Source organism: Dromaius novaehollandiae, chromosome 3, assembly GCF_036370855.1.
Source record: "Dromaius novaehollandiae isolate bDroNov1 chromosome 3, bDroNov1.hap1, whole genome shotgun sequence".
Classification (NCBI taxonomy): Eukaryota; Metazoa; Chordata; class Aves; order Casuariiformes; family Dromaiidae; genus Dromaius; species Dromaius novaehollandiae.
Window position 1 is genome coordinate 6,805,739 of NC_088100.1, and position 270,272 is coordinate 7,076,010.

Genomic DNA, 270,272 nt, shown 5'->3' on the forward strand with positions numbered 1-270,272 from the left:
CCATGTTCATTTGGACCTCTACAGCATCCTGCGGAAAGGGCTCCCAGGTTTAATTATACACTGCGTAAAAAGGCACTTTATGTTTGCTTTTAACTTGCTGCCTGATTTTTTCCTTAGGAGCACCTAACTGCTGTGATATGAGAAACAGCGAATAATCCTTCCCCACTTAACCCTATCCATCATTTTATAGAGCTCAGTTTATAACCCCCTCAGTTCTCATATCCCGTGAACTGTACTGGACCTTGCCTTGGAGAGTGCTCCTGGCCCAGGCCAACACGGTGCCAGCAGGTGCTAACTACATGGTACTGATGTCAGGGGGCCAGTGCATGAGCTTATATCCTGGCCTTGTTTCTTCTTCTAGTGTGCAGAGGTAGCTTATTTTTCCTTGCTGTCATTCCCTTTATTTCTTCTAAATCCATTTTTAGATTAATGAATACAGCTGTATGCAAACTGTGGACACAGCTTTTTTCTTGTAGCCACTCCGAGAACCAGGTAAGTGTTGCCTGTTTAAAAAAAAAACAATTAACAAATTTAAAAAAGTTCACAAATAACCCAGTGAGAAAATAAACAACTTTTATTCAGTTATCAGGTGCTAATCATTTTTGGAATAGAAGATTATAAACAGTTCCAATCCAGGAAGGTGGATTTTTTCATTTAACCCATACTCATTTGAAGGATACAAAAGAAATGTTCATTTGTTATCCGAAGGCTTAAAAAGAAATAAGGAGCAGATACTTTTCTTTTTCTTTTAAAAGTGAAATTCAGCTTTTTTTTTCAATAATAAAATATACTACCTATTATACAAAAAGGACATTGATTTTATTCACAGTTGATAAAGTACAGCCACACAATCATAATATTAAAGGCAAACTGCAATGACATTTTAATTACGTTATTCCTATTATTATTTACTATGCGTGGTAGAGCAGCATACAAAGGCTCTAATCAGGGTCCTATTGTGTTAGGAGCTGTACATACAGAGAAGAAATATATAGTTCCTACTCCAAAAGGTTAATCTAAAACTACCCATTAACAGGGCAGGCGTCTCACCTGAAAATCATGAGTATGCGAAGGGATTTATCCTGTCTCTCTTTCTCACCTGACGGAGACCCTTAGATGCATAGTTACTTTTCATTGTCAACCACTATAAAAGAGTCGTTTATAAACAAACAACTTTTGAAGCTTACCAGGCCCGAGTTTAAAGTTAATTCCCACACTCTCTTTAAGAGTTACAAATTTGGCTTTTCTCCCAGTAGATCAGGTGGCTACATTCACAACAGACACTAGGTATTTCTGGGATTCATGACCTTTCAGCGGAGAAAATCCAACCCTTGCACTTGGGTCCAGACAGGTACCTGCAAAATTTGAGTGTCCTTTCAAATGAATTATTTTTTGCCTGTATAGTGCCCAAAGAGGTACCTGACCATCATGTCATCTTTCATTCTCCACATTTTGGTTCTGAATGTTGCTGCAATTTTTAAGCAACTGTGGCTCAGTTGAGGGCTAGTCGGGCCTCTGAAGAGGTTGGTTTCACTCAGAAGATGGAAAACTCGCCCATCTACCTCTGAGGACTTCCAGTCCAGTCCTGTCACCCTGGCTCAGTGGAAGGACAGTGGCATGTGCATCCCACAGTGGGCTCCCTTCTCTCTCCTTCTACCTCAAACCCCTTTTGGATAAACAGGATTGTGCCCTGAATGAGTCAGGATTTGAAACTGAGTGGATTTTGAGGAAAAAGATTTCTGTTCACCCTCAAATCTCACTATGCAACTTGGTTTTTGATCTGCAGGCTTTAGAATTGAAGACAGTCAAACTAGAAAAATAAATCTGTCGTCTGCTAGGTCATAAATTTCTAGAGAATATGGGGCAGGAGCCTTCGTTGGTTTACAAAGAGAAAAAAGAGAGGATGCCATCACAGCTATGAGGATTTGCCCAGATGAAGATCTGTTCCCCAGCCTAGAAAACAAGCAGCGCTGGGGAACTGATTCACAGCCTCTGAACATGCAGTCACACACACAAGCGGTCAGCTTTGCACTAGGAAAGAGGGTTGGGTTTGGGTTTTTTCTCTCCAATTTCTTATTGCTAATAATGCCAAGCGCCAGCACTAAACAACGCAAGACCTTCCCTGTTTAGTTGAAACCAAAGACACAGACACAAAATGAAACAGCAAGCGAGGCAGGGCGGCAACGCAGCGCACTTAAGGGAACATTTTTAAAGCATTTAGCAGAGTTTATTGCCTCAGCACAGGAGCCTTTGAGCACTGGAGCACGACAGGGCGTGCTTTGTTGTGCCAGAATTGCCCGCCTTGGGTGTGTGTGGTGCGAGGCAGGAGGCCAAAAGCTGTGTTTAAACGCACCCGCACGAGAAATGTGATTTAGGCAGAACAAAGCACGCTCCTGTTGTGCCTCTCCGTGATTACAGAATAGATCTGTGTTGTTATAAATAGAGAATGGCTGGTGACAAAGATGTGGCTTTGACTCACTTCAGGGCCCATGCTCCCGCGCTGCGGTTCCTCATGTCACACCAATTTAGCGGCTGCACTGCAGGCAAATGTGTCTGATTCAGTGTTAGCCCGTCCCCATCTCCTGATTTCTTAATCTCATTTTGTAGCAGCAGGCGGTTCGCTGTAGTCCCTCATGAGAAACGCTAGGCATTCGCCCAAGAACGGTCTCGTACACCTTCCAAAATGCACTGGGTCCAAAATTACCCTTTTCTCCAAAGAGACTGCTAAATTCCCTAGATCCATGAAGTTCAGATCCTGCTTCTGCACCACCAAGCGGTGCAGCTCTTGTTTATTCTGGCGGGAACAAAACCAAAGCCTCAGCTGGTAACCGCCATTTCAAGGGCAGGATTTTTCTCTTTATGCCACCTTCCATCCCAAGACACTTTGCAATGTTATCTAATTAAATAATGCAGTTAAATTAAGTGGCTATATAGATGGTTTCTATCCAGCAGAAGGGGGAAACAGAGGCAAAGAGATCCAGCTGCTGTTCTCTTTTCTAATAATAAAAAATATTTTTTCCAGATGAAAGGGAAAGGCATGATTCCTGGAATAACGCACCTACAGCTGCCAAGCGATGGAGGCAAAGTGTTGTACAGTCAGTTATCAAAAAAAGCTGAGATTAGTTGGATCTTAAGACCTTAGTGCAATATCTGGATTATTCTGTCCGTTCAGTCCTAAACATGCTCCTTAAGATAATCTGTAATCTCCCTGCTTAAACGATTTAGTCAGAATCACACCTCCTACATTATGTTTTATACCACAGTTTATTCCCAAAGCTGGAGATAACCTCACATTTCCTGATGGCTTTTAAAAACTTCCTTAATAAAAAGTAGAGAAATCTGTTTGTAAATGCTATTTCTTTATCACCTGTTTCCAAATTAAAGTAGTTAACTTAACGAAGACAGAAAAAAGCAAAAAAGAAAAAGATTAGTTTGCTGCCCTTAGCCGGTTCCCAAATTTTTCAGAGTTTATAGACCTAGAGAGACAGGGAAAGGGCAACGTCTCAGCAGTGCAGCAGAATAGGCTGAAATGGCCCATGTGAAAGTCAAGTGATTCTGGGAATTAAGGGATGTTCACTCCTGCTACGGCTCTGCACTGCAAATGGCTTTTAGGGCGCCCAGTAGTGCCCATTAGCAACAGCCAAGCTTTTCTATTTTAATTTAATTTAATTTCTACCAACAAATTCCACCCTGTGGTGAGAATTGACAGCATCACGTTGAGAACCATTAAAGCATATTTGGATTGTTTTTACTCCGTGTATATATAAAAAAGTCCCCCGCCCTTCTCGGTTTTCTTTAGACAAGCCATTTCATAATAAGAGCGAGCTAGACACAACGGAGGCATCGTTATGCTGTGGGATACCACCGCAGGGACTGTGGCTGCAGATAGTGCAGAACATGCCTTGGCATCGCACTGCGTCAGCGTGGCCTGGTCCCAGCTTCACCCAAAACGTCCCTGGTGATAAACGCTCGGCCATCCACAGCGAGGACAGGGTTTGGTCCCCTGTTTTGCTTGCTGCTGTGGTGAGACCCAGATATCACTGCTATTTCCTTTTCCCTTGGAGTATTCTCTGTTCTCTAAGGACATCTTCCCTCTTGAAACATCTTTGTGCCTATGTAGCCTTGGGCTCTCCTGGGAATTCCTACTGGGAATTCCCCCACTGGATTTCAAAGGAAACAGAATCATAATGCTCTTTATTAATACAGGCTTTTCTGTCATGACTTCTAGGCCCCAATCCAGCCAAGCAGGCAAGCACATGTTTAACGTTAAACACATGAGTAGTCTCTATTCACATGCTGCAAGCGAAAAATGCTCATTAGTGCTGGATCATGGCCCCAGCCGAGCTGCTCACGCACTTCAGCTAGAGAGCTGCGCTCCGGGAAAGGTGGCGCTGAAACCTTTCACCATGGTCGCACCATCGCTGGCCGAACAGCCTCGGAGTCAGCACTTCCTACCAGAGCACTGCTATCCCAACAGGCGATCGATCGCTCAATCGGTAGGAAGAGTTGCCCACTTGGCTGCAAAGGCACAACCTGCTGAGCTGTGACAATGTCGTAATTCAGAGCTGGTTAGCTGATGAGCACAGCTCAAAACACACCACATTCAAGTGCATCCTCTGGAGTATTTTCAACTTCAGCATCTCTTCAATAAATGGTGAAAAGGCTGAATGATTTGGGGTTGGGCACATCACAACGGGGGGTAACAGGCTGCACGATTGCTGCAGTCTCTGGAGTGCTGCTGGAGTCCCAGAAGGCCACGTGGTGAGTGTCTGAGTTGCACGGGGCTGTTCAGACCTTTGCGTTTTTTAAACATGGAATAATCCAGCTTTGAAAACCAGTGTTGGACACACCTGCTAGAACTAGAGCATTGCTGCAGACATGGAAGTAAAAGTGATTGGTGCTTTCTGCTTTCCCTGCCCATAAGCTAGAAGGGGAGGTAAGGGAAAAGGCAGGGCACTGCCCCACTCTTCACTGCTGGAGCAGACAGTCGGGCAGTGTCATAGTTTACCATACCTCCAGAGCAAGGAAACGTGAATTTCTGTGACTCAGAGGGACATCGCTATGTATCCTGGGGAAATCCCTAGGTTAGGCCACCTTAAACATAGTGATTTCCTCAGGCCTGTGCTGGAAATCACGGTCCAGACTAAGCAGTCTATCATTCTTGGTTAAAATAGCCCAGATGAAAAGATACATATGTATAGAATTTTTAAAAATGCTTTTAATACTCTTTTCTCCAAAAAATAATTACCTATCTCAACTTCTCAACAAGTATGAGCTTCACATCTTTCCTGTGTCCTCTGGAATCATGAGGTCATTGCAGACATCAAAATTAATGAAGGCATGAAAGATTCAGCAGAAGAACAAAATCTTACTGGAAAACTATTCCTTAATATCAAAAGCAATTGAGGAATAATAATCATATCTAGAATAAACAAATGCAAACTTCCCCTTGCCTGAAAGAATACACATGAAGGCAGACACAAGACTGTTATTTCCAATTTTAAAGCATCAATTAATTTTAAAAAGTGAATGTTTCCTTGGGCTTTGGGGGCTTTACATGACTACAGAATTGGCTATGCTGCATTTCTGCTGCCTAAATTTTAACAATATCCTAAAATCAGCCAGACTCCATCAAGGCAGAGTTTGCCTCTCACTTTCCCTGCTGGGACAGCGGTGGGAGGAGTGCTGCAAGCAGTGACCTTTGGGCTTACCCCACAAGATGGACCAGTTCCCCTAAAACATAGTTCTCTGTGTTTAGCACTGAGAAAATGGCAGAATGGTTACAGCTAACTCGGAGCCTTGTTTTGTTTTCTATCTCTAATACATAAGTCCCTATTTCTCTCTTGATTTTGTTACTGTCCATGAAAATGAAGAACATAAAAAAAACCCTAAGTTGTCTTTGAGCAGGGATAAAAGAAGGTAGCTGGGGTTTAAAATAAATATATATTCAAAATAAAACACCATGTGTAATTCAGCTAATCTCTCTTGTAAGGAGACAAAGATGCCTAATGTCTTTGTGATATATGCTGTCATTTCTCCCTGGCAGTGGCTTTCTAGCTTACACAAACCTGGGATAAGAGCTTGTGGCCTTTAGCTGTGTATGCCATACTATGCCCTGATAAAGCAGTATTGTTATAAGGTTCTTTCTATTGGAAAAAATGTTTGCCAGAAGCCTTATTTAGTTTTGGAGAGATACTTTTAGTCTTACCTGTACAGCAAGATGACCTAATGACAATTCAAATAGCATAAGAGAAAATAAGAGCAACTAGTATATGAGATCCTTTACCACCCCCATATTACCATTAAGAGAAGAGAAATCAATATTAGTTCCAATATGAATGGAGTGTTGGACTGAGTGAACAGGGAGCTTTGAAATAAATATCTAAGAAATGTTTGGATGAAATGGACATCTTTACAGACATTTGGTCTGCATTTCTGAAATGTAGATGATTAAATCCATATTGTTGGCTTCTTCCCCCTCTGCACTATGTCTTTCTTTACATCTTGCAAAAAATTTATGAACAAAGTTATTGTAAATCTGCAATGTCTGTCTTGTCACTTAGATTCTTTTCAGAAATGCTGCCTTGACAATGTAGATATACAATCCTCTATGATTAATATTTATTGCTTATAATTCTAAATACAATGGAAGATCACCAAAAATACCCTGCATAAAGGAGTCTGAAGCCCTTTAAAAATCTCACTGGTGATGGATCCTGAGTCTTGAAAACCGAGCTCAAAATCTCAGCAAAACACTTTTCTGTGTAGGATTTCCAGTATTTCCTGCTTCTGACTATGGCTAAAGCCAAAAAGCACAAAGGTGAGCAAAAGTTACAGATCTGAAAACATGAGCTTGGATTTCAAACGCAAACAAAGGTCAGAGAATGCCTGAACCTGTCCATAATCTTGGATCAGCCTATTAGAGGGTTATGAATAAAATGCAAAGTTAGGATGCAGAATGAGACTTGAGTTCACACAGAATGGGCACTGTAGCTGATCAGAAAACTGTTTCATTTTCCTCTTACTTTTTTCATATTCATCAATACATTTTAGCTGAACTTGGGGGGGTGTTAGAAAATGAAAATATTTAGATTTTGTATTACTAATTAAAAAGCAAAATAGCTGGGGGATTTTCAGCTTTTATAATGAAATCCTACAAATATTTAACAAACATGCAAATTATCTTACAAAATGTTCATTGCACTGAAAACTCATTTTGGTATAAACACAATCATTTGTAAACATTTTTTAAAAACAGATGCAATTTGAGGTTGCTGAGATCAACTGATTCTGATTTGGCCCTCTTTTAGAAAAATAAAATTAGGATATATTAGAACATTTTGGAACCACAGGACTGAGCAAACTGGTGAAGATTCACAGAGATGGAAGAAATCAGGAGAGACCCTGGCCTGGTTCACTTACCCTGCCTGAGATCTGCTGCGTGTTTGTACAATCTTTTTTAAGGAGCTAAATATAATAAGCACAGAGCAAGAAGCTGCAACTGCGTCTACTTCTTCAAAGATCACTACAACTGTGATTAAGCAAAGCCACTAATTAAAGCACAAACTTGGAACATGACAACTGAGAAAAATGCAGATTCTGTTGATCAGCATGCTCTTAGTCTAACCATACTGAAAGTAAAAAATCCAGGTGACTGTTAATCAGAGAGCAGACTTTTCATTAGAAATGAATTTGCAGAGCACTGGTAATAGTACTTTGCTAAACAGAGAGAGTCATCTAGACCAGTGTGCTGGGTGAAAACAAAAACAGAAAGACAGAAAGGACTGAGTCAATTAAAATAAATAAATAAATAATCAAGTTAATTTAAAAAATCATAAATAATTCCAATCCCATTAAGAGTTTTTTTTTTTTTTAAACAAGCCACATGTGCTTATGCAGACACTTCTAATCTCACTAGATTTTTTTGGCTGTTATTAGTGTTCTCTGAGCCAGCTGATTTCTCAGCAATATTTTAAAGAGTGTGAGCCTTTGCCCTTCAGTCTAGCCATTGTTAAAATGTCCCATTCTAAGGGAAAACTTGGGAGTTCATGGATTTTCTTGAAATTTGGAAAATTCAGAACAAACTGATCCCTGCATGTGAAACAATCATCAGCTACGAAGTATCTTCAGAGTCAACAAGCAACATTCTGCTCCCAGTTGGGTTAGTGTGAAAAGCAGGATAATCCCACCAAAACAACAGAATTGCTTCAGATCTTCATGAGCATTATACGGCAGAAGCGACCTTTATATCGTGCCTCCAGTCCTCCAGGTTTCTGAGTGCAAACAGGCCTGTTGTGAGGTTCCCCTGGGTCACAGCTTAGCAGCATGGATTTCCCCTGAAATCACTGCAGCTCTTCACAGCTCTGATCAGAAGGGGAGCCACACCATGCTAAAGCTCAGCTTTATTTTATTTTCTCTTTCAAAACAACTATAAATCCCCTCAAATTGAAGGCTGAGAGTCATGTACACTCTTGTACATACTAGGGCAAGTGAGTTTCATACAAAAGAGTTGTCATTCTTAATTTGCTAAATTAAGGTGCAGCTAGCCACCAGTTTAAAGCAGGTTGCATCATGCACATGCTATGGACAGAACAAAATAATCACTTTTAGAAAGCAGAATCAACAGTCATTCAAACTGGATTGATGAATCCTGGAGGAGTGAGACAAAGGCATCATGCATGGATTTCTGCTAGCATATCTGCCAACTATCTGGCTGGGAATGTGCCTCTCTCTGTTTTAGCCTGCCCATTATTGCTGTGTCTCAGTGTCTCTACCAACTTGCAGATCTGCTGGGGATATCAGCACCACTCTTGCAAAGGCTACCTGCTCAACTGCTCATTCACTCTCTTTTCCTCTAAATGTCTGGATGCAAAAGCAACATGCAAATTTTATGCAAAGTAGTATCTGCAAATCTGACATATTCGTTCAGGCTTTCCCCACCTGTGCCAAGTTAAAAATAAGTACCTTAAAAACTCCTGTGCCTGCTAAGACAGAAGATACATTCAGAGAGGTTTTTAAATATAACTGCTAAGAGCATGTCTCCATTAGGGTCAAACTCTTTTTTGCCCTCACTCATATTTTGCTCCTGCCTCAAAGATCCCAATAGCAGCAGATAGATCACACTAAAAAAAGGCATCCTTGAAATAACCTAGAGAAGAACCAGCTTGATATGTTCCTAACTGACTTATTTGAAATTTCAGCTTATATGTTATTTTTAAAACTCCAAATAAAACAGGTGGTGAGATACTCCAGCATGAAACAAGAAACTAATAAGGTGGACTCATTTCCAATACTGACTGTGAATAATACTAGTTGTGCCAGATCTTAGGTTCAGATTTCAAAGGGTTTCTACCTCCCCCCCTCAACTAGAGTTGCCTTTTCCTTCTCCAGAGAGAAGCAGATTTGTCCTGGATCAATACACTTTTAACAGGTGGAATCATAGGGATGCCAACCAGATAGTACAATGATAAGTATATCTTAAGGCAACAAGGGGAAGAGTCTGTAAAATGGGGATCCCTCAGGGATATAGAGCCTCTGCTGAGGTCAGTTAGGATTTGCTGAGCCGCTTGGCCACATCTGCATAGGCTTGCTCAATTTCCTTGTCTGCAGCACAGGTATTGGTGAATTCATCCCTGGCATAAGCGTTCTTCAGGTACCGCCACAGCCCCGTCATCTCTGTTGGGAACTCAAAGTTGCGATATTTCTTTGCAACAATCTAAAACAAAGACAAAACAGAAAATAAAAGCAACTTGCTGCTGATATATCTCTACATTCTTTTTTTAGACAGCTTCTCACTCTTTCCTGTTATATAACAGCACAGGAGAGAAATGCTTGGAGGTTCAGAGGCTTATAACAGAAGGCTTTGAAAAGTGACCGTTGGTCCATCCCTACCTTGCAAACATGCTGCTTGACCTAAGTACACTCCAATGCAATTGCCTGGAAACTATGACCAAATTATGATTCTTTATGTCAGCTAAAGAGTTAATTAATTTTACCATAATGTTTTTTGGTGTTTTCTACCATTCTTATGTATGTCTATCCTTAAAGCTGAGGTGCCAAATAAGAACCGATAAGCTGAAATCATAAAAGGAAGATAGATTCAAGGTAGAGGTATTAGTAACAATTAAGAGAAGTACATATTTTGCTTGGCCAGTGATGTCAGAGGATTTAACCACCTACAGCTGTTGGAAGGATCTATCTATGATCATGCAAATGAAAAATCCAGGGTGGTATGGGTACCATGATGGAGAAACCAAGGTGATTTAGCAAATGTTAGAAATAGAGGTATGAGGATAAACTGGGAGAGAAAATGGTTATTTAAAGACTTGTTAGACTAGGAAATTGTCTATCAAGGGAAATTCTCAATTACTAAAAACACTCAGGTCCTTATTCAGCAAAATATTTAAGTGCATACTTAATTTTAAGCACCTGTATAGTCCCACTGAAGTCAATGGGACTACTTTGTGTTTAAAGCTAGTTGGCTGGTTAAGTAGCTTGCTGGATTGGGACATTTCAGTTTTCCTGTAAGAATATACCATATCAAATAATCCTGTGGTGACAGAATGAACTAGCTGATAGGAAGCGATGGATTAGCTGATTTAATGAATGCTTCCAATATCTAATTTTTCTGACAGTATAAAATTGTTCCTGGGCATAAATTACATACATCTGTGCCACAGAGTTCTCCTCTGTTTTTAAAGTACATGGTAGAGCTGTTTTCTATCTCAGATTTCTTAGGACAGTCATGTTCTCAGAAATGATTATGATTTGTTTTTACTACCATGATCCATTTGGCATCAGCAAGGCCAATTTCTGTCCTAAACTGCATTTAATTAAGCATTCTTGCCTTCAGTGATGATCCATAGGGAAGATAAAACTTGCTGGGCAATTTAAGTCAATATTTTCACAATTTCCAGCAAGCATCTTTCATCAAATGAAAAAGTCTTTATAATTTACCTTTCTCTTCAATCCGTAAAACACTTTTCAGACAATATCCTATGGTTATTATGGTTCTCCTTTTTGAGAAAGTTTTTAATTCTCTTTTGACATCTTTCTTTTTATCTCAAGTAGTCAGGAACTAGTAAGGGGCCACACAATAATTTTGCATTGTCTGACTCCAATGTCACTAGTAAAGACAAGCCAAAGAAAGATCTAAGCCTGTGAGGATATTATCACATTTCTTAATTGGTGACTTATGCACCTTTTTTTTTTTCTCTCTTTTTGCATGTGTGTGTAGTTAGCTCACATGGCTCAGTTTATGCTTTGGCTCATGGAGCCAAATTAGATACATGACTTGGCTTTAATTCCTAGCTTTCTTGATTGCCAAGGTCTGCCAGGTACTTGCTTTATTCTAAAGAAACATGTAATCTGATAAATTAAATAAGTACAACATTTAGAAGTCAGGATGATGTACATCATTTGCACTGTGCCAATGACCATGTACATCGTGAATCCTGGGTCTCAGTGGTGATTCTGATTTGTTAACCTCTCTTTATGAAATACAAGCAGGAACAAAATCCCCCCAAAAGATGCATTGCTGTTCTCAAGTTAAAATGCATGGGAATGGACTGAAGTTTGACATCACTTTTAAGAATATTGGGAACTAATTAATATGAAATACTGTGCTGTTACTTGCAGCAGGGTGAAAATAAGAGACCAGGATACTTTTATGTTAACAGTGTCTTAGCTGCTAACCCATGATGTGACCTAGTGCGTCATTCTGTTTCCTCAAGTACTAAGCAGTAAGTTGCCTAAGTTAACCTATAGGAAATACTGAAGAGAAGAAAATGCACTTCAAACTCTAATCTTCTAGGACTTAAGATAAGCATGCTAATATACATGTTGGCTTTATCTTAGATGCCAGAGCAATGGAAGAAATCTTCATTGTACTGATTTCATCTAACCTGTGTACTTGCTCATCCATGCTAGTAAGTACATGGAGGAAAGACCTGGGTATTACATAGTGCTGTGGTCTTCTGCCCATCTCAGAGTGCACTTTACATGAGCAGGTGGCCATGTCTCTTTACAGACTGCTTCCTTTACCTATACAGTTAAGGTGAATTTTCTGAGGAATTATTGGAGAGCAGGGTCAGATCCTTAAATCTTACATATACCTGAAAGAAAATGGATTTTTCAGAAAGCAAGGAAAGTTTACAACCAAGGGACCTTTATACATTGTATAATCCACCTTTATACTTTTGGCCAATGCCTAAAAAAATTTGTAATACTGCATAGATCAGACTCATTTACATAGAAAATAAGTGACTGGCAGATAAAGTAGCAGCACCACTGTTCAACCTCAAAAATACATGTATGAATGAGGGCACATCACTGTCAGAGAAGACTTCTTTGTCTTCTTTGTCACATGCCACCTTTTACCTTAACAACATGGAGTTTGGGCAGAAGGTTGCAGTCAGCAAGAGTCAGGTCATCTCCATCCAGAAATCTGCGTTTAGACACCTTCTCCTCTTCGGTGCTGTTTGCATCAATCTCCTCAGGCAGAGGGGTTTTCAGATAGTCATCCAGCTTCTTCAAAGCCTTCACCAAACCTTTTTCAAGGGCTTTGCCAAAAAGTAATAAATAAATGATTAGGAGAGAGTAGGAATTATTTGGGAACACACATCATCAATGGCTACGACAATACCTGGAGCCATTTCTTTGTTGTTAGTCACCTGAGGGTAAAGTTAATCCTGCAATGGAAAAAGGCAATATAGGCAGCTGTTATGAAATGTCTTCTCCTGACTAGCAGAAAAAGAGGTCGTGGAAGAAAAGAATTGTTTGTCAGTATGATATTTCCATAATACACATTCACCTTAGAGGTTTTTTTGGTTTCTTGAGGCTATAACACAGTAAGCTGGAGCCCTGTACACTGTTATATTACTTTTCCTAAGCAGCCGGGTGGGACTCTAATGAATGGGAATTCTCTAGCATTACTTTAGCTCTAAAAAGTTGTAGTTTTATTACTTTTAACCCCCTTCCAGATTAATTAAAGGCAATAGCAATAATTCCAAAGATGCTAGCCAGAGCTCTAGGGTGCTAGATTGCCTCAGTAAGTTGGAAGATACACAACAACTGAAATAAAAGTAACGTGATGATAATTAAATAAAAAGCTACACAAAACAGATGAGATATTCAGCGCGTTTTAAGATTTTCCTTACTTTGGGTTCAGTTTGGGTGCAAATTCTCTTTTTCATATGCCACAACAGAGAAGAGACTTTGGACCTCTCATTTCAAGAATTACTGAAGACCATGACTCAAACTGCTGCAGCTCCAAGGAACTCCATACATAAAATGTCACCTAGATATAGTAGCATACAGTAGAGTGCAAATTTTGTTACTTGCAAATATCAAGTTGGGCACAGAGTTTGTGTACTTATACTTTACCATCAGGATAATACAAAAACGTGACTTGTAACAATACACTCATAGAAAGCTGAATGAAAGTGCAAGTTATTTAAACTGAAAACATTCTGGGGCAAGAAGGATCTTTTGCTTCTGTGTTTGAAGGGTGACTAGCATGATGGGGTCCTGGCCCCTGACAAGTGCCCCAAAGTGCTAAAGCAATATAAATAAGAAACAGCAAGAATTTACAATGTGAAAAAATAACAACATGACTCATGGGCTTAAGGCCAGAATTTCAGCTGGTGAAAATTACCTGCAGTGATTTATACCTGCTGTAGATCTGGCCCAGAGTCAGCATTTTAGGCCTAATCCTGCAAAATCGTATACCTCTGAGTAACTTACTGCCATTTAACTTAGGGTAGACTACTCAGTATGTCAAGTTACTTGTGTCGTGTACGACTACAAAGCCTATGGAGATAAATATATTTGCAGAGCACAACGTGAGCTTTAAAAGGCTGCAGAAGTTGCCCTGTATAGAACAGCTTGCTGGCACAGGTAGCTCTGCTGGCTCTGCTGCGAGCCACTCCTGTGTTCTTGGCACGGAGAGAAAGGCGGCATGTACGGGGCCATTCAGAGAGCAGGAGCTGAACACCACAGAACATGCATTCTCTGCTGCCCTAACATCCATTAAACCTTATGCCAGTGGTGGAAGTCAGAGTAAGCTGCCTGATGTCTTGCTGCCACTGAAGCCTCTTGGCCAAGCACCAAGGAACCATACCAGCTCTTTTGTGGCTGACTTTTAGACACAGTAGCAAATCACGGCTTAATTGATTGACTGGAGAAATGACTGCGATCCAAATGAAAACACCCCAACAAACATAGCAGGGAGGGAAAGAATCTTCTGTCTGAAAGCATAGCATCTAAAGTGACTGAAGTGTTGCCATCCATAAAACAAAAGTGTTGCCATCCCTTATTTAATCAATTCAAATTCAATTTTGACACTGACATTCTGCTGTCAGATCCTGGCAGTGGTGTCTTTAATCATCTGCAGCTGTGCTCTGCTGCACAACTTCTACTGAAGGGTAATAACTACATGGCGTGTAATATAACCCCCATATGGCAACACTCGAAATATTTAGCAATCTTTTTGTTTTGACCCGTAACACCTGTTGAATAGATTGTTCTCTTTCTCTTGGTCAGCCTCAGATTATGTCCTCTTACAATGAATTCATTTAGAGACAATGGAATCAAATTACTGCAGTTTAATTCAATTTTGCTCATTCGGATTTTAGAAAGCTGGCTTAACACTAAGCATTTTCCAGCATTCCCCTTCACCCAGTAAGATTTTTGGTTCTTCAAGTCATCTGTTCAATATTTGCAGTATAAGCACTACATTAGATGCTTTGTGCTAGCTTACAGGGTCAGTTAGGTGTGTTTATAAGGACAGGAGCAGCAGGTGAGATGTATTTATGTAACTCCTTTCTGGAACTTATTATGATTTTTCTTTTTCTTTTTTTTTCCCTATTATTGATAGTCAAAGTGCGTCATGGCTGTCTCAAAAACAATGCTTGGAGTGAAGCCTACTTGTGACAGTGAGAAAAACATCTATCTGAATTCTTACTTGGCACTTGCACATGACTGCTTTAGGCCAAAAATAAGCATGTGTTCAGGGTTCAGCACATCTGTGACCTACTCCATAGGCTCTGCTGGAACCAACAGGATCCTAAGATCTCCCAATGGAATCACCACAAGGGTCAGGCACATCTCATATTCAGATAACGAAGTGGACCACTACATGTGACACCAGTGTATTGTATGACGCTATTTAATTAATCAAAATCCTCCTGATGTTAGTAAATCTCCCAACACAACCATGAATATAGAACAGTAGAGAACAAGGGAGAACTGCCTTTCTTTGAAACTGAGTAATGACAGAATTTTGAAAAGCTAAGAGAATTGAGAGCCTGAAAATCCATTTTTCAATTGAGTTTAGATGGTCAGGGTCAGATTTTAAAACCTTTAAATGTTTTTCAAGGCTTTTTTGTACATCCATACGCTTATCCATGTTCTAAAACCTAATTTTTAGGTATCCTGTCACCGCCATGAGGCGAACATCTAGATTTATCTATATAATGGATAGGAAATCTTAGATTCCTAAAGAAGGTGCTAAGAGAAATCCATACCCTGAATAGGAGAACGTGAAAAATAGTCCATAAAATATTGAAGCAAGAGGCTTCTAAGCCCCACATCCCAGAGAGAGAGTTAAGTGTCTAATTCTGGCATGGTAGGGGAACCCACCTTATGTCAGAATCCACCAGTGACCCCTCCCAAGAGACAGGTACCTAAAGCAGGTCAGTTTTTAATTTCTCACAAAAAAAAAAAAAAAAAAATGGGGAAGTACTGTACTTTTACCAAGGGTAAAGGGAGAGCATTTTCCTGGAATGTGGAAGACCGAGTTTCAAATGCCTCTTCAACGTGGTGTCAGTCCAGATCTCCCAGGTGAAATCCCTAGCCCGCAGAGTATCAGGTAATCCACATGGCTCTCTTGTTGAACTATTTCACTTGCCATAAATGATTTAACATTCAGTGAATCATGACTGAAGCCTGACAGCAAAGGAGAAAGCCTGAAAAACTAGCTCTCCTGCTTCCTCTCTTATCTAGTCTAGGATTTAAGCATTCTATGAAATGTGGGGAAAAAAAAGTAAACAGAGACAAGAAATACCCTCCTTTGAATATTCTACAGCTCTGAAGGTTTTGGGACTCCTGCTGAATAAAGAGATGTCCGGGTTCATATTATTGAACGAACCAAGCAGAAAAGAGATTTCATTCTGAATCTCCCACACTATTGCTATTTTGTGAAACTTTGGATGACTCTGTACGCAGTCTCCATCAGAAACTTAGGAGACAGCAGGCACTCACCTGGGCAGGAGTCCAGTGAATACAAGTCCATCACTAGTTAACTGAAGACATTTAAAGGAATGTGACTGATTAAAAAGTGACTGATTCCCCATCTGCAAATATACTGCCATAAAAAATTTCAGAAGAGGCTAGGTAGCTAATTCTCATTATCCCCTTGGTAACATCATTAAACAACTAAAGAGGTTTGCTGATAACAGCTGAGTCTTCATTGAAAATTGTATTTAATCTTCACTAAAGTAGGTAATTTAAGTTGAACATATAGGTCTGAGTTAACCATCCTGAGCTTCCTCTGAAGTCAGTGGAATCTCCTCCTCAGCATTGCAGTTAGTTTGGGTAGCTCCAAAGTCAGCTGTATGGGGAACTTTTTCCTAAGTGTCTAACCTTGTCCTTGCATTGTCTTGGTAATGGCAGGGTGGAGGATTCAGTATTGCAACATGAAGTGGGGCTGTGCCAGAGAATGTAGCTCTGCACTGATTTTAAGAATTTTACTTCCAATTACTTCCCCACCCTGTAGACCTTTAGTATAAACTTAGAGATCCAGAATGGAACCAGCTCTATGAGAAGAGTCCTGTCATCAGGTTACCACCGCAACAACTGCAGATGTCTGAACTGACAGGAACCATCTTTCTGGACAGTGAAATCACCAAGCACAAAGACACTACCACTATATTGCCTTCACAGTGATGTATTTGATATAAATTCAAATTCCAAGAGGTTCTACCTGGGTGGATACAAAATACATGGTGGAAACACTTCTCACATCCATCACTACTCTGTTCTGGACTATTTATGTTGCCAAAGACAACTTGGAGCAATCATGGTCCTGCTATGCCATTCCACCAAAAGTAAATAAATATATTAGTATAAAAAAACCTCATGAGTTCTTTGTGATTTTCCTTCCCCCTTCAAAATCGTGCTTTTATACAACTTTACTTAAGAATCTCGAGTTAGAAGCCAGAAAAATAGCACTTTCCAACCTCAAAGTAACCACAGAACACTTAATGAATGTATTACCATCTGTCAAATGCACAGGGTGAGGTTCAATTTAGCTGATGATACCTAATTCACAATGACGCTCTGTTTTCAGCAAAAGGTTACTTGATGTTGAACAATGAGATTAACAAATCCCGACATGCACAAAATTACAAATAATGTAACAAAAGTTAATAATTGGCAAAATTGTGCTCTCAGTTACACTGACATAAAAGAAGAGTAACTCCACATTGTCAACAAGCTATTCCATATTTACTCCAGTTCAACCAAGAACAGGCTTTGGCTCTGTTACTCAACTCTTCAAGCGAAAACTTCCTTAAACTATTAGCCTGTGCAACTATTTCCAGGGGACAAAGAGAAATCCTTGTGTCTTGAAACATTTATACCACAACTGAACAAAACATTGGAAAATATAATGCATGGAGCAATCCTGCAAGTCAAGGGGAGGGCCAGATGACAAAGACTCATTACTAGGTACTTAGGGTGAAATTCCGGCCATGCCGAAGCCAGTGGAAGTTCTGCTGTTGACTTCAGTGGGGTTAAGATTTCCCCAACAGCTTTTAATGCCAAAAGGGACTCTTATAATCAGTTATTCTGACCTCCAAAATAATACTGGCCATAAAACTTCAAACCTCATAGGTCTTTTCCATCTTTCTTTTCTATGGGTCAAATAAGGCTGAAGCAAAATGGAAAGTAACTAGAAAGTAGTAAAAGGAAAGTGGTTTGAAAAAAGTAAAACTGATTCAGACTGTCCACACCCACAACATTTACAGAGGTCAGACAAGGACTCTTCTTCCCCTTCGTTGAACTCCAAATATTTCCTTCCTTGCTGGGATGAAGAGAAATAACAAAGCAGACGAAGAACACAGACGCCAATCTATGTGGCCTGAAGGAGCCACTGAAAGGCAAATCATTCCATCCTAAAATAGAAGCCTAGGAAAAGCTGAATTACCCACCAAGGGAGCCTCTCTCTCTCTCTCTCTCTCGAGAATAGACAGACTGGCTACCTAAATCTAAAATAGCTAAAATTAGGTGAGATGACTCTATTTTATTTGTCTGAAAATATGCCTGAGTGGATCCATTTGCAGGTTGAGGATTTTACTTGTTAGTTATTACAGGAGGAGATGCAGAGCACAGAGGGCACAATAAGAGCAATAAGAATAATGGATTCTTTGGCCAAGTTGAATATAAAAACTATTTGATTTAAGTCAAACCAAAGCAAAAATGCTTAAATTTTAAAAATTAAATTGCACAAACTTTCCAAGCAAACAGAAAAATAAAAAGAAAACATGTTTTGGCATGGTTGGTTAAATAACTCATTCCTAGCTATTCAATCATTTTCATAACACCTTTAAAATGTTAATAATCTTTAAAAATAAAATTTCATTTCCAAAAGAAAAAAGAAACTTCTGTTTCAAAAAGATTAAGAGAAAATATATTTACTTTTCAAAACAAGTCATGATTCAACAAATTCCACCTACATTTGCCAATAATTCAGGTTAACCACTCCGCCTATGTTTTTTTTGTCAGATAAACTTTTTGTCATAACGTATTTTGTTCAATCTAAAGTAAAATACGTGTGACCATCTTCATAAGTGACTACCACCAAAAGCCCAGTGACAAGGAGGCTTCAAAGTTGTCAAAGCCCAGCAACACAAATGCTTTTGTAGCTGTCATCTGAAACCACCTGAGACCAACCTCGGCAGAACGGCAAGTTTCTTAATTGTCAAGCCCATGCAAGTCCAGCAAACAATAATCCATGTACGAAATGAAGAACGATTCCTGCTGCTGCTAGGGATAACTGATTGATGCTTTTTCTTTTTACTACTTTCTTCCATTGCCTTCCAGTAAGATTTATCCCATAACACACGCAAATGAACTTGGTGAAATATGCAATGAGGGAAAAGAGGGAACAGTACATAAATATTCACAGTCTCACACAAACAACCTGAGATTTATTTTTCCTTTAAGAAAAACAAACCACCTTTCCTGATCACTTCCAGATTCACAGTTTGATATTATATGAGACCCAATACTGTTTTCTTGTAGGAGAGGGAAACCAGCTAAGAAACAGCAATTTAAGGTAAGAAAATAATATTCTACTGGTCTGACAGTCTGATTAAAGACCAAGGATTCATACTTTCACTCTCTTTTTTCTCCATCCTGCTCGTTTTTTCAAGCAGGATCAACAGAATATTGCAACTTTAATAAATATATACAATAAATAAATTAATCCTTTTGACGTGGAAGAGTTCTGACAGCAACACGCATGTCATTAGATTACATATTGAACAGTTTGTGTTTCTCCCTATGATTTCAGTATAACCGTTGAGATTTGAGTGCCTCCTCTGCTTAGCCATTTAAAAGTCAGGTGTCTTGTCTAAGCTAGTTAAGTAGGTTCCCTTTCTGCCCAAAGGTACTAAGCATCTCCAAAGGGCAAGTCCCTCCAACTACTTGAGACACCTGATTTAAACTGGTGTGACTCACTCTGCAATGCCCTTCTCTCTACACCAGTTCTAGAGGAAGCCTAAAGGACGAGCTCAGACTAGACACCTAACTTCCAGGGAGGTGAATTTGAGTGAGATGAATCCTACCCTTTGAACACAGTTTCACAGTTCACCCAAGTGATGTCTACGATAATACCTCCCATTTTTTAAAAGCCACCTAAATACTTAGTGGTAACTTCCCAAAGGGTGAGTACATTGCAAATTTGAGCATTGCAGTGTCCAATTTCCAGGCATATTTCTGCCTTGTGGGAGCCCCAGCTTTGAGCAGGGATCCAGGGAAGTATCGAGCAGCCAGGGAGTGGGTAGTCACCAAGCTAGCCATAGGAAATGCAGAAGAGATGGATGGAGGTTTGGCTCCCATGCATCCAAGGCATTTAGATGCCTAAGTCTGGGCCAAAGGGAGTTTCTGGGGTGAGTCATCTCTCCTATTAAAGATGTTCCACTCTAGATAAATAATTCAATATTCACTGGAACAGAGACTTGAGCATGTTCCCACAATAAAGCTAAATGCCCATAAAACCACACCAAAAAGTTGCAATCTGTCTGTCTGTTTCTACCCACTTAATGAATCAATGAATATCTAATTGTGTACACCAAAGAGAGAGAAAGAGTTGCATCTCTCCTTCCTCAGGTATTCGACTTTCCTGGTTAGGGCTTTCTCTTAGGGGACAGGAGTTCATATTCTTCCTCCACATCAGTCAGACCTGGAATTTGAAGAGGGATCTTTTACTCCTGGTAAGCATTCAGGTGAGGATACAATTGGAATGGGAGAAGTCATACAATGCAAGTGTGCACACACGTGCAAACAACCAAGCAACTTTGGCCACAGGCTGCCTCTCAGACATGGTCTAAACCAGGCAAAAATAAGCAAATATTTTGCGTATAAGTTGGCACATATGTTCTGTGTAGGTCCAGTGAGAGAAACAGAGGCGATAAACTCTGGTAGCAGTTCAGCCAAGGTTCTAGGGAACACAGTGCTGAGATACAGTGATTAGATGTCCAAAGCAATCCTAGGAACACAGACACATGAAAATTTACTGACCTAAGTGCTTAATCTACTTAAGGGTAATATTCATCTTGCCTAACTTGAGTGATCTAAATGTTAGGTATCTAGTCCAACCTAGTTCATCTGGCCTTATTTATAGATAGTGATGAAAGTTAAGCACCTCCAGAGGAAGTTCTCTCAATTTTACACAAATCAAACTGCATTTCAGAGACAGATTTATGTCTCTCTCTACTGATCACAAAAGGAGCCAAGATGAGTGACTGACTGATATCTACCTTTTAGACCAACAAACTTGGGAGAGATGATCCTTCCCTTGTTATCCTCTCTTCCCTTCCCTATCCAGCCCATCTACAAACTCTTGATAATGATGTGGATTATTCAATCAGACCTTCTTCCCAATGGTTTGGGATACTTTGGCAGACTTGTCTAAAAATATTCATAGAAGGTACGTTGTTACACACAGGGGAGAGACTGAGTAGAAACCTTAAATCCTCAGCTAGAGCATGATGATCTGTGGGCTAAAAAATTTACATGAATTTAGGAAACATGAGTTCAAGTTTGTTCTTCCGAAGCTTTTCTACATGATCTTACAAAAAAGATTTAAATTTTCCGTTTCAACTTCCTATAGGCAAAGTGAGGATAATAAACCTCTTCAACCACACCAGACATTGCAGAAATAAATACATCAAATATTCTGAGGTATTCTGGAGATAGGGACTATGTCAGTTTTGGAGAGTTGACTGTTTTTCAGCTATGTTGAATCACACAGTGGGTCAATTTTTGCCTCTCTCACAACTAGACTTTCATCCTGGTAGCTCTTCTACCAAACTTACATTGCTAAAAGCAGTAATGCACCAGCCATGGACATTTGTTCCAGATTAGAGGGGGAGAGAAAGGTGGGTATTCTCTTGAAATGCAGTGTGAAGTATCTGAATCAGAAAACCTAGGAATATCGGTTCTGTGTTCTTCTTCCTCCATGGCAGTCAGACTGTAAATATCACAAAAAGAACAGGCATTGTCCTTTCTTTTTGACAACATCTGTCCTTCTCCCAAATAACACCTAGTGAAACAGGTGCATTGATAATATCATTAAAATGAAAATTAAACACACTTTTTCAAGTATCTAGAAAGACTGGCTTTTGAATTGATTCTAGCTCTAGATTAAAAACTCAGATTACTTCCTCCACTTTGCTTAGTCAGTTTTACAGTGAAGTCAGAAAACAAATGTAATATTTGTAAAGTTATTGTGAAGAATGTGTTTGGAGCACCTTCAAATGCTGTTTTAAAGAAAAAACCACAGGTTTTAGAATGATGCCCCCAAAAAGTGTTCACTTCCAAGTCTCCTGCTAGTTGAAACGACCCTGAGGGCAGGAAGCAACTGAATGTAAAATTACTGGCCTACAAGTGCCCTGGGAAGAACAGTACCTAACTTGCATTTCACAAATCATCTTAACCCTGTAGCAGCACATAAGTGACAAGCATCATTTCTAGAGCACATCCCCAAGGGCCTAATGCTGACCTCTGTGATACCAGTTCTGTACAGGTGTGCCTATACCAAGTGCAGAGAAGCAGTAGCTGATTTACATCAGAACCCAGGAAAAAAAAATCAATCCCTACACATCATAAAGCCACATATTCATAGTGCAAGATTATCACTCCAATATCTTGACTTTTAAGACGCTGTGTGTTCATTCAGAGTGTAAAGTTTTGTTTAACTAGCAAAGAGCAAACAAGATGATTCTGGGACTAACAAAGAAAAACTAACTACAGAATGTTTTTGCATTAAAATAAGACTAAAGTTAGCTTCTGATACAGTACAACCGAACTCCAGTGACAGTGCTATGGGGACCCCTTGTGTTCTAACATTTAAGCAAACAAAATTATTCCTAAACAAGCTGTTGATGCTTGCATATTTATTATCAATTTCTTTCAATTTTATATGCATAGTGGAAAAATTCTGCTTTTATTTACAACAGCATAATCCCAACTACATTCCACAGATTTAAACTAAGTTGTTTCACTTATACAGTAGTAGAGTGAAGACACATGAGATGGAAACTCAGCAATACTGTATTCATATATACATTCAGTATATCATACTTAGAGACTGGGAAAAGTCTGGTTTTTCTCTGGTGCCACTTGTCACTCTTAGTATAACTTACTGGATCTAAACAAAGTGGCTCAAGATCTGCAGTGAGACGGAGGGAGATGATTCTAGTCCTGTGTATTGTACTGTTCTTTAAACTGCCTACTCCTTAAGACAATGTCTGTGCATTATATGACACTATGCAATTACTAGAAGTATATATAAATTTAGATATCATAGCTAGCAGAACTTGAGGACGAAATTTTAAAGCTTATTGAGTTCCCAAACTTTCAGCTCACTTAGCAAATCTCAGCCTTCGTGTTTTTTATTCTAATGTTTCTAGTATTTTCTGCCTTTTGTATTCAAAAATGGCCACGGAGACACAAAACGAATGAGGTGATGAGACTGACAAATGAATCAAGTCTCATTCCTTTTCCATTGTCTCTCTGCTTTTGGGATTTTTGTTTCAAGCCCCACGAAATGACATAATCATGATCATCATGATTATGCCTCAACTTAAGATCTCTGAGAGAAGGAGTAACAAAAAGAGTTACAATCATGTCTGGATGTATAAAAGAAACTCAAGTAGTAGTAGGGAGGTCATTTTCCCTCTGTTGCAACAGCCCTGTTGCAACAAATATAAAAAACATTCTTCCCAGTTCTGGTGTCCCCAGTTAAAAGTGGCTTTGGAAATTCCAGAGAGAGGTCAAAGGAGAACAATAATAGTGCTCAAGGACTGGAAAACAAGTCTCAAAACGTCAGCTTTGAAGACTCTGTTTATTCAGCTTCTCAGAGCAGGTTGAGAGGCTGACGTGTCAGCTACTCACCCATGGATAAAATAGCTGATAAGAGCAGGGGAGCCCTTCAGCCTTGCAGACATGGCATGAAATGGTCTAACAGTTGGAAGCTGGACAAATTCAAGTTTGAAATCAATCTGTTCCCTCATTGTTAAAGCAATGAACAGTTTAAGCTACAAACAAGGATGCAGGGGAGGTAGGTTCACTTCCAGGGGTGTTTATGAAGAGATTCAGACAAGGCAAGCCTTAGGACAGCTCTGGGAGAAATGCTACCATGGGATGGAGGGGGATAGAGTCACACACGCAGGTCATGGCCTAGGCACTTATGAATCTGTAATACCACCTTTTTTGTCTTGGAGCAAGGACAGAAGTGGACTGCCTGTACTGCCCTCAATGCCTATTTGCTACTAGCCATTAAGATAATGAACATAATTAAATCTCCTGCTTTGAGACTTGAGACATTTGCAGACAATCAAACCTTTCCCCCCAATATACAATTAATCAGACGTGTTATGGGGTTTATCCATGACCATTTGGTCATTCTCTGCCAGAAATGGGAACAGCTAGACTTTGTGTTGGGTGGATCATTGCCTTGGAGTGGTGCAGAAAGTCTTGCTGAGTAGATGCCTCCTCACATGTTCAGAGTCATCCTGATTCCAGATTAAGGCCCAGGAAAGAATTTTCTTCCAGATCTGACTGCCTGAATCAGCAGGGATTCACCTTTCTCTTCAGTGCAGAGTATGGACCAGCTATTACAATCATCTGGCATCTCTCACCCAATAAATTCCCCCTCTTACAAGGGCATTGTGCACCAAAGATAATTTGCTTCTTTTGATCCCCGCCTGTGACACACAATAGCTTATAGCTGAGGCTATAGGTATTTATCATTTTATTTACAGGCATAGTACTTCAGCTAAAGGACTGAAATACTAAAATATATGTGCTCAATGTGCAAAATTGATTGGGCTGTCATATGCAAGAGATATAATAAATAACCCAAAGGTCCCTCTAGCCTCAGACACTGTGAAATTCTGAAACTTTTTCTGCAGTCAGAAGAATCCAGATATTTAGAAAAGAATTACATCTCCAGGTCTCATTTAGTCACCTTATTACCAGCACTGCTTTTAAGAGAAAGGTCAAGTATCTGCTCTAATAAGGAAAATTAGCAACATTGATTTTCAGTTATGTTTCATTCATTCCTCTTTTCCCAGTTATTTTATGAAGAACATTTGCATGCATAAAACAAAAAAAAATGTTTTGGGAAAAAAGGATTCTGGGCCAGTCCTTTTCCCTTTGAAGTCACTAACAGTTTTGCAAACTGACTTCAGTAAAATCAGGAGCCAGTCACTGGGTTCTCTATCATGTGATATCTTGTTCTACCATTGCTAAATATAAGCTTGTGAACAATTGTCTTTGGGAAAAAAAAGACTAGTTGGGTGTTTAAATCTAGGCATTTGCTCATATAAGATTTGGACACTTTGCTGAGTAAGGACATAACTTCATCTAAATCTTTGCTGAAGGGAATACATTTAAGATCCACCAAGAATATAGAAATAAGTGAAGTTACGCACCAGTGCGAACAGTAGAGCAATGAAGTTAAAACTGAATTCTAAATAATAATGTAATTTAGGCCTCCCATTCCAGCAGCAAGGCGCTTAATTCCTCCCAGGACTGCTGCCGCCAGATTGCTCTAATCCATTTCCAGCTGTGCTACTGCTCCTGTGTGCAAGCAAGGGAGCTCGGCTGGGAAACAGAACAAAGCATCCCAGTTAAGCCAGCAGCACTTGGAGGAATATTCAAACACACAGGGGAAATAATTCCTTCTTAAAAAAAGTGTCTGCCAACTACTGTTCCTATTGCATGCATTTCAGGCTAGGCTTAGACTGTGCATATAGGCCCTGATTCTGCAAAGGTCTTAAGAACATGCCTTAATTTTATGCATATCATCAACCTCATTGACTTCAAGATATATATTCAGCTGTTTTTTAGGGCTTTGCAAACTTTCTGTCTCATACATACACATACACACACACGCACACACAAGCATACATATATTCTTTCGTTCTCTTTCTCTCTCCATGGTATGCTATGGTTTCAAAGCTACAAAAACATGAATACATAGATTTGTAAGAAAATTACATCTGCTAATACATGAGTAGAAAAGAGTAGTAAATATTTACTTCCCAGAGTGGCTGCATCTAGGAGTGCTAATCGGGACCTGGCCCCCATTGCACTAAATGGTGGGTGTACAAAGACAGGGATCACTGCTTGGAGCACTTACAATCTGAGCACATCTGGATTTACAGGGAGTTTCAGTTTTGTTTTTGTTTTGTTATTAAACAGTATTTTTCACCTATTTCCATCAGGAGAGCTACATACTTTCCCTAGTAATTTAAAGTTAAAAGGTCTCGGAGGGAGGAAAAAACTCTAAATGATAAAACTTTTGGAAACTTTCCCTAGTAATGTACATATTTCCAAGGCTAAGATTATGGTTTGTTATCATTTTAGGAAACTGAAAACCTCCTCCTTCTGATGGCATAAAATTTCAGTTCTTAGTTTTGGCAGGTCAGAAGATAGTGGTCCTTAAACCTGTCACTGGTACCAGACAGAATATTGACTGTGCTAGGCCTCCTGCCACCATAATTTTGAGAAAATTTTTCAAAAAATTATTCTCAAGCAAAATTATTTTGTAAACTGCAGTTTCTGAGCATTTCAGAATCAGACTTTGATTAGGGGGCAGAAAGCAGATAAAGGAATCTAGGATGGATGATAACTGAAACATCGCATTACTTAACAAGTTAGCGCATAGCTATCAGTACTATTTTAGGGGTCTTTATATGTGTGTTTTTATAAAGAGACAGAGTGGAGAACAGTTTTATTAACATATCATGAGTGAGTTATATGGGTCATCCCAAATGAATGGCAATAAAACTTTATATCACACTCACCAACATGTATTTGGTATTTTATGGGCCACAAATGTTGCAGAAAAGCTATTTTACATATGTTTTAAAGAGTGGGTATTTTTTATATTATGACTGGTTTTGTAATGCTGCCAGGCACTTTAGTTACCACGAGCCCAACAGTACTCAGCTCAGATGGAGCCATAAAAACGTGTTTAAAATGCTCTGAAATAGCTTTTTTTGTGCTTCAAAGTGCCACAGTTAAAGATCTGTCATCCTGAAACCATCCGTAGCTAGAAAGCCCGTCATAAAGTAAGTCCTTTTTGCTAAAATGATTTTAAAATCTATTTCTAGTCTTTCTTGGTTGCACAACAGAGAAAACAGGAGGACAACTTATGGCTCATGCTGGCTTAAAGCACGGCGGTGCCTTAGGGAAAGATGTTTTGCTTCACTATGCCTATCTGCTTCTGTAGAGTAGACTAGACCGTGCTTGTCAGGATGACACAGGCTGACCCACAGCATCAAGAAGCCTACTGCCCTGGCTACAAGCATAAGCTCAGATCTAGGAAGGATCTGCACCACAGAGCCATTATTATTGTAAATATTCTACATAGGTTTCTGAAGTGAACTGATGTGTTTTTCTGCTTATTTAAGGAGGTTTGTGATGGCTTCTAGAAAGGATCAGAGCACACTGTCCAGACTGTGCACATGCCTATGCCATGGGTCTGACTCTCTCAGTTGGAAGGAATAGCTCCATAAAACTCAGTGGAGTTAAAGTAGCATAAAACTGATGTAGGTCAGCTTAAGATTCAAGGCCTGTATCTGTATGTGCCTATCTATTATATAACTACACACGTAGCACATAAAGAGAGGCATTTCCCACCTCACATGCGTAACCACAAAGTGTGATGCAGCTACTGAAGGAGGTGAACAGCATTTAATCACATGTAAATTAATGATTTAAATGTTCTTTTATTTTTGGCTCCTTGATGTAAATCCAAACCAGACAAGTGGAATCCTCTGGTCAGACGGCTGGAAATTCCAATGAATGAAATCATGCTGGTGGTCTCCCAGCTCAGAGCCTTCTGAAGAGCAGTACAGTAAAATATCCTTCCGTACCACTAATGAATGCGCCCACCCACACTGGAGCTAGTGCCCCCTAAGAACTCAATTCAAGAACAACTTTTTAAACTCATAAATGAAATCAAAGGGCTCATTCTGTGAGCCAAAGAACTTACAATTTTAGGAGGAACTGTTAATGGGTGGTTACTATAGGTTGTCCCCTATTTGTAGTATACAGGCACGCAAGAAAAAATAATAATCATAATACAGAATATGTACACAGTATTCCAACTAATTAAATTTCATCCTCCTCGAATGAATAGATAAATTGTTACTACCCTGATTACTGTACAGAGCCTGAGTGATTTGCTCAACATCAACAAGAGGAACCAAAGTAAACTCTCACAAGGTCCTGATTTTCTTTCCTGTGTTCAGATGAGGTCTCCTTCTAGATATAAAACAATCAATAAACAACCAGAAACTTTCAAATTAATTGTGGAAACTTAAGTAATTTAAACCTAAGCAAATGCATCCAGAAAATCATTTTTAAGACACTGAATTCTTCCAAGGGCTCCCGTTCTTATATCAGCCATGAGGTGAATTAACACTTCTAATTTCAAGTACAGTGGTGGAGTCCAGGGATAATGGTTGGAGGACCGAATAACCTAGCTGTGCTGTCTAAGCAAGACAAGGAACTATTCCTGCAATGAGAAGACCACTCCTTCAGAGAAGCCTGTTATAAAATTATCGAGTGACATGGGGGGTGGAAGGAATCAAGCCCGTTGTAATTGAACTGACTTGAAATAATAAACGCACACACTTTCTTTAAACACAGCTTGCCACATCCTGAGAATCTGGAATCAATTCCTTCCCTTTCAAGAAGCTTAAAAGTAGTGGAACTTTGATATGGCATGAGTATGTTTGCTTCTGGGCTTACAGCCCTAGCCAGCCTGTTCCAAACCTTTCAACATTTTTATATTATAAGACAGAAAAGTTAGCAAAACAAAGATGGAAAAAAAGAATCAGAAATTCAGGGAACTATTAAGGAAGGACAGGCTAGCTGCCAAATACCTTTGGTGAGCAAATAAATCATGATCAATCACATATTGCCATACAGACTTGCACAAGAAGGTTATCACCTGCTTCGGTGCCAGGCATAAAATATAATGGCATGTGGCTAATGAAGTACTGCATGAATCCAGAAAAAAAAGTACTATTTTTCTCTGTAAAGTTTAAGCATTTTACTTCTAAGTATTTTTAACTCATCCAGAAAAAATACAGATTTTTCCATGAAAACTTTGTCAAAATCAATAGGTTACTATGAAACACTTCTCTTTTAACAATGCTGCATTTGTAACAGAAAACTGTTTTGACAAAAGGAAACCTGTTTTGTTAAGGGGATGTTTCAGCTTTGATTGTAAAGTGTATTGCTTTATATATTCACATATTTGCCAGCAGAGGGTATCACAATCTTAGAAACAAATAGAGATATGTATCATTGTGTCCATTTTACATGCAAGAAGTGAGACAGACACTAGACTAAGAAATTACAAACACTGTTTTCTTCAGTAACATTTTTTCCACTTTTGGAAAATAAATCATTGAGATTCTTTTAAGCTACATGCTGTTATCAGTAGCTTCTCACCACCACTCTGCAGACAGGAAACATCACAATGAAATAGCTGCCATAAAGATGGCATCACGTGAAGTTTCAAATCGTTGCATGACTCTAACCATCAACCCCACGAAGTGAAACACCAGCTTTGACTTATCTTCAGCATACATCAGGTTGTCATTAATTGTCATGTCCAGTATCCTCATACAGCATAAATCTCATTAATAACCTCAACCACTTAACCCCACTTTTCAGGAAAAACTGAATAGCCATAGGCTGTAGGGAGCTCATGTTACTTAGACCTCATGATCTCTGCTAAACCAGTACGCTACAAAGAATGATCACGTATAAGCCATCTAACCTACACATCTCGCAGCTGGAGACAGGCTGATGTTATAAATTCATAGTCTGATTTTCCACACATTAATGAATTTACCTCCCTGACTTTCAAGTTAAGGGAATATAATATAAACAATCTGATGGCTGGTGATTTAGGCTACCTAGGATTCAACACTGGCCTGTTCTAAGCCAAAAGAAATTAATACAATATAATGCTCTGGGTTGGCTGTTCTGTTTTGGAGCTTTTAATAAGTGTTTTTCTATTTGTGTATTCTGATCATGTGCAACTGATGTCCCAGTCACTGGTGTGGCTTTCCTCCTCAACCTGAAAATTGAGCCAGTTGTAGATATAAGACAATATATGATGTTTTATACATAAATTCATGAGGATTACAAATTTTTATTATTCTTCATTTCTAATTTTGGTAGGACATTGGGATTTATGAGAGCTGAGAGCTGCTGTGTATAAGAAATGCATAACATAGCCACAAGCAGCACTCTGAGTTCTTTTTGGATCTTGCCTACTCACATGGAGATAGGGAAAGGGACATTTTCCTAAGTAGTAATTATATTTATTTATAAAGTGCTTTCTGTTACTGCAGAACTATATATAATTACTTCTGCTCTTCTATGGGAAGGATAAGCCATCAGAACCTGTTCCAAAATGGCATGATCAGAACTAGACCCCAGATCCTTTTTTTATTGCTGCTGCAATTTTTAAAAATACCAACCAAAATGAGAGAGACCTGTTTGGAAATGTGAATACAGTCATGCTGTCCTTTCCTTTCTGTTTTGCACATTGTCTTTTCACTGCTACAGGAATCTGACCCAGCGACCTTTAAATTAACTTGTTATCTGCCAGTAAATTGCTTTTACAAAGTCATCCAAACCAGCATTCAGAATAACTTCTGTGGGTTCAGGTGAATTGGAAGGGATACTGTAGTGGGTAAAACGTCAGTGTGGGATGAGGGAAACAATTCTTGAAAACTGAAAGCCAATTATGCTACTGAAATTGAGGTGTCCTTCCTGCGTGGTGTGAGTCTCCACTCATAGTCCCAGGTACTCAGAAGTCCTCAGGTAATTTACTCTCTTGATATAAAGAACATGTAGGTACTACATATATTCTGATAGCCTCTACTTTATTCTCCTTGCACTTCAGCACACCAGCTGTAAAAAATCAAGCTAAAAGCATTTCCCTTCTTCAAAGGGGAAAGCTGAGTATCTGTATGTTCAGAGATTGCAAAGTGTCTCAATATCACAACAGCATGAACTATCTAAGGAAAGCAGAGTGAGGAAGTTTGGATGGAACAAAGCTTGTTGCTCTCCTGCAGCTTAGTATCTCTTTTTTTTCCTATAACCCTGGTATGCTCTATTGCCATCGAGAAGGATTTTCCTTTTATTTGCGAGAGTATCTAAAACAAAAGTTTGTCAGACAGAGCTAAAGATATCTTCCATCAATCATACTGGAGCTAGTAAAAATGTAGAGACCTAATCATGAGCACTTTGCTGGGTTAGATTCTTTATCTTATAGTAGTGGATAACTGACCTTGAATTTCAGCTCTGGCAATAGCCAGATGCAGATACACCTAGGCTGACCATTTATTACTGCCAAACCTTGTGAGTCCAGGGATTTGCATGTTGCACAGTCACTGAGAAACAACACATTGGGATTATGCATGGCAGACACATACCCATGACAGTTTTAGAATGTAAGGGACAGAGCACAGTTGAATCTAAGATTAACAGTTATGCAGCAGACTATAAAAATTCCTTGTAAATAGCCAAGATATTTTATTTTCACTGTAACAGTTATTTAATCTAACACTCTTGATATAGTTTCTTTTTATAAGCTTCCCTACAGAGGTTAGCTGAGCATCCCATCAGTATTAGGCAAAAATTCACTTTTTAGGATCCCTGAGAAGTGAAGCACTATAATTTCCTTCTGTTTATGACACAAAAATATTAAGGAGCAGACTGTTATCTGACATAAATCATCATTTATCCATTTTCATCTTATGGGTCAGCCGCAGGCAATGAAATACAATTGCACAAATGAAATCTGTGGCAGAGCTGGAACCTGAAAAATATACTTTTCTCTGAAATAACTGATGTGAATTCATGGTATTTAACTTATCTTCATGTCTCTGCTGTGAAAACTAGTTATACAAGATAAGATGTACATCAGTGAGCAACTGGAAATATTCTACTAGATCATCTCAAGGAATATGGCAGTGTAAATCCATCAGCCTTCATGAAGCAACAGTGGCTTAGATTAGCTGAAGTTTTGCCTCTCTGAGGCAAATGTGGAGAAGAGGAATGTTTAGAAAAGCAATTTCATTAAGAAGGTAGTGTATGCCTGTAAAAGTGCATATCATGCAGGTTCTAGACGGGTTATTTGTTTTGATACACAACCATGTAAGAGAAAGTCTTGAGCTTATAGAGTGCAATTACATTTCTTCAACCTAGAATAAATCGCTTCCTTCATTTAATTACTTTCGGTTTAATGTTTTGCTATAACTTGGTTACAAGCAAATTAGCTATACCAGCTTAAAATAATCACAAGATAATAACTAGGGTAAGATTCTGGTATCAGTGGCTACATCTAACAAATTATACAGCATCAGGACATGGGCTCCTCTAGCACAGTCATTCACTGCTAAATTGTTACTACTGTCCCCAGCACAGTTTTGGGTCTGGTCAACTAGCACCAGTGCCTGCCTGGGCTGAATGCAGGAGGTAGCACGGGCAATTACCCATTTCCAGTAAGTAGTATGAGGCCCTGTTTTGGTGAGGAAGTATAGCTGTGTGAACAGGAGCTATGTCATGGCAGCTGGTAAAAGGACTACTGAACAGTGTGTGACCTGTTTTATTTACTAGTGTAGATGCAGTTAATTAGACTATGGACATGTGAGTTAAGCCCACTGAACTCACCATCCCAAACTGATCAGCAGCAGTGACTGATGTCATTTGAACACAGTTTACAATAAAATGATTATAGAATCGCAAAATTATTAAACTTCTAAGCACACAAACACCCTGGCACATTTTGTAATGATCCTACTTACCAGCATTATCCTGCTGCTTGGTATTTTTTATATAGGCAGAAAATTTGGAGAAGATATCTATTCCAGCAGTGTTTGATTCCCGGTGCTTGGCAGCCAGCTTGGGATACCTGAAAAGAGAGGAACAGTTTAGAAAGTAACATCTCGTTTTTACTAGCAATGCAGTGATGATTACAAATACAATTTACAAGAATAAAGATAAAAGCCCTGTACAACAAACTGTAATTAACATTGCCATTCATTTCAAAACAACAGCTTGGCAATACCCTCTTAATAATACCTTTGTCTGGTAAGGCAGGCGTTTGGACACTTACACAGTGATGGCTTTATGACAAGGGTAATTGCACTGGTGCTTTATGTGACCCTGATCCAAGATACAGTGGCCTTAAATCAGAAGGAAGCATATATTTCCATTAAAGGTGCAGGGTAGTTTGGCAGTCAACTCTCTCTATTATGAATGGCAGTTGTGTCTAATTCCTTACTCCGAAAATGTATTCCAGAATGTAATAGCAAGGAGTGTTAGCATTACCCAGGTGGTGGAACATAAAGTTTTCAGTCTCTGAATTGTTGTTTTTTAAAGACATCTGGTGCAAAGGAATATATTGATTTGAAAGACCAACACAAACTAATCACTCCTACTGATTTCAGTGGGTCTTGGATCAGGGTGTATAAAACTTAAATATCTGATCTCCTGCCTCAGGACTGGCCAATAGCTGCTGATTCAGTTGGAGGTAAAACACTCCATAAGGCACCTAGCCAATTTTCATTAATTCATAGATTTTAAGGTCCAAAACACAAGCCAAAGAATTTTTTCCCATTATCCTTGTATTAAATCCAAAATGTTTGACTAACTAAGGTATATCTGGTGAATCTGACACTTCCCTTGGTACTTTGTTCCAATGGTTAATCATCCATACTGAAAAATCTCTGCCTTCTATCTAATCTGAATTAGTTTTGTTATAACTTCCGGTAACGGGCTCTTGTCATTTCTAACTAGAATAACGATCACTTTTCTGCCTCCAGAGTTGCTCATACTCTGTAATCACTTCCCCTCACAACCTTTTTGATAAACCATGCAGCTCAGAAATGTTAAGTTTTTCACGGTAAAACACTTTTCCTGGCATAGATATTTGTGTGTGGCAATTCTCTGCATTCACTCCAAGTTATTTTTAGCACTTTTTGTCAAATGTGGACACCAGACCCCTACAAAAATTTTCTAGTATTGATCTCCTTAATTCTGCATACAAGGGCATCCTGAAGTGTGTACAGAGAAAACATTCTGCAGTTATTAGTCATACAAGTAACTTTCACACATGGAAGTCATCTCACTGAAGCCAGCAAATTTCATAACTAATATTACTCCTGTAAGTAAAGACTGTAGGAGGGAGTGCTTTTTGAGAACTCCTTCTAGGACATCATTCATTCCTAGGAAGTGGAACATTTACTGAAAAAAATCCCAAGTTCTTACTTTGGAGGTGCGAGAGTCTCTTCCAAGAATTCCTCAATCTTGTTAACATCTGTCTTGACTTCTCCATTAAAAGTCAAGAAAGGTGGGTGGGTCCCAGGAGCCAGATTGTGTAGATCAGCTGGCTTTCTGCAGAGGGAAGAAAAGTCATGAAATCACTAATCTTTATGATCATGTAGTCACACAGACATTTATAGTTCCTACAAAATCCGTTGTTTGTCCTTCTCTGTCTTCAGCAGTTTGTGGTTAGAATACTTTGAAAGAACCCCGAGAATCCTATTTAATATCAAAACATTCCACAAGTGGGAAAAAAAAAACCCCTAAACCTGAATCCCAACTATTTTGTTGTGCACCACAGACTCTCTGAGCCAGACACAAATCCGATTGAACTCGGTGGGTGCTTTCTACCGGATAAACACCAGATCATATAACTATTTCCAATTAAACTGAACAATTTTTACCTTTTCAGGTCAACAGTGGTGACGTTGAACACAACTCCTTTGAGCCAGAGGATCATGAAGAGACGCTGGGAGAATGGACAATTCCCAATGCTTTCTCCATCTATACCAGCCTGAGGGACAGAAAGAGAGCAAAAATAGAGTGCAGGCATGTTAGTTACTTATCTACCTCCCGAAAGAAAAATGGCTGTTGAAACAAAAATACCTAGTTCAAAAATAACCTACATAACCTGTTATTTGATATAGTTTATCATCAACACAAGAACAGATTTACTCCAGGACTTAGCCCTTGTCAGGACCTTAAGAAAAAACACAGTGCCTCCCACGGGCAGTTCTGGCTAAAGAAAATGTGTTTCTAGCTTATGTCTAGCTACATTTAGGAGCACTGTATTTTCTATCAATTTCTCTCACCCCTACAAGACGGCTTGCTTAATGGATATGCTAGAAAACTCAGGACAGGCTTACTGCTCCATTTAAGTCTATGAACTGCAGCTTCTATCAGTTCTGCTGATATCTGTTTCCCTGTTCCACTGAGACATGTCCAAAATGGGGACACTCACATCTAGATTTAAACCCAAGCACTGCTAATATTCAAAGGTATTTGCACTAGGACTCCTTGTTCACATCCAGTAAAACAGCCTCAGACACAGACAGCCGAATCCAGATAGAAATCTGAATCTAACCTCTTCCAAAGTTCAAGGCAAATTTCAGGTACAACACTCAGTCTGTTCCTATCACTGGTACCTAATGAGTTGCCTACAAACCACTGCAAAACAACGAAAAACTGCTGGTGTTAGCATTGAGGAAACAGCCTGTTTTTTTCCTCTAAAAATTTATGGTCCTTAGCCATGCAAATTCTGACTTTGAGCCATGGAGGGATACAAATAACCCTGGTTAAACTGAGCCAAAGCCGTGTCCAAGGACAACATCCTTGTACAATAATTATGCTTGTGGCCAAAGCTTTCAGGACGATAATGGTTTTGATAGATTTCCATTTTAATTTGTGGTACTATTGTGTTTAGAAGATTCTTACAATCCTGGTGAAGCAACCAACCTTCCTTTGTTGACCCATATGGGTTGCATAACTGTATTTATGCACGCAGTGCATGTCTGAAAACAGCTGATGAAAGAACTAAGCAAATACATGTTCTTTTCTTTTGGAGAAAATATTCTATTACCCAGCTGTCATAAATTTCATCTTCTCAAGTACTGAAGCTGTTAGGTAGCATTTCTGTGTCCTAAAGAAGGCATCACTTCTAATTATTGCAGCTCTGTGAAACATCCACAGCACAACTAGAAACATTTTGAGATGTGTCCATTGCTACAAGTTCAGGCCTTCCATGCAAAATGTTTAGCTGAAAGATTTCAGAGACATCTCACTGTAAAGCTTAGGGCTATGTAAGGAGCTTTTCTCGGGGTTCAGATTTAGATTCAAACACTCTCTAGAGATATTTGGATCTGGAGGTACAGTTTGGTTGCACTTTTACTTGAAATTATGCATCTGCTATATACCTGGCTTTGGCAAGAACCAGCGAACAGTATGGGTGAAAGAGCGGTACAAGGACAAGCAGGAAACGATGCCTCTTCTCAGATGCCTGGGGTGAGAGTAGCCTAGTTTTGCACTACTTCATTAATTAAGTAGTTAGCTCTGTTCTGCAAATTTCATGGCAAAACAATGACAATGTTTCCACAGGAAACCAGGCACCATAGTGTTGGATGGAGTAATTACTATGAAATTATATTTGTTGATTTGGCTTTGGCTTATTAAACCAGTGCCAAGACCTTTTAACTTCTTAGCCTTCCTAAAAAGAGGCAAATACTGTAAGAGAATACAGTGATATGACACCAAATTTTCCTTTTCTTAATTACCATCATAATCATAACCTTCATACTAGAGTTGGCTGAGTCTACAAGCAATATAGAACAAACCGAAAATTTGTAGAAAAACAGATTGACCACTGAATTAGAGGGCAGAAGAGTCCAGCAGAAGGTTTGGTTCTGATCTTACCTGCTCTGGTTTTACTTTGGCTCATAACTCCATTGAGTCTGATTCACTCTTCACCAGACTCGTTTCAAAGTGAGTATAAAACACTAATTTTCCAAGTCTTGCAAACACCTTGCGAGAAAGCGGTCTCACCTGGGGCTTGTCTCACAATAACACGCAACGGTCCAGCCCTCATACAGGTCTCAGCACGGAAGCAAAATGCTTACCTGCCCGTCCTAATCCATTTCTTGTGCTGTAAGTAACAAATTTCACCCTTTAAGGAAACAGGCTCAGGGAGCAAGTCATTTCCCTGCTCTCTCCAACTATTTATTCTTATGGGAGGTGTGCAGAAAAAAACAGATCTGCATCTTGTTACACCTCCTCTATTCTGAAAGGAAACAGTCAAAAAAACCCTCAAGAACAGAGTGGATTAAAAGGGGGAGGCGAGTGGAGGGGCGCCAGAGGCTGAATGGCAATGAAGGGCTGGAAGTGAAGGGCTCTGTGAGGCTAAGAAACATAGAATTCACTGGAGACAGGAGAAAGACGTGGCGCCTAAAAGAAATAGGATTCATTTGGGGATAAAAAATGAAATTAATTGTTAGGTCAGATGAGACCTCCAGCAGCACCGAAGGGTCAAAATTGCCCTTCGCTGCCTTCGAAACAGAGTGAGAAACACTAATTGCTACGCACACATTGGGAATGCACAAAGGAAATTCCAGAAATGAAAGATAAACTGAAGAAAAAATATGATATGATCCCTTTTCAAAGCTCATGGATCTGGAAGCCAAGCTCATGATTTGGGTGGAGTCTGACTCATGGGTTTTGATCTCATGTGACTGGCATAGCTGAAAACGCTACCACAAATCACACAGCAAACTGGTGACAGAGAGGGGAACAGAATCAAAATCTCCCCGGCAACACAATTTATCCATTAAATTCAGCGCTTTCCGCAGAAATTATAGGCCAGGCTCTGTTGGTTTTGTGAATCCTTTCCCATTTGCTGATAACAGCAGTCAGTAATTCAATGTTCAGCACTCAGAAAGAGCAAAACCTCAGTAGGTAATAACTTCAAAGGCTTATCAAAGTATCTTGAGATCACTTGTGAGGTCTATTAACTACCAGGAGGAGGTGAGGAAGAACAGAAAACTGCCTAGGCTTAGTCACTTTTACCTTCAAAGAAAAACAGCTTGCTTAAAGTACCCTGGTAGTGATTAAATAAAAGCCTATTATGTATCTGTCCAAGGTTCAGAAACGGAGGAATTAAATAATACCGTCATCAAGAGCAAGAACTCAAACAGTGGACAGAAAGAAAAGAACGAATGAGTGACAGACTGGAGAAACACCATTCATCCCTGCTGTCATTCACAAATGAAGGTATCTTCTCATGTAGGTTCCCCAAAGCACAGCAAAAGGGATCCACCACTTACAAAAAAAGAGCAAGCTGATGACATACGCACCCTCCCTGGCAGTAATGCTGGGTATTTCTGTTTTAATGATTACAACCAGGGAGAGACATGAGGGTTCGGGGGCAGTAGGTTCAAGGAAACACAATTTTTAAGACGTGCGTTATAACTCACAGAGGGTTACAGAGCCTCCTTCTCCCCGCAGTGAGCAGCCACTGTTGCTCCTGATGGAGAAAGACCTCACCGGAGAAGACCAACTCACATAGTGACTGCGGAAGAGCAAAACAGATTCCAGGACTTCCTGGGGGCTGGACGCTCTTTGGCCAGCGTTCATGCCACATAAGTAGGAATTTAATTAAGAGGCCTAAGGGAAGGGCCTGGTCACCTGAGGTCCCCATGCAAGTCAAGGAAGGGGAGCACTTCCAAAAGACGATTCTGACTACTTGTCACTTAGAATGAATCTGATGAGTGTTTGATTTTAGGGAGCATGAATCTAAACCCTCAAAACAGAAAAGCTTTTGGAGTTTGTTGAGACAGTATTTCTGGAAAATTATTTTGCTCCATCAATGAAACATCACTTTCTGCTCCCATTGCTTCACATGAACTTACATTTAATTAATCTAGCTACTAAAAAAGATACTTGATGCTTTCCTAGTTAGCCTCCAGACGCCCCAAGTGACACAAGGTCCTGCCCTGGAACTTGGTATAAACACGTTAGGAAAACTCCACCATCATACCAGCTGCTTGCCTCTATCTGAGTAATGGCAAGAATGAACAAGATGTTCTCCCTTATTATTTTTAAGACACTCCTCCTTAAACACTTCAGCTATTTTTAATGAATTAATTAAACCTTAGGGATACTTGTCTGCACGAGAGGGGAATGTACTGACACACTACCAAGGAACAAAATTAAGGAGGTTTCAGAAAAAAAAGTCTCAGTGATTTTATGAGCTTGAGCCAAGTATTTTTAGCAAAGTAGCTGTAATATCAAGATCCCCTGTGCAGCATAGCTGAACGATGTGAACAGGGAGCTCTTCTCAAGTTCAAGCTACTACTTTTCTGTAAGTGAAATAACTGAAATAAACTTCCTCATTTGTTCTGAAAATACTCCAACTGATAAATGCACAGTGACTGCACGCATAGAGAAAAATGTATATTATTTTAACTAACCTTAAGGAGGGGAAAAAAGCAAACTTCATTTCCAGTTATTCCCAAAATACAGCAGTTTTAAAGAAAAATACTGTCGTTAATAATGATCACAAAAATGACTAAGCATCTAGCTTAGGAATTGCAGTGTTGGAAAGAACGGCATATCGGAAAGTGCTGTTTTTTCTAAAGGATCGGGATGTATTTGTTTTTATCTGTTATCCTTCTCTTTTCATTTTTCCTTGCATTGAGGACATTCTACACAACAGTCCAATGTTTTCTTGGATACTAGGGTAAGGTATGCAGATATTTTTGATGACACTAAAACATTTTTATTTTTCAAAAGGATTTTAACAACTTAGCAAAAGCAGGCAGGCTAATTCATCTAAATGTTCAATCTAATCCCAGTAAGGGATTAAGGAGAGATTTGATTTCACCATTCCTACAGTCAAAATCTAGATTCACATTACACATGGTTATGGTCTGTTTTATAATTGGGAAAGAGCCTGCCTTTTGACACTTACTCTCCTTACGCTCAGAACCCAAAGGGGAAGTGAAAATCCTATTCGAAATGTAGAGCAGGCCAGGAAATATCCTATTTATTGTGCCATAAAAAAAAAAAAAATCTGTCTTAGTAATTATACCACACACACAATAGCACAAATCTCCATTGTAGGGAAAAATCATTGGCTGCAACATGAGATCAGACATGCCAAGGTATTGCTTTAGTAAGGATAATTTTTTTCCAATTTCTAGTCTATTTTCTTTCACAACTTCTTGTCCAAATGTAAAAGCCAGTAAGCTATTTGGAGTGCCACCAACGGAGAGGTAAGAAGCGTATATTCATAAAGCAGCACTGGTAGGTCTCAAGTAAGAAGTAAATCTTGTAGCACAAGTCCTGTGTATCACAGAACATTCTTGTTGACTGTGGCTCCGGTTCAGGAAAGCATTTAAGCATGTGCTGAAATACATCCCAATTCAGAGGAAGTATATGCTTGACTTTAAGCATGTTCTTAAGTCCTGATGCTTTCAATGGGACTTAAGCACACACTTAAGTACTTTCCTGAATGGGGGCCTATAACAACAATAATAAATTTACTGTATAGCAATTTCACTTCACTGGACTTTTTCCGAGATTTCATTTTGCTAGGAGAAATTCTTAGCAGCAGTCTTCCAAGGCAGGACAAGATAAAGTCAAAACATATTCATAAGCACACACACATGGAAATGGACCATGTGCATATATGTCAAATAAAAATAGAGTATTTGCTAGAAAGACTGTCAGGGTAGTAACAAAACAAAAAGGAAGTGGTGAAATTCTTTAGCCAGCTCCCCAAAAGCCAGCCAAAATGTTGTCCAAGTCTGGCATACATACAGCCATATATTATAGATGCACATAAGCTTAACTTGGTCTGCACTGCTGGCCAATTTGAGGGAAGCTGGCTTGTTACACTGTGCAGCACGTCAGTAGAGTTGAGGATCTCCACGGAGCTGCAGCTGCATTTCTGGGATCTCTAGAGTTTTGGGAGAGATGAATCTGAACTCCTGAATCATTTAGGATTTTCAGGAGATGGAATTGCAGGTTGGAAATGCCATGGGCATCGGTAGTGAAGACATGACAGATATTTTCTTGAGGTTTAATAAATCATTATTTTCCAGTTTTCTATATTTGGATGAATGGCAGCATGGGCAGGAAGGGATCAGTCATAGAGGTTAGCTTCTTCTCATGAATCCTTTCATGGATGCAATGAACCTGTACAAATAAGTGCTGCTGGTCCTCAGGGCCAGCTAGCCTGAAAGCAGGACTACAAAAAAGGTATTTCTGGTTCTGAAAAAGTGGGCATCTCTGCATCCCACTCCAATGCACTCTCTGTATGCAATGGCACAGTTAACATGTGCGAGGGATTTGAAAAGCTCAGTAAGTAATTTATGAAGAATTTCAGGATTTTGCTCTAAATTGCAATAAAACACATTTTAAAACATTCACAGCTTTATTCAACAGGAGCTGTGGAGTTTTGGGGAGGAGGGAAGCTGAAATATTCTCAATAATTTTGAAATGCAATTTCACCCAGTTGGGCTATAGGGAAGCCAGTAGCGCTGTGAGTTCTGGCTCAGCTGCACATTCTGACCTTAGGCCCAGCGCTCTTCTGGCTTTCCATGGTCCCAGCACCCTGCTAGTCCACTAACCAGACTGCAGGGGGGAAGCGAGCCAGCAAAGAGGAAACCAGGCATGTTGCCCCAGTGGTGTGGCCAAAGCCATTTTACATCTCCATCAGGTATTTGTCAAATTCCAAGCATGCGCTTCAAAAGAATATTGTTCCAGTGGAGATTTTTGTTGACATTCTCATATTCATTTTCTGCCTGATTGCTTGAGAAGCTCCCCGGGGGGGTATACTCCCCAAGCAGGTCTAGAAAATTCTTACCAAGACTTTCAAAAACAACTGTTCCTTCTGGGTGACTCATAGCTTGATCCTCAAAGAGTGGAGAGCTGATATTTGCAAGAAATCAATCGCTTTCAAATTGTCTCAAAGCATCTAAAACTGCTAGCCACTTTGAAAATCTTGGCCTGCAGGTACCACCTACCCTTCAGCCAGTATTTTCACATATTAAAAGAAATCTTACAAACGAAAGATGTGCTATCTGCAGTTGGTCTCTACAATATGGTCTCTACAATAGTGATGATGTTACTGAATGACTCTTGGTCTTCTAGGGCTGGGAAGCGCTGGCTTCCCTATGAGTATTAAGCTACATTGCAGTACTTAACACAGTGCTTAATGCACTGTAACAAAACTTAGATGCCCTCTCATTTAACTACTGCAGGGGACCGTTTTACACATCGAAGCTTATTGACATATATAAAATCCAGGCTTAGCAACTAATGTAGGGACTACCCAAGGAGCTAACTATAAACAGAATCGTTGACAATATCTGGTATTTAGTCTCCCCGGGAAAAAAAAATCTCTCCTCCCTAATTCATAAATTTCTATATATATATTGGTGTAGGAAGACTCATTCTAGATTATTTACTATTAATTCATCATTAAGTTGCATGCATACAATAGGTTAGGGATCTACAAATACAAATCATACAATCAAGATATAAATGATATGATTGATACATGAAATGATATAATTATTTCTTGGTCGAGGGTGTTACAATGATCAGTCTCTGCTTTTATTTTCCATTAATGTTCATCGAATATTCTTCCAGCATTGGCCTTTAGTTTTTTTTAAAGAAAATATAAGAGGTGATCAACCAGCATAAATCATTTTCACAATATATGGCTATCTACCTCTGACTAGTCTGCACTTTTCTAAATCCAAACTGCACAAATGATTTACTGGAGCTCTCAGACATCAAAAAGTTATTTCAAAACAAAACATATCGCATGCAGAGCAGCTGCCAGTGGCTCTAACAAAGCAATGGTGCTCCCAACACTGACTTGCAAAGAAACCACATTAGCCACTGAATGTAACTACAGTGAACAGCTTTGAAAAGCTTTGCTTTTTTGAGACCCATCTTTAACAATTCATGGAGGGTAAATGAGATTCCATGGGGAAAAAAAGAACTCGAGAAATACAGACATATCGGCTTAACATTAACATATAGAAAGATACTGGAAGAAAGGATTAGACAGTAAGTTCACAATCACATGTAGAGTAAGATGATAAGACAAGACCGTATAGACTTGTCAGGAACAAATCACTTTAAACCAATTAAATTTTGTTCTTTGACAGGGTATCCAACATGGTGGGTAAGAAGGAAGTAGTAGGTATCTAGAAGTTGACTTCTGTAAGGTTTTTGGCATATGTTCCAGATCAGATTTTCATAAGCAAAGTAGGGAAGTAGGATCTATATGAAAACTCTATAAAGTGCTTGTAAGAATGGTTGAAAAAATACTTAAGGAAAAGTAATAACCAACTTTTCTGTTAGTCTAGAAATACACATCAAGTAAAAAGTTGCCATAAAGGTCTATGACAAAATGGGTTATATTCAATGTTTCCATTAACCAAATGAAAGATAGAATAAAAAGAACCCTACAAAATTTTATGAGAAAACAAGCAAGGAGATGTTATTGGTATTCTACAGGAGAGAAGCAGACTCTAAACTGACACTGAGAAATTAGAAAAAAGTGTCTCAACTTACTTAAATGGTATTCAGTAAAGAAAATTGCGTGGTATAAAGTGTAAGAACAAAATCTTTGTGCACAAATGCACAATGGGGAATAACTGGTGACGCTACAAGGGTGAAGATTGTACATGCATCACAAACAACATGAATCATCTGTGTATGCTTCTACAAACAACAGCAACAAGATAATGCATCGCATGAGATGTACCACCAGGAGTATCAGACAATATAAAGTCCTCAAGCACGTAGAAGGCTGTTACAAAGAAGAAGATGATGCATTGTTCTTCATGCCCACAGAGGACAGCATTAAGTATTTTACTTAATTTGCAACAATAAAACTTTAAGGGGAAAAAAATCCAGCGTAATTATATGAATAGCGAAACACAAAGCAGGCTTTCCAAGGAGGTTGCGCAACCTACATTACTGGAGGCTTTGAAGAAATCAAAGGAAAAAAAAAGGCAAAACTGGTCTCGACTTATTTAATCCCGCTGCAGAGCACAGAGATTGTATAGGATGCTTTTTCAAATCTCTCTAACAGTATATGTTAGTGACTTCTTGGAAACAAAGCTGCTCTCCTTGCTCTCAGTGCTAGACCCATGGTGGCACACACTTTTGCTTTCCTCTGACCTTCATAGGATGAAATCTGGCCCTGGTGAAGTTGGTGGGAATTTTGCCAGTGATTTTGATGGGACCAGAATTTCACTCATAAGTTTAATGGCCAGAAGGGACAATTATAATAATCTTTCCTGACCTTTTGCATAATATAAACCATAGATTTTACTCAGCCTGTAGCCAACATCTTGTGGTTGAACTGGAACATATGTTTTAGAAGGTTTTTCAGGTTAAACATATGCTAGACATAGAGTGGTAGTAAAATCCCCTCTAGTGGTACATGTTTGCATTGCAGGGTGAAATTTTGACTGCTTTTCAAGTCGACTGCAAATGTCCAAGCTGAAGGATTTTGCTAAATGTAGCTAATTTACCCGTCACTTATAAGTGTATTTTTTTTCTTTTCTAGTAGTTGTATTGCTTTATGTGGATTTAGCTGGTTGAAGGAACCTTAATCACAGGGAGTCAGGGCACAGTGGCACTCAGAAAATAATCACAATCTTCATAAAGGTCAATAGGGATGTTCAAGCATCAGCTATTGCTTGGTTACCTTGGCTACCATGGTGTTTCACATAGGAAGATGTAAGCACTTTGAACAAAAAAACCCACAAATTATTTTATAGGAGAGAGAAATGTGTTCTGTAACATATTCATATTAGGTGGCTGCTCATGCTCTGCACATACAGAGTGCAGCTCTTAGATTTCTGAAGACTATGTCTATAGGGCCATATTCCAGGTTTGGCCATTCTGCACCACGGCTATTAGCAGACTATCCTATAACAGCCTTGATTTAATTCTGCTCCTCTAAAAGTCAATATTCGTACACATTATTCCCACTAAAGACAAATATTTCACACTTCACTGACAGCAGAACCATATTTTGGATTCATTAATTTCTTTCTAATACATAACCACAGGTGACTGTATGGGCTCTAGAGAAAGAAACAGGGGAGGAATCTGGTTTAGCTACTCACAGAGCACCAATTATAATCATATCAAATATAGACGATTCTATATCCTAAGAGCTGATTAGATATGTGAAAAATTCATTCCCATAGGAAAGCTCTGGAAAATCAAATGAGAGATAAAAGATTGTCAAAAGGTGGCAGGCGCAATGCAAATTATACTAAAATTATTACTCTTTCTAGAGAAGATCAGGTGCAAGTATAGGAGTCATCTTTCAAAGAAAGCTCTGTGCAGAGATCTGTTGATCCCCTTGCAGTTCTGGAGCCCTGCATGTAGGTGTTCTTGTAAAAGTTAAATCTGTGCACATCTGGAATTCAAATGTCTGTTAAAAATCTCTGAGTCTGCGACAGTAATCTGGTCATGTAGCATATTCTGCAAATGTTGATGAACTGCAGCCAAATTTCCATGCCTCTAAGCAGCGTATCAGACTAACAAATAATAACAGCAGCCAGGTGCTGAAAGTTAATGCTGAACCTGAAATCAGATCCAGGGCTGAATTATTTATTGAAATTCCATGACTTTATTTGCAGCACTATTAGAAAAGTGAGTCACTTGCAGCTATTTGCAAATAAATGGATGAAGGGAGTTTTGTCCCTGATAAGGGCATTTACCACTAAATCAGCTGAGCTGAGTGCAGGCCATAATCTGCCCTTAATTATAGTCTCTTTTTGTATCTTATTTAACATCACACAAATAATGTTCATCTGTGACTTCTATTGATTTAAATGGGATTAAAGAGCAATCAGGAACACTCAAGAGACATTCTGCAGTTCTCAGGACTAAGTCTTTATATCTTTTTGCATCTCCAAAGCTATCAGTACTGTAAAGGGTATAAGAGATGCTTCATCCTGAGGTGTGATGAATGTGTAAGACTTTCACTGAAAGTAGAACAAGTTGTATTGCAAAAGAGCACATCGCAGGATCGAGCTAAAATTTGGTTTGATGTTAGCATCTCAGTATAACTTTCTGATAACTTTCTGATGATGGAACCCACAATACCTTCAGTAAAAAAAAAATGATCTAATGTTATTGTACAAAAGCATTTGCTAAGGGAATACAAACACAAAATAAACATTTTTTTCTGGTTCCCAGCTACTCACAGAGAAATAATTACAAAGCTTCGTAGTTTGGGGATATTTTTGCACCATTAATGTTCTTTTATCTGCCAAAATTGCTGTATTTGTTCATGTGATTATTGACACAGACCTACAGTGAGATTTAGCCACATATCAGCTAAATATCCCTATAGAAAATTACAGGGGGTGTTACACAACTAGGTAGTCTTTTCTGATAGCCATCTGCAAAGCAGGGGAATGTGACTGTCTCTGAATATTTTCTTAAACAAGAAATAGAAAGCAAGTTCTGAGTTTGTAAATGTAAATATCTGCAACGAAAACCAGATTCTGGATATGTACACATATCCAAACAGCAAGCAAGCATTCCCTGTGGCTCTTATCTGCAAGCAAAATAATTTGCATTTTCAATATCAAATGCTCAAGAAAAAAATCACTGATTCTGTCCAAAAGTTGGTGAGAAATCACGTTTCTTATCTACTGTCCATCTCAGTGGAGGATGAACTCTTAAAGTCTCTGTGTATATACTGTTTGGGTTATTTTGCAAAGCTCCAGTGATGCAAATTCCAAAGCTTGCCCTTGGATACTTCTTTAAGATCTTCTAAAAACACATTATTAGCAATTTCAACTCAATGCTCAGACTGAATTTCCTCTATTTGCAATTTATCCTACTATCCACCATAAAAACCTTAACGCATTCATCTTACTTTTCTTCCCTTTATCTGAAATCTTATCCAGTTAAGCCATAGTAATTTATCTATCACCTCTTCACCTTTTACCATTCTCTTGCTTCTGAGATGCTTGAGCATGCTGTCTTTTCCCAGTGCCTGCATTTTTTTATCCTCATCACTCTTGGCTCCCTTTTTCAGTTGAGCCCCTCATGATCTAAGCAAGCCATTCTCCAAGGAGGCCGCTAGTGAGCAATGTCATAGAGCAATGTCTTTCTCCAGGCCACCCTTTCCTATCATGCCTGTCATCGTAGAAGCAATTAGTAACTTCCTTCTCCTCAAATCTCTTGCACTCACTCTCTTCCCCCACTCCCATGCTTCTGCTTTCCTGATTTCTCTATGTCCTTATCATTTTTTCAAGGGTCGCTCTCAGCCACTTCTCCTCTCACTTTCTTCGATCCCTTTTTTATTTCTAGTGTCTGCTCCTAGGCTTCATTTATATTCCCCTCTCATTTCAGCCACATACTCTGTTTGCTGGCTTCACCAACCAAGTCTGTGACAGCAACACTGAAATCTACCTCCCAGCTCTCGCCTCGTCCCCTGACTGTCCACTCTCCATTTTCTTGGCATTGTCACCTAGCTGCTTCACTCTAATTAAGCAAATCAAATTCGATATGGTGGAAATGGGGCATGACATGTGGTTCATGCCCTCTAAATCCCCTAAGGGATTCATCACTAAGTTCATAACTTGGTGCCCTGGACACCTTCTCCTCCTTTTAAAACAGTGTCCAACCATATCCTATAAGCCATATCTTTCCTCTGTCCTGGCATTCAGTTGCCACAATGAATGTAGGAGTCCAGACATAACAGAAAATTATACTGCAAAAATACCTGTCTATACACTGGTTTTCTCTCAAATCAAAACAGTAAAACCAGCATCCTCATTCCTTTAGTCTCGCCTGATGCTGCTGTCAAAATCATTTTCCTTCTACTTCTTTCAACTCCTTCTCAAGCTTTGTGCATCAACAGCCATATCAAATCCACCCTTCCTTTCCTCCTACGAGCAACATTGGAGTTCGTCTTTCTCCAGCCCTCATTTTTCCACCTCACATAATGACTCAGCTGAGTCATTTTACCACGCTGTTTGCCTCATTTTCGCAATCTTTTCATGATCTGCAACACTGCAGAGCTAATCACTCTTTGGGCACTCTCATAAACAAAAGTACTTTCTCACACTTGTTTTCTCTATCAGGCTTAACAAAATAGACATAAAAACTAATCTGTGCCTTCTTGGTACTAGTGTCAGTTCTGCGGGAAAACATTCATTAAAACTTGTTGCTCACAGATGAACCTGAACACTCAGGTTATCCTAAAGTTTATCTATCCAATAGACCTGGAAATTCAAAAGTAATACAAGCATGACACTGTACTTCCTATGCTGTGCTTATGCTGGGGACACAGATGTCATTCTATGCTATCAATCTACAATCTTTCCAGTCTTTTACACCATTTCTATATATTTTTACTATTTGCAGTTTGTTATGCAGACTGTTAACAAGCACTGCTTTCCCAGCATGATTAATCAAGTATAGTTCACTCCATACCACCTTCTGGTGCTATACTCTTAATCAGGTGGATGGGCAGCCCATTTCCTAACCACTGCATCCAGGGCAGGGCTGAATCCCAGAAGTTTCCCTGGCAGCTTTTTGTTTTATTCTGTGCTCCTGTTTGATCTAAGCAAGAGCACACAGCAGCTTCCATTTTTGCTGGTTGTCACACAGCACTGTTAGTCTTAACAACCGCAATTTACAGATTGCCATTTGAAGTGCATGCTCCAAACATCAGCCATAAAAAGCTCATTGGAATGTCCAAGTTAACAAGATAATTGAGAAACTGGTATTTGGCAAGAGAAATTCTGAACATTTTGTATATGTTTGTGCAGAGCTAAGCCCAGTTCACTTAAGCACCTGAGTAAGCTTTGATGAATTAACTATTTTCTCATGTTTATGTCTACTTCTCTCCAAAACAGAGATACTTTTTACTACTGTGGAATGCAAATCTATCTGGTGGTTCTTGAAAAATAACAAATACAGCAAATTTCTATAAATTCACATTTCTATTGAATAGCCAAACATCAAAAAAGCCCTATTTCTCACAGCAGGGCACAATTTGATTACTACTAATTGCACCCACTCACAGAGATTCTGGATATGGCTTATTTCTCTGCATGTTCCCCCAAATCCTTGGTGCACAGTGTGGAAGGGATGCCCAGGGGCTAAGTAGGAAAAGCTCTCTTGCCAACACTGCAGCATGATGCTGACAAATGTGCAGATAAGTTCAGGAGGAAAGAGGCACTTCCTTCCACTTGGAAAAAAAGTCTTTTCAAGGTCTGTCTCTTTGTTGGGGGAATGGGACCATACTTCCCTTAAATTCCCTTCCTAATCACATCCTTTCCAGGACTGGTAGCTATATAAAGCAATTTTTTTTAAAATTTTTGCAGGATCATCTCTTTCATGATAAGTATTGCAACTACTGCCCGCAGGCAGAGATCATGCTCAGCTGGATAAGGGTATGAGGTCTCCCCACCAACGCAAATGAGTGAGTGCATCTATGCCACAGTGCTGCTGGTTTCAGAGTACACGTGATGGACAGGTAGAAACTTTCCAGTCTGGAACAATCTTCTCATATCCGTGTTTGACTGCCTTTTTTATAGAGTGAATAGTGAGAATTATGACTTATAAAACATTTAGAGAAATACATAGTAAGAGATGAACTAACCCCCAAAAGATAACATTCATGCCCTCTGAGGAAATCACCTTGGCCCTACCTTGTGATTGGGTCACTGAGTGTTAATGCAGAGGAAACAAAAGATCAGTTTTGAACCCCCATGCAAGATTTAGAACTAGAACTGAATTTAGAGCTAAACTGGGAAATTCTGATTTAAAGGTATTAAAAAAACCCCATGAAATCCCAAGTTACCACATCTCAATTCAAGAAAGAGAAACTCAGTCAAACAAGGCAAAAATACCATTCCTTATGAAACTGCAGGTGTCAGTCAACAGTCAGAGAAGAATAGAAAGTGAAAATGATCCAAATTCTAGTGGAAGAGTCAGAAACAAGGCTTAATCATGAAGGGCTATGGAGCACTGTAACTTTTTGGAATGCCCTGAAAAACAGAAAGAACTAGATACAGAAAAACAGCTAAAACCATCGTTCTCTGGGATCCTATAACCTGCAAGAATATTCCATGATTCAACCCCTCTTCATCCTGGAACCGCTTTAAAATGAGAATAAATAAAATAAACAAACCAAACAAATCTCCTGCATAACGGATCAGCAACAATGGCTCATCACAAAACCCAGGGCAGTGAAAGAAAATAATTTCCTCCCATGATATGCACCCGTACGTGTTTGAAGTAAGCTGCTCATTCAGCAGCTAAAAGCAAAAGGAAAGCAGTAGCACAACATGCCTGTTGACCCACACAAAGAGAATCGCAATCTAGAAAAACACTGGCAACAATAGCAATGATCCATCAGAGGCTGTTTTTTTCTGAATTCCACTTGTTTCAGACAATGCACAGGTACAGACCCACACTGGCACCCAAAACGACAGCAGCTGTGAGTGGTGGGTGGCGATGGTCAGAACGTTTATTTGGGTGCTAAAGTGGTATGGGGAGAACAAGCTTGGCAATTAATATAAAGAAGCAGCTGCCTAATGTCTAAGAATTAGCTTAGTATTTTATGAGTTGAATCACGAAGAACAAGTAGCTTTTACAGTAGTTACTCTATGTGAAGAGAAAAGACGTGTGTTTTAGCTACAGAAGCTACTGGGCTGAATACAGGTAAAAATCAATGTCCATGTAAATGTGTCACAGAAATTAAAGCAAGGTACAGAGACGTGGCATGGCTTACACAATGTCCCCATGTCAGTCACAAAGTGAATTCAGACCTCGTAACTCAGTTTAGCTATTCTTTCATCTCATCCGCAAGGTCTGATCCATACTGAAACAGGCATTCGCAGCCCCTGCCAACCCGGTGTCTCCCTGCACTTGAGTCTTCGAAGGCCCTTCCAGAGTCTGGCCCTTCCATATCCAGACAAAGATGAACGTATACATAACTACAACCTGAACTAATCCCATCCTGGGGCACCAAGAGACATTTTAAGAAATGCAAGTAGCCACTGAACATCATTTCTATTAGAATGTCTTTGACCACATGTATGTTATCTTTCAGTGATACAGAAATCAAAGATTTCTTGTCTCACTATCTGTGCTTGAACCAAGCCTTCTTAGGCTGTTCTAGCTGCAGATTTTATGGCATGCTTATTCCTGTATTGACTCTATACGTACTTAATTAAAGCATATCTAGCCTCGATCTGAACCAGACAAAGAAAGTGCACGGCCTCATTTGGTGGCTCATTCCAATGGTTAATGATCTTCAAAGTTATTATTAAGCTTATTTCTACTTTGACTACATCTGACCTTAACTAACTGTTCATATTTCTTGTTACACTTTTTACCAGTAGATTAAAAAGCCCTCCACAGGTGTGTTCAATGTTGCAGTCAACAGACCTTTAGTCTTTTACATAAGCAATAAAGACTGCCTTAAGGATGGCAATCTGAGTATTTTCTAACCCTTAAAATCATTCTTCTCTATATCTTTTCCAGCGTGGTAACACATGCTAGCTCTGTGTGCATTTAAATCACCTAGGCTACAGATTATCTGAACCTCGAATCCCCCTACTAATAGTAAAGGGAAAAAATAAAAGGCATAGTTTGGACTAGTATAAATTGTGTATTTATTATTGGAGTATATACTATGAATTACTATGCAGATATGACACATCAAGGCAGATCTGCTCATGCTAAGTGCTGTACAAAATTACAACGCAACTCTCCTGGAATGCCAATTAGTATTTTCTCTGGGTTTTTGCATAGTTGCTAGAAATACCTATAAAGCAGCAATTTCAGCTTCTTTTGGTAATCAGGTACATCGAAAAAAAAAAGGAGAATCACCCAAGCTCCCGATATGCAATGTTCCTTAAGTAGAAGTTGAATCAGGCTACCCTGGGGACCAATGTGGCTCTCACGGGGATTAGGGCACCAATTAATACAAATTTCTGAGTCTGAATGACTGTAAGAACAAGCAGAAAAAATAGAGAAGTTGAAAAAGAAGGTACTACAGAAGAAACTACAGAAGATACAAGACCCTAAGAAAAAAAGAAGGGCAGGAAACTGAGGACAGGGTGCCAGCAGAAAGACAGCTGGAGCTTTGGCCTCTGCCGGGGACGACAGCCCAGGCTAAGATCCACCTTCCTTCTACCTGGCTGGGCACGGTGCAGTGCTAACATGGCTGCACAAGGTCAAGGCTAGAACTAGCTCTTGTCCAGCCACTTAGTAAAGCACCCAACTGCCTGCACCTCAAAGCGGACAACTGTCCAATTTTCTCCAGTTTGATTTCTTTTATGTTCAGTAAATCGAGATATTGAATATTCTTAGTTAGGAGACAGTTCTACATCAGAGACCTGATTTCATTACATATTTCTCTTCTAAGTGGGGTTCTGTGCCATCCTGCAGATAAGGGTGAAGAATATTCCCTGCTTTCACAGTGCACCCACCTTTGGTTGAGAAGGATTATTATCAGCATTTTATAGAGGTGGAAATGAGACCAGGAAAGCCTGAGTAACATGCCCAAGGTCACTGAAGAAGGTAGAAAAGCAAAAAAGTAAATAAAAAACTCCAAAGAGTGAAGGTGTTAACCTGGCAATATCACTTTGCTAACCTTGTTGCAGAATTTGGATGGCAGGACCTTTTTATATTTTGATTAGAGCTGGATCAAAAAAAACCCCAAATCAGAGTTTCCACCTGGTGGGAGCTGTTGCTTGAGATAAAGTGCTGAAACACTGATTTGCTCATAGAATGGAAAGTCAAAAATATGTTGATTTGCATTTGTCACAATCAAAATCAACATCTGGGACCATTTTAATGTGGCAAAACGTTTGCTATGACACCTTACAGAACTGTACCTCAGGTACTTTATGTCCCAGTCTTTTTTTCAAGTGTATCACCCCTTACGACACTGCAGCCATGCGATTTCTGTGGTGCACCAGGGGAACTGAATTGAAGAGGAATCTCTGTTACACCACAGAGGATCTACTTCAGTCAGTAACACTGTCATTAAAAAAGGATGCACTTAAGTACATATATGCAACCACCTTCCCCACAAAAAGTCAGCTCAGGCAGACAGTCATGTGAAACCGGCCTCAGACAGAACAACTACGTTGTCCCCATTTGATTAGGTTTTCCCATGTTACGACAAGGACATGTTCTAAGGAAAACAAAGACATTGAACTATATATCTATTTCTCCTTTGATTATATTATGGGACCCTCAAAGACAGTGAAATTCCAGCAAACTACATGAAAACTGTCAGCAAGGTAGAAGAAAAAGACCTAAATTAGTGCCTTTGTGAAGAAAAGGCAACCATGCAGCGTTCTGTCTTGCCCAGAGAGGTGGTCCAGTAGAGAACACTGGAAAGAAGCTGCAGTTATCGCTGTGGGGGGCTGCACATAATCCATAGGAAATCACAGAATAACTGAGCTTGGAAGGGACCTCGTCATCTAGCCCAACCCGCTGCTCAAAGCAGGGTCAACTAATCCGACTTCATTAGCTCTGCTGCTCAGCGAGCAACTTGCTTTTTGCCTTTTTTCCTTTTGTCTTTTCCTAAATTACCAAAAGTTCAGAAATAGTAGGGTAAAGTCACAAACACTCTAAGAGAGAAGGAAAAATACTCATTTACAAGTAATCATTTAATTTAATACAGTCAGAGAAAACACTCATCCTACAGACCCATTCGACATTTATGTGTAAACTTTGCTATCAATTTTAGTAGAAAATGGCAATGACATGCTGAAAATCTAATCAGCTACAGAAAATTCTACCCTTAAGTGCTATTAGATAAAAATCACTGGCTTTGGATCTTTAAAAAAATAACTGAGTATAGTTTGAATTACTTTTCTTCCACTGTGATAATTTTCAAGTCTAAGATGCAAAAATCATGCCTAGAATACACTGTAATGCTGATTAAATTCATCAGACCTAAAAAAGAAACGAAGATGTTTTTCACTTACAGCTCCAAATGTACATCTATCCCTGGTATCACACCTAGGTGAGTTTTATTGAACATCGGCAATACAGAAGAAGTGCAAACAAACAGGTGGAGCAAGCAGCAAGGCAGGGAAGGGGATTAGGATCTCTTTCGGACTCTGTCAGTGTTAAAATTTAGAGTGTCAAACAAATCAGTTGAAGCTGTTTTCAAAGAATTTACTATAGCACTTTAGGTGCCTGCTCTGGTGTCCAAATTCAAGTAAGATTTATAGATCTGAATACACTGTGAATCCAGCATAAAACCAAAATCTTCCTAAATCCTGCTGGTTCTCCCTATGGCTTTGAGTCAGCCTTTGCTGGAAAAAAAACATCACTGAAATCCGCTTTTATTCATATTTAAAACTGACTCACAAACTCACAGCACCTTAAAATCTGCCTGACTCTATTAAAAAAGAGTAATTTGAAAAATCTTCCATAGGAGCTCTTAGTTGCAAAATGGAAATACGAGTGCAGCATTGCTGGGATTTGTTTGCTAATATCCGCCAGATTTTGAAGAATTAAGTGTCATACAAGTACTAAGTATTAGCCTAGTGGCTCCCTTGGAAAAGATCCCTGTATATTTTTGGGATGCTATGTCAAATGATCTCAGTGACATTTACTGTTCTGGAATAGCCTCAGCAGAGCCATATATTGCTGATAAAAGTTTCCCAAGGACACTTACCGGAGCTTCACTGTCAGCACTGAACCATGACACAACAACCTGTGAGCCTGACAAGCTATATGCTGCTTGTCCAGAGATGGAAAAAGTGCTATCTGCAGCTAAAGATAGAGCACCCAAACCATACCAACAGCTACTTCTAAGCGCAAGCAATAATGATGAATATCACCAGTTATTCATTATCAGTATGTTAGAATTAAAACACTGTATTTACCTGATTTGACTATGGAACTCAGAAAAACTGGACTAAAAGGAAGGATTTAGTGGGCAGAGTTTAAATATGAGTTCTTAAATATCCTTAAAGTGAGGTTTCTCAAAAACACACAGCTTGGGCCAACTCTACTGCCATTGAACTCAGCAGTAGAAATCTCATCAGCTTTTATACCAATAGGATATGATCTATTCTGAATGTATCTGAAGTCTTACCCACACTAATTATGAATCCAATTTAGAAAAGCATTTAAGGAAATAATGTCTATGCATATTCAACAAGGCATTTGAACATGTTTAATTTTAATCAGATGTTTTGGTCACACTTAACATCTTTTGATGCCATCAAGTTCAATAAAAAGCAAGCAGTCACAACCATTCATATTAAAAACAAACAAAAATTGTAGCAGGTAATGGTGTAATTCACCTTTAACCTTACATTAACAATCAGATCATATACTTAGGCAGAAAGCGACTTAGATGAAAACCCTCTTTAACTGGAGGTGTATAAATCCAGTTTTCCAATCAATTCTAAAAACATTCCAGACTAGGTGCAAGATGGCAAGGATAGTAACATACCCCTGCCAAGTCCTTTTATAAATTTGGCCTGCTAAAACTATTTACTGTCTGTCTCTAATTCTTCCTCCAGTGAGACACTTGTCTTGACATAAGACAAAATCTGAAAATCCTCAAAGAGAGAAAACAGACATGCAGACATACAGACTTTGGGCTGTGTAAGACAGGCTAAAGCTTCTTTAGAGTCTTGGTTTTCTTCATCACAGGGAAAAATAAACAACTTCTAATTTTAAAACATTTGCTAGACTGCTATTTGTTAATTTATTGCATTATGTTTTGTTAACAATAAAAGATTAAAGCAAAATTAGATATTGCCAACACAGATGTTTTCCTCTTGATTCTATATGTGCAGGTGTCTGGACTACCAGTAAAGCTTGCAAATTTGGTAACCTTAATATAGATGCACTAGACCAGCATACGACAAGGTCAGATGACTCCCTCAGCCAGCCGAGGTGGTGTGGCACTGCTGCCTCAAAGAAAGCTTGGAAGAGACATGTGCCATGCTGCCCGCCACTGCTTGACAACTCAGAAAGGGTTAAAAATGCAAGATCCTGAATGAGACCCATGCTCGTGCCAGCTTCCAGGTTATCTGCTTTGTAAGGTGTCTATGTTTGAAACGTGAAAGATTTGGCAAATCACATGACTAAGGATCCAGAAAAATGTTGTTGACTATCATGGAGCACCAGATAGGCTGAACCAGATGTTTCAGTCTCATTTTCCTTCCCTGTTTTTCACTTTTTATTATTTCCTTTCTACCAAGAAAGTTTCACTGAACATAACAATTTTGTATGGAAGCCAACAACTGACTTCATAACAGCCAGGAAAATACAGAACTTCTTAAGAACTAGAAGAGAACTTTGTGCTTTCCAGATCTGATTGTGATTTCCACTCGAGCATCAGGATATTTCTTGGGCACAGTCTATGAATCAAATAAATTAAAGAGCATGTATTGTTATAATTAGTTAAAAGGATCCTATCAAGTCTGTGATTGCAAGGATCCTGGTTTATAAAACCATTATATTCTATCGCCTTTTGATAACCCCTGAAAGTCTGGAACTAAGATCTGTTCTCTCATCAGAGTGATTTTCCTACCTTAAAAAAACAAAAGCCTGAACAGTGGAGAAGGGTTGTTTGTACTAAGAGCAGCTTTCTTCACTTGTATCTTCCTTTAAGGCTACATTACAGCACGTAGCCAAAATGCTAAGCAGGGTTAGTTTGAAATCACCCTGTGACAGAGATAATAAAAATAAATAAATCCAGAAATGCACAAGAAGAAATCCTGAAGTCCACAAAATGCTTGCCCCTTTCTGCTCCTTCTGGGGTAATTTCTGCCCAAAGGAGAGGCAGAAGAGCACCTATGTCCCGCTGAGGGCAAAGTCTCACATGATTCATGGGCTTTTGACAGAGGGTGCCAAATCAGCAAGAATGACTTTTTTGTCCTGGACAGCAAGGCTCTCTGACTGCATTCGGGTGGTGACAAATCTTGCCACTGCTTTTAAACCTATTCCTATCAGACCCCTCAAACTTCCCAGCACGACTCAGGGGCATCTGTCAGCTTTGCTGTTTGCGCATGTGCCTTCCTCATTCCAAGAACATGAAACTTTGACATGACACAGGGATCACAGGTTCCTCGCATTTCTATCCCAGCTCTGGGAAACCATAAGCACACTAGGACCAACCTCCTTCTGACAGTCCTCCAACTACAAATGACTTTTAAGGGCACAACGTTAGGCCTTGAGCCTTACCTTGGCTGATACTCTACCCATGCGATGTTTCAAACATGCCTTTGCTGTGTCTGCTCATGCACAAGACAGGTACTCTCAACTCCTGATAGGTAGAAGAGGTTGAGAGCATTTGGCATGTTGCAGCTTTATGCCTTAAATTGACAGATGATAATATATTTAATGGACGAGTTGCTGAGTGTGGAACTTGGAGGCCCTTGAGAGGGGTAAATTTGCATTCAATTAGCAAGCACCTTTACATTTTCTGTGGATGGGTATTCAAAATGATCGCATTCAAACACCTTGTGAAGTAAAAGCTAACACTTTTCAAGCAAAAGCTCCTGAAAAGCTGATCTGATGAACATATCTAGAATAGTAATCATTCAACACCATGACAATGGTTGCAAAAATAACTGTCTGCCTACCTCCCTACTCATTTTATTACACTAACATGATGATACTACTGTCTTTAGAGTATCAAAATATGCATTATTATATATTTTCTTATACAGTATTCCTAAAGCAGGAAGATATTTTTAATGAAATGTACTTTGGACCATTTGTGTGGCTTATTTACTTTCCAGACTGCACTCATCCTAAGCAATGTAAACAGACAGCTGTACTTTTGAGTTTTGTTGTTTTTATAATGTTTTGTTTTCTGTGTTTACAACATACCTCCCTTCAAATTAACTTTCTAGATGTTAAGCACTACTCTAATTATGAAATGCATCCAAACACCTGTTCCACTGCAAATGAAAAAGAAACAGTAAAAGTTCTGTGATCCATAGGTATTTTAACAGTCTGTATTATAGCATCTCTCTAAAAGTAGCACCATTTCTGTTTAGTCATTATATTCAAGTGTACAAGTGCAAGATTGCCAGAAAAAGCTATATATACCTTCCATCAGGGTGTCATTTATAGGGATGTACTCTGCTTTTCCAGTACCTGAAGAATTAAAATTAACGTGAGTTACAGCAAGGTGGGTTAAGTACAGCGCAAGTGCTACCTCCTGACGACTGCTCTCCTGAAGCTCGGACTGCCAGCTTCTCTCACTGCCACCTAACAAGCCTCTCTTCTGGCAGCCTCTTCCAAGTCCTTGTCGAACAACTTTATAGAGGGAATTGCTGCTGGAGAGCATCAGTGCTCACAGAAGGCATGGTTACACGAACTGCAGACCTGATTAGAGTGGCACCAGCTCCCTGCCAGACTTTATCACCCCTCGGTTTTGCCAGTTTCCCTGTCCATCTCCTTGTGTCCTGACCCAGATTTGGGCGCTGTGAGGAAAGCAACCATTTTACAAAAAACAAACGCTCGTTAAAAAAAGATCATTTCACAGATCGAGGTTAGAGCAGAGTCAGAGAAGCATTAAAATCAATGGGGATGCTAACAAATAGGTGCGATAACCACTTAACCTGGCTCTGCCATAATAGTTTAAATATCTGTGCTCTGAAGTCCTGTTGGTGCTGCCCAGCCTATCTGCATAGCTCCGGAGATACCTAACCTGCATTAGGTTACAGCACTGCTCTTTTGTTTACAACCATCTCTCTACTTGTCTTTCTAAGGCTTCTACTCTCCTGGTTCTCTAATAGAAAGAGGGAACAGAGCAGTTCTGTAACAACTTACTTTTTTTTTTTTTTTTAACCTGAGACACAAGCTGCTTTTATTAGTGACTTTGTGGTTGGTGAAATACAGCTCTTTTCTGGATTACTCCTGCTTACAGAACATCCAGTTTTCAGTGGGCCACATCCACTCTCTTACACTTCTGTCACTGATCCCTTTATTCACTGGCTCTTTCAACGATGCAAGTCACAATTCTTTTCCTTGAGTGAAATATTAGCATCACAAAGTCGAGTGATGAAATGCTCATTGACCCCAATATCTCCTGTTATTAGAACTGTCCCCAAGTGCAGCCCAGTATTTTTAGGTTTTCAAATTGTTCCAATGTCTTAAAATCATCTAGAAGTAGCCACTTCTCTGTTCTTCTTTCCAATCTTAAATCAGACAAAAGTGCCTTCTTCTTTGCAGATTCTCACCTGGATCAGCTTTCCTGTTTATCTCCCTTTACTAGTATGCTATCCTTTTAAATTTCATGCTCCAACAAAGTTTTCATCTATTAATATATCTCTTACATTTTCCTATTTTCACCTTTTAGCTCCTCTTTTATTTGTATGTTCTTCTCTTATTTATTTTTCAACTTTTGAGCTGTACAATTTTATACTCTGGTTACAAGCTTTAGCATTCAATTTTTTTAGACTTTTAATTAAATTAAATGGCACCTTTCCAAAACTTCAGGAGTTGAAATTTTTCAACCTAAATGGAAAGTCTCCAGGAAGATACTAATTTGGTGATAGACACTTAATTCTTTTGCTCCAGCTCAACAAATTATGAGTTTTATGCAAGAGTCTCTATGAAATTCTGTAACATGCATTATGCAGGAGATCAGACTATTAAGAATGTTCTTTCAGGAGTTATAAATCTTCAGATGATGGCATAGCTCAATTTAATTCAATTAATATTTTGTCACTAACTTTTATGGTTCTGGAACTTCACATAGTGAATCTGGAAAATGGTCTTCACTTTAGCAGCTGATGCTAGTCAGTGAACACATCACATGTGCATCACATGTATCCCTATCTGCCTCAATAAAATATTGTAGACACTTACACAAACCAATAATTAAAGACATGCATTCCAGAATACATTTGAGATGACAGAATGCCAAAAAATCCCACTAACCTATTTGTTAGCCCACAAACATCTCCACTCAAATCACTTCTGTAGAAACAGCTTGCAGAGAAAAAGTACCGGGATGCATGGACCACTGCAGGTCCCTTTTAAAATACTGAGCTTTGCACAAGGATCTCCTGGGCAGATATGAACCAAGAATTCTTGTGCATTCTCTATTTCTTAAAGAAAAAGATCTCTACACTGGCGTGGTCAGAACGGCTGTATTTGAATTGTTTGGTTTTGAAAGGTGCGTGAAGAGGCCATGTATATGCATTGCGGATGTGGCTGACATTTCAGCTTCTAGCCCAAAATATCCATCATGGAGTACAAAGCAATTGCGTATCTCAACCTGGCAGAAGGGAGGAGTTGGAATTTGCCTTCCCAATCATTCGGTACTCTATTTGCAAATGGCCTGATATAACTCCCGCATATTAATAATAATCCTATCAATTTACAGGGGTGGTTCAGGCTTGGAGAGACCAAATACCGAGGTTTCATATGGGCATAGTGGATTTCAGCCCAGATGTACATAAAGGCCTTGAAATATGCTCTGAACATCAAAATATCTGAGCTCTTCACTGGGACAGAGTTTGCATGAAGTTTGCTATTAATATGGTTACATGCATTATGGGTTTGAACTATACCACTGATTTTAACAAAAAGACTTCCACAGCCCAAGACCAACAGATGTACCCAATTTGAAACATTCTGAAATCCTACCATATAATAAGTAGTTATTTTTCTATATTTTCATTATGTTGGTTTCTGTTCTCCGTTACCTTTGTATAGAATGAGAATGGGCTCTTGACTGAGGTAACACAGAGTAAAAACTGATTTGTTTTCCATTTTTTAGAAAGAGGAAGCACTGCAGGGAATAATCAAAAGACTACCAGCTTAATTCAATGCTTTTTGTTTTAGGAGCTGCTAGGGCTTTAGCCCTGACAGCCTCTGAGAAGGTACAGAATCATGCTCAGCTCTTCACCCTCTCTTCCCATAACTGAAAAAGGAAGTCAGGATTCTCAGTGAAAAAACCTGGCACTATAAATGTCAGGACAGAGCACAGTGCAGGCAGCAGGCTAACAATAACAGAACAAACTCACGAGGAGAACACTAACAATAAAAGAAAAGAAGCCTGACTTTCCCTTAACAACATTACCTAATTTTAACATTACGAAGAACAAAGCAGTGTGAACATGTTTGCAAGAGATAACGGGCTGTCAAAGAACCGTTTCCACTCAGCACCAGGAAATTAAAGTTTGATTATTAAATAGAAGCCCAGCTGATCTGAGCACTACACAAGTGTCCAGTTCACAGAGCAACTTACCTTCACAAAGAGCTCAATTTCAGGGTCCTTTCCTTCCCCATTAGCAGGAACACAGTCTGTCATCTTTCACCCCCCAAGGCTAGTAGCTGATCTCCTTATATTAAGAAGCAAAAGGAGGTTTCAGACAGCAGCTGGGTTTCCCTCTCGAACAGCTCCCACAAAGCTTTTAAAACATTGTTCGTAATGATAAAATTCCACACCAGTGGAGGAAATCAGTTTCCAAGTTAATTAAAAAAAAAAAAAAAAAAAGCAGCCAGCAGAGAAACAGTCCCTGTTGCGTTTGTGTAGTTCTTCACAGAGCAACAAGTGCTGCTGTGCTCTGGTACAGTATCCTCATCTGTCAGAGCTGCAGTTCTCACCGCCCGCCCAAAATAGCCCAGAGCATAAAAAAAGAGGGTGGGGTTAAACTCACAGGGGAGGAGACAAGCTCCTGGTACCTAGAGCACAGGATCAGTCTCTAAGCAAATAGTTCCGCTCTTCCCGTTTTCTGTTTCAGTTGCTCCCTCCCTTATTCTACTGCACTAGTGAAAAGAGAACAGGAAAGGCTGGCAGCAGGTTGATTTCATTGTTTTAAACAACAGCAGTGTTTTTCCTTCTTATCTGTCCTGCTCCTTAGCTGTTCAAAATCCTCATGTCCTTACTGCTTAAAAAGTTAGGAAAAAAGGAGCCTATTTTTTCCACCTTTGTGTTTGTTATTGCATTTGTGCAATGAGTGTGCAGAAAAGCAGTGCTCTGCATCGGTGAAAACCACCATGTAAGATACGAAGCAGTGCAGAAGCAAGAACTGATGAGCACTGTTGGGCGAGAAAAACGCTCATGGTGCTACAGGTCTTATTAGGAGTTAAGGAGCAGGGGAACAGGGGTTAAGCAGAATGAGAAGTAAGAGCTACAGGGCCCTGGGAAAATAAAATATGTGGGTCCCATAACTGTTTCTTGACCTGTCCCTCGGCGTATTAGTAGTAGAGTGGGGACAAAACGGGAGAAGTGATGATATACTGGGGGTAGAGTACGGAAGAAAACTCTTTAAAAGGCCTCAGCTTCTTATTGACACACTGTCATCATCTACACTCCCTTCCTTCTCCCTGCATTCCTTGCATGACTCAGAGGTCACATCACAGAAACCCCAAGTGAGAGGTGGCACAGGACATAAAGGACTGACATAGCCTTAAAGGCATGGAGGAAGGGAGTGCTGGCTGGAGAAGGGACACCGGCCAAAGGCAAGGGGGCCTGGTGGGGACAACACCCAGGGCACACCCGCGGTTCAGGACATGAATAAGCAGCCGAACACATCTGGCTGTTCTCTGCCCAGTACGCCTGAGGGACTCCTCATTATTTCCAAGCCCTGGAGGAACCGGCTTAGCTACATTTTTGCCCTTCTGCCCTGAAATGCCCCTTTCTTCCCCTCTGCCCCATCCTCTGCCCCTGTTTCAGAACTGGAACGCCTCCCTCTCACATGCTGGGAGACTCAGGCAGCTTGCTGTCAGGAACTGTCACCACCGGACAAAACTAAACATGCGATCATGGCACAGAGCAGTCGCACCTTCCGTTTCTAACATACAGGGGCCTTCTAGGTATTGCTTTGACATGATCAAACACTCACCTTTCCTAAAAGTGTTCTTAGCTGTCTGCTTCCAAGATAATCTTTAATTCCCTCCTATGACTTCTGGGCATTTGACACACATCCAGAAAAGTAGCAGCCAACAATTTGGTAAGCACTTTGGGTAAGCACTATGGGAATTTCCAGCAACAGCTGTTTCATGGAGCCAGTGTGTGCTACATGAGCCACTGAAATGGTTAAAAAGCAAATCTTGTTAAACTGCTGCAACTGCAATTACAACATAATCAACATTATAATTAGTGTAAAAGTGTGCTTATGCTTTTTTAGCTGTAATTAGCGTTCATTCAAATAACTGGAAGGTTAACTATAACAGAATTAAGTGTTATTACTCCTTTGATTTCAAAATTTTACATGTACTTTTGGACTAGTACCTTAATTACTGAACATTTATAGTATAATTATTCTTAGGCACACAGGCAAACTTCCAAGGACATGGACTAAGTGTATTTACATGTAGCAAAAGAACTATTGCATTGTAGTTACATATTACAATTATAGAAGTCTGCCAAAAAGATAATTATAGTCACAGGATTTCTAAAACGCATCTGTAAATAGCATATTATCCTCTACATGATTATAAGCTTTTACCTTTGCTGAAAATTTTCTTTTCCTTAAGCACCTCACGTGAAAGTGTAATTTCCCTTTAATGAAGGCTCCTGGAAACAATGGAAGTGGGTCATCTTGACTGAGGTTACCTGTAGCTTCAGCCTCATTGAAAACACTGTTTTGACACAGGGAAGTTCTTTGAACAATTTATATCACAGAAACATACATAGCAGCTCTGGAAGGAAACACTGTCAGCTCTGAAGAACAGTAAGGAGGGAATATCAGTAATCCTAACCCAAAACCTTGAAATAAAATCAACGTTCAAGATATCAGCACTTCTAAAACATGATTCATCTGACCTATTTAGATGTCTATTTTAGAATGAAATAACTTGTGCTCTGGAAGTGCCTATTTTTTTCCACTGGTGATAAACGGAGCCCGAGGTAACAAGCTCAGATATAGACATAATGGTCCGACAAATCCCACTGCAGTCATTAAGGAATAGAAATCTGTGGCTTCTGTGCCCGATTTCCACGCACCTATCACCTCCCACTTCAGAAGCTGTGTGGGTCTTAACACTTCCAAAAGTTAAACTACACATGTAGCAGTTTCTGTAGAGACTCAACATATCAAAACATTTGAAAATACTTCCTTCCCAATTACTGTCTGGGTTTAGTGGCAAATTATAATTAATTTGCAAAACAAAGACTCTGTGCTGAAGCTCAGCAAAGCAGAATGAAGACTGCAATTCAGAGAAAGGAAACTAAGATACCCTGAAGGTGATTTTACTCTGGCAAAAGTTAGAAGCTACTGCAGGAAGGGGTCAGATCTCATGTGTTTCAAGATGTTTCTGGGCAGCAGTGTTGTCCACCTTCTCCCCGAGACACCATCCTGCACTCATCTCCTACCCCTAAGGCACTCAGAAGCAACAAAAGATGCCACATGAGAAAGCTACACCACAAATCTGGTACTCTAGCTGTGCTTTTAGGTATCCAAAGAGAGAACAATCCAGCCTACCTCAAAAAATCTCTGATTTTCAGAAATCTCAAAATAAAATCTCTGGAAGAGACCTTATGCTTTACTTTAAATTTATGGTTGCTAATACTAAGCATCGTTCCAAGCATGCAAGACAAAATGAAAACTTATAAGCAAGCATGTTTGATTATACATCTTTATTATTATACATAATAAATCTAATTAAACGGAAATGAATGCAAAAATATGTACCAAGGCACAGTATTCTGTAGCAAAGGACGTGCTATAGACCATTTCCTATATTCCTTACAGCTTGATTCTGTGAGATGCTTAATACTTTTTCATTCATGAGGGTTAAAGAAGAGAAAATGGTACTTATTTTCTTAAAGAAGGTGCTCAGCTCCAAGCAAAACACAGTGCTGGTTCATATGAATGCTGTGTTTTTTAAAATGTATTCTGAAAGCTTGATTTAAGATAAACATTGTAGGAGGCAGTGAGTAGGAAGATATATATATATAAAAAAAAAATACTCCAGGAGTTTATTCATGCATTTACGGCTTTGCTGTCATATAAAACTGACTTATCGCTTACACCTGCATGGAACCTTTTCGAGTATAATGGTTGTTATTCTCTAGATGGCTCTGTTTTGTATTATGAAATCAGTTCTTTCTTCTGTCAAATTAACGATAAGATACTGATAAATAATTAGCACACTCTCATTTCACTGCAAAGAATAAGTTGCTTAGTTTGACCTATCATTTTCTCACAAGTCAGAAGCAGCAGAGGCTTTGAGTTACGTACAAGAACATTAGATACTGAATTATGAAGTCTTCATAAGCCGAGCCATTATTGTTTGAAGTTTATGAGGTATATAAATGAATACGACCATGTCACCCCATTAATAAAAGAAGAGAACAGCTTCAGAAAAAAACCTGTCATATCTCCATATAAGACCTCTTATTGTAGGTGAACTCTAAGGTACTATCAGCTTTCACAGGCCTGATCCAAGCTTCACTTCCAGCAAAGATTTGCTCTGAGGAGGTGACTCAGAGGCCAGGCATACAGCATGTAACTCTATCATCGAGTTCACTAACAGGCTGCTAAGTTGCCAAGAAGGATCAGTGCACAGAGTGCATTCTCCCATGCTTGCTTGTTACTGCTACCCATTTCATTCTGTCAGAGGAGGGCATTGCAAGTTTTAAAAAAATAAAAGTAAACCTTTCCTGGAAGCCAGAAACATGACTTTCCACATTGTGGATAATTTCCATTATGGACTAAAAAAAGAAGTAAAATCTTAGTTCTGCTGCAGGAAATGGTATTTAGGGCTATGATTCGGCCTAACACTTATTTAACTGCTTAATTCCCCCAAAGGAGTGCAACTAAGCAGCAACTGCATAACTAGCTACTCAGCCACCCTGTTTGATAGGCTATGAAAAAATATGTTCTGGGGACCTTTCTGAATTATTTGTAATATGCAACTGCTTTTGACATCATTGCATACCAGTACTTTTGACGTGTTATCTATTTAAAAATGTAAGAAACTTCAGTTTCCCTTTGAACTACAACATGACACTCTCTCAGTCTTCAGAAAAATCAAGAGAGATTTTCCTCAGATATCTGGGCCACCATTGTAGCCACTAGCTACAGAAGTTCTCTTTTGCCATTTAATAAAAATGCATGATTTTAGCCTTAACGGTCTCTAGATAAAATCAATGATTTACTAAAATGGCAGACTGCTAGAATCAGCTCAGACAGCAGTTCTACAGAATAAGTTATATTCCAAAAGCATGAAATTATTTTAATATATAATGACGTTTTTGCATCAAACTTTGCTGTAATATTAAAAAGCATTAACAGCTTCAAGAAAAAAGAAACACTTCTGCTCAAAGTGAAGCAGGATTTCATTACGGACAATTATGTCAGTGCTCATATTGAGACATTCAGAGCTAAACATTCACAGGGAAGTGGCACCTAAAAGTTACAAAATAATCTCCTAATGTTGTATTCGTTACAGAGGCTTCTAGAGGGCAGAGATTTCTTTATTTTACTGTCATTCCAAAACTGGCATTTCAATTAAAAGCAAAGATTTTTCCAAAGAGGACAGAGACTGCTCTGGAAAGTGGTATTGTAGGGGACAGAATGGAGAGCCTAACAGATCTTCTAGACTTAACATATGGATAACATAAAAAGACCCACCAAAATCACCAAGTTTTTTTACTTAAAAGTCTGTGACAGTGTAAATAATGTATATCCGTGTCTTATTTGTGGGTGTTCATAGCACAATTCTCCATTTAGATAATTTCTGTTCATTTATTGGTGTGCTTCTTGTCATAAATCAAGTCTAACTTAATTACAATTTGTACCAGGAATGTGCAACAGGGATGAACCCCCCCAAGCAAAAGACCAGCACACAACATACTACTCAAATCCCATTTAATGAATTGTTACACACAGAAAGGGTTCAAAATGGCATGATGCAGATCTCAAACTAGGTTTCGATCTCTCCCAGTAAATAAGGCCCACAGAACACACATTTGCTGCTGATTTTGTTGAATATGTTTGTGCTTCCCTCTATTGTTTAGTGAACGATTTGGCTGAAAGCAGAAATTACTCTCTATATTCAGACCCACATCATTTCTAAAAGATGAAGCCCCAACAGCTCAGTTTAAAATTACTTGTGACTCAAACCAGTTCCCATGGGTTTCAAAGTTTCGCACTAGTCATATTTAGCAGTGCCAGGTGAAGCCACAAGCTGCCTGCACAGCGGATTACATGCATGGATCCCTGCTCAGCAAATTACTGTTTCCTCAAGAACATACGTACTACTGGGCTAAGAAAGGGGCTCCTGGCTTATGGCTCCCTGATAAACCCATAACTGTTCATTGTGAAATAGCAGATTTCAACACGTTTTTCTTTCTAGCAGCAAAGTTTAACCTCTGCATACGTTATGGTCTATCTCATCAATGGCAATGCTGTACACCTTGGCTAAAGAAACATGCACATTGCTGACCTTGAGCCTTGAGTTCTTCAACACGTCTGCCTTCTTCATTCATCCAAAGTGTTTCAGATGTCCAAAGACTGATCTTGCAATGTAATCAACCCTGAAGTCATTGTTCCCCCAGAGTTTACAGTTTAAACAGAGAAGACAAGCAGAGCTTAAAAGGGAACAGAAATGCAAGGAAGTGATCTGATTTGTCCACAGTCAACAGCAAAGTTAAGTGCAGAGTCCTGAACACCTCAATGCCAGTTTAGGGCACAATGCAAAACAGTACGGTCCACGTCAAATAAAAAGACACTTGTTTTTACAGACATTTATAATTCCACCGTCACAAAGTATACTCCTCATAAAGATGATTATGTGACTATACATACAACATCCTTGTATATGAAAAACACAGCTATTCTGCAGGCACTGTTCCAAAGACAGACCAGTGGCCCACCTGTCAGTCTGGGCTTGGAAAATCTGGTCTTCAATGTTTTTTTTAATTATAACTTGGTTCCTTCCCCCATGAGTCATACAGTCCAGTGTTTTTCATTTGACAAGTTAATTGTTAAGTGGAATTCAGAAGCAGAATGTTCTTAGTAACATATTTGCAGAGGCTTGAAGAACATCATATCCTCCCTTGCTAAGACCTGAGAAGGGAATGCACGGGCAGCTGTGCTGCTCCGTATGCTTTTATACGGTTACTATTTTTAGCTGTTATCAGCCGTGATGCCCAGAGCCAATCAGCTCCCAATGCCTGAAGGAAACTCTGCTCTGGTCCAAACTTCATTCTCTGCAATCTCACAGGGAGGAGCCAAATGACCATGAATTTGCTGCTTCAAACTTCTGTTGTTAGTTACACGGTCTCTTTAACACAAAACAAAGCACTGGGACACCAAAGTAAATGATCAGTTAGGACCATGACAAAGTTACTGAGTCAACAGAAAAGCAAGCTATTTGCATTTGCTGAAAACTGTAAACATTTAGGGTGCCTCATAAAGTCCAGCAAGGTATGCTATGCTGCAGTAGCATATTTATGAAAAAAAAAGAATCCGTGTGCTTTTTACAGAGGTGTTCTTTGTTATGCGACTATGCAACAATACACTGGGTAACTAGAGACTATGTACTATCGATTATTTACAAATTCATGTGGTCACCAAAGAAAGAGAAGAAAGGCTGGTGCCTCTTAAAAATAGGCCACATGGTGTATTACAAATTTTTGATACTAGACCTTTGTCCAGTATATTTGTCTAATATCTTTTCACAGAAATATGACCTTGAAGGACCTAAGAGTTGAAATGGGTGGTGGGGTTAAACTGCTTAAACACAGACATCTAGGGCCACTTTAGCTGCCCCATGGTATCCTGCCCAGTCTCCAGCTGTTGCTTCTCATAGGAACAACTCTCTGTATGTTTAAACAGCTTAATCGCTCCCCCATTCTTTTATAGTCTTCAGCTGCTCTTTCTCAGACAGTACCTCGATCAGATTTTTCAGATGATTAGAGTTCCCCATTAGTTGATCTACCACTTAATGACTGACCTCCTACAAATGTAAACTGGACAAATCCCCTTAGACCAGTCAGTGTTTTGTCCCAGGGTGCTTCATGCAAATAGATGGTTTCTGAGATTTAAGAACTGTCATTTCTAGGCAAGGTAAGATTTATTTCCTCCCCACATTTAGCTTCTAGCTCAGCATGGAAACAAAAGAGAAAAGTAAGCACTTCAGACAGGTGTTCAAGAAGTTTTCTGGCAGAGAATCATTAAAACTAGACTTCATGAATTTTACACAGACAAATCCCCACATCAAAACAACCTTCAAACTGAATCTATAGAATATGCATCAAAGTATCCTGGGTAATACCCTGTCTGCAACGAATCAGTGCAATACTCTTATTAATTTCAGTGTGGCTTACATTTTCATCCTGAGTATGCTACTGCTCAGAAATATCATTGCTGAAATCTCAAGGAGACCCACTGAGCAGAGAGCATATTAATAGTGATATATATTGCCTTACTTGATTAAAATTTTCTGCCCTACACCTCTTTATAATACTCATCTGAACTGACAAATCTCATTTTCTTTAGTCCCTGAAATCACAAACATGGAGATTGAAACATTAGATAATGCAATCAAAACAGAGCAATTACCGTCTTCTAGTTTCACACCCTACATCTAAATTTTTCCATGACTTCTCTACATGATAACATTTTAAATGAGGAACCCTCTCTATCTGCATGAAGTGAAGGATAGCATTTTATTTTCCTTGGAACCTCCTCTTACTTAAACACTGTGAGTCCTCTCAAAAAGGTTCATCAGCTTTTAAAAAAAAAATTGTCCTGATTTCTATTCTACATGTTCCCAAACCAGCAAAGTATATAAGCAGAAGCATAATTTCTTTGATTTAAAATCATTGTGAGGAATGTGAATGGAAGTTACTACATGCTGAAAAGTTAAGCATCTGCTTAACTTTTTATGGTCAAGGACTACAACTTTCAGCATACTGCAGAACTGAGATCTTAGATAACTTTTGCTTTTTAAACAACTGGAATGTGAGTGCAGTCTTCATTCTTAAGGGTCTTTCTTGACGGCCTATGAGAAAACCCATGATAAGTACATGAAAGGTTAACTTCCTTGCCTGAATCACAGTATGATACAAACACAAGTGAAAAACGGCCTCCTAGGTCAACAGGTCTACACAATGTAATTCAAGATTCCTGAACTATTTTCTCTAGTATTTTATCTAGACAGGTTCTTGCTAATAGATATTAAAACTAAGAATAATTTTTAATGACATTAAGAAAAAAATTTTTGAAAGTTTATTTTATTTCTCTTGGTATTCTTACTTATGGAGGACTTGCCAGTATTATTTAGACACCTCGCTGACCGCTGATACGCCACTTCTGGCTAATACAGACTCTCTCGTAATGCAAGGCCACCTAAGTATCAGTGTTACAGATGAGAATGCACATATTTATCAAGCAAGTATAACCGATCCATTCTGTAGAGCGAGTATACAAAATTCCTCTGCTGGCCAGAGTATTGAATCAAATATGTTTTAAGATAAATCCAAAAAAAGTACAAGTACATTTGGGCAGTGGTCAGAAGAGACATATATATTCAGATGCAAAGCTTCTACACCTTCTATTTGCTTCTCAACCACTTCTCAAGCTATGAGGATATAGTGCTGAGTTTCTAAGTACAGATGCTAAGATTACCCAAACACAGAGCAGTAATTAATCCAGGAGAACAACTCACATCTAAATTTCAATTAAGGATACAGAGAGAAGCCCTTCAAACATGATGAACTTAACATTAAGGACCGGTACCTGTGAGAACTGTGAACATTTTTAACACCAATGGGACAACGGGAATTAGAACCTACTGGTGTTCTGCAAGCAGACGAGAGCACCTTACAATAATGTTAGAAAAAAATAGTTATTGTTGAAAGGAAAACAGGTGCCAGGGTAAGTGAAAAACTATGAAATGTACCACGAAATTAATAAAGCTTTTTCTGACTGACTGTAACGTGTTTACATCAGGACATTTCACCCCAAATACAATGATGTGCTTATTTAAATAATTATAAACACCTTAAAAGAACAGGTATTATAAGAATCTTTTTTGCTTCTTATTTAGTCTAACCAGAAATAGGATGCAGCAGCAGAAAAGAGGCATCTTTGTACAAGGAATATACATACAGAGGAGGATTACCATGATGACTAGCAGAAACGGGGACAAAAAGGATTTGTTAGTTTAGCTCAAAAACATCTGAGGATGCCTAAGCTCAAACTGACAATAAAAGTGCTAAAAGAAATTATGAAAGCTAAGGGACTGTGTCAGCACAAGAACAAGGGTGTATTAACTGCACATGAATAAATGTAATTTGGAAATTAGAGTAAGGAGTCAATGCATCAGAGCAATGACATTCTGAAACAGCCTTCCAAAATGAGTAGTAATGGCCAATTAGTTTCTAGATAGACCTTGATCAGTTTATGAATTATGTATTATATGATGAGGCTGCCTGTGACAGCAGAGGACTTGATTTCATGTCCCAGGAGGCCACCTCCAGTCCTAAGAAATTTTCTTCAGATTACCAAGAACCAAAAACATTAACATTATGTTATTGGTGAGCATGCAAAGATTTTTACTTTTCTATGCCTCATTTTTTATGCCCAGATAAGCAGGGAAATAACGTATTTTTCACTCAGAAGATGCATTCTTGAATTTTACTTCATTAAGACTTGGAGAGTGCTTTGAGGTGACTGCACGAAAGCTGCAACAGAAATTCAGTTAACTTGCGAATCAGAATCCTGCTTTCAAACACTCGTTGCTTGTATTGAAATCAGACCTGCGCACACCAATTTACTTCTCATCTATCCCTAATTGTATCATTATATCTTGACAAAGGTCACAAATGTCTAGCAACATTATCAGAGATGCACCAACATTAACCCCCCCACCCCACCCCGGGTGCAGTTTCATACAGGTTCAAAACCCTTGCCACTAAGCAGTTCTAAGTATTTAAAAAACAGAAATTAACACAGAAAAATGTTTAGGTGTTCCATCTCAACCACAGTTAAGTATATAAAAGGACATGGAAAATGTTTCTAAATCAACAAGTAAACACAGTTACAGAACAGTGGAAATTTTCCTCACAATAGGAGGTCTTATGACCCAAAACCAAGTAAATTTTCTTTTCACAATTAAAATCTTAAGCTTTTTTTGAATTGGTACCTAAGCATTCAATCCCACTAAACTCATTTGGCTTTTATCTTCTACTGTGGTGTCTAAAATAAAAAGTAACTATAAAACAAATACAATTAAAAGAAACATCCAAGGGGGCTGTTGTTTAAAAAAAAAAAAAAAAAAGAAAGTATAAAGATTGCCTGAAGTTAAAAAAAAGTAGTGCTGGTTTCCATTCTTGGAAAAGGCTAAGATGTACAAGATGATTAAGTTAGACTGTCCAACGAACAGCTTAACTCTCCAACATTATAGTGTTTTTTCACTGTTACATGCAACTGTTGCTGAGTGTGGACACTGAAAGAGAAAGATGAAAACTGAACAGCCTGAAGGAAAAGTCAGTCTGGAGTTACAAAAATTCACTTCTAGTCTAACCTAGTAATCTCGGCTTTGTTTCTAAGCTGTGGGAGGACACTGGTATTTCTACAGACCAACTCATCCCACCCTTAGAATAGGTCTTTGAAACAGATAGGTTGAATCATACCCTAGAGATACTGCTCGCTCTCTCTCAACTGGAGAGGGATCCCAGGAGCTAACTTAAATTAGTTGTCTGACAGGTGAAATGCAGCTCACTTTACTGGTAGGATTCAGCGTATTTACTTTAAGTTGTCTTCAGGTGAGCCTCCCAGATAAATTTATGGCTCAATTCAGTTGCCTAAACCTAGATATCTAGGACCATTTGAGAGGCCCGAGATAACTGAAAAACGCTTACATCCGTAAACAGAGGTGAGAACGCCCACGGCCTCTTGCAGAAGCAGCTGGAGGCTAGGAGGGAAACCTTAAGGCATCTAACATGTCACTGAATAGGTGAATTAGGTCCCTATTCACTACAACTAATGGAGCCTACAGAACCACTAAGCTCCTCCTATAGCTGATGCCTACACTTTGTCACGTGACTCAACATCCAATTGCACTGACTGTTTTAATTATTTTTTTTGTTGCAACAGGAGTCTGGATACCCAGGAGAGATGCAGCCAACAGCTTGTAGATACCTTAAGTCAGGTGGGCCAAATCAAGACAGAGCAGAGGAAAAGCAGCTTTCTCCAGCATCTTTTCTCCTGCAGAATTCCAAAATAATTTATATATACTGTTACCAGTTGCTCTGCAGGGACCATCTATTACTTTGTGTTAGCAAAACATCAGTTTCTGTCCTTTATGTACTTCTGCAATAAACAATTAAAACTAATATAAATCTCTCTATATTGGACAGAAACCATTTAACAGCTGTCAGTATTGCTACACAGATAAGTTGTCAGTGACACTGGGCAAGAAAGTAATCAATCCACAGTTCCAATTGCTTTTCTCCTCTAAAAACTAATTAAAGGAACTGACATCTTTCAAAAGAAAAGAACAAAACAGGCTGGGATAAAAATGTTATTTTCAAAACATCAAAGAGGAAGTCAAAAAAAGGAAAAAATAAGAAAAAGAAATAAATAAATCCTGTTTTAGTTTTCTCTTAGTATGACCTACATATTTGCATTGTATTTGCTATCACTGCAATCACTGTGGAGTAACAATTTCCTAGACAATACAGCTCTGTATTTTTAAGCTGTTGCTATGTTACTGTGCTATACCAAGCCACAGTCACTGCTGGAGCCAAAAGCTGAAGGTGGCACAGGAGTGTCAGCTGCACATTGATTCATGCACCTCTCCAGAGGCAGAAAAAGTGCATGAACAAGGCACATATTCAGCAGAGGTCAGAAGCAACACCTTTTACCCTTTGTATCCACCAGATTAAGCAAACTGCTAAGCCCTGCTGCTAAAGCACACATTCTGGTCATGACTGATAGTCTGGGAACTGTGAACTGGATGTTATCTAGGGAACTGCCATTTGCTAATCTCTTCAAGCACACACAGACACACACACATACACACAAAAAATCAGATAAGTGTAAATCAAGCTATGAAGAGACTTACAACCTAGTTTTCCTCCTCAGACATAAGGATTACATAGCTACTAGGTTTAGATGTTAAGATCTAAAAGATTACCAGTCTCTTATCCATGATAGGGTCTGTGAGGGAGCAATAAAGTCATATTATGTACATAGTATAATGTAGGTATATTACAGATGGACCTGTATTTTCTGAGTGAGTAGAAAAAGTCTTGGTAATAGTATCCTTTACACTGGATTTCCACCAGTGTAATTCTCTGTCTTCAAAAGTACACCGTTTTCAATGATGGGTGATCAGAATCAGATCATATCACTGAGAGAAACCCAATGCTCTTGAAGTCAAATGGTAGATGCAAACTGTGCAAAAGCACTACTGCATTACAGCTGCTTGCAGACAGGCAAATACCAATTTCAGAGAATGGTCTAGATCATGACACAAACATTGGACACATCTATTGAGAAAATACCAGGACTAAAAGATGAACATTGTAATCCTAAATAAAGCATTAAAGGATGAACAAATATGCCAAAATGTAAAAGATAATGTGTTGCAACTAGAGAGCTGGGCAGATAATGAAGAAAAGAGGCATTTGCTGTAATATTTTTTACTGGCATTGACAAATACGCTGCCTGTACTTGTAAAACGGAGTTTAAGATAAATATAGATAAACTGGAGAGAAGCGGAAGAGGTCAATCTCCCCTCCCCAAACCACTCAAAGTCTAGAAATTGTGACTTTAAGTTGAAAAAGGCTGAAGGAACTGAATTTGTTTAGTCTAGGAAAGCAAAGACTGAAGGGAAATCTGGTATCTACCTTCTAATACACAAAGAATCTATCTATTCAAAAGAAAAATAGCCTAATTAGTACATGTGCACCCCAGGGTCAACGCTGGGTTCAATACTGTTTAACATCTTCATTAATGATATGGATGATGGGACAGAGAGCACCCTCAGCAAGTTTGTAGAGGACACAAAACTGGGTGGAGCGGTTGATAGATCAGAGGGTTGTGTTGCCATTCAAAGGGACCTCAACAGGCTGGAGAATGGGGCTGATAGGAGGAACCTCATGAAGTTAAACAAAGGGAAATGCCAAGTCCTTCCCCTGGGGAGGAATAACCCCATGCACCAGTACCAGCCAGGGCTCGACCGGCTGGAAAGCAGCTTGGCAGAGAAGGTCCTCAGAGTTCTGGTGGGCACCAAGCTGACCATGAGACAACAATGTGCCCTTGTGGCAAAGGCCAACAGCATCCTGGGCTGCATTAGGAAAAACATTACCAGCAGGTCGAGGGACGTGATCCCTCCCTTCTATTCAGCACTGTTGAGACCCATGGGGAGTGCTGGGTTGAGCTCTGGGCTCCCCAGTACAGGAGAGAGGTGGAAATACCGAAGTGAGTCCAGCAAAGCGCTTTGACAATGATTAAGGAACTGCAGCACCTCTCGTATGAGGAGAGACTGAGAAAGCTGGGGTTGTTTAGCCTGGAGAAGAGAGGCCTCAGGGGGATCATATGAGTATGTATAAATACCTGATGGGGGGAGTTAAGAAGATGGAGCCAGACTCTTCTCAGTGGTATCCAGTGAAAGGACAGGAGGCAATGGGCACAAATTGAGATACAGGAAATTCCATTTAAACATAAGAAAAAACTTTTTTTCACGGTGAGGGTGGTCAGACCCTGGAACAGGCTGCCCAGAGATGTTGAGGAGTCTCCATCCTTGGAGATATTCAGAACCCCACTGGACATGGCCATAAGAAGCCTGCTGTAGTTGACTCTGCTCTGGGCAAGGTGGTTGTACTCAGTGATCTCCAGAGGTCCCTTCCAACCTCAATAATTCTGTGATTCTTAGAGCAAAGTGCAGCGATACAGCATGCATGTTCATGATGCTAAACAACTCTATTAAATTTGCACTCTTTGCATAAACCAAAATGTTTATTGCTAGAGGTAAGACATCCTTCTTTTGGGGAGCTGTGTTCCTATGGTAGAAATGTATATGGAGAAGATGTAATCTGTAGCTTGTCTCAGGCTTATGAGTAAAACAGAAGGGCACTCACGTCCTTAAAAGAAAAATGGAAGGAATATTCCTTAATTAACAAAAAAATAATAAAATATTCAAGAAATTCAGCTTGCAGAACAAACATATTACTAAACAAGGAAATACAACACACCAGTGAAAAAGCTGGACATCTGAGCAAGAGCTGCAACCAGGTCAAACTGCCCTGTGCACTAAGTAACATAGCCTGTATATTGCTCACATTTCTGTTCATGTTTCAAAGGCTTTTGTTTGAAGAAAGTACAATGTAAATAGGCATTAAGGTGGCTGTGACAAGCCTGGACAGGTTGGATTCACACAAATGTTTCCATGTTGGTGCCTGCTGTATTCTGCTATTAAAGGTACAGTGAATTCTTTGTTAAATAGAGAGCCAAAATTCTTTACTTTAGGTACCTCCAGAAATAGTCCATTGATGATGCCATAGCTACAGAGCACAGATTCAGTGAAAGATGAGTTTATGTGATTTAAATATTTCCTTGGTGCCTAGCAAAGAATGAACTGCATAAAAGATCATCCAGTTTGAGTGAAACTGTGGTCCCAAGGCAATAGCACTTACAAATATTACTAGAGTACTAGAGTTAAATTTCTATTCTAGGCAATGCATTGCAACTAGGCAACTACACTGCAAATTAGCTGCCATTTTGACTTCCCACTTCTCTCTGGCTTTCTATCAGCAGCCATCTCTATCAGACACTGACACTTCCACCACTCTCAGAGACTTATTAGTACTAAAAACCAAAAGGAGTAAGCAGTGCCAGAGCTGTCAACACTACTATTGTCCCCAGCAAAAGGTTCTGCTGTCATTGTTGATGTCTGCAAAAGAGAGCAAACATAGGAGAGGATGGTCACGATTTCAAAATATTCCCACAAGAAACCTGACACAGATGAAGCAATACTTCAATACCCCAGAGGAATGAGTACGGGCTCCACAGCTAGAAGGCAGGCACAGGAATGAAGAGCCAAGGAGAGCCAAAGCGAAGACAAGACCCAAAGAGGGGAAAGGAATGCAGTCACTGTAAAGGAAGCAGAGCATAGCCAAGGGGAGCAGACTGCAGTGGGAGAATAAGTTTCAGGACCAGGCAGCTTTGGCTAGCTAGAAAGGAGGTAGGCAGAATCAGCCAAAAGGGGAAAGTCCAAATGGTGGAAGGAACAGGAGAGGCGGCAGAGTCCAGCTATGAAATAGAGATGAGCCACATGGAGAATAAAACCCTGAACAGAAGATGGGAAACAAGTCACGGCTCAGGACAGAATGCATACAAGTTTGACTTGTATCTTCAACATTTCTGACACTGGACTTGCTCTATAATCTATGCGTACAGAGCAACACTGGCCTCAGGTGGACAGGAGATCATAATAGAAAGAGACTGTCTATTAATTATGGTCATTGTCACCACTGAAAGGCTAGGTTCGTACATGCAAAGAACTGACAGCCCTCACCTTTTATTTCACAATTCTTGTTACATATTATTCTAATACCTTCTGTTTTATAGGCTGACTTTTGCTCTCTAGATAATTAAAGATAGTTAATCTGGCTCTGCACTCCATGGCATTAATGCTTTATTGCTTTGATACCAGAAAGAACTAAAGAAAAATAAACATCCAAAAAGGAAAGCCCAGAAATTTTCCAGAAAGAATAAAACAGCCATAACGAGTTCAATTCAGTCACTCATACAGAAGTGTCTAGTAGCATGCTAGGAAGTCCTAGCCTGGCCCACCTGGCCTCCAGCTCCTGCTGGAGGAGGATTAGGGTATGGATCACGTGAAAGCCTCATGTCTCATCCCCCAGCCTGGTAGGGACGTCTTGGATCTCAAAGGACGTCTTGGATCTCAACTGCAAATGGGACTAAGCAGTTATTTTTAAGCAAAGGAATACAGTTCAAAGTATGTGCTCCTCTCTACACCAGCTGATAAGCTCTTCTGTCAGATACTCAGCTCCTTCTGCACAACAAAAGCAAGGAAAGGAACTTCCTCAACCTTTTAACAGGCAAACTCTTTTCAAGCTGTCCCTCTTCTCACTTTCCAGAATTGTAAATTAACCACAACATCTCTGGCTGAATAGAAGCATCTGCATGCATTTTTCTTTTACTCATGCATGGAAAGAGAGGACACAATTATCTTGAAACAAAAGGAAGGTAAATGAAAGAAGAATAAATATGATTTATTAGAATGAGGAATGATTTCAAAGCCAAAATACAACACTCAAGTAACTAATGCCATGAAGCTGCCAACAAACAATATATATTCAATTGCAGCAACTTTTAAAACATGTAGGCAGGACTAAAAGCAGAGGTATGAATTAGTACCAATACCACAGATCTTACTTTTCCCATAAAATTAACATATTTCTATCACCCACCTGGACTTAGTCACAAATTCAGTTCAGAAGGGGCAGCTGTCACTTCTAAGACTAATACAATTGAAGTTGTAGGCAGATAACAAAAAAGCCAAATGCACATATCTCCCATAGCCCAGTTCTATGTGGTAACAAGTGTGGACCCAGAATGACTCAGAACCAAGCAAATAGTAGATACTCCCTCTCCTGAAGGATATACACCTTTTTAGAAGACTTGCTGCAGTTATATAGAAATTAAGATAAACAAGTCAAGTTTTATGGTTTGTATTATGCAAAGTAAGGCTAAATGATCAAATGGTCATTTTTTTGTGTGTGTGTTTTTAATCTATCAGTAATTTAAATGTTATATCTTTGTGCAAAAATTACGACAGAATCACAAAGTATTGTCACATATAGAGAAGGGATAACTGAAGGAGGAGTATCATTAATTTTTCATCTACAGGAAGTCAGAGAAACATGACAAAAGCATTCAAATCATAACTTCTACAATGCATTCAAAAGAATTTCAAGATTATGTTGCTATTTATAGAAGTGATCTTCTTTATCCTACAAGTAAATGTGGATAGTGGAGTGGAGTAACTAAACATTTTACTTAACTCAGTTTTCCAAGACATACAGGATTTATAACAGAAACTAAATGAAGTCAGAAGAGTCCATCAAGCCATTTTATCTGACCTACCTCATATAAGATAATCAGCATCTCATGCCAATGCAAAGTTTTTAGTGTGTTGTTGCTCAAACTTAATCAAACACAGACTTTGCTGAAAATGCTTCTCACTATATGTGATAAGAAAATCTCTCATTCTGCTTTCAAAGTATCTATGGAATTGAAAAACAGATTCTGATCTTATTTGTGTTGAAAAGTGGCAGGCTGCACAACACCTCTACTGAAATTACTCATGGTGTAAGGTCCCATTCAAGGGAGACAAGATCTTGAAAATTTTTATCTTACATAATTAAAAAGGAGGAACTGTCAAGTCTGTCTTACAGCTTTATAAATATTGAGAATGGTTGAATACAAGAACTTTTAGGAAGGGAAGTATAATGTTTATTTAAGAACATGGGTGTTTTATGGTTTAGGAACTTAAGTGATACTTCATGAGGTTAGAGAAAGTGTGAAACAGTCCTTCAGGAATTTATATCTAACTTGAAATTAATTTAAAATACATGGTTATAATCTATCACGGAGATATATTAATCTAAATACTGAAAGAAATAAAAGAAAGATCTCTTTCAAGGATGAACATATAAGGAGATTTCATTGCCATTATTTAAACTCTGTATTTGGTTTTCTTCACAGTATTAATGCAACTATCACGTTTGATTCTACTAGCTGCCAGACAGAAAATAAAACAGACAGGTAGCAGAAGTAGTCTAGCTGTAGCAGCAAGGAGATTTTACAAAACAAATGAGTTGCAGCGACAACTAGAAGACTTTTGGTATACTTCCAGTTGAGTTAAAGAAATCCCAGGCATCTCCGCACTACACAGCCTTCTCTCTCTGTGCCTTAAAGCACACAAGAGATAAGTGATTGGCTTAGTCTACTGCAGCTCGCAGGCAGCAGAGTTGGGAACAAAGCTCCACTAGAGCTCCACCAGGGGTACCTGTATTTTACCAGTCTGGAGGACACACGGATTGATTTGGGGTTTAAATCTAGTGTATTCATAGAAGCATGCAAGCTCTTACCTTTACAAACATGTGTATCTCATGGTCCTCCTGAAAGTTGTCCGTTTCTCCCAAGTTATTGTTCAGGGGGAACTTGATGGAAGTTGGAGAGTGGGAAGAAGTGCTCTGGCTCCGACGCAGCTGGAAACCTGTAGGAGAAAGTATGCCATTCTCAAACATCATGCGCCCTACATGTTTATCTTCCTGACTTGGGCTCATCAGATCCATCTCCTCCTGGTATTGGTAGTCTTCTCCAGCACCATGGTGAGATGAAGAAGAACCATACTCCCCATTGAGCCCATGCTGAGAGGACACAGAATTACTGCGGCTGTCTTCTGGGCTCTGACTTAAGTCCATGCTTTCTACATTGGTAGTCGTGGAAGAAGGAGATGCTAGATCTTCATGGACATGATCATAAAGGTGATTCCGTTTGTTCTCCTCAGACTCTGGAATCTCATAGATATTGGTGTTAACATTTTGATAGACATTTGTAAAATCCTTATTTTCCATGATTGCTGGCTGGAGAGTTTTGCCTGCCTTCTGGTACCTTACAAGACCACAATTAAAGTGAGATGTTGACAGATAAACACTCTTTAGGAGGAAGCAGAGTTTGTGGTATGCTTTTTCAATGCACTGCTACACATGACAGCTCTCCAACAATCATTTACAGAGAGCTTTAAATCAACAACTATACTTCCGCTGAAGTAAGAGATCAGGCTGTCCCACTTTTAACCCCTTCCTTGATCAGACTACTGGTAACTATATCTTAGGATCTGTAATCACTTTTTGTTCTTCCAGACATATCCTGGCCAAGTATAGTAAAAAATGGCTGAAGCACCTATCAATACTAGAAAGCTACAATAAAAATATATATATTCTTTCACAGGAAGTTAAAAGTAGTTTTACTGGAAATTTTGAGTACATTTTGTATATAGAGGTGGAAATGTAGACTACATCGTATTCATCTTCACAACACACAAAAGCCTAGCTTCGAGGAAAAGGAAGGCAAAATTGCATCAACAAGACAAACAACCTGCAATGTTTCAGTAGTTCCTTACAAAATAATGAACAGCCATTTATAAAAAATACAAGTAAAAAAATGATAAAGTGGTATATCCATAAGAAAAAGATATCAAACTTGCACTCTTTCCAGTATTGTCACTGGTTCATTTCAGGACTTTGAACCACTCATTTCACCCTTAATGCCTTCATCCTCCCATCTGTAAAGTATGGAGAAAACTGTAAAAAAAAACTCTTGTGAGATGCCTTGGAATCTAGGAAAAGACAGCACTGAATAAGTGTTTACATATACTTACAATTTAATATATCCATTACTTATATTCAAGTATAGGTTATATATCTGTATATTATAAGAAATATACTCAAGTTTACAAAGGTGGGCTGATTCCACTTGACATTAGAAATCTAAGGGTTAGCCCTCTTGTCCATATAGCTCCTTTTCATTAAAGAATGGAAAAATAGGTAGAGAGAAAGAAAGAGGGAGCGAGCGCGCATGAGCGAGCGAGAGAGCTGCAAAGAATCTGAAGTAGAAAAATACCATGAGGTTTGGGATAAGATAAACTGCCCTCTAAAAAGACAGGTACATGCTCCAGAGCCTCTGAAATCAAAGGAGCTGAAACGCAAAGATATAGATCTGAATTTAGCAAAATTATGAGAACTTCAAATCAAAGACTAAAGACTTTTATCTATATGCTTACTGCATCTGCTTTATGCAGATTATTACTGAAATTCTCAGATTTTAACTAGGCTTAACTTCTCATTTTTGAGCCAAAAAGATTTTTTTTTTCCACTCCTGACCCATCATGTTGAGATGAGGGTTCATTTAAAATCCTTATAACTTCCAGGACTAACTCCCTAAAACAAGACTTCAAGGATACATAGCTGAGGCCTAATTTCAAGTATCACTACCCACATAACCTTGCCCAACACAGATGATACATCAGCAAACGGAACAAAGAACATTTACTTTTCACATTTTGTAAATGTAACCCAGGCACAATTCTTAAAATGGAAATGCTAAGTAAGAGATTTCGAAGTGTACAGTACATGACCTGAATTACAATCTTCCAGCATTCAAAATCAACTATTAGGCTAATGATAAGACTAGCTTAAAATCATGAGCCTAAATTACCACTGACACGATGTTTGCTGCGTTATCCAAACTTACAGACTTAACGTTTTAATACAAGCTTCCTGAACAATGATTTATCTCCGGAAGCTGCTGCTTTACATAAAACACAAAGACAACAACAAAAGTAAAATTTTGCTTGAAACACTTTTGTTGTTAAGTGAAAACAGATTTAGTGGTATTAGGGACAAAATTCTGTTACAAAACTCTGACTGCTGTCTAAACTGGGATTTTACGGGATTCCCTTTCTCCCAGTAGAAACCTGGAGGCCTGAGAACACTTTCCCAGACAAATCCAGTTCCCTTTTCTGAGAATACGAAAGTCCCAGATAATGGAGAGTGAAACTTAAGATAATGGATTTAGTGAAACTATGCAGCATAAGGAAGAGCAATCCAGGGCAAACAATTGCACAGAGCAGCACTGTGGGAGCTCCTGCACAATAGTATGGCAAGTTACAGGTGTTAAAGAGCTTTTGCCACTTAGAGCCTGCAGTCATTCCCTCACATACAGTAGACACATCTGCACGGCCCAAGAGAGAGAAACGTTATGGAAAAATGGAGATCCTCTCTCATATGAATCTTCTACTCATCAGGTTTGCCACCGCTAATCCACCATTAGCTTCCAAAATTCAGGTTGCAACTCTGAGAAAGACAAATGACAAAGGAAAAAGACAGCTCTTCAAAGCTGCAAGCAAGGAAAAAACACCTTCCTTTTAATAACAACTTTGAGGATTTTTGAGGTTGAAGCGCTCTTTTCCATGTACATCTCAGAGCTTGGAAAATGCTGCCCCAGAAAAGCTGTCTCAGTCCACAGATCTACAAGTTTCACTGTGCTTTTTGTTTTGCAGTATACAGAGTCTATCCCTTGTTACTACACTGAAGAGACACAAAGTTCAAGGAAATGGGAAAACAGAAGAACCTATTAGAAACTTTTATAACTTTACATTTTTTGTAAATATTTCTATTTTAAGAAAACACTTGCATTTCTTTCTATTTTGTAGAACTACAAATGCATTTCTATCGGTGTATGTTCAGCTTCCTCTGAGCATGGCCTTGATAAGCAACTGCCACTGATCTTGAAAACCTGTATACACTGGCAGGATTAATACTCTGACATTGTAAAAATTCCTTCCTTAGTCACTCTGCTGGGAAATCACTTAAAGAGGAAAATAATACAGACCCACTCATGACTCCTTCAGAGCAAAACCAAGAGCAAAGTACAGTTACATAGTATTAAATTAAATGACTGCTTGGATTTTTTTTTTCCTCCTCAAAGAAAACATTAGCAGGATGCAGCAGCACCTGCTGGAGGGTATAAAATATCACAGGTAAAATAAAGTGTAAAAACGAAAGGGTTACATATATTAGTATTATCAAATAATATAGTTTATGTTGATTTTGTCAGTCAGAAATATGAGTTATACGAGTTCTCCTTTCCTCTGCCCTGCTTCCAAGAGCAAAGAAAGTGCCATTCGGCTGAAAGATCCAGACTTCACTCCTGTGCCTCGTGATAAAGCCTCAGGGCAAGCGCAATCACACTTACAAGTTCATCCAGGTGAAAATCAGAGGGATTTCTGACCACATTCTGTGAACTCCACTACTGGTTTAGAACTCTTACATGTTATCTTCAGGGAAGACAGAAATAGTTTTAGAGACACAACTCAAAAGATATGTGATGTCAAATGAGACCAACACTGAGGTGCCCACATCGTGACAAGTGTGACACTAGTCTAGTGGCCTGCTCTGTGTCCTGGGCTGCTCCTTCCCTATTCCCCAGCAAAAACTGTCTCCAGCAAAGAACTGAGAGAGAAAAGAGATTGTACGAGGTAAAAGATTCTGCACTCTGTAGAGTCAGGAAAGCAGAAAAGATCTCAGCACCACTTTGCGCTCCATTCTCCATTGAAATTTGAAGCCCTCCAAGCAACGATCCCAGCTCTACAGCCACAAGAATGGAAGATTATGAAAAAGAAAGATCACCAATTTCATCAACTCCCTGAACTCCGCTGGTCCCAAATCTGTGATGCTTAATAATAGCAATACTTCTCTGTATTAGTTCTTTAATTAAAATTGTCACTTGTCATTGCATTGCACCATCTGTACTCATGTGAGCCACATGATTTGATAACACTGGTTACTTGCTTTGATAAATGATCATATAAACCATAAGCAGCAACACTTATATAATGACAAAGGATAAAAGCAACAAAAGCCTTGATTTTCAAGGTTAATTTTTACTTTATGACAAAATTCCCTTTTTTTACCCTAACTTTAATCATTTTAAAGCAAGACATACCAAAATTAACAGGATTCTGATCATAACTTTCAGTTAGTATACATAAGACCAAGATACTGTCAATCAGTAAAATCTCAGCAAGTGTCATTCTTAGAAACATCAGTTATATTAAGTTTAGTTGTCTAAAACTTCAGCATCTAAATTAAAGTGACAAGAACATCAGACCACTAAAAAGCATACGTTGCATCTTCTCACAAATTAATAATTAAAGGCACAAAGCAAAAGCACCTTATCTAACAAGACTCCCAATACAGGAAGAATTTTACTTGGGTATCCCATCATTAAATCCCATAATGTGCATATCTTCTAGACATTCAGTATTGGAGACTTCAAGAAATGCCAAATCCTTCGGTTCCACATGTAGCTTCAACAATTAGTAGCCCTAGCGGTTTGAAATTAGCAACCTGTTTCTACTGGAATTTCTCAGGATGTAATCTCCAGTTGGCTATTATTATGATTTTATTGCTTTAATTAAGAGACTCCTTCAGTTTTGTTTGCTCTCCATGAAGATACTTACATGTTCCAAGCAAAGAACCTATAAATCTTTTTTGATAACCTAAACAAATTGAGCTCCTTCAGGTGCTTGCTCTAAAGTATCTTTTTCCAGCATTAGGACAAGCAAGAATACGAAATGGTTAAAACAAAGCACTCAGTGTTCCTGGAAATAGCTGAAGTGAGAAATGGTAAACAACGTTTTCAGAGGTCAGCAGAAGCTGAGGGTTCTCAGCATCTCATAGGGTCAGGCCCTTAGTTTGCATTTGACAGTTATAACTGAAATAATTATGAATATTCATGGCCATTCCAGATGCCTGTTTTACAAAAATCCCATGTCATGAAAGCTCCAAAGCTTTGAAACATGTGCTGAATCAGTCCAAGTACATTATCAGACCCATGCTGTGGGTTCTGGGAGAAAGACTGTTTACTGTGTACAGATATATTACAGAAGAATTGTAATAAAAATCATACCACTGTATTTTAACTCCACACTGCACTAAATATTTGGATGAAATCAACACCACCTAAAATGTTCTTGCAACATCTCCAATTTCAGCTTTTATATACAAGGTTAGCAGTGCCTCATCTCTCAGCAGTTCATGAACAGCAATGCTTTATTCACTAATGATCTTGCATTAAACAGCATGATGCAAAGATCAGGATCTTTATCCAGCATTCAGATCTTTACAAAGGCTCTGTGTAGGACACTTTGCTATTCTGGCTCTGCTCTCTGCATCTATGAGAATGAGAGCCCCAAGTTATTGCACCTAGTTATTCCTACAGACATTTACACATACAGAACCGCGTAATAAGGCAGACTGTGAACAACAGCACTCTGACTTTCAGTGATCCATTCATCTGCAACTCCCCCCAGTTTTGAAAATGAGGAACAAGTTACTTTAGGAGGACCAAGACTGCTCAGTATTGTCCTGTTCTGTTCCAGGCTTTTGACGGTCACCCCAGAAGATAGCCTGAATCATGCTACTATGAACTGCTACCTTATGAAGGACAAAAGGTTGTATAGGTACACTGAACACCTTACCAGTATTTTACTTCTCTGACTCTACTACAGTCAGTTCATCTTCTGAAACACATGCTTAAGTTCAGTTTCATAGGAACTGCTGACATATGCAGCTATAGCAGTTTCTGTATTCTACTTCGGATGCAGTAAGGAAATACAATAGAGAGAAAAACCATTCAGTAAGATAGTGGTTTGATAGAAGACTTCGATCATCATGCCTTTTCACAAAGAGTTAGAACATCCTTGCAAATGGTTTCCAGAAATCCCCCTGTTTCTTCACTGACCTGGGTTCTGTGCTCTTGAGGGGCTGGCTCATGAATTCAGGACTCCTTTGTAATAATGATGATTCATCTTCAGACAGATTTTCCTTTGCTACTGACACTGCATAAAAGACACAAAGTCAATGCACCAGTAAATCTGACTCTGCATGAGACAGACATTTCTCCATTGGGAACTGGACAAACAGTACAAAATTATTTTGCACAGGTGACTCAACTGTTACATCAACAGCTTTTATTTATTAAAAATACCAGGCATAGTACATTGTCAATATAGACATTTGACAGCCTCCGTTACCTACTGCAGGACCTACACAATTATTACTGATTTGGATGTTTCAAAGCCCTTTATTTGTGGTCTTCCAAGGTCTCTTTATAAAACTTAGTTTGGTTTCCTATCCAACCCAGTGGTTAGAAATTCCATTAGAATACCAGATAGCCTAAGAAATATTGACTTTTTATTCTACCAAAGCAACTGCTCCAAGAAAAACGGTTTTGTTTGCCTTCAAAATTTGGGATCATTTCAACATCCTTGTTTACCTCTGAAACTAAGCACCCTTAGAAAGTCCAGCTGGAGAAACCAGGCTTCATGCTTTTATACAGTGGAGGCTCTAATAACTGAAATAGAGAGCAGTGACACCATAATACTCTGTATCACCCTGTCATGTAGCCCTAGGGATATCATTCCACAGACAGTTTGAGAAACAGCATGGTTAAAGTTCCTTTCTGTTTACAGTCTCCATATACAACCTATTCTTCAGATTAAATCGGCACTAAAAACTGAAAGTCTAATAAATTTAAACAGCTATTAGTCAATACCTACCTTTTTATGGTTTTATGAACCATATTTTAATGTTTTTCTTCTTCTCAACCACATAAAGATGCATCAAAATGACTGTAAAAGCCAGTAATGACCGATTAAAAAACTGCTTAGCAAAGCTGATCACGGAGACCTCTGCTACATGTATAAAATTGAGATAATCTGGTGGAAAAAATACAAAAAAAAGTTTTTCTTTCAATATTCAATTTCAATAGTCTTGGCTATAAGCACTGAAAATGATCTCCTTTTTCTTAAGAAAGTGCTTAAGACAGGTACTTGAACTACTCATCTGCATCTTTTTTCATCTGAATAAAAAGAAGTTGTTTTCCCTCCTCAACACTACCAGCAGGAGGGTATAGTTTCCAGCCTGGAAACTAAGTCTTTTATTAAACTTAGCCAAACACTGTTTGTTGCCTATCCTTTACTTCCTGTCATTCAGTAAATTCCAGTAACACAAACACATTTATATAATAGTTTTCAAGCTGCAACTGCCCAACTGTGCTACAGCAGTAAATCTGTACAGCATCTGGCAAAATTTAGTATAGTGTAGTGCTTCCAAGTACTGCAGTTTAAGCAGAAAAATGAGAGGATGAAATACAATACAGGAAGAGATTAAGGTGATGAAAGGCAAACATCTTGGTAGTTCTCAGATTTTTTTCTGTTAATTTAAGTACAGACACAACTAATCCATTTCTTACAGCCACACACTGTAACTGGATCCAAGACTTACATGTTGGCTAGAACATTTCAAAAGTCCAGAGTTGGTCAGGTGTGCTGCCTTCATGCTGTGTCAAAACTGGCCAAATTACATTAGGCTGAGCTCATATTGCCATGAACAGGTTTCAAAGCACATGATATGGGGTAAACAAGAAAGAGATTACTCGCACCTTTTAGGACTGAATGATGATGAGTGAGTGTGTTGCCAAACAGGGTTAGCAAAAAGATCTTTGATGCTGAAAATTTATCTGTGTCAAGTTGGTAACAAGATCCGAATCACATAAAACCAGTTAAAGGTGATATTAAATCAAGCAGGCTAAAAGATTACATCTATTACATATCCTCTATACCTTAAACTCACTCTGTGTACTAAATATTTTGAAGACAATACAATAAGGTAACTTATAAAGAACATTTCCCTTTTCTATGTCATAAACGGTCATGTGCATATATACAGAGCTGCATTAGTGGTAACTAAGGAGAAAAAAAAAAAAAGAACTTGACACGTAACATCTGAATAGCTGCATGAAATCTAGCTCACCTGGAATGTTTTTTTTCCCCTTCTTTTACAAGCCTGCGCTTTGCCACACCTGCTACATTCCACAAGCCAAGGTGAATCAGAGGTGTGCCACTTTATTCACTAGTTTTCCCATGGCAGCTGTAAATCAATAGTCCCATATCTTTGAAAACTCTCCACAACTGATACACAGAGGTAGCATAACCCACCAACCTCATACACTCATAAAAGCCATTAAAAAGAAACAGGCTCAAATCTATGCAGCATTCAGAATAAACATGGTAGCAGGATAAACAGAATAAAATCCAGATCCTCTACTTAAGTCAATAACGAAGCTACGTACATCTTTTTCTCAGTTTTCACAATGAAATTTAAAATGGGAGTTATGATCTCTGCTATATACTATTAAAGGACATTTATTTTTTCTATTTAAACAGAGTTGACTTTATTCTTTCTCAGCACCAGCAACTTAACACGTTTTGGAGACTAATCCCTTCTAATAATAAAACAGACAACAGAAAGAATCTGAACTATCAGCCTGGAGTCGCAAAACATCAGGACCCAAAACAGACCTCAACACTTCACCCCGTTTTGATCTCACACGCCCACACCAATTCAAACACACAGAGCCTTCGTAAAGCCAGCACTGGCACTGGAAGCACTTGCATTCAGCAACACTTTCACAATACCCTGCATTTATTCTGTGTTTTGGGTCAAACCAGTGTGGTCACAACTGAGTAAAAAGAGGTCGGTCATACATAGGAAAGCGCATGAACAGGCAGCTTTCTGAGCTGAGCCACTGAAAGGGAGCAGGAATCAAAGAGGGCAGGTCACGGCACTGCAAGGCCAGGCCTGGCATGGTTGCGATAGCTGCAAAGGAAGCGGTTACAGTTATCCTGGGGAAACCAGAGCTCCCAGCATGGCACCCATCCACCAGCTCGCCTCGCCCTGCCTTGCCCTGCCCTGCCCACAGTGCCCTTCTGAAGCAATAGGACACCACTGCCCATGCTAACAGCCCCAGCAGACAGCTCTGACCCATTTTCAGCAGGCCTCTACAAGGGGGTGTCTCCATGCCCCACCTCGCAGGCCAGCTCCCCCACATCCCAGCCTGGGTGCTAACAAGCTTCTCGTGAAGACCGGACTCCCCTGTCCTGTCGTGGCCCTCCTGCTACCACAAGCCTGTCCCCTCAGCCCTGCTCCCCTCAGCCCTGCTCCCCACTGCCCCTCACAGCTCCCCTCAGCCCTGCTCCCCACTGCCCCCCATAGCCCCACACCCCACAGCTCCCTCAGTTCCCCTCAGCCCTGCTCCCCACAGCCCTGCACAGCTGCCCTCAGCCCCCTCACAGCCCCACTTCCCACAGCTCCCCTCAGGCCCCCCAGGCACCCACAGGCCCCTCAGCCCTGCTCCCCACTGCCCTCCATCTCACAGCCACAGATTCCCACAGTTCCCGCCAAGTTCCCCTCAGCCCCACTCCCCACAGCTCCCTCAGTTCCCCTCAGCCCCGCTCCCCACAGCTCCCCTCAGCCCTGCTCCCCTCAGCCCTGCACAGCTGCCCTCAGCCCCCTCACAGCCCCACTTCCCACAGCTCCCCCCAGGCATCCACAGCTCCCCCCAGGCTCCCCTCTCACTTAGCCCCCTACCTCCCCCCACACTCCAGCTCCCCTCAGCCCCCCCCTCCCCCCCGCACCTGCTCTTTACTCCCCCCATCACTCACTACGCGACCCGCCCCCCGACTCCCTTAGAACCAATCACAGCCGCCGCCTGCGGGCGCTCCGGCCAATCACAGGCGGTCCGGCCAGTTGACGGGCCTCTTTCCTCTCCGCCGGCCCCTATCTGTCCCCCGCGGCGGGCTGCGGTTGCGCCGCGGCCGTTAATGGCAGTTGGTGCCGGGCGCGGGGTCGCGCAGGCGCCTCTCTGCTGCCCCGAGGAGGAGTCGCGTCGCGTCGCGCCGCGTGGAGCCGGTGACCTTCCAGCGCTGCCGCCCGCCTTTCCCGGGAACGGGTGAGTCGAGCCGGCCAGGCCGCGGCCGTGCCCTGCCCCGCCGCCGGCGGCACCTGCTGGGGGGGATACGAGCGCCTGAGCCGGGGCTTTCCCGCAGCGGCGGGCGGGGCGGCGGCTCCGCCATCGCAGCCCCCCGGGGACGGGGGCCGCCGCGGCGGCAGCAGCTCCGCGTGCCCGCGCTGTGGGCGCCGCTCCTTAAGTCGCGGTAAAGGCTCCGAAGGGCAGTGCGGTATCTTGGCGTGAACGTCCGAGGCCGGAATAACCCCTCTCTTCTGAGGTAACCAGGGAGCGTTTGAGGAGGCTGTGGTCAAGGGCATGTAGCTGTAATGCTGAACGCTGCCTATAGTTAGTCGTGAAACACTGTGTATTGATGAAAATGCGAATCGGGTGCTTAATGTCTTTGGGGTATTTCCAGGCCGGTACTTTGGTTTTATGCCTTATCTGTAGCGTGGGGTTTTGCCCCCATGAAGCTACTGCAGTAAAAAAAAAACGTTAGATATTGGTGGAGCGTATTGGATTCGCTATAGTGGGCTGAAAACCTGCGGTAACAAGACAGGAAAAAAACGGTTAGATATGACTGTGAAAGCCGGCAGGAAGCTTCAGCTGAAATGGGTGGTTTGGTTCCTGCCCCCCCCCCCCCCCCCCCAAACAGTTTCGGGTCATGGAGACAGCTCTGACCTGATGCATCTATAATGCATAAACTAGGTATCTGAGGATCCTTAAATGTGTGTTATATACCACAGTTATGTTGTTTTCTTATCTTTGCACTATGAAAAGGGTTTTTTTTTTTAATAAAGGACCTAACAATTTAAAATTGGTGATTCTCTACTGTATTACTTCCCCCCCCCCCCCTTTTAAGGGGGCAGTGTTCCAAGTTCTCCGTATTAGAAGATACCCTAATGCTGTTTATGATAATCTCTTCTTCTAGCATTTGTATCTTTCAAAGAATTTCTAACTTTTGGAGGGAGAGCAGGGCAACAATTTCCCATGCTTGGAATTCCTCTCACTGCTAAAGCTTTTGCTAACATTAAAGCAATTTACACTTTTGACACAAAGTGCTATCACTGTTGGTTTCAAGAACTTGATGATTTGGGGAACAGGCTTGGAAAAGGCCAGAAGATATTAGGAAGTTAGTTAGGAAGGTATCTGCATTTCTTCCTAAAATCCAGCATAGTTTGTGCCCATGAGACACAGAAAAAAGTTGCTGGAATGGGGCTTTTCTTTAGAAGTAAATATGCTATCTAACAATATTGCAAAAGTTTTTGTGAAACCTGAAGCTTTGCTTCCTCTTTCTTAAAGGCATGTAGAGTAATTCTTGATCTTCCTGAGCAGAGTGGTCCTGTCACACATATTAAGCTCAGGCATGTCCTTTCTGCTGTAGATTAATTTATAATCAAAATGATAACATTATAAATCATATCTTGTGTTTGTAATGGTCATGAGTTCCTTGATTTAAAAAAAAAAAAGAAAAAGCCCTTGACTCATAACACTAGTAACAGAGGTTACTAATTTCTTTTTTGAAAAATGAGGTGTAAAGGACAAGTTTTAATACAGTTAGAGCGGATGTACTTCTATTTCCTCCTGAACTGTTGCACAAGTTATTTCAGGCAACTCCACGTATAGAGCAAGCAGTGAATAAATAGGAATGTTGAAAGCCTGAAAAGTCTTTTAGATGATGCTTAAGATGATGGAAACCTTGTAAAAAGGAATAGAAGGGTGAAAAGGAAAAATGATAATTATGGTAGCAAACAGATTTCTGGTCTAAACCCTGATGGCATTCTGGCATGCAAAGGACCCCTGAATGTGGAGCCAGAGTTGTTTGGGTATGTATGTTTGAACATGAGACAAATACTGGTCACTTTTTTAAACTGTAGAATTGCAATGTGAACTAATGTTTCTGTGAAATAATTGTTTAAAAAAAGAGAAAAGTTTTTTTTCATTTGGAGTCTTGAATGAAAAAACTTTCATTGCCTTTGTTTGTTATTGACTTTAGTTGTTGCTTGGTGTAGCTATTTTGTAGTACCTGTCTTGGGGAGATACGCGTAATATATAACTAGTTATACTGGTTCCGGTACGATTACTTTGTATTAATGTACTATCTTTTTAAACTTTTCAGGTGCATCACATTAGCTGCTGGGAATACTTCAAAGTATCAACAATGAATTTGATGTTAGCATTATTTTTTTCTGGAATAGTTGCCTGTTGTGGTAACTCTACTGGTAATCCACTATCCAGGTTACTCCTAGTGTCCTTTGATGGTTTCAGGGCTGATTACTTGAAAACCTATAAACTTCCTCATCTCCAGGAGTTCATTGAGGATGGCGTGCTTGTCAGACAGGTTACAAATACCTTTATCACAAAGACTTTCCCAAACCATTATAGCATAGTGACAGGCTTATATGAAGAAAGCCATGGCATTGTGGCTAATGACATGTATGATGCAGATGCCCGGAAAACATTCTCACAGTTCAATGATTTGGATCCCTTCTGGTGGAATGAGGCAGTCCCGATTTGGGTAACAAATCAGCAGGGAAACAGAACAAGTGCTGCTGCAATGTGGCCTGGTACTGATGTGAAAATTCACAATACAACCCCTCAGTTCTTTATGAAGTATAATTTCTCGGTAACATTTGAGGAGAGAGCGGAGAAAATTGTTATGTGGCTGAACAACTCCAACCCACCAGTCAGTTTTGCTACATTATACTGGGAAGAACCAGATGCAAGTGGGCATAAATATGGACCAGATAATACTGAGAATATGCGCAAAGTATTAGAACAAGTGGATAATCATATTGGTTTCCTTATTAATAAACTGAAGGCATTAGGTTTGTGGGACACTATTAACATCATAATAACAAGTGATCATGGAATGGCCCCGTGTTCTGCCAAGAAGCTGATCATACTGGATGGCTGTATTGGTCGCAATAACTATACTCTCATAGACAAGAGTCCAGTTGCTGCAGTGCTGCCAAGACAGAGTATGTATTTCTTATTTTTTTTTGTCATACATTGAAAATTAAATCTTGTTTGTTTTATTGCTAAAAAGTACAGTGTGGTAGTTTGGTCACACCTTTTGCAAAACCAGTGTAGTTCATATTGCACAACTCTGATATAATGAATAAGCTAAAGAAAGATTGTTTCTAAATAAACGTCTTTGTTTTGGTAATCAGTGCATTTCCTGTCAAATTGCTATGGGTGCTAAAGATGGTCCTAGTATGGCTTATTGACAAATCAATAGGCACATCATATGCATGCTCTTTTGTTGCTCATTCAGTTATACAGCTGTAATTCATAATGAGTGTGAAATAAACACTTTGGTTTATTTAGAATTAAAAATGTCATTGTCTAAACTTCCAAGTTTAAAAAAATCTAAAACTAACTTTGATTGCTTTAGCACTTCTGTTTCTGTGAATGAAACTTGAGTTTTTGTATATCAGGATAGGTACTAACAGTTACATCTTAAATCATGACACTGTTGGTCTTCTCAGAGTTTCCCCAAGTATGGCCAGACTGAAGTGATTATAGTGAATAGATCTACAAAGAACAAAATTTAAAATAATCTTCACTGATTTGGATAAAATATTGATTACTTTTGTATATGATTACTTTCTCTTGTTTTCTCTGCTTGAATATTGGTCCTTTCCCTATTTCCCCCCCCCCCCCCCCCGCCAAAGTCCAAAGAGTAACTTGAATTGTATGTCCTAGACCACAGCCATGAATCTGCTGTGTAAAAGGGGAACAAATTGTGAAATCTACCTTGGTATGTATAGCATTTCATCAGGGACATGGAAAAAATCCTTTTCTACATGCCTTTTGAAAAAATTACTGTTCTGAAAAGACTGGATTTAAAGTTTAATGATAGATAATTGCAGTAAACAGGACATAATTCCCAGCTGTTTCACATGCAATTTTTTCTTGACAGACAGAACATATGTATATAACTTACTGAAAAACTGCAGTGATCACATGAAAGTGTATCTCAAAGAAGAAATTCCTGACAGATTTCATTACCGTCATAACAAGAGAATTCAGCCCATAATTCTTGTTGCAGATGAAGGGTGGACAATTGTACAAAATGAGTCACTTCCAAAACGTAAGTACATCTTCCTCATTTATGCTCTTGGTGGCTTGCATCGGTAAACAGTTTTGTTTTTATTCCAGCAGTCTGTAGGATGGTCCTAGCTTAGTGATTAGAGTCCTTGTACTATGCACCTTTGGGACTGTCTCAAAGGCAGTAATTCCAAGAGCATTCTCAAGCTGAACCTAGGGCGTTTGAGCAGATGAGGCAGAGATGGGGGATATTGCGTTGGCTTGAGGAATATTCCACTGACCGTATTCAACCTAATAACCTGAGGCTATTATCACTTTAAGAGTGATCTTAGGGAAGTTATGCAGCCTCTGTCTCTCAAGCTTCTACTGGTGTATGGCTTAAACTTCTTGAGTACGAAATACGTATGGGGAGCGTAAATTGAAGAGTGTGAGACATAACACTTAGTGGTATTATACACATCCTGGGAAGCAAAATAAGTGGAAGGAAATATTAAAGCTAGTAGGAACAAAACAATAATAGTCCAAGAAGCCCAAGTTCTCACTGGGTCATCAAATAGCATGTGTGTGTTTGTGGGTGGTGTGTGTGTTGTTTTTTTGTTTTTTGGGGGGGGGGGGGAAAGGTGTTATAATGCACACAGTGCATTGCTAAGCTGTGCACTTTTTTGCTGCTGGATGCCATGCATGTCAAAATATATACGTTTTCAGAAAGCAATTGGACAAATTCTTGGAAGAAAAATCTATTAATGGATATTAAATACAAAGATAGCAACTTCCAGGATGTTCCTGAGCAGCTAACAGCTAGAGGCTGGATGGCATGCTGGGGAATTAATCACTGGGCTAACTTTGCTGGATGTTTTCCATACTATTTAAGACCGCTGTCAAAGGCAGGATGCTGGGAAGGACTGGTTTCACCCATCTTGGCTGTTCTTATTTTCTGCCCTTTGTACATTGAAGTTTGTCTTCTCATTATTTGTACAAAAGTACTGCTTATGATGTAAGATATGGTTGTATTGAATTTCTCCCAAATTATCTTCAAACTGAATCTAACCATAAAAAATGACAGCTCTGTAGAGAATAATTCCATGTGTGTTAAATGTTGTTGACTTCATCTACCTAAAAATAGTTAATAAGTCTATATTTAGAAGTAATAGCATTATATGAGTTGAAGTGAATCATTCTTCAGAAGAATTTGGCTTGCCAAAGCTCCCCAAAGGCACAGGGAGGAGGGTTTGCACATCAAACTTCAGAAGGCTATGTAAATAGCTATTTAAGTGTTTATTGTATGTGTCGTCTTGGACAAAGTGGCAGCATAATATCTGCACGTATACCAATGCTGTTCCTAGCAATGCCAGCACACACCAGCCCTCCTGCTTCAAATACAGGAAACCTCATAGGAGAGGCAACTTGGAACAGCTCTATTCAAAATAAGTTAGTGTGTAGAAAAAGGAAAAACTAATCAAGAAATGAAAGATTGCATTAAAACAAACAAACAAGAAGTGGTACAAGTAGTATCTTTAACATTTTCCACTATTATTTTTATTAAAAGGAATATTTTAAGTATACCAAACTGGTGAGTGAGATTTCACCTAAAGCAATAAGAATCATAACATTTCAAACCAGGAACTTTAATGAAGCAGTCAAGAAGGCAGTTCTGGACACAGATTGGTTGAACTCTTTTTAAGAAATGAAGTCTAAACCTAAATACAGTCACTCAAGTTCTTTGCTGACTGCTAAGAGAAATTTTTGACATCTAGAACAGATTTTGAAGGTGTATCTTTTCAGGCATGTTATTAGGATATTGGACTATGGCTGCTCTTTAGGTGTTTGTATTCCACCAAAGACTTGAGTGAGAATTTTCTTAAGCCTACCAAATGTCCAAGCACTGGCAACATTGTAGCCAGTTTTGTTAAATGTTTGTCACAGGTATCATGATTCTCTGGCTATTTTTTTTGCTTTTGACTGTTTAGGGATTTATTCAGTATCACTTTACCTGAAGTACCTCAGTATACTTGAACTGAACACTATCAAGGGGAGAGTGCTGGGCTTTTTGAATGCGGTTAGTGTCTACCTTGCAAATTCCAAAATCTCAGAAATGCCAACTTTCATTCCAGCTGCTGACTTCTTGTGGAATGGGAACACCCATTTCAACTTTGACATGAGGAGTAGGAGGGGGAAAACTGCAAGAGTTGATGGCCAAAAGGAAAATAGATAATTGCGGGGGGGGGGGGGGGGGGGGGGTGTGCAGAAAATCGTGGCTGAAGGCCAGCAAGGGAAAATACTGCTGGGGAGCAGGAAGGAGGGAAGGAACTCTGAGTTCCAGGTTTTGATCAAAGGATTGCTTAGATTTTCTGCATTAGTCCTTGGTTAAAACATATGCCTTTTGTGGGCAGGGGAGAGATAGGGAGGAGCATGACAAATACACAAGCAAACTATGATGCTAACTCTGAACTTGCATTTCTCCAGTAGGTGACCATGGCTATGACAACACTCTCCCAAGCATGCATCCGTTCCTGGCTGCTCACGGGCCTGCTTTCCGTCAAGGTTATAAGCAGAGCACGATGAACAACGTTGATATTTACCCGATGATGTGCCACATCCTGGGACTGACACCTCAGCCCCACAATGGAACTTTCAGTAATGCCAAGTGCTTGCTGGCTGACCAGTGGTGCATAAATCTCCCGGAGGCCATTGGGATAGTTATTGGGGCCCTTATAGTGTTGACTACTTTTACCTGCATTATAATAATCTCGAAGAATAGAATACCTTCTCCACGTCCATTCTCCCGACTTCAGTTACAAGATGATGATGACGATGATCCTTTAATTGGATAGCGTGTAGGGAGCTCAGCCTCACTTGCTAAACAGTGATTTCTGGGGATTAATTTGAACTTGCACTGGACGGCATTCTTTGATGCACTTTAACAGTATCTGTGTAAAATACTGTACAGCTAGAACCTGCTAACTTGTTCATGTGTTATGTGACTAGCAGTCCTCTAAAAATATTTTCAGAAAGAAATACTGAACAGATTGCTTTCTGCTGGAATTCATGTTTAGCAAAATAAGTTTAGTTTTTCCATTCAAGCCTTTGAACACTTCTGAAATGAAACTTCAGACTATGAACTAGCAAGGATAGACTGCTAAGCTAATGTTAACATTTGTAAATAAAAATTATTGGTTTTTTGTATTAAACTTAAGTTAATGATGACTTCTTTTAGTGTTCTTGTACCTGTATTGGAAGGAAGATCTCTCTTCTGGGAGTTGGAAGAAGTTCTGTTTGTACACTGTATCTTGATTTGTTCTTACGAATTGGGGGATAGAAGGTGGAGAGAAGGTGATACTTCTTGTTTCTACCCTAAGCCAGCAATATAAGAAGAAACTGATGGGGAAGGAAACCAGTGAGGAAGGAATTGGCACAGGGAGGATCATTTCTCTGCTGACTGCTTCCACCTGAGCCATGGAGTGTACAGGCTGGCAGTTGTAACAGTGGATGGCTCTAGCTGAAGCTTCTAGCCACAGGTCTGATGACTTTCTGTGTACTCTCATTGAGCCTCTTGACTTTTGTTCCACAGCTTCTGCACTTGGAGAGTTGGGACAGTACTACTTGCTTACCTCAGGGATGTTGATTTAATCTATTACTTTCTGGATTACTCAGGCTGATGGGCTGCAGTAATAAAACTACTGCTGTTAAACCCTGTGAAGTTTTTCAGATGCGGACTCTGCTGGATGCTTTTATGTAATAAAGGTGGGCACTGCCCTTTGTACCAGCTGACAGTTGTGTTCTGAAGGCTGCCATGTGTGGAAAAAGCAACAAGCTGAGAATTTAACAAGAAATCTTCATGCAAAGACTGCAAGTTTTTGTTTTAAATGCTAAAATTTTAAAGGTTAACCTGGCTTTTGAGATAAGATCTTTTGTCTGTGGGGTCTGACTTGTATAGATTCAAAGTTCTGTTCAAGACCAATGCTAATGGTTCTCTTAAATGAAACTCTTACTAGCCTTGATGATTTAAAAAAGGAAGTAACTTGCTATACAAAAAATTAATTAGATTTAGAAAGTCTTAGTGGTACTTTATCTTTCAGCAAGGTAGGAATGTGAGGTTAAAATACTAGTGCTAACCCAAAAACAGAACTACAGCTACTAAGTCCTTATTCTACAAGCTTGGCGGTTTTAAGAACTGATCATTCTAAGTGAGATAGATGAGATCTGGTAACATACAATGTGGTTTCTTCTTCAAAAACTCAAATTCAATGAAATTTAGCATTAGCCATAGCCTACCTTTCAGTGATTCAGCTGAGAGGAAGCATGGGTGTTGGAGAGAAGGGTTAATTTTAACTGCCCCTATGGGAGAAAAAAGTTGAATGTTAAAAAATAATGTACTGCAATATATTTTACTAAATTTCATGTTCCTATTTGAGACTTCTGTTGTACAGATTAAAAAAAAGTTTTAAAAAAAAGTGCTGCTTTCTGTTGACTACTACTTCCTGATTAACACTTTTCAAGTGGTCTGAGTTCAGAGTAAAATCTGTGCTGTTGCTACCAGCATACTGGATTTTTAACTCTTGCTGTAATACAGTTCTAACAAAGAACTGGACTGAACATAGGCTTCGCTTCTGTTCTTTTTCTTCTGCTGTTGGAAGATTTGAAATAACTAATTATCTGCAGTAACAGATCAGGTTAATGAGTCTAACAAAAATGTTGTTTTGTAGGGCAGAACATGAAAATGCTGTGAAAGGAGAGGATGATTAAGACCCTCCTATAGTGGGAGAGACTTGCTGGTTTCTTATGACTGCTGAATAAAAACTACCATCTTCAGTGTGTGGCAGGCTTTGTGGGAGATGCTTTGCATCTTCTGTATACTGAGCAGAAGTAGCTTTACCTTTCTGGGCAGGGTTGGCAAGACCCAGCCATACTCTGATCAAAGCCAGAGGTTTTTCCCTTGAAGGTAAAACAAGTCAGCAGGGTAAATGCTCTGCTCTGTTCTTTCCTTCCTTCTCACTTCCCCAGAATAGTTCAGTCTTGCGCTACATGATTAACATACTTTGTTTTGTTGGTGCTGCACACCAGTGTAGGTCAAGGTTAAAAGTTACTTCTAAGACTTCAAATTATCAAAAATACAAATACTGACTAGGGGAGGTGCATCAGTAGTACTTTAATCTTAAGTATAAATACTGTTATAGAAGGAGAAAGCTAGGCCTGTGTAAATACACTGCTCCCTCTAGCTCTAGGTCACACCTTTGATAGGGATTGCAATGGTCTATGCTAACTCCTGTGAAATGAGAGCATGAGTAGTAGTATCCAGCAAAACTTACCACCCTTCTACTTCTCCTCCTCCCTTTAGCAGAGAGACTGAATAGTGTTCTTCTGGGAGGGGTGGAAAGCTTTGGAGTTTAAGAATGGAATTAATAGGCAAGAATACCCAGTCTTTCACCTGGCCTAAACCACAGTGGAAGAGGTATATGATAGTCTAAGCTACAACAGGGAAGTGTAAAGTCTATAGGAAAGAGGATGAATGCTCAAAGCTACAGGATGCTTCAGCTTATCAATATCTATTTAGTATGTACCATTGGTGAAATAGGGAGTAATGGTAAGAGTTTTGTCCTCCTTTCCCACATACAGGTTTACTGCTGGTACTGCTTTGCTTTACCAAAATTGATATTTCATTACCTCCTTTGATGTTCTCCAAAAAGGAGATCTCAGCGCTGTGTATAAAGCTCTCAAAAAGCCCAACCCTGTAGAGTTATAGCACCAGGGAAAGCTCCAGAATTAAGCTGACTTCAACTAACCATAGATTGCAAATACTTGTCCTGGGCTTGTAGCAAATTGTGCTACCAGCTGAAAAGAATGCACCACTTACTTACAAAAATAAACCAGGAACATTACATATATACATGGTACCATTCTTAGTGCAAAATAAGCAGTAGAGACCTCATTAGCAGAATATAATTCAGATTAGGAGGTTTATGGAAAGGCCTTCCATTTGCAGTGCTGCAGATAAGCTCAATAGCAGTACCATTTTTATATGCTCATAAGAATTTTACTAGTCTGCCATCTAATAAATGTTCTCATTAACCTTGTTGTAATACAAACACATTATCATGTCTTGAAAGGTCTGTACAGCAGCATGACCGAGACAGTATCCATGGCCAAGTTATTTAAGCAGGAAAGAGGATTTAGAAATAAGCCTACTATATTTGAATTTTATGAAACAGCAAGACTGAACAACCGCATGTTTGTCATATTCTTCCCACACACAGCTCAAGAGTCTATGTTGTTTCATACTTAAAAGGAGTGCCACTGTGTACAATCCTTTATTTTTGGATAGATAGCTATCTTTAGCTTTTTCTTCCTTTGATGAGAGCACATTTATGGTAAACAGCACTAGTGTAGATCTTTCTTAAGAAATTTGGGGAGAGTTTTTTGGTAAAGAAACTACATTAAGATTGGTGATAACAGATACCTGTGATTTCTGTAAATGATAGCAAAGTGGGAAGCAAAAGGTCTTTCCTATAAAAACTGTCACCTAAAATTCTTAAGTTATATCACACTTCCAGTTGTCTTTAATAAAGTTGTACACTGTGCAGAATATTAGAAATATCTGGGATGCATGTGGTTTAAGGCCAGTCTCCACCAGCCCTCCCCCCCAAAATTAAAGTTTTTTCCAGAATTATTTTAAATGAAGCAATCACACAGTGTTTGATAGCACATAGAAAATATATATTTCAACTTTGACATTTCCAAGCAGGAAGAAAAGAAAATGTTAGACATCTCAGCGTATGTTCCACAGGTCAGTAAAGCAGCACATAATCATACAAGCTTTTCAATTCCCAAGCTTTAGCTACAAGCCAATATATAGTGTATGCAAACCCACTTTCTGACAAAATGTTTGCAAATCATAAAAGGCACTAAACACACAAAAACCCCCCAAATCCTGGGTCTTCCCCCACTAGAAAGGTAAAGTCTGAAGAATCTCCCATCACAAGTCTGAAAAGTTGGTCCTTCTCCCCAGTGGTATCATATGTGTTTTCATGTTCATTAAGCATACATGCACACTAACTTAAAGCAGTGTTTAATACCAGCTAGGCAAATATCCTAACAAGGTAACTACCTAAGTGGTTATTTATAAATACACCTAAACAATAAGGAAACATGTTGTAACCTAAAATGAAACACCTGAATGTTGAAAGATTTCAGTTTTCTACAAAGTGTCATTTTACCCTCTTTGAAAAGGGCCTTACAGTGCAATACAGAACAATGACATTGAAGACAATTCTCATGCTTGCGTTCCCAACCTATTTTGGATATTATGTTGGTTCCCAAATGCGCTGATAGTGGAAACTTACTGCTCTTCCCTTGTCACATGTTTGGGGAGGTAGGACATAAATGCTAGCATGACTGAATAATGCTGACTAACTTTGCCCCTTGAAGACCAGGGGTCACCTTGGCTGATCCTAGAACCTCACCTGTCACAATAAAAAAGAGGGAGTCTAATGCACACCTCTGACAATATAATCCAGTTAATTTAACATCTGCCATAAGTATCACCAGGAAATTTCTATTAAAGCAGCATGTTCCAAAGTGGGGAACTGAAGTAGCTACTGAAGACAGGTGGGGATTATAGCATCTCTCTGCCCATCTCAGACATACATTGTCTTTCCCTTAACCCAAACTGTAATCTTTCTTTAAACTGGAATACATAACGTTTGTGCTACAGCAAGTTTTTTAGATGCAAATAAGAAAACATGGAATCAATACATCAATTGCTATCTGTCATCCATTTCTTGGAAGGCAGCTAGGAAAGATTAGTAAGGATTTAGAAGTCTAGATTTGCCACACAGACTTCCCAAGCCTATCTAGAGACTGCTGTGAAGATCATTTCTGAATTCATCTTTCAACTTGATAATCCTCTAACTGACCCCTGTGACATTCAGTTTTAGTTGGTGTCAACAAATCAGACTTAAGGCATACTTAAGGGTCTGCTCCATTAAGAATGAGCTTTACAATGTCAGGCACAACTATCTCAGAAGTTTTCCTTCAGCACTTTCTTAAGAGAATGGGCATGCAGGAACACCAAAGTACCCAGAACAGGAACAGCAGAACTGCAGAGATGAGTCGGATTACATTTCACAGTACTCCACATCCCCAATTAAGGTGCCATCCTCCAACAGATTTGCTAGTTTCCTGCCTTCTTAAAGGTACTTTTAGAGTTAAAATTTCAGCATATACCTTAAGACATTGGTGTGTTTCACTGCCTTCCCTCTCGAGCCTTCACTGCATTTAGCTGTGGTCTCTGGAAATCTTCCACATCTGAGCTTAATGTGATCCAAGTGTCTCTGCAATCACTGAAGAATCCACAGATTACAAACTGTCCAGCGCTCACTTTGTCAGAAGTAACATGGCACAGTAGAATCATCACTGAGGCAGCAAGAAGTGAAAACTTCTGTCTGAACTTAGATGTCATCTGAACTTAGATGTCATCCTTTAAGTCTAGAATTAAGTTTAGCAGAATAAGTTTTGGATTTCAGTTAGTCACCTTTTTTCACTAAGTCACATCGTTAGTTTCTCTTGACATAGAGACTATCCAAGGCAAAGATGTTCTTACCTCTGCCCTCTAATGAGGGCTGTGGATAAAGCTGTTTCCTCTGTTTTGAGGAAAGCATAATCCACTTTTCAAATAAAGCATCAGCACTAATGTACATGCATGCATCAATAAATTGCACTTATGGAAATATCAGACTGAATATTTAAGTCAATTTAGAAAGAATTTTTTTCTCCTTCACGTATTGTATTCAGAAGCAAAACACACAGACAAATACTAACTCAAACAGGGAGAAAAAAACCAGCTTTTGAAGAAGTCTGACAACTAGACAAGTTTTCTCACTAAACACCACATCTTCCATACAAACCTTAGTCAGCAGCTTCTCACCTATCACTTAAATGAGCTCACTGAAAAAGGCTGCAATAGAGGGAAGATTTACTTCAGCAATCCCCTCAAAAGATTCAGAGCAATTTATAGTTTTGTCTGACTCAAGGTTAACACTTTTTCCTAAGACAGACTTCCTTCTAGAAGGAAAAACTTCAATCTTATTCAATTCAATTTAATTTTATGCCTTATGTCATATTAAAGCAAGGTTTTTTTTCAGATTTAAGAGTACATTTTATATGATTGCTCCTTAAAATTGTGTCTAGTTCTTAGAGGTGCTAATCATAAAGTTTTAAGGGCCCACCCAGACATATCAGATAAAACATAAGACAGCAGGCAAGCTCACCCTACGAGCTGTCTTCATTGATGGATCTGACTTTACATCCAGTGGTGAGCTCCACAGCCCTTCAAAAAAAGCTTGCACGGCACGTTCCTTAACTGATCCATTAGCCTTGTTCAGAAAGAACCCTCTTATCACAGAAATATAACAGACTCCATTTGGATATACAACTGTTGTACTTATATGTGTCTTTAAACAGCCAGCCACAGGGAACTCCAAGAAAATTCAGTCCAATATGGAGGAAGCAAAAGGAAAAGTGAAGACCTACATTTACCTAGAAATAAATTAATCAAGTACTTTAATGCTGATTACTAAAGGCAGTACCACCTACATTAATATTTTGAGTGCTACAACTTACACAGGACTCAGAAGAAACACACCTAGTTCTAAACTCAGACACCTAGCATTGCGTGACCTAGCTTAATGTTGTATTCTGTGGGATTTAATCCACCAAGCTATCTCTAATGGTGATCTATTATAGAACTTCCTTAGGCAGGGAAGAGGAACCTCAAAAGCAGAGTCTAGTCACATTCAGTGACCTGTTAGAATCTAAGAGAATTAAAGGGTCGCTGAAAAAAGGAAGTTAAATCACCACGTAATATTCTGTGAAGTGCACCTCAGTTGATGTTGCTTCCCTATCAGCAGTTCAGGATGAGGTATTCAAGGTCTACTGTTACTACATGTACACTGTATGTACGTAGATACATACACAGCTTTCCAGGTTTACCTAGAATATTCTCAACCTCTGAAAGATTTAGTGGTTGTAAGGTGAAACAGAAACATGCTCCTTCTGTATGTACCTGATATTTATGTACTCCAGTACCCATTTTGTTTTACTCCACATATTTCTGCTGACCCACTTAATTTTGTAGAAGCTTCTTTTAAGTGCCAAACAGGAAAAAGCGCCAAATCTTATTCTAAAACTTTATGGTGCCTCCACCGACAAGTACTGTTAGCCTTGTAATAGTGGCTGGGCAATTTCAGTATGTTGCACTTGCATGGTATTTATCTGGCTTTGGGTTAAATGCTTAACAAAAACAAAAAGAAAAAACAGAACAAGAATGCTGCCAAGAGAAATTCCTATGAAGTAAGCATAGGACTCTGTTTCACGGGCTTCAGGATAAGGCTGTCTCGGAACCACCTCAGCAAGAATATCTTTCACATCATTGAATGAACCATTGTTTGGCCGTGGGTTAATACCAAGTAGGTGGCACAATAAGGGGTACAAGTCTGTAGCATTCATGGCTTCTTTGGTGGTATTCTTTCTGAAAGCAGGCCCAAATGCCAAAAAGATTGGATGCATTTCTGGTAAGACATTGTCATATCCATGATTACCCACTAGAAAGAAAAGAAGGATAAAAGTCAATATTCTGAAGTTGCAAAACAAGCAAAGAAAAAGAACAGCCATCCTCATTTATTGTTACAAAGGTTTAGCAGAATCATTTTGATCAATGGTGCAAATGTCTCCTAGCCAATACCAAGTCACAGAAGTATGAAGAGAAAATGCTTTAAAAAGAATGAAGAGCTCTAGAAAAAAGCTAAGTTCACATGGGACTAGTTGCATTGTCAAGGGCATACTACATCCAAGTTTCCTTGATTTTGCTGAAGGAAAGGCTCTCACTCTACAACTAGACAAAATTTGTTAGAAAAAAAGTCCAGGTAGAGTCTGTTTGACTCTCAGTAGCAGATGAACCTTAAGTTCTGACTATCCTGACACCCTGTCTGATTTTGTGCACTATGTGCCCATCAACAAAAAAAAAGTTTACCAGTCTCACTACTAGGTGTCCAATGCCCTTTCCTTACAGGGGCACTAAAAACTCTGAACAAGTATATGAACACACAGACAAGAATAACTGCTCCTATCAAGTATCAACAACTGAAAAACTTGGTTGTCTTGCAGGTAACACTCTTCAGCTTCATAAGCAGCAGCAAAGTTCAAAATAATTTCAGTTAAGAATTGTAAAAACTTATAAAACTATGGAAAACCATACTGGAAGCATCCTCTTGGATCTGGGATTTTAGTGAAATCACATATGAAAGATTGGATTTGAAATATCACTGGACATCCTCAGCATTTTGTGCACATTTAGAGACAAGATGCTTTCAAGGAAAGCACGCAAAACAGGAAAGCTTTCCAAGTCAGGCACCTAAAAGTGATTTTTTTTCCCCCATCATCCAGAATGACGATGAAATCTCATCCTATAGGGCAAACATAATGCTGCAACCCAACCCTCCTCCAGTAACTCAACTTCCAAAGAAAGAGTACATCATAAAACAATGCTTTTCACTCTCTACTCAACAAGTTTAGTTACAAGATTTCTTATCTCTCAGGAAGTGCTCATCATTTTGCTAGATCTTTCAAGACAACCTCAAGTGCATGATCACTAAAACATGTGAATGTTCTTATATCAGTAAATTTAACTTTCAGAAATATAAAGTCCAGTTTCCCTCCCCGCCAAAGGAGGGTGCTTCCTATTTCATTAGGGAACAAAAAAAGTAAACTCTACATACTTCACATCAGTTTTCTCTCCCAGACTCAAACAATTTAACATGTAAAGTCTCTGCAAGGAAGATACAGCAAAACACTATAGATGCAGAATACTTACACAGAAAATGGTCAGATTTATTGTGTACAATTTCCCATCCTTCATCAGCCAATGCTAAGATTGGCTGAATTTTACTATTGTGTTTGTAATGTAATCTATCTGGAATCTGCTCCTTCTTATAAACGGTCATGTTGGGATGAGCATTGGCCAGAGCTTCATATACTTGATCCAGTTTGCCTTCAAAAAACCAAAAAACAAATAACTTAAAACATAATAACATGTTTACTAAAGTCATCAGTAATTGAAATACAATTTGGGGGAGAAAGAAGAGGCTGTAATGCACTCTCTCAAAGGCTAAATTTAGCTATAAGAGACAACAGCAGATCACAACATGTACAGAAGTTACTGCAAGAAATCGAGAATGACATTCACAGTATTCACCTGGCATCAGACTTAATAGGCTATTTCTAAGTAGTAGCTCTCTTCCTAATTTTAGAAAAATCCCTCATTTCATAGTTGTCAGAATGTAAGCTTTTCACAAGAATTGCAGTTAGAAGGTGTTTAGTCCCACACAAAAGAAAACAGTTCCTCCTGGTTCCATGTAAAACCTGAAAACAAGAAGGTGGCTCCTAAGCAGTTGATGAGGTTATTTATGCTTTAAGACCATACATATCCTGGCTTCCCCTCAGTCAGCTATGATGACCAGTGGCACTTTTTATTTATTTTGAAGCAGTTTGGCTTTTTAAAGGAAAGCAGCTAACAAAGAGAGCAGCAACATTGTTTCTCGGCATCTCTGAAAGTTTGTTTTCTTTATGAAGAAATGAAGAAATCTTTTCTTTTATTTCTCCTTCTATAAGGAGCTCCAACGAACTGCTACGTGTTTAGCCTCATTTGATTTTCAGTTTTGATCCTGTTCTACCATTTTGACCATCAAAATTTAGCCGATCTAGAAAGAGTAGCTAGCTTTTCTCTACACACCACGTAACATTATATTATAGGCAGTTGCCTGTATTACATTCCCTAGGAATAAGCAAAAATAGCTCACACTAATGTTTCAGCAGAAGCCCTCAGGTCACATTTTGAGCAGCTTTCGGCAATTTTTTTGCAACCTTCAAGCACAGAATCCTACTGAGAACTATTCAGTGTGCATGACATTTCTTTCTGCAACCCCTCAACTCTGCTGCATGAGTTATTTAAGTACTTTGTGCTACACACACGCATAGTTAAGACAGAGTGCTAAGCTTACAGCTGGTCTGCGTAGCCCAGTTTCAGCATCACAAGGTCTGAAGCATGGTTGTAAGAACTCTACATTTTCTTTGTGGCCAATACTGATATTTTTAGCAGATGAGTGGGATTTAAGCACATCCTGTCATTTTGACCTATCGCTTCGAGCAAGTTCTGCCTTCAAACATAGCTACACGTCCTGCTGTGGGTGCTCCGGTGAGTTAGCTGTTCTGCAACTTTATGTCCCAGGAAATGGTTGCCTTCAGGTACCAGCACAAGTCCTTAGTCTGACCTTAGACACGTCCTGAAGGAAACTAAGGATAAAAACTGGTCTACCATTTACAGCATGCATGTGGTTTTGAACATCTCTCAGGATTTTTATTAATTTTTGGACTCTAATATCTTTAAACAGTCTTTGTTTTCGCTTTCAGCTTCCAGGGTTCAGTAAATGCTGGAGGAAGCTAAAATAGTGTAAAGTTTCTCCTCTCAAACTGGCATAAAAAGAGAAGCTCATCTCACATCACCAAACTTAAGAAACACAATGAAGGTCACAGTGGGAGAGCACTAGTCCAGACATGATAGAGACTCCAGTTACAGCAACAAGGAAAGAGACTCTAATTTAGTCTTAGAAATACTAGACTAGCAACAAAATTAATTTACCCGTGCCAGCTTACTATTTGGAAAGATGACAGGGAGAAGAAACTCTAAACACAGTAAACTAAGTTATTACAATGATTTAATTATAACAACATATTTATATTAAGTGCAAGAAAAGGCCAGTGTCACCAGCTGTGCCACAGGTACCAGTTTCATGAACATTTGAGTCATTAACTCTGCACAGAATAACACACGAGAATGTTTAAGCTATTTTTTTTGACTTCAGCTAGTTTGTGAAGATCCAACTTGCAGCTTTTTGTACACAACTAAGGTATTTAGCTGAGAACTGACTAGTTCATAGAATAGTTTTGTACACAATTTGACTCTTAAATGACAATTTAGTGATTGCAATGAAGTTTATCTGTTAGAAGGATCAACAGTATTTTGTTAGTATTTCATAGTGGTTCCTAGTAGTGCTTTATATGTAGCTGGCAAGATGCCAGGTATTTCACTTGCTTGCTCTAATCCATCTCCTAGGTAAGAGATATACAGCCAGAGTAGCAGAAATCTGTTTTAAGTGTTCAAACCTTTTCTGAATGTCCTAGCAAGTTTTACCAATTCCCTGGTTTAAGCAAGACAAACGGAATAACGTGTTGAAGAATCAGCATCATGTATTTAAATTAATGCTACTTTATACCTAAATTGAGAATAAAGCTCATTGCTTTTTAATAAAATTATTGTTGCTTGGTAAAGAGGAAGGAAGTAATTTCAGCTGTGCTCAAAACTAATTCTAGTTTTCTAGTAGCGTATAATAAATACCAGAACCTCTGGGAAAAATAAATCCAAGCTATTTCTGTAGTCCATTACAAAAATCACAGAACAGTTGAGGTTGGAATGGACTTTTGGAGTTCATCTAGTTCAATCTCCCTGCTCAGAGCAGAGTCAACTAGGGCCGGGTGCTCAGAGCCACATCCAGTTGGGTTCTGAGCATCTCTGAAGACGGCAGCTCCACAACTCTCTGGGCAACCCATTCCAGTGTTCAACCACAGAAAACATTTTCCTTACATTCAAACAGAATTTCCTGTGTTTCAGTTTTTGCCCATTACCTCCTGTTTGGCACTGAGCAGAATCTGGCTTTGTATTCTTTACACCCTCCCACCAGATGTTTACAAACATTGATAAAATCACTCTGAGTCTCCTCTTCTTCAGACTAAGCAGTCCCAGCTCTCTCAGCCTCTCCTTGCATGACAGATGTTCTCATAAGTCAAATAGCCTTTTTCTATTCAGCCATTTAATTGCTGCAGAGATGATATTTCTTTCTGGCATTTTACCAGAGAGGAGAATCAGATTACACAGCTTTTAAGAGTTCTCATTTACTACATTAGAGATGCTTCAGCATTAAGTTTACTTTTAAAATGTCTTTATTTGACAATAAGAACATCCTAGTCAGCACTACCACGTTTGTATCCATTAGCGTGGCGTTCCCAAACTCAGTTCTCATAGCACCACTGACAGGGACAATGTCCAGCTATATGCACATGAGTGTGCTCGAGCAGCAAATGAATCTGTTTGGACATTCCTGCACTAACATTTTCAAGTCTGGATTAATAAAGGAATAGTCTTCAAACTAGATATGACAAGAGGTATTTGTTTACACATTTAAAGGTCACCTAGGTCTGCAAAATACCTTCTGGGGAGTTAAACAGAGTGCTATCCATTAGCAGTCTAAATAACATTAGAGATCTGTAAAAAAAACACCTTAGAAGGCCATCTTAAGACTCAACTTTAAAATGAGCATGCCCACCCACAAAAAAAGCTATTTTTCAGGTTAATGCATTGCCACCAAATATTTATAGCATTTGACCATCAAAATAAAAAGCGGCACTTCTGCAATCAGTGACATTAAACAGAAAGCTGAAACCTGAGCAATCCTTCAATGATGGCAGACTTCTCATTTTGATTCCAACAGTATTCTTACTCATGATCTGATCCACAGTTAAAAGAAAAAAACACTATGAAAATAATTGGTTGTCTGTTTGACATGAAAAGGGGGGAAAAAATATAGAGAATTATGTAACAGCTCCCAGCTAACAGAATGACCAATGCAGGCTTTCTTATTTTGAAGGTCCCCACCTGGTTTCAGTTTACAGCTTGAGTTTGAAATCTAATTCTTCAGCTAAGGCTTTAGCATCTTGCTGAAAGGCAAGATACACAAAATCCAATTGGTTATCTATCCAGAATGCCATTCATCCTAGATAATGCTCTTAGATTATCTTATTTCTCATAAGGACTAAAGGATATATGAAATAGCAGTCAACAATACATAGATTTGTTCACTTCCCATTCCTGAATGTTAATCCAAGCTTTAGAAAGAGCTAGCAAAAAGAACAAGGAAGTGATCCTGCAAAAATTCCTTGTTCGAGGCTGACATCCTATTGGCATCAGCGCAGCGACTGTTACATCAGTTAGGGAATGAAGTTTGTAGACATTTTGATAGTATTTTCTTCAGAGAGTTTTAGTGCTATAGCTCCTACCTTCTTTTGGCAAAATAGCTACTGCAGGAGAATGGTCAATCACTTTGTAAAGCTCTCTATCCACATACTGATCAAGCTCAATGAGCCTTTCGGAGGATGACTGTGACATTCCATGATCACTTGTGATTATGACATTTATCACATCCCACAGCTTCGCCTTCTTCAGTTCAGACATAAGATATCCCAGCTTCTTGTCAATATCACTAATTATCGGTCCCATAAGTGGGTTTTCTGGGCCCAGAATATGGCCCATCTCATCAGGCTGTTCCCAGTATAGGAGACCAAAGTTTATGGGTTCTTCTGATGTAAACCAGTCAATAAGCCTAGCAACTCTATCTTCAAACGAAACAGATTCATTGTAGGGCATATAATACGTAGGAAGGACTCCATGAATTTTCACATCTGTTCCAGGCCACATAGCAGCTCCGCTTTTATGTCCTTCCATCTGGTTCGTCACCCATACTGGACTGGCCTCTTCCCAGAACTTTGGGTTATAGATCTCCATTTTGTTCATGGAGAAAGTTTCATTCAGAATAGGATCATACATCTCATTAGCAACTATACCGTGGCTTTCTGCATACAGACCTGTCACCATTGTATAATGATTAGGATACGTTTTAGTTATAAACACATTAGTGACCTGTTTGACATGAACACCATTCTTCATGGCATAATGAAAATTGGGAGTTGATACTCTATAGATATAATCCCATCGAAATCCGTCAAAAGACACTAACAACACTCTGGGCTGGTCTTGCTGGAGAGGGAATGCAGCTGGAAGAAAGAGCAAGCAGACTGCCAAGACTGTCCAGTAACAGTTCACAGCTATTCTGGAAGGTATTATTCCCTTCTTCTGAGGCATCATGGTATCTGTTGGGTAGAGACACAAGATTTGTTTGTGTTAACCTGGCTGTCAAAATGATAACTTAGTTTAAAAATGAGTAACTAAAATATCCCTTGAGTACTTATGCAGCTTGCCTTACTAACACCAAGTGCTCCAAACATAAGAACGAGTCTATATACTTATCCGATGTGTTAATATTTCTATTTTACAGATGGAGAACTGAGACTCTGCTAGTTGTTGAAATAAACAGCTTGTTCAGCAACACAGTTCACAGTCACTACTTTAACCACCACCATTGCCCATCTTCTTCCTTTTTTCCTCCCGCTCCAAATATACAGGAACTCTTCCTCTCACAGTTTGAGAAGTTCTTGAGTATGTTCTGTGTTCAAAGTTGTAAGACACTGTCCTGAGAAAGCTTCTGGTTGATAAGACTTAAGACAGAGGGCAGTTCTCACCTTGAGAATAATAAAGCCCATTCCCACCAGAACTTTAAAACTCTCAGTAAAGTCTTTTGAGCATTGCTTCCCTGCTGTGCCCGTGTGGCAGCAGATGCCACTAGCACCAAGCTTGGTAACCTTGCACACAGGAAGAGGAAGCACACACTGGAACTGGAGTGCTCTGTGCCTGCACAATACCCATCAGTGAGGGGCTACCGGCTAAAATCCATTAGTTTCTCACTCCTGACACTCTGTATGGGATTATTACATATGCTGAGGACAATTTGTAATGGAGAAATTACCAAAGAAGCTTTGCATTTCAGACACAGCATTATATCCATTAAAAGGTTTTGTTGCTTGAAAGGTGTCAGATCAAGGGTTACAAATAGCATGAACGTCAGTATCTTCTTATCTAGAGGTAGATAAGAACCTGACCATAATTTTCCTATGTAACTAAGCTCCTCGTGATCAACTAATTCTGAATTTTACTACCAAAGGTCACTTCTAGCATACAGATAACTTTAGGAACAAGAATGTATATAAGTTATACAAGTCAGCGTGCAGTCAAGTTCTTATAACTGACCACTTAGTTAACAGATTGGAAAGAGGTAGTTGAAAAACTCAGTAGCATATCACATGGCCTGCAGCTGTACCACAACTGTCCTGCAAGCATAAAACCCATCATTTGTCCTGTCCACGCAAAAGCCACTGCTAGCTGAGCACAACCAGCACGAAGTAAGCAAGAAACACGAAATATAATTCAAGTCTCACCTATGAACTGCAAGACTTAGCGACCACCATGCACTGTACCCTAAAGCATTTGCTCCCTTGATACAATTTCTAGTCAGCATTAATTCTGATCATTTGACTCAAGGATATTGACTGTTCCAAGCTATGTTTGCCATTCCTTACCTAATAGCACGAGATAAGATGAGCTACAGTCTCATAAAGAATTATATTGATTTTCATGATTCATCAAGCGTTCAACCCCCTCCCCAAATTTCCCTCCCCCTTTCCAAACTTACTTCCTTATTCATAACACAGTTAATCTCACTGAAAGCAAGAACCTATCTCCTATAAGCCCTTTCTCAGGAGAACGTCTCTATTTTTGTAGCTGATATAAAATTCAAGCTAATATTGCCCATACAGGCGGGCAGTACTGATACTTACACACAGATCCCTTTATGTGCCCATTTTTCAGTAACCCTCTGGAACCAAACACCACTGAGAACAGTGACTGTATTACCAGTAAATCCATATTAATATCCTGGCTACATACACAACCCAGTTAATATGAAAAGTTACACTGCAACAAGCATCTGAATACAACTACAATGATGTAGCTACCATTTTGGGAGTACACAAAGTATTTTCCATGGGAAGTTTTCCTACTCTGATTTCCCAGCTAAATCTCTCACTTATATTCTTATAGCAAAAAAACCTAACTTGCAGGCAGCCAAATGTTATGCCTAAGTTTAATGTCTTCCAAAACTAAAATCCAGGCCTAGAGTCCTACCGCAAAGAGACACTTCAGATGCGTTTCCCCTTTCAGCACACACCACAGACCCAAGGCTACCTCATTCTGCTCTGTTTCACCCCATGCAGAATTTCTCTCAGTGAACCTCAAAGAACAAAGGGAGAATGTGCTGTGTCTCCCCCCCACTTCCATTTACCTTAGCTGGTGGCTGAGTCATAATTCCCCGTTCTGAGAAGTGACAGGTACAAATTTAAGTTCTCTCAAGTGAAATCAGGTCCTTACTTCTGAACTTTACATAGCTAAAGTTGCCCACAGCACCTAATCTCTCAACTGTGTATTTTTAACAGATAAAGTTATGTATTTTTAAGGTCTTGCTATCCTGGTCTGCCCTGGATACGCTCCAAGCACACCTGCTGAACCAGGCCTTTCCAGGGACCCCAGTGCCACAGCGCAGAGCTCCGGGGTCCCACGGGGAGGCAGGCTGGACGGGCAGGGAAACACCACGCAGAACTACAGGCGCTCAGGGACACTTGGGACACCGCGCAGTGACCTACAGCCAGAGCAGCCAAGCGTGGGGACGCACCAAGAGAAGCAGCTGGCACTCCCCATACCCGATGGCTTTCAAACACAGACCGGAGACCTTGGTAAACACTCTACCTCACTCTGGCGCTACAATCAGGCAACGTAAAACCTGGGCTCGACAAACCGCGTCCGTTTACCAAAGACCACCTCCGCGTGAAGGTGGTCGCCCACCGAGGCCCGTCTAGGCCTAATCAGTCAGACCAGAGCTGCTCCCCACCCTCGGGGCCCGCACAGCGGCCCTCTCCCCGCCTGCAGCCCGGCCCGGTGCCGCGGAGAGCGGCCGCTAGTCACGGCAGGGAGGGAGACGGGAGCCAGGCCCGGCAGCGGCCTCGCACCCCCAACCCCAAGGGGCGCAAGGAGCCGGGGGGGCCTGCCAGGCCCCTCCACGAGCGGGCGAGGAGCCAGCGCCGGCCGTTACCTGTCAGCGTCCCCGCGACGGCGGGGGAAGAGCGACAGCAACAGCAGCAGCGACCCGGGACTGCGGCGGGGACGCCGCCGAGCCCGCCCTCCCGCGGCGCCCCGCCCCCGTGGGAGAGCCGCGGCGCTCTGAGCGGCCAGCAGCGCTGTCACTCAACCCGGATAACGGTCACCGGGAGGTGGGAGGGCGGGGAGCCGCGGCGCTCTGAGTGGCCAGCAGAGCTGTCACTCAACCCGGATAACGGTCACGGGAGGGAGGGCGGGCGGCGCATGCGCCTTGGGGGTGTCTGGGGGCGGTGAGGCCGGGGCCGGTCCTCCACATCCAAGCGAAGATGGTGAAGGTGACCAGGCCCGGGGAAGCCCAGAGAGGTGCGGCACCGGCTTTGGTCAGGGCGCACCGTGATCCCAGCAAGAGGCAGGGGTGTACACGGGCCTTTTGAAACCCCTTTTAGACTAAAGTGAGCACCTCGGTCTTTCATAATCAATGTTAGAACTGTTGTGTAAATGTTGCAAGTTGATGATATAATAATTAATGCCATTAATATCTGTTAGTGGGGCTAAGTATTGTTAACATAACTCCATTAATACCTATTAATAGCATTTATTATTATTATCATCCCTTGAGAAAGACACGGCTGACAAGGCTGCTGTTTGGCAGGGGATGGGCAGGCACCAAACAGTTCCGATTTTTTTGTTAAGGTGCCTCACTATTAAGCTGGCCAGTTAGTTGTCAAAGCACTGTGTGTATGGTGCAGTCTCCACAGTACAGTGAAGCCAGACAATTAAACAAATCACCTTAATGTTCACTTTCCAGCAGTTTTTAGCTAATTTGGAAATGAGGAGCTTTACTCCGTGACTCATTGTTTTCTGCCTTTTTTTTGTTTTTCCTTCTGCAGATGTTCTCGCGATGTGGAAAGTGAGGAGTCATCGCGTTGTGCCAAAATCTTAAGCCAGTCTGCACCAGTGGCCGTGGTAAGAAGTTGCTGTAGGCTCTCCGTTTAGGCAGATCTACTTTGCAGAACTGTGTGCTATCCCAACATCTTGATAGGGTCAATTTTCTCCAGCTTTTAGATGTGTATTTTATTGATATCAGTCAGTGCTAATGCTACTTCCGTTTAGGTCTAAAGGTAGGCAAATGGGGTATGATGTCACTGCATGTTATGGGATTACTTTAAACAAACAAGAGAAATGGGACCTGCCTAGGCCAACTGTACTTTGAACTGCCTGTAAATATAAGGAACAAAATTCACTTTCCATTTCTGGATATCTGCAAGTGCTTCTTCAGTTTAACAAAAATAGATTTTGATTCAAGTATCTTTCTTTCTGTCTTTTTTCCCCATCTCATGTTTCATGGCTCTAAGTTACCTTCCATTTTTGTTACGGCAGAAATTTACTTTTTTTTCCATGTTGTGATGTACAAGACATCACATAACCATAACCATGCCACAAAAGGAAGAGTGAAATCAGTTTATCCCTCCGAATCTCACTAGTGAACTGCTGGCAGGAACTAAAGTACAAGCTGGATTTCCTACTCTTAGTAGTTGAGGATCTGTACTGTTGAGGTCCAGAAAGCATGCCTTACATGTCAACACAAGTAATTTCCCACAACCAGGCAGTGTGGAAAACCATCTTTCTTTCATCAGCGCATAGGAACATGCTACTTTTTAATCACTTTGTAGCCAGCACTGCCAAATTTATGTCCTTCTGGAGCAAACAAATCAGCTTTTGAAGAAACAGTAGAACCAAGAACATGCACAAATTTTTACTCATCAGTTACAATACAAAGATAACACTCATTCAAGCTTGGAGCAGTGGGAAATCTGATCATATGCCAGTTTATCTGAACTTTTTAAACAACGGTGATATCTTCATAGAAGCTGTATGGCTTTTGTACATGGGAAACTGAACTAGACCACAACCGTAGCGCAAAGTCTAGCAGCCTGTTCCTGACAGTGACCAACATCAGAAGCTATAGAAAAAAGGGTAAAAACAGAAAGAGGCATTATTAAATTGCATCTATATTGTGAAATCCATTGTTAGGTGCCCTTCAACAGCAATTTACTGCCTCCCATTAACAGTTACTCTGATTAACCAGGGAAAATAGTACTTATGTGAACTTTAGCCTTTCTTCACTCAGATCAAGAGGTCTTTGCAATTACAGTGACCTACAAGCTTCTGCAGTGGCTGGAACTAGTCACTAGAGGGAGAGGTATAAGAGTATATGGATTTAAGCTACTTTTATGAATAGCTGGAAACGATAATATTTGTCTTGGGTGTAAGAAATACCTCAGCTGTTTAAAACTGCTATAATAATAAGCTGAAAATAAAGCATAGACAAGAGTTTGCTAATTCCACCAAAATGTTTAATACCATAATAGATTTTCACTGAAGTACAGAGCTAATGTGAATATTTGTACAAAATATATGGTTAAAAATAGTATTGATTTATAATATATACAGATATGTCACATCTGTGTCAGAAATGCAGACAGTTGAATGAGAACATGATTAATGTTTTCAAATCTACAACAACATACATGAAATATTTCTGCAGCTACCCACACTAGGACAACTTGCCAAATCAACATTTAAGGATCCATCAGTCATTACAGATGACATATTCCTTTCAAGCTTCTGAACAAGAACTCTGCTCTAAAATGAATTCAAAGCATTTACTTTCATTAACTGAACAGTGACAAGAACACATCTTTCTGGCACTAATGTAGACACATTTCTTGTACTAGATTATGATCAGTTACAATGATTTATTAAAACAAAGCTGATTTTCTGGTGTATAATAATAGAGAAGTTTAATCCTTCTTGCTGGATGCTCTTACTGAGGTGGGTGAGGAAGCCCCTGACTCAGACACAGCAAATGGGCCCTGCCTTATATAGCTATCAATTACTTAGGTTTAAATCCTGAAGTCTGTCTTAAGGTCCTGAATGCCTTCGTTTCTCTAGCAAGAATCCCACTGATAAATGTCCCAGATTGTAGGACTTGTAGCCACTGTATTGGTACAATTAAAGAAACCATGGATGACACTTACTACAGCCCCAGAAGCTCTGTGTAGCAGCTGAACAAGTTGATAAAGCAATTAAGAAAAGGGAGAGATGAGTTAAGGCTTTTTTTTTTTTTAATGTTTTTCAAGCATCTGCAGTAAAGGCATTAGGAGTTCTCGCCTTTCCATTGTGAGTGCTGTTGTTTTTCTACCTGTGACAGTGCAAGCCAAAGCAAATGCAGTGGCTAATCTGCAGACACTTCATATAGGCATGTGGGAAACAGCTTTTACACCACTTCCTCCCTTGCACTTCTACCCTCAATGCAGCAGTCTAAATGTATTTAAAAGCAAGAGCACAGCTCACCTTTTAAAAACCATCTCTCTCCTTTTAAGAGGAGTCCAGAATATTTGAAAGCTGCTGTACTTCCCCCAGAAGACGTGCTAAAACAAGGAAGGAAAGTTTTTATGTTTTTGATAGCATGACTAGTTATTCAAGAGCATTTCATGAGGATGAATTTAAGCCAGGGTCTGTCCAGAACTTTAATCCATACCCAGTTTTGCTTTTTGGTGAAACAGAACTAAATAGGATTTCCTGGGTAGAAGGGAAACAACGAAATGCAAAGGTCTTAAATTCACATTAATGTGTGAAAAAAAGTTGCAAGTGGATAAATATTTTGAGGTAAAATGTTTACATTTTGAAAAAGGAACAGAAATGAATTCAGTAAAGACTCTTTAGAGGAGACAATCTAAAAGCACCACCACTTTAACCAAGGTCCATAATAACCTACTTAAATCCCCTCATTCATCAAAAGCTTGTTCCAGGTCCCCAGATCCCCAGTAGACATGACCTTCACCTCAAGCAAGTTATTCCAGTAAGTCTATCAGTAATACTACTAAACTGACTACAGATTTTGTCATCAGGCAATAAAATAACAAAGGACCCAAACCTTGTGAGTTGTAAAAGCTGGCCCTATCAGCTGGAAGTAATGTTATGTTAACTACACTCCCAATTACAGAACTGTGGTCTGCTCTGGACTTTCCAACACGTCCTTCCTACCCCGCTGTCTCTCTTGCTTTGATTGTTTTGCTTCAGGACAAAAACGGAGGCTGTGAAAGGAACAGTAATAGCACGCTATCAGTAATGAAGTATACAGAAGTTCAGCCAGGACTGTCAGTAATCAAGGCATAAGCCAAGAGTGTCAGGCCCCTGCTGCAGATGAGAGAAATAGCATTAACTCCCATTATTTGATACCACGCAGGGTTAGGTTGCACGTTATCACTTGCATGCATGAAGTCCCAGTATAAATAAATATTGCCTGTGTGTACAAATTCAGTGCTTACTGGAGCTTTATGCATACAAACATTCATGTCCTCAACCAAAGTACAGTCTGAAGTCCTTTTGGACATGCAGCACCCTACTGTTCACATACGAAGCCTTGAAGCTTATTTCCAGGTGTTGTATCCAATGCTCAGCAAGATGGAAAACCCACAAACAGCAGGTAAGTAATAAAACATTTCAATCAGATCAGATAAAGAACCTTACTGTAGCTGGGGAAAGCTCATTTGGAAAAGAGCTTTCCCCAAGAGTAAACAGACTAACTGTAAAGAACAATCAGGCTTTCTACAGCACATCTGGCCCCTAGACTCCAAAGTACTCTGCAAAAAGATGACTATTAATACTTTTTCTAATCAAAACCTGGAGGTTAAGACTTGTCCTTTTAAAAGGAATCAGTGAGCTGAGAGCTTACATTTTTGAATGAAACTTTTTAAAGGGATCTAATTTTCAGAATGATGAATAATCATCCTTTGAGAAATGGGTCTTTTAAGCTGGGCACCCAGAAAAAAATCACTTTCCGAAACGCAGATCTGAATGACTGGCATAAGATCAAATATAAGAATTCCATGATTACTTTGCAGTTACTTAGCAGACCCTTATCTTCTGGTTTCCAGTCCTTTGGAATATAGAGTACTAACTGACATAAGAGACTACAAGCAATGACTTCCCAATTGTAAATAATTAGTGCTAATAGAACTTTTTCCTCAGTTTGGGCATTAGTTGGATGTCATACTACTGATTTAAATACATTACATTTACCTATTATTAAAAAAGTACAGGGAGAACCACTTCAGCTGGCAGAGATAAATTTTTGCTCATCTGGATGGTACAGTTTGTTTGGTGTTTTTTCTCTCTCCATATACCTAGTCAAATCCACAGTGAACCAGTGCAAGTTCACATGACTCAATGGTACTGCAGCAGCTTAAAATGGAATTTGGCATATCTGGCAAACCAGAGGGCTCCCCACTCCCCATTTTCTTAATTTCTGTTTAAACAGTGTGGCCTGTCATGCATTTAAACAGTTTCAGTTCTATTAGTTAAGAGAGCAGTGGTGTATATCACGCTAGTCAGTTTATTAACACAGTTCCACTTTCTTAAATGTTGCTTTTCAAAAATGCCAATGCAAGCAGAACACAAAAATTGTTTGCCATATTTATTCTTAAAACTAAGTTCTGAATTATACTAGTGCAAAAGTGATTAACTAGCTTAATACTCCTATAAAATATGACTAAATAGAATATCTCAAAAGTATGTACAGTATGATGGAAATCCTAACATAATCTGTCACAGTGCTCAGACATACCACTGTAATCAAGTTTTGCTAAAGACAGTTCAGTTATCATCCCATACAGAGAACAGTCTCTCTCCTTCCAGAAAGCTTTTTCACTGTCACTGATGGGGGAAAAAAAGAAAAAGAAAAAAAGAAAAAATATCCACCCAAATTCAGAGCAAATAAATGTTGAAGTAATGGACTGTAGTTTAGCCATGGGACACAATTTTGTAAAATAAATCACTTTACAATAACTGTGTCTGTATTCTTGTTAAGGTTTGTGGGAAAGATGCTCTTGCTATGTTTTCTGGCTGAAAACAAGTTGTATGCGAGTGTGTATGTGTGCATGGGGCAGGGCTTGTATTAGCTTGTCTTAATTACAAAACAAAAAAGATCAAGACCACAGAAATTCTTCATTCTCCTATTCCAAAAGGACAAATTCCAAAATGCTGCCTGCTCTGAGCACTGCAATTTTTTCATGCTTTTAACTGTACTAAGGGAGTCTTTGAATTTAGATTTTGTATCTGAAGAGTTCAGGAAGGACAAGCAGGACGCAGGACAACAGAAAAAGTAATCGCGCTGCCCTGCTTTCCTCCTCTAATTCCCAAGCAGCGGCAGGAGCAGCGCTCACCCAGCAGAGGGCCCCAAGGCATCGCTGCTGGACACTCGCACCATCTCGCACTCGCAAAGGGAATTAGAAGGACGTCATCTACATCTACATCACTGTGCATCAGAATGTAATGAATAGATTTAGTTCTTATTTATAGTATTATGACAAGAGAGAATCTACTTCAGCGCTGTAGATACACCCCTCTGAAAAGGGCAGGTCACAAGGACTGAGCTCAGAGATGCTACACAAAGGAAAGTTCGCAATGAAGTCAGTGGCAGCTTTGTTTTGAACAAAACGACAGAATGTGAATTACTGAATTTATATAGGAATTTACTTTTCCAGATGGTCAGCATTTTTTGAAAGAAGCCTTTTATTTTCTTCCCAGCCAGGCAAGAGCCAGCTGCTAGCAAAGTACAAGGTTAATGCTGTTACTTTATGATAGGGAAGTTACCCCACAATACCTGAAATATTTTTCTTTGATGACTGTATTTTACCATACAAAGGCAATTTTTAAACTTTGACTATAGTTACAATAGACTTTTCTGAGTTCTCAATCTTCTAACTGCATTTCTGTGTTTTGCACAATGAAGCTATGTTCTACCTCCTCCAAGACAGTACTATTCAGTTCTATAAAGATAAAGAATTATCACTGAGTCAGGCCTGTTTTTAAACCTACATTTTAAACCTACATCTGTAAGTGTACTTTGAGAAAAGAACATTGAAGATCCAATGCTTTATTTGCAGTATGGTTTTAAATTGTTGGGAGCCAAAGTCCATAATTCAGTTCCGAACCAAATCTCTCCAAAGTTTGAGTGCATGGACACAAGGACGAGATTTGGCCCTCTAACATTTTTAGATATATAAATCCAAAGCATCAGTTTTGATCAGTGAAGATCTCCAATCATTTACTTCACTTAAGGAGATGTGGCCAAGAATTGGTCCAAAACCTATGGGCCTTAGCATTCAGCATGTTTTATAACAAGACACAACCCCTAAAATATTACAGGTGGTGGTCTATGCCTGCATTTTCAGTAGGAACATCACATTTTAGTCCTAGAGTAGCGACTGACAAATTATTTATTCAAATCAATTCTAAATGCATCACTGAAAACTAACTGAAGTGAAACCTCTAAGGAATTACTTTTCAGACAACTTTACTCAAGATATCACAAAGATACTAAAGCCCTATTTCTTGTTCACTCTCCGCTGTATTTCACATGCTTCCGTTAGTGTAGGTACACAATGTCCACAATGCATTAAGAGTTATCACATTATAGTTATATGCTAAGTAAGGCTCTAAATTTCAACAGGAATATTAAGGGACTGTGGTGGTGAGAGAATGAACTATACGAGAATGGCAGGTCCTTCTCAGAATGTTCTCACCATGGAAAATGAGAATGGTGTCTCCTGACTTTACTGACAAAACAACGTACTTTTCTTCCTGGAAGTACTGCAGAGCCAATACAGCAGAAAGGGTGACACCGATTCTACTGAAGCTTTGCAGCTTTATTAAGAGTGAAATGGAACCTTCCCTCAGAAACCTGATCCATAGGTTTTATGTCAAAATCTTGATTACGGAACCTAAGCTGACTTTTCAGATCCTAGAATGAGCTTCCAAGATATTTTTTTAAACTTATTTTAACTTGTAATGGAATTTAAACCATGAACTCTCACTGTGCCATTTTGTAGTCATTTTGGGGAGTAATGCTGCAGTTAATTAGCCTGTGCCTAAAATCCCACTGTATCTTACACATATGCTCAGTTTTCTGCAGTATTAAATTTCAGTGGAACTACTCATGTGCATAAAGTTAAGCGCATGCTTAAGTATATGCAAAATTGGAGCTCAAATGTCTAGAAAATGTTCTCAAAATGACAAGTACGCATGAAAAAAAAATCATCATGGAAGATCTACCAGACAGGGAATCCAGTATCTGTCTGCTGTCAGCCATGATGAAAACACGGAACACTTTTTGTAACCCAGTATACATAGCAAGAGAAAGAAACATGCAGGACATAGTGAAAAAGGGGATTCAATTTCATGCAGTCTAATTTCAAGTGTGTAATTATGGTCCTGTTTTCTTTGGCCTAAAAAAAAAAAAAAAAAAACAACAAAGAATACCAACTAATTTCTCCTCACCTCCACAAACCCAAATTGCATACAGCTCCAGAAGGGCTTTAAAGCACAGGAAGTAGGGAGGAAAAAGGACTAATTATTAAGGATGTGCAACTAATTACAAACAGTTTCAGGGCTATTCAACACACCACTAGGGAGGCCTTTATCATCAGCAGAATTTGCAGCTACAACAGAGCAATGAATCCCACCTTAAATCAGTCAGTTGGCTTCTCTTCTTCCCTCAAATTCAAAGAGAAGTACCACTCATACCTTTATGGAAGGTAAAATGTCAATCCTTATCGATATTCTGGCTCCCTCCTCCTTAGAGGGGACTGAAAGACATGGGACCCTTCAGCAAGTTGCTCCCTCTCCCCTCAGCCCAGAGAGCTCTATATCACATCCCCACCACTATTAAGGACCAGTTGTCTCTGCAGCTGTTGGTGGAAGAGGGCGTTTTTCTCCTGTTTCTGAAAAATGTTGCAAAGATGGTGTCCCTTAAGAAAATTTCAGAAGGATGAAAAGGCCACCAAGCTGATAATAGATTAAAAACAACAAAACACCCTCCCTGCCCCCCCAAAAAAAAGAAAAAAGGAAAAGACAGGTCTGCTGGGGAACTGAAGAGGGCAGAGAAGCAGGCTTTTTGATGAAGGGCAGCAGTGAGTATTCTGGGAGTTTGAGTATCAAGCCCGGTATCAGCCTATTTGCCCATCCTGACTTATCTCTCTGGTGTTGTTGTTACAGCATGCAAATTATAGCTGTGAGAAGTCCTCAGACTGACACCCTTCCTCCTTCAGCCTGTTTTTGTCCTTTCCAGAAAAGCTATTAGCGTAGTTGGTGTGTGATATGGTTACATATACAAAGATCTTTTTCCTAGCCCTTTTGTTACACAGGCTTGATTACTGTGAGGGATTTCAATGAGCTCAATGTCCTGGTACTCATAAGGCAACAGCTGCCTTTCAATAAAACAAAGCAAACAAAAAACAAGAGCTGTGTTGGAGGAGAGAAGTGCTGTTTCTGCCGGCGAGGCTCAGTTAGATACAGGAGGTGGCAGACCAGGGCGCCGAGTTTGAATGATTTTTGGCTTTGGAGAATTCTTTGGGTCCTCGTCTTCTTCCATGTCACTGTCGCAAACGTGCACTACCACACTGGGGGTGGACTCCGTCCCTGCGTGCAGCTCGTATTTCTCTCCTGGAAGCAGAGAAAAAGTTAGCTCAAAGGATGACAGTCTGAGTAGCAGCACAGAGGTTGGCACTTTTGTATTGCAGAATAGTCCCACAACTGGGCAGGGGATGCCCATGTGCTGCTCCTAAATACGGCTGAGGGCAAGCAGGGCTGGACTGCATCAGTGATCGTTGCTCTGAATGGCACAAATAAGGCTAGAATGACAGTGCTCCAGAATGGGGCCCAATGAAAACCAGCCCAAAGTGAAATACACTGGTGTCTATAATGGTGTTTTCAACTTCTGACGTGATGAATCTGGTCTTTCAGAGGAGACAGGCGTCCATTAGCAGTGCTAAAAAGCGCAGTTGAAACTGTTCTGGATAACATGCTGCCCCCTTTTGGACTACTTTTGTCATCTCCACGGCTAACAAATTGCATTTAAGTTCAAATAGGCTTATAATGGCCATAGATATATTTGATATATCTTGGGTTTTGCTCATAAAACTGCTCTAAAACCAGTGCATATTGCCTGTAGAATATTCTGACACAAGGAAGGTGAGGTGCCAGTATAACTAGCTCAAATCCTCCACATATTTGTTGTACAACAGCTCCTAAAAACCTACATCACAGGCAGAAACCAACAATGTTAGGTGTTGTACAAAGAAAGTGAAATGGCAGTCTCTACCTCAAAGCACTTAAAGTTTGTTCTTGGTACTAATCTTTTTTTAATTTATTCACAACGTTGTGGCAGATTAATTCATGTTAGGAAGGGGTTGCAGGTTTCGATGTGCATTAGCGCACACAGTTCTGGGACTGTTATCACCTACTATTTGTTCTGGTAAGTTCTTGGTCCAAGTAAGACTGCGTGGCCTGGGATTAGAGGACATGCTGCATTTTTGCCTAAAAAACAGGAGGCAACTAGTGAATAATAGCTACAAGTCAGGCATCTGGCTGTGAGAAATATTTTACTGCTGTGATACCATTAATGTTGACATTTAACTGCTCTATTTTTGGCAACTCTTCTTCTGAATCCAAATTGAGCAAAGCATTGCAGGTCTTGTTGATAGGCTAAAATATAAAAAGAGAAATAGCTTGGTTGTGCTGCATTGAGAAATTATATGGTTTTTCTTTGCCTATTTTCCCTGCGGGCTTCAGCTAATTTCTCAGCTATGGGCTGACGTCAATGCTGCCAACCAGCACTGAAGGCTACATTGGTCACTGTCAGCTACAAGCAGCTCTGCAGTGCTGTGCACACACAGAGCTGGGCCCTTTTCCCCGTGCACCAACACCGTGAGGTAAATCAGATTCACTGCCTTCTTAAAAGGTAATAATCCCAGTTCAAATGCCACATTCTTTTACTGTTCATATCCTTCCCGGAAGGATTCTTTCTGCTGAAAAAGAACAGCAGAAATAAGTACAGGCACTGGGAAAAATATTCAGATGCCTGTGGCGCAAGTAACTGCAACAGCAATTAATGTCACTTTGCAAATCAAAATGTGATGCACTCATAAATTGGGTTTTTAAGGCATACAGTTATTTCTGAGCCTAAACGAGTTGCAGACTCAGTTCTGTACTCACAATTATTCATGCCTGCAGACCTGTGGCTCAAAATGCAGAAAATCTTGTTATGGTTGAGCTAGGAACAGGACAACAGTAACTAAGGGATTTTTATACAATGGTATCTCGTTGCTAAAGGTAAGCGTTGTTTTATCTTGCAGAAAATACTAAGGTAATACATACAATACAAAAATTCAATAGACAGTGAGATTACCTGCTTTTTTTTTTTAATCCCCCCCAAAAAAACAACACTTCCAGGCTAAAAAAAAAAAAAAAAAAAAAAAAGCTAAATCCACAGCAGTTAGTTACTGCAGTAATAATTAAATCACTGCAGTCAAGCTACGCTTACAAAATACACGCTATCCCAAGCTAACAGTGGCAAGTCAAGTTAGCAAGATTAAGGCTTACAAGTTTCTGTAGTTAGTATCATTCAAAACATTTGTCTCATTATTTCATTATCTCATTTGCTCTCCAGCCCATTCTATGCAGCTCTCTGTCAATTTACACTTCCTGAATATTTACACTATTTTTTGGCACTAGAAGAGCATTATTTTTCCAAAGCACAGTGAATGTAAGATTTAGGAGAAGAAATGGAAGAGCTCTGTCATATAGCCGAAAAGCTCAGCAAAAGTCATCAGCATTATCCTTATCTCAAGTGGTAGCATTTTTATTACTTAAGCAAAACAAGTTCCTGCTCAGAACAGGAAAGAGAATCTCAGTTTTGGTGTCAGACCAGTTCTTTGGGGTGCTGAGCCCTAACTTGCCCTAAGCATCTGATTCAGATACCCTATATAATGTGTGCAGGAGAGGAGACAAAGTTTTCCCTGAGGTCCTCTCCTACATATGTTGCCTGGAATCCTCTCCACCCTTTAAACTCACAAAAACACCATCTAAACAGTGAACACTTTCCTGGCCATATCGTACACGATCTGGCACTATAGTCATCTCCTGCGATTGCTCACCCGTCTCCGATGCTGTTGATCACAGACCCTTGGCATGCTCATGCCCTGCACTGCCCCACTACTCCTGCTTCTCCCATCTGTCTGGAGAAATTCTTACGGGTTAAGTCAAAGGACTCCTAGGGAGGAGCCTTTCTCCGTCAGCAGTCTTTGGGCTATCTCCTCAAACCTTTTCTTCTAGGTAGTATAAGTTACCTAGATATTTGTAAAAACTGAACAAGAGAAACATGCATCAATTTATTCAGAAAAAATATCACAAAATTTATCAAATACACTAATATCTAAACTCTATCTTCAGGGCATAATGCAGGGAGAGTTAATCTATGCGGTACAACCGTTATACTGAGCTGCCAGAAAACGTTCCTAGCAAACCCTTGAAAATAATAGTGACGTTCCTCTATTTATTTACTTGACATAAGAAAAAAAAATAGGAATTTGTTTCACTCTTCAGTAGTGGACCTGGCCACTTGTATGTAATTTGGCACTACCTTCTGCAACCACAAACCATAAACAAACCTTCAGCCTCGGGTGAGGCAAGCGAGATGACCCTAAGAACAGCAAAAGAACAACAAGAACAACTTTCAGAATGAAAAATAACGGCACATGGATTTCTATCCTTCTGTGAATCAGTACAATGACCTTTCATTGATGGTGCCTCTCTTGTCTGATGAGGTTCTTTTGTCCAGCCAAGAGTACATTCATATACTTAATAAATAATGAAGAAAAGGTAGTGATATTGTACAGTTACTTCATCTCCAATTGTGAATCCTGATTAAAGGTTAATGGGTTCAGAGCTGTCTGCTCCATGTTAAACATGTCATTAGCATCTTAATAATACCTTCCATTTATAGTCCCTTCATCCAAGTGTTTTACAAATAATATGGGGCTAATTACATTGCTCCTTTGTATGAGTACACATATATGCCAGAAGAGATAAACAGCCCATGCCATGTGGCACCTCTACTGCATGGATCTACCATACCCTAGAAGATGGAATTGCTCTCTGGGAGTTTGCCACTAATGTGATGGGAGAAGGGCACCCTCCTCTCCTCGCCAGTTCAGCAAGGTAGCGGGAAAGCCTTCCACACCCTCGCTGCAGATCTCATGTACGCTGCCCCTGGCATGGGGAGGGAAGGGCAGCAGAGTCACAGAGCATAAGGGAAGGGAAGGTCAGAGGTGGAAAATTGCATCTATCGCCCATCTGCCTGCCCTTCTACCCCTTCCTGCCCATCTCTGGAAGTCATATGAAGTATTAAGTATTTCCTTTGGATCAGTGAGGACAAACATGAGTTTGAAAGCACCTGGGCACAGAAAATCTGCAGTTTGAGACATGGTTTGAAAGCCTTGTGTGTGGCAGCTGCTGCCTAGCTGGGCAGGGCTTCTTCTGCTTCCCCATTCTCTTGTGCAAAGGTGAGCCAAACTCAGAGGGCAGAGCAGAGGCAGGAGCCTCTCATCCTGCTCATGAAGCCCAGCCAGAGCAAGACAGCAACAGCTATATCTGAACTGCTCAGAGACAAAACTGAGACCCTTGACTAATCCCTCCCCCAATCACTAGTAATTCTCAGACCTAGAAGCCAAGTGCCACAGACCAGCACAGGGTCTCCTTTGTGTCTCAAGTTGTACCTCTGTGGACCTAAAAGCCATCATGTGCAGCACTTCAGAATGGTGTTTTCATATTGTGAAAAAGAGTGTGTTTTACACGATCTGGAGTGTAGTCTGAGGCCATTCAGGAGGTGCAAAGCCTGGTGGAAGGTCATGGAAGGACTGAGAAATGTGGAGGAAACCAAAACCAGTATAGTCTTGTCTACACGGGCTCTTGGAGTTGGTGCCTGGCCTGCACTATTTTTTAAGTAGTGACTGCACATTGTGTAGGCAATTGCTAGCTCACACAGGACAAAACCACCCCAGGGAGCATGTGGAGCAACTGAGTGCTTAGGACCCTGCCCTATTCTTGCTTCATTGTTCAGTGCAGACCTTACCAGTGGGGCCACCCTTCATGAATCAAAGCCACATGAGAAAAGCCATTTGCTTGGGGGGGCAGGAGGGATTGAGGAGGGCAAGGGGAGGCAGGGTGGCACTCTGGAGAGTGCAGGCTTAGGAAGTGATGGAGCACAAGGGAGCGCCTGCTTACGGCTGACATGCCAGCTTTGGGGAGGAGGGCACACAACTGAAGGAGGCTAGAGACCTCTCTGCCATAGCCTGAGATACGAAGATTGAGCTGTAGGAAGGAACTGACTTCCTGTTAAGGAAGTGGGGTAATGGGTGTGAAAGATCCCCAAAAGCAGGAACAGGAGACAGGAAGAAATGTGTGTGTTGGGGAGGGGGGGAGGAGGGCAGAAAGGGCAGAGGGGAGGACTACCTTCTACTAGAGTAAGGACCTACTCTAGTCCCAGGAAGATGGTTTGCAAAATGCTGCACTAATAAACAGCAGAGCAAGAATAGCTGCCTTTTCTTAGAGAGGAGCAGCTCTGCTGTGTACATAGCCTGGGCCTGGAGATGGTTTTCCCTTTTGCAGACATCTCTTATATAAAATTATTTCCTGCATTTCTCAGTGGGACTGAATTATGACCTTATAAAAATGTCATGGAAAACAATGAGGGCCTAGACTAAACAGCAGCTTTGTAGGTAGTGTTCGTGTAGGAGAGAGCCAGGTTACAGTCAGGCCAGGAAGAGATACAACCTGGGCCTGACAGGGAAACAGCCAAACTCCTGCTGTAGTTCATTGCAATGTCTTTATATCTTCATCGATATTTTAAACTACTGGAAGTTTTCTTGCCAGTGGAAGCGTTTCTCATCATTAGAGAGATTAATGATAACACCTCTTTATTTGCAGTGTACTGAAAAAATTGTAGGCTAGTAGTCAGACACAGTCAAGGCTCCTGGCTCTGTCACTGTGGTCTACTGCATACTGTTCATATCTCTTTCAGAGCTTAATCTCTACGTCTGCAGAACAGTGAAAATACACATCAATCACCCAGAAACTAATCAAACGCACCGAGATCTTCCGTAAGAATGAAGGGCACCCTCACAGAACTCAGTTTAATGCTATAGGACCAAAGTCCAGTCCTTTGTGCACAGGAAGAAGAAATCTTCTCTGTTAGACCTTTGAGATACTAGACAGACATTGTTGCAACCACAAGGTTCCCCTCCCAAACAACAACCCCCTGCCCCCACAAAAAACTTTTCCCAAAACAGCACTTGGAAAAAGGAAAGCTGTTAACTAACTTCAAACCTATTCATTTTACTATGCAGGGAGTCTTCCAGACTTGTACGCAGAGAGAGTTTTAGTCTCTACTTTTGTGGCTGTGATGATTATAGCAGGGTGCTGTGAAAGCAGATGGCCTGTATTCATGGAAAAGATGTGTGGGTCTGTGTCCAAGTGGTATGATTTGCATTCCCAGTGAAGTAGGTGGGTAAAACTCACCTTGCAGTGAGGACACACAACAACTACGAACAGTTTACATGCTCAAGCCTTGTCTTGGGCTTTAGCTCACATACAGATTTTACCAAATCAGTGTATTTAATATAGCAAAAATTCCCCACAAGTTAAAGATGCAAGAGGCAGGCTGTACTATTCTGACTTGTGTAAACAACTGTGCAAAAAAGCAAATTTTTTTCTGGTAGTTGATAAGCTGCAGTTCCATTTTTGGTCATGTTTTTGTTTGAATGGAATAACCCAACTTCTCTAACAAGCATATGAGCCTAACAGTGTTATCTAACTTACAGAAGCATGTTTCACTGATGTGACACTGAGCAATGAGTTTTGGAGGTATTTGTTTTTCAGTGAAATTCTAAACATAGTAAATGCACAGTTGAGAACTGCAGCAGTATTTTAAAGCCTCCACTGCAGTTAACTAAAATTGATCTCTCTAACAAGTGCTAAAAATAGAAAGAAGAGAGCACACGATGGCTTTTAATATTGCTCCCTCTAGGCTCCTTAAACAAGGGTGAATATGACCTTCACACAAAGCTATCCCAGAGTGTGGAACAATGATATTTCACATTCCACTGCTCTAGAACAGGAATCGATTTATTACCAAGCTAGCTATAGGATTAATTTACATGTTGCCATTTATAACACTGATGCATCAAAGGAAAAAGGAGAATTTTTTGTTTTCCTTTTTTCAGCAGTTTAGAAGCAAAACATCAATTCTGAAAATAATAATCCATAATTATTAAGAAGTGTTGGACCTGACAGCCTTTGTCTACGGACTTACTGTCTGAAGGGGAATAAAACAAAGGAGTCTGAGGAAATTCTCCTGATACACATTTTCCCCTGTGAGAGATCCCATGTGAAAAGGATATGACATTATCCTGCAAAACATGTGAATCAAACCTCTTCCTGCACCCCACGTGCTTCTTTCAGCTCTGGGTTACTCTGTTGACCAGTGCAGTTACACAAAGGCCCCAGTGATAAGATGTCTGAAATTGAAAGCTACTCCCAGAACAATAAAGCAACATGTTCAGTAGAGCTGGAGAAAAAAGTTTTCATATTCCACAAAAATCCTGAAAATAAACTCTGAAATTTTCATGAGTTTAAAAAAATATATATTTTAGATTGAATCTGAAGGGTTTTATTTCAATATAAAGCTAATTTAACATACTATTCTTTCTGATAGATTATGAACTTAATTTAGACCTTAATTTCTAAATTATATGGCTTAGGCCTAAACTGGAACCTTTTCTGTTTTGGAAATATTAGAATGCTTTAACAGCTTTCAAAGAAAACTATTTTAAAAGATAACTTAATTAAATCAAAACTAGTCCTTCCCTATGAAAAGCTTGGTTTCACTAGATGAGCATTTTCTAAGAGAAAGCATTATTTAGAAAATCCTAGCTAGCTTCAATTCCTAACATGAGCTGAAGATGGGCAGTCAGAAGAAAGTCTATCTGCATTATCCATTGGCATTTGTCTCATTTTGATATAGGCTACAAATAATCTCATTCCTTCTGCATACTATTTTGAATAGAAAATGGGCAGTTGCCACAGAGCAATCCTGCCATAACTGGGGAATAGCAGTCCTCTCTCAATTAACTTGCTCACGTGAGAGATTCTCCACTCTGATGGAGATGCAATGGTGCTTAAACATTTTATGATCTGCATCTTGGAATAAAGTCTCCAGCAGATCTGATTTAAAGCAAGAACCTCTTCAAGTGCATGGACGAGCATTTTGTCTTGTCCCTGCATAAATCCATCAGTTGTCCCATCTAAATATTAAAAAAAACACAACAAAAACGTATGCAAACAAGCTTTGTTCTGCTCCTCAATCAAAGGGCACTTACAAGCCATACTCTAGGCTAACCACCTGCAGAGCAAGAACCCTCTGTTCTGTGTCATGCAGAGCACCCTACCTGCAGTTAAGAAATAAGTATGTACATACATAAAGTAAAATTTATTCTTAAGCAAAGAACCAGTTGATACGCATCAAGTTAAACCCAAAGGTTTAATGCAACTTAGCAATGTACAGGCTTTACAGTAACTTCCTCTACAGTTACTCCTCTACACTGCTATTTCTCATCTGCTTTTTGTGACACATTTTCACACAAGGACCATAAGCTTACCTGGTCCTAGTTTAGAAACTGCATAAAGGAGGTCGTAGTTGATGACAGGTGTTGCATCATCTATTGGTTGCCACCCTACAGGTGGGGAGGCTGGAGGCGAGATGAGAAACTGTTTTGCAGGCTGTGGTGGAGCTAAATGAAGCTTGTCTCCATCTGTCTCAGAGGTCTGAATCTTTAAAGCATAACAAATAGGTTGTTTAGATTAGGACGGGTAAAGCAATGACTACTCAAATCACACACTTCTAATAGCAAATGACACCCAGGCAGGGTCTCAATGCCAGTCTCAGCAGACAAGGCCTAGAGATGCATTTCATCTCAACCTTACAGATGGTTCCTCTACAGTAAATACACTGTGGGGGGCTGTTATACAAGCAAAGCTACAACGTTTGTGCCTACTGGATATGTTCTCTGAGGATAAGAGCAAACTTTGGTCTCCACAGCTGCTAATTCAGAGATCTGCGAGGCTAAAAGGTGCTCTTGTGATCTACTGGTCTAAGCTCTTAAATAAAAGCAGGCATTAGACTAGAAACCAGTAAGTCCTGCACCAAGGCTATATCAGTAACTTTAGAAAAGTTCTGAAGATTTGGCTTATTAAGTTAAAGTGATAAAGTAATCTATCATGATCCTTAGTCAGTTGTCTCAGTAACTGATTCTTCTCATTTTATTTCCATCTTAAATTATCTAGTTTAATTCTTTTGTCTGGTATATTAAAGAAGCCTCAATATAGATGAATTATGCCACAACTACAGTCACACCTGAGCAAGTTTATGGCCAACTCAGGCCCAGAAGCAATAAATTGCATCTGTGTGACAACAAGCCTGAGATAAAAAGCCCTGCTATACCTGAATGGGCTCTGCAAAAAGCCAGTTTGGGTCTCCCCACTCCATGTTCCCCAGAACTTCTAGTTTTGGAAGTTCTTACTCATTCTGGCTTAGGTCCATGTAAACGTAGATGTCTGCAGACACTCTGCTGCTTCCTTGTGTTCGTTCCCTGGACACAACTCGTAAACTCTTGTAAGACTGCATGTACTGGAGAGCATAGCGCAGATACTTAAATTGGCTTTGCAGGAAATCAGCTTTGATATGGAGACTAATCACTGTTATACATGTTTTTCCATTTCCTGGGTTATCCCAAGTTTCCTCTTAACCTCTTGATTGTGTAGTTGGAGTGAAACGATTATCAGATCTGTTTCAACTGTCGTTTTGAAACCTTTCAGAAAGCCATTTGGGCCAGGTCTAGGAGATTAAAGCATTTAGGGTGGGACTGAGAGATTTTCAACACCTAAATTCAACAGTAAGAGCTTCAACTCATCTAACCCACCATGCACCTTGTGTTTTTCACAGCCATAGTTCCCCATCTTCCTGGGGTTCTGCTTCTACATGTGCTCAAAACAATGGCGATCTTAACAGGGCTGAGAAGCTCAACACTCAATTACCTCTTAAGTTTACTTAAGATCTTTAAATAAGGCTTCCCTTAACCTAAAACCTCTGAAGGACCAATCTGGCAGCCCAAAGCACACCTCTGTTGCTTACTGGCACTACTGAGTATCCCATAAGCCACTGTGGCCACAGCCATTTAATAAAAAATGTTCAGAAGAGATAGTGGTCAGGGTTCTCAACCTCTCTCACCGTTCTGTATCCTGGCTGTGACTGTCAGGGCCGCACTCAACTCACTCAAGCACGTATCTGCTTTAGGTATCGGCACTCCCCCACGTTGTGGGAGATCCAGGTTCTCTTCCTCCCTTATTCAAGAAGAATCTAACTCTCATCTCCTACTTCTAACAGATGGTTATAATCACTTGCACGTGTTCTGGGTTGAGGGCATTCTTCTCCCCCTAGCATCTCCCTGTCAAGTTAACTTACTGAATTCCTCTTAAAAGATTCACACATTTATTTAATAGGACAAAAAAAGGCAGGAGTAAGCCTGACTCTGGCTCAGAGTTGCAGCCAGATAAAAGTAATTCAGTCCTACTTCTTTTAGGAACTTAAGATACTTCACATTTCTGTTTTTTTTGTTTTTTGTTTTTTTAATGGTTAGTTTAGAGAGCTTCCCCACACAAAATACCAAATGTTGTAAATCTGTTCTAGCTATGTTAATTCTGCATGTTGTATAAGCAACTCGGGTCCCAACTGGTCCCTCACGTTTATGGCAGACAAACTGGGAACATATGACTCAGACCATGTAAGAAGGTTTGAGTAATCCTTTAGCAGAGAGATTGGGCATGGAAGAAACTTTTATTACTTTCATTCAGGTTTACTGGGCAATATTTCATTAGAACTATGCACTAACACATAGGTGGATAACAGATTTCATTACCTGTGCAAAATACAACTTTAACTTCTTCCCTCTGAACTGTGTTTCATGCAGCTCTATTCTGGCACGAGCAGCTGATTTGGGACTACTAAAATTTATCCGCACACGTCTGAAGCTTTTAAACAGCTGGAATGTCACACAGTCGTCATAGGCACGGAACAAGCCTTCAAATTTTTCCTGCAAATGAAAAAGAATAATGCTGAAGATTAACTTTGTGTTGTGTCCCATTAGATCCGTGTCGAAACATGATCTGAAACTTGATGACAGTTGTTTAAGCAGTAGTTTTCAGTTTATGGTCCTTGTGGAGTGGATGACCATAGACTAATAAGGCTCTGTGAAAAGAAACTAAGGCAAGCACTGGTGGGAAAGTGCTGAACTCTGGAAAATGTTTGAGTATTCAAACTGAAAACGCATCAGCTTCTCACAAAAGTTCAGCAAAATTGTGATGGTGACTTACAAAGTGAAAATGCAAAAGGCACATGACTGAAAATACCAGACCACTGTGGTCTCATCCACACAAAAGCACGCATTGCACTGAATCACAGTAGAGGAAGCAGACAAAGCCTTGCCCATTGCAACTCAGGGCTGCATTCACAAAGGGGGTGAACAGCAACATTGCAGGGTTATTCTGTGTCACGGGTAAGGTTTTCTGGACATTTTGTCATTTAAATACTTAGAGCAGATATATATCAATTTCTTGTGACTGTAGCAGAAGGGAAATAAACAACAAAAAACAGATAACTGTAAACAGTGACCTGTCCCAAAGAGAAATTTCAGGCTTAAAACTTTTTAGTTATGGACCTCCATGTTCAAAAGGGGATGACATAAATAAGGTTATTTTAACATTGTAAAGGAAAGGTCTAAAAATATACCAGATCTATGGATCTACTGAAACAAAATGAATAGAAATTCAAGGTATGTTAGCACCTGGAGCATCACTCTCTCTGTAATTTTTCTATAACCTGTGTACACACAGAGGATTAGTTCCGCACCATCAAATGAAACCAAAGTCCTTAAATCAACTCTGACACGCATGCATAGGTCTCTCCATTCACATGGCCACAGATTCATAAAACGTGAAGCCCAAAAGTGACACATACAGACTTATTGTTTTTAACTACTGCGACCAAGACCTGAAGTTATAGAGGATGGAAAATGAGCCGGAGTAAAGCACCTTTCTTTTTTTAGCTATCTCTGAAAAAAAGCCAGTATTTAAAATGATTGGCCACACCATTTTGTACATTGAAGGCTATCACATCAGGCTGAGAAGTTAGTATAATTACGCAATAGCCTGACATTTGCTTTTATACATCTGCAAGTTAAGAATTTTAAAATGTAGCTTCTTTAGTTCTCATGGAAGAAGGCAATTTTTTATCCCTTAGAGTGGATGAAAGTCAATTTACATAATCTAATCAATACTTCAGTTGTCATCTGTTGATCTTACAAGTGGGGTGAGGAATGCAGAACTTCTTCAAAAAAATATTCCCTGAAGAACAGTGAAGAGATATCAAGGAGCACTAACAGCACTGCAAGAGTCCCTGTCAGCATTACATGCTTGTTAAAGAGTTAACTAGAAAAACAGACCAGTTTCATGGCAAGGACTACGACACACTGCAATGCGCATGTACCAGCCGGATCTCCTTCGCTGCCAACTCTGCGGTCTTCTTCCCTGTAACTACTATTCCATCTCTGGCACCCTCACAAAAGAACCTCCCTGTGGTCTACTAAGCTTTCATGATTTTCATTTCATTTTGCCTGACCTCACTCACCTCCTCCTCTTACCACAGGGTATATGTTAGAGGAAAAAAACAAAGGAGATAGTTCAGTGGCTTGGTTGAGGGTGAATAAAGGCACACAGTAATCTCACAAACAGCATGAAGTTGATAGGTTTGTACACGCAGGTCTAGTCATACCGTCTAAACATTCAAAACATTCAGTATTTCACACCGAAGATCTGGGTTTTTTTTAACTGCTTACAGCTTTGCAAAATTGTATTTCCTGAGCAGGAGTCTACCTCAAGTGGCATTTGCACAAAGGTCAGCCAAAAGCAGCAGTTGGCATCACTCCTGTCATGCCTGGGTTTTTGATCCTACAACCTTCACAATGAGCAGAGGGAGAGGGTAGGGGGATGGGAGAGAAAAGGACAGGGGACCAGCACATATGTAAAATAAGACTTATGTACCAGTCAAAAATAGGTAGCACTGTTTATAATCTAAGGAACAGATCATATTGACTACCTAATTAAAGCTTGTATCTTAAAGTTACCTATATTAACTATTTCAGACTTCACTTTTTTTTTAAAGCATGTTAAAATAAACAAGCTTATTTGTATACAGCACAATCAATGCATTTTAACAGAGGTCACGCATTGGCTAAAAATAAGCAGCAAGGCGAACATTTCATAGCCTGCTGTAGTACCTCTTTCAGTCCCCCCGCATCAACAATGAAATCATACATCGTGTAAAAAATATCTGATCAGCCATGGAATGAATTCTGCCTGGACTTGTCTGGACACTGGGAATTATCCATTCCAGCTAATTATTCATTAGGGAACAGATTCTCTCTAAATCAACACAGCAGTACTTACTTTCGTTGGCCCGTCTTACGTGTCCGCCTTCTTCTCGTACACCATGATTAGGGCCACCGCGGGGTGCCACAGCGCAAAACCAGGGCAGATGCAATTATTAAAAGAGGGTCCAAGAACAGTGAGCACAAAGAATGTTTTTGGGCACATTTCTGAACAATACTGAGAGGTACTCTCATTAGGCACTGAAAGGACAGATGGGAATATCTCTAAATAAAGCTGATTAAGTAGTGGACACCAAATGTAATACTGGGAGATCATTAAAGCACTGAGGGCTTTATTTTGCTTACTTTCCGATTTGATACTAGCACAGCTTTAGAGATCCAGCTTTGATTAGCACTGCTAAAAATGTCAGGGAAAAAAGAAACCTCAGAGCCCTATGTTTGGTATTAATATAGGGCATTCTGTCCACAGTGGGCTCACATCTACTGTGCCAACTGAAACCGCATTTCCCATTAAAAAAACTCATACCTCTGAGTTCTCCGTTTTCAGCTGATAACAATAGTGACCTTAGCAGACGCCATTAATCATCAACCACAGCTAATGGCCCTCAGCATCTTGAGCCGTCACAGCTCCTCCCAGCTTGATATTAATTCCCAAGAAATGCCTTATGCCTTAATTGCTGTTGCCTCTGATATGCGCTGAATGTACTTATCTGGGTAAAAGTCTTTTAGAGCCATTCCGATCTCTAAGAAAATGTATCATGTACGTTTTAAAGAGCTTTGCAAATTCTCTCTCCTTCCAGTTTTTGTGGATAAATAATTCAAGATTCATAATCATCTCAATTCAGGATTTATTTTTAAATGCTTTTAAAGAATAAGTTCCTTAACTTTCAGAATATTTTTAGACCCACTGAAAAAATAAAAGAACTTTCTAAGCTAAGCAGCACTATTGCTAATCCTCAAGTAAAATCTGACTCAAAATGCAGAAAGTTACGGGAGTTATGCATTTATTTCTTAGATTTTCCATGTCTTTATGCATCCTAAGTACATGCCTCTGAGACCCAATTAATGTTGCTAACTGACAAATTTGAGCTGCGTTATTTTGACCCATACTGCAAGAATTCTCACGCCTCTCTTCTGGACTTTGTCCCCTCTCCATCATGCTACTCCTCCACCCCTCACAAAGCACCTTTCCCCGACACCAACACCAATTCTTCCCCAAGGATCTTTTCCGTCACCTCACATCAGCTCCCATATCCTAGCATTCACCACCTCTAGCAGTTTCTTCTTTTTATTTTAATTTCATTTTATTAGCACAATGTAGGAATATACTAATTAAGGCTGCTGATTACTCAAGCTCGGTTGTTATCACTCCCGACAATTAATGCAGAGGACGAACCTAGTACCGTCCAAGGAAGAACTGAGCTCTGGACTAAGAGACCCACATTAAGAGCTTCATAGCACAAAGAGCAAAGCTATGTACTCATAGACTAAAAACTACTTCTGCTACTAAACAGGAGCTCACCTGGGGAACCAAGATAAAGAGAAGCTGTGGGCAAGTCACAGGATAAAAGTGATCAGCGAAATGCTACCATAAGAAGGCAAACATAATATTGGATGTTATCTGGAAAGGTATTTCCAGTAAAGCAAGGAAAGTATTAACAACATTACACAAAGCACTATTACACCTCTTTGAAATACAGTTTTTGGTGCCTGCCTCCCAGAAAGATTAAGCCAAATGGGAACAGGTTCAAATTAAAGCTACTAAGATAAAAGGAATGAACAGCTTACTGAAGGAGAAGAAATTAAAATTCTTGGCTTATTTAGCAAAGCAAAGACTGAGAGGAGACATGACTGTCATCACTAGTTTAGAGCAGGATAAAGAATAAAGAAAAAGCTATTTAAACCAGAAGACTATGTTGGCATAAAACAAATGGAAACAAGTGGGCATGAATAGGGCTTAAGCTGGAAGTTAGAAAAAGGTTTCAAACCTCAGAGTGATGACTCAGAAACAGCCCTGCAATTACAGCAGTGGTGGCAAATGATTTTTTAAAGATTGAATTTGGTTAGTTCATGTAAGGAACTATGACAAAGTATTGCCACAACAAGCATTGTAAAACATGACTGCCTGAATTAGCAAGCAAATTGGGTTCTGACAGAGCAAGTTCCCTCCAGTTCTGTGTTACGATGACTTATTTCCAAACATTTCTTTCATGAATAGCTCCACTGGTATTGTGTTCATTCAGGACAAAAGCCAAGGCCTAATTCAAAGCAATGGAAGTCTCTCCACAGATACCAGTGAGCTTTGGATTAGAGCCCTAGAACTCAAAACACAAATTACATTTTATTATTCAGTATGTTTACACTCATTATCACCCTTGTTCCACATCAGATTTAGGAGATGACTGTGATTTAAAACTTTAGTCTAATCCTGTTTCCTAGATTTTTGGTAAGAAAATAAAGCAAACATTTTTTTCCACCTCCATGTTTCCTGTTCTTGTAAAGAAACCAAAAATCCACACAAATAAATAACTGCATGCAATAAGAAAACCAAGATATAATTTACAATTAGGAAATATGTCTTACTTGAAATGAATTCTATACTTTCGGTATAAATTTCTATAACAATCAAATAGACTGAAGTCCTGGAGTCCAGCATCCTTTCTGTTTCCACACAGCTACAGCATTAGATGAATGAGGAAATCTGACAGTACGTAAAGACACCACTGCACTTAAGAGTCTAGTGACAAAAAAATCCTACCAACAGATCAGTTCCCCAGTTTACAGCAATGAGGACAACCTGGGCATTACTGGTTAATCCTAGGGTGATGACTGAATCACAATAGTGGCACAGGTGCAAGAAAGATATACACGATCTTAGAAAATACCAGTGGAAGTCATTTCAAGACTGGGGTTTGTTAATGCCACACAGAAGGTACTCTAATGACCTAGTCTAGATATAGAGCATGGCTCTGGTCATCCAGGGTTAAGAAAGATGGAGACAATTTGGAAGAGGACCAGGGGAGGACTGCAAGGATGAAAAAAGGGCAAGCCTATCACAGGAGATAAAAGTGGAAGAACTCTCCTTGGGAAACAAAAGCTAAGGTAGGATGTGTTTCTTGCTGTATCTAAATATAAGCTGTTACTAAATATAAGGAAATCAGTAAATGTTGCGCTGGGAAAGGAATTGTCTATATTAAAAAAGAAAGTTTCGAGGTTGGACTTACAATGTCAGGTTAAAAAAAAGTATTAAATTTTGCTCACTTTGGTTAAATCAAGACCAATTTGCTTACACTACTGCAATCTTATTAACGTTAATATAATGCTAATGTACTAATCCCGACTATGCAATTGAAAAGAATAAACACTCTGTATTTCAGACTTTATGCTAAATGATGTTATTCTTCCGGCCACCACCTCCTTCAGCGCACCAACCCCAAGCAGACCACATATTACCCCAAAGTGTGCCTGCACACAGTCCTGATCTGTGGCTCACACGTGCTGCCATGTTATCCTTTACAATAGAGCTATTTTGGAGGCTTCTGCCTAAGTCTTACAGCTCCTGAAGGCCGTGTCTGGAGTATTGCCTTAACTACGTGCCAGAATCATTTTGACACCAAAAATATTTGAGGTAAGGTTTCCTGCTTGCAGATGCAGTGGCTTGTTCCAGAAGACGACTCTTTGAGGAAATAACAGACATGACAATGCAGTATAGACATTTGTAATTCATCATCTCACAAAAGCTCATGGTAACAAAAATAGGTAGGACACGTCAGGCTGGAAGAGGCTTGATCGTTCCACTTCACCCTGGAACGGAGGCGGTAGGAGCCATCCCTCCCCACCCGTCCTGCCGCGTGAGCGCAGATCACTGGGGGATGATTTGAATAGCACCACAAACCTCCTGCTGAACAAAAGACAGATTTGCTTCTTGAAAAATCAACTGAACTCCTAAATACATTTATGTTCAGCTTCCAAATCATCAGTACAATGAAAGGGACAGAGATAATATCTGCCCTAAAGCTTAATGGAAACAGCATGCACATTTCAGAAGAGGCTGACAAATGTCAGGGGCACAGAATTTTGCTGCGTTGCCTTTTCTGTTTTTAACCAGCTCACATCCCTGTTTACCTCAAAGTGACGCACATTCCTCCTGCTTAGCTCCACTGATCTGGAAACCAAAGGCTCCTTCAAGATGAAATAAATTGTTCCTGTGGCAGTGCCAAGGGGGTGAGATTTAATACAGTTTGGAGACTTCTCAATTCAATTTCACACCCGATGATTGAGCTAAAAGAAAAATCCACACTTTACATTTCTTTTTTATACGAGGACTGCTATTTTACTGTATTGGCCACGAAACTTTTTTGCATACTACATATTTGAAGACTTCAGTTCCACATACCATATTAGCTTCCTGAAACACTATTTTAAACTAGCTGGAATAGACCTATTAATTTTTTTGCCAGTACTAGGGAGGGCTCTGTAGAGTCACCAGTCTTTGTTCTCCAGGAAGCTGCCTTCAATTCAAGTCCTAGCTCCCATTTTGTGCATCATTCCTGGATATTATTTTTTTTCTCTTGCATTGTATTGGAGAGGGGAAAAGAAAGCAAGAGTAGGTTTCCAGAGAATTTAATGCAACTCTTATATTTCCAGATAGCAGTGCTGCATTTTGGCTTGAGAATGGAAACATGCAAAAAATCAAGGCATAAAGGAAAGGTTCTGGAAGGCTGTCCTAAAATAAGCATTTGGTTTTTGGGAATTCAAACAATAAATGAGTAGATAACGTATGCAGCAAACTCCAAGGAGCTCCCCTGAATTGAATTTAAGAATGAATGCAGTACAATATCGGCTATCGATTCTGTCGTATTGCTGGAAACACTTAAGCCCAACAATTAACTCCCACACAACTCCGTGATGTGAACGAAATTACAGCAAATGAAGATCAACAGGCGAGCTGCCTCCTGGAAGGCCCCAGCTCAGACCAGCAGTGCTTATGTATGTCTCATAATAATAGCTGGCACTCCTGGGAAAGCTAAAAATTTAAAATACTAGGGACAATACTGGATAGGGGATTGTTAGCCAACCTTGTGAAGGACACTAGGATTACAAAGCTATTCATTATGAGAAGCTGTATGAAACATATTTATAGCAACTATACAAAATCGGGGCCTGTAAGAAAAGCTTTCTAAATATTCTTCCTTTTATTACACTATTTTAAAGTGATCTTTGAAAGTTTAGTTTCATCTTCTCACCCCTTCTGAACCAGATGACTATCCTTTCCTACTTAGGGAAACTGAGGCAAGGACAGATGGTCACAAAACCATGGGCAGCAGGCCTAAAACCAGCACTCCCTTAACTCCTCCAGAAGCATCTTACTTCCGTAAGCAAAACCAAACTCAGATAGGGGATCCAGAAAGCTCGGAGCCTATTAAAAATCTGTTCCTGAGCCTGTTGACATATTTGGGGACCCCTCTGTTGATGCCAGTGACACAGAATCAGGACCTAACTGAATATAATGTTGAATATGAGAATGAAATGTAATGAAAACAACACTAAGAGCTGAAGAACTTTGTTTTATTGCTGCATTGCTATTTTATACCCTCACTTGGAGATGTAATGTTGTAAAACAAGCATAAAACACATACCATTCATTCCCTGCCTTTGTCAATCCAGTTAAACTAGAAAAATAACCAGCAAAAAGCCACAGGACAGTTTAAACAAATAAAATGCTTGCCTTGCCCATTCCTGATTTACTATTTTACCTACAGTGATCGACATTTATAGCATTTCAGCTGTTTCTCATCACAGTCAAGGAGAACACTCAGCCCTTTTTTCCTCCCCCTCTCCTCCCAGCAACTGCAAACAACTACACTAGCATGATTAAAAACGTACTTCCAATCCATCTGGATGTAGAAAGGACAACAACTTTGAAAGTGACCCTCTATTAAAAAAAAAAAAAAAAAAAAAAAAAAAAAAAAAAAAAAACCCTCTTCCTCCTTCGCAATTGCTATTAAACCTTTGAAAAAAGGTACAAAAACCCTACTGATCCAACCATTATATGCTTGCAGAAATTCATATATTAAAATACCTTCCAACTGGAGACAAAAGTTTAGAAGCGTGGGAAGTCAGGTTGTGCTAAAGGCTTTAGTCTCACTTTGCACCTTGGCATTAAAACATTAAACAAAACACCTCTCGCAGTCCTCTTTTGCATTTCTCCCTGCCTCTGCAGCCTATAATTCCTGGGCAGGATACGCAGTATTGCGACCACTGTCTAACACACCGCTTGTGCCGTCTGACTGTTTCCTACTCCTGCCAGTCTGCCTCAGCCATCTGTCATTCGCTGTCTTACACTTCATTTGCAAATTACTCAAGCAGATCCAGTTTCTGTATACATCTGAACAGCGCCTAGACACCGTGGTCTCTAAGACTGGGATCTTTTGCTTGGTTAATACAGCACACCTCTTCACAACTCTGAACTACGGAGTTTGATACAGTTTTCTTGAAATATTTTAGCTTGTTCTAGTCTATAATTTTCACCTTTAAATAGAGAAGTTGTCCAAGTGGGAAAAAATGGATAATGGAAGAGAAGAACGAGGTAAAAGAAAGAACTTTAAACTATGTGAAAAATATATAAAGACGCAAAACAAACTGGAGATGATGCATGTGAGGCAACTCAACCCCTGTACCCTGAAATCTGCCTTAGGCCTCCTAACACGTACGTGCAAGCTAAAACGTAGCGTTACGCAAGGCGAGCTAGAAGGCAGCAAGCCTAAGTTACAGGTTGGGTTGGCAGTTAAGTTCCTGTTATTGAGCCTGCTCTTAACTGGTTCTCATGTTTCTCACTCTCTTCTTCCTCAAGATGCAAGTTTAAGTCTCCTATTCTGATTTGTTTCAAAGAGAGGGAAGTTGGGATAAAGTTAGAGTCACCCCACTTCCTTTGGTTTTTGTGCAAGCGAACCAAACCACAGAGGACCAAATTCCAAAAGAAAGCCTAAATTATGAGTCCGACTGCCCTGCCGATGAAGCAAGCAAGCACATCTGAAAAGATGCAGTAGCAATCTGGGCAGGACTGCTGTTACATATAGACTTAATAATCTGATAGAAAGTGGGACATAAATTAAGACCATCTCCACTTATTTAGGCTCATTGCTTAGATTTGCTCAATCTAAATTTGGCTCAGACTCTTTTATTAGTACCAACCACTTTTATATCACTTAGATCTCAAAGGGCTACAGCCTTTATTTCTCTATGGGTATTTCAAGCTAAGAAAAGAAAGAAGACCAAAAGGCTTGATTAAAGCTACGACTGTACGCATGCTTCTGCATTTCTGTATCTGTTCCAGTAACTACTCAGACTGGTCCTTAAAGTCTTCTAGAATGAGTAAAATATGAACTAATTGGTCTATTCCTCCTTTCTTACCTGACACTTTAACACATGTGGGAACAAAGTATTTCTAAAAAATAAACAGATTGTCTACTACTTAAGTGCACTATAGAGTGCACTTCTGGTGTTCAAGCCCCATATGTATTTCTTGTAGAAAATACCAAGAGAAGCCCAACAAAATCCTTTAGGAGAAAATTAACTAGTCCATCCAGAGTAATCTGATGGAAAGTACATGCAGAAAAATAAGCCATTAGATGAATCATTCACTGTTACCCAGCCTAGCCTGCTGAAGGTCAGGCTAATGTGGTCACATGTAGGCAGCGAGTCCCTGTTCAATACGCAACTAGAACAAAATGTGCCTCCAAAAAGGAGAAAGTCTGTACATATTTCAGTCCAAGCCCTACTCTGAGTTATGCCCATAATTCTCTAAGTTAAAGCAGGAGCACTTTAAAAAGTTATTTTATCTTCATAAAAAATTTATTTTGCTTAAAAACTGTTGCATTGTCATCTTATAAACACTTTGGTACCAAAAACAAACCTTCTTTCTGCTTTGGTCTGAACCAAGCAAAAACAGAGAGAAATAAGTTTTCTTTTTTGCTTCAGAAAATATGAAACCTCTTTTGAACTGAGAGATCCAGAAAAAATATGTTGAGTTGCTGCAATTGTTTATGCAAAGTTATTTCCAGAAATGGCTTTTATGATTCATGGAAATCTCTTTCTGTAGTTTGCCAGTGAAAAGGTGTCTCCATTACCAATTCTTTATGTATATTTTCTTTTTAACCTATTCTGCTCTTTGTCGTCCTTCCATCATAAATTGCTTATAAGAAAACATTTGGTAGTAATGCATTCACATGAAGGAGAAGAGAAACTAAATGCTATCTTTTATTATATAGGATACGGACTTTCCACACAACAGGAATCGTGCTATCATAAAAAAAAAGAAAGAAAAAACAGAAAAAGGAAAGACAGCCATATAAATTATATATATATATATATATATATATATATATATATATATAAAATGTTTTAGTTTTATCTATATATGTAAATAGATACAGATATGTGTAACAGTCTGTTTCTCCTAACTTCAAATGGCAGAACTTCAGTAGACTAAAATGATCATACTTACACACTGCACTGAAAGAGGCAACTATAAGAGACTGCAAATATAGCATTCTCCCACATTCACCCATTTGATGCTCACAGAAGAGCATCAGATTAGCCATAATCTGCTGGGTACAGTTGCTCTCAACGCTGCTATCATTTAGAAAGTTTGGCTCTGGATTTGATTTTGCAGATCATGATGGAAGAGAGATGGAAAGCATCTGCATAAAAAGAGATTATATCTACACACTCTTCCTTCTGAACTTCCATATTGTAACACTGCTTTCAGCATCATCCTGTAAGAAACTGAAGGTGGTTTCCAGTTTGAATAAACTTAAATGGAAGAAAAACAGTGCTTGAAATGTTTTTACACTTTGAGAAGCTGTTTTCTCCCAGCCCAGGGATGGGTCACAGTCCTTGGAGGACTCCAGTATCCCAGGCTGTGTAGATGCTCAAATATTACAGAGACAACTGTCACAGAACGGTCTAGCTAGCTAATTAAAAAATTGCAAGGGTGTATTTAGCTCCAATGTATTCTGTATTCATTTCCAATACACAAACACAATGCCTGATTAGCATCTATGCCTTTACCATGCCCTAGTCTCTAATAAAATTAAGAATTCAGGAGGTTTCATAAACCTGGGCTTGTTTAGGCTGGAGCAGGGAAAGCTGTGGGTGGACCTAATAACGCCTTCCAGCACCTACAGAGAGGTTACCACAATGTCAGAGCCAGGCTCCTTCTGAGGCGCAGAGGGGAAGAAAAAGACGCAACGTTTTTTGTCTGCCTCACCAGCAACTAGTACTGTCCACTGCCAGCCAGGAGATGGGCGAGGGAATGTCAGTCTTACAGTGATATAATTGCTTTATTAGGCAGATGGAAGAAACCCCAGGGTGAAAAAGCAAATATTCCTGACCAAACTGTTCCTGTGTCATTTTTCAACCAACTGAATAATTTCCAGTTGGCACCAATTTTGTTTAGAAACAAGACTTAGAAAGTAGACTAATCCTGTCTTACAGCTAAAAACAGCCCTGCTCTTCAAAATCACTTTCATTTCCTGATGTGAAAAATAAATCAGTAACAGCATGATATTAAAAAGATACTGGACTGATGCTATGACACAAAGTCACTCTTCACAGAAGCTGGTATCCAGACCTGTTACAGAAATCAATAGGGAGGCAACAAGGCCAGTGACCTCAGTGAGCAGAGCTGTAACCAAAAATGTGGATTTTGCTCTGTTTATGAACAATTTATTGTGTAACTTTTTTCTAAAACAATTTAGACACCAGAAAATACTTAGAGTCTTAATACATTCATCTGCAGAATTGGAGACAAACGTGTAGTCTCAAGGAGTCCGTGACTTTAAAGTCAGTAAGACTTTCAAAGCAGCAAGGTTTGGTGCAACTGGGTTTTAAGTAACATGAAAATACATGCAACGAGTGATTCCAGGGGAACTTGCTCACTGCTGAGGTTACATCTTCAAATACCAGGTGGTCTCACAGGCCACTCAGCCTGATGTATGGGCTGTACTTGCTTCCAGCTGTAAATCAAACTGTAGAAGCAGTGTTACTTGTAGCCTCAAGTCTAGAATTTATGCTTTTAAGTTTCAGTATTACAGTCCTTTATCTCCCTTATCTAATATGCTGAAGGAACAACTGCTGTACTTAATCAGTAGGGGATACTACCATTTAATTAAGAAGGACAGTTTATCAACTAAAAGCAAGCAAGATCATCCTAAAAGACCATCAGTGGTTTTCAGCCTGCAGTCCACAGACTCTCTAAGGGCTTCGCAAGTCAGAAACAGAATAGATCTGGACTCAGTATATAGATCTATAGTAGATCTATACACCTCAAGTTTGACAGAAAACATTTACGGGAGCATATATCAAAAGAGGCTGAAAGCATTAGTAGCTTCCTAGAGATAGGAAGTGGTCTCAAAATAGAGTTTTTCAAGATATACCAACCTGCAACTATTATTAACCATGTACTTTATTTTGTGCACACGCACGCACACACTCCTATTATTTATAGTTCTACTACACCTATATCAATTATTTTCCCAAAGTGAATACTATTGATCCTTGCACATTTGAAATTTTCCATGTATAAAATCCTTTGTGCCCTTTTGCTGTTTCACGCTATACAAAATAATTAAAGCTTAAGCAGAAAATCTAGCAAATGCTTAGCCAATGATACTCAAAAGTTTTCTATACTATTCTCTAGGATGCAGTGGGATGTGGGTAATCTCCTGTGCCAGGACTGCCACTGTGTCCAAGCGTTTTCATTCAGCGGTGCTCAGTGACACCAATCTCATTCCCCTTCCCCAAGAGGTATCACCCATTCAGGAGTTAGGATGAAGTGCAAGTAGCTTAAAGTACCATTTTTCAATAGTTTCAGTTTAGTTTTTTGCTACAAAAGCAAGAGAAAGATATTAAAACACCTTACCTTTTTATTCATTCATTAAAGGTTTTTAAACAGAAGATTCATAACTTCCCAAACACCTAGAACTTTAAGTATACCAATAATTTACTTCCATCTAACATAAACAGCATACTTATTACTGTTATAGCCCAGCATTTGGCTTGGTTCCCAGCTGTCATGATTAATAAGAATTTTTTTTTTTTTTTTAGTTCAACGATTCTCAGATTATGGTTCAAGAGCTGGCAGTAGCCTGCAGAAAGCTGGCTGGTCGCACCATCCTGGAATTCCTCTAATATAATCAGCTTTTTCTAAATATAAGGTACTAGCTTTCACACTTCAGTAATTTTCTTCTTAGGAACTGTAAACAAGATAGCAACACAAAATCTCATTTTACATAGAGAAAACAAGTATCTGAAAAAGTCTAACTAGCCTGAAGAGCCAAAGGGCTCACCTGCAGAAGCAAGCTTACTCTAAACTGACCAGTCCCCAACGTTAGCAGAGCTCAAGCTAGTAAAATGCCACTTAACAGAATTAAAATGAGCTCAGGAATACCGCAATGCTAACCACAACTGTACAGCTTTCAGGCAGCTAGGCACCAGATTTGGCAAGCACCTGCCTGCGGCAAACTACTATCCAAACTCCAAGTAGGACTAGACTTTTTATCCACAATGCCATGCTCTGTAACAACTTCAAGTAGTAGAATTACCAACCCCTCCCCAGTATCTAGCTATAACAAAATTGCATAAATGTAATAATGGTGCCCTTGAAAAGGCTCCCATCCTAGCCTCTTTTCTAAGCTCCACTGCATCCTCTCCAGTCAGCTGCATTTGCTTTTGAGCACACTCAAGACTAGACATGCAGACCCAGCAGAGGCTTCATCAATACTAAAGAGAAGCAGTAATGATCTGCACCATCTTCCATACATCCAGAAATTGTTTTACTTGCAATATCATATTGCTGACTATATTTAGTTTTGATTCATTAGAACTCACAGATTTGCATCATGCGACTCTCCAGACACATGAATTTTCATTATACAGCTGTAATCTTGATTTCTTTTCAAGGGTACTCTGCTCTGGTCTTAACTGAATTTTACCTTGTTGCTTAATCGAAGGTTGTTCTGAATTTCAATCCTGCGCCACCAGCATGGTGTCATCCACATATTTTTTTAAAAGGTTGTTCTCTGTTCTGTTACATCAGTTATTAATGAAAATGTCAACTGAAACTCAGCTCTAGGAAGAAACACGCAAGCATGTCTACTTAAATGCCTTCGCCATTTCATAATGAACTATTTCCATTTTAGATTTTTTTTAAACAACTGTGCACCCACTTATGGAAATTATATTTAGACTGTAGATTACTTATGAGGGTGACATGCTGAATGGTATGAAAGCCTTAGTCAAAACATCTACCTTCCACGTCTCCTTTATCCCACTTCTCCAGCTGCCCTGTCAAACAAGGAGGATGTACTGATTTGACATGATCCGCTCTAGACAGCCCAGGCCTTACTGCTTACTTGGTATTTACAAACTGGTATTTCCCAGAATTCAAGTTAGAGAAAATTATCTATAATTATCCAGACCTTTTTCACTCTCCGCCTTTTAAACACAAATACCATCTCTTCCCATCTCCCAGACACAGCAAGTCTCTCCATAACCTATGAATTCTCAAAGATAATTTCAGATGGTGCAGAGATTATTTCAGCTATATCCCAAAGCACTCCTTGGTAGATTTTATCAGGCCCTACGCACTTGAATAAATTTACCTTACCTCAGTGTTTTCAGCATTTTTTTCCTCAGCTGTGGCCACCACTAGGGTTTTCTTTTTTGTTGTTGTTGTTTCTATTAATTTAGCTGATTATCTGGCAATCTTTCCATACACAGACTAACACACACAGAAGTGCTCATACTTTAACTCTCTGCACAGTTCATTATGTGCTCTCTTCTTGCTGTTAATGGATTTGCACATTGTTTTCCTCTTATTTTTTAATGCATCATAGAATTTACCTTGCTCTTATTTAAACCCCTGCTAATTGAAATTCATTTCGTGATTTTGCACACTTGCTTTCCACTTCTTACATAAATCCTTAAACTGCTGTAAAGCAAAAGGAGTATCTGATCTAGCCATAATAGTCTCTCAACGTGCTTCCCATCTGTCCTTTGCATCACGATGGATAGCCTCTATAATGCACTATATAGTGCCTTCTTAACTACTAATTCCAAAGCACTTCATCTCTCAGATTATCTTCTTAGGAGACACTATTTACCAGCTTCACAAGTTTGCTGAAAATGACTTAAAAAAATAGTAATTTTCCTTGTTCGGTTGCTCTCAAACTTTCCTTATTGCAAATAATGAAAAACCACTTCAAAAAACACTTTAAAACCACTTTCACCAAAACTACTTTCCATTACTGATTTCTTGATTAATTACTAAGAACAAAATCTAACTCGAAAACAAATTACCTACCACTATTTTCTGAAAGATGTGTTCCCAGGACATTCCCACAATTCAACATATCACGTCTTACTGTACCACTTACTATTTGGGTATTTTCAACAGGTTAGAAGGTATTGTTATTTATTTCTAGTATCATCTACAAGGCTGGACAACAACAGCAGCAACAGAAAAATGCACAATATCTTCTTATATTCCAAAAAGATGAAGAAGAAAGGAAGACAAAGAAGATGGGAACAAGATACAGTAAAAGAGAACAACTTTTGGTAGTATTTACAAAATATATTCTGTCCCACACGTGCATATGTAGCTCAGTGTAGTGATTTTCCATCACTTAATTCCTTGTAGGATATTTAATAGCAAAGAGTTTTGTGAGGGAGTTAAAAAGAGAGGGGCAGCAGCCCAAGGCAACAGTTCCCAAAGGGATTTGGTTCCTAGGAGGCACAGTGGAAGCCTGCGAAAGATGTTTTTGGGAAAGTAGATGAACTTTCAAGATTAATTTACCCCAGTTTCAATGACACTAACTTGGTGAAAGCTTTGTCACAAAGTCCTTTTTTGGAGAGTCGCCTGGTTTCATCTGGCATCTCGTGTCAGCCTCTGTTCTCACAGTCACCTAACCATCCCACTGCACCACGAGAAGCCAAAGTCAGCTGTCCGCACCTCGCTCTACCATCGATTATTCTTTTTTCCATTATTAATTCTCTCTCTGTCTCTCCACTCAGGCAGAAGGCATGCCGTGACATTCCCCTGTCCCTACCCCCACAGGAGTTTTCTCCATTCTTGGTCCTGCACCACAGAGGGATGTCTGATGGAAAAACCGTCCCATCATCACGCTGACATCCTCCTCTGAAACCTGTGCTCTGCTTCTGCAGTTCGGCCGTCATCTCACACGGCCAATTACTAATCTCTCCCTCAACTTAAAACCACAGCTCATAGGGCTTCCATGCCACTGGCTCCTTAAAGATATTCTTCTCTCTTAAAATGTTCCTATTTGAGGGAGAAAAGAGTAAGTAACATTTCTGATGGTGCTCCTTTCTTGAATAGCACTAGCAAAAACACAAAATGCCCAACCAAAAGAAACCCCACACATCAAAGCAACAAAACATACAAAACCCCCACATTCTCCGCACCCCCAACCCCCCAAACAACCTGTGGCTTCAAAGCAATTAAATTGCCCCCCAAAGAAGCTATAGAGAAGCATTAGTTAAAAAAAAATTTCCTAGTATAGCTCTAATTATTTAGACAATGGAAAAAATTACATTCTGCTTGTTCTAGTTACCTGTTTCTTCTCAGGAAAGAAGAAAAGTAACTAAATCCAAATTAGCTATCAGACAAAAGAAGATGCAGCAAATGACACTAAAACCTGGGATTGATGAACTTGGAGCAAGACTAATACAGCAAACAAAACAATTATCCCTTGCGTAAGTGGAACTTTATTTATTTAGAGGATTATTGTTTCTTTTACCATAATTAGTTCATCTGGCTACATACCAGCACATCTGACCTGGATGGAAAAAATGAGATTTCTGCAAGGTTACCACTCGACTGGCTGTTACAACAGCAGAATGCACAGCACAACTTCGGCTGCATGATGCAGCTCTCTTAATACCTCCACCATTTATGGCCAATGTATCAAAATTACTCACTGCAATATATGAAGCATACAGATACTTTCACAAGTGACAAATTAAGCTGAAGAAATTAGAGCATACAGCTGCCTGCTGATACCACTTTGAGCACAACAGGCTCAGTGCACTTCTCAGCTCAGTGGCTACTACTTCAACCGATAGGACTATCTGGTGCTGCAAAACTCGAGGGACTCCCATGCTGCAGGCCATGTCTCCTGCTAGATACAAAGCCATCCCGCAGGACAGAGTCCATCTCTCCTGCCAGACACTGTCAGGATCGGAGGCAGATTCTGAAAGGTGGAGAATCTGGACCAATTCACAACAGCAAAAACAACTAGTAACTAACCAGGGCCCCTCGCTCTCCTGTAAAGCTTTTAAGTCTCTAGGACAGAGAATAGCATTTCAGACTGAACATGCGCAGAACCTGTATTATTAAAGACAAGGGTCATAACTACACCAGATCTGGCACATTCTTGTATAGCTTCCTAATCATAAAACTTGTTTCCCCCTTGCTCAGTTCTCCATCTGCAAGTGAGAATAGTTGGAGTTAATCCATAGCACCACTTTGAAGTTTTCCAGCAAGTACCAAAGTGCAAAATAGAGACACCCTGGCATGGGAGATGCAAGCAGCAACCCTCAGCTGTTGCAGCACTGAACTCTGCACAGACCCATCTACCTTGTTTTCTGCAGTGCAGTTTGCTGTGTGGACGTTACAGGACAGCAGAGCTGCCTACTCCATTAACTGCTGCAGCCAAAGACTTCTCCCTGATTCAGAAGCAACGGAAACTTCAAATGAGGGCGGTTGAAAGCATCATGAGAACACTAAAGTTGTGAGAAGATGACGTGTGTTTTCAGGAATTAAGACAAACAAAGCAGAAACCAACCCAAAATCTATATGGGAAGCACAGACTGGAGCCACACTTTATGGCTACACATGCATCGAGAGGTATTGCAACAGCAAGGAGAAAAAGGGGGAGAAGTTTATTATTTAGCCAGAAATAGCTAAATCTAAATATTCTATATTGCAATTAGTGCAGAGGGCATCGAAGTCTCATGCCTCAAGCTAGTAGCATTTAAGACTCATTTTATATATATAAACACGTAAAGAGTCAAGAGTCAACACTAGGAAGTCAATAAGCACAATTACTTCAAGGAGGAATTAGACTGCACATTTGTATGAGCCTCAGAAGTCTCTCATGGGGAAAATTTTAATTCTATTGGCACTTAGCCGTATAAATGCGGGCAATTTTCAGTACGAGCCCAAACACACTATCCTGGCACCATCCTAAATATGCGGATGCAAAACATACAAAATCCTACAGCAGCTGAGCACTGACTGGAGGCTAAACCCAGCCAGTTCCTGGACCCTGGCAATTTGTGTGCTAGCTAAATGTTTGGTAAACTGTGGTAGCTTTTCCTATTCAGCATCTCTTCACCAATTTTAAAAGAGAGAAATGCATAACAATGTTGGTGCAGACCTCTGTCTCAAAACATGCAACTTTTCTCAATAGCAAAGCTCAGGTCATAGTACGTGGCAGCAAACTCTATCAGTAAAGCTTGAGGCACAACAGTAGAAGGGAAACACAGCAACTTTAGAGAAGAATTTGACTAGATCACTATGGACCTGAAACAACTTCCCCTTGAAAAACTTCACATTTTTGAAAGAAATGGAAAGGATTTAGGTACTTTACTCCTGTAGGCTCTTCTAACCAAAGCAATTATTTAATGAAAAATCAGTATCACACTTAAATCTGTATTAAAGTAGCTCACAGCTACAAGCTGTACTGATTAATCCCTCAAACATGCTAAAGAATATCATCATCTCTTCGTTGTTCTTCACACAGGCTGTGCCATTTATCAGCATAATTGCAAGGTCTGTCTTACCTTATTACCTGCCTTGGACTAACACTGCACCTTCGAGCAACATACTCTAGCTGTTATTTATCTTCTTTCCTTCCACCGCAAATTGCTCATTGTTTAATTATCCCTATGAAAAGGAAATGTCTTTATGTGACCTCTAGCAGAGCAAAGGATGAAAAAGAATACAGAAACCTCTGCCGCTTTGTGCTCCACCACCACTCCATTAATGTTTAAAGGGTGAACAATGACAAGCAGAAAGCAAGCCGTGTTCGCAGATGGAGAAGCACCTGCAGCTGCCTCCGACCTTCAGTTGGATAGCGGTGCTCACTTCCTCAGCAGCCTTCACTTCCTCGAGTCAAGCAAAAAGCAAACACAAATCATTCAAAGTAAACCTAAGCGCCATATAATGACCCCTAAGTCTTATCATTATATCATTTCTTCTGTGGAAGCTTCTTATTAGAGTTCAATTGCCTTACACAGGGGCCGTTAGAAGGACAAAGGCAGCAAAGCCTGAACTATTTCTGTAGCAGGCTCCCCACAGTGCCCTGGCCTGCGACAGCACTAGACACGCGCACCCCCGGCTCCCAGGCTCCGAGCCGCGCTGCACTGACACAGGCTGCACAGTCCATGTGCTGCAGACAGCTCTGCAGCTTCTGGGACCTTCGGAGGAACACAGGGATCGGGGCTGCCATCAGATTGAAAGCGTGGAGTATGAATCTGGACAAGAAAAGCACCTGCTTATTTAGGTGTTGAATATCTCTGTGGCTTTTGATTTTTTTCTCCCATTTACAACACAAAACCTGATGCTTTATATTAAAAAGTAGAGCCAGGTTACAAAACTTCTAAAACAAAGGTGACAATTTTTATCTTTCTAGCTCCTTTATTTTACATCAACATATCAGTATCACAGCCCTTGGAAGGCTTCAAAAGCAAAAAAAGAAAAGGATGCAGAAAATATTATATTTGTATTACTTTCTCCAGACCAAACAATCCTGTTTTTAAAGTGTTAATACTGATAGCTTTTTTGTTCTTTTACTCTAAAAGTATTTCTCTTCCTCCTCTTTGAATTAAGCAAGAGAATTGAGCACAGATCAGGGACACGTATATACATTACCCAAGCAGAACTACTGGGTCTTCAATATTTCACAGATGCCGCACTATTTCCAAGCACAAAAGAACTATCAGGTGCAGAAAATACTAGAGGTAGAAACTATCAAGCAGTGCTATCAGGATTTTTTTGATAGTCACACCGTTATTTGGTTTCCTCCTTATGGCTTCAGTCTTTGGAGTCTTAGGACTGTGCAACAGTCTTTCTTTTCCCTCACCATAAATCATGTGGCTAAAGAGAAGAATTTGAAATAAGGAACCCTAAAACCCTCAAAGAAAGGCCTGATTGCTGCAGTTGACAACATCCAGGAGGGTAGCCACACTCCATCTTTCTACATTTTCACTTAACTCTCTTAGAGCATTTAAACCTTAAACCTCAGAACATCTTTGTCAATGAGCCAGTTCTGCAAATGCAGAATTGAAGCAGGGAGCAAAAAATGTGGGAAACTAATATTAAAATCTTTCGCTCACTAGACCTCAGAAGTCAAGACATGGTGTTAGACTGCTTGACCTCTCAAGGGCAACTGCAAGGTAAGAGCTGACCTCCAGACCACATACCTCAAACAGCTATCATTAGCAATAAGCTCACCGTAGCATTTGCAATAAATACCCAGTTTACAGGTTGACAGAGATCCTGCTCCAACATGGATTAATCCCCCAAACCAATATGGTCAAAACAGTGAAACTAGTTGTATTATTTCCCTTTGCTGCCTGACTCTTCTCCACATTGCTTCTTCCTGCATTAAGATAACGATCCTATCCACATTACTTTGCTTTACAGTATTCAGATGCAGATTCCATCAGTCTGTATCATTAGTATTTCTCCTCTGTTGCAGCAGTGCCTACCGGCCCCAGTCATACTTTGTTGCCTAGCAGAATGGCGCATGTGAACATAATTGAAGAGAGAACATGAAGAATTAATAATGTCAGCGTATCTTGCTTAGTGGAAGAGTTTAAATTCTCTTCCACTGTTTCAGGGATGTCTGGAATTTCTCTGTTAAAAATAAACAAAATATTCGTTGCCTAATTGCTTATGTAACAAACATCATTACCTAAAATTATCATCGAGACACACTGAAAAAGGAGTTTTAATTACACAGGTGAACTTCAAAGCAGACCTGCACTCGACGATTTCCATGATCATCTTCGCGGGTTGCCTAATCCCCGATACACAGGCACTGTACATTTAGAAGCATCTCAATCAGCCTGACCCGATTTTTGAATTATAAGAGCCAACCGAAAGCAGTAGCCAGTGAAGGCCGAAAGGCCTGCTGGACAGGCTCACGGACTGCGAACTCACAGCCTCGGGGCCACGGGCCAGCTGTCGGTTTCAGGGCAGCCGCACAAGCCACTGTTTATCGAAAGGACAAGCCTTTCCACGTGCTGAAACCGAGACGCTTCGCCTTCAGCGCCAAGTCACCGCTCTCCCATTTCGGAGGCCAGATGGACAAGGAGCACCGCCCAGCCTGCTTTACAGCCGCACGTGTCAACTCCGCGCGACAGGCACCGAGCGTGACACGAGGCTCGGAGCTAGACACCTAACGCACGGCCCTCGCCGACTTCAGAGGACCGCTGCAGCACGACCAGCTCGTCCCAGCACATGCGGTGAACCGCCGCACGTAGCGCAGTCACCCGTCTGTTCGGCAGGGGGACATTGCTCTCGCACAAAGAGCGATGAATCCCTACAGAAAGCTTTGCCCATGGGAAAAGCTCTACAGCAGGAAAAAACTGAAAGGGCAATAGCCTCGACCACAGCAGCACCTAGCCGTTTTCTTTACTACTTATGCCTGCCAGTCGACCTGCAGAAGAGGGAGAGAGGGGAGGGGAAGCGGAGGGCAGGGATTTCCGTTCCTGCTTTTGCTGTTTGGCTTCAGCTTTCCCACCCACCTCCCCTCAGAAATATCCTCCTCCCTTTCGAACCTTACAGCTTGATGTCCCCACCACCCTAGCAAAGCTCTGCACCGTCAACATCATGTCTCAGTGTTTCACACGCTAAAGAAAAAAAAAAGAAAAAAAAAAGAAAGACTGGCTTGAACCCCTTTAGCAGACCAGAAACCCCCCATCCTCTCTTTTTAGCTAGAGGTCTCCTCAGAAGGATGGAGGAGTAGTAGCTCTCTCCACCTTTAAAGCACCTGTGGCATTGACACTGTAGCAGAGAGGGTGCCCGCGCTGTGGTCCGTGGGGCAGGCAGAGCCAGGTGAGTGCCCGAGCCTGAGGCTCATGCGCTCAAAGCCCTCCTGCCGCAGCAATGCTCAACGCAGCCTCGGACACCCTGGTTTGTTTTGCGCTAAGTGAGAATTAGCCTGTGCTGAGCGCCGGGGCACTGAGGACAGGCTGCTCCTTGCATCCGAGCCAGGCATCTTCAAAGCAGGCTTCTCATTTCTAAGCTGCACTGCAGTCTGCAGTGCAGCTTCCGTTGTAAATACACCCAAAGTCTGGCCACTCCAAATTTTAAATCAGCCATGAGAAAGAAACAGTTTTAACCAAAGCAAAAGTACACAAAGTGCAAGTAATAGGGCACATGAAAGGGATTATGATTCCTGTAACATCGCCAGCCTTTTGTTCGCTTTTATCCAGTGCTCCTCAGCCATGCCTTCTAGATGCTGCAGCTTAAAATAGGCTAATTTAAGTCTTATCAAAGTCAATGAAAAGCTGTCTACTGATTTTAGAGAAGCCAGATTCAGCATTTTTACTACTACTGCAATATGAATAAGGAATACAAGAAGATCACTACAACTTTAATTCCTTGCATTGTCTTATGTTGAACAGTGAGCAGACAGTAAAAGACAGCTTCTCCCTGTACAAGTCCTTGTCAAGGGTGGTTAAATCCTAAATTAAAAAAAAATCTGGTCTTAAGTAGAAAAGGAAAAAGCAAACATTTTATTACTTCAAAACACTCCAGGAAGCATGTCCCAATGCAGGCAAAACTGTCCGTCTGAGCCATTTCTCTGAAGTATTCTCTACCAATTTCATCTCTGAACCCAGTATTAAACCCTTAACAGGAAAAATGCTTTCTGAATTTAGAAGAATCTCTTGCTGCCAGCACATACCTATCTGTCCAAAGTACACACCATACAACCTCGTCACAAACTAACGGGGGAATAAGAACCATACTAATATACTGCAAATGAATTTTCTTTTCCCAGATATTTCCATTGGCTTCAATGTATGACTCATGATTAGAGTAGGGGTTCAGAATTTGACCTTAAATTTTACAGCCTTTTTTCCCCCCTCTTATTCCTTCCTTCTAATACTAAGAACAGAGCAATCAGATTGGAGACTAATGTTGTCTGCCCTTTAAATAAACTGCTGAATATCACTGCATTATGCCTGTGAGCTCTTTCAGGTGATCTGTGAAAAGCATACTTAAAATTCCACTTTCAAATTTAATTTGCAGTGATTTTCTAGCAGTAATATGAAAATAAGTGAAAAAGATAATTGATTTCACCAGTGAGCAATTATACACAATGATATTTTTATAGCAGTTGTCTAATTAAGAGACTATGAGCCCGGCACATCAAGCCTTTGAATTAAGCATTGTTTTTGAGGTATTCATACGGTATGCAAGATGCACAACTTTTTCTATTTTGGTGCATCTGCAATATAACAATACTTGCTACAAACTTTTACCCTTTCAAAAAAATTGTACGTGGATGCTTGATTTGGATCTGAACACAAGATACAGTGGAGTAAGAAAAATCTGAAGACTATCAATAGCGAGAAAAACGTTTACTGCAAGACTGATCTAATGCAAGTGACACTGGACTAAAAATATCTTTACAGAATTAACAATGAATGATTTTTGTTATGAATATGAAACATGCATACGTGCAGATGTCAGTTACATAACAAATTTCTTATATCATTAAAGAGTAAACAGCAGGCTATTCTTTCAGCTAATCAAAACAGTAAAAGGCAGGCACATTTCTCCCCCATTTCCTTTAATTAACAGATTTTTAAATTGCATGTGTTTTACTACTGCAGCAGAATCTCATCTGTCTCCTTACTCTAAATTGCTACACACAGATTCCTATTGCTCCCAAAGGCTTTCCTAAGAATCAGCCATAACAAAAGGATCGGAGGTGCATACCTTAACCTCTTGGTTGGTAAAAATCTCCACATCAACCCCACAGGCAACCAGAGTGGAGACATCACAGTCCATGCTACGGGCTGGCATCCCCCCCTTTTGTACACAGAGTTAGGCAATCTCAGAGTAACAAACAACTGGAAAAAAAATATATATATATCTTCAGTTCAGTATTGCTATTAACAGTCCCGAATTCTGCTTCAGTGCTGCCGATAACTGTAAGCTTCTGACACCAGCTCTTTGCCCTTAACTGAGTTGCTCCTTGCCTTCCCCTCGCACACCCACCAACTGAGCAGGCACAGCATAGTAACAGCGCTATTCCACCTCGCACGGCAATGACATCACCACACAGACTGACATAAGCTAAATCTATTTTTTCAACCCTTTTATCTCTAGGCAGCACAGTGGATCAAATTGAACATGATTATGTGCTAAATCTGAACTCGGACTAAATCAATTCAAGCAGCGTTTGCTGGCAACTGAGTCATAGCTGTTGTTTCAGCTGAGTGCTTATGTTGGCAAAAAAGATCGCCTGACACTGAAAGCACCACTCTGAGCGTAAATTAGTTCAGCATTTAAAGCCACGGAGTTTGGGGTGACATTCATTAATTTATTCTACCTCCAAGTCTACAGCAGAGTACTAGTGAGAGAAAGAACGAAACCCTTCAGCATTGTGTTTAATAGCCATGTTTTCTTTATTAAAAAAGCTACATAATCCAACACGTCAGATCAGAGAGCATCTAGCCCTGTCGTCAGAAATGCTCATCACGTTGCAAATTTGATGCTTAGACATACAAGTTGCACTATGAGTCATATTCAGAAAGATCAGAGGCATGTCCGCATGGGATTCAGAAGTCAATACCTCTTCAAGGAATAAAACACAAAAATTTCCCTTGAAATTAGGACTTCACACTAGGCAGCCTTGGTACCATCTGTCCTTCAAGCTACCCCTTCATTAATGTAATGGTATTGAACTGAAATAAATTAAGTAAAGCTAAGATGTTTTATACATACTAACTGGTCTGGTTATGGTTTTTCAGCTTATTGTTTTACAGTTAGAAATAAAAGTCTCCGATTTGTAGGTATTTTCAAGTTGACCTTTATCCCAGAGTTGCAAAGTTATTTTTTCCTCTAATGTTTCATTCTCTTGTGATCCACAAATGACTTTCGATTGTTGCAGGCCTAAAGACAACATTTCAGGGTTGTCAGATTTGCAGGCAGAATTAAATATAGTATTTAACTACTGCAGTCATATCAGACTGCAGATAACAAACATGCATGTGCTTGCTTACTCACGAGCTGGTACCAACCTAGCTGCAGCAGCAAATAGCTCAGAGACTGTTCTGCTCTGCTTCATTGACAGATTTTGCAGCTGGTACCAAGTTCTGTGATGCTGCACACAGATTGCTGCTGATAGGCAGTCTGAAACAAGCTGAGATGTGTGTAGGATGAACCACAGTCAGATTGGGCTGCAGACTACTCTACCCTTAAGGAAATTCACAGTGATGCTTGGGGGAAAGAACAAAGTGGTTTGCACCAAAACTGGGGATTCTGACACCTAAAGGCAGAAGCAGCTTCAGAGCAGACCTGAGCCACCCAGCTGCCCATCTTGTCCTTTAGCCAGCAGCAGAAGTTTGGGAAGTACAAGGAGTTTTAGATGAGCTAATGACAACCTCTGCTGAGAAACGGACTCTTTATACCTGTGAGCTGGCAGTAGATTTAGATGCCAATATAGAAAAGCTGAGATCTCTTATTACCACAACATTCTGTTATTTCTTTTCCAAGTCCTATTAAATTATTTGCATTTATAGTAGCACTAACCACAAACTAAGATGCACAACCAGAATAGAAACATATCCCCAGCACTAAAGACTTTTACAAATTAAGTGTATACAGATCAACAGAAACTGGCAGTGTAGTGTAAAACAGCAAATGAATCAATGCTGCTTATCATGATAATCAACTAATTCGGTACGCCACTCACCTAGTCACCATCAAGTTTTTTCACAAACCATAAAAAAAGATATTTAAGAAAGAATTTGAAGCAATTAACATTCTTGCGCATGTTTGGAAGATCTTGTATCCATGTATATGCATGTAGACAGACAGACAGACACACATTATCAGGGAGGAAAGCTGCAAAGATGCCTGTTTGAAGATCTCAAGTAGGCAGCAATGGAAAATCATGTCATTAGCAAACAGAAAAGTTAGTAAGTGGTTATTTAAAAAGTGGAACGAAGTCTTGAAAGCAAAGATGAGTCAGGTATATGTGAGTCTAGATGAGAATTTTAGCAGGATGGACCAACAGCAGAAAAAGCGTATCTTAAACACTCTAAAAAGGAAAAAATATCCAGAATAAGACACAGCTGACCACGGAGCTCTAGAAAGGCAGCTTAAGTGAAAAGGACGCCTGGCCCAAGGGCAGTTTTGCACATGGCAGTTGGGGTGGGGGGCCGAACTTATAGTACTGAGCAAAACCGGATAGTTAAGTAATATTTCATTCTTTTTCATTTTTACATATGTCACCTATCAACTTCAATAGCTTGTCTCCTAAATCTTCTTAAGAAGACAGGTACACGCCGTGCGAACCGACCTGCTCCACTTCATGACTATTTTTGCACTTCTATTATTCATCTTCTTTTAGAACAGAATCACTGCAATTTTTCAACTCCATCCTAGTAAGGAAGCCTTGCTGAGATTGCAATTACTTTCTTTTCTTGTTCCTTCTTGCCTTTTCCCAAGTATAATCTAGCCTTTTCGCTTAAAAAGCGTTCTTGCTCACCGGGATATTTCAGTAAGCTCTTTACAGTGACATGCTAGTTGTTTTTGCTTCTCAGAAACAAAAATTACATAATACAGGAACTCTACAGACAGTTTGAGTACTTCAACTTACGTCTTTCGATATACAGCATGCTGTACTTGTTCCTACTCATTTTTAGTTAAGATATTTTCCTATCTGAGATTTTTAGGGCCCTCTGAGATCCCTTATGGTCTCATTTACTATTAAATTTATTAATAGCTATTTCATCTAAAATTGTGAGTTTACTATTGACTGTTTTTGCCAGATCCAGAGATTTATTTTCCAATCAAACTGAAAGAAAGATTATAAAATCCCAATCGATGGCTCTAGATGGTCTTGCTAAATTCAAGTCACCAAACTCCCATGAAAAAACAAAGCCATATTTCACACATAATTTAAAATATTTTATAAACAGGAATTGATATAGACAAGTATGCACTTCAGCCCCTGCTCTTTCAGTAGAGTCTCCAGATAAAACGCTGCTGCTAATTACAGCTTTTGCACCAGAACACAGGGAGGAAAGCATCTCTCTTGGGAGCACATACTAAGCCAGCAGATTTGCAGATCACATACATACCTTAAAACTTCATCTGGAAGTCAAAGGCTAGGCAGCACTAAGAATATTAACGCTGACTAACATGAGTCGATTTATTTAAGAGTAAAACATATGTTGCTTGGGACCTGACATCCACACTACACCCATTTCCAGAGGGTTTATTTTGAACTAGCTCTAGTATGTCCTGTGGACTGAATACCCACCAGCAGCACATTAAAAGCAATCCTAGAGAACAGCTACCGGTTTAGGTTCACCTGAAGGGAATCCACACTCCAGAACTGCTCTACCATGTCAGCCAAAGTGCACACTTCAAAAGACACCAACCTGAACTAAAATGCAAATGCAAGTGCATCCAAAAGTATACAGCTCTATTGCCTTCACCTCCCTCGCTCGATTGGGCTCAAGACCATCACCATTAATTCTAGGAATAGGGAGAAATTAAGAGTGTTTTGAATGATCGCTTGCAAGTTTTCCAAGTAGTTTCATGTTTTGTTCATAACAACAATTGCATCTGGAATTAATCAGACACAATGTGTGAATACTTCAGGGGAGTGAATTTAAGAGCAATTGTGACCAACTTGTATATCTACATTGAATAAGGAGAGACCAAATTCTTACAGTTACACGTACAACCACCAGTTTCTAGAACCTGGAATTATCCTGATTAAGTGCAACTCCAGGTGTCACTTTTCCTTCACAAGAACCAATATAATCCAGTAGTATCACTGGACTTTCTGGTGATTAATGCTTGCTAATTAAAGTATAAGACCCAATTGTCAGTACTACCCTTCAAAAAGGCAAAAAGTTCCCAAAAAAAGAAGGAAAGCAATTCACGGTGTTTTAGCCAAAGACAGTCTTTCATTCCATGTTTGTATAGTGCCTGCAGTAACACAGTCCTACTCCCCAACCAGTACTCTGAAGTGCAGACTTCTTGGTTTTCTGTTGTGATATATCATAGTTGTAACTATCTCAACAGGACAAATACAAATACTGCCACAGATTTAAAACACTTTGAGCTCAACTGTCAAGTCGTTAAAACAAACTGGGCAAAATCTTGACACCTTTTTGCAAGCAAACTACTGACTTAGCTTTAAGGGAATTTCAGCTCACTATTTCTGGACCTCACAGCAACTTCAGCCGCCCATTGTAACCAAAAATAGCATCTGAATTCAGAAGCAAGTGCAACATTTCTTGCTCACTGGATGAAGCTTGTGCTTGTTATTACTAGTAATATTACAATTACTTCTGTAGCAGCTCTGCTCCCAGGCGCAAACCACACTAACGTGCTGCGCAAAACCCAAACAGTAAAAGAAATCCCACATAAATGCCCATTTCACTGTTACCTGGAAATACTATTACCACTCCTAACACCCAAGCAAATGTTACATAGTTAATTATTCAGTTATGCCTCTTTTTACAACGTTGTGAGAATTCCAACTCTTGGTACATGCCCTTTTTAATACATGGCAAAGCCTGAGATTACATTAATGTCTGTTAATGAGTTTTTCCAAGAACAGAGTCAATAGCTGAAACAATAATACAATAAGCCTGAGGAAGCTATCTGCACAGGACTACTCTGTTCTAGCTTTCGAATTACTATCAAAACTTCATGAATTTCCAGAGGCTAGAAACTTTATGAACACAGCAGTAAATAAGAAATAAAATAGAGCATCTTGGAATTCCTTAAAGATGCTAAATAGATTAATTATACATCAATTAAAAAACTTCTAGGGTGAAAATTTTCAATTGGCATTTACAATAAATAAGCAACAAATATGTATTCAACAGCTACAAATCAACTGATTTTTGCAAGATGAGTTTGTCCCTCAAGCAAAAGTTTCTACAAATTCTGAATTAACAGCAGCTGTCAAAGGAAGGACCGACTCACAGACTTGTCTCATATCATCATCATTCCTTTGGTTTGAAGAGTTTTACAGATACAGGATTTCAGGCATGGAAAAAAAGAAAATTAATGTTAATTAAACTTAGAATTACCCTAAATCAGTAAGTCCCTCACTGTAAAAACTCTGGAGTTTGAAAAATCCTTAGGTAAACCATGCTTTGGCTGCCCTTAATTTTTGGAAAAGGAACTTTTAGATATTGTAAGTAACGTTTTGCTTTTCTGTCGGTAGTAACTTTCTGTCACTTAAAACCTTACAGATCTCCAAAGCTATTTATTAGCCAAGAAGATAAGCAAAAGAAAGTGGGAGTCCAACAGTCAGAAAAATAAAACAAATCACAAACATGAAGTATTTCTCTTCCTTTAATAAAGTTAATACCAAACCCACATATGATAATTTAAAAATATTCAAGTGACTGAATAAGTGACTGTGCCACTTAGCCACGTTCATTTTGCTGTCTAATTTAGGCACACGCGAGCTTCAGCTCCAAGTCAGAATCGTTCAATTATTTTTAATGTTGTGGTATCATTCATAATCTCCAGCTTCCAAGTGCACGCAAGGAAAAGAATCAGTGCATGTGTCTTCCGTCTACCAGGAACGCTTACAAATTCCTTCACTGTTCCTGATCCACACAGGAAGGTAAGAACTGTTACAGTCCCAGACTACAGAATCCCATTTCTTATAAAATAAGCTCCAAAGTTGAGACAGCCTTGATTTATTTGGTGAACAAATGATCACCAGCAGAATACATAAGATGCAGGTGAATCCTTGATAACAGAAGGGGATCATAACCCTGCAGTGTAAGCTAAATTTATTTGCAGTCCATCTATGCAGTATCATAGGTAAATTGCATAGGTTTCAGTTTTAAATTCAGAGACCTAAATGTAGGTCTTCACATGTTAGTAACTATGTTCCTGTTACAGTTGACAGATTTAGGACTTAATTTTATTGCTTCAGCATGGACATCTAGTACAATATGAGATGCTTTAGAGTATTTAAGACATCTGCACGAGGTTGACAAATGTGATAAAGGACCTCCAAAAAGACCCTTCTCTCCTGAACCATCAGCTAGAGGCCCTCAGAGATACTTCAGGATATTTAAATTAGCACTGAGCACCTATATTTGGGCAATCGAATCATGTTCTTGGTCACTATACCCAACGGAACCTAGACTGGCTTTTGCTGACCAGTCACCATGTGTCTAGTTTGGGACAGGCTGAATTGCTCCCTAACCTCCACTGATTGCTGACAAGATTTCCATCAAATACAACAGAAACTTGAACATCTAGTGTGTTTGTAGACATTTACAGGCTGACACCTAAATTTAGGTACTGATCTTGAACTGAATCCCACACATAACATTCCCACTGTGCCTCAATCTCTTCAGCAACAGGATAGGAAAGGCAGTATTTAGTTACTGTGTAGGTGTGCGGCTACATTAATGAGCATGTGCAAAGCACTTAAAGATTTCCCATTGAAGTTTCTAATCCATGGGTTATGTTACCTTTAATTTAATAAAAATAATAGAACGACCAAAGACTGCAGAAGAGGTGAAATGCTTGCATGCATTTACTCTTGCAATACTTGAAAAAAAGAAAATAAACCTTAGTCATACATGAATTCTATAGGAGAAGGTGCCACAAAAATAGAATGTCAGGCCAACGATCTTGGAGCTGTAAGAACGTTTCAGAGACTCAAAAATCTCAGGTCCCTTTTCAGTTCATGCTAGGAAGATGAAGATGCTCACATACACAACACAGTAGCAAGACTCAGACGGATTCAATTCTTGACAGAATAACTTGTGTGACCTTGGACAAAACATGCAGGAGTACATATTCAGAAAGGTTCAGGCCCCTCGTTTTTTATTTGGATTTCAAGTGTAAACTCTGAAGGAAAGGAATGCTTCATTACTAGACATCACTCAATGGCTGATGCCGCTTGGGATAGGCCTGTAATACCCCTGCCTAAAAATGTGATTTACAGTTATCCGTAAACTGTTAATGGTTTGAAAGTGTATTTCGAAATAATTTCCATTTACCTTTACTTGTCTCAGACTAGCAAGCATATTTAACAGGGCTGTATGTTCTCCCCTGTCATTTGAGATGCTTCACCAAGGCAGAATGCCCTTGAAAGCAGAGCCTGGAATACCAATGCTCGCAGCTGCGAGAGACCAACCTTATCTCCTAACTGCAGCCCTGTGCAGGACATGCAGGTGAGAGATTTAATGGCTGTTCTGAGAGAAAACAGTGCTTACTGCCAAGCCAGCAAAAGCAGTCCATTTCAAAGGAGAGAAGGGGGGGGGGGGGGGGAAGAGCAAACTGTCAAATAGCGTGCAGTCAGACAGCAAATACAGAAGCGGCAAATAGTAGATTTCTCACGTAGTTGCTATTTTATCCAAATATTTTAGGGTAGGTTGGAAGCGGGTATTTATTTTGCTGCATTTTCTTACACACAGATAGAGAATTAGCGGGAGCAGAAACTTTCTCTACTGCAGACAAATGTGCCGATACTTAAAAATCACCATGGACAAACACCATCCTTTTCTTCATTAAAGGCAGAAGACCCTATCAAAGGGAGATTAAATGATCTGGGACCCTAAAGAGAGATAAATGCTTTTCCAGTGGCTCTAGAATGAAGTATAGTCCCTGCTAAGATAGTTGAGATTTTATCCTCCAGCATATATCTAATGGTCGAAAAAAAAATACCCAGCTAATTACAAAATATTTGCAAATGTGTACTGAATTCATTAAATAGCTTTAAGTCCCTCGTCCCAGGGCTGATTTCATGATTTCAAACACCCAGACAGTCTGCGAGGGTCCATTTAAGAGCCCACCTCCAGTGCAAAGATGTAAGAAATCAGGATTCAGCTCCCCCCGTTCCTGTTCCTTAAAGGGCAGGGGCATTTCCCCACCTAGAGCAGAGAACAGAACCAGCAACTACATTTCCACAGATCCAGCCCACAAAAGGAGCAGAACCAGTCTCCCAGGCTTCTGTTTAACTCTGAGTTTATTCAATTAATATTTAAGTCATTTTATAAAGTGTGATAGAGCTGCAAACAGATACTAAAAAATATACAACATTTTTAAAATATTAGAGCTAGTTCACATATCACTTCATACATGAAATATCAATACAATGATTTTAAAAGCTGTGTATTTAATTCAGGTCTAAATCATTTAGTCATTTTATACTCTGGTTCTCTAAAATAGGGCATTATTATTCATTACTAATATTAAATTGAGAGTAATTAAATAACAACCATATTAAAAAAATAAAAGTTAGTGACGAAAAATCGATTTTGGAGAGACTACACATAGTGAACCTCCCCACAACCCTAGAAAATAATTGTATTTTTTTTCTACAATTAATGGGAGGAATTATACTTTTACAGATTATAAAGCACTTGAGTGAAGACAGAACCAACATAAGGAAGATATTTTGATACAAGACCACCCCAAATAAAGATTAAAGGAAAAAGGAACTGAAAATAAATTCCAGTAGCTGGACTTTCCAAAAATAATGCACTGCAAGGACAACTGCTGGTATGCCACAACTGGCCTACCCACCTAGCGAAGACCTTTGATACCTGTATGCTAGGATATGAGTATGGAAACCTAGCACAGAACTGATCTCCCTCCCCACACAACTTACATCTATGCTATGCAAAAAGTCACTAACAGAATTAACATACACACATTTTCAGCAGTACAAGTTGTCTGCTGTTGGGCTATATTTTAAAAACGCCACTTTAGCTTGACTTCTTATATAAAGGCTAATGCTTTTGTAGATATGCTAATTATTAACATCTTACATTGAATGACCTACTGGTAATCTTGATTAGATTAACCTCCTGCATTTGCCACTAAGTAGTTAGTTGTGCCAGCAATTTTTTCTTGTGCAGTAGAGCCTAAGGCAGATGCAACCAGCTAGTGTAGCCAAGCCCTTAGGCATCCATGTCATTCCTCCCCACCTTTGTCAAGCCTCTTAAACATGCAGAGGCACCAGTAACTTCAAGAACCTTTTTCAAAGGCAGTAGCAGAAAAAGCCAAAATGTTGGCTCTGACTAGCCTACAGCAGTTCTCACATTACTTCAGCTTTACCGTTTATTTTAAAGGTGTTTAGTTTTACTAAGGAGTCCCTGTAAAAACCCGGAACACCGGAAGCAACTGTTAAAAGTTCAGTGAAGTTTCTTGTTTCCAACACACTTGATTGCTGGCACGGTCTCAGCCTCAGACTGTTCTGTAACTTGGTCTTCTCCTTGTTCTACATTGAGGTAAAACCAGCTTACAAACTCATTTGACTTCTGGATGTGCCAGTTCAATTTTCACAAATTTTCAAAGTTTAAGTAGTTATCTACATTCCCAGGTTGCCAGACCAAATATCACACGAGTTCGCATCTACACTGGTACCACTGGCTTCTAAAACAAGGAAGCCATCTTCAGCCTGGCTGTGGGCAATGTCCCAGTTGCAGGGGAGCTCTACCGCTGCCCAGGACCCACAAGCAGCGAGCACTACTTAGCACAGCCAGAGTCAGGGCAGTCTGACTATTTATTGGCCAAGTCTACATGGACAAGCCTGCTCCAGGGAGCACTTGAACTTACTATCACACGTGCCATTTTTATGACTTCTTGCTTTTTCCTCCCCGCTAGCCAGACTGTATCGGTCAAGGTAAAGATTATTTGTAGAGCCTAATGGACCTGTTTAATCAATGTAATTTTTTAAACTCTATGTTAAAACATTAAAATTGCAAAGGTGGAAAAATCAATCACCGGAAGTCAAAAAATGCTAAGTTAAAATTACACAAAGCCATTACCTCAGTCCCAAAGCACACTACCTTTGACTCCTGCAAGTCGAAGATCAGAAAGGCCCATTAATCTGATGCAGAATTGCTCTCTCCAGCACAGTCCCTTCTCTGTAATTCTGTCCAAACTAGATACAAGCATCAAGTGACAGGGCTCTTTTTATCCAAGACTGCAGTAAAACTTATTATTGTGCAGGACAATATGATTCCTTCTGCTACTCAGTTCTGGTTTTCTAATCATGACCACTCGTGCCCTGAATTCTTCTCCATTCCCAATGTAGTTCACAACCTTTTCATACCTTACTCAAGCTCATTACCAAGTAGTATATATTTATAGCTCTTTTTATATTTCTTCACAAGTCAACTCTTCAGATTCTCTGAGCATATTTATTGATGATGTAACTTTAATTTGCTAATTGTTTTTGGTAATCTGCTACCCAGAATTCAATGCCCTATTCTGGGCTAGCTATACAAATTAATTCATTGACAGCTTAGAAATACAGCTCTGATACAGCACCTACAGCTCCAGAAGTGAAGTTCTACCTGCTTGATAGGACAGCACTCTCTCATCTAAAACAAATATTTTCAGCAAGTGTCAGTTTATATTCCACTAAATACTAGCTTTTATTATAAAATTTATGCTGAGGCTTTGCTACACAAATTGCAAACAGTAATTGGGCAACATTAAGGAGCAGATATGTTCATAACTAATTTCTCCTCAACTTCAAAAAAACAGGCAGCCATGTGCTCTTTAATAATTCTATGCAAGGGGAAAACTCAAAGCTAGCATGTGCATCTACAACCCAGGCTCTCAGATTACTGAAAGCAAACTAAGCGGAGTCAGAAAACAAACAGGATTTATATAGAAGATGCAGGTTTCTAGTTCAAAATAGAGGTCGTAAAACTTGCAAGAGACTGCAGTTGTATTCTTCTCCCAAACAGTGGATGCATAGCAGCAGTGCATCCAAAACATGATTTCCTGACATAGCCCATGACTGAAACCAGGAGTTCAGAAGCTTTCTTATATAGGGAGCTAATCAGGTAGTTACAGATTGCTTGAACTTCTCTTTAGCCAGTTAAGAAATCACAAACAAGGCATAAACATGAGCACACTAGCATAAAAGCATTCAGAAGTCAAGAAATTTGAACTATTAAGAGTCTGCCCTACAGCCTTAATTTGCACAAAATGCACAGGATCCCAGCCAAGGAAAAAACAGAGGAAGTCTCACTGAAAAAACCCACCTTCTCTCCACTCCATGCTTTTTCATTTAAGGCTTTCAGGACTGATGTTTACCACAAAATATGAACCTGAGATTGAGATTAGTTTGGAGGTCCCTGCTTTGCAGCTCTCCTCTCTGTGAGTACAAAGCAAGCAAGCTTTACTTGTAGGCAGGCAGCTCAGTTTCCTCATTCTTGAAAAGACAAAAAAAGAATTTAATTAAATTAATTTGTAATTTAATACATAATTTCTAAATACTGCCCATACATTTTAGCTCTAAACTGAGTTTTAAAGCCAGAATTTCCCACTCATCTTTCCCACTCAGGATGGATGAATAAAATACTATTTTGCTCCACTTGCAATATCACTAATTATATCACAGTTTATTATATCACAGAGATAAAATTAGGCTCAAATATTACAACACATAACAAAAGGCATCTTGGGTATAACACCTACTCTCAAAGGAGTACTCAGAGCTGCTTGGTTTTAATCCATGGCACTGTTTCTATTAACTTGAACAAGAACAACAAATTCAAATGCCTAAATGTATGTAACAGAGAAAGGATAGAAGGTCACATCTCGTTAAGTTAGCTCTTAAAAGACTGCTAAAGTGTTCTAACATCAGGTGATGTCAAATGATAGCAACCAATTCTCATAGAAAGAATATGCTCTGCAGGTAACAAGGATTTATTCCCACTCTAAGTTACTAAGTGCATCTCAAACACATTTATTTTTCCTATGACATACGGAAGTAATTGAAGACTTGTCGCGAGCCCAGAAGCATTCCTTGAAGATAAGTGAATTAATATTTGACCAAAAAACAATTTCTTATCTTTTGGATGGAGCAAGTGAAAGAGCTATATATTCCCAGTTTCCATTAATGTTCTTCCAGCATCTTAAAATATTACTGTAATGTCTGGTTGCTATTTACACAATATTTTGTATATACAAAGAATGCAGCCAAAATTCTGCAAGGACACGTACTGGGCCACATACACTATGAAGATTTAAAAAGAACAAACTCCCCAGTGATACAATTCCTGTATCAAGATACAGTTTGTTATAAGGCAGAGGCCTGTCCTGCATTAGACAGATCTAAGAGGAGGCCATTGAAGCCTTTCAGGCATCACATCTACTCAAGAGTGATGGTCTCAGTATGAAAATCTGTACATAAAAGGCTTAAAGAGCATCTTACTAACCACTGAAAGACAGTCCCACCATCCTATGGGCTGTGACCCAGGCAGCTCAGTGGTCAGGGAAAAGGAGCAGGGCACAATCACAGCCTTACACTGATCCCATCTCATCAGCAACGTAAGCCACTAGGGACCAGAACAACTGCCACCCATAAAGCCAGGAACAAGGCAGCCAGCTGGGAAGACAGAAAAGAAAAGGTGGATGACAATAGACAGACGAAATTTTAATTAAGATCCCCTTATATGTGGAGCTAATCAGAGAACTCTAAAATAATGTTCAAAACCTACTAAATATCTCACAGCATTTTGAAAACACATGGATGACAAACCTTTTCTAGAAGGCAGAGTATTTACCAAGTATAAGATAATGCCACTAAGAGTTTTCAAGGTCTTGACTGGTTTGGTGGTACTTTCTTAAATGTCAGTTCAAGATCTGGAAAAATGATTCAATTGTAATGGCCTGCTAATCTCTTCCACGACACTAAATTTGAGCCTTTCACTTTTCCTCTAATGCCTTTGAAACATTCCTCAGCTGTGACAACTGCTATATTTCAATTTACTAAATAAATTCTTCAGTTTATTAAAATGAGTACAAATACTTTTTACTGATTTTTTATTACTATGCAAGTTTCTGAAAATAAGACTTTTAAGTGTACAAAATCAAAAGTAGTTCCTTTCCCTTTAAATAGATGAAGGGATTATAACTCATATAGAATAAGCACTATTTTAGCACTACTTTTAGATCGAGAGCTGAGCAACAAATTATATATAATTATTTCAATCAGCTCAATCTGCTAAGTAGTTATCATTTTGGCCCCTCTACTACTACTGGGAAGTTGTTCCAAAATTAGATGCTCTATTAGTTAGAAACTCTAATTTTCAGCCAAATTTGAGACCACTTTTTTCCTTCCTTGCTATTTTCTCACTCTTGAATTTATAAACAGCAGCACAACCGTTTCCACCCTTTGCTTTGGCTATGTTAAAAAAAAAAAAAAAAAAAAAAAAAGCCAAACTCTTCCATAAGATTTGGGGGGAGGGAGGGGACTAGAGGTGCTGTTATATTAAACCTGATTTTGTTAGCTAAAAGAACACTATAGAAAAGCTCACACATATAAAGTGATTGGAAGTCCACGTAGTTTTAAATTCAAATGAAAGAACAGAAACAGACTGGTGACAGAAGTCTCAGTTTTCAGAGTGGTAAACGCTGGCAGAGGAAGGAGAACTGAAGGTGAGCTCCCTTCTTCCATTATCTCCGACTTTCCCGCAGAGGCAGCTATGACTGTGCAGAATCTGTTGCAACGCAGGAAACCAGTGAGAATTGCTGAACTGGAAAAAAGGGCATGAGAGGGGGAAAAAAAAAAAAACAAAAAAAAACCCAACGACAACAAAAAACAGGCTCCTCTTCCCTCTCGTATACTCTGCCTTTGCACAGTCAAGTTTTCTAACCACTTAATGTCTCCTGCATTAGTTCTCAGATCGCATTATTTAAATGCTTTCTTACTCTAGTGCATTATTTACAAGTTCTAATAAAAACCTCATCTTCTGAAACTCTCATCTCAAATTAAAGGCAGGGGAAGATAGGTCAACCTCAGATTTGACCAATTTGGGGTTGTGTCAAAACAGCATAATACCAGATAACCAGAATAAACAGTTTTCTTGCTTAAGGCAGAAGTGTGGTTGGCAAGCCCATCCTACAAAACTTAAGAGATTTTTGGAACACATTTTGAAGGAAGGGAACATTACAATCCATACAGTTAAAAGAGAAAAATGCAGAAGTTTAAAGAAAGCTTCTTTCTGAAGCAAATCTTCAATAGGTTTTGTTCTAGGATGGTTTATTTCAGATAAATAAATGCTAAGTCACATGCAGTAAAGCATCTGATACAGTACTAGACATCATTTGTTAATGCAGAGAAGATGGGACTGGTGTAAAAACTGCTAGGTGCAACAGATGGTGGCACTGAAGGTTGCACTAACAGAAGTATCAGATTGGAAGAAGGCTATTAACAGAGCTGCTATTGAACTGGATTATTAGCAATTTTATCTGGCACATTAAATGACAACCCATGCACTAACATGCATGTAACCCAGGAAACTGCTAACAGCTTAAAGTTAGAGTCATCTTCAAAGCACAGAAGAAGAAAAAAAAAATAGCGAAACAGCATCAGGCCTGTAAGTTCATCACAGTCTGGCAGCGCTGGTAAGGTAACATAACTAGCAGTTGCAAAAAGCAAATATAACCCCAGACTTCAGCAGCAGAATACTTCAGACAAAGAGATGAAAAGTATTATGCCACTTGGCAACACCTCAGCTGAATACTAAGTATAGTCTAAAGACAAGAAAAGCTAAAAAATTATGATGGCACAACAAAAGAATATACACACGCAATTAAATAATGAGCTCCGAGATGTCTGTGGGAGTGCAAACAGGACAGAAAGACTGACATTGTTGTTGCAGAGAAAAGGGCAAGAGTAATTTGAAAAAGGTTTAAGTTATTAAGTAACGAGGGGAAGAAATACACAGAGCCAGGAAGGCGATAAACTTGAAAGGGAACTTTACAAAAGTGGCATGAACGCATAAGGGTGGCAATGCCAGAGAGAAGAGGCTTGAGCACGCTCTCTTTTTTGTTTCAACAGATGCACTAGAATCTCAGTCACGCTGATTCACGAGGAAGAAAAGCTTAACAGCAATTCTGGATAATGAAATGGCAAGGGTGAAAAAGTGGGAGTCAGAGAAACCCAAGCATACGGTCAGCTCAGCTAAGAGATTATATTACGGCCAATGCATTCGTTTCATCCATAGGAGCAGAGAGAAAGGATGGCTCTTAAAGTTGAAGTTTGATGAGCACAGACAAAATTAGAGGGGTTGTCCAGGTCTGTCACTTAGAGTCAGGAGAAAGATCGTGACACTTTCTGCGTAAAAGGACAAAAAAGACGTCAGAGCAAAGGAGCGGAAGTTCATTTTCAGTTATGCAAATTTTACATTGTCAGCAAAGTATACATAAGTGAAGAAGTTCATTAAAAACATGCCAGTAGGATGTGGGGAATCAGATAAGAAGTGGGAAGATGAATCAGTCATCAGCATAATAAGCTAGAGTTGAAGTTGGACGAAAAAAAGGAATGATCCAAGAAGACTGAAAGAGGGTTCCTACTGAAAGAAGCAATGAAGTGCAGAGCAATAACAGATAACATCTCATCAGTAAATTGGGAACACTATCAAATTCAAGTTCAACAGAAGTTTATGAATAACATGAACTAAGAATGCATTAGAAGCAATATTACTTTCACAAAGCCTGATTTTAATTTGGGTGAAAACTTCAAGAAGTGCCAGCCAAAGAAATGAACAGATCGGCGCAATAAAATGATTCCAATGATTGTTAAACCAGTCCAGGCAATCGATCATTTTAAATGAATAGGCCTACAATGATTAATTTAACCATGGGCAAACAAGCTTTGGTAAGGTTCATCTTCAGATTTTTACTCCTTTTTTGTCCTCAAACTAATGTGGCAAGTACAAGCATGCCACAGTTTCAACCAAAATGTAACAGAACCCATAAGAGAAGCCAGACGACGTCTGATATTAGCATACCAAAATTCCTCTATAATTACTGAATCAACCAAAACAAATATACTCCGTACAACCCTTTCTTAGAAATGTATTACTTGGTAAGATAGCCTTAAGTCATATGATATGACTAAAACCCTCTGCTCAAAGCAGGGTCAATTAAATCAGGTGGCTCAGAGTTGTGTGCATCTGGGTTTTAAATATCTCCAAAGATGGAGACTGCACAACCTCTCAGTGCACAGAGTAAAGAAAGTTTCTTCCTATGTTTAAATGGGATTTACTATATCTCAACCTATGTCCCCATTGCCTGTTGTCCTGCCACTGGGCCCCACTGAGAAAAGCCTGGCTCCATCTTCTTTACTCCACCTCCCCTCGAGCCTTCTCTTCTCCAAGCTAAACATTTCCAGCTCTCTCAGCCTTTCCTCATGCTATGCTCAACTTTATGGCTGGACTCTCTAGTAGCTGCATCTCTCACGTACTGGGGAGCCCAGAGCTGCACCTCGTACTCTAGATGTGTCTCACCAGTGCTGAGAAGGGAAGAATAACCTCTCTTAACCCGCCGGTGAAGCTCATCCCAATGCAGCCCAGGATGCTGCTGACCTTCTTTGCCACAAGGGCACATTGCTGGCTCATGGTCAACTTGGTGTCCACCAGAACCCCCAGGTCCTTCTCTGCCAAGGTGCTCTTCAGCCAGTCTGTCCACCAGCTTGTCCTGGGGCATGGGGGTTATTCCTCCCTAGGGGCAGGGCTTGGCATTTCCTTTTGTTGAACTTCACAAGGCTCCTGTTGGCCCATTTCTCCAGCCTGTCAAGGCCCCTCTGAATGGCAGCATAATTATTGGCTACCACTACTCCTCCCGGTTTTGGGTCTTCTGCAAACTTGCTGATGGTGCTCCCTGTCCCATCATCCAGGTCACTAATGGATATGTTATGCAGTATTGGCTCCATGAGTGACCCCGGGGTACACCACTAGTGACTGGCCTCCAGTTGGACTTCATGTCACTGATCACAACTCTGGGGCCAGCTGTCCAGCCACCTTTTAATCCACCTCACTGCCCATTTATCTACTAGCCTGTACTTCAGTTTGTCTATGAGCATGTTATGGGAGTCAGTGTCAAAAGCCTTGCTAAAGTCAAGACAAGCAACATCCATTGTTCTCCCCTCATTCATTGAGCTAGTCAGTTCATCACAGAAGGCTACCAGGCTGGTAATACGCTTGGCACTTACTGTGGCTGTGGTGTGCTACAATTTAAGGGATGAACCAAAACCTGTTTTTAACCTTTCCCTCCCCTATCCATTAGTTGTCTTTTTTCCCCTTCAGCTTTTTAGTCCATCTCTTTCTGTATGAAGTTCAACTAAGCATGCCCTAACACAAGAACTTATTTGCAGCTGTTTAGTGGCTCCAAAAAACAGAAGTGCACACATTAGAACACAATCCATAATAAGAGATCAACTTGTGTACCAAAAATGAACTTCTCTTAAAATGTTTGATAGAATTTGTGCAACCAAGGGGTCGTGCTAATATGGTGGCCACAGATATTCTTTAGTATTCTGTTTTAGGTCTCCCCAGGCAGGTGAGCAATTCAACTTTTCACACACTTCAGATACTACAATAGTATTTTATAGGTTTCTCTATATTAGCATTTAGTTCACATCAGAAGTGTGTTTTTGGAGCAAGCCATCTGATCACCCCCAGCTATCATACTTTGTTTTACAGCTGTGATCACTGAGTGTGCAAACTGGATTCCTTTGGACAAAACTAAACTGGAAGAGGCACTACAGAAATATACTGAATATGTTCCAAGCCCAAAAATTGAATTGAACTACTATTGTGAAGAAGGCAAACCACAGCATGGGTTAAATTCAGAGAAGCATCACCAGCAGATTGAGGGAGGTTATAAACTGCCACTTCTCATGGCTGGTGAGGCTGCACCTGGGCTACGTCCAGTTCTGACACCCCATGGTTGAAGTTCCTGGTTGCTGAGAAACTGGGAAAGAGCCAGGGGAGAACTACCAAGCCGGTCAGGGGCACGTGACCTACAAAGAGAGCTTCAGGTAGCTGGGCTTTTTTAGTTTGGCAAAGACGAGACTGGGGGTGATGTAGTAGCAGCCTATAACTACTTTAAAAGGAGCTGCAAAGGATGGGGAGTCAAACTCTTCCTGGTAGGGGCAGATAGTAAAACATGGGGTGATGCCATAAGTTGTAACTTGGAAGGTCCTGATTGGACATGATGGAAAAAATTCTCAACTTGAAGGGTAATGCAGCACAGGCACCATGTATCTAGAGAGCTTATAGAATTTCATGGGGTTTTCAAGAACTTGCTGGAAAGTCGCACCTGACCTGATCTAGCCTGCCAACAGTCCCACTTTGAACAAGAGGCTGGACCAGATGACCTCTAGAGATTCTTTCCAACCAGCACTTCTATGGCGCTGTGAAAACATAGTGCAGGAACTTCATGCTCAGGACAGCAGTAATGACAATTTGGGGAACCTCCCCTGGGAGAACAAAGCATGTGCTAAACTGAATGGATGCACCAAGCACAACGCCTGCCATTCTGCTCAGGTAAATGGACACTTGTTACTAATCTCAGACTCAGAAAGGAATTTATTACTGTTTCAGACCTTTTTTTATTACAGGTTCTTAATTATTAATACTTACACATGAAAAAACAGGGAGGTTTGCTTGTTAGAGACTTGAAAAAAGCTCAGGTAGACAAGTTGAATTCTCAAAAGTGTTAGTAATAATACAATATACTTTATATTGCTGAGAGTTTAGGAGAGACTCTTACTTTGTCTGACAATTTTCCATCAAGCTGACTCACTGACTACCATTTAAACATCAATCTAAGTACAGTTAACTATCTCACTGTATTTACCCAAACTTTGAACTACCCAGTATCTCAGAGCTGCTTTCGAGTATACACAGCAATCTTTTTGTCTAGTTGACCTACAGCCTAATCCAGTACTATCAATAGAAATAATGGATGCATAGAGGATCCAATTCCAATGGCAGTGAACTGGTTTGAGAACAAAATCACTTTTGCAGTAAGGAGTTGTTTCTCTACCTAAAACATATTGAATGACATCACCACTGCACCCCTTTACACTTGTACAAGTTTCTTGCACTCAGTTTTAATAACCTAGACAGCTCCAGTAAGTGGTTTGTTGGAAATCTAGCAAGTAGGCTTTCTATGGGTTTGCTTAAGTTCGCCTGACTTTTCTGCTAGCAAGAACATTGCAGCTGCCTTCCATACAGAAATTTTTTTTGCAAGTATGCAAATACATGCAACACACTCTCAGAAGATGAGCAGAATTAAAAAAAAACTGGAAGATTTTATCATCTGCCCTTTTATACTCAAAATGTAAATAAATATTTTAAAATACTTATTAAAATATTAAATATTATAAGTATTTTTAGCACTCAGTTTATGTAAATGTATCGAGGTAGTTCGTACTACAAACACAGTAAAAGCATTCTTAAATACTACCTGGAACAGCAACTTTGTAACTAAAAGGTCTGACTTTGCATTCACCAAAAAGTCAAAGTGGTATAAATACAAAACGCATCACCAAGATCACTTAGTATATTACACCAATAGAGAGACATGAGTCATATCTACAAATGTACTAAAGTTCCCGGCATCACTAGGTTTTATCATTAATTTTGGCTGTAATTATCCCTCTAGGGTCTAGTACATTGCATTAGGTGCTGTACTAACAAGAATCACAGTCCCAAAGAGCTTATAATTCAGCGTAAGCAGGAGATAAGGAAGGTGAATCACCAAGTTAAACAATGAAATAATCGGAACATAAGAAGAAGACATTGGCTTTGCATTCTTAACTTTCCAGCTGCTACATTATCGGAAAGTTTTTCTATGGATAAAACTCCTATTTAATATGCTAAGAGGGCATTTAAAGGAAGAGAAGTAAGCGCTGCAATAATTATGAGTTGAGAATATAGAGATAAGATTCACCAATATCCAGTTCTTTGATGCAAACACTGAAAATTTGTTTCTAAATTATAAAATGGGTCACCCTTCATTAACAGAAATAATACTCCAGTGAGTACCTACTAGAGAGCTATGCACAACAGCAAAATCAGTTTTCCTTACTTTCCTAACCTGATTCATATACGCAATACCTTTATCCAAGAAAGGTTTTAATATCAACAGATGAAGTTTCTTCTCATCTGAAATGAGCCATGAAACGCTAACTTCTCAACTTCACACAAACGACTGCTCGTGGAGAAAAGCATCATTCAGTATGAACACAGGGATCAAATCCGGCCCTCGCTAGTCACTTACAAAAGCAGAAGCATTTTTCCCCAAAGTAACTGCAATTCACATCACATGAACTGCAAAAGAACAAATCTGCATTCTTCTTTTTGAAGGAGAAAACACTCATGTAGAAAGCTAGTGCAGTACCAATGGATTAGCAATACCCCTGACTAGGATTCAGGTTTTGTTCTGTGCCCAGGTGCAAAACACAATGAATTTATGAAAATAGTTTCTCTACAGTACCTATGCAAAATGAACATTTCCCAGACTGCATGCTAATCTAGGTATCTTTTACATCACTCTGCACTAGGGTTAAACAAGCATGCCATGGAAGGAATTAAAAAAAAAAAAAAAAAAAAAAGTAGAATTTACTGTCTTCTGATACAGGTAAGTAAAATTCAAGCATCAGTGCTAACATCACTCAAAGAGACCACTCCTTCTGCTTGCAAGGCTTACATTCAATGTTTAGGCTACTGGTGTATTAAAACATTTCAGGAAACTATTCTTTTCATTCCATTCATATATTTAACTATCTTTACACATTAGATACATGACTGTGGCCAGAAACTGTATCCATTAGAGTTACCAGCTAGCTCTGATAACTATTACTATGTTTATCTGGAGGACCTTGAAAACAAGTTTGTATTCTTGTTCTCCATTCAAACTGGGTAAAGAGCAAGGGGGAAAAAAATTAAGATCAGAATACCACTTCCCACACACATATACTCTAACAGTCAAGTGAAGAGGAAGCAAGCAACATGCTGTTATGCTGGAAATGGGAAATACAGAGATAATCAAAAGCAGAACATTTTATAGAGTCATTTCAAATACAAATAGTCTCCTTACAAAGGCAGAGGTACTCGAACTTTCTGTTCTGCTCAACACACACTATAACTTTAAATAAACTATTTACTACTGCATAGTTTGTATTAGTGTTAGTGACACAAGATATTTCAGATGGGATCATTTAAGCCAGACTGACACCTTATCTATCTTAGTCAGTACCTTGCTTTCCAAGTAATCCTATACACTTTAGTGGCATCTTGCCAAGTAAGACAACAAATACACATAAACACAGATCAGATTCCAACTTCCTAAATGCAGCAGTATCAACATCCACTGTTGTCTGGGCCCACAAGGGCTACCCTTAATCCTGTTCAAGAGAAAAATGTTTCTACGGTCAGTACATACAGGCTCACCCCCACCCACAAAAGGGAATGGTCAGGGACTACCTGTAATAGCAAGCTATGCAAATACCTTAAGTAATCTTCATGATATATTTATCCTGACAACAACCCCCTTTGCACTAACTGGAATAATAATAGCACCCTCTGATACACAGATGAAGCGACCTGGCGAGGGCAGAGTAACAAACCTGTGGACACAGTTTGGGTCTCAAGTACTGAACAGGTCTGTAATTGCTCAGTTAAGTGTGTTTTTCCTTTTGTTTTTTTTTTCTTTTTTTTTTCTTTTTTTTCTTTTTCTTTTTTTTTTCTTTTTTTTTTTTTAAAGTAACATGGATTGCAAAGAATCAACTAAGAATTTCCACTTAATATGTAAACTTAAATGATTTATCTTGTAGGTGCAGGTACAAATATCTGTGTGTCAACTGATACGAAGAACAGACATTGTACAACTAATAACAACTAAATGGGTTGATGGAAGCAATACTGACAGGCTTGAGTAGTGCTGTGTGTTAAAAAGGAAAAAAAAGAGACAAAGATATCTGAAGGCTATTTCACTATACAGCCCTGTTTTCCAAGTCATGGTGAGAGTAGTAGAAAGAGTAAGAATATATATGACAGAACCATAATGGGTGGAATTGTGTTTTAATAAGACATAGGATATGGATTACTGGCATATATATCTAAAGCAGCTAAAGAATCAACAAAAAATTTTGGAGTTTGCTGGCCAAACAATCCTCCAAGCATAGCTCTCTCTCTCCAGAGCTAATATACCAATGCTGCCTGAATAAAGAGAAGCCAAAGTTGTACCTCATGTCAAGTTAGCTTTACAGCTTAGAGAGGCAGACCTTGGAGGAAAGGTCTGCCAAGTCCTTTCTGATTTGTGCTGCCAGTTAGGGAGGACTGCCCAGCCCTTTGGCCTTCAACCAGTGCCCAAGAGGAAAGGGATAAAGCCACTGCCAGTGATTCCCTACATCATCTCCAGACACTAACAAATCATTTTGCAGCCTTGATCTCTGACAAACCAATTTCTGTCTACATTCCAGCCTAACCAATTCTGTAGTTCTTTTAAATATTTATATATATATACACACATTTATATATATATTATATATATAAAAAAAATTTACTGGAGACCATTTTCAAAGCTATCAACATCAGAAAGAGATGCCAGAAATGACAAACTTTACGAGGCACTAAAAGGTCCAAACCTCTGTTTCTAGTTCTATTGCACAACAGAATCAGTCCATAGTATCAGAGGTTATGACAGGCTTTCCTGTCTCACATGAAAGACTCACATACGTGGGATTGGTGCATCCTGCACCATTCATCTTTGCTTCAGTCTGTAAATTGAAGGTGCAATGGAGATTTTTAGCATAAGGGAATCTCAGTCCCCTATTACATAGAGGACTGTACTGATACTGAGTACTTCTCAAAAAAGATAGCATACTGTCATGGCAAATAAGTGAATACACCATGAAAACCTGAGAAACTGAACAAAGGAGAGATTTCTCTCCCTGCTATGAACAGCATTGAATTTAATTCAACAACAATGCATACAATCTGCCACTGAGTTAATTTATTACAATTTTGTAAAGGATAGTAGAATATGGCCCACAGTGAAATGACAAATTACTTGAGATGTCGATTTAAGATTACTGAGTATCAGGCTTTGAATCTGCACCATCACCATCTTACCAAGATAGCAGAAAAAAGCTGCTCAAACAGCTATTGGTAGTCACTGCAGGATTATTTACCAGCTGGGATACTGGGGCAAAGTAAACATTTTGTAAAGATGCTCAAAGTATGACCCCATATTAGATATTTTAGAGAAAAAGACTAGTGCAGCAGTCATCCATGGTGGTTTTATGCTCTTTGGTGGCTCCTCAGCAGCAGAGATTTTCAAATCAAGCCAATTCAGCCAGTTCATAGTACAGAAGGGAGTAGTACCCTCAGTCTCTCACTTTCCATTCCCATTCAGCATCTTTCTGGCACTCCAACTCAAATGACTAATAAATCCTTCCCAGTTTACTGTCGACATACAAGATCAGAGTATATGTCATCACATTCCAATTATATTTTAATTAAAACTGCTTCTGGATTCATATGCCAAGTTACTGATCTGACCAAATAACTTCAGCCCAAAACAAAATGCAAATGAAAGACTTTGAGAGATTCTTTTTGATATGTTAACTGGGAAGATGTGATTTTACACTGCAGTACTTGCTAAATAAGTTAATGCAAAGCCACCTTTGTGTTATCACTAAAGTGATTTTACAGTTATTAGCCATTGGACATAGCCAACAGAAAAGGCCCATGGAACAAAAATCCTGTCTGATAATTAATGCCCCTGTATTCCGATTGCTACTCGGACTGGCCGTCACATCTAAGTTATTTTTAAGAGTCTAATACCGATTTTAAAACTGGGTCAGAACATTGCCCACTACACTGAACGATATCAACTTGTAAAGGAAATTATTTTAGAATGTAATACTGTAGAGCACTAACGTGACTTATTTCATCTATCCATATATAGATATACAGACACACTAGACCTACATATGCATGTGTACACACACACACATGCACACACAAAGGCTAAGAGATGGGACTGTTTAATCTGGAGAAGGCTGGGAGTGGGTGGGAAACCTTACCAGTGCATATGAATACCTGATGGCAGGGGAGAAGAGGAAGTAAACAAGATGGAGCCAGACTCTCCTCAAGGAGAGGCAATGAGCACAAGTGGACCACGGGAAATTCTCTTTAAACCTAAGAAAAGTTCTCCTGTGAGGGTGGTTGAACCCTGGAACAGGTTACCCAGAGAGCTGTGAAGTCTCCATCTTTGGATACTTTTAAAAGCCAGCTGGACACAGTTCTGGGCAACCTGCTCTTGTTGATCCTGCTTTCAGCAAGGGGTTGGACTAGATGACATCCAGAGGTCCCTTCCAGCCCCCAATCATACTGTAATTCCATGTGCATATGTGTATGTATATAATGCCACACAATTAACTGAACAAGTCTCATCCATCTTAGTATGAACTGTGGTGCATACCCTTAAGTCAGAATTTCACTGCTATTAATGGCTTTGAGTTATAGTAGCTACAGCACAAAGTGAAAGATGAAGTCAGACATTAATCAAAGCATAAGTTTGACAGTCAAGCCTACTTTCTTAAAATATAGCCACCGTTCTGTCCATTTCCAATACAGAAATAAGTTTCCTTTACAAGCAAGATATTACTGAGATTTACACCAGTATCATGTATATACCACATTTCATGCTACAGCGAACTGTTTTCAAGATTACATTTGCTTAACCAACAGTCTTGTCAAAACAGAGTTTGGTTTTCATTGATGTCCTCTAGATCACAGATATCGCTATCCCCACAAAGCCTGGATTAGACACCTCTCTTCACCTAGGTTATAATAGAGAATCTAGCAGAAGGAGAGGAAGCAAGACTTTATGAAATACATTACAAAAATACTGCCATCAGAATAACACATCTCAGTGGGGGTTAGGAATAAGAAACAGAGTTTTTACAGCAGAAGTAAGAAGCAGAAGTGTCAGGAGAGAAGTTCCACATTTCCTTTCCAAGCTTTTACAGGGTCCTTATCTCCACCTCCTGGTGGATCAATTATTGGAGATTCCAATAATGAAAAGAAACATCCTAAAAGTTACATAAAAGCTTACATTTACAATAACAATGCTCAGCAGTTAATTTCCTCCCAAAGAACTACTATATTTTTCTAAGGCTACACAGAACTTATTGCTTACATACCTACATAAGGTGCAGCACTAAGCAAACAGAGTGAAACAGCAGTGTAGTCACGTTCATGGGGCAAATAGCAAAAGAAATTTAAGCTTCTATTTAATTTTTTCCTCTCTTTCAAGGGGGAAGGGGGTCAGAGAGAGGAGAGGGAAGAGTTGTTCTTTTTAAATAAACCACCCATTAAATAAAGCATCCGTTTACATAAAGCACACTTTTAGGAGCACAGGCTAGACTGCAAAATTAAGTCTCAAGGAGTAAGGATTTGCATGTTACAAGGCCTGAGCCACCAAGAAAGCCTGCACCCTACTTAGTTTTCATGCACTTCTTTCCCCCATAGGCTGGGGGGAACCACACCGTTCATTTTGAGTTATAACAAGACTATTTTTCTTAACACCGAAAAGCTGTTAGTTTCATAAAGTTCAGCTATGCAACCCAGTATTGGTTTTTTTGTTTTTGTTTTTTAAGCAGCTTTCTCATACTTCTAGATTCACAATTTACCGTTATCAATATAGCAGAGAAACTACTTCATCAAAAGTTAGCTAGCACAGTAGGAAAGCCATAAAAACCTTGAACAAATACCACAAAGTGTGAGGTACATGCCTACAGAGATAACACACTGGATATTAAAAAACACATTAGGATTCTGAGCTCAATAGACAATTAAGAGGTATTAAAAGCAATTTATTAACATAAAGCACTAAGGAACAATAGGTTTCCTGTGGTGCTAAAAATCAATACTTGCTTTTTGGAAGACTGCCTTCAGCACTGCAGAACACAAGTTTTAGTTGCATAAAATTTCTGTTCAAACCTTGCAGATAGTTTCTGATCATCTTAAATTTGAGTTCAACAGCAACTTACAAACGGGCAGTGGTTTAATTCAGATGTGTTTGAGTGACTGTACAAAATGTCTGACATTTTACATAACTCAAGTTTCAAGAATTTGTCAAACATATCACCATAACTTGCACCAATAATACAATCAAGCTTCTCTAAAAACTGATTTTTTTTTTTTTTTTTAAACGATAGTTCTAGAGAAAAAGAGAAATTTGGAAGTTAGGACCTGTGTCACAGGAGAGGTCAGACCAAAGGTGCATGCAGCAGCTCCATCCGATTTTACAATCTGTAAGAAGCAAGACTGTCTTCCAAGGGAAAGCAAGAAGGAGGAAGAGGGGAAAGCAAAGGTAAAGGAACTGCATGAATTCCAATTCAAATATTTTCTCTAATCTTTCTGACAGAATAGGCAGGCATGTACCTCAAGCATTCAGAGAGAGGCCCTGACGAGAATATACAGTTTCTCCCCCCACCAAAATAGGTGCCAGTAGAAAACCTCAGGGTGTCAAGAAACAATTTGTTTGCGGAAACATTGATTTCAGTAGCACTTAACAATGACAGATTCAAATGGAATTTTAAAGACGGACTGAAGTCAAAGCAGGAAAGCCAGCTTTAAGTTCTGCAAAAGAATTAGAAAAAGCAGGAAAGTTAACCTTTTTTCTTGTATGCCAAGTACACACCTTCACCACATTTCTACTCTAGGGTCTCAGTGACTCCATTTTTGTGTTAAAGATTTCCAGGTATTTTGCTTTTGCCTTCACAAAGACGACACTCCAAAACTTCAAGTGTTTTTGCTAGATGTAAAGAAAGCTGGGTAGGAAACAAGAGTCTTGATGGTATTGTTCCAAGGATTTCAAGGATTATCTCCCCACCAGTGGATACCATATTTTCTACTTTGATTTGAAGATCAGGTAACAGGAAAACAAAGCGTTTATAGGCTTCTCTCAATATCTATTTCTGACTTACCTGCATGTCCAAGTTCAACCCATTACTGTCCACTTGCTAGCCACATGTAGGTTCACATTAAAGCACATCAGTCTCTAGCATCTTCATGAAGACTCAAGCTGCATTACTTTCTATCAGTATCTGCTTTCTGACTCCGCTCTCAGCTATGTTGAGAGTCTCTGGAACAACTCTAGACCCAAACTGAGTGTCTCATAAAGGTATACCCAGGCTTCAATTTTGCACAGCTCTTTAAAATGTATTTTCTTCCCCAATAGACATTTCTAGAAATATTCTATTTCATATGCAACACTTCCACAAATAACCAGCAAAACCTTGATCATTTGTTCAGTCATGTGATCTCAAGATACCGTATGAGAGATCTCCAACTAATCCAGCAGGCTTAAAACTGGTGTCAGGACACTAGAGCTACTTCTACATGAAGAAAGTTAAACAGCACCAAGGCCCATTCCCAAATCCTAATGCCAACTGTGAGGGAGCAGCAAAGGCAGGGCTGCTCCCCAAGGGCAGATAAGCTGCAAGCTGAGGGTGACCACAGCCCAGGCAGTGCCCTGACCCACCGGGGTGCAGTCCTGTGGCATCGGAGCCAGGGGAGCACAGTGGGGTCTGGTAACAGGGGCCATCAGCAGCCCCAGGCATGGTGAGTGACAGACCCTGGCCAGGCCCAACCAGGGAGCCCAGGGTGCAGCAGGGCCAGGAATGGGAATAAGGCAAGCTGTGAGCACATGGGTGGGGGTCCCACGTGAGGCTGGTCACAGCCATTTAAAGCCTGCTGGTACACTTGGGGCCCCGATACTAATTGTCATGGGCTGGCCACATCTATGCTATTAATCTGCAGTTACAGTAGTTTCTTTTGGAAATAATTTAACTCTTACCTTCTAAAATGCCTATTTGGAATGATCTCCAGGCCCGTGCAGATTCCTAAACTATGCCTGGAAATTATTAGGGAGAGTACTGCTTGAGCCAAAAGTGTAACATGGACCATTTTAACAATTCAATTGAAAATATCATACACAGTAGTACTGGAACTAATGCCAGAGCATTATTTGATTTACAGTAGCAACACAGCCTAAGAGTACAGCATTAAATATTTTACTTTCAATCCTAATAAGCATGAATTTCTCTTCAGTAGATACTTACTAAGATTCAGTCAAGTGACCCAAAGCAATATATCAATTTAGATCTAATAAAAAAAAAAAAAAAAAAAAAAAAAAAAAAAAAAAAGGCGAGAGAGAAGTTTCCCTTGGGGGGGGGGGGGGGGAAATCAATCTAATGAATAGGCTATAAATGACTCAAGGCTCTGGTTAAACTGTACTTTTCATGTTTGCCCCTTCTCCCATCTTGATTACTAAAACAGATATGGCCAATTATTTATACAGCCTTACTTTGTAGCACTGCTGCTGCTGTCCCTTAGGAGGACAGAATATGTTTTACCAGGTTTGCAAACAAGTACCCTAAACAAATCGTTTCATTATTTCACTTCCTAACTACATACAGGTTGCCATAACTGGAATAAGAAGTGAAGAAGAAACTCAGAAATAAGAAAAAACTTGAATTTCAAACACGTTCAAAGCTGCATAGCTAAAAATTTTGAACTCAGATAGTGAGCCGTAAAACACACTCCAAAAATTAAGTTCAAGGTCCATTTAAACTAAGGTCTAGGTACACCATGAAGAAAATACTGCAAGATAACACTGATAATGAGAACTGTGATAATTACCCTGTAAAATTCTTTTCCACAGTTGAAATGAGACTTGAACACATTTAGGATTAACATTGTTGATCATACTGCACAAAACCAGCAGAGATTAAAAAGTGTATTTTGTGTTACATGCTCAAGTGTACTTAAAACCCTGTTCCTTAAATGAACAGAAGGTATTTTTCCTCCTCTTCCCGCAGCTGAAGGAAACTATGCAGTACATGAAGGAGACAGCAGATGGCACCCACAGCACTTAAGACGAGAGCACGCACATGGACTGATGTTATCCTTTGGCTCACACTGTTCATCACTCAAAGTTTGTTTTTTCTGACCCAAAACAGGATTTTCCTTTACACAGTGCAAGTGGTCTAAATCAGTACAAGTTATCTTCACAATCAGGAGGATTTGCTGCATGATTAGGTGCAAGGAGAGAGATCAGGGAGAACAAGCGAAACAGTGCTGCTTGCTTTCCTAACTTCTTGGAGTTTCATAACAATGTTGGTATTTTTTACCTAGTTTTCAGAGATGAGGGATCTGTGTGAGAATCCCAGTTTCAGATCCCCTCCTCTGCCCAACGCAGTACACATAAGGCATCATGACTGCAGAAAGAAATTGGGGGGGGGGGGGGGAAAGAGAGGCAGGGGGGAAAAAGCAGCCCACAGATGTGTTAGAGGTGCATCATGAAAACTCAAAAACCAGATGGCATAAACCAGAATCTGAAGTCTTAAAAAAAAAAAAAAAAAAAAAAAAAAAAAATCAGTATTGCAGCATACTAACACAACCCATGGCTATGGTTAATAGCAGTCTATATGCTACAAGAAAGTGGATAAAGGATAGCAGAAGGTTCCTCAAAAAGCAAAGTAAGGTACAAAGGGCATTAACTGCTAATGCAGAAGTGGGAAGCAAAGCCAGATAAGTACTGAATGTTCCAAAAAGATCAGTCTACCCAGATACATGTACTGCAAATATGCAGGAGACTTTAGAAAGGCATAAAATCTTAAAGCAGTCACTGTCCTTGCATGACTTCCTGCTTCTGAAGACTTCTGAGGATCCAGGGTCTGCTAATGTTTGCCATCAAACCCCCTTTCCTGTCTGATATATTACTAGAAAAAGTATTTTTCATGTTTGAATAATTTTTATTCCAAGTATGGATCTGTGCAACATTCTACTACCAGAAGAAAAAAGAGACTGGAAAAAATAGGCTGGAAAATATGGAATTACACACAGAATGGAAGCTATTATAGTGTCATAGAAATTCATTTTGTAAGGCATTCAGTAAAGTTATTGATAAGGACAAGGCATAAATTCATCTCTTTCTGGCTTAAGACTGGCAAATATTAAAGATTTGATTCTTAGACCTGAAAGAAAAAAAACATGAAATGTAGATATATAGATTGGACAAGTTATTTTAAATGGCTGCTTTCATTGTTCCTACATAATGTCAATCTGATCATCCATTTTAGATCAAGAGAAAGACTATAATGCAAAGAGTTTCTGCACAGAGAATCTAAACTGTGCTTCAGTGACAGTTACCTCTACAAAAAGACTTTCAGAAATTTAAGTACATACGCAGAACTCAATGTATCTGCTATACACAGGTCATAAAACAGCAAGGAGTCAGGAAAGCCTTCAGCCTCAAAAAGGTAGAGGGTGACAGAATAAGACAGTCAGTAATGAATAAGTGTTTCTTTGAATAAGACTTACTAGCCTATGGAATGATCAGTCTCTCCAATAGAGGTATAAACTTTATTATTCAAATCATTTGAAACCGGAATAAAAAAAGGAACAGAGATTATGTTCCTAAGAAACACTCCCGTACTGTTTGCAGTATGCACTTCTCCCTTTACCTGCAAGACAAACAGGAGCAACCAGAGTGCTCATATCAGAAGCGGTTATACAACAGAACGTAACGAGCATACAGCAGACACTACTATTAAAGAGACAGTTGAAAAACTAGTGATGGTAATACACAACATTTGTAGTTACAGATGCAAGAGGATATAGAGAAGGGGATTTACAGAAGGAGACAGGAAGGAGGAACAGGTAACGGTGGTCTCCCCATGCATTTCTGCAGTTCCCATTGGCAGCAGTGGAAATGAAAGGAATTCCTAACTGTCCATGATTAAAACCTTCAAGTCAGACAGTGAGAAGCAGCAATGCACATGTATTCACAGGCACAGGATCACTAGCAGACAAAAACAGACTGTCTCAGTTAGTCACATAAGCATAAATTATCTAATCTGAATTTTGTCTTTACTTGTTTAAGAGATTCTTGAGAGAATCCACCTGAAAGCTCTGCAATAGGAAGAAAGCAAAAGCAACTGGCATCAAAAGAAAGGAATTCTTGCTAATGTATCTTAAACATATTCAATATTGCATAGGAGCTAGCCTCAAGACTAGTACCTGCACTGCACCAAAGCGCTCAGTTTGTATATGGTCCTGTCCCAGAAATTGAAGAAAACACAACATAAAAACAGAAGAGTCACCTCACACAAATAAAAGACACACTAGTTTCCGAACAGGCAGAGGGCTAACCTAGAGAGACCTGTGGCTTGATGCAACACAGCTTCAGCCATCTGAAATACCCATGCCCTTTCCCTTCAGTTCAACATTGCTAGGAGTTCAGCCTCTGACTGAACTGAGTTTATTTTCGGTCAGGGATATCACAGACTCCAGCCATTAAACACATTAAAAAAACCCAAAGCTTTCAACTAGAAGTATTTGATGAAGAGGTACAGTCAGTCAGAAGAGGAAAAAAAACAAGAGACATGCATTGCTTGACATTTATCATGGATTTTAAGAGTTAAGAGTGTCCACAAGTCTATTACTGGGGCCTTAAATGGGCCAACTCCCACTGAAATTCAGTAAGGGTCTGGTACCTCATTTCCTGCTCATCTTCTAAAGGTTTCAGCTTTGCTCTTCTCTAAGCCAGCCACACTGAAATTCAGTATTGTGGAGAAATATGATAATTTCATCCTAATTCTAACACAGAATTTTTAAATGAGTGCATGCAGCAGTCTTACAGTCTTTATGCTTTTTATACCCACTGAAAGCCACTTAAACAAAATGGAAAACCCACACACATACTGATTTGAATCCACCTCTGATGTAATGTAATAGATGCCTACATTTCTCTCCTGCCAGGGATACTGCAATTTATTTTTCCCATCCTAGCGTCATCTTAACTTCCACCTCTTTAGTCTCCATCACATACAAGAGGTTTCTCCTACCCCTCTGAGACGTACACATTATATTTACCATACTTGCAATGCCTCTGCTTCCATATTAAATTTCAAAGCTCAGTACAAGAGGCATGTAATTCAAGCAGGGTAAAGTGTCCATAAAAAGCAATCAAATTAGAGTGAAAGAACCTACATAGATGTTAGTAATCACAGTAAAGCAAGACAATACAAAAGTACAAGATATTTCATTTTTGAAACCATTCATGCAGTGGTATCACACAGGAAATTAAGAAGTAGAACAAAATCCTCAGTTGACAGAGCAGCATAGCTTATCAGCAGATCATTTACAGTTTACGTTGTCTAAGGACTGGCTCTTATAACATAGCCATAGAGAAATCCTTGCACTATACAAGTGAATGCTTGAACTTTCATCTGCTTCAAAGAAGTATCAATTCACCTAGCACAGAAGAATAAATTGCTTTCAAATGCAGAGTAGTAACTGATAATTCCTTTCCCCTTGATTTAGCTCAGTTTGTCCTCCCACCTCTGTGCCCAAATCCACTGCAGAATCTGTCTTAGCCAATGCTACAGTCATCAAGCTGCTGGCTCTCTCGTGCACCCTGCATTACCTGAAATAACCTTCCAGTATCCTTCCATTTTTCTAAAGACTATATTCTTTTTCAAGTGCTCCCTTTTTTTCTGCCTCTACTAATGCAATTAATAAATCAAATAATGCTTAAACTCTGCTGCAGTGTTCTTAACAAAACATTTATTTTGTACGAAACACTTCAGAAATCCCCTTAAGTAACTAGTAATTATAATTGTGAATTTACTGTTTTGAATGTGATTAAGCTAGAATGTAGTCTAGAGTCCTTGAATGCGATTAAGCTAGAATGTAGTATGCAATGTCTTTATACATTGGTAATAAACACTGACCTTCATTTAGGAGCTTTTTCCTTGGGCCAGAAAACTCATATCAGAACTTGTGGATGGATTAGAACCTCTGATGGTATTAAAGAACAGCTGCTGCTCTAACAACATTAGGATGGCTTGTACTGCACTTTTTGATTACTATCAGCTAGAAAAACAGTTATTTGTTGACTTCAAAATGACAGTTTGCTGGAGGGAAAGGGCCAGAACTGTTTGGTTATTAGCAGATATTAGGAGATAAGAACTACTTAGTGGAACAAACCAAAGACTGCTACAAGTTATGTAAGGGCAGTTTTTTTCCTTTAAGAGATGAAGCTCTTGCTTGCTTCAGCAGATATTTGAAGGGTTGATTTCTTACTTTAATATGCACTGTGCCAACATGAAACTTTTAATCAGATGCAAAAAAAAAAAAAAGTTTCTGTAGAAGTTATTGCTGTTATTTATTCTGAATGTGGTCCAATGTCCTCCCATCTTTACATTTCTTTACTACCAAGAAAAGAGGCTCAGCATTGCGTTTCAACACTCAAACATTTTCAGGCAGGATAATCAGAAAAACAAAGTCAAACTGTTCTCTTCCAGCACAAGTCCTTGAACTCCACATGCCAGCTAACACTGGTAGTGAGTTAAGGGAGGCACACTAGCCTCGGTGTTCCAGGCCAGATCTTGACTTCCTCAAAGTTCAAAAGGCATTTGAGTCCAGGAATTTGGTTCAACCTATTACAGGAGACAGACAACTGCAAAGTGGAATCTTAATCTAAATTTGTACAGTGTTTAAGCATATCTAGATCAGACCTATCCACAGTTTATCCTGTGATGTCCACTGTGCTAGAAGAATGAACAGGAGTGATTAACAGAATAGGAAAGATTCCTTACTGATCTACAGATAAGACCTTGCAGCTCCCTCTGGCTCCCAGAGCCAACATATTCTCATGACACAACAGAAGGTCCTCCTAAACCTTAGCATGAATTTGCTAACACCTACCATAAAATGTCTTATTATTCAAAATTCTGTGTGTTTTAGCAGGAATTATCAGAAAAGTATGTTCTTCTTTTAAAACATTAAATAAAAAAAAGAAATTCCCTATCCTGAAAGGTCCTTTCCTAGGAAAGATTTCCCACTCACCCTGGTTTCATGAGATAACCCGTGTTCTCTCTAGGCAGAGTAGAGCACGACCAGAGAAAGCCAATAGTATTAAGAATTTTTCCATAGTTGCTCTTAAGGAGAAAAGAGAGTTTCCAAATTTAAAAAGCAGACAGTAACTGCTGTCTTGTGTGTTCTGGAAAGAACATTAATCAGTTTATTTTTGTAAATTTACAAACAACTAGTATAGCTAGATGCTTGGAAGCGCTACTCCATATTTCAGCTCCAGCAAATAGACACCTACCTTTAACCCAGCTGGTCTTGTGCCAGGCACGTTCTCCCATCAAAACAAGGGCATTTGTGTGCCCAAGCACCCTGCTTGTGCGTGGGAATATAAACCCCAGGACCATAGAAATTATATAGACAGTGTCCACATTACAAACAATGGCATTTCAGGCCTAAAGAGGCCTGTTACTTACAGCCGATTTTTTAAAGTATTTTCAGAGCAGAAATTAAACATTCACTTATTGACAAATATTTGGAGCTTACCAACTCCCTGGAATTACTGATCCCCTAGAAGTAGAATATGTTTTTGGCTATAATTATCCTGCTGGCAACAGGATAATAAGGGGCATACGCACAAGTTCTACTTGACCAACTTGACCACAGCCTTAGCATGTCCTTTTTGTTAGAGGGAGCAACAGTAAGGTTTCTCTTTGAAGACAATCAAACTGTGAAACTACTGATATTTTTCTCCAGAAAGACATCAGAACTGGTGAAACCTTCTAATAGCCAAAACCACCTAAGGAGGAAGAAAGAGGAAAGAATGCCCAAACCAGAATGGACAACCAGCTCTTTACAGCTCCATTAGTAATTGTGCAGATCACTTCAGAGAAGTATGTATGAGCTCCCATCAGGACCCTCAGCAAGTAGTTTTAGTAACAGAAGAAGAACATGCTTAACTGACCTCCTTATAAAAATGTATTGAAATTATGAACAAGTAAATTATACTAGTCAAAACAGCTAATACTTTCTTTTTGCCCTGAACCACAGCAAAAACCTAATAGATCACAAATTCCCATGAAGGTTAACTTCACTACCACCCCCCTGACTCCAGTAAGATTTGTGCACCTTGCTGTTACTGTGGTTCCACAGTACTGCTGGGCAAAAGGCACAGTGGGCCAGGGAAGCCTCAAGGTTCATCAGTTGTAGGATGTTCCAGATAGTCACATGTTTTGGGGGGGGATCTCGGTGGCAGTCATGTTCGGATAGTTCATATAAGGCCTTTTGCCTGATTTCATTTTTTTGTAGTCTACAGTCCCTAACATACCTCACTACTGACCTTTGATTGAGGAAAGCACAGGAATCATGGATATGCCACAGAAGCTTTTATCCCAACATCTCATTCCATATGTTGATAAATAGTTGACTAACAAGGTCTGGCAGCTATATCATAGAAAATAAGACTTGTTGAATGATGAATTTCTTGAAAAACAAAATATTGAAAATCCTGCTGGCATGTCAGATTGTAAAGATGGCTTATACCATGCAGCTGAAAAGATAAGACTATCACTCCAGTATATGTTAAATGAGATCTCAGATGCAGAACAAGAAAGTTCATAAAGGTCTAAGCTGAAATACTGTATTGCACAGGTATGGATCAGAGAAAGGATTTAAGATGAGTTACACAGTAGAATAAGTGCCATAGAAAATAAGTTTTTCCAGACTGTGTGCTTCTCAGAGCAAGAGCAGCCTTCTGTATTTACACCAAATACCCAATATTTTAACATTTCTGGGATCGTGGGAAAGAGAAGATAGTTTTCAAAGGAAGACCACAGGAGTAAAATGTGGCCCTTCAGCACTTCAGGAATCATAGGAATCCTGTCTTTCACTCTTTTCTTTCTGGGCAGTGGCTAAGAATTACCTTATCTACTTATCTGAGAACTATCTGTATTAGATGCATTTATAGTATACTGTAAAAAAATTTTTACAGTGATAGGCTAACACATTCATCCTATTTACAAAGCAGAACAAAAAGTAGTTAGAGATTCCACAGCACAAAACACCCGCCTGTTCAAGTGGCAGTTTCTGATAACATTATCGTATCAACAGTCGACAACCTTAAAAGGTAGAAAAACTGAAAGTAAAACAAAGCAACAGTAAGTGTACCAGGAAGGCAGGAATGAAGCCTACATTCCTTTCCAGCCTTGGAGCAGTGACTTCATCTTTGCTAGGGTGACTTTCCACTGAGTCCGGGCTTGAATACTAATATTAGAATAAGAGGAAGTGTGCCATCATCTAAATATAGTGATGACTCAACACCTAGAGGCTTCAGTGATGTAATATGGCCAAAGAGGTTCTGACTTCACACATTAGATTTTAAAAATGAAGGCAAAGAGAACAGAACTCCCCCTGCAGAAACAAAGCCTGCCTCCTAGAGCACACTTCTTGAATTAGCCTGCAGGAAAATGGAACCAAAGAAACATTCCACACACGGCAGCAGACACACTGGCTCCACTTTTGTTTAAAAGGAGAACTGAACAGACACATTTCAATTATGCTCTTCAGAGTCTGAAAGCATCAGTAGAAAGTTTCAGTTCCAGGATTAACATATAAAAGTTAAAGACAACACAGTGGACCATTCAGAAGTCCAGTGTCTTTTAATGCACCTTAAAAATAACAATTGTAGCATGAAGATTTGCTTTGCTGAGAAAGCTGAATGCAAGTGCAAGGGGGAAGAAACCCAATAAGCTTTCCAAGTAAGCCATCATCCTTGGACAAATATTCTAACTGCCACTTGAGATAGCCTTAGATCCTCTTCAAGGTCCAAGCCTAATACTACACCTGCAATCAGTGGAAGTCCAGTGCAGGCTTCTATAACAAAAGCAAGAAGTTATCCAACTTATATTAGTCAAAATTGTAAAAAGTAATGTGACAATCTCATGAAAATAGTAGCTGTTTACATAACAGAAGTCCTTCCATTAAAGGAGGACTGTAGTTTTCATCAACTTTGACTTTTCTCCTCCCCTTTTCCCCCTCCATTAAGCTTACAGTTCAGGAAATAAATGTATTTATATCACCTTCACTTACCAGTTTTACACTCTCACACTGACCCTCCTCATCACCAGAGTAAGGACATAAGAGCTCATCACTTCAATACATGTTTGGTCTCAGTACTAGCTTACAGGTGGGGAACCACTCCCTTCTTTCTTTGAATTAGCAAGAGGAAGCACTAAATACACCTTGTTTACCATATCCTAGGCAGCTGCAGCACAGTAAGACACATGCGGACCAATTAATCTTTTATCATATCTTATTACCCACACCTTTTTTCTAAAGTATAACTGTAAGCTTTAGATAGGTGCTCCTTCCAATCTGAAGGAAAACACTAGAAAGGGGAAAGCACGAGCAGCCCCTAAACAAGTTGAAGCATTTTTCCCTCCTATAAGCATATTCTAATAGTTACCTTTTTGGTGCAGTATCTCCTGAGGTACTACAGCATCTGAAGAGGCATCTTAAGAGACAAAAATGTTTCACTTTGACAGTGTGCCTACCAGTTTCAGCCTGAAGTAAATTATATATAAACATTACAGAACTTAAAGAAAGGAGAGTTTTACAAAACAGTGATAGATGCACAACAAAAATGTTACTAACTGGAAAGCCTGAGGGTTGCATATAGCAATTAACAGTTAAAACACACACACATGCACCCTCAAGAGTAAGAGTCATGCCCTTTGGCTTTCCCCCACCACTTCTTTATCAAAAAGTGAAAAGGAACAGCACCTCCCATTCAGTCACACTATCAGCCAAAAATAACAGTCTCTATTTTGCCATATCTTGCTCACATAAGTAGCCCCATCAGTTTTTCCACGAGTCACATGGCAAATCCCAGGATTCAGGAGTAATTTTAACTTCCTTACAGTAAGATCTCCACAACCCAAGTCAGTGCTGTACACTCCAAACAAAAAACCTACCCCACCATTAACAGGTTACAAGCCAAAACAAGTGATCAAGAATATAGTTCCATGACTGGGAAACAGCTGGATCTGATGCCAGCTTTGCTGTAAGCCGGTTAGATAATCTTGGGGGATCCACTACTTCTCCATGCCTTTGTTTTTTCCTTAAAAAAATAAAAAGCATAGTATTTTCTAATCACATTGTAAGGAAGGTACAATTTTATTTTCTGTCAGAAGGAACAGGCTGTTCATGATGAGAGTGGGAATAAGCAAGACCACCTCCCTTCAGTAGTGGTGAGCTGTTAGTTCACTGAAACTACTGAGCCATTCTGTGCAAACCCTCAGATGCCCATATTATCAAACTAGCTATCCATAGTATTTTCCTGACCTATGTGGAGATTTCTTTCTAAGAATACAGGTCTGAAGAGTAGGGTAACATTTTTCAGATAGATGCTCTACTGTTATGGTATAAGAATACACGCATAGCATGCATAGCTAGTACTAATCTTCTGCAAGTGTTTAAGTTCAGGGAAACAGTCACTCCTGCACAGCTTCCTTTAAACCAGATGGCAGTACTCATCTTTAGATCTCACAGCTTGCAACTTTTCAGACTCCTTCTGGCTATGCTGAGGCCTTAAGGTGCTGTCAATGAGGAAACCCCAGCCTGGCCCAATACAGTTCCTTTGTCTGTAAAATACATGACCTTCGTCTGCAGAATTCCTCATCTTCAGGAAAGGAGGTCCAAACTCGGACTCCTTATCACTGCCATCATCTCTTTTGGTATGCAATGCAGAAGCCTAAAAATGGCTGGCTGCACAGCCATGTGATATTGCTGAAATATCTGATACAAGATGCAGTCAGAACAAAGCATACCAGCTTAGCACAGGTAGATGCGCACCTAGGTGTTCCCTCAAGCTTGCTCCAAGCCAGTGCTCAAGCACAAACTGCAATTTATCCTGTATCTGATCGAGAGTAGTTAAATTCTTTCAAATTTAAACAATATTTTTAAGGCGCTTGCTTCGAAATGCCTATCTTTGGTGAGTGTCCTGCTTAGATATTTGTGTGTTAAAAAGAAAAATGAAGAATATAACTTGACAGCTCAGCCTCTGAGGCACTTCAGTAATATAACTTTAAAGCTGTCAGAGTGAATTCATTACATTAATGTTGCTGCATGCTGGAGCCACTCAGAAGTTTAGATATTTAAATATTATCTTTGCAGCAAGTTCACACACCAAACCAAAACATCCATTTAGACTGACAAGTTACTTGCAACTAGTAGAGAAAGCCAGAGAAACTTCTGAGCCAAGCATGCCTCCAATTTCCCTTAGAAAGTGTAGGTCAGAAAAAGCAAAGGTAAAGTTACATTGCAAAAAACTTACTTTCTGCAAAATGGATAAAACAATGAATCTACTGTAGATGTATACATTAATCTTTTTAAAACAAAAAAACTACTGTAATTGTTACATCGGAGCAATGTGCGTTTGAAGATACAATTCTGCTAGCAGAATCTGTCTTCTGAGATTTTAATTTAACATTGGTATCTTGATAACATTTTATATTGAAATCATGCATAGTCTTATCCTGAAGCAACAGTAATAACAGATGAGTACAAACCAACTGGGAACACAAGTATTTGTTTAACAGGAAAAAAAATAAATAAATAAATACAAAGAGTCAGCCTGCTCCCCAGGTCCACTGTTGGTTTCAATGAGCAATCTGAAGATAATCCCACCTTGTTGAATATAGACTTAAGGGAGCAACTACTTACTTGTAAACAGAACTGTCCAATAATCCATTTCATTGATAGGTTGCTTATGGATATGTATATATCCAGCACATCCAGCTCCACAGCTCAGCTGCTATTCTTGAGACACATCCTTAGGTCCTGCAAGTCTTTGAGGACTGATACCCCACATAGGTCCCTTTGAGAACTGTACTCTAGGATTTAGCTGATGGCTTAATTAAAAAAAAAAAAAAACTGAGTGGATGATTATGTAACTATCAGGAGCAAGTGTGGATAGAATTTCCGCAAAATGAAGAGGTTCTCTAGTTCTTAGCACATCTTTGTAGGTTCTTCCTTTAGAACTGTATTTTCACATCCTTTTAATGCCAGAAATATTTAAGATGATGTTCTCAAACCACTAAAGGAACAAACACCTTCAACTTTAGTGAAGTTCATTGCTAGATGGTGATAGAAGTCCACAAAATAGCACAATATAAGCATGAGAGGCTTATTAGCAAAAGGACTTAAACACAACACTGCACAGTTTTCCAAGACTGCAATTTAGAGTATAGGATTTTCTTCTGTAAATATGATCAATTAATTTAGTGCTGTGGTGCTTGAAACTTTGTACTCAATTTTCTTCACTGGAAGAGATGTCAGTGATTCAAGATTTGGAGTACTCTTTCAGTCTGTGCTACTTCAACATACACAAGACATCATTACCTTCAGTAAAGGTGCCTTAAAAAACCCCCACCCAAATAACAAGTGTTGCAAGCAATTCCTTGCACAGCTTCAGAATTCATTTCATTAGTACCTTTATCGGGAATCCTGTGTCCCTAGAAGTCTTGTTCTCTTATCCTTTGATCTGATAACTTCCCTCTCCATCAAAGCAGCCCTTTGTCTGTCCTGGCCATGTTTCAGTCCCAGTGAATCTGATCTATAGTTTTATCTTGGCATCTCCTCAGCTAATTCCAGCCAAAACCCAAACCCATCTTTACTGCTGTCAGCTTGTCTCCAAATTGAAAGTTCCAGATAAGATATTTAAATAGCCTCACATGCACCTGTAGCAATTAGCCTCGTCTAATTTCAAAGTCCCAAACTATCAATTTTATACTGACGACTCCATCCAAAAAATAAATACTATGCTAAGAAACAGCAACTGAACAACTTCTGCAGAAAGTTTTTTTTTTTTTTGAAGAGTATATTGTTTTCAGCCATCCTATTCTAGACTAACTGCAGAGCTACAAAATATTTCCAGTTCTCACACAGTTGGATCCTTTTTCCTCTTTTCTTTGTTCTCACTAGCATTCTTCTTAGGTTTTCCAAGTAAACCAGTATTTCAGGTTATCATTTAAAACATTTGAAAAAAAATACAGGAAAGGCAGCCTCCCATCACAGTGATATGTGATCAGCAAGCGAGAGAAACTTTCTTTTATGTGTTTAACTTTGCCACCTCCATCATGACTGCAACTATGGTTGCTATGGAGACGTACCCACACTTCAGTATTCTGCAAATATGAACAAAAAACAAACATTTTTGTTCATTGTAGCTGGCAAAAAGGCTTAAGTTACTGAAATAAACAAACATCATGGCAAAGTGTTGTCACATACCTTAAGAACAAACTCAAGAAATCTCTGACCCAGTTTCTTTTTAAGTGACAAACATTTAAACACCGCAATTTTAGAGAAACAAATGCAAACATCACAAAAATATATATGTTTATCTTACAATGAAAGTACAGAAACTGACACTGTACCTTACTGTCCTCTCCTTCAAACACAGACTGGTGAACATTACAAGCAAATAGAGAGTTTGGGAGATCGTTGAAGTCAATTACTTCATGAAAATCTTCCTCTGCAAAACATCTCTTTAAACTGCTGTTTCCATCTATGGAATAGATTAAGAACTGTCCTCCATCCTCTGCGCTGCAGCCATAGTGACTGAGGCCTCGCATTCCAAAGAAGTAGGAGTCTCCCCTCATTCCTAGAGGTGTAGAAAAGAGACAATTACACTAAACTTAAAAAACAGAACAACAACAACAAAAATACACAAATTAACCCAGAAATTCTTAGTTTGGGGGCTTATTTTTTAGGTAATTAATATATTTCATACTATTTTAAGGCAACAATTGACCTCTGAAACACGGCACTAACATCAGTTTCACCAAGGCTCAATAGGAACTTTTCTTTAGTTCCATCTATTAGCACTGAAAAGACCTAACCATATCAGCGCCAGCTGCTGAACACATCCAGAAGAGTAGCATGACTTGAATCCTTTTTGCCCTAAAAGAGAGTATTATGTTGCAATTGGGTTTAAGAGATAGTCATGTTTGTTCTCCGGAAGGCAAGCTGAGTTCTAGTCAGCTTAGAGAGAAACCATCATGCACTGGATGAGAAGAAAATAACTTTGAAAATGATATCAAGCTTCAACTCAAAGCAAAAAGCTGATCCTTTTGCGAAGCAGCACCAAAGATTGAAGAGCAGTACTACTAAGACACTTTATTATCACAAAGAACACTATTAAGACATTATCACAAAGAACAACAACCGATTATTTGTCCAGTTCAAGGGCAGAATGTGCCATGTTTATCTATGCCCATTAGCAGTTTCTGTTTAAATTTTAATGATATTAGGAAGCAAACAACAACAAAATGAAAACAGACCTAAGGAAGAGCAGAACTAAGTGCCGATTCTCACCTCCTCTAAAAAAGGAAAAATCCTGCTGATTTTGGAGGCTTTACCCCAAATCCATCAGGGTAGAAAGATAATTCCAGAGTCACTGAAGGACACAGAAGTAACAGGCTCATACATCAAACACTATCCCTGCTGTGGATACAAGAGTAAGCCTCATACCAGCCAAGGGGATTAAGGAAAGGTCCAATTAATCATCAGTGTATTCATTATATAAATCCAGCTATTTATCATTGCTAGTATAGACAGTCCCTGGTATAAGCATATTGGACATTAATACCCTTATATGTTTATGCACTAGTTATTCTTATTGGAGCTCTAGAGAAGTTGAGAGTAAATAACAACATGCAATCATTGCCTTATTTTCCTCTTAAAGTGGTTAGAGAGTTATATAAGCAGTGTGTTCATCTTTTTCTTATTTGCCCTTGCTCTACTGCATACTTGCCATTTCCTATTAATACTTGCACATATTGAGTCAACTAAACCTATTAGAGGCCTAAATAGTGTCAAAATTAAACCCTATGTCTTAATTAGACTTTAGATCTCAATAAAGCAACATGAAGTTAAAAATCTAATTTACCATGCCTGTGCCTTTTATATAACCTCATTTCTGCTGCAGCTCTGAAGCAACGTTTGGCAGATGACAGACCACATCGTTCCATAACCTTACGTTACAGAGATGTCAGTAAACGTTATTGCTGAAGACTCACAGCTAGTGAATTAAATCTTAATGAAAACAAACCAACATCGCACTCAAAAGTATCAGTCTTGGAGGAGTACTACCAGGTCCACACTTACTACACTCTTAGATCACCTGATAAAGTCCAATTCATTGGCCAGTACTAATCAGAGCATTAAGGCTGGAAGGCACCTGCACAGGTCACCTTCTCCAATCTCCACAGTCAGACCAGGTTTTTCAGGACCCGGCCCAGAGCTCAACACTCACATATCCGTTGAATGCTGTACAGCAATACCACTCGTAAGGCATATAATCATCTGTGGAGAGCTGGTAGGTCACAAGATCTTAGCTGCCCTCCATTTCTAGGTCCTAAAATACCTTACAGAGAGCTAAAAACAGAATAGTTTCCTAGTCCTGTATTCCAGGCATGTATACAGGGGAGAGGAAGAGGGAGGAAGAGAAGGGGTTTAAAACAAACAAAGATGATGTACATGAGAGAGATGCAGTGCTGTAAGCAAGCAGGTGTAATACGAAAGCCTCAGGCTAACTAGCTCTTCACCCTGATGACAGGTTTTTAGACTCTCAACTACAGAGTAAAGTCTTTGCCAACTCAATCTGACATTAGCACAAGTATCTCCTTAACTTCAGTTTAGGTATTTAGTTCCAACAGTGGGAGGAAAAAAAGCCAAACGGTGGAGAAGATGGCTAAACTTCTCAGCAGTATGTTTTAGGAACACAATGCCATGGCAGTACCACTTCCGATATTTGAACCAACTCACTTAAGCCTCATTAAAATGTAAAGTATACTGCACATTTCAGTGTAAACATACCCAGATTAAGCACTATAAAGAAACCCTCACAGCAAACAATGTTGTAGAGGAAGCGAAAGTTCAGAATGCATCACAGTTTTCGCAAAAAACGTTAATAGATCATCCGCTCCAAATATAAATCATAAATTTGTTTGCCATCATGTCTAGCCTGCATCAAGATTAGATTCATTATTTTTATGTTTATGAAAAAACCACAAGCCCAATATGTTGCAAAATATGACTTACATTGCAGAGCTGGGTATGAAATATTCCACTTACAACAGGCAAACTGCTTACAGTCAGTGAAAATACTCAGTATCTTGTGTTCACACTGGGTAAAAATGTTTTTCCCCACAAACAAGTACCAAATCAGAGAAATCTACTCAGCAGAGAGGGGAGTTTCAAAGGCAACTTTACGTAATAAAGACTCAAAAGGGTAAAGAAGATAAGAGCTGATGGTCAAAAGTCGTAGCAAGTCCCCAAATCCAAGTGTGAATTCTCACACTCGCTAGGAATTCTGAGGGGAAAATTGTGTCTGTGTGTTTTAAGAATGCGAGTAGCACGCACACGCACACCCCTCCAAACGAATCGTTCAGGTAAGCAGCCAGACGGGAACCTGCTAGCTGAATGGAACCTAAAGCCACATCAAAGCAACAGCTGTAATACATTATTGATTTGTTTTCTATACACATCTCTAATTATATTAGCTGATTTCTTGAGCTGCACTTTTTACTAAAATAAATAAGCTTCACTTCCACTGTACAGTTTGATAATAACATTAAAAGTGACTTCATGGCAGCTAGCTAGTTTCACGCATTCTGTTCCTCAATGCATAATAAACCTATTAGGGTGTGTGGCCAGATAGAGAGGTAAGTGGGGGGGTTTTCCTATTCTGAATCAGCCAAAAGCTTTATGACAAGCACCAAAACTGCAAGAACTGAATTTTGAATTACAAGTCTTTAACTGTCTTACCTGGCAATACAGGTAAAAAGGTAATGAGCATACAGTATACCAGGTACTTCTGCAACATATGGGCTCCCATCTGAGACTGCAGGTTAATAAGTAGTCTTAAGATACATTATGCAATACTAGATTTGCTCTGCTAGAGCTCTTCAATAACAGGAAAGTTTGTTCCTTGTTTTGCTCAGTTCTTGAGGCAGCTTTGCTCAGTGGGACTTGGGTACTGGCCACAGGCCACTTTTTCTAAGAAAGTCACTGCAACTGGCATGCCTTTTGACCACTTCCTTTTCAAAACTTGTGTGCGGTCCTCCACATCCCCCTCATGTGCATCACCTTTTCTTGAGATATGCCTTAAGTTCAAATCAATTTTCCCTCTACTAGCAAGTCAACCTGCAAAACCCCAATTATATCCCCTGCTCAATGACAAATGGGAGCTGCACAATTACTAAGGATGTCTATACAGAATACTAGCGTATAGCCCTTGCTCACAGGTTTTACTTTGCTATGTAATACAGTGTTAAGTACAGCACCACAGTTAAAATAAAAACCTCACTGATCAGACACACACACGCTCCCCAAAAGAAAGAAACTGTCTATGAGCCTGATCTCAGTAACAATCAGCACATACAGACATACCTCAGTCAACCACATTAGTTAGCACACTTCAAAACCTTGGTCTGTAAATTCAAATTGTGTACTGGACAAACTAGCACTTCTGCTGAAAGATGCAATATAATCTGTCACATACCTTAAGTCATTCACTTCCAACACCAGCCATTTCTTATGTGGAGAGAGATCCCAGGCTACACTCTGCACTGGAGAAAGTGCTTGCGTGGTCATGCCATAAAAATCAGTAAACTGATCCAGTTAAACGAAAAAGCTTACTGACCCAGACTAAGGAAAAAAAGTTTAGTTTCAACTCCATAAGACAACTGACCTGATTCACTTCACGGTTGCATAAATGAAAGACTATGATTGCATCTTTCAGTAACTGATCTACTTAAAGCATTCATGAAGTCACAGTCTGAGTTTTCACAACAATGAGCTTCCTAAGAGATTACCGTATTAGAGGTTATTTTCAACCAATCATGAGCTGGGATTCCTATATATGAGAAATAATATTAGGCACACTAGATCCTAATGTTAAATTCTTTGTTACGTCTATCAAAAGCTTTAATGTTCAGGTTTATGGTGGTGGGGTGGTTTTTTTTTTTTTTTTTTTAAATTTACTCAGCCATTTCAGGCAATCCAGTCTCAAAATAGTTTCTTTCCAGTTATTCTACTAATTTAGAACAAAGGAGTTTACATTTCAAAACCCTTAAAACAATTCATTCTTAATCATGCATAATCCATGAAATGGATTGCCATACAAAAAATGCAGTTAAAACTCATCTTATACTACAGATGCAATACAATTATTGAGTCCTATTTCTATTTAGATTAAAGATCCTTTCCACAGCTTCTGGCAAAATAAGTTTACTTACCTCTTACGGCCCCTTTTATATTGTCAATAAAGCATGAAAAGTCATCCAAATAAAGGTAAAACAAACTCATCCCACTTTTAAAAGGTAGTGAGTTCAAATTAAGTTGTTTGCTCCTCCCCCTGCAAATCAGGAAAATTTTCATATTCTTAAGATAACCGAAGCTGTCATACAGAATCAAAAAAAAAGGGGGCATAAAAATAATCCAATAAAGCTAGAGAATCTTCCAGCACCAACATTCGTGCTAAATTCAGTCTGTAAGGCCTTAAAATGGGACCACCATAGTAAAATCCATGGCAGGCCTGTTCTCTCCAGAAGTCTGAGATACCAAGACAGAAAGAAACCTGAATCCAAGCTCATATAATGCCCAGCTAATGCTGGCTCCTTGCCATCTCGATTTATCCCCTTTAAATCAAGTTCACCCATACATAATCTGTGTTCCTCTGTAAGTTATTTTTTCATTTTGGTCTATGGTTTTAACCCTAAACCTTAGGTCAGAAAATACATTACCCGGAGAGAACAGGAGTGCCCCAAAAATTGCAGTACTAGCCTTTTAACTCTTGAAACATCATAGCAGCCACTACCCTTCCACACCATATCTTCAATCTCTGTTACTTCTTTGTGTAATTTACATGCACAATTGCATTACTTCACACAAACCTAAGCCATTTCAAATTCTTCCTCCAGTAGTAAAGGAATGCAAGAACTTCCCATTTTGGATAGCTCAGAAACATCAAGTGTGTTCAACCATGTAGGTGCTGTAACTGAAAACTCTGTGCAGATTATTGGTGAGAGCTAAGTGTTCATTCTGATATTGTAACTACTACTATTTAGAGGCAGTACACCTCTAATTAAATTAACAGAGACCAGCAGAAAGTCAGAGCTTTACTATTTGATTTTATTTGCCAAAATTCACTGGCAAACCATAATAGCCTACTGACATTTCTATTAGTAAGACTGTTGTATCAAAAAGCGATTTTCTAGTGTAAAATTTAAAGTGCAAAGATGTATATCTTCCTATGAATTTAGACCCCTATAGAGCAAAAACTTCAGCTTAAGCACTTTGCTGAATGAAGCTGGACTTCAGCACATGACTAATGTTCACCATGTGCTGAAGTGTTTTCCTGGACCAGTGTCCTAATTATCAGTTATACATAGATTTATGCACCATATTTATGGAAACTAATAAGGTATTTCCTCAGTGACCATTTTCCTGTCTTAAGAGTTTTAAAAACATTCCCTCAGGGACATCACAAAACAGACATATATCTTTTCATATCACTAGGAAACTTTTTACTTTTTCTTGCACCGCTTGCCATGACAAACAAGATGACTAAAAATAGAATAAAACAAACAATGTTACAAATAGAAGCTTTAAATATAATCACTATAAACTAGAAGTATTACTGAGTCCCAAGTTCAAGTCTCCTGGAAACAGTAATCCACAGAAATTAAGAAAACTTGGAAAAAATAAAGCAAAAAACATCGTGGTTGTTTTTCTAGAAGGGTCCCGAACAAGAGCAAAGATTCCATCCCTGCTCCTACTGAAGGAAAAAAACCCTCAACTTCAACAGAGGCAAAAAAAAAACAAAAAAAAAAAAACAAAAAAAACCCACACACACAAAAGTAAGATTTTTTTTCTGAAATGATCCTTTTTTACTCAAAATATTCACTGACTTAATGAAAGCAGAGTTACCAATTTCTGTAGCATTGGCCTAAGGATGCAGCTCCTGTTGAAGTCAACTAGACCCACACAGATGACTTTGGCAGAAGGCACGAGTGTAACAGGGAAGTTCTGATAGCAATAACCTACTGAAATTTCATTCTATGCCATAAAAAGAATACTGGAAATTGGTGTTGTTTTTATAAGGTGCTAATTCTTCACTACAGAAAGCTCTCATGGACTTAAAAGAAGACATTTGTACTTAATTAGAAAGAGCAGAATGAGACCTCACATGACAAAATTAATGAACTGTTGCAACCTAAAAAGCTGCTTTACTCACCTATATTCATCCTTTTCCTTAACCTTCTCCCCTGCATTCCTCACCTGGACAATGGCTCTTTTTCCATACATCAATAAAAGTTACTGGCATAGGGAAGTCCACTAACACTTTAACTTTGCAACTATTTTTGTATAGCACTAACCAAATTAGTCTCCACTATTCCTCTTACAAAAGTAAGAGTTCTAAGATGAGAAAGAGGGATTTTTTTTTTTTTTTTTTAACGCTAACTGGTGCAAATCCCAAATGTTCTAATCCTTTCCACTGACATTCTAGCCGTATTAAATTTAGCTGAGCCTTTGTAACTATTTTTGGAAGCTTTTAACATCCAAAGGGGCTATTCACTTTTATTCATCTAAAGCAGGGCTGGCCAGCTCAAACTGCTCAAGACCTGCATATTGCTCAAAAGGCTCAAGTGTGCCTCCCATGCAAGGGCTCTGTCATTTGACAAGTAAGGGACCTGCGTTGGCATGGCTCCACTGAACAATCTGCACCTCCACCTATGGGGACACAAGCCAGCTCATGAGCTTGGTGCTCAACCCTACTGAAGTCAGGACCCAGTCCCACTCCACGATAGAGAGATGATACTTTGGAGAACCAACATGAGGTATGAAGATTTTAATATGCTACTCTTAACACCAAGAAGTTGCGCTTTGATTAATCAACCATTAAAATTACCACTGTAACATTACGTTACTCAAAAAAAGCACCCAAAAAAAACTTCAAAGAAACCAGAATAAACTTTCCGATTACCTTCACTTGGCCCTCTATGCTACACTGTATTAAAAGCCTGTACTAAAACAGGCAGAGTATTATAGCGTCAGTAGCTTTCAGTCATATTTGTTACCTCACACAGGGTTCCATGAAAAGCCTAATTTAACAACCCTTTGGCTTGTAACATAAGATTCATGACTAAACCCAATCCTTACTAAGTCCTGTTTTCCCTTTTTCCTAACAATACAGAAGGGAAGAAACCCCAGATGTCAGAACCACATGCAATGGGTGCTGTTCACAGTGTTTAATTCCTGGAAGATATTCAGACACCATAAACACAGCATGGCAACATGAGCCCAACAATCAAGGCAATAGAAGACTGCCTGGAAGTGGAACATACATATCACTTTGTGAGATCAGAACTTGAGGTATGCTTTATCTGTATTGAATTTTTAGAGAGCCAAACAATGAAGACATAATTCCAGTAACATTTTTTTTTCCAGAACAGAGAAAGAAAACCCAGATGGACTATAAAATCCAATAAATGGCTATGGAACTTTTGCTATAAGTTGGAATCAAATATAAATATTTTCTTGAAGAGGTTTTGCATAGGAAACGCTGCATAGGAATAGTTTATAACCTAAACAACATTAAGGACACCAATGCAATGACAAATATTTTAAAATAGAAATAGTGACCAACCAAGCCACAGGATCTCAACGCGCACTACAATATTTGGAAGAGAACAGACAAACCAGATTACATAGCTGACAACTCCCCCTCAGCAGTTTAATGAGAGGAGTCCTCTATATGCACCAGTTAGCCAAGCTGACAATTTACAGAAAATCTTCTGTCCTTATTCAATGTGATGAGTTTGTAGTTCTTCTGGCTCTTCCATATTCACACAGTATTCAGACTTCTGTCTGTTCAGGAATGATGTGGAACTATATGCTTTAGCTTTACTGTCTCATGCTCACTTTACAATAAACGCAGCAGGCTTTCTTGAGCACAGCTCTGTATTTTCACAGAAAAGAACATGCCTCTTCTACAAAGCAACCACTCCAACTAGGCAAACAGCAGAATGCACGAGCCAGCTTGTATCTATACATAAGTGGAGCATTCCAAAGTGTAAGACAGAGGTTCACATAAAGTATAACCCCCGATTATACAATTCTAATTTTTATGTAGTAAAAAATATATATTAAACCCATCATTCGTTCCCTTTTACAAAGCTACACTAAAGTACAACTCAGGCAACGGAGGGACCAAAATATTTTTAAAGGCTCTACGAGGGGAAAAACAAAATATCACTTTTGATCAACTACCTGTCAATTAAGGAGCAAGGCAGATGGGTGCGGGACGCTGCAGCCAGCTCCAGAGCAGCCCCGAGCCTCCCTCCAGGATGCGGTTTCATCGCGTTTCCGCGCACCGGCCCGAGGAGGCACAAGGGGCCGGGACAGGTCCGGTACCGCCGCCGCGGGATCCCGCCGGACCCCCCCCCCCCCCCGCCCCGCGTCGTCTCACCGCGCCCAACGGCCATTTCCAACCGCCACACGCGGCCGCGCCCCCGGCGCCGACCCCCGCGGAAGGGCGGGCGAAAGCCCCAGGCCCCCCCGGAGCCCCGAAACCCTCCGAAACGAGCGCGGAGGCGACAGCGGGGCGGGGAGGCAGGGCAGGGCGGCGGGCGCCGTTACATAACCCCGACGCGGCCGCGCAGAAGGGGTGCGCGGCGCCCTGCGGCGAGGTCGGCGGGGCAGGGCTGCACCCGGGCGGCCCCGCCGGGGAAGGAGCCCGCCCGCCCGCCCCCTCTGCCGGCAGCGGCCCTGCCCTTACCTGCTCCTGCAGCTCGCTCGCTCGCTCGCTCGCTCGCTCGCCCTGCGCCTCCGCTGCGGCCGCTGCCGCCGAGCCCCGAGGACAGCGCCGAGGACAGCGCCGCCGGCTCCGCGAGCGCCCCGCGCCTCTCACCCCGCTCGCGCCGCTGAGGCGAAGGTGGCGGAGGAGGCGGGGGGGAAGGAGCCGGCGCTACCCAATCAGCGAGGTCCCCTACCCAAACGGGCAGGCGGTTGTCACCAATAAGAACCCGAGGAGCGCGCTGGCCCCGCCTCCTCCACCCCCAGGAGACGTTGCCCGCCCGCTGCGCCTCGCGCCGTGTGGCCGTTACCGATGTAGGCGGTGGCGGCAGGTGGGCGCGGGGCCCGGCCCGGCCTCGCCCCGCCCCCGCGCGCGGGGAGCGCTACGGCCCGGGCAGCGGCTCGTGTCCGCGGTGCCGGCGTGCTGCGAAGCTCCGCTGCCTCGGGGTCCTGGTCCCACCTGCCCTGCGGTGGGGTAGGGTGAGGCGAGATGAGGGGGGTGAGGAGGTGGCTGTGGGGTGAGAGGAGATGAGGTGGGCTGGGCTGGGCTGAGCTGAGGAGGTGGCTGTGAGGTGACAGGAGATGAGGTGGGCTGAGCTGAGGAGGTGGCTGTGAGGTGACAGGAGATGAGGTGGGCTGAGCTGAGGAGGTGGCGGCTGTGGGGTGAGAGGAGGTGGGGTGGGGTGGGCTGAGGAGGTGGCGGCTGTGGGGTGAGAGGAGATGAGGTGGGGTGGGCTAAGGAAGTGGCTGTGGGGCGAGAGGAGGTGGGGTGGGCTGAGGAGGTGGCGGCTGTGGGGTGAGAGGAGAAGAGGTGGGGTGGGCTAAGGAAGTGGCTGTGGGGCGAGAGGAGGTGGGGTGGGGTGGGCTGAGGAGGTGGCTGTGGGGTGAGAGGAGATGAGGTGGGGTGGGCTGAGGAGGTGGCTGTGGGGCGAGAGGAGATGGGGTGGGAAAAGGAGGTGGCTGTGGGGTGAGAGGAGATGAGGTGAGGTAGGATGAGGAGGTGGGTATGGGGTGAGGGGATGGGGTGAGGTGGGGTAAGAGAGAGCTGCCCTGATGAGTCTCGCTCTTCTTCTCTAGCCTGGCTGGCCCATCTTGTTCCTGTGGTTGGGAGCCCCCTCGGAGCCCCGAACGGAGGGCTCCCCTCAGCACACCCAGCTGATGCCACCACACCCCGTGGCAGTTTTAGTGACAAAGCTCCTGTTGCCCCTTCTGGTGATCCTGTGGGGCAGCTACATGCCTTCAGTGGATGGAGCTCCCAACCTCCAGTCCCACCTCTGACCACAGGCAAGCAAGCTCAGTCTGGAAACATGTCTGTAGTTCATCTCATCTTTGGACTGAAAGGTGAATAAGATGCATCTCTGTGTTACAGACAAGGCTGGAGGGCACGTTTGTAGGACTCTTGAGGAATGTCAGTATTATAATGGAAAAAGGCTTGTGGTGGTCACTGTTTTAGAAAGAAGAGAAACCATTCAGATGGCCCTCAGTCATGTTTTGTTTTCCAGCTACATATCTGGGACTCATAAGCATCAGATGCTAATGCTAATTTTCTGTGGTCTCTTTGCTTTGGAATGTAATAGGGATTTAATCAGTAGGGTGAGACAGAAATGTAAATAGGTTTCTGTAAAGATGGCTCTGAAAATCTATAGAACATAATGGAGAATTAGAGTATTTCCATGTAGTTATTAAATAGCCTGCAGGAGTCTATGGAAGGAATAATTCTTCATTAGTTAAAAATATACAAAATGATTACCATTCACTGTAGAACTTTATTAGAACAGCAAATAAAACTTCTGTAATGAATGAGACCAATAGTGTGTCCCACATCATCTCTGCAAATATCTAAAAATATGTTAGAACAGAGTGCAGGTGGTTATACCTGCAACAGAAGAGTTTCTTCCTGTTCCCATTAACTAAGAACTGACTTTGCCTTGATGCACAACTGGTTTAGATGCCTTCCAGGCTTTTGTTCTCTGGTTCTACTTTTATTTTTTAATATATAGCAGGTAACAGATAATGGTAATTATTGGTTTTTGTTGTTTTGTTGTTGTAACTAGAATTTTTGTGCTTGACCATGACATCATTGTATTAGGCACTATACAAAAGCAAAAGAAAGATATGGAACCAAAGATACTACAATATAAAACATATTGTTTTTTTCAATATTTTCTATCCCAAATCAAATGGGATGCTTGTTATTTTTTTAAGAATTAAACCAAGGTGTCTTGCTTTGTTTCCATTTAGATGTGTTTCCTTTGCATGATATCTTATTTTAATCTGACTCGGAAAACCTCAACTGTGCTTTCTGTACCCCACATTTTACATCATAGATTTTTGTTGTTTTATATTATCCCCCTGTCCCTTAATTATCTCTTGTTCACAGTAAGCAGTCTCAAATTTTTTTCATTTTTTCATATTTTCATATTGGGAAGAGAGAGCTGAGGAAGTTGCCCTAGCATTTGCTTTCCTTGTATTAAAATGGGAATCTCTACAGTTACAAAAGCAAGCTCACCCTTATTCAGGAAAATCAGGAATAGTTAAGCCAGTTCTTTGGAAATGCTTTTATATGTATCCAGACATTATTGCTAGAGTGAATGGGGAGAAAAACCTCAAAATTCCACTATTTATGTTAAAAATGTTCAAATTAAATAATAAGAATGGAAACAATTATAGGGTTTTAGATATCCCATTTTAAATATTTAAGTATTCCTAATAGGAAAGGTTCTGAAAATAACACATAATTTAGATGTGGAAAGGTAGCTCTGCAAAAATAAGAGAGAGCAACTGAGAAAACTTCCTTTCTAGAGTCTTTCTGTTTCCTCACATAAGCCCCAGTGCTATGCAGGGCATGTAGGCTGAGTAGGCACTTTGTGTTTGCTAAATGTTGTGGCCATCTTTCCACAACCCAAGTAGTTGCAGGGTGCCAAAATCTGGAGGGAGCTGAAATTATGGAAAGAATCCCAAAGGAGGTGATAAAACAGCTGCTACTTGCAAGGTTTGCAAGCAGTACTGAAGTCCTGCTCCCACAGAACCGAGTGGGAGTTTTGTTACTGATATCTCAGAGCACAGGATTAAACCATCTCATCCAAATCCTGAGCTGCTCATTATCTTCATTTTGCACCTGCTTCTCATGTAAGGATTTAATCTGTAAGCAAAAGTGGCCTCTCAAATGTACTGGAACAACCGCAGTGAATTTCAACATAACTAAACCAGTAAAACCAAAAAACTTTGTCTCCCTGTGTTATGTTGATTTCTGACCAGCAAAGTATAAGCACTAACCAACTCCTGCTGTCTTTGCAGGAGCTTTGATGACAGTTTTCTCTTTTCAGAAGAATTGAATAAGTAATGTCTCAAAAACAGTAGGTTCTCAAAAAGTGAGCTTTGCTTTTTTTGTATCTCTGCTCCCTAGGATAATCTCAAATTCTTTGGCCAGATATGGATTATGATTTCTTGCAAGTGGCTAAGTCTGGAGATTAGAGTGGATAAAGCAAGTAAAATTAGTGTTGCCTAGGTCAGCATTAGTATACCCATGATTGTTTCTATTTCTCTTTTAGAATGCAAAAACATAGTGAGATCCATCTAGCCCTGCGTCTCATCTGCAGCAGCATCCAAGAGTGGGTGCTTAATGAAACAATGTAAAAATAGACCATGTATTCTTCTCCCATTTGCCTTTTAAGTTTCCAGCTAGTGAGTTAGGGACTTCTGAAAGTCAAGGTTTTATCCAAGGTATTGTGCTTAGTAGATACCAGTGGTCTTGTCCTCCATGAAGTTGTCTAAACTCTTCTTGAGTCTGTTTGTAGTTTTGCTTTCTGCAGTGTGCTGTGCCATGATAATTCTTCAGCTTGTAAAACAATTTTAAATCTGCTTCCTGATCATTTCGTTAGATGCTCTTCACTCTTTTGTTATGAGAGGCAGTGAATTAAATTTCTTTGTTGACCTTGTCTCCATCGTTATTTTGCAGACTTTAATTGTGTTTCCCTTCAGCTATCTCTTTTCCAAGCTAATGTGTTTTTCTCTATTTCCTATATGAAAGCCATTCCATATTTTATTGCCATTCTCTCTTCCTTTTCTAATTTTACTCGAAAAAACTATGTTCTTGAAAATGTTGATTCTACTTGAAATGACTATTAAGTTTTCCTGGATCTGGAATAGGCAAGAGTTGCACAGCCAGGGGATTCAGAAGAACACAGAGCTACATGAGTGAGAGTCTTGACTCTGGAGCTCTGCTCATCATCTGAGAAGTCTAGAACAATAGAGAACATTCAAACGGAAAAAAAAATTATATCCTAAAAAAAATGACATTTCCTTATTTGTCCTTTTTCTACTAGTTCTTAACATTCAGTTTGCCTTTTTGACCACTTCCTAGACCCATACTAATATTTTCAGGTCCACTTTGACCTCCTGCAGCAAAAGTGATAGCTAGAGCCCAGATCTGTGTATGTATGGTTAGGGCTTTTTTTCCCATGTGCATTACTTCGCATTATCACCACTGAATTTCATCTGCTGCTTTATCACCCAGTCACTCAGTGCAGTGAGACAGCATTGCCTCAACACCTCTTCAGCTCCATCCTGTATGCATTTAGCAACTATAGAGCAGCTTAGATGCGATGTATTGCAGATGGTTTTAAAAAAAAAGTGTAAGGCAAAGGCCATCTGTACTTCATTAGAAAGAGCAGAATGGGACCTCATGTGACAAAATTAATGAACTGTTGCAGCCTAAAAAGCTGCTGTACTCATCGATATTCATCCCTTTCCTTAACCTTCTCCCCTGCATTCCTCACCTGGACAATGGCTCTTTCTCCATACACCAATAAAAATTACTGGCACAGGGAAGTTCACTAACATTTTAACTTTGCACTATTTTTGTATGGCACTAGCCAAGTCAGTCTCCACTATTCCTCTTACAGAAGTAAGAGAGTTTGAAGATGAGAAAGAGCATTTTGCGTGGTTGTGCGTGCAAGAGGAATGACTTCAGTAATAGCACCAATGAAAACCTGCTGCAGAAAAGGAGAGTATCGTTCGCTCAGTGTATAATTTCAGTGCCTGTAAAATGCCCTTGCATGTGCATTGTCCATGAGCAGGTTGATCAAGGAACAAGGCCATTTCCTTCACTGGGGGTGTGGAGTTGCAGAGTTGCAAAGAAGCACACGCTTCTCAGCTCTGCCCAGGGATGAAAATTCCCTCCAAATCTGGAGTGTGGGGGTCAGGCAAGCAGGGAGAGCCGGAAGCACTACTCTGGGAACCAGTGAGCTCCCAGCCTTGCAGTGGGAGAGCCCCTGCACTAGGGTCTGTTGCCCCATAAGCCCTCTCACCCGTATATCCACATCTCGAGCATCTCCAGGGTCAGACGGAGGTCAGACGGGAGACTGCTATGTCTTAAAGCAATGAGAGCAGGAACAAGGAGTCTCAGCGTTTTCCATCTGCTTCTGAGAGTGAGTTGCCTGAAAAAAAGTCCTTTTGATTTGACATTGCAAAATTTCCTGATCTATCATAAAAAATAGAGCTTTATTATTTATTACAGCTAACCCTCAGTTTTGAAGACAACAAAATTGCCATGTCCCAATTTCTGGTTAAGGAATATTTTTAACCAAGAAATGTTTTTTTAGCCTAGATGCATGATAGATCAAGGGGAAAAGTGAGTTTCATTGACTTTTAAAACAATCTGTGGTTGAAGAAAGAAAAAAAAACTTTGTTCTGTAACAAAGATAATCCCTAAAGTGTAAGTACAGTTCTCTCTAAACTGAAATACTATGGCCAGGTTTAAATTCCACCATTTTGAAAGGGGCTGCTGAAAGACAATGAAATTTTCATTTTGTTGAAGTATGTGAGGTGTTTAAGATTTTAATCTATGGGCTGCCTGTTTCTTCTCAGCAATCATCCCTATGCAAAATTGGGGCAGCACTGTCTGGACTGCTGATTGTGGATGTACCTGCTAGCAAAGCTACAAGCATCTCACCTTGTAAATTAGGAGGATGGCAAGCTGCAGGGGTAGGAGGAGATCATAAGGAAACTGATTTCCTTGTTTCTTTGTAAGACCACCTTTTTCTCTTGATGTCCTTTCCCTAATAATCATCTCCCTCTAGGATCTTAGACAAAAAGACTTTACCGTTTATTTCCTAACTGGTTAACTAAGGGCAAGGCCTGTGCAAGCTACTGTGTAAATTCAAAAGCATTCTTGGAGTTACAGTCATAATTCAACAGCATGACTGATTGTGTCAGCTCAAATTCCTCATGAATAAACTATAGTTTGCTGCTGTTTGATTTCTAGGTTTTACCCAACCGAAATAAAGGAAGCCAAAACATCTGGCTTGTCAAAATGATCATAAGCTTACAGAGGGAATGACAAAGATGCCAGACAAATAAAATCCAGGAAATGAACACAGTTTAACCAGAACATAAGCTCGATCTCTAAACATACTGTCTTACCTTTCTGATGCACTGATTTCTAGCTTTTTTTAGACTGAAATCCTCTGGAAGGAAACTTCATGCATCTTATAAAGTGCAGAGCATCACAGTGGTACTTAATAATAATTCTTACCACTTTTCCTGCTATTTCTTAGATTTGTGATGAGGATTATTTAGAAGTGACTTGCCCATTGTCACCCAAATGGGAATAAAAAAAATGCAATGAGCCATAGCTATGTGACCTCAAGCCAAACATTTCAAACTCCTGTACCTAAATATAGACACCTATATAAATGGCCTGATTTCCAGAAGCACTGTGCAACTCTGAAAGTTGTAGGTGCTCTGAAAAATCAAGATGCTTATTTAGGTATCTAAATACAGATTGAGATTTTGAATATTTTATTTAAGCTGCTTCAGAATATAAACAAATAAGAAAACAAAAGTACCACAAATACTATTTGTACATATGCTGATTAGAAAGCCACACAGAATAATGAACTGCAAGACACAGTTTACTCCAATAAAGTGAAGATTTTGATAATTATTATTTCTTAATTGTTGAAGTAGAACTTAGGAGCCCCAGTTCCGAAGCAGTGCTAGACAGGTTTGATAGAGAAGTCCCTTGTACAAGACTTCTTTGCTTTCTACTATTCTTTATCTAAAATTACAGAGATTGACACAGAAAGACTTTTAAAAATGTCAGAATGGTAATGAGCTTTGCTTATATTGAGAGATCATTAAAAAAAATTCTTTACCTGTTTCATTCTCTAAGAAGGTGATCCATAGTCTTAGATTTTTTTGTGTTTTCCCTCTCAGAAATCTTCATCCATTATTCTGACACTTTCAGGAGACAGTTGAAGGCATAATTATACCATTGGAAGCAGAGGAGTGTGAATGATGAGTTATTAGTCAGCACATGACACCACCTATAAATTCAGTTAATAGAAAATAAGCAATCCAAGCAGATAAGTAGCAACTGAGATTAGATTTCTGTGCCTGAATTGAGCGCAGAAGTAAAGACCTACACACACTGGCTTTTTCAACATGTTTCATAAGACAGGTGTTGTTTAGACATGTTGTTACTGTATGCTCTTGTGTGTTATTATTTTTACATACTATGACACTGATATTTCTAGAAAGATGTTAATGACTGACAGTTGGCCCCTAGATGGTGCCAGTGCCTATATACTGTCAGCCCATGTGAAAGGTGAGCACTGGAGATGGCAAAATAGAAAAGGTCTCTATCACACACATGTGCTTGGCAGTATGTGACTGATGAGCCTGAGTCAGCATGGCAGAGTGAGGCTGGAAGTGAGTGTCTTCCCTCCACATCACCCAGAAGGAAGTCTCTCCCTCTTCTTCCTGCTTTCCCAGCTGCGAGAGAGCTCCAGAAGAGGTTGCCAGTCCATCCAGGCAGTATGTCCTACAGAGGCACAGATCTGCCAGTCTCATCCCTTTCAGTGCTACGCTCCCACTTTAAGATATCTGGCAGCCTGGATATCTGAGAATCCTGAAGGAAATGGTAAGATGGGCTTACAGTTGATCTAGGAAGGGGGAATAAGAGCACTAGTAAAACTCTCAGGGAGGATGGGAACAGTGAAGGGGAGTTAAAAAGAAAGAGACAGAAGAAATAGAGCACAGGGCTGGATCCTGTCTTGAGGCTGCTCCAATGCCACTTCTAGGAATAAGCCAGTTGTGCTGTGGCTTCATCACATAAATTGGCTTACAGGAGTCTGTGCTAGATGCATCCTATTTGGACAACTAGCTTATCAAGACATCCAGTGGGTCAGGACAAGACATCCATGGTCCCAGGTTATAAGATGCCCAGAATCCAGCAGGTGAGATATCCCCAGCCATCTCCATCCCCTTTGCCCAGCTTTCACCTTCATCCCATGTACAAAGATGCCAATGCTGGTGTGTCTCAGTGTGGAGGGATAAATGTGTTTTGTCATGTGCAGATCACTGCTGGCAGGTGTGGTGGCTCAGTGCAGATGCTTTTGTGATTGCAGCTTTTACTATGTTCTGTCACTTGGATTTGCACTGGCATATGGGTACGGAGAGAACTCCTTACCCGATTTGCCCTACAGACCCACATGCCTAAATGTGCAAAGCTGTGCACATCTACAAAACCTCTGAATCTGATTGGAAGGCCAGTCTGTAAGAAAAATTTAGATGAAAGTGCAGGCCTAATTATGTCAAATAATACCTGAAGGACTGAATATGACTATCTCCTGCTGATTGCGTTCTTACTATTTTAAGGAACAACATTTTGGTGAGACTGAGTTTTAAAAAAACGATGCTTGATTTAAGCTCATGGCAAGCAAAAACAAGTTGTCAGGCTTTCAGATATTAAAACATCCTTTGGTTTGTCAGTGCAGAAAAAAAGAACATCAAATCTCAGTTGTAATGCCTAATAGCATCCCTGTAATCATCTTTTCATATCTGTATATTATTCCAGTTCTGTAAAAAAGCTTAAAATAGTAAATGATAACACCAAGATTCGGACAGAGGAAGAGGGTCAAAGGCAGTATCTTGAGCTGTAATGAATTACTTAGTAAGTAGAACTCAATAGAACTTTACTTTTTATTCTGTACTGCCCAGCTATTCATTTTACCCTGGCAATGACCGTTGGGCAGGGGTCTATGTATCCATGCCACAGTTCTGGAAAGCACTTGATTTTCTTGTGATATCATCTAAATGGAAGGACATACTTAAGACTTTGCAGAACAATGATGGTTTTCAGAACTGAGACAAGATAAAATGCCTTGAAATTGCCTGTGAATCTGTGTCAGCAGTAGCAAAAAGCAACACTAACTTTTGTGTTTAACTGAAAAGAATCGAGTCCAATCACAATTGGAACTTTGGCATGAGAAAGAGTGACAAAGCCCTGTCTTCAGCTTGGAGCACACCGTAGCAATGCAAGACCCACAGCTAGAAGAGACTGGGAGTGCCAGTGGGCAGGGACTACATCTCCAGAGCCACACTTGGCACTTTTGGGTCAGATGTTCACAGAAATCACTGGTGATTATCTGAGCAAGGACCCAAGAAAAAGTGAATACCAAATCTTGCCACTTCCTAATTTTACTTTAGTAAAGAACAAAGATCCTCCTTAGCCTTAGGCTTCTTTGCCCAGCTCTGATTACCTAAGATCTCCTCTAAACCCTGCCTTGTATCATGCCCTCAGAAAAGATGTTTTCAGCCTTTGTAGGCTCCCTAAAAGTTGCTTTATGGAAGTCAAAATTCCCTGTATAGGGAATTCAGGTTTTCAGACTATAAGGTTACTTTTCTGATTTGCCTTTTGCAGACTCCTCAAAAGTAATCAGTGATTGCCTACTCCTCCTCTCCCAGGAGTGCACAGACCCCAGATCAAAAGTCTCTGTTTCAGAAAAACATGCAATGTTGTTCTTGGAATTACCAGTATAGAAACTTCAGTGCAGTCGTTGGTAAAACAATTCCCTTTCATGATCTGTATTTTTACCTCATTTCAGAAGGGAATTTCTTAGCTTTCACTTCAGTCTATTGGAGAAAAATACAGCAAGCTCCGAACGCTGGAAGACCCATCTATTATTCAACTTCTGTTTCCTGCATAGAAAGTTACAGCCTGTGCTCAAGTCACTTCTTAGCATTCCTTTTCTTAACCTAAACAGATTGCCTGAAGGGCTTTTACTACTTTCTTTACATGCTTTAGCAACACTTTCATCAACTTTCTGATTCAACTCTGATCCCTCTCAAATTTATTAACAGCCACTGGAATTGCAGCCACTGCTGTTTCTACTATCAATGGCAGATGAAGTATCGCAGAATTTACATATCGAAAAACCATGTTATCCCCTTCAGACCTAGTATCCCACTGGAGCTCAGGTTGAGCTGTTCATTTGCCGTGACTTCTCCTTCCTTGCTTGTATTTTTCAAAGCCACAAAGATTTAACAGTAATATATGCACAATACTTCCACATTAAACTCTTTTGAAGTTTTTTACTTAATTTCTCTGTTCGATACTTGGGAAAAATGATGTATCAAACTTCTAATGCAATAAAAGTAGCACTCAAGTAAAAAAGCATGATACAGCCTTAGTTTGGAAAGTTTGAGTGTAGGTGTTGTTGATATCTCACAGGTAGCTGCTAGACAACCTTCTAGATAATGCTGCTATGCGGTGTTTGATTTTAGGAAACAGTATTGTATTTTTACTCAACAAGAAACTTACTTGTCCATGCTTTTCTTAAACAACCTTTGAATTAAATAAAAAATATTTCTGAAGATTTTAGAATACAGCCATTTCATTAGTATCTTTGAACCTCTTAGTTTACACTTTTTATTTCTCCTTAATATTTTGCCTGTAAGTCTACAAGTAATCTAATTTATCAGTAACACAAATATGACATTTCCAATTCAGGAAAGTGCATAGCTTACCCAAACTCTTACAGACATTTGTTATTACCAAGCAGAGTTTTCAATGCTTTGATGAATATGAGTAGTACTTAGAACTTTTAATTCCCAGACTTTGCAGCAGTGGGTGATTATCATTATTACCCCAATTTATAGATGAGGAAACTGAGTCACTAAGGGATGAAGTGATTTGCTCAAAGTGCACAGTGAGTCAATAGCAGAGCTGGGAATAGAACGCAGAATTCCCTGCCTTATCCATTGGAGTCCTCAGATAATATCATTTTATAAATGCTCTATCTTTGTAAAGACTTCAGTGCTATAATTATCTTCCCAGGACTCTCATGGAAACAAGATATTTATAACTCTATTAAGCCTTTCCTAGTAATTTTATGATCAAAGTGAAAAAAATAAATAAGGCTGTGCCAATCAGTTGCATGTCCAATGTCATTCAGAATGGCTACATGATGAAAGCTTCTCCTTGGTTGTTTCAATTAAAAGCTGGCTATCTTTTGAATGCCTTTCTTGTGTCTAATTCCCCTTCCACTGCATACCAGCGGAGAGGAAATATTTTTTGCCATGTGATGAGCCACACATTTAGAATGTACCAAATAACTGGGAAAGACGCTTGCTGCCAATAAAGCCTACTGTTTTATGCTGTAAACGTTACTGTTTAAAAAAATGTTCTTCCTAAAAGTGCTTAATGTTTGCCAGTTTCACCTAAAATGAACAAAGCTACCTCAGTATTTCCACGAACCTTGTATGCCTGTAAAATTATAACACAGATGCCAAGACTAACTGCCAACAACTGGTAAGCAACTATGGCATTTGGACCCTGATTCAGCAAAGCACTTAAGCTGTGCTTAAATTGAAATCCATTCTTACTGTGCAAATCAATGGAGTGTTTGCTTAAGGCAAAACACATGCTTAAGTCAAGTTTTGCTTGGCAGAGTGCTTAAGCACAGCACAGTACTAGGGCCTTCAAATTCAATTGTTTGTTTTCTAAAGGAAGTCATTATTTTTAGCTTGCCTCTCAATGGCTACAGCCATATCTTTTAGTCCTCAGACATCTATTTTCAAGAGATATATGTGCTAAGCCTAAACTTCTGGTTTCTGTGACAATCAGCTGCGCAGAAAAGATATTGAATACCATCACTAGTGTAAGGAAAGAAACTACTTGAAATACTTGACTGCTAAGCACAGATGAGAGGAACCTTCAGGGAGGGTCATTAGAGGGAAGACATAAAAGAAGTTGAGATTATTCTGGGAGGTGGTGGCTGATATGGAGGGTTATCTTTTCACCACACTGACTAGAGAAGATTCACTTGCAGTAGGTCAACAATTTTAATTCAAAATATGTTTTGATGAGTTTTCTGTCAGCTGTTCTATTTTCAAAAGAAATACATGATTTCAGTGAAAATGTTTGTACCCTCCTCAAAAACATCAAAAATATTTTGCTGCAATGTTTTTTTTCCTGAAACTCTTCTCTGTTACACAACAAAGTCCAACAATTATTAAAGAAAATGCGATTAAAAAAAAGGAAATTTTATAGCACATGTCTCATAGCTCTAGATTTCCTTTCTGTCTTTAAGAGACTCTAACCATTTGTTTCACTAGTTCAGAAAAGAAGCTTCTTATCCTGATATAAATGAATACCAACTGATAGTCCTGGCCAGCCCAGACTGTGGGCTTTGCTCAGGCAGATCTGGCCTGTGGCATGTTTGGAGGGGGAATAGCTGCATTTTCAAAGATAGTTTTGAGGGCTGCTCCATGGCATTATCTTTAATATCCATATTTCATACAGAAGGTAGAAGTAAAAAGATAGGTCAAAATATATATATGTTTTTTTTCGCTGTGGGTTTAAAAATCTTCTGCTTCATATGCCCTTGTGGTATTAGTATGAATAAAATGCTAAACATCTGTCTTCAATTACAGAGGTGCAGATTTACCAGTCAGATGATTTTGTGTGCTATTACCAGGAGAAGAATTTGTCATATAAGATTTCTCCCCACAGCAATAGAGCAAGCACCAGGTCTAAAGTTCACTGAACTCAGCACAATCTTTCCCGTGACTGCGACAGGCTTTGTGCAAGTCTGTAATGCCCTGATCCCAAGAGCTCCTACTGAAGCCAGTGGAAGTGCTTGATATCATCACAAAAAAGGCCCTAACAAAGCATTTTTACGTAGAAGAAGAAACAATAAACAAAATTCACAGATGTGACTGATGTTTCCTTTCTGGGGCTCAGCTAACGTGTGCAGTCTCTGCTCACCCCAAAGAAGAAATTCTGCATTTTCTGGAGTTCACAACCTGCCTTTGTGAGGCTGTGCAATTGTGAAAGCACATTTCTGCACTCCATTAGCAACCAGGTTCTGACACATAAAAGGCTACCAGGAAGAAAAAGACAAGCTCTTTCCCATGTCCATTTAGGACAGGACAAGGAGGAACAAACATATATGGTAATAAGGGAATTTTATTGTCAACATAAAGAGCTTTCTAATTGTAGAGAGAGCTTTCTAATTGTAGAGAGAGTCAGGTAAAAGAACAAATCTCCCATGGAACATCAGCACTGCAGTGCTGTTTTAAGAACAGATTGGGCAAACATTTGAAGAAGCATAATTTAGATACTGTTAATCCAATTCTGAGTAGGGTATTGTGATGACCCATCAATATCCCTTTAACCTTATCTCAGTGATAAAGTGCTCTCCTTCCCTCCTCAGAAGCTTCTGAATTACTTCCAGGTAGACGAGCCTATTTAGCTTTATCACTTGATTATCACATTACTTTACTAATTCACCTCACTTACTTTTTTCCACCTAGGAAAGTATGGGAAATGCATAGAGCTGACATCTTTTACAGGCCACTCATATAGTGATGGGACTCCACAGAGACAGAGAGTCAAAAGCACTTTTCTTCAGCTGCTTGTTTGGTGCCTTTCTGGCTATAGAAATCCTTGCTTTTCTGGCTGTAGAAACCTTGTCACCCCAGGCAGTGGGGCGGAAGGCTCTCCAAGGGTAGTTTTTCGGTTCCTTCACCTGCTACCGTTCCTCTGCGCTTCTCTGGGTGTGTGGGGATGAGTCTTTTATCACACCTCGCCCACGGGTCGTTCTTACAGGATGTGGAAGGAAGCATGCTGCAGCTCTCATCGGGCACAAGATATCATCACATCCAGTTTGACAGAGTAAGCAATATGCAGGAGCTACACCAGAACTGTGCCTGTTTTTAACACAGATCAAAACCCATGTACATTAGCAAATATTCTCAGGTTTAGCTGGTTTCAAATGCCTTTTATTCATTCTAACCAAACTGATGCTGCCCTTTAGATTATACTTCCCTTTAGGGACCTTGTGCTTTAAGGTCAAGCTTGCCATTTTGCTCAGATTTGCAGAATTTTGCTCGAGTTACCTCTCTTGGGGAAAAAAACCCAAATTAACTAAACACAAGATTAAAAAGAAATGCCTACTGGAAAATAAATTTTTATCTTCATAGATTTACAGGATATCTGACTAGATATTGTGGACATTTCCAAATTTTAAAATAAAAATGTATGCTTTTGAGCAATGACCACACAAGGAAAAAAAGGGGAATAGTTTTCAGTTATTGAAAAGATTCTGAAACAGCAGTTAAGAGTGGAATTCTTGCCAAGTTAACCATCATGAGCTAAATTAGAAGTTGGATGAATCCTTGTCCAGCCACAAAAAACATTTAAGTCTGTAAAATTGTCATATACGTGACTGATATAAACCAACCAATTTATGCATTAAACAATTTGTTATTTTCCTATGGATTTTATTCATAATTTTTACTGTTGTTAAAAGTCCATATGTGTTGTTTTTGAAAATACTTCTAAAATCATGAGTAATCTTTACTTAAAAGACTAAAAATATATGCCAGCTATTATAGTATATGAAATCTGACAGCAGTTAAAGTGTTGGTATCTGAACTTATTTGACAGCTTCCTTGAACAACTTTTACTAGACACTCTTTATAGGATTAAATATTTTTAGATTTGTGCAAGTTGTTCTATAAGTCATGTTAGAAGAAAAGCAAAAATGTTCTAGAACTTCGACAAACAATTCAACAAGTAACAATGGCTTTTCTTGCAATCACTATTCATTAGAAGCCAAACACCATGATCAACCTTTCACTACATATTCATGCAAGGACTGATTCTGAATCCTGTGGAGCAAATGAAGCCAAGTAGAAAGTGGGACAAGAGCCCACCTGTTTCCCATGTTGGCAATTCTTCAGCTATAAATGCATTTTATTTGCAATCAGTTGGCCCCCATTGTAGGCAGAGCGGGCCAGATCCACCCCTAGCTATACAATGATATATAAATGATGCTAGATCATAGTGACTGAGATTCAGAGCTCTCCGCTCAGCACTGTCCTATATTTTGTGCACACCAGCCCCAGGAAGCCATATGGTGTTACCACTCCAGCTTCTTAGCAAAAGGTAACACTTTGGCCTTGGTACGAAGGGACTTGCAGGAAGCAGGGACTTGGACCAAGGGACCTGCTTTTCCAAGGGTTCTAGCACGACTTCCACAAAAGATTTCCAAGAACAGCAGATTTTTGTCCTGAATGTCTGGTTGGTGAGTTTAGTATACCAGTTAGACTTGCAAAGGTTGCGAATATTTGGTCCACAAATTACAAATGCAGCAAGACAGTTTGACTTTTAAATACTGGGAGATATTCTGGGAGGTACTGGGAGGCAATCAGGATGAGAAGCACAGATACTACTACATTGGCGTGGCATATCACAACACAGAGTCTGCACAGCACTCGAAGTTAAGACCTTTCTTAACCACTTAACAGTTCTTAACTCTTAACTATGATAATATATTTGAACATGTAGGATATTCCAAAAGGAAGCAGCTTAGTGGCCCATTCATCTGATGGTGGCTGGCAAAGGAAGGCAAGTCAGTGCTGGTCAGCTTTCATTCCCGGTACTTATACTGGACCCGGCACGGTGCCATGGGTTGCTGTGTCCCCACCAAATGTAAAGGGCTCTGAAAAAAGCAGAAGACTGTTAGAAATATTTAATGTTAGTTAGTTAACAGAATTATCATCTTGCTTTACTCTTAAGGTCATAAACACAGTTTCTCAGAGCTTTGATCTAAGAGACTCAAGACCCAATATTGAGAGTATTTATTAGCTACACTGAAGCCATTGAACAGGGCCTTTGTGTTTGCTTTTTATTCCACTTGCTCTGACAGAGGATGGTGTATGAGATTTCAAGAAACTCTAACGGTTTTGAGTGGTCTTCACTGGCACAATTTCCTGTGGATGCAGACCCAAGTTACGATCAACTCTAGTGAGAGCAGGTGTGGCAGCACATCATCAGTCAGGAAGAGGTAACCTCCATCCCTATTCTGGGTGGACTTTCTGCCACTACTTGAGATAAACATCTCAAATTCTTTCAGGAGAGCAAAGGAATTGAGTTCTCCCAACTTGTAACTTCCCACCTGAAGAACAACTCTATAAAGCCCATGTCACTCTAAACATCTCCCTCTTCTCCTTGGTGGTTTAGCTATACAGCATGCATGTCATGTTTGGGTTGTGACGGGCAGACGTATTCATTTTGCAGCGCTCATGTTTGTGAGGAACAATGCTTTCTGGAAAGCAGAAAGGACACAGTGCAAAAGGGGTAGGAAATTATTGCAAAGAGAGGAAGTACACTGGAAACCATGCCACTCTCTCTTATGCGTAAAACCTCTCTGTGTCACAGTTGCTTCTTCAGTCTTATCCTAATCAACTTCTCTTCCACCGCTGAATACGCAGTGTAAGGGCACTGGTAGCACTGTTCTGAGATCACTGCCTCTGATTTCATGTCAGCTTAAAGGTATTATTAATCCAGTTCCATATTCATTGCATTTGTGAGTGGCAGAAAGTAATTAAAAGCCTCTTATAAAATTTAGGCAATGATGAGACAAAATACTCTCTTTAGCACATTCTTGCATAGATGGAATAGCCCAATTAACATCACTGGAGTTACTCTGGATTTTCTGAGTAAAAATAATGACAGAATTATTCACTATATGTTTTATAACACTCCTCGCAGCATTTTGCTTCGTTATACATAACCACAGTTGAGCATGGTTGTTCGGCTGAGCATGATGAATGAAGGATTTAAAGATGTGGAATGTTAAATAAATGCAGAGATCATTTACCTCCTTTGGTACTGAATCCAAAAGAACAAATTCATATTTGTATAGGAATAGCACAATAAACAACTGGATTTCCATGATAGCAAACCACCTGCAAGAAAAGGGAGAAAAATGATGGATGTCCAGCATGACGATCACACGTGGTATTATCAGACAAGAAACAGGATGTCTTTTGCACATTTTACATTCCATGCTTTAGTTCTGCCTGAAAGTTCATCTTCAGTAGGAAAATATGCTGTGGCTTTGTTCTGCTTCATTAGTCAGTGAAGAACATGAATGTAATGGCTGCCCCTTCTTTCCGGCGAAATTTTAGAACTACTATATCCCTCTGACGCCCTATTTTAAAACAGACCCTTATCATTATGTTTTTTTCCACAGTGTACACATTTATGTTCCTCTAACACTTGCTAACTTGAAATAAATTCACAGGAGTGAGAAGAAAGTCAAATATAGAAAAAGCTATATGACTAATTGTGCTATATGAAGTTATATAATACAGCTGGGAGCCTGATGACATCAGAGTAGCTGTGACAGTGGGAGTTATTATTTAATGCGTCAGCATTAGAATGCAGTATGAGACCCGAGGGCATGATTTTTTTCTGTAACATACTCAGAAAGCTCTTCCTTAGTCAGTCTGGAGAAGATTTCAGATGACCGCAGGTGAAGTCCTCTAGGTTCTTGTTTTTTAATGTAGATACATATGAGAACTTTCTGCATTCAGACAATAGCTCTTACTTATGTCAAGTCATAGGATTACTCATCTGTAGAATTTAGACATATGTCTTAAATACTTCATCAAAATTGTAACAGTACCTTGCTCTTCTACACAGTTAATTTTCCATTATCTGAGAGATCCTGGAGAACTTGGTTAAAACAGAAATTGGGGAATTCACCGCGGAGAAGACCACATGATTTCACATGGCGTCACTCTCGACTTGGCCTGGCAGGTGTGAAGAGGAAGATAATAAGCCCCACGAGACCCAGGCTAACTCCTGCAGAGCCATTCAGACTTCTGCACTGAGCTGCCCTATGCTCTGGAATAGGAGGATGCTTGTTTGTTTTGGCGTAGCTTCAGACTCCAACTATCTCTGTGATTTCACATTGCAGTTACCTTGAGATAGGGAGCTCCTTGTGACCTTGAGCTCAGGAGCCTGCAGCACAGAGACATTTGGACAGAAATGAGCTCAAGCAGAACTCAGGCCCAGCTTAATGTCGGCAACACCAAACAAAGATGGGGTCCTTGCAGTCACTCCACTGTTTGCACAGTGCTGCCCAGGACTCCTGGTGATGGAGGTGCCATTGCTGACACTCTCGCTGGGTTTGTTTGGATGCACCAAGCCATGACATGAATGGGGCCAAGCTACTGGTTGGAGGTGTGTGGAGGCAATCAAATTGCCTCTAGGTGGCCCTGCAAGTAGAAGACCTGCTCTTATAGAGGGCTGTCCTTCAAAGCTGGATGTGGGCTAACCAGCTCCAACAGCTCTATATCACCTCTGTATGGTCGGGTTAATCTGCAGTTTGTCCAAGCAGCAGTGGATAACTGAGAACTGACTGCAGCATTCCCCATCATTAAATCTCAAAGCATTTTTCCAAACAGGCTGCTGTTGTTATTCTACTCTTCAAACAGAGATGCTGAGACACAAGGATGATAAGTATCATTCATGTCCAAGGCTGGCCAGAAGGCCACCTCAGGAGGAACCAGAAGAGGAAAGCAGGTTTGCCAAGTCCCAGGCCATTGCTCTCTAAACCACATTGTAGTAAGCAGAACCCATGAGCTTTCCTGCAGCTGAATGCTCCTTAGTTCCCACTTGTTTCTCATCTTCCTGATTGAGTTCTAGAGCAATTTTTCTCTAAAAACTCTGAGTCACTGATGTCTTCTTGTTTTACTTAGCAACAAAGGGGCTTGACAGGGAAATACTCCCTAAAATGTTGTGTACAATGCATTACTATGTATTTGTGCTGTGATGCAATCTAGGAGCCCAGCTATGGATTGAGATCCTGCAATAAATGGATTAAATAAAAGTAATCAAATTAAATGGAATCCGAGGATAAAATCACAGCCGTTGTGGTGAAGGATTTACACTTGCAGCACACGATAGGAGACAACAGACAGATGCATGCAAGGTTAGCCCAATTGTACAGGTGACAGTTACCTGGTTAGACAAAAGTCTTGTGGCATGAGTTGCTTCACTGACACCAAACTTTTGCCCTAGGTAACAAAGATGATGGTGTGGAAATAGCTTAGGGAGCTCTTCCCATGTCAGTTTTCTAGAATATTTAACAAGTAAGTTATTTTCTAGCTTTCAGTTTGATTAAATTAGCATTTAATTTCATGTTGAGCTTTTGCAATTTGTGAAGAAAATGAAATAGTTAAAAATGTCATTTATAAAATGCCAGTATCAAGTTAAATGAAAACTCATCTTTAACTGGAAAAATTCTTGTTTGGCTCAGTTATACCAAGGAAATCTGCAACCTGGGATCTAGATACATCCCTTCATTTAATTTCCTTTTTTCCAGGACCACTAGATTATCCTTTTAGCATTATTAGTGGCAAAACATGAAGGCATATGTTACCATGTAGCCTGCCAAATGGTTTGAAAGGACTTTTTGTCTGTCAGCATATGAAAGATTCTCCTTTATCTGTGTAGAAACATTTATCGTTTTCTTTCTAATCACAGACTTATTTTACAGCTATTATCCAAGTTCAGAGAACAGCCTGAACAAAGAAATAGGTCAGTATATATAAACAAACAGCGTTTAGTAATATTGTTTTGCAGTTTGTCCTGCACCTGTGGATGACTCTTGCGAATTCTACTATCGCCCTTGCTGGGAATGAGGCTGCTCTTGTATTTAGGAAAGGAATATGATAAAAGCCACAGAGGTATAGCAGTGAGTGAGCACTTTCCTCTGGCAAGCCTAAATGGTGAATGAGGTTTTACTCCTGGTGGCTGTGTCTTTAATATCTTCACAAAATGTATCTGACATTCACATCCAGCCTGCTATATGGTGCAGAACACAGACCCTCTGCAACACCCTCTGGATTCCTCAGTCCAAATGGGGCTCCTGAGTTAAACTAACTTGTTTTAAGAATTCTTGGTTATTTGATTCCTAGAGGAGACCAGGTTTGAAGGCAGAGATGTCTGAACACGGAAAATAGGAGCAGCTGGCTCCCTGGGACTTGTTCCAGGAAGAGGGACAGCAGAGAAAACAGCAAAAGGATTGCAAGAAGCATCAAGATTGGCACTGCCGGAGGAGAGAAGAGAGGCACTATCTGAGATTGAAGCCTTCATACAATTGTGTGGGCCTTAATGCAAAGAGAAGAGATTTCAACACAGAGGAACCAGTTAGGACTTTTGATGATTGGCAGAGATGTTAATGGCATCATGGAAGATGTGAAGAGACTTTTAGACCAAAGAAATGTTCTTTAGATTAGTTTATAAATGGCAACCTAAATGCTTGCGTGTATAAACTGGCGTGCTTGTAACTGCAGCAACTCTCCCTTGATGAAAAGGTGCCCCAGGAGCAGCAGAGCCAGGCTGACTTTTCTCCCTAGGGAGAAAAGTCCTGGTGTATCTCTTCATACACTAGTCTCAGATTCTGCTTTTATATCATGGCTTAACCTGCCTTTTCCAGGAATGAAACCACTTTCAAATCAGTTCAGGCAAGGCCCAGATTAATACTGAACATTAGGGGACTAACAGAGAGCAAAACAATGAAAACACTTTATCTCTAAGTGTAAGAGGAGCCCGGTTCAAGAGAGCTGTTCTTTGCAGGGTTTGGGAATAAATAAACCCCAGCTGTTTCACTGACCTTCCTGGACACTGATGCTTCCCTCCTCCGAATGCCACAAAGCTGTCCAAGAAAGCATTCTTCTCTAAATTTGCCTCTTTCCAACGATCCTGTGGGAAGAAACTTTTTTTCCAAATCAGCCTTATATAAATAAAGCTTAACTTTATTTCTCCAAGCTAAAAATGACCTTGGACAGCTAATCCTCAATACAAAGTTGCACTAATGCCTTTTTTTTTGCATTCAACCTGTTATGGTTAGAATCTGGACTCAAAAATCAGCACCCTCTCAGGGAAAGAAATGAGGTTCCCATTTTAAAGATACTTAGGGGCCTCAAAGCTCTGGAGGGGTTTTCAAAATCACCTGCAATAAGGCATTCGTCCTATCCCTCCCCCTACCTCTAAATCATGTATTTTGAGCTGTTGAAATGCCTGTAAAATATAACCTTTTCCTTTTAAATATAAGTACATTCAAAATGTATGTTCAGACTTTGACTAGCGTCTTCCCTCAACCCCAAAGTAGTACTACAGCACACAACTCAGGTACATATTTCTTACAAAACATTTCTAAGACACTGTGCACAGACAAATGCACAGTATTTCAGCTGTCATCTGAGAGAAAGGCAAGGATTACACAGAAATGAATGAATCCAGATAAAGGAAGGTTTAGACTCCTTGAGAGCTGTGTGTTAACTGTGAAGTTAAAGTGGTGAGAAGCAGAGTTGGGCACAAAAAAACCACTGAACTCTTACACAGTCCCATTCTCAACTGCAAGCCAGTGTGAGAAAATGCACTATTCCCTACTAAAAATAGCCTGCCTGTACCCAGGAAGGCTCCTTATTCCATCCTGAATTGCTTTAAGAAAAAAGGAATAAGAAGTAGAGCAAGGCAGTATGGGCTAAAATTTGGGTGGGCTAGTATGGACAAAAGTAAATCTCTTGAGTGCTGGGTGACAAACAATACCAGCCTCCAGAAACAGCAGCAGCTGAACCAAGGCCTTCAAGTTACACCCCTGTGAACTTTCTTGTGGTTACTCCTCTGACAAACCCGTCTTAAAGAAGACATAATTTTATATTTGGTGTTTTTTGGATCTCTTTCAGCTTAGACTATTTAGAGCACTCTGAAGAGGAAACCTGTTAACATCAAAATCCACTAAAAGCAAGCAAAGAATCTCAGAGGTGACAAAACAAAGCAATACAATTCAGAATGGCAATATCCAAGGGGGACTGCCCTATTCTGCTGGAAGGATGAATTTCTAAACATCAAACTAGCTTGTTTTTTACAAATAAAGTTACTAGAGAAGTAAGTTGCTGTACCAGAGTTTCTGCCTGGCATTTCAAACAGGCAAGAATTGTTACAAGGGATTTCAAACTGGTGAGGAGTTTGCTCGAAGGGAAGTTTTGTTTTAATTACTCCTTCATATATTTCTAAAAAAAGACAAACCATTCTATAGCGGATGGTGCTAAAAAGAGCAGTTACAGGCCTGCCCACACAGCCACCTGGAGTGGAATAATAAGCAAGAAACCCTAGATCAGCTACTGAATTAGCAGAGCTAATACCTACCAGAAATCATCTGACTGGAAGGACCAATGAACCTGGGTAAATACATGGAGATGAGATATACAAACAAATGCCAGGCAGAGGAGAACACTTGGAGCTTGGTTCAACAGTGAAGTCAATGGAATCTTCCCAGGATGGGCTTTGAATCAGATCAAAGTGATATAAAGTTTTATCACTTTATTTTTTAATATAATATATAGAGAGAGTCCAGAATATATACTTGAACTTTAAAGTCTTGTTTATTCCTTTTTCCATCATTTTGTCTGTATACGAGGTCATCCTCCTTCAGAGGATGGTAAATACCCAATTTTAAGCAAATTTGACCATATGCTTTAGGTGCAGAATATGTGAAAAGGAGAAAAGATAACAAGATGACAACAATGAGAAAAAAAACACAACTCACAGGTTTGAACACTTCTGGGTCAGGAAAATATTTTGGATTCCTGTGCAACCAATATGGAGACAACATCAGCATGTCTCCTGCAGGGACAGTGAAATTCTGAAAAGGAGAAACAGGTAGAAAGGGGTTCAACTCACAGAACATTCCTTCCTTAGTTCTTCTGTTTCAACAGCAGAAGGTCCTGACAGAGGGTTAGTGAAGAGGCTCCTGAATGCTGATACTTTCCTTCTGAATGGCAGTGAGCAGGACAAACAAAAGGGACGGAGTTTTATCCCTTACTAAATTGTGGTCCCTTCCACTACATGTACCGTGTCTCTGATTCCTATTTCATATACCTTCAGCACAGTATCTCCCAATTTGATTTAATTCAAATTCAAATTCTATTCAAAACTAAATGCAAGACTGGGAACAGGAGAAGCGAAACTGCTCTTAAATTAATGATGATTGAATTAATGATGAATAAATCTGTTAAACTAAACAGCTGATATATTTGAGACTTGCTGAGTCTCTCTGCTCACTTAAGTTATTTAGATCTACTGGGAGGGCCCTTTCCAGAAGAATCATATAACATCCTTTTGGAAAAAACCAAACAAATAAAAAAACCACCTCACCTGAATTCTTATTGGATTTACTACTTTCTTGGTGATGGCTCCTGGCGACCTCAGCCGTATGGCTTCCAAAGTGCACCATTTAATAAAAGTGAGTTTCTTAAGGTCATCTCCAGAGACTTCTATTTTATCTTTACCTGTTGTAGCATGAGGAAGAAGGTTCTGTGTAAAAATTAAATTTCATACTTGTTTTGATTCACACTAACATGTCTTGTTTTAGAGCTTCTGATAGAATACCTCTAGACTTAGGACCTTGTCTTCATCCGGAAATTTTCTATTTCTAAGTAAATATATGGACCAAAATCTGTACAATTTAAGCCCAGTTTGGATAAGAAAGGCCTTTGAAGATAATTTTAATAACTGCTAAGTAGCTGTAGATATGGCCTTGGCCAGATCAGGTCAAACAAAGCTCATCTTAGAAGTTATGCACCCCTGGACATTTTTAGTACTTGGGCAGGATACTACACAGAAATCTCAGGGACTGCAGGCACCGAGACAAGGAGTCATGGCAGAGCTCTCAGGCTACACTGACCCTAGTAAATAAAACAGAGCCAGGAGAAAGGGGTTTGGGCACTGGTTCACGATTATCCATACTGTTTAATTATTGGCATGTCTCCTGACATGGCTTTGACCCATGTCTATTAAGAGTCTTCCACGAAAGTCTTAGCATGGTTCAGGCAACTGCATGTGAATGACTGCTCCCAATAGGTGACTGTGTTTTGAGGGAAAGAGATTCATAATGTGGGAGTGAATCATACTGGACCAGCTGGCCTCAGATGAAAGAAAAGAGAACAGTCCCTGGCCTGTTTTTTCCACAGAATAGTTGTAACTCTGGTGAGTTACAACTCACCATGGTGAGTTTTCATAGTTAGTTAACACGCCATGAAAAGCAGCTGAGCTGAAAGATCTCATCTGACTCCATCATAGATGTGTGAAAAAAGCATGAAACTGGCTAACACAAAACTAGCTCTAAGTGACAGGTGTGGAATGAAGCGACAAATGCATCCTTTTTTTTTTTTTACCTTCTTTTGCTAATATCAATGGTGGTTTTGCGTAAAAATACCTCATAAGCATATGCTGAGTAAAGAACTCACAGTGTGACCCTGTGTTATCAGTAGTACCCTTAACAGCAACATTCAAATTCCCGGCCACTGACCAAGTGTGCCATGTGCTGGGCCAACAGGGAAGAAAACATTTTAGGTTGCAAAAGGATGTGATCCAGTTTATTACCTGCTTTGCCAAAAACAGAAGCCAGGTCTTCCATGATTTTCTTATAAATGGAAGGGTAGGACAGTATGAAAACAAGGGTCCAAAATGCAATCTAAACAGAGATGAAAGTACTTTAACTCAGGAATGCAGAACTGAATTACAGCCTGTAAGCATCTTTGTTGCCAATTACTGTGGCAGGTGAAAACATTTGCACTTTCTTGTATGTGCCTGGTGTTGTTGACATATACAGAGAACTATACTTCTTGGGTACATCCACATGTAGGATAATACTGTAAAACAGATGATCTCTATTGATTTGCTAGAACTATAATATTGTATAAAGGAGTTTAAAAAGAAAGAGTCTGGATTATGCATCTCAGTTTTATCCCACTTCCTCCTTTCATCAGGCCAAGACACAGGATGATAACATGGTATGCAAATCTGGTCCAAGTTTTAAATGAAGAAAAAATGGTAAAATTTAGGGGCAAGCAAAACCATCTATCACACATTAACAACTACCACTTGTACAGAATGCGTACTGCTCTCAGTTACCCTTTTCCTAGTGGGGATGTAAACTTATTGAGAACGTTTGTCCTTGTGTCTACTCAAATGCCCCAGGAGAGAAGGCTATAGTAACAAAGACTGAATGCGGAGCTCTTTTCCTGCAGAGGAGTTACCCCGTCGAATTCAATAGCAATATTAGGCAAGTAACCACTCAATAACAAGAGCAGAGGGCTCAGATCCTGGGAGATTAGGTCTGGTCATCTGCTGTGTACTTACACATTCCTCTTCAGTGAACCTTACACAGCTTCTGCTTTGAGCTTTGAAACACGAAAGCCTCTAATTTCAAACAACTAGATGTTAAAATTAATTCCTAAATTAGAGTCATTGTATGTGATTAGATTTAGCTGCCTGAATGGAAAAAATTAAGTAGTGAATTCCTACTAACATTAACAGAAACGAGGTTAAATAATTTGCAGAGCACTGTCACTGTGACTCATACTGAAATGGGCAGGAGAAGTTTTAATTAACAGCAAAACAAAGGGTAGTATATCCCCTTTAGAAATAATTTGCTAACTGATTATGCAATGAAGTTGAAAATCACGAAATTTAGGAAAGGAGAAAATCCTCTTAAGCAGGATGAAATCAGAAGGGCTCCTAGCACTGCCAGGAGTATTTCTTGCCAGCTAGCAAGAGACCTAGTCTGCACACAGATCTGGTCATGGGCCATCTGTGTGGATAAGGGATGAGAACTCTTACTGTTATTACACAAATAGCCCTGTGTCGATGCAGATCTACTTCTGTAAAACAAATCTGGTAGCTTATTTTTCTTGTACAGCAGCTGAACAATGTGCCTTCACTCTATGGGTTGAGGAAGGATAACTTCATTGCTTCAGATAAAAGGGTTTAACTTGTGAAAATCCCCTTTGGAAGGTGAAAGGTCTTTTTTCATAATTCCAGTCACCAGAACAGTGGCTTGTGACTATTCTGAGAAACAACGAAATATCTGTATGTCTATTTACAGCTGAATATTACAGAAGTAAGTAATGATAGTGTTATGGAAGGAATGTCAGTTATCCTGATAACAGACAGCAGGCTATGTCTCTCACTTATACCAACATGTAAATCTACAGACACCCCAATGAAACGGATGAAATTACTTTAGGGTAAATTGTAGCAATATCCAATTTACAAAAAAATGAAGATACATCCATTGGTAGTACCTATAAAATAATTCATTATCTTTTTTTTTTTTTAATCACATTTGTAACAGACATAACTATGCTGCAATGAGCTTAGTAGCCATGGTAAATAAAAGATGTTTTTGCTACTACAGATTTTTCATTTGAGAAATTCTTATAAATGTCTTTGGTCAGCCTAACTCATGTTAGATATATTGCACTTGTTAGCATACATATCTCTGTATCATTAATCCATCAAATCCATTTGTAACATTATCAAAACTCAAGTGGCAGCAGAATCAAACTCTTGCTTTTCCTCCTCTGAAGCAGCATTGGCACCTGTACAGTAGATCCCTTAAAGCGAACGAGCCAAATTGACTCATGGAATACAGAGTTCTTCGTTCTCAATAGATTTACACAGATAAAGTTACTCTACATTACGATTTTGATATTTTAAAATTGAGAATGTCAGAAAATTTAAAATAGATTCTCTGCTATAACACAGACACAGTGTTTCAAAACAACAGCTAAATGCTTTTCATGGCTTAGTACTCTGATCTTAAAACATGAAATATATTATTTCATATACTTGTATATATGAAATATGAAATGTTGTTATGATAGGGGACAGTACAACATAGGAAAAACACAAGAAGAGTTCTTGTCATTGCTTCTGTGACATTGCAACCTGGGTCTATTTGTAGTGATATATGTGGGTGTGATAATCCTGTCTTTGAAATATATGCAATGTGTATGACCTCTGGTTCAAAGTCTTTGCTTCCCAAATACAGGCTTTTGAATGAGAAATAGTTGTTTCTACAGCTGACATACTTACAGGGACAGCATTTGCTTGGGAAGCCCAGAGCATTAAGAGACCATAACTGGGAGCCAGATGTCTTCCCTGTAAGTTATCCAGGAGATGTTGCAGTAGTGTCTGTTAGGAATTAAAAAAATAATAATGTGTATTTCTAAAAATATATTAAAATACAGCTTAGGGTAGGGCTTACTAAAATGCAAGGATATAATAGTAGTTTACCACAGAGAAATAATGCTAGTTATGGGCTGTTCGCAGTCACAAAGTAGAGAGGTAACAAGGCTGTTCAGAGAAAATGAGACTCACTCGTAGGCAGAGGGCCAAGAGTAGTCAGTGCACCATGTAACTCCCTACTGAATACTTGTGCTGCCCTCCATTTTCCTAAGGTTCTTAGTGGACCTCATTCTCTCACTCCTCATTGTTGCTTGTATGTGGAAAAAGGGGAAAAAAACACCTTTTTTTTTAAATTCCTGCTCTATTTCTGTGCTTTGAAGAACCTGAAAGCTAGACCGAACAAACTCAATGAATGGAAATGAATAAAATGTTCTGTCTCTGCTTGCACAAAAGTGATTGTTATGAAGGGATGGTCTGACATTTCAGCAAACTCTTTAGTTTCAGGTGTTTTGTTAGTGACTTCATCAGCTTGAAATTCTTTGAAACTATAGCAACTGTGTAATGTTCTCACATCAGCTTTTGTCTATAGTATTTACTTAAATAAAAGGCGACCATGCATTCAGGGCAAGGCTTCTTATCTAATTCTCAGAGGAAAAAGGCTGACCTTGAATAAAAAGTGATTATTACTTACCCAAAGCCCCCCACAATCTAAGACACTGCTTATGTGTGTCCTCATTCCTGTACCTACTTACCTCCCACCATCCCCTCCTCAGCCTTCTGTTTCTTTCCATTATTCAGGCTGAACTTCCTCAGGTTTATTTTATGAAGGATATTGTGGTATGTAAAACTTTTAAAGTCTAAATAAAATTTCGGTTGTTTAATAACCTGCTCTTTAATCATTGGTAGATCAGAATTCCCAGACCAGTCTGCCCTTGCATTTGTCAGTCATATTGACAGAATTGCTGCCATAGCTAAGGAGAATAACCAAGGGGGCAACTTATCACAGCTTTGACACAATCGATATTTAGGGTACTTGGCTTCCAATCCAGCAATCTGCTATTTTCTCGTAGTCTGGCTGTTGGAGGATCTACTCACTCTACACCAGGGCTTAAAAATAGCACATGCAAGATTTTGAAATTTAACAGCCCAGTCCCTTCGGAAAAACAACTGAAGAGGCCTTTCTCTTGACTCTTTCAACTGCTCGCTATAACTACGATACCAGAGGTTGGCAATGAGTCATGGCTCCAATCCCTTGGCTTAAAATTCCCCAGAGGAGGATGTTAATTCTCAGAACTGGAAGCAACAAACTAAATCGAGGAGTGGGGCTAAAAATGACTAGCCTCACCTAACATAGATGACAGCAGTACTGGACAATTAAGGTATAGCTATAAAAGCAGACATATTGGGCCTATTTCTTCCAGTACTGAAATAATTCCTGCCCTTCATTCCTTCAGCCAGACTATACAGCGAAGTCATCCATTTCACAGCCTCGGATGTTTACCTTGGATGTGGTCTCTGAAGGGTTGGTCTTTTCAGCATCCGACACCACTTTCTCAAATAATTTTAGAAGCCATTTTTTGGATTTAGACCAGTTTCTATAAAGAAAAGAAACAAACAAGAAGCACTTAACTGAGGCAGGATAAAGCAACATTTCCTTTTCCATGAGAAGGACTCCTTGTTTTCTTTGCAAAAGCCCCTGGGCAGCAGTCAGTTGATTAAGAGTCAGGTGTCAATCTGACTGACAGCAGTGTTGACTCACATGAGGAACAGCAGTTGCTCAGGGTCTGAGACGTCCACCTTGACTAGGTCTCATCTTGCAGCCAGGACCTGACTTAAGACTCCTGGATTTTCATATCAGTTCCACTATAGGTTTTCTGTGGGACTTTGGACAGGGTGCTTAGGCCAATTTTTCAGGAGTGATCCCCCACTGAGAACACAGAGACCTCATTTTTAGAGCATTCTCAATTCTCTCTGAAGGCAATTTTGAGGTTCTTGGAGAGACCATGATGTCCAAAGTGCTGTCATGGCCCTGAGAGCACTGAGAGGCTCTGCAAGGTCTTTGGGGTTTGGCTGCCTCTGCAGCCAAGGTCAGCTCTGTGATGGTGCAGCTGCGTGACCCATGATCAGATTGTTGGGAAAACAGCTATGGTGTGAGGAAGAGCCCAGAGAAGCCTCACTGGAGCCCCTCTTGGCTCAGGGGCCACATTTAGGCTCAAGCCTTTGTCTTTTGCCCAGTTCCTGCTTCTCCCTGATAGGTCCAAGCTGAGTGCTCAGTATGGAAGTATTTCTCCTAGAGAAAAACCTAATGTTGATGCCTATCATCTTGCCCAGCTAAGCAAGGTTGCTTCAGTTTTATGCCAGTAAAAGCAGATGAGACTAGGTCAGGTCTTTTTTGAGGCACCAAGCTGAAAGCCTGCCTGACACGAGGGTACACTACAGCTAAAGTCAGCGCAACACCCTCCAGGGGAAGGTTGCTCACGGCTGATACCACAACAAGCAAAATGCCCCTAATGGTACCGTGTGCATTGTCTCTGCTCCATTACCTCAGGAAGCATTCGGGCATCTGAGAGGCATATTCAAAATCCTCATCGTACTTCTGAAAATGCTCTTCAAACTCCTTGATTTCACTCTGGCTTGTTGGACAGACACCTTTTCCAAACAAAGTATTCACCACTGCTGGATACATGACATGCCTGCAAGCACAAGACCATCATGACTGCCAGTCCATAGGGAAACTCTTGCAGAAGTTTTAGGCCAAGATGCAGTGTGCTGAATTGCCAACATAAAAAGCTGTGGGACTCATGCCTCATTGCTGTATGGGTGTGTACACTTCAGCTCTAAGGAACCCTTATGGGTTCCAGCCACTGCTAAATGGGTATTACAGGCAATAAGGGTTAGCACAAGGCTCATACCTCACTCATAGCAGATGCTGGGAGATACACAGACCTCAGGCTAGTCCTCTGCATGCAGCTGAATTTCATCAGTTAACATCTGTTCACATGAGCAGTGGCAGAGTGCTGAGGTATCTTTGGTCAGCTTTGTGCACTGAGGTTTCCTTCTCCTCATTAACCATCTCTCTTATTTCAGGTTAGCCCATGTGGACTTCCTGGATGTCGCACAATCCTTTCTACAACCAGATTCCCACAGAAATCCTTCCTCTGGTTGCAGCTTTGCTGGAATGAAACATGCTTTTTTGTTTTCTTTTTGCCTCACTCCTACCCTATCTGTTCATCTGTTATGCTGCAAACTTTCAGCTCCTTTCCCAGGCCACCTCATGTGTACACTTTAGCTCCAAGAAACCCTTATGGGTTCCAGCTACTGCTAAATGGGTATTACAGGCAATAATTGTTCCACTTTCTTGAAAGATCATAAGGAAAATGGAGCCACCTGCTGGCTTTACAGATTCAACTTCAAGGCAGCTGAATAACAATTATTCAGGGCATTGTATTCCAACTCTTTTACCCATCCTTGTTTAGCAAAATGCTAAGAACAGATCAAACTCAACACAGATTTACTGTGGATGACTCTTATGGATCTTGCAGTTTATAAACTAGGCTATGACTGGTGTTTTAAATTTTAGAAAAATAACATCTGATTCAGATTTGTAAGCTTCATTTCTAGGATTGCCAGAGGACATGACAGCCATGCCAATGGGAAGAATTCCCTGTTTCCCATAGCTGCATCAGGTATGCAGTATGGAGTGATGCCCTGTGTAATATTTGCACAACCATGTCTCCAGGGACCCTCTCTTAGCCCATGGTCTGTGCTGGTGCCAGTACAGCACAGAGCAACAGGTCTGTCCCTGCTGTCAAAAACTTGACCTTAGGTAAAAGACCACAGATAGATTCAAATGGGGTGATAACAAGAAAATGTGAGACAGTATTAGCACAATAGTCAGTGGTGTAACACGCTACCAATTTGATAATCGTCCATTTTTTCACAAGGCATCACAGAAGAGGAGAATTTGCAGAAGCTAATGAGGTACCTCTGCAAATACGTAACAAAGGAGCATAAGTGAAAACTGATGGGAGGCAGGTGTCTGCACCCTTTGATCCTGAATGACAAAGTGCAAAAGAAGAGGTGGGCTATGAAAGACCTTGAAAGTGAAAATAAAAAATGTGCTTGTACAGGTTAATGGAGAACGGAGAGATAGTGGGGAGAAGAAAAGAAAGGGGAGCACAGTCAAAACAACAGACTCTGAACATGTCCTTTGCTGGTGGGCTCTGAAAGGACACATGCAGGGGAAGGTTGCATTTGCTGGAGCCAGAGAAAAGGACGTCAGTGCAGAAGCAGATGAGATGCTGATCTCAGAGGAGAGGTGGGGGAACACCACAGGATGCAGGGGTGTGCACCCACTCGAGATCAGTGGGACCGAGGGCTCAAAGCCTCTACCTTTTCCCCCAGTTAATCCATACTGCACTAATTGAGATGTTAAGTGCCCAGTGTTTCAGCTGCAGTGAAAAGCTGTATCTTAGATGTATTAAGCAGAAAAAGTCAGCAAAAGACAACCTGGATATGAGGTCTTAGAGATAAGGCCAAGCCAAAGGCAGTGTTTCAGTTGTAGTCCTGATGGCTAGGCAAGACACAGGTGTTATCCATAGTGATCAGAAAGGAGAAGGGGTTAAAAGCTCTGTTGTTGCCCCATGAGACTGTCAGTTATGGGATTTTTTCACACAGAGGATGAAGTTCAGGCAGCAAGAAGTCAGCTGCAAAGATCTTATTTAACAGGGCCACGACTAGCCCATAGCATCCCCTGGATGTTATGGGAACTTTTTCATCCTTTTGACGGTCAAACATTTTGCCTGTTCAGAAGTTCTTCATAAACATGTGAAGCTTTCACCCAGTCCTTTGGGAAACAGTATTTGCTGGAAGTTGCTGTGTTTTCTTTTTTCTTCAAATTATGCAACTCAGATGTTTCTCCTAGTTGGGAGAAAGACCTTTAGATGAAACCCTGTCCACTCTGCAAACCACCTGACAATATGAAGCAGTCATTAGTATCTTGACACAGTTTTTCCAACACCTGAGGGCCTGAGCTCCTGAGGCATAGGTTTATGCTAATGTCTCTGCTCTCATATAGGATAACTTATGCATTAGATGTGTTGAAAAATTCCCTTACCTTACCAGGTCATTGAGGTCGCCTTTTCCCTTGGTGCCCAGATATCCCATGTGCTCATGTAGTTCCTTACACAGAGTGTCTGTGAACAGGTGCAGGTTAGAAGGACCCATTTTTCCCTTCATCATGGTGTACAGGTTGCCGTGATTCTGATAAAAGGCTTCTGCAGGAACAGAAACTTTAAATAAAAGAGAAACAGAAATATATTTTGGAAAGTAGTCAAGGTAGATTTTCATACCGTGAAAATCTTTTACATATAATTGTGACTCTGATTTAAATGCCTTAAGCCTCATATTTCTAGAGTGAAATTCCCACTAACCTTCTTTCTGACCCTGTAAAGATTTTGGTGAGCCCTTTGCTTCTAACGACAGTCTGTGTAACATCTTCCTGCCTCACAAAGCTTCAGTGCAGGAATCAACAGTCAAGAAATGTTTCCCTTAACTTTCTGGTGGATGTAAAGAAATGCTCGTGCATTCTACAGAAAGAACTGAAACCAGAATGAAAAATAAATGAAAACAAGAAAAAATAGTTTTGATCTTGATGCTGACATATGTGGAGAGGCTGAGAGAGCTGGGATGCAGCCTGGCAAAGGCTCGGGGGGATCTTGTCAATATGTATGAATACCTGATGGGGGAAAAGAAAGAAGATGGAGCCAGACTCTTCTCAGTGGTGCCCAGTAAATGGACAAGATGCAATGGGCACAAAGTGAAATACAGGCAATTCCACTTAAACTTAAGGGGTTCTTTTGTTTTTGTTTTTGTTTTTTTTACTGTGAAGGTAGTTGAACACTGGAAGGTTGCACAGAGAGGTTGTGGAGTCTCCATCCTTGGAGACACTCAAAACTCAATTGGACAATGTCCTCAGCAACCTGCTGTAGTTGACCCTGCTTTGAGCAGGGGGTTTGCAATGAATGATTTCCAGAGGTGACTTCCAACCTCAGCAATTCTGTGATTCTGCAATTTAATCTCTCTGCAATTTGTTTCTCTCTCATTTCACAGCCCAACATTGACAAACTGCTTCAAGTAACTCCTGTCAGTGCAATTGCATATGGACATAAGGACCTATGCTAATGATATATCACTGGGGATGGGAGGTATACCACATCACGCTCTACTAACTGTTGTCCTAGAAGGTAAGTAATTATTGCCGCAAGCTACCTTTCAAATCAAGTGACAGGATAACATATTATTGCTCCAGACCTCATACACATAGGCACTGTGTCTAGCTGCAAAAAAGGCCCTGATCTCTAACTGGAGTTGCTTGATGACAGAAGTAATAAAAGTCTCTGGTTCAAAATCCTTTGATCACTTGTGACTAAATCCAAATCACCCTGCTGGCTTAAAGGCCTGGATCACAGAGAGGTACATGATGAATTGCATTTCCCCTTAATTTTGCAGTATGGTCATAGCTTAAGACAGGCATTTAAGGTATGACCAAAAGCCAAAGGGCTTTGGATGGGGTCTTTAATATTTCTGGGTAACTAGATCTGATTTTCATTAAAAAAGAGATAGATGTCATTTACCTGCATTCTGGACAGCTTGTTGTACTGCCTGCTCAAAATTTAAGTCTTTAGACGTAAAAAATGCTTCAGCCCCTTCTTCGTCAGTCACAAAAGTAAATCGTTTTCCCAGAGCAAATATTGTGAATATGGGTCCATACTGGAACAGACAAGGATTTTACATTACTTTATTGCTAATGCATTTGACAGGAGCCCCAACAGGACTTCACTAATGCTGAGAGGTCAGGCGAGACGGTTCCTTTTTGCTATCTGCACACCTTGGTTCAGAAGTGCACAAAGATGAAGAGCAAAATTTGCAGACTTATTATGGATCAGAAGGGAGCATTACAGGTGCCTGCCTGACCTCTTGCAAAACAGAAGATTCCTTCTCTGAGCCCAATATTTTATGTCTGAAATACATTACATTTCAAACAAGCAGCCTACCTGGATTTAAAGAACCCAAGTGATAGATTATCTACTATATCCTTTGGCTGCCATAGTAAAGCACCCACGCTGTAAAAACTTAAAACCTCAACTATTTCAATCTGCATTTTTGTAACTAAAACTCCTCAATGCTGCGTCTTCTTATCCTTTTTTCTTCTCTAGTTCAAAGGGCCTGTCAATATCAAAAATCTCTTTCTTGCATAGGTGTTTAAAGACTAATCCAAATAGTTAACAAGCTTTGAGCAAGATTGATTGAGCTTGTCAAGCCTTTCATTCTAAGGAATGTTCCTGGTACCATAAATCATTGTCTTGTTTTTCCTTGATCTTCTCTAACATCCTAGATCCCTCTCAAAACTTTCAGCAATAAGAATTCACTTCCAAATTCCTACATTATAAAAAAGTTCATTGATATTTGTAGATACTTTAAACTGGCAAACAAATGTGCCATATCTGCTGGATGGGAGATTTAGATAAAAAATCAGAATTAGGAAATGAAGGATCCTTAGCATCTTCTTCTTAGTGAAGCTGATTTCTGATCACAGGCAAAACCTTTGGAAATTGAAAGCCCAGTACTTACATTCGTATGCACACTACAGTCTTTTGGTAAAATTATTGTACAAATGAAAAGGTTTGCGGCTTGCACGAAGCCTCTAGACGTATCAAGGAATTTGATTTTCTATCCCATGTTATATTGCCGACTAGGGTGAAGAGAAGTTTTCTATTGATCTGCTGGGATTACTGTAAAGCCTTGAAGCCTCCTTGCTTTCACTGCTCATCTCATCTACTTTAACCATTTCTTCTGTTGTTGGTGTCTCTTGTTGTACTCTAATGCCTGCTTCATCAAAAGCTCTTTAAAGCCAAGGAAAAGATTCCTTTTAACATCAACTGAATTTTGATTGTGTCTTTCAATTGTAATTTATTAAAGAAAGGATGACTGTTTAAACTCCCTGGGTGATAATAAATAAATATTGCTATAATAATAGCTAGCTTGCACAGGTTGTTGTTTCATGATTAACAGCATGCCCTGAGCATCAGGCTGGATAAAAGTCAGTGAGTTTGTGCTGTATTTGTTTTTGATTCAGATTTTTTTTTATTTAAAGCTAATATTAAAATGAAATAAATTAATTTTAAAATAAAATAGCATTAGAACTAATAGCAACCTGCAATAAAATATAATTATCCAATAAAGGTCACATTCAATTAAAATCTGGGATGCTTTATTTATTTTAGGCAATTACGTGTGAGCAAGATCTCCAAGCTCCCATTCCAGTCAACAGAGACCTAGTCTATGCAGTCAGGGAAGCCTAAAATCTGATTCATCTGACCAGCTACTTACCTACCTCTGTTTATGAAGATCAGCTGAAATGCCCTTAGACTCCACTGATTTTACTGAGTTTGTGTTCATTGATCATATGCAAAGCTTAGACACAGAGCTCACACGAAAACACCAACAGGAGGACAACCAAATTCTATGCCTTAATCTTGATTTGAATGCCATCCAATCTACTATTTAAAATAATTCAAATTAAACAAACATTGAATTGAATTAAATTAATCACAATTAAAATAAAAAAGCTCCATAAAGGGCATCCAGAACAAGTTAAACAGCAGAGTGATGGTAGATACCCAAAGTAACAACAGACCTTTCAGAAAACAGAAATTTGTGTCCAAACAGAAAAATGCAAATAAATAGGTTCTCTGATAAATTAAATGTAAAATTAAAATGCAGCAGAAAAAAAATGGTTTGAGGGTCAAACTCCTAACAGCAACTCTCCATGCCCAATAATGTTTGGCTTTTCCAAACATAACAGATGTAGGAAGTATCCCAGCGTGTTGCTGAGTCTGATGAATACTCAAGGTGTAAAGAAACCAGGTGGCGAAGCAACCAGCAATTGGCACTTTACACCAGTTTAAGTCAAGTCCCACCCTGCAGCCTTTCCTTACGGGTGCTCAACATTTGTTCAAAAGAAGTATTAACTAGAATAGGCTTGGGAACAACTTGAACAAGTGCCAGGTAAATCAATAATAAATATTTTACTTGAAAAGTCTAGAGGGATTCAAATATAGACACAACAAGATGAGGGCTCTAAATTAGCCATTAGCACTTGTATCTTAGAGGCCTTTCAGAGTGTCAGCCTAGCATTCAGTGTTTGTGAAAAGGAAACAAAATGTTGGAAGTGCTAGGAAAGGAGTGGAGAAGGTACAGCAAACATCATCTACATCCATTTTCTGCCCGCGCCTCCAGTTTAACATGTACTTCTGCCCATCTCAACTCATAAAGGATACAGTGAGATAGGAAAGGTACAGGGATAGACAGCAAGGATGAGCAAAGATACGGAAGTTTCAGTAAAAGAAGACACTAAATGCACTTAGATCCTTGAGCCTGGAAAGGTGAAAAGACAATAATTTTTCCCTATTTGTCATCAGACAAAGAGGCACCTCACATAAGCCAGTTGGTTTAAAAATAGACAAAAGAAAATACTTTTTCACATGGTACATAGTTTAAATATGGAATTCATTGCCACAGGATGCTGAGGAAGCCAAAACTATAAACAAGGTAAAAAACGGGGATGAGGGTATCATATTTAGATAATCTGGATGCAAATTCCAGCCTAGAAAGTCCCAAAGCTGCTGAGTGCCAGAAGGCTGGAAGGAATGTCAGAGGAGGCATCCTCTATCCTGGATGGGTTCCTTACACCCTTTTACTAAGCATCTACTAATAGCCACTACTGGAGACAGCTGCCTGAACAAACAGACTTTTCATCTGTCCTGGTATAATTATTATGATGTTCTAATATAATCAAATCAGCTATTGAAACAAGTTGTCAAAGCAGTTCTGCATTTGCCATGTTGCATATGGGCAGGTTGCAACAGAGCATGGATTATCACCTGCCAACACTGTGTTCCCAGAGGCCACCCCTGCCTGAAACTGTATTGTAGAGGAGAAACATACATAGAGAAAGCAAAATGAAATCCTGTTTGCAATTAGGACCTCGGAAGCTGCTTTCACTCATGAAAACTGTTTTTTCCAAAGAATGGGAAACGCTATACATAACAGCAGTGTCATGATGAGAGGCAGATCTATGCTTGCATGAAAGTAGCACTTCAGAGAAACAGAAACTGCTGAAGAAGGTTCTCCAAAATCCCAAAGGAGGGAAACAGAGGATGCAGAAACAGCCATTTTGCCTGTGGGTGCTGTCAGACTGGGAGCAATCACTGTAGGCTGAGATAGCGGCAGTTGTGTCAAGACATATTGGGAGCTAGGTGTGCTGAGCTAGTTTTCTCCCTTGGGCATGCACACACACATCTGGAGTTCAGTGCCAGATCCTCTCTCTATCTCAGAGACTTAAGCACCTTATCTTATCTGTGGTCTTCTGGCCAGCTGTGCCTGGGGCCAGAGTCACAGAGCAGCAGTGACATAGCTGATGGCACTGTCTCCAAAGGCACTCCACCAAAGCCTTGTCCTCTGCTCCAACCTGTTTCCCCTCCACACGACCTCACATAGCCTACATGTGCCATACATGCCCTGTAAGCCAGCGAGCCAGACAAATGCCCCCTCACACGACCGACCACACATAGAGAACAAGTTGAGAGGTGTGCAGGTGAATCCTGGGATGAGGCACCATGTCCCAACACAGTCAGCACACTGAGAATGACGCTGAAGGGAGACTGGCAGGTCCCCGAAGAAGTGAAGAACAATCTCAGGGATTAACTGAAGCTTTCTTGTTATCTTAATTAATAAACTGATGAGAAGGATTTGAAATTCCTTATTACTCTTGTCATGTTTGCCTGGCAAAGTGGGGAAGCACATCTCTTGAATCTAGCGTTAAGCAGCTGTACATGGATTTATTTTGCATGGTGGCTCCTGTTACACATCACTGCCCATTTCAGACAACCTGCAAAACCACTTTAACTACCAAGGCAGCTTAGGAGGAAGAGGTGGTATCTTTTATTAGACCAGAGATTAAATATTTTATTAGATCAGGGGATCTTTCTTTTATTAGATCCACAGATGACACATGGAGAAAAAGAGACAATTCTTGCAGCCCACATATTCTTCTGTAGGAGGAAAACAGAAGTTACAGACTTCAAGCAAAGTATGTAATGGAAACAATGGAAATTTTAATGTGCTACTCAGCAACTTCAGAGAAAAATCAGTGAGAGATATAAACAAAAGGGATGATAATAACTGTTAACCAAGTAGGACAGAAAAAGAAATAAACTGTCACTTTGGAAGATGGAAGGATTTATCTGGGGGAGGAAGTTTCTAATTTTGAAAGCCTTCTTCGAAGACAATGACCTTACATGGTTGAAGAGCATTCACACTGCCTAGAGTCTGTTTCTGAACACACTTGTCTTGCTTGCTCGTACTAAGGACACTAAACCCTGCCCTAACAGTATTAAGGAGCTTGAAATGATTGAAAATACATTTTGTAAACTTTTTAATGCCTGTTAATGACACCTTTGATGGGCAGTACCCAGTTTATTTGGTTGCGCTGTGTTACAATGCTTACTCCTTTAAAAAGGAGCAGGAAGAAAAGGGCGTATCTTTTCCGGCTTCTGCACACTGTGCCAGTGTGGAAGGTGGGAAGGTAAGGACCGTGCCTTCCCCAGAGCCTGTGAACATGCTTGGTCAGAGGAGTTTCGGGTGTGGAGGGAGAGCAAAGGGACAGCAAGAGAGGAGGCTTCACCAGGGACCGGAAGGCTGGGAAGAACATGCTGCAGGCACACAGCTGCCCTCGGGGACGAAGGACTGAGAGGTCCCTCGTTGCCGAAGGGAAACCACAGGGAAAGTTTGCAATCAGAAAGACAATGAGTTGCTGGACTAAGAAGAAAGTCAAAGGAAAGGGAAGATCCTACCTGAAAACACACAGAAAGAAGAGGGAAATAAGAAAGCCTTCTCTTTCTGCTCTGCCTCATTTGCAGTTTTCTCTCATTGAAAATGTTTCTTGTTTTAGTTTCTGTCCTGACAAAACCTGGTTCTTGGGCTTATAAAGTATTCAGGTGTTTTTAGTGTGCTCAAATGCAGTAGGAGCTGCCACAGCACCAAGAGTGGCCTAAAGGGCCTCCAGGTAAATGAACACCAAAATCAGTGGACCTGGGGCCACTAAGTTTGTGTGTGTGTACTCCAATGCATTCTTTAGTATGTAAAAGCTTTGTTCACTCAGACTGTGAATGTTGTGTTTTCCTGACTCTTCTGTCAGGTCTGTTTTAAAAAATACCTTCTAAGAGATTTTGCTAAGAGCTTCCTGGAAAAAAAAAAAAAGCAACTAAAGCAAGTCAAGTCATGGTGAAACAACTGTCCCCAGAAGGGATTCTCCTGGAAAGGACAGTCTGGCAGACTGATTTAACCTGATTGCTATCAGGGTATGTTTTCAATAGAACAACAAGGTTCTGTAACAGCCTCCTAACAAAAAAGTCAAACAAATATAATGACTTTTTTTTAAGTGAGGCTTGATCAGTTTATTTAAAGGATTATATGGCAGTGTTTCTGAAACAGTGAGAGAATGGACTTGAATGAGCAGGTCTCTTCCTACAGTCCTACATTTCTGCCCTTAGACCATGGAATATATAATCCACTCATCATAACGTTATGAAAGGATTCATCTCACTGCCCTGCACTTCAGTTTACACAGTATGCATACATGAAAGAAAAACATATTAATGTAATGTAAAAACTGACCTGTTAAGCTCACAGAAGCCAATGAACTGAAGATCTTACTTAGGAGCTTACGCTGTGGTGCCTCCAATGTGCTTTATTACAAGATTCACAGGTTTTGATGCTCTTCTTACATCTCCTACATCAGCTGAATGTACTTGAACCTCTGCTTTCACTTAAGACTGAGTTTATAACACCCATTTTTGCAAAGAAGTGCTTATAAATATGAAATCTAATAGTTCAAAAACAGAAAGCAAATTCAAAAAATCCAGCATTTATTATTTTAAAATGTCAAGATTTTACAGCAGTTTCATTTTTAGATAGTTTTTGCAAGCAGTGGGATGTGTGATCCTTCAGTGTTGAATACTTTGGGGCTGATTACATTGAATCAGCGTTAAGTAATAACATCATCTAATGGAAATGTGAAGATGTGTTTTCTGTCAGTTAGTATTAGCTGTCTGGAAATTAGGCATCTAATGTAAATGGATTATTTAGGGTCTCTCTATAGAGAGATAGAGAAAAAAAGGCATGTCCCGGGGTGAGTCTTCACACTCATCTTTCATACATTTTTTAGGATGGAACAAGTCGCCTGCCAGCAATGCCTGTGTCTCTCTTGACTGCTCAGGGACACCAGCTGATACTGATGCTGGAACAGAAATCTCCTCCAACTTTAAGCACATAAAAAGCTAGGTTCTTGTCCCAGTGTCTGTCACAGGGTTCTCCAAAGTGTTTGAGACTCAGATTAACACATAGCCAGACTGCAAAAGCAAACTGGCAGAGGTGCTGGATCGAAACAGGATGATCACTACACAGAGATCACCCCAGAATCAGCTCCTGGGCTCAGCAACTTTGCTGACACAAAGCTGATTCTTGTAAGCTAAATGCTCCTGACATTAAAAGAGAAAAGGGCCTATCGATTTTGTGAAGGGTAAACTTACTGCAGAAGTTTCTCCTCTCCTTTCTCCTCGCGGTCACCCTGAACACACTCACGAGCAGGCACACCGTCACAGCCATTACCTTGCTTCTAGCTTGCTCTATAAACTCCAGGGGAGCTTTCCCGAACTGGAACGCAGCTCCAAACCAAGGGATCCAGCTCCCGATGCAAGGAGGGGAGCTCGGGTTTCTCAGCTGAAGCAAAACAGACCTGACAATAAGAAGTCCCAGGATTGCTGCCAACAGGAGAGCAAGAGCCATTTTGCCTCTTTGCTGCCTGCTGCAGCGGCTGCTCCGCCTGCTGCAGCACCCAGCACGGCCGTGCTTGCCAGAATTATCCAGCTCAATAGGGCCTCTTTTATCAATCTTGCCAGCTGATCACTGCCATGGAGACAAGATTTCAAAGCCCGGAAGAGCCCAGAAGCCAAGCCCTTGTTTTGGAAAAAGCTGACCAAGTTTTCCTTGAATCTGGGATGAGGACCAACTCTGTTGTTTGCAAAACTTAGATGTTGCTGTGACAAATCCTTGAACTTTGCACAAGGGAAATGTGGAGTTGCTGGAGTGCCACATAAGCAGCCAGGGACACCGAGGCTGTGGCAAGGCTGTGGGCTCATTTTTCTCTCTTCATGTTAAGAAATGATTTTAAGGAACATCAGGATTACAAAGTGAAGAGACTGTGATTAAGGCAACCTGCATAGACATTTAGATTTTTACAAGGTGGATAGTGAGAAATTTCTGGAGAAGTCAGCTTAAACAGTAAGCCTGACGAATGGTACCTCTCACTTGCATGAGATCACGTCATTAAAGACTATAACATAATACATGGGGGAGTATGTTTGTGAAAGATGTGCAGACAGTCTACATCTTGCGTTTCCTAATTTTTGAAAGCTTGACTTTTATACTTTAACATACTCTGAACATAATTCTGATGTGCTAGTTACACACACACAAAAAGAAACTAACCTGACCTCTTCTGATATTACAGTGGTATTACCATCAGCAGGTTTTGAGCTGTCACAGTGGTCACAGAAGCCATTCTCTGCTCCTCAGGCACTGGACACACTAGTGAGAACTTTTTCATGTTTTCTCAAGTGTGGGCCAGCAAGTAGAAGGAAATGAGACACTTCGTGATCTCCCACAATTGTTTATACCAGGCATCTTTGAAATCATGCTTGACTGACCTGACAGCCTTCTATGATGAGATGACTGCCTCGGTAGATGAAGGGAGAGCAGTGAATGTTGTGTTGTTTATTTTGACTTTAGCAAGCCTTTTGACACTGTGCCCAGTAATATCCATATAGACAACCTGTTGAAGTACAGACTAGATAAATGGACAGTGAAGTGGACTGAAAGCTGGCTGAACAGCTGGGCTCAGAGGGTTGTGATTAGTGGCATGAAGTCCGGCTGGAGGCCAGTCACTAGTGGTGTCCCCCAGGGGTTGATATGGGGGCTAATACTGTGTAACATCTTCATTAATAGCCTGGATGATGGGACAGGGAGCACCTTCAGCAAGTGTGCAGAAGATACAAAACTGGGAGGAGTGTCTGATAGACCAGAGGGACCTCAACAGGCTGGAGAAATGGGCAGACAGGAACCTCATGAAGTTTGACAAAGGGAAATGTCAAGTCCTGCCCTGGGGAGGAATGACCCCATACACCAGGACAGGCTGAAGAGCAGCTCTGCAGAAAAGGACCTCGGGGACCTTCATTGAACATTCATTCTGAAATACATTCAAATGTTACCTGCATTGGTCACAGGTGCAAAAGGAAAAAGTCCAAGTATTTGAACTGTAACAAGTAGCATATGGATCTCCATTTCAGCAAACCGTCTGGAAGAAATAGGTACATCACTTTAACACTGATATTACTGTACTTATATGTTTAACTATCACATCTGTTTGTATGTGCATTTCCTGATTTTATTTTACCCATCACATTCTTTCTTTTCGCACAAAGGGGGAGTAGTGATAAGGCTTTGTAATACTGGAAAATATTTTTATATGCCCAGCTTAAGTTGTGAGTTTAAAGTGACTTACGTATACGAGTAAGACAAGCCCTCAACTCTGCATGAAGACATTCATTAAAGGTTTTGTGTTTGTTTTGGATTTTTTTTAGTTTAGCTTCTGTTTCTCAGGAAGATTTAGTGAAGAATAAGTGGCACTAATGAAAGACATTATTCACATTGTGAGGACAGTATAACCAATATGATGGTATGATAGTTACTAATAAACTTTCCTATGCAGCTAAGCCCTCAGACTAGGCCTTATTCCTGGGGCCAGATGACATTTAGTGGTCTTTCCAATGTACACTGACACAATCACCACTGATGAAAGCAGGTTAGAGGACTCTTGCAGTCTGGCTGCTTTTCTCCAGCAGCGCATAGTCCTCCCAAACCATGCTGCTGTTCTTTCATCATATCTAAAGTCCACACTCCCTCTGTGTATATGCAGCCTTTGATCAAACTGACTTTGGACAGAAACCAAAAAATGCTGTGTCATTAAGAACTGAAATAAATAAATATGGAGGGTCCTCTCTGCTACAGCTCTTTCCCTCAGGATTTTGGAATAAATAAACTCCAGCCATTTGACTGACCTCCATGAGCACTGGCACTTCCCTCCTCCACAAATCACAGAGCTGTCCAAGCAAGCGTTCATCTCCAGACAGATTCATGTCAAAGATCCTGTGGGAAGAGAACATTCTTCCCCACAACTATCCCCAAATCAGCCTGGTTTAAAAAATAACTGATTTTCCAAGACTAAAAATGACCATGGAGACTTGATCCCTCCATACGATGCTGCACCATTCAGAGGTTTATTTTCAGGCTGTTATTAATAGCAGGTGTCAATGGGCTCATCCTTTGTGGATTTGTATTTCCTTATTTTTTGAAAATATGGAGACTGAAAAAGATGTTGAGGAGACAACACAGTGACAACATGTGGGCTCCTATGGACTTATCTTAATGGATTTACTGAGGGCAAACTATGCCTGACCAGCCTGATTGCCTTTCATAACTAAATGACTGTCTCTGTGGACAAGGGCAGAGCAGAGGATGTTTTTTAACTTGATTGAGCAGGGTTTTTGACTTGGCCTCTCATAGTTTGGTTTGCCAATTTGGAGAAGTATAGATTGAACAAGTGGGCTACAAGGTGGCTGAAAAACAGGCTGGACCATTGGCCTCAAAGATCAACAGTTTGAAGTCCAAGTGGTTGCTGGTTACCAGTGGCATTCCTTAAGGGTCAACACTGGGGCCGATGCAGTTTAACATTGGTGATGTGGATGATGGTAAGAACCTCATCAAGCTCTTGGACAATGTCAGATTATGGGGAGTGTGGATACACTAGATGGCAGGGCTGCCATTTAGAAGGACCTTGACAAGATGGAATAATAGTCTGATAGAAACCTCCTATACCTGGATTGGGATAACCGCACACATTGGTACAGGCTGAGTGCTGACTAAGTAGGTAGCAGTTCTGCAGAAAAGGACAGGAGAGTCCTGGTGGACAACAGGTTGAACATGAGTCAGCAGTGGGCCTTTGTGGTGATGAATGCCAACTGCAGCCTGGGCTGTATTAGGAAAAGCGTAGGCAGCAGGTCAAGGGAAGAGATTATTTCCCCTATGTGGCTTTTCTGAGGCTGAATTTTGAGTCCTGTGTCCAGTTCTAGCCCCTTTGGTACAAGAAAGATGTTGATAACTGGACAGAGCCTGGAGCACTTTAGGAGCACTGAAGAAGCTGGAGCACATGATGCAGGAGATGCAGAGGCAGTGGGGTTTGTTCAGCCGAGAGAACCTGATTTAACTTTGAAGCTATCCCTGCTTTGCAAAGAGGACTGGATTAGATGACATCTAGAGGTTGCTTCCAACCTAAATTCTATGAATAGATGATCTACAGTCTGATGTATCGTGGCACGAGCTGACCCAAGCCCAGAGAATAACTACAGAGGGAGGCACAAAAACAAACCCAAAAAACAAACCAACAGTAGATTGCATAAGCTGCCTAGAATAAAGCTCTTACACCATTCGTACCCACAGTGCAGCCAGACATGTTTGCATTAAGTATCAATTGGCCTTCTTCCCATTTTAATTAGGAATCAGTATTTTTTGTCAGTGGTTTGTCCCATTACTGCATGAATTCCAATGAATTCTAACCCAAAAAGGATCCAATATAAAACTGACTGTTGGTGACAGACAACATAAATTCATCTCACTTTAGTAGAGTATTTTACCTGTAATGCTGCCCTTGAATCATTGTGACCTTGTATACACACCTAAACATTAGTCAGTCAAACAGAGGCAGGGGGTTTTCTGGAATAAGTTTCTGTGACCTGAAGATCCTCAGAGCCTTAACATGAGGATTAGTGATTAATGGTTAATGATTAGCTTAGTGATTCAGCTGAGCCGTAATGATGAATGAAAAGCTTCTCTTGAACAGCAAATGCTTTTTTTCATTATGAGAACATAAATGTGCCTGCATTAATTTAAGAGAAGTTAGGAATGGCACACAATTAATTTGGCTTCAGTGTTCAACAAGGAAGGACTTTAAACTTTTTACACATGGGCATTTGGCCAAGCACCAGCTTCTGTCCTCCCGGGATTGCATGCCCCTTGCTCAAAGTGTACTACCCTGCGCCTAATCCCCAGGAGAAGTGAATTGTTGCAAACGTTAGCAAGCTACTTCTTCAGTTCAAAGTGCAGCTGTTGCTAATTTAGCTCCAGTTAAACCCAGTCTGGATTAATTAATCTCTCAAACAGAAGGTGACTACAGTGCCTGTGCAGCACAGATACTGTTCTGGGATCCTAAGAGCTACAGCTCTGTTGCCAGTTACAGAGAACATCAGTCTGTCCCACTCAAAACACCCCATCAGGCAAACAGACTCCATATGCGCTCTAATAGCCATGAGGTCACACTAACGATTTCTTTTTTTTTGAATGTAGAGAACGGGCAATTCTGTGTGTGAGACTGTACCTTCACGGCTGGTTTCCTAGCAGAGAGTGGTGTTGGTGACAGACTACATTTCCCAGGAGCCTGTTGCACAGGAGTCTCTGATGTCACTGAGCAAGGACCCCGCAGCTCTTCAGGAGGCATTTGAGCTACTGCAGTTGCTAGTGCTGGCGCTGTAGAAACATGACCTTCAGAAATTTGTCTCCTAAACAACCCAGAATCTAGTTGAGTTATTGATGTCAGCGTGGCCAGGGCTTCGTTTCTTTCAGATCCTTTCAGGGTGGCTGGTTAATCTCGTTTTATGTTACATGCTAAATGTTACCTGCAGAAGAAGAAAAGAGCTTACCTCTTCCAGAGGGATGGCCCCGAGCCAGCAAATTCGCTCTGTCAGCCTGTGCAGCGGCTGTGGCAGAACTAGGTACAAATCACCGTCATTTTGCTAGAGGGAAGGGGGTCAAAATTTATTTATGGGGGAAGAGGGAACTTCAGTCCCTCCTTGATCCTTGATGTTTGCTCTGGCTTTTCTGCTCCAGAAAATCTCTTCATTCCATTCTGTTCGCTGTACTTTTCAATAATTGAAGCCTTGCAAGTATTTTATGCCACCTAGTTTATCTGTTACCGCATGGGATTTTTAGACCTAAATCTTTGCCTCTGAGACTTAAGAGCTGCTGTCATGAACCTAAACAAGCTGTGTCTAATTTAAGCTTTGTGCTTGCTTTGTTTCTGGAAGAACACTAAGGAGGACAATCTGTTACCTAAGTTAGTTGCAAGCTGCTGACTTCTTTAGGAATTTGCTTTCCATGGTTAATCAAAGAAAGAAAAACAGAATCTTGTGTTTCTGGTTACAGTAGAGATGTCCGTAAAAAATGGAGTAGAGTAAACTGCTTGCTGAAATGCAGGAAGGAAGAGCCCTGGCATCTGCATGGTACTGCTTTGTGATCAGTAGCTTATTTGTAATATTTTTCAGCCTACACTGTATAATTTCTACAAGCAACCCTGTTGCATGGTTCTAATGATTTGTGACTTTTCTGTTTTTGATAGTTGTAATGCATGACTAGGCTGTAAAGCTGCTGAGGCTGTTAGTATTAGTTACATTCCCCTAGTATCTCTGAGTCCCGCTCATGGAAGCACCCTATTGTGTGGAGTGTTGCACAAATACCGAGCCAAAGACAGCCGCTGATCCTGGGAATTCACAGGAAGACAGGATGCAACAGCCTGGGAAGTACCATCACCCAGTGAGACACTACTGGTCTGTATGTAGATACACATATACTGGTTGCTGAGGATTTTGAAATTAGTCCACATTAGCCCCACGTACCCATGCTTTTTCAGGAGCAGTGCGAGGAGGAGATTGAGGTATACTACCTTCCATGGCCATCTCTTATTCCAGTGAGAGAAACAGCAAGCTAAACTTGCTTTTTGTGCATCAGCAAAGCAGCTTGGGCATGCTTCAGGGTGGTTCATAAGACATGATGGTCATTGTGAAGTTGTTCCTGACTCTGTACTGTGTGCTTCCACAGTGCTGGGCAGAACTGGCCACATTCCTGATATGAGGTTTGACTGATCTTCATTCCCCTGCCGCTGTGGGGAATAACTGGAAGAGATTTTTTAATCCAGAGTCTCTTAGAAAGCATGTGTATTGCATAAAAAATTAACTTCTTCAGAAGGAAATAGGGAGGAAGAACTGGCATTTGAAGGGAATGTATTTTTGTTACTTAGTGCTAAAAAACACTTTTAGCAAAGTTGGACGTAAATTGCCTTTTGTTCTCCACGAATGTCTTATACCCTGTTGGAAAAAGTCCCTGCTGCCTGCTTGTGCTCAGACAGTCCAGTTCACTGCCTTGCGGGGGGATATTCTGGCGCAGATGTTACCAGGTAGTAGGTCTCTTCAGGTGGAGCCATATTCATGTTTGTTCCACGCTGTCTCTCTTCAGTGACATTTCCCCTGGATCTCACGAAAACTCGACTGCAGGTCCAAGGTGAAGCTGCCGTTCATCGCAGCGGAGCTGCTGCTGGCGAGCCTGCCCCTTACCGTGGCATGCTGCGTACCGCGGCTGGCATTGTGCAAGAGGAAGGCTTATTAAAGCTCTGGCAAGGAGCCACCCCTGCTATCTACAGGCACATAGGTGACTATCTGCTCATGATGGGACAAGTTAGAGTGCTGCCTTCTGCGGCCAACAGTCTTGTGGCATGATCCTGCCATATCTCATTCTACTTTAGATATATCTGCAAGGACCTTTTCAGTCTACCCTGCAATCCCACTCGGAAATATATGACTAGCTCAATCGCCTCTCCTCCCTCCCTTGCCCAATCCTTCACAGCCTTATTCTGGCTTCTGGGAAAATAAAATATAATTTTCCTGTCATCTTTGCAGGAAGTTCTTCAGTGCAGATGGGCACTTGGCATTCTCAGAGCAATAAATAGCTTTTATTTGAGGGAAGTGAGGATAAGTTGGGAAAAAAAAAGATAAAATTGCAAGCAGTAGGATGAAGAAATGCACCAGCAGTTTGGCCAGAGGTAACAGCTCTGTATGTTTTATTGGCAAATACAATGATAGAAGCAAACCTCAAAAGTACTTGCGGGAGGTTTTGTTGCTGGGCAGCCAGCTGAGAATGAAGCAGCACCCACAGAGTGAAAGTAGGGTCAGCAACGCAGTAGGGTCTCCTGATCATGCTGGCGTAACCCGTGCTGCCTCTTGGAAGACGTATGGCTTAGCCAGAGAGATTCTCTGATACTAAAAAGTTCTGGCATTTATTCCAGTTAGTGCCCTCTGCCCTGATTGATATCTAGGACTTTCATATCCATTTTGATCATGGATATGAAACTCAGTGACCAGCTGACCCAGGCAAGCTCTGTAATGTTTTACAACTAATCTCTTGACGTTTCTATACTGTAATAGTGTGATGTGCAGAAATGACAGACCTAAGAATTGTCTCCCGCTTTTGTTTTCCATAGTATACTCTGGAGTGCGGATGGTGGCATATGAACATCTTCGTGACTCTGTGCTTGGCAGGGCTGAGGATGAAAGCTTTCCGTTCTGGTAATTTTGCATTTATACTGTTGCCTGTTTTGGGATTGTCCTTACTATAGCAGTTCTGCAAAACTGGCTAGAAAGGGATCTTTTCCTCATGGCTTGCCTACCTAAAGAACTTAAATATAAAACAGGAGTTTAAACACTTGTGTGGACTTTCTGATTTTGGTTTCAGAGCAGTATCTTTTCATTCAGCTGGGAAGAGGATTAAGGAATATCGAAATAAGTTTCTCAGTGGCTTAACAAAGACCATGACTACTCTGGTAAAGGTGCCCTAATGAAGAAAAACATGATAAAGTGCACACATAGGAATAGCTGCTTGCCAACACACAGCTTGTCTCTGGGTGGAATTAGCCTGGATCAGAGCTGATGCAGTGCAGCTTCACCATGATTCATAATGGCAGGGGTTTTTTTCCTCTTGGGGCAGGGCAAGGTCTTAAGCTTATGTTAGTCATAGCTGGTCATGGAGCTGTGTCTGATGGCTGTTAGAGAAGCTGTGAGCTATTGCACAAACCCAGTACCCATATGAATAACAGCAGCTGACTGGGTAATGAAAACCAGAGGCTGTAGTTCAGCTGAGCCAAGCTGGACTTGCAGCTAGCCACACGTACAGCGCACAGCTCAAAGGGTACAGAGAACTCGAATACCTTCAGGCTGCGTGAGGACACATTTCCAAAATCAGAGTGCAGCTAGCAGAGGTGTCAGATATCCCCTGGAGCGAGTTAGCCAACCTACTTTGCATAAAAGAAGTGAGGGCTAGCACATCTCAGACTTGTAGCTGCTGGAGGGATAGGTCCCGCTAGGTGTTACTTAGCAGCAGCATGGCAAAGTTTTGCTGTTTTGCTGCTTGTCATGCTGCCTAAATAAAGAGAACATGGGTGAGAAATTTTGTCGTTATGCCTTTAGATTATGAGTGGGGAATGTAAGGGGAATAGGAAGGCTTGCTCTTTCTGGTGTTATATTGAGTTCCTAGCTTTCCTGGCTACTAAAGAAACAGATAGTGAAGGAAAAGCCACCACTTTGTTCATGTGTGTATGACAGATGTCAGCCTAAATTATCAGCATCTTTCCTGAGAAGACAAATGATCCTACGCAAAGCAAAAAGAAGGTCTTTTCTCTGCAGATTTAATTCAGCAATACTCATTCAGTCCCTTTTTTGAGAATGCAAGTGGCAGACAGGCACAGAAATAGCCCTTTGCCTGTGGGGCATGAAGCAGATTTTTCTGTAAACTCATTTGCAAAAATCAGTAAATTTTAAAGATGCTTTTTTATTGCTAAAATTTTGGTCATACACTTTTATAATCATATACAGTATCAGATCCAATCAAGTATTTTACTCCAAAATGTATTCAGTAATCTTAGGTGCAAAATGTAAATGTTTTTAAGATGGGATTTATAAAAGCTAATATAGATAAAATACTTCTCATGCATGTTGCTATGGGAAAGAGGAACTACGGATCATACTGAAATAAGCAGAACCAGAAAATTAGCATGACTGATCTAGTAGCAATGTGAGAGATATACAAAATTTTATATGTTGGGAGGTAGTTTAGAGTTTCATATTACCCTTCAGTTATTATAATATATGGAGCAACATCTCTTACTTGTGTATCTTGCCATCTTACCTTTAAATCTTAAGTGAGGAACATAATGTAGCTGGAAGAGGAACCAGAGCATTTTGTTAACATATAATTAACTACCTACAGTTGCCACAGTTATTAATTTAACTCTGGCTGTTAGTATAAGAAGTAGTCATTTAAATTTGTTTCACCTGGGCAATGCTGTTGAACTCTTCAGATCAAACACTGTGATTTTTTAAGATTTTCAGCATATTCTGGAGCATGTTTTCTTTCCCATTGCAACAGGAAAGCTGTAGTTGGAGGCATGTCTGCAGGTGCCATTGGTCAATTTTTTGCCAGCCCAACTGATCTGGTGAAGGTACAGATGCAGATGGAAGGAAAGAGGAAGTTAGAAGGAAAACCGTTACGGTCAGTTCCTCTCCAAGCTGGCAATTCTTCTGTCAGTGATTACTCTTTGGCTGTTGCGAATTTCCTTGTACGTGGGACATACATTCAGACCACTGTAGACGCAAAATGTATGAACGTAATTTGTCCAGCTCATTTCTGCAGCACATCCTGTGACCTTGGTTAATCATGCCCCTGTTTAATCTGGTTCAGTTGCTGTGGGAGGCCCAGATAACAACGATTGAATGTTGTATACAAAAAGCCACCTGGACATCAAATATTCAAATCTAGAACAGATGGGTCATGACTGAAGTTGATACCACTTGGTAGACTGTGTGATGTATGTGAAAGGAGGTCAGCACTTCGGCCCTGCTTACTGTTGTGACATCTAATGCTGTTTTCAGCTTTTATATTGATCTGAAAAAAAGTATCACAATAACACCAAGGATCACAGTACTATTAAACCACTTAGTCAGCAGTCAGTCATGTTTCTTCAGGGTTGGGAAGGAGAGGAAAGGTAAGGTTTTCTCTTTCTCTCTCCTACCACCCCTTTCCCCTGGCTGATTTGATCTCTTTTGAGGAAAGAGTTGTACCACCTGATGGCTCTGGGAAACAGGATGAGGGATTTGAGACTTCCTCCTTATTCCCTTTGTACTTGCCTTTTTTCTTCTAACATACCAGTCCCAGAGGCCACAAACCCTCACTGATCCTACATACACAGCAGTTCTACTCCAGTTCTTTTCTAGAGAAAAGGAAGGACACTTTCTGAAACTGGAAGAAGGGATGGGGCAAATGGCTTGTTCTTACACTGCTGTGCAGAAGCACAGCCACAGAGAAGGGCTATGCTCGCCTGCAAGCAGCGGCGCTGGAGACCCTCCTTGCAGGTACCAGAACACAGTGCTGTTTGCACCCTAAATTGCTGGCATCACTTGGTTTCTCATGTGTTTAGTATTGCAATGCTACCGTGGGGTCAGAGGGTCATCTATCATTAGTGATCAGATTGCTGCTTACCAGGGAAACTGGTGCGTTTAGAAAGTTGTCTCAGTATGAAGGTCAAAGATTAAATGCATCCGGAAGGCCAGATCCTCACGGGTATAAATTTTCATTTTTCTGACAATGTTGGTGTGCATCAGCTGGGGCCCTGGTTCAGCAAAGCCTTGGAATATGTAGAGCAAAGATGTCTCTATGGCTGAATTCTCTGCTTACTACTTATTGATTTCAGATTTCGAGGAGTGCACCATGCATTTATGAAGATCCTGTCTGAAGGAGGAATACGGGGGCTTTGGGCTGGATGGGTGCCAAACGTTCAGAGAGCTGCTCTGGTAAACATGGGAGGTAAATTTAGTAACTTACTCTGCAGTGCTTAAGGCTGCATCTAAATGGTAAGAAAGGAGAGTTCAGCTGCTCACCTAATCTCAGTCTCTTGATTCTCTATGTTGGGATCTGGTTCGGAGTGCACTGCACCTAACAACCGGCTTGTGCACCTGGCTTGCTTTCCTGTAGAAATCAAGTTGCTAAAGAGCATGGTTCATGCCTGAGTTACTGTCAGGGAGCAGTGAGGGCCAGCTGCTCTCTAAGGGAAGGGGAGTCAAGGGATGGGGAGCGAAGAGCTGCTTGCGATAACACCGGCAGCAGGGCAGGGGCCTCGCCAGCCCTCCCACTGCCCCAAGTGAGGCGAGCAGGGCAGGCCTGGAGATACTAGCCAGCTTCAACCAAGAGTCCACATCATCAGGCAAGTTTGTGGTGATGAGGCAACTCTGAGGTCAAGCCAGGAAGCTGAGTAAGGATCAGGTCTGGTGGGAGTAACCAGGGTCAGACACTGCCCAGTGATCACTGGGCAAGACCATAGTGATGAGATGGGTCAAAGTCAGGCTGGGAAGTGAGCCTGCAGGTCAGGGTCCAGATCAGCAAGGTCCATGGCCAGGCACAGGTAGGGGTATGACAGAGCTGTGGACAGGCACACCTCCAATGTACTGAAGACTCTGGGTCGAGCTGAAACAGGGCTTCTAGGCCCATGGGCAGCGGTGTGGGGGTCACCCCACGTGAGGCCGTTCAGAGCCATTAGAGCCTATTAATGCAGTCAGGGTCCTAACAACAGCCTCCCCTCCCAGCAAGGTGTCTCCTCACACCTTGAAGAGATGTGGGCTCAGAAGGGACTTCTTGTGGAGTGATTTAATTGCTAAGGGATATTTCAGGGGACAAAGAGCCAGGGCAGGGACCTGGGAAAGCGACATGGCCTGAGAGACTTGGGCCCAGGTGAGGGGGTTCAGGGTGCCTAAGAGAGGCCCTGGAGGCCTGACAGGCTTGGGGAAGGAGGAGGATGTTCAGGCCTCCTTTGGGGAGCCCCAGGGGCAGGGCAGTTCCCTCAGGAGCTGGGGCTGGGCAGGGGTTTGGTGCTGTGGGGAGATCAGGGCCCAGGGCCATGCTGGTCCGTCAGGAAGAGATGTAGGCACAAAGCCCTGCACAAGTGCAGATGAGGCTCCATGGTGCGTGGTTTGGGGCTTGAGACAGCTCAAACAGACTGCCAACATGGGCTGGCTGTTCCCTAGGGGCTGGGAGCCAAGGCAGATCCAGTGGCTGGCAGGGCAGGGGCCTTGCTGGCCGGGGCTCATCTCATAGTACCCAAGCAAGGCAAGCAGGGCAGACCCAGAGATGACAGCCAGCTTCAACCATGAGTCCACACCCTCAGGCAAATTTGAGGTGAGGAAGCAAACCTAAGGTCAAGCCTGGAAGCTGAGTCAGGATCAGGTCTGGTGAGGGTTACCGGGTCAGACACAGCCCAGTGATCACTGGCATGCCTAAGGTCAGACCGGGAGGTCAGTCCACAGGTCAGCGTCGGATCAACAAGGTCTGTAGCCAGGCACGTACGTGGCTGTGACAAAGCTGAAGAGAGGCACACCTACAGCATAGGTCAGGTGGGGACTGAAGGCCCAGGGCTGAGCTGAAATGGGGCCCATGGACAGCAGCTGGGTGGAGGACCAAATGAGGCTAATCAGGGCTACTAAGGCCCATTAGTGCCCTGGGGGCCCTGGCAGTCTCCTGAAATAGAGTGAAATTGCTGCCTGAGTGCTTGGCTGATCCAAGAACTGCTTGCTTTTCCCACATACAGGTAAGAGCCTTCTTGTGTCTGCCCAAAACTGCTATGTTGGTCTTTGCTCTCCTTTCTGAGGTTTTGTTTATAACATGAACTTTTTTACAATTGGAAAATGTTCACTACTGGGTACAGCTGGGCTGTGAAGCACCAGAAAGAGCTGGGGAGTGGGGGGGGTCATCCTGATTAGTAGGCAGAGCTTTGAGTTTTCAGAGCAGGACATTGGAAATGTATCCCAGATCTGCCACTAACTTTCAGATCACCATCTTTCATTCAGGCCCCTAGGCACTGTAACTAATGTCTGCTTTCAGCCACTCATGATATAATGTCCATGGCACATGCACCCACTCTTATTGTCTAACATTTCCAACATATTTGATAACCTTTGCAAACTGTTACAGAAGTGGGTGAGGTACAGCCATCCTTATTGTGTTGCTTCTGGTTTTGGTGAATGAGTTATTTTGCAAATTTTCCATTTGGGATTTGTTTTATCATTTGTAAGGTAACCCAGAGAAGAAGGAAGTGAAGTGGAACACACACTCATGTGTCTAATGACAGGAGCAAGAGGAGCAATGTGTAGGTTCACCAACTGTCATCAGAAAGGGGGCAGTGTTAGCTGTGTCAATGGGTGCATCAGAAAATTAGGTCTTGCCAAGTCTCCATCTTAAATCTGTAGTAAACAACACACCATCTATTTCTAACAATGTTTTTTTTCTAATTATTTTCTTTACAGATCTGACCACTTACGATTCAGTGAAACACTTTTTACTCCTGAACACACCACTTGTGGACAACAGTGTGACTCACAGTGTTGCCAGGTGCCTACTTCCTTTATCATCCCTTTTTCTACTATGGAGTATTTCCAGCCTCACTGTCTAGATCTGAATGACTTATCTGTGCTAGCAGAAGCCCCTATTCCTTGGCTGTGCTACTGCTGACAAAATACGCCTTTATAATGACAGTTTTCTTTTTTTTTGTCTGAGAGGACATCATTGTACAAAAGACAAAGGATGCAACTATAGCTACAAAACTGTCCTCACTACAAGTGATATATTACATGGTATTCCTATGCTAATGAAGTGCATCTAGTGCAGTCATAGCCATGACTATGGGCTAATCATGGAGTAGTATTATTTTCAGGGAAATCTTTTCTGCTTCCCTCTCTTCTAACTAGGAAATGGGGGGAATGTCTTTGGCTGGGTTGTGTGTCTAGCTCAGTGAGCTGCTTCAGTCGCCTGCTATGTGAGTGGGGATAATGCCCCAGCTAATTTTGCACAGTCCTTTGCACTCCCATCTGGTAAATTCAGTGTGATGTTATTATACAGCAAAGCTAATTCTAATAAAAGAATGTTAATATATAAAATAATTACGAAACCAGAGTAGAAAAATACCTGTGTTTGAGGAAGAGTTTGCTCTGATACTATTTTCCCTGCTTTATCAAAGAAGTAAGGACTGAAAGGGAGCCATTAGGAAAAAAAATACAGGAAAGACCTGTAATTCCATAATTATTTCTACAGCAAAGAACTTCTAACCAAGATGTCCATGCCCTCTAAGTATGGAATAGCAAAATGCTTGGCTTTTTTAGGACCTGAACAAATAACAGCAATGTTGTTCCATGAGAGCGTATTAATGTTGGGCACACTTACAGATAGATCCCTGGATTTCTTCTTAGCAGTAGACACACACTCCTGTTCCTGGGAATGGTTTGCCTGGAACTGTATAGAGTATTCAGCGGGTACTGTATGTGATCAGTTATGTGCAAACCTTGAATTATTTTTCATACTGCATTTCTTCTCTTGCTTGGACTTCTTTGTACTATATGACCATTTTAAAGATCTGTTTTCAAGGCTTTCCATAGCTGTCTCAAAGATAGTATATTGATGCTTAACGTTTACACATCTTGAAGCTCCCCTGGGTAAGGATTAATACCCCATTTGTATGATGGCACTTATATTCAGTGTCATAATTCACCCAAGCAAAATTGTCTTACATGTGCATGGTCAGTTCACAACCATGGCATCAGCTAGTTCTGTAACATGCTCTTCCTGTAAGATAAGTGTGGCTGTTTATGCAGATAAATTTCTCTTTCTGGTTTAACGCTCCTTAAATTGACTGATATTTTTTTTTTTATTTTCTCGGGGGAGAGCTGCATCTTCAGCTGAGATAAACTGCCATAGTTCTGCTGACTTCATTGAAGTTATGCCACCAAGTATATAGTTCAGAGGATATAAAATGTGAAAAATACATTTAAACATCTCAGTTCTCATTTGTGAGATTACAGGAATTTTCCTTTTTCTAGGATTTCTAGTATTTTGTGTAATCTAGCTTTAATTGTAGCAAACAGTAAGAGCGAGGGATATAACCTCTGCAGAACAGCCTCTTTTATTCTCTTAAATTATGAAGAAATCTGCCTTATACAAACAGTATCATAAATTGTCTATTATGTATACCTGCCTCCGAACTACATACAGAGGCTAGGGCAGCTGGCTCTGAGAGGATAGCTGAGACAGAGCACGAGGAATACTAGTGTTCTCCTAAATCAAGTTTGCATTAAGTTATGAGGTATTATTCATGACTGTATGATTACTGTTTTAAAAGATCTTTATTCTTAGAATCATGATGCTTGAATTGTAGTGATAAACCTTAGGGTTTTTTTTTTTTCTTTAAGTATCTGTTATTATTAATAGTGCATGTTCTGGCCTGGTAGCTGCTGTTCTGGGAACTCCTGCTGATGTAGTCAAAACCCGGATAATGAACCAACCAAGAGATAATCAGGGAAGGTACGGAGACTTCAGAGACTGACTTTTTAATAGAAAGTTTAAACCCTGAGCCTCATTGATTTCACTGGAAGCTGATCCAAGCGCTAAATCTGTAATCTGTTCTTCATCTTTTAGATTATCATTTTACTATTTTAGTTTTGCATATCCAGGAGATTTCTGTTGTAATGATCACCCAAACTTAGTGAATTAATTAAGTGGAATCCAGTTCTGATTAAAATCCAGTGACTTCAGTGAGATTACAAAAGCTCGTTTCTACAAATTTGTCTGATAGAGATGATTTTTCATGTGGGATGGAATTTTTAAGTGTGTATTTGTAATCCTAACAATATTTTTTTCTCCTTGCATGTTGCCAGAGGTCTGCTGTATAAGTCTTCCATGGACTGCTTAATTCAAACTGTACAGGGTGAAGGGTTTATGTCTCTATACAAAGGCTTCATACCAACCTGGATGCGAATGGTAAATGCCTTTTAACACTGTTTACAACTAGACAGTTGAATGACATGACATTATAATGTAAAGAGCTCCTTCTGTGTTGGCATTTCCAAACTATTTGGGTCTCTCTCAGGGTATTCTATTTAATTGCAGTTAGCATATCTGAATGTAGTGGATGAAACAACTCCTGCAGTGTCACTTCCCTCATGTTGCCTCTTGCACCCCTTTAGTTTGGAAAATGCTGTCCTGTTAAATTGCTAGACATTTTCTTTGCTTTTTATACAACTTCAGGCTCCCTCCTTTCTCCCTTCCCCAATCTCTCTTTTGTTTCCTTTTTGCTCCCAGTCCTGAACTCCCTTTGTATTCTTATTTTTGTTCCTCCTTCTCCCCAAGAATTTCTCTATTACTCCCCCTGGATCTCACTTTTGCTCCTTTTGTATTCAAGCCAGCAGCTTAAGTCTGCATGCTGCTGGACCATTAGATACATCTATACAAGTATATCTATACAAGCGACATCTATACAAGTAAATGAAACTGTACTTGGGGCCTGGGAACTGGAACTTGACTGTCTTTATTTACTTTATTTATTGTGTTATACCATGGTTTGTGTTCAGCCTAAAACAACTAGCAATTTATCAATTTCTGGGCACGGTTTTGGGGTTAGCATGGGTCAGGGAAAATTTGCAATAGCAAATTTGGATCTGGAGACCTTTTTGTCTATAAGAATTTACCAGTATGGATGTGTCTAGACTCTGCCAGCTTGCTTCAAGACTACAGAACAAGTCTTGGTACTCTTCAGATTACCACTACAGATGCAGCATTTCAGATTAAGCACTGTAATTACAGAAAATTGGCCTCCTTTCTCTAATGTACTGAGCACAACAGTGGCCATAATATTCTGATTTCAGTTTTAGACCAGTTTCTAAAGAAACTTAAGAAAACATTCAACCTGAAGTAGACCGCAAGTATGAAACATTTCAGGTCGAACATTTACAGGTTGGGAAACTGAAAAAAGTTTTTAGGTCTCTTGTGAAGGATTGGGTAGCCCTCGTCATATGCAACACTACAATTTCTGCATGAAAGACCTAATCTGAGATTGCGCTAGAGAATATGATTTTTAAGAACAGATACATCCAATTTAATATAATGTATATACGTATTTGGTCACTTCTATTTTAAGCTTCTAACTTCTGTGATTGCTTTCGCAGGCTCCTTGGTCACTGGTATTCTGGCTTACGTATGAACAAATCAGAAGGATCTGTGGAGTTAGTTCGTTCTAAAATCTTGAAACCACATCAATACACACAAAACAAAGAAGAATTGGAAAGCTTAATTCTCATTCCACAAAGCACCCCCAACCCACAGACAACCCACAACTAACTTATTTAGGAGATTTGCAGTAGTATCACATATATAGGCTTATGCCCCAGATCCAGTCCTTACTCATTAGGACTAGCCCTGATCTAATGGCACTATTTGCTCAGGAGACTGCTATCTGAAATTTAAGTTATCCACAGGATAAAAAGCATCAGCTTTTGGGAAGAATGAACAGAGGTAAAAAATCTACCAAGCAAGTAGATTATAATACTGTTTTTCCTTTTTATAATAGAGATGGTTCCTATAATTAAGGACAAGAGTAGGTTGAACAATGCAGCACTGAACATCTTCTGTGGCTAAGCAGCGGGCACATCTATAAAATTAATTGGGAATTTTTTGTTACTATTACATTTGTATACATATAGAAAAAGAACTACCTCTCCTTAGTTTGATGCCTCAGCAATTCAAGCATGAAGTGTTAAGTACTGAAATAATTAAAGCAGTTGATCTGATTTCAAGTATGTTTTGCTCAAAAGGTAAAATGGCTTGTGTTCATCTGAACTCCCAGAGATTGTCTAACCTCTTCACTCAAGCATTTGAATATTATTCTATGCATATTCATGAGTGAAATTCATTCCTGTACCTGGGAATCAAAAGCCTTGTTCACTTTAAGTCCCCCTTGAGAAGATGATAATACACATGCTGTCCGCAGGACAAAGCTGAACTACTTGTCTTCTGAGGATCTCAGTGCTGACCTGGCAGACCGGGTAATCAATGCACCACTTTTCTGTGGAAATAAACACTCTGCCTGCCTATTTTAAATCTAGGTGGAAGCATAGTTACAGTATTTTCCTCATAAACATGTTTGAATACACAAGTGATTTTTTTAAAACGTAAAGCTTTCCAGATTTCATAGGAAAGGGGACTACAGCTATTTGTTGTTAGGCTTATCTCTGGCAATCAGGAGGCAAGAATGCAGTGTAACAGCAATCATAATGTAGCTAGATGATAGAACAAAGCTGGCTTTGATCTAGCAATATCTAGTAATGACCGGACTGTACAAGGCTTAACTGCCTGAGTAAAGACTTGAGATTACTTCTAGATTAGTCTTAGCAACTAGAATCTTCAATGGGCCAATTTATTGTTAAATGTAGTTTGGGTATCTCTTCTTGACTGCACTTATGCTCTTTGATTATATTGTAGATCTGTTGTGGCTCTATGTGTTTGGGTTTGGTGTTGAATTGCAAAGTGTGATTCTAGTTTGGAAAAACTGCTCTGTAAAAATTCATCCCCCCATTACTAGGAGATCAAAATGTTTTTGTTCAGAAATATTTTTATTTTTCTATTTGTCAGCTTGAGAAACTAATATGAGTTCTCTCCTTCTTGCACATCATCACCAGCAATTATAAACTGGCAGGCAAAGCTGCTGCTTCAGTTACATCCTGAGTGGTCCTGCCTGCAGGATAGACCTGATGCTGGATATGTAGAAGTGCCTGATATAAAAAAGCAATTTTAAAAGTCTTTTAGTGAAAAGCTGTTTTAGCTGCTAATTAAGCTCTTTTTTGAGTAAGATACACTAAAGAAAAGATATTCATAATAGTGCCAATGCCTAGTATTTTGTATTCAAGAAATAAATAATTTGAATAGCAGAAGTTGCCACTTGTTGCATTAGTTTTTAGTGTTTTGTAATTAATTCCAAATTTTTCAAGCAGAAATGTCTACCGTATGGAGCACTTGGCCATATTTATTTAGACTAACTAGCTTCAATTTCAAGAACTAAGAATTTCCCCTAGGGTGGCTCCTAAGATTCCTGGACCAGACTATCTGGAGGACTAAGGATGGCTCCTTGAAGTCCTTGGGTCTGACTCTTCCTCACGCCTGCCCTTATGACCATTGTCCCTAAAGGCTGGGAGGCAGCCCTATCAAAACTTCAAAAGCCTGCCTGGGAAGAAGCGGTGAAAACAGGAAAAAATCAGATGATTTCAGGGCACAGCAGAGGAAATGAATGAGAGAGGGCTGACAGTCAAAGGGAAGTGGAAGCGGGTACCATGCAGAGCACTTGTGTGCTTCAAGGTGGCATCTTGAAGGTCTTCACGAAGACCTTCAAGGTGCTGCCCAGAGCTGCTCTGTCTGTACTCAGGAGAGCACAAGGCATTGGTGTCCCTCAGCCAGGCATCACCCTTCCCATGCTGTGGATGGCCAACCAGGCCAGGATCAGGAGGAGGTGGGTGTCCTATGACTTGGGGAGGCCTTGAATGGAGACCAAAAGGTGAAATGCTGCCAGCAGCCTCCACAGGAGGTGCTGAAGAAGCTTGATGCAGGTTTTCACCAGTGTCCCGCTAGCTGCAGAGGGGTGATCCTGTGTGTCCAGACCCCAGCTCACGTGCACCTGAGGAGGCACTACTGCAGCTGAGCCTCTACAGAGCCTGTGGGTGTGGAATGTCCCCACAGGGCCGCGCCTGTCCCCAGCGCCTTGCTGGGGGCAGCACGCCCTCGCACCCCACCCCCACCTCCGCCAGCGCCTCAGAGACCGTGCTCGCGCGACCCCCGGCAACGACGCCGCGCCCCATCCCGCCCTCACACCGGGTGCCCCACGGTAGCCAATAGCCGCCAAGTCCAGCATGCACGCCCCGCCCCCGGGCGCCCGCTCTAACCAATCGAGGCTAAGCCCAGCACGGACGGCTCCCTCCCCGCCGGGCCCCTTG

At 40.1% G+C, this 270,272-nt stretch overlaps 6 protein-coding genes and 2 long non-coding RNA genes across 20 annotated transcripts; 4 read left to right on the plus strand and 4 right to left on the minus strand.

Moving 5' to 3' along the window:
- Window positions 1-556: 556 nt before the first annotated feature.
- On the minus strand, window positions 557-80,353 carry CLIC5 (chloride intracellular channel 5). Of its 2 annotated transcripts, none has more exons than XM_026093832.2 (6): window positions 79,754-80,353; window positions 34,557-34,666; window positions 34,099-34,224; window positions 32,634-32,740; window positions 12,379-12,560; window positions 557-9,715 (listed from the first exon to the last, which is right to left on the minus strand). In XM_026093832.2, exons 1-6 carry the CDS (start codon window positions 80,240-80,242, stop codon window positions 9,548-9,550), a joined length of 1,182 nt encoding a protein of 393 aa, XP_025949617.1. In that variant the 5' UTR covers window positions 80,243-80,353; the 3' UTR covers window positions 557-9,547. The 2 variants fall into 2 exon arrangements, with proteins under 2 accessions (XP_025949617.1, XP_025949618.1); XM_026093833.2 differs by lacking the exon at window positions 79,754-80,353 and adding an exon at window positions 60,917-61,176.
- A 9,471-nt stretch (window positions 80,354-89,824) lies between these two features.
- Window positions 89,825-97,664, plus strand: ENPP4 (ectonucleotide pyrophosphatase/phosphodiesterase 4). Of its 3 annotated transcripts, none has more exons than XM_026093812.2 (4): window positions 89,825-90,023; window positions 92,140-93,001; window positions 93,946-94,116; window positions 96,537-97,664. In XM_026093812.2, exons 2-4 carry the CDS (start codon window positions 92,182-92,184, stop codon window positions 96,902-96,904), a joined length of 1,359 nt encoding a protein of 452 aa, XP_025949597.1. In that variant the 5' UTR covers window positions 89,825-90,023; window positions 92,140-92,181; the 3' UTR covers window positions 96,905-97,664. The 3 variants fall into 3 exon arrangements, with proteins under 3 accessions (XP_025949597.1, XP_025949599.1, XP_025949598.1); XM_026093814.2 differs by having other exon boundaries at window positions 96,540-97,664; XM_026093813.2 differs by lacking the exon at window positions 89,825-90,023 and adding an exon at window positions 90,056-90,300.
- Window positions 97,665-100,762: 3,098 nt separating this feature from the next.
- On the minus strand, window positions 100,763-114,138 carry ENPP5 (ectonucleotide pyrophosphatase/phosphodiesterase family member 5). Of its 2 annotated transcripts, XR_003258198.2 has the most exons (5): window positions 113,990-114,138; window positions 110,232-111,101; window positions 105,937-106,113; window positions 103,337-104,668; window positions 100,763-102,554 (listed from the first exon to the last, which is right to left on the minus strand). XR_003258198.2 is itself a non-coding variant. In XM_026093810.2 (4 exons), exons 2-4 carry the CDS (start codon window positions 111,094-111,096, stop codon window positions 104,283-104,285), a joined length of 1,428 nt encoding a protein of 475 aa, XP_025949595.2. In that variant the 5' UTR covers window positions 111,097-111,101; window positions 113,990-114,138; the 3' UTR covers window positions 100,763-104,282. The 2 variants fall into 2 exon arrangements, 1 of the variants encoding a protein (XP_025949595.2); XM_026093810.2 differs by having other exon boundaries at window positions 100,763-104,668.
- A 114-nt stretch (window positions 114,139-114,252) lies between these two features.
- LOC135327783 (uncharacterized) lies at window positions 114,253-139,773 on the plus strand. Of its 2 annotated transcripts, none has more exons than XR_010388161.1 (3): window positions 114,253-114,357; window positions 114,885-114,960; window positions 133,923-139,773. It is a non-coding gene; the product is annotated as an uncharacterized LOC135327783 (long non-coding RNA). The 2 variants fall into 2 exon arrangements; XR_010388160.1 differs by having other exon boundaries at window positions 114,263-114,446.
- On the minus strand, window positions 116,330-209,408 carry RCAN2 (regulator of calcineurin 2). 2 transcript variants are annotated; one of them, XM_026093815.2, is made up of 5 exons: window positions 209,227-209,408; window positions 199,817-200,043; window positions 133,872-134,045; window positions 131,556-131,727; window positions 116,330-123,504 (listed from the first exon to the last, which is right to left on the minus strand). In XM_026093815.2, exons 2-5 carry the CDS (start codon window positions 200,039-200,041, stop codon window positions 123,344-123,346), a joined length of 732 nt encoding a protein of 243 aa, XP_025949600.2. In that variant the 5' UTR covers window positions 200,042-200,043; window positions 209,227-209,408; the 3' UTR covers window positions 116,330-123,343. The 2 variants fall into 2 exon arrangements, with proteins under 2 accessions (XP_025949600.2, XP_025949601.1); XM_026093816.2 differs by lacking the exons at window positions 199,817-200,043; window positions 209,227-209,408 and adding an exon at window positions 158,437-158,697.
- A 100-nt stretch (window positions 209,409-209,508) lies between these two features.
- LOC112979552 (uncharacterized) lies at window positions 209,509-213,176 on the plus strand. Of its 2 annotated transcripts, none has more exons than XR_003258204.2 (2): window positions 209,509-209,723; window positions 210,321-213,176. It is a non-coding gene; the product is annotated as an uncharacterized LOC112979552 (long non-coding RNA). The 2 variants fall into 2 exon arrangements; XR_003258205.2 differs by having other exon boundaries at window positions 209,509-209,718.
- Window positions 213,177-224,206: 11,030 nt separating this feature from the next.
- Window positions 224,207-250,371, minus strand: LOC112979550 (24-hydroxycholesterol 7-alpha-hydroxylase). Of its 6 annotated transcripts, XR_010388162.1 has the most exons (13): window positions 250,099-250,368; window positions 243,003-243,138; window positions 241,484-241,658; window positions 238,911-239,060; window positions 237,869-237,962; window positions 236,275-236,373; window positions 233,779-233,869; window positions 232,552-232,685; window positions 231,944-232,039; window positions 230,006-230,094; window positions 227,009-227,135; window positions 226,199-226,286; window positions 225,019-225,037 (listed from the first exon to the last, which is right to left on the minus strand). XR_010388162.1 is itself a non-coding variant. In XM_064508314.1 (12 exons), exons 1-12 carry the CDS (start codon window positions 250,273-250,275, stop codon window positions 224,966-224,968), a joined length of 1,401 nt encoding a protein of 466 aa, XP_064364384.1. In that variant the 5' UTR covers window positions 250,276-250,368; the 3' UTR covers window positions 224,207-224,965. The 6 variants fall into 6 exon arrangements, 5 of the variants coding, with proteins under 5 accessions (XP_064364384.1, XP_064364387.1, XP_064364388.1 ...); XM_064508314.1 differs by lacking the exon at window positions 227,009-227,135 and having other exon boundaries at window positions 224,207-225,037; XM_064508317.1 differs by lacking the exon at window positions 227,009-227,135 and having other exon boundaries at window positions 224,207-225,037; window positions 250,020-250,144.
- A 4,686-nt stretch (window positions 250,372-255,057) lies between these two features.
- Window positions 255,058-269,103, plus strand: SLC25A27 (solute carrier family 25 member 27). The gene is made up of 9 exons (XM_026093846.2): window positions 255,058-255,371; window positions 256,888-257,079; window positions 257,909-257,993; window positions 259,849-259,971; window positions 261,170-261,282; window positions 263,772-263,856; window positions 265,726-265,818; window positions 266,172-266,274; window positions 267,459-269,103. Exons 1-9 carry the CDS (start codon window positions 255,269-255,271, stop codon window positions 267,528-267,530), a joined length of 969 nt encoding a protein of 322 aa, XP_025949631.1. The 5' UTR covers window positions 255,058-255,268; the 3' UTR covers window positions 267,531-269,103.
- Window positions 269,104-270,272: the final 1,169 nt, after the last annotated feature.

Coding starts and splice junctions, on each gene's coding strand:
- CLIC5 (XM_026093832.2), bottom strand. CDS start 80,242: ATGGAAAATAAGGATTTTACAAATGTCTATCAAAATGTTAACACCAAT. Junction 34,667..79,753: donor AGATACACATGTTTGTAAAG/GTAAGAGCTTGC, acceptor TCTGTCCCTCAG/GCTGGTATAGATGGAGAAAG. Junction 12,561..32,633: donor CAAGCAGCAGGATAATGCTG/GTAAGTAGGATC, acceptor TTTTTGGCAAAG/CCCTTGAAAAAGGTTTGGTG.
- ENPP4 (XM_026093812.2), top strand. CDS start 92,182: ATGAATTTGATGTTAGCATTATTTTTTTCTGGAATAGTTGCCTGTTGT. Junction 93,002..93,945: donor TGCAGTGCTGCCAAGACAGA/GTATGTATTTCT, acceptor TTTTCTTGACAG/ACAGAACATATGTATATAAC. Junction 94,117..96,536: donor AAATGAGTCACTTCCAAAAC/GTAAGTACATCT, acceptor GCATTTCTCCAG/TAGGTGACCATGGCTATGAC.
- ENPP5 (XM_026093810.2), bottom strand. CDS start 111,096: ATGATGCCTCAGAAGAAGGGAATAATACCTTCCAGAATAGCTGTGAAC. Junction 106,114..110,231: donor AGCTATTTTGCCAAAAGAAG/GTAGGAGCTATA, acceptor GGTTTTTTGAAG/GCAAACTGGATCAAGTATAT. Junction 104,669..105,936: donor TAAATCTGACCATTTTCTGT/GTAAGTATTCTG, acceptor TTTTCTTTCTAG/TGGGTAATCATGGATATGAC.
- RCAN2 (XM_026093815.2), bottom strand. CDS start 200,041: ATGAGGGGAGACTCCTACTTCTTTGGAATGCGAGGCCTCAGTCACTAT. Junction 131,728..133,871: donor TAAAGTTGTATTTTGCACAG/GTAATGAAATCT, acceptor TATGCTTTAAAG/ATTCAGACCTCTGAGACAGA. Junction 123,505..131,555: donor AGTTTCTAAACTAGGACCAG/GTAAGCTTATGG, acceptor CTCTGCTTCCAG/GAGAGAAATACGAGCTGCAC.
- LOC112979550 (XM_064508314.1), bottom strand. CDS start 250,275: ATGGCTCTTGCTCTCCTGTTGGCAGCAATCCTGGGACTTCTTATTGTC. Junction 243,139..250,098: donor TAGAGCAAGCTAGAAGCAAG/GTAATGGCTGTG, acceptor TGTCTGTTCCAG/TATGGACCCATATTCACAAT. Junction 230,095..231,943: donor ACCCAGAAGTGTTCAAACCT/GTGAGTTGTGTT, acceptor TTCTTCCCACAG/GATCGTTGGAAAGAGGCAAA.
- SLC25A27 (XM_026093846.2), top strand. CDS start 255,269: ATGTTACCTGCAGAAGAAGAAAAGAGCTTACCTCTTCCAGAGGGATGG. Junction 257,994..259,848: donor GATGAAAGCTTTCCGTTCTG/GTAATTTTGCAT, acceptor CCATTGCAACAG/GAAAGCTGTAGTTGGAGGCA. Junction 266,275..267,458: donor TACCAACCTGGATGCGAATG/GTAAATGCCTTT, acceptor TTGCTTTCGCAG/GCTCCTTGGTCACTGGTATT.